The sequence below is a fragment of the Saccopteryx leptura genome, chromosome 13, assembly GCF_036850995.1.
Source record: "Saccopteryx leptura isolate mSacLep1 chromosome 13, mSacLep1_pri_phased_curated, whole genome shotgun sequence".
Classification (NCBI taxonomy): domain Eukaryota; kingdom Metazoa; phylum Chordata; class Mammalia; order Chiroptera; family Emballonuridae; genus Saccopteryx; species Saccopteryx leptura.
In genome coordinates this window covers 34204491-34492848 of record NC_089515.1, presented here as the reverse complement: position 1 = coordinate 34492848, position 288358 = coordinate 34204491, and the positions used below count along the sequence as shown (strand labels likewise).

Sequence of the window (288358 nt, the reverse complement as noted above, 5' to 3'; positions counted from 1 at the left end):
ATTCTTAAGTGCAGGATAAGTGTAAGATCGTTCCAAACTTTGAAAATCAGTGAAGAAAATGGTGCAGAAAGAAGACTGTACAATCAAAGGAGACTGCCCCTCACCTCCTCCCTCCACACCACCTCCTATTATCCCATCAAGTCTTTTCCTCCTTTTTAGGTGAGGACAATAAGCTTTCATGATGTCCCATGTTATGTATAAATGGTATTTATTTACTTTCCAATTGTTTATTACTTACTGTTATAGGCTGAATTGTGTCCCCTCAAAATTGATCTGTTACATCCTAATCTTTAGTAACTGGGTGTAACTGTATTTGGAGATAGGACCTAGAAGTGGTAATTAAGTTAAAATTATGTCATTAAGGGAGAGCCCTAATCCAATAAGCCTAATGTCCTTAGAAGAAGAAGAAATTTGGGCACAGACACACACGGAGGGAAGACTACGCAAGGACACAGCAAAAAGGCAGCCACCTGCAAACCAAGAAGAGAGGCTCAGTGGAAACCAAGCCTGCTGACAACTTGAGCTCGAACTTCTAGTTCAGAACTGTGAGTGAACCCATTCTGTTGTCTCAGCCGCCCAGTCTCTGATACTCTGGGACAGCAGTCTTAGCAAACCTGTTGCTTTTCTTGTTCATTTAGAGGAAGCATTTTCAGAAATGGATTAAATTCAGTAAGTGAGGGATAGGTGTACTTTTCCCTCTCTTTTTGGATGTTTTTTTGAAATTTTCTATAATAAAAATATTTTAAAAAAAGGAAATCAGTTAGAAGGTGACAGAAGACAATTTGACTTTGGGTGATGGGAATGCAGCATTATCAAATGTCAAAATAACCTGGAGATGTTCTCTCTGAACATATGTACCCTGATTTATTAATGTCACCCCATTAAAATTAAAAAAAAAATTTTGTTTACTTAAAAATAATATTTCTGGGCCCTGGCCGGTTGGCTCAGCGGTAGAGCATCGGCCTGGCGTGCGGGGGACCCGGGTTCGATTCCCGGCCAGGGCACATAGGAGAAGCGCCCATTTGCTTCTCCACCCCCCCCTTCTTCCTCTCTGTCTCTCTCTTTCCCTCCCACAGCCAAGGCTCCATTGGAACATAGATGGCCTGGGCGCTGGGGATGGCTCCTTGGCCTCTGCCCCAGGCACTAGAGTGGCTCTGGTTGTGGCAGAGCGACGCCCCGGAGGGGCAGAGCATTGCCCCCTGGTGGGCAGAGCGTCGCCCCTGGTGGCGTGCCGGGTGGATCCCGGTCGGGCGCATGCGGGAGTCTGTCTGACTGTCTCTCCCTGTTTCCAGCTTCAGAAAAATACAAAATATATATATATATATTTCTGGTCAGCATGCTTTTAGGTAGAATGTTATTGATCTTTAGTGATCAACTGTGATATTATGCGAAGAAAATATCACAGGGGTGATATTTAAAATAAGTAACAGCTGGCTAATGGGAAAAGGTCTATCCCTGTCCTAGGTGGGAGCCCGATACCAGTTAAGTTAGATGCCTATGAATGTAATCTAAGCTTCTGGCCTTGGCCATTTCTGACTTGTGGATCACAATTACTCCAAGACTGGAATATTTGCTTGGTCCTGCACCTCATGACCCACCTGTACATATCTATTTCCAATTCAGAGGCTTTGGCTTTCAGATAAAGCAACGAGGCAAAGTGATTCAAAGCATTTTCTTGGAGCAGGAGTTTGAATTCTGACTCCACTACTTACTATCTGGGTGACTGGTCTTAAATAAATTATCTTCTCTGAATCCCAGTTTCTTCATCTGTGAAATGGGGCAATGACACCTGTCTTTTGGAATTGTTGGCAGGAGTAAATGAGATCAGATATGTGATATACACAGGACAGTGCCTGATCATTATAATTATGCTCTCTTAAAAAGATGTGGCAATTCAGAATGACTGTAACTTTGGCTTGTGTCCATCTGACATAATCAAGGCTGAACTGTCATTCGTGTTATTTTTGTGTGTGTGTGTTACCACTTCTCTTTAGATGACTAAAGTCAGCAGGCATCCTTCCCTTTATTTTGCAGTTTTAAGCCTCATCTGAACCTCAGGAAATGAACAGATTTCAGCATGCTTAAGGAAATAGGAAGGCTTAAATAAGAAGAAAGTCTACCTATCATAGAAATTTAACAGAGGTAAAGAAGATTCATTCAACAAATCAAAAAAGTATCTATTGAGTGCACAACACATGCCAAGCACTGTATATTGGGGATATAGTGGAGGACAAAACTGACAAAAATGGCAGCCTGGGAAGGGAAGTTCCATTTATATGGGGGTTGGCACTGCATTTAGTAGGTGTTATTTACTGAATATACAAGTAGTTAGAAAATATACAGTAACTTTCCGGCTATTGAACCAGTGATCAAATTGCTCGTGAGGGTGTGAAATAACATAGGAGGGGTCCAGTTAATGAGGCATGAGTAAATGATTCAAGCAATTGAAAGGGTAGTGAAACTCAGAAAAAGAGTGTGGTTTCTAGGTTTAAAGGTACAGGTTACACTGGTTCATGGGTACACACTTTATACCGTCTCTTTAGTCAGTGTTCTAATTCCCACTGAGATTCATTTTTATATTTAGATGACAGCCAGGTAACACCCTTTCTCTTTCCTCTCAAGCGTATTTAAAATTCTCATTATGAAAGGTATTATTTGAAGTTGAGGCCTTCTTATGAGTTGATTGAAATAATACACGAAAAAATATGAATTGGTAAGGAAATGGTGTAACTCACTGCTTTTTTTTTCAAAAAAACAAAAACAAACAGGAAATAAAAAGTATCTAGAAATATATTTTACAGAAAATGTGTAAGACCCTTATGACAAAAAGTGTGAATCTTCTCAAAATATATTAAAATAGACCTAAATAAAGCAAGAGATATGCCATATTCATAAATGGGAATATGGAATATAATAAAGATATTAATTCTTTCTAACTTAATCTATGAACTTAATGTAATTCTAATAAAAATCTCAGCAAGCTTTTCATAGATCTTGAGGAGTTAAAACCTTGAGGGGTTAAAAAATTTATATGAAAGAACAAATGCCTAAGATTCACCAAAACAATATTGAAGAAGAATAACAGAGGCTTGTCTTATTAGTTGTGAAGACTCACTATAAAGCAATAGAAATGAAAATAAATAAGTAAATAAATAAAGCAATAGAAATTAAGACAATATCATTTTTGCCCAGAGATAGACAAAGAGGCAAATGAAACAGAATTGAGAACTCAGAAATAGACCCATTCACATAAAGAAATCTGATATAGGATAAAGGAAACATTATAATCAGTGGGGAAAGAATAGACCAGTCAATAGATAATGCTGATCCAAATGTTTATTCATACATGGAAAAAAAACAAAACATTTTGACTTCGACTACGTATCATTAACAAAGATAAATTCCGTGTGGATTAAAGACCTAAATGTGAAAATAAAAGCATCAACCATAAGGAAAAAATGGACAAATCTGACTATATTAAAATGTAAAACTTCTGTTTGACAAAAGATACCATAAAGTGGAACAAAAGACACACGTTGTATAAAGGCACTTGCGATGTAATGAATGATCAATGATTGATACTCAGAATATTTGTAGAACTTCTATAAATGAGTAAGAAAAAGACAAATAACCCAGTAGAAAATAGACAAAGATTCTATACAGTCAGAAGAGGAAATACAAGCAGCTATTAAACATATCAGATGTGCTAAATCTCACCTGCAATCACAAAATCAAATTAAATAACAAGTAGTTTTTCACACATATAAAACTGGCAGAACTTTAAAGAGTCTTCAAATCCAGATGTTTAAGTGTGCAGGACCTGAATGTTTGCATCCCCATAAAATTCACATGTTGAAATCCTAACCCTCACAGGTGATGGTATTAGGAGGTGAGGCCTTTGGGACATGCGTAAGTCATGAGAGTGGAATGAGAATTGACCCTTGAACTACACAGAGGTTAGGAGTGCCAACCCCCCGTGCAGTCAAAAATCCATGTATAACTTTTGACTCTACAGTTGGCCCTTCACATCTGCAGATTCAACAACTGGGATGGAAAACAGTATTTGCAATCTGTGGTTGGTAATCTGCATTAGGAATCCACTGCTGAAAATGCAAAAATACTGTTTTCTATCAGTAGTTGGTTGAATCCTTGGATGTGAAACCCATGGATAAGAAGGGCCAACTGGCCTGACCAGGCGGTGGCGCAGTGGATAGAGCATTGGCCTGGGATTCTGAGGACCCAGGTTCAAAAATCCGAGGTTGCTGGTTTGAGTGCAGGCTAATCCGGCTTGAGCACAGGCTCACCATGGGATCATCATAGACATGACCCCACGGTCACTGGCTTGAGCCCAAGGTCACTGGCTTGAGCAAGGGGTCACTTGCTCTGCTGGAGCCCCCTCTCCCCAAGGCACATATGAGGAAGCAATCAATGAACAACTAAAGTGCTGCAACAAGAGTTGATGCTTCTCATCTCTTTCCCTTCCTGTCTGTCCCTGTCTGTCCCTCTCTCAAAAAAACTTTTTTTTTTCCTTTTTTTTTTTTCATTTTTCTGAAGCTGGAAACAGGGAGAGACAGTCAGACAGACTCCCGCATGCGCCCAACCGGGATCCACCTGGCACGCCCACCATGGGGCGTCGCTCTGCCCACCAGGGGGCGGTGCTCTGCCCATCCTGGGCGTCGCCATGTTGCAGAGGCCAAGGAGCCATCCCCAGTGCCCGGGCCATCTTTGCTCCAATGGAGCCTTGGCTGCGGGAGGGGAAGAGAGAGACAGAGAGGAAAGCGTGGCGGAGGGGTGGAGAAGCAAATGGGCGCTTCTCCTGTGTGCCCTGGCCGGGAATCGAACCCGGGTCCTCCGCACGCTAGGCCGACGCTCTACCGCTGAGCCAACCGGCCAGGGCTAAAAAAAAAAAAAAAAACTTTTAAAAATAAATAAATAAATAAAAAAGGGCCAACTGTATTTATTCAAACAAACAAACAAACAAAAAACTGTGTTAAGTGAACCAGTAAATTCAAACCGTGTTGTTCAAGGTTCAACTATAGTGCCTTATAACGGGCTTCAGCGAAGTCCCTCACCCGGTCCGCCCTGTGAGGGCGCAGTGAGAAGTCTGCAGCTTGGGAGAGGGCTCTCTCCAGAACCCCCCCATGTGGGCGCCCTGACCTTGGACTCCGGCCTCTACAACTGTGAGAAATAAACTTTTGTTATTTATATACCACCCAGTCAGTGTTATTTTGTTTAGCAGCCCAAACAGGTGAATAGCAATTAAATTCTGAAGTACTTTGATGCGAGGGAAACTTGGTAAAATCGCTATGGTCTCGCTCTTCCCTTGGACCCCCTACCTTCCAGCAGTTTTTAGAAAAAATAGAGGATGTCTATCGTAAATACTGATTTTTGTTCTTCAATATTTGTGATTCTCCTCTCCTTCCAGGAGCGTGGGAGGTTTTCTCCTCCCATATTCCTTAAGGTTAGGTTATCCCTATCATTTGCTTTAATCAATGAAATGTGAGTGAAAGTAATGTATCACTTCCCGGCAGAAGCGTTTGCAGCTGGTGTGCTGGTCTCTATGCTGTCTCTTTCCTATTGCTAAAATCTTAGGAATGTGTATATATGCAAACGACACGGATTGAAGCAGTCTAGAAACAAGAGTTAGCAGTTAGAGGCTGCCCTGGAGAGTCACCTATCCCCACAATGGACTAAAAGAAGTCTTTTAAACTACCAACATTCTCTGGTTGTTTGTACTGCAGCAAAAACTCGTTTTCCTGCATGACAAATGCCTACCCAATGACTTAATGCTACTCCTAAGTACATATTTTAGAGAAGTTCTAGCTGATGTGCACAAAGAAATATTACATTTTATAGTAAAAAACTAGAAAGTACCTAAGTGTCCATCTAACAAAAAAGTAAATGAATAAATTGTGTATTCATAAAATTGAATATTATATTGCAGTTAAAATGATTCAACTAGAGCTACATGTACAGCTAGAGCTCACTTATGACCACAATTGGTTCTGACAGACTGGTCGTAACATGATTTGGTCGTAAGTTGAGTAGGCTATATGTACAGTACTGTGAAATGATGTTATAAATTTTTTTGTCATATTTTATCATAATTTTCTTTCATTATTGTTATATATCATAATTTTCTTTGTTCATTTTATGCCATCTGTATCATCTCTACACCATTTTGTTTCTTATTTTTACATTCGTCAGGTTTAAGTTGTGGCTAGCGATTGTGATCGTAAAGTCAAATGGTCATAAGTTGCATAGGTCGTAAGTCGATCGATACCTGTATCAACATGAAAAAAATCTCCAAAAAAAAAAAAAGTGAGCAGACGAAACAAAAAGCCCTAAAATACATAAGTATTCTGACGGCATAATTCCATTTACATAGTTTTAAAATATGCTAGAAAACACTATTTGTTTATGAATATTTAATGTACACAGTGAAAGTAAAAAAACATTCAAGCAATGAAAGAAGTTCACATCAGGTTGGTGTTTCTTCTGCAGAAAGAGGTGCATTAAATAATGAATGGTTGAATTCAGAATATTTGAAGCACTCCTATGAATGAATAAGAAAAAGCCAAATAATTTAGTAGAAAATAAGGCAAATAATCTCTACTGGCATTGGAAAGAATCTAATCTGGCATTAGAAGCAGAATACTATGGGTATTCTGCTTTTAGTATATCTGAAAATAATTAAAGTAGTTCACTTAAAAATTCCTATGAGCCTGACCAGGCGGTGGCGCAGTGGATAGTGTCGGACTGGGACGCGGAGGACAGAGGTTCGAGACCCTGAGGTTGCCAGCTTGAGCGTGGGCTCATCTGTTTGAGCAAGGCTCACTAGCTTGATCCCAAGGTCGCTGGCTCAAGCAGGGGTCACTCTGTCTGCTGTAACCCCCCAGTCAAGGCACATATGAGAAAGCGATCAATGAACAACTAAGGAACCGCAACAAAGAATTGATGTTTCTCATCTCTCTCCCTTTCTGTCTGTCGTCTGTCCCTCTCTCTGACTCTCTCTGTCTCTGCCACCAAAAAAAAAAAAAAAAATTTCTATGAGGTGTCTGGGAAAGGACCACAAGGTGGAGTGTGTATGTGTGTGTGTGTGTGTGTGTGTGATATGCTTTAATAAAACACTTTTTAGGGCAATTATGAGAGAGAAAAGAAACCTAGAAGGTAGAAGTCATTATTCCCTTCTTTCACAGGTGGAAACTGAGACTCAGGCTCAGTTAACTATAATTTACTCTAGGCCATACAGCTAATAAGTGGCAGAGATAGAATTTGCATGCAGGTCCAAAGTCCATTCTCTTTGGACTGTTTTAGGTGTAACTCTCCCTGGAAGCATGATGTTAGCATTTTAAAAGAAGAACATGTTTACTCAAATTCATCTTTCATTGGTAGAATGGATATTTATCACCCTGTCTGTTCTTCCTAAAGAATGAAGAAGCACTAAATGAGTCAGAGATACCCTTTTATATTCCTTTCTGCATCTTTATTTTATTTTATTTTTCATTATTTAGGGAGTGAGTTTCTGGTACCTGTTTGACGAAGTGAAAAATCCAGCCTTAGGTTACCAGTGTCTCAGTATCTCTGGTGAAAATAGTTGTTTTTTTTTTCCTGTTCAGCATCCATTCTCTATTCTTCTGGTAATAGCATCTGTAGCAGGAACTACAAGTAGCTGGAAACAACTAACAATAGCTTAAACAAATAAGGTTACTCCTGTCACATAGTAAATCTAGATGTTGACAAACAGGGCTAGTGCAGAGAATCGTTTGAGCTATTGGATATCCAGGATATTTATATTTTTCTGGTCTACCAACCTTGGGGAGTGTTCATATGCACCTCATGCTTGTTGCCTCATAGTCACAAGATGGGTGCTGCCTCCCTGGCATCAGAGCTATATTCCAAGTAGAAAGAAGGGTAAAGGGCAAAGGAGCAAGAGAGACACACCAGATTTTTTTTGTTTCAGGAAAGCAAATCTTTCCAAAATGCTCCACCCAGCACCCTTCTGCTTATTTCCTATTGGTTGAAACTGGAGCACACGGCTACTCCTAAACCTAATAGGGCTAGAAGAATAAAATTTCTTTTTTTTTTTTTTTAAATTTTTTTTATTTATTCATTTTTTTAGAGAGGAGAGGAAGAGACAGAGAGAGAGAGAGAGAGAGAGAGAGAGAGAAGAGAGACAGAGAGAGAGAAGGGGGAAGGAGCTGGAAGCATCAACTCCCATATGTGCCTTGACCAGGCAAGTCCAGGGTTTCAAACCGGCGACCTCAGCATTTCCAGGTCGACACAATAAAATTTCTAATAATAATTTATCCCAGAGGTCAGGGAAAGAGAAAATTCTTCCTAAGATCAAAAAATCTTGTTCTACCTAAATCACTGAAATTTGGAGCAAGGATGGGAACAAATATATGTTGAGTGGCAGTGGACAGTATCTGCTATGGAACCTTCATTTTCCTTTGTGGAATCCGTTATCTCCCATATTCAACCCATGTGGATCAGATGGAGCATTCCCATTCACAAGCCATGTGTAAAGAGGATGGGTCAGGAGAAGCTGGATTTATGCAAGGACTTCTGCTGGAACTATTGAGGAAGTGGAGCCTCCTTGCTGAGGTTGCTGGCTGTAAGGAAACAAGCCTTAATCTACCAGGACCCTCACATTTGTGAGATGTGTCTAAGATGCAGTAGTCAAATGAAGAAAGGGCCAGACAGCATGGGACCCTGGCCCAGCTGGGTCTGAATCTAGAGATTGATTCTTAGACCTTTTAGTTACTAGATCCTTTGCATTCTCTCTGTGCTTAAACCAGTGCAAGGTGGATGTGGATTTTGCTAGCAAGAGTCTTAACAAATGGTGTTGTTACAGAATCACTATTATCAGGAGGTCCAGACTCTTCAATTACTGTCAACTTCTCTCTGAAGAATCAGCCAGGCAACTTGAGGGAGCCAGTGACAGTCCATCATGTGGCCAAAGTAGTAAATGACCTAGCAAATTGTATGTACATATAAAAACAATGTGTCATTTCCGCAAGTTGCAATTGGTGGGTACTAGTTTTTGATAAATTTATAAATTTAATTGTATATTTTGTGCATTCTAAGTCTTGTTTGTAATTATGAAGCTTTCAGTGACATAGGCTTGGATTGTACAGTTTTTTCTTTTCTAAGGAGTGTATCACTTAGACCAGTGGTCCCCAACCTTTTTTGGGCCACGGACCGGTTTAATGTCAGAAAATATTTTCATGGACCGGCCTTTAGGTGGGACGGATAAATGCACAAAATAAAATTATGCGACTGGCGTAAAAACTGTGGTATTTTTAAATATAATTGTTGAACTTACGAGACAATCGTCAAGAGTGAGTCTTAGACGGATGTAACAGAGGGAATCTGGTCATTTTTAAAAAATAAAACATCGTTCAGACTTAAATATAAATAAAATGGAAATAATGTAAGTTATTTATTCTTTTTCTGCGGACCGGTACCAAATGGCCCATGGACCGGTACCAGTCTGCGGCCCGGGGTTTGGGGACCACTGACTTATACAACTTGGGTTTCAGCTGTACTCGCAAATGATAAGAGAAAATCGCACTGAAAAATGTAAATTAGGCTGTGTAGGTAAGAAGGAGTATGAGAATACAGCACTGTCCTTTCAGCATAGAACAGAAAGTTAAGCCAAAGAGAAAATGTATCTTTTAAAAAATATCGAAGTGAAAAAGAATTCACTTTCCAGCTCTAGCCAGCGAAAAGGATAATGGAAGAGAAGAATCTTATCATCAATAGATAATGTCTTTAAACTAGTGAGATGATAAAGAGGGAGACCTGCAAATATTCTTGTTCATTTTTAAACCTTTCACCTTTCTGAAAAAAGAAACACACCTCTATAATCAGAAAACTAGAATAACATGAAATGGAAAAGCAGGCAAACAACAAAGACAGGGTTGGAAAGTAGCAGCTCTTAATTGGTCATGGTCTACTTGGAGGATGTAATGAAATCTAGATAACCTCTTTCCAGAAAACTTGCATCCCCCAGATTTTGCATAAAGTTTCAGGAATTCACAGACACCTTAAAATCCAAGCCATGGATGGATATTCTCATGGGCAACATAGAGATTCACAGATCCTAGATTAAGACCCCTCTTTTAAGCATGTGAATCTTTGTTTTAAAATTCTTTGAGGCAAGAAAATGAAACCGACTAATTTGTCATGTTCTGGTCAATAATAACAGCTATCATTAAAAAATGCTTTTATAGTATGACAAGCACTGGGTTTAATAATCTTAAATGTATCATTTCATTGCATTGTTATAATCCTTGCAATAACCCTATGGAGTTGAGACCTTAGTTCGGTGGTAGTCGACCTGGTTCCTACTGCCCACTAGTGGACGTTCCAGCTTTCATGGTGGATGGTAGCAGAGCAACCAAAGTATAAATAAAAAGACAGATTTAGCCTGACCAGGCGGTGGCACAGAGGATAGAGCGTCGGACTGGGATGTGGAGGACCCAAGTTCCAGACCCCAAGGTTGCCAGCTTGAGTGAGGGGTCATCTGGTTTGAGCAAAAAAGCCCACCAGCTTGGATCCAAGGTCACTGGCTTGAGCAAGGGGTTACTCGGTCTGCTGAAGGCCCATGGTCAAGGCACATATGAGAAAGCAATCAATGAACAACTAAGGTGTCACAACGAAAAACTGATGATTGATGCTTCTCATCTCTCTTCGTTCCTGTCTGTCTGTCCCTATCTATCCCTCTCTCTGACTCTCTCTCTGTCCCTGTAAAAAAAAAAAAAGATTTAACTATAGTAAGTTGTTTTATAAAGATTTATTCTGCCAAACTTAGTGAAAATCTGACATAAAGTACTTGATAAGTAATTATTATTATATGCTTTAACTCTGCTTTATAAATTTTATAAAGTAAAGTTACTTCCCTACTTTATAAATCACCATTTCTGTGGAACCGGTGGGCGATTAGAAAATGTTACTACTAACAGAGATACAAAAGTGGGCGGTAGGTATAAAAAGGTTGACTACCTCTGTCTTAGTTGATCCTTGTTTTACAGATAGGGAAATTGAGGCTGACTTACAAAGGTTAAATAACTTCATAAAAGTCACACAGCAGGGCAGGGATTCAAGCCTATGTTTGATACCAGACTCACCATCTTGCCTGACTGGTGGTGGCGCAGCAGATAGAGCGTTGACCTGGGATGACACTGAGGTCCCAGGTTCGAAACCCTGAAATTGCCAGCTTGAGTGCAGGCTCATCGACATGATCCCATGGTCACCGGCTTGATGGCTTGAAGCTCAAGGTCACTGCCTTGAGCAAAGGATCACTTGCTCAGCTGGATTCCTCTGATCAAGGCACATATAAAACTCAATCAATGAAAAACCAAAGGTGCTACAAATACAAGTTGATGCTTTTCATCTCTCTTCCTGTCTCTCTTTATCCCCCTCTACCCCCCCCCCCAATCTCACCATCTTCTGGTTGTCATTTCCTGGTCTCCCTGCCCCAATATTTTGTTTTCAGATGGGTGCCACATTTTCACTTATTTAGTGCGATAGTCTTTGAAGGTACCTCATTTCATCACTTTTCTATTGATGAAATTATTGAATTTATTTCTTTTAAAAAACCTTTTTAGTCAGATCTCTGTTCAAACTTTGCCTCTCTTCAGAGAAGCCCTCCCTTATGTCTACTATCACCCCCTTCCTTCATTACTCTTTATTTCCCTTACCTGCCTTATTTTTCTTCATAGCACTTCTCATATCTTGACATGTTATTACATGTCTGTTTACTATATTGTCTGAAAGGACTTCATTTTTTGCCACGCCCCCAGTGACACAGCCTAGCATATGGAAGGCCCTTTATAAATATATATTGATGAGGAAAAGAGAGAATGAATGAACAATTGGAGAAGCAAGGGGAAAAGTGCATCTCCAGTCTTTGTTTGGGCTTCACAGTGGCTCTTAGTTATTATGTAGCTGGGATGGGAACATCCCCGACCAATGTTTCTCCAGCTGGGAGAGGGCCTCCCAAGGGAAGTTCTGAGGGAGATGGGATAAGACCTGCCAAGGTGGGGTGCCTGTTAGTTCAACCTCTTCCCTCTGACCTCTCCACAGCCTTGGCAGTGCCTTCCTTTCTTCCTGTATTAAAGACTCCTCCTCCGTGGACCCTTTAAATACCGCTGAACCTAGGACTGACCTCTGAAAAGCTCTCCTGAGTCCCTTAATTAATGAGAACCTTTGCCTTTCCAACCAAGAACAATGTCACCGAACTCCTGTTTCCTGACCTTTTAGAAAACTCAAGGATGTGGGACAAAAGTCACACACTATAATTAGCCAGATCGATTATGCTGTGCGGCTGTTGCTCTGTACATTCTGTCTTCTTAGCCTGACCAGAGTTTTCTTAATAAAATCAATATCATGTACTCTGTTCTCTTATGGGGTTTGAATGTTGGTTGTATTAATTTTTCCCCAGTATTTCCTTGGGCACCAAAGATAAGATTACTGGCATTTAAAAATTTCCCTTTTATTACATAGTCACCATGTGAATCTTTTAAAATCCAGTATGAATTTGAAAGCGTTGTAGAAGACCAAGTGTAGTATATATAGTAGGTATGACATTTAATTTACCTGTCATTCTTTTTAAAAAATAAACTTTACTTTTTGGAATAGTTTAGGTTCACAGCAAAATTGAAGGTGCAGAGATTCCTATATTACCCCCTTCTTCCACAGTCAGTCTCATTTGCTCATTTCAATGGATACTATTTCATTGTCTGCATTACAACTGTTTATTCATTCAATTTGGAGGAAAATTTTGGTTGCTTCCAAGTTTGGGCAATTATGAAAAAAGTTGCTATAAACATTTGTGCCCAGGTCTTTGTGTGGACATATGTTTTCAACTTGGGCAAATATCAAGGAACACAGTTACTGAATCATATGGTGAAAGTGTTTAATTTTATAAGAATCTGCCAAACTGTCTTCCAAAGTGGCTGTACCATTTTTGCATTCCCAAAAGTAATGAATGAAAGTTCCTGCTGCTTTACCTCCTCAGTGGCATTTGGTGTGGTTTTGGAATTTGACCGTGTGGGTAAGTGTGTAGTGTGGTATCTCATTGTTGTTTCAATTTGCAATTCTCTAATGACATATGGTGTTGAGCATCTTTTCATATGCTTATTTGCCATTGGTGTGTTTTCTTTGGAGGAGTCCAGATCCTTTGCCCAATTTTTAATCAGTTTATTTAATTTTTATTGTTGAGTGTTAGAAGTTCTTTGTATTTTGGATAACAGTTCTTTTTTTTTTTTTTTTTTTTTGTATTTTTCTGAAGCTAGAAACGGGGAGGGACAGTCAGACAGACTCCCACATGCGCCCGACCGGGATCCACCCGGCACGCCCACCAGGGGACGACGCTCTGCCCACCACGGGTGATGCTCTGCCCCTCCGGGGCGTCACTCTGTTGCTACCAGAGCCACTCTAGCGCCTGGGGCAGAGGCCAAGGAGCCATCCCCAGCGCCCTGGCCATCTTTGCTCCAATGGAGCCTCGGCTGCGGGAGGGGAAGAGAGAGACAGAGAGGAAGGAGAGGGGGAGGGGTGGAGAAGCAGATGGGCACTTCTCCTGTGTGCCCTGGCCGGGAATCGAACCCAGGACTTCTGCACGCCAGGCTGACGCTCTACCACTGAGCCAACCGGCCAGGGCCTGGATAACAGTTCTTTATCACATATGACTTATGTAAATATTTCTACCAGTTTGTGGCTTATCTTCTCATTCTGTTAACATTGTCTTTCACAGAGCAGTTGTTTTTCATTTTAATAAAGTCCAGCTCATTAAGTCTTTTTTTTTTTTTTTTTATGGTCATGCCTTTGGTGTTGTAGCTAAAAAGTCACCTAAGTATTTTCCTATGTGATATTCTAGGATTTTTGCAGTTTTGTATTTTACAATTAGGTCTATGATTCATCTTGAGTTAATTTGAAGAATGTAAATTAGGTCTGTGTCTAAATTCGTTATTTTGCATGTGGATATCCAGTTATGTCAGCACCATTTGTTGAAAAGACTATCTTTTCTTTTTTGTATTGCCTTTTCTCCTTGTCTAAGATCAGTTGACTATATATATGTGGGTCTATTTCTGGGCTCCCTATTCTGGCCTATCGATCTATTTGTCTCTTCATTTGCCAATACCACACTGTCTTGATTACTGTAGATTTATAGTAAGGCTTGAAGTTGAGTATCATCAGTCCTCCAACTTTGTTCTTCTCTTTCAATATCATGTTGGCTATTCTGGGTCTTTGGCCTCTCCTTATAAACTTTAGAATTGGTTTGTCAAAATCTATAAAATAACTTACTTGGATTTTGATGAGGAATACTTTGAATTTACAGATTAACTTGAGAAGAACCGACATCTCAACAATATTGAGTCTTTCTATCCATCAATGAACATAGGATATCCTCCATTTATTTGTTCTTTGATTTCCTTTATCAGAGTTTTGTAGTTTTTCTTACATAGATCTTGTACATATTTTGTTAGATTTATACCTAAGTATTTCACTTTTTTGGGTAATAATGTAAATGGTAGTATGTTTTTAATCTGAAATTCTACTTGTTTGTTATTGGTATATAGGAAAGCAATGGACTTTCATGTATTGAACTTGAATTTGCAATCTTGCTATAATCACTTATTAATTCTGGAAATTCATTTGTCAATCTTTAAGGTTTTCTACATAGACAATCATGTCATCTATGAACAAACAATTTTATTTATTTTTCTTCCCAATCAGTATGTCTTTCCTTTTCTTGTCCTATTGCATATCTAGGACTACCAGTATCATATTAAAAACAAGTGGTGAGAAGGAACATCTTGGCCTTTTCCTGATTAGTGGGAGAGCTTCAAGTTTCTCACCAATAAGTATCATGTTAACTGTAGGCTTTTTGCAGATAGTCTTTATCAAGTTGAGCAAGTTATTCTCCTCATAGTTTTCTGAGAGTTTTCATAATGAGTGTTGAATTTTTTCAAGTGCTTTCTGTGCATCTATTGACATAAGTTTTTCTCTTTAGCCTGTTAATGTGACAGATTACATTAACTGATCTTTCAACGTTGAACCAGCTTTGCATACCTGAGTTAAATCTTGTTTTCCAAAGGGTTTACTGTGAAAATCAACCAAACTTCTCACCTAAATTTTGTGTAAGTAACTTTGTAGATTGTATGTTTAACTCATGTGCTTCTTTAAAAAAATTTATTTAAAAATTTTAAATTTATGTGTCTCATTTCTTTTATTTATTTATTTTTTTTGTACTTTTCTGAAGCTGGAAACGGGGAGGCAATCAGACAGACTCCCGCATGCGCCCGACTGGGATCCACCCGGCACGCCCACCAGGGGGCAATGCTCTGCCCATCCGGGGCGTCACTCTGTTGCGACCAGAGCCACTCTAGCGCCTGGGGCAGAGGCCAAGGAGCCATCCCCAGCGCCCAGGCCATCCTTTGCTCCAGTGGAGCTTCGGCTGCGGGAGGGGAAGAGAGAGACAGAGAGGAAGGAGAGGGGGAGGGGTGGAGAAGCAGATGGGCGCCTCCCCTGTGTGCCCTGGCCGGGAATCGAACCCGGTACTTCTGCACACCAGGCCGACGCTCTACCACTGAGCCAACTGGCCAGGGCCTATGTGTCTCATTTCAATCATACTTTATGACCAAATTGGACACCAATCTTTAGCTTTGGGCATAATGCATAATTCATCCACACTTAAAGAGAAGAATATTTCTTTTTAAAAAAAATATGTTAATTTTTTAAAGAGAGAGTGAGGAAGGGAGATAGAAAGAGAAAGAGAGAAGCATCAATCTTTTTTTCCACTTATTTTGCATTCTTTGGTTGCTTCTTCTATGTGCCCTGATGAGGAATTGAACCTACAACGGACAGTTGCTCTATCTGACAGGTAACTGAGCTACCTGGCCAGAGCCAAAAATGTAATATTTCTTAATATTGATGATGTGGCAGAGTTTAATTAATGACATTTTTATTTTTAGTGGTGCATGAAATAATGGTGCATCTTATAGTTAATAGCATCTTATATTGATAAGAAAGGGTAACTCATTCAATGAAGTATGTTCAGTAGTGACAATGTATAGAAGGTACAAGTATAACACAGACAAGAAAGTTATTAACTCAAGAGGACATACAGATGGCCAATAGACATATGAAGTGATGCTCAATGTAACTGATCATCAGAGAAATACAAACTAAAACTACAAGTAGCTATCACCTCATTCCTGTCAGAATGGCTATCATCAATTAATCAAACAACGAGTGTTGGTGAGGATGTGAGAGAAAGGAGAACCCTTGTGCACTGTTGGTGGGATTGCAAATTTGTGCAGCCACTATGGGAAACAGTATGGAGGTTCTTCAAAAAATTAAAACTAGAACTAAAATATGACCCAACAATTCCTTTTCAGGGTATTTACTTGAAGAAATCAAAAATACTAATTTGAAAAGCTATCTGCACCCCTATGTTCTTTGTATTTTTCTGAAGCTGGAAACGGGGAGAGACAGTCAGACTCCCGCATGCGCCTACCGGGATCCACCCGGCACGCCCACCAGGGGCGACGCTCTGCCCACCAGGAGGCGATGCTCTGCCCCTCCAGGGCGTCGCTCTGCCTCGACCAGAGCCACTCTAGTGCCTGGGGCAGAGGCCAAGGAGCCATCCCCAGCGCCCAGGCCATCTTTGCTCCAATGGAGCCTTGGCTGCAGGAGGGGAAGAGAGAGACAGAGAGGAAGGAGGGGGGTGGGGGTGGAGAAGCAAATGGGCGCTTCTCCTATGTGCCCTGGCCAGGAATCGAACCCGGGTCCCCCGCATGCCAGGCCGACGCTCCACCGCTGAGCCAACTGGCTAGGGCCTGCACCCCTATGTTCTTTGCAGTATTATTTACAATAGCCAAGATATGGAAGCAACCTAAGTGTCCATCAATAGACAGTTAGATAAAAATGTACGTATATACAATGTAATAATACTCAGTCATAAAGAAAGAGTGACATCTTACCATTTGCAAAAACATGGATGGACCTAGAGGACATTATGCTAAGTGAAATAAGTCACTTAGAGAAACACAAATACCATATGATATCACTTATATGTGGAATCTAAAGAACAAAATAAACAAGTGAGCAAAACAGAAGCAGACCCAGAAAAACAGTGAAAAACTGACAACTGCCAGATAGGAAGGAAGCCAGGGACTGGGTGAAAAAGGTAAAGGGATTAAGAAGTACAGACTGGTAACCACAAAATAGTCACAGGGATGCAAAGCACAACCCAGAGAACACAGTTAATAATATTGTAATAACTGTGTATGGTGCCAGGTGGGTACCAGGCTTATCATAAGTTATTTAAATGTCTAAACACTATGCTGTGTACCTGGAACTAATATAAAATAATATTGAATGTCAACTGAAATTGAAAAGAGAATGATTAACTCAGTGTGTAGCAGTTAGGGGACTTTACAAGAGAATTTATAGGAATGATGGAAGAGGAGTGGAGAGAGAGAGTGTATTCAAGGTTTAACTGAGTGAAATTACATGGTGTTTAGGGACCACATATTAGCAGTTATTCTAGTGGAGGAGATGGGAAATGAGACTGCCGCCAGATTATACTAGGCCTTGAATGTCAACTCTGTAGAATGATTTGAATTTTATCTTGAACATGATGAAAAACTGAATGATTTCCCCCTCTTTTCTTTTTTTAGTTATTGGAATACTATTGACCAGGGGTCCCCAAACTTTTTACACAGGGGGCCAGTTCACTGTCCCTCAGACCGTTGAAGGGCCGGACTATAAAAAAAAAACTATGAACAAATCCCTATGCACACTGCACATATCTTATTTTAAAGTAAAAAAACAAAACAGGAACAAATACAATATTTAAAATAAAGATCAAGTAAATTGAAATCAACAAACTGACCAGTATTTCAATGGGAACTATGCTCCTCTCACTGATCACCAATGAAAGAGGTGCCCCTTCCGGAAGTGCTGTGAGGGCCGGATAAATGGCCTCAGGGGGCTGCATGTGGCCCGCGGGCCGTAGTTTGGGGACCCCTGCTATTGACTGTACTTTCTATGCTGTGCACCACATCCCCATGACCATTCCGTGACAACCAATTTGTATTTCTCAATCCCTTACCCCTCACTCCCATCCCTCCAACTCCCCTCCCACTCAGCAGCCATCAAAATGTTCTCTGCATCTCTGAGTCTGTTTCTGTTCTGCCTGTTCATCCACTTTATTTTTTAGATTCAATTGTTGATAAATATGTATTTATTGCTGTTTTATTATTCAAAATTTGATCATTTTTTAAAAATTATTCTTAAAGAAGACCCTTTCACATTTCATGTAATACTGCTTTGGTGGTGCTGAACTCCTTTAGTTTTTCTTGTCTGAGAACCTCTTTATATGACTTGTGATTCTAAATGGTAGCGTTGCTGGGTAAAGTAGTTGTAGGTCCTTGCTTTTTATCACTTCTTGCCAATCTCTCTGACCCGCAAAGTTTCTGTTGAGAAATCAGCTGACAGTCTTATTAGAGCCCTCTTGTAGGTAACTAACTGCTTTTCTCTTGCTGCTTTTAAGAGTCACTCTTTGTCTTTAACTTTTAGCATTTTAATTAAAATGTGTCTTGATGTGGGCTTTTATGGATTCATCATATTTGGGACTCTCTGTACTTCCTGGACTTTTGTGTCTTTTTTCTTTTACCAGGCTAGGAAAGGTTTTGGTCATTATTTCTTCAGATGGGTTCTTCATCCCTTGCTCTCTTTCTTCTCCTTCCAGCCCCCTCCCCCCTCGTGATGTGAATGTTGGTACCCTTGAACCTATCTCAGAGGCTCCTTACACTATTCTCATTTTTAAAATTCTTTTTTCTTTTTGCTGTTCTGATGGGGAGTTTTTGTTTTCTTATATTCCAAATTGCTGACTTGCTTTTTCACTTCATCTACTACACTCTTGATTATACATTATTCTTAATTTCAGTTAATATATTCTTCTTTTTTATGGTTTCCATGTCTTTTTTTTTATGCTGTTGATATTCTCACTAAGTTCTTTGAGCATTACTATATTGTTTTGAACTCTGCATCTAGTAGCTTGTTTGTCTCCATTTTGTTTAGTTCTCTTTCTGGAGTTTTGTTCTGTTCTTTCATTTAGGATATGTTTCTTTACCTCCTCATTTTGGCAGCCTCCCTGTGTTTGCGTCTATGTATTAGAAAGAGCTGCTACGTCTCTTAGGCTTGGTAGATTGGCCGTATATTGTAGATGTTCTGCAGTGTCCAGTGGTACGGCCTACCTGATCACCCAAGTCGGGCACTCCAGGTGTACCCCTTCAACCCCGTGTGAGCTTTGTACACCCTTCTGTTGTAGTTGAGCCTTAAATGTTTTTGGCAGATAGATGGGAGGGATATACCCCCAGGCTGATTGGCTGCAAGGACTGGCTGCCACCACTGAACACCATGGAGTCTCAGCTATGTAGGGGCCTGCTCCATAGAGCAGAACTTACTTCAGTGGGGCGCTGGTGCCTGCTGAGTGTACCCCTTGAGTGTGTCACTTGTGGAGGTAATTGGGTGGTTCATCTATGTGGTCTGAAGCTGTCCGCTGGGCCAGCCACTATCTGTGTTCTGCCTGGGGCCACCCGGCATGAGCTATAGAGCAATCCGCAGATTGCTGCTACTTTTGCTGGTCTTGGAGGTACCCAGGCAAGGCAAGTTGATAACCAAAGCTGGCTGCTGCTAGTACTGGGCCAGGGGCCAGTTAGAAAAAGGTATGGGACACACTGATGCCAGATGTTGCTTGTGTGAGAGATTTTAAGAAAGTCTAATGCATGAGCCAAGACAGACGGTTCATATGGAAAAGCCACTAGAAACAGCTCTGGTAGGCCTGCAATTTAGGTGAGGCAGGGTCTCAGGGAATCACCAGGGCAAGGTAAACAGTGTTAATGAAGTTGATGGAGACTCTCAGATATGGTGCCTGCCTGCCAGCTCTGTGGGGAGAGAGGTAAGAAAAGGAACAATATCCTATGCCAGTACTTCTATCTGGGAGAAAGCTGCCCTTCCAGCTCTTGTACTAATGCTGGACAATTCAGTTCCTTCCTGTATGTCCCTAATCCCTGGTGCCTTTCAAGCTGCTGCCCTAGTGCTGGAGCTCAGAGGAAGTGAATCTAAATAAGTCCTTTTGGGCCCTTTACAAAGAACTGCTGGGACTACAAAAGCTCTCCACCTCACTCAGCCACAATCCCTGCTGGTTTTTGCAGCCAGAAGTTATGGGAATTTCTCTTCCTGGCATTAGAGCCCTGGGCTGGGTAGCCTGGTATGGGTCTGGGACCCCTCACTCCTCAGAGAATACCTCTGCTGCTGTGGTATTTCTCCTGATTTCTATCTACCACATATGGGTGTGAGACTAGCCTGTTTCAGGCCTCTGCCTCTCCTATCATGCTTGATGTGGCTCCTTTAAATCCTCAGTTTTAGAAGTTCCATTCACCTAGATTTCAGGCAGTTCTGAATAATGGTTATTTTTTAGTATAGTTATAATTTTGATGTACTTGTACTGTATTTACCTATGCTGTTGCCATCTTGACTGGAAGCCTGGTATATTTTTCCTCAATTCATTTACTCTAAATCTGTTTGTGTCTTTATATATATATATATTTTTTTTTTATTATTATTATTATTTTTTGTATTTTTCTGAAGTTGGAAACGGGGAGGCAGTCAGATAGACTCCCACATGCTCCCTACTGGGATCCACCCGGCACGCCCACCAGGGGGCGATGCTCTGCCCATCTGGGGCGTCGCTCTGCGGCAATCAGAGCCATTCTAGCGCCTGAGGCAGAGGCCACAGAGCCATCCTCAGCTCCCGGGCCAACTTTGCTCCAATGGAGCCTTGGCTGTGGGAGGGGAAGAGAGAGACAGAGAGGAAGGAGAGGGGGAGGGGTGGAGAAGCAAATGGGCACTTCTCCTGTGTGCCCTGGCCAGGAATCGAACCCGGGACTCCTGCATGCCAGGCCGACGCTCTACCACTGAGCCAACCAGCCAGGGCTGTGTCTTTATATTTAAAGTAAGTTTATTTTCGTGTTTTTTTGTTGTTGTTGTTGTTGTGGGGTTTTTTCTAGTGAGAGAGAGACACACACACAGAAAGGGAGAAAGATGAGAAGCATCAACTTGTAGTATCACTTTAGTTGTTCACTGATTGCTTTCTCATATGTCCCTTGACCAGGGGGCTCCAGCTAATCCAATGACCCATTGCTCAAGCCAGTGACCTTGGACTTTAAGCCAGCAACCTTTGGGCTCAAGCCAGCAACCACAGGATCATTCTGATAATCCCACGCTCAAGCTGTTAACTCTGCCCTCAAGCCAGATGAGCCCAGGCTCAAGCCAGCAGCCTCAGGGTTTGAAACCTGGGACTTCAGTGTCCCAGGTTGATGCTTTATCTACTGCATCACCACCAGTCTGGCAAAAGTGGGTTTCTTATAGACAACATAAAGTTGAGTGTGGTTTTTTAATCTACTCAGACAATCTCTGTCTTTTCGTTGGTGTATTTATATCATTGATGTTGATTGTTGATATAATTGGATTACTTGATTTGTTAGTTTTCTATTCATTGTCCTTATCCTTGTTCTTTGTTTTTATTTTTCTTTTTTCTTTTTTTTTTTTGTATTTTTCTGAAGCTGGAAACGGGGAGAGACAGTCAGACAGACTCTAGCATGCGCCCGACCGGGATCCACCCGGCACGCCCACCAGGGGCGACGCTCTGCCCACCAGGGGGCGATGCTCTGCCCCTCTGGGGCGTCGCTCTGCCGCAACCAGAGCCACTCTAGCGCCTGGGGCAGAGGCCAAGGAGCCATCCCCAGCGCCCGGGCCATCTTTGCTCCAATGGAGCCTCGGCTGCGGGAGGGGAAGAGAGAGACAGAGAGGAAGGAGGGGGGTGTGGAGAAGCAAATGGGCGCTTCTACTATGTGCCCTGGCCGGGAATCAAACCTGGGTCCCCCGCAGGCCAGGCCGACGCTCTACTGCTGAGCCAACCGGCCAGGGCCTTGTTTTTATTTTTGTCTTCCACTATCTAATGCTATTTTTAAACTTATAATAATGTTTATAGTTACAACTTATTGCATACTTACTATGTGCAGGTGTGTGCCTAGAGTGTTGCATTTATTGCCTTACTTAGGCCACTTAACAGTCCTATGATATGAGCTATAATAACTAGCACTTACTATTTGCCTGTTAACCTGTTAAACTCTTACAATCATTATGATGTACATTATTTTGTTTAATTCTCTCAGTAACCCTAGATAATATTGTTATCCCCATTTTACAGACGAGGAATCTGAGGCTTAATAAGGGCATGTAATGTATCAGCTGTAACTGTTTTCCTATTTATTCTCCAGAACAACCCCTAGTATCCCTACACTGCCTTTGACATATGTTTTCTTTTAGTGCCTAAGGTTGAGCCCTGTCACTGCTTACCTGTCTCAACAAATGATAACACACGTACGTCCTTTCTTTAAGTTTCCTTGTTCTTTCACAGACTGTGAAGGCTTCTGTTGCTCCTGTTAAAAATATATTTTTTGGCCCTGGTCGGTTGGCTCAGTGGTAGAGCGTTGGCCTGGCATGCAGAAGTCCTGGGTTCGATTCCCGGCCAGGGCACACAGGAGAGGCGCCCATCTGCTTCTCCACCCCTCCCCCTCTCCTTCCTCTCTGTCTCTCTCTTCCCCTCCCGCAGCCAAGGCTCCATTGGAGCAAAGATGGCCTGGGCGCTGGGGATGGCTCCTTGGCCTCTGCCCCAGGTGCTAGAATGGCTCTGGTCGAGACAGAGCCACGCCCCGGAGGGGCAGAGCATCGCCCCCTGGTGGGCAGAGTGTCGCCCCCTGGTGGGCGTGCTGGGTGGATCCTGGTCGGGCGCATGCGGGAGTCTGTCTGACTGTCTCTCCCCGTTTCCAGCTTCAGAAAAATACAAATATATATATATATATATATATATATATATATATATATATATATATTTTTTTTTTTTAAATGTTGTGTGTATCTGTGTGAGTACCTGTAATCATAAAAGCTGAGGTGTAAAATTTATAAAAAGTCTCTTCCACGGTGTTGCTTTCTCGCCACTACCCCGCCCCACTATAGTAGGACTCGGTTGATCCACAGCCTGGGTTTAGTAGTAGATGGCCAGGTATCCAAGTCCTGCCTCCTACCTCATCCTGCCTGCACCTCTGCAGTGCTGGAGCCCTTCTGGGAAAGGTCAAGACATTTGTTCCTTGTGCTTTCACACGTCTTATAATCACTGTCTTTTCCTGTTTCAGCTCACAGAAAAGCTTTCGCTCACTCATCTGCTCTCACTCAATGCAGGAGCAAGCCCCATTGTTTTTGCCGCAGGAAGCTGCATGCACCTGCAGATCCGCCCCCGTAATCTGGGCCTCACTCTCCGAGTGTGGTCAGAATCCCTGGGAAGCTTGTTTCAATGCACATTCCTTGGTGTCACTTTCTTGGATCTTGAGTCATAGAAATAGGTGGAATAAGGAATTTGTGTTTTAATACACCCTCTCCTCCAGAGATCTCAATTTATTTATTTATTTTTAATTTTTAAAAATTTTATTTTAGAGAGTGAAGAAAGGAGTGGAGAGAGAGAAAGAGAAAGAGAGAGAGAGGGAGAGAGAGGAACATAAATCTGTTCCTCTATGTGCCCTGACAGGGGACCAAACAGACAACCTCTGCGCTTCAGAAGGAAGCTCCAGTCTAACCAATCAAGCTGTCCGGCCAGGGCCTGAGATCTTACTTTAAATCCCAAGAATCAGATATATCTCGGCCATGGCATGATGATCGTCTGCAACGATTGTAAGGTGTTCAGGTTCTGTAAATCCAAGTGTCATAAAACCTGTAAAAAGAAGCGCAATCCTCACAAGGTCACGTGGACTAAAGCATACTGTAAAGCAGCTCCTAAAGGACTTACAGGAGATAATTCATTTGAATTTGAAAAATGTAGACATGAACCTGTCAAAGGCCAGCAAGAGCTGTGGAATAAAGTGATTGATGCAATGGAGAGAGTCAAAAAGATCAAATAGAGATGTCAAGCTAAATTTATAACCAACAGGTTGAAGAAAAAGAAAGAACTACAGAAAGTTCAGGACATCAAAGAAGTTAAGCAAAACATTTATCTCATCCGGGCCCCTTCTGCATGCAAAGGGAAACAGCTGGAAGACAAAATGGTACAGGAACTACAAGAAGACGTGGACATGGAAGTTGTTTCTGACAATCTTACCATTTCACCATTTCTTTGAGCGCATTGGAAAAATCTCCTTTAGGGACTTAGAATGTCTAAGTTATTGACTTATTTCTTACATAAGGTGGGTCAAATGAAAAGGTGATTTACAAATACATGTCTTCTACATTGCTACCTGCAAAACAACAGATATTATGGATGGTAGATTGCATCCCAATGTTAAACTTTCAACAATAGATGCACAGAATAGATGTATTCTGTAAATACAAAGCGAATTGTCAACGTAAAATGATCATATTACCGGGATAATGGCACCAGGCAGCATTTATGTAATAACTAATGACAAAATTCATGGCTAGTGATGTATAAAATTTTCTTTGCAGAAAAAAACATTGCAAGAACCATTTATTGGTACAGGCCCATCTAGTCTAGGAGAGTGTGAGGAGAAAGCACCATGAAAGTGTACCTTCACTCAGAGTTGCCGTTGACTCCTCCTTTGGAATTCTCATTACTTTCTTTACCCCGGTTCCATGGGTCTTTGCATAACTGGCTGTTACTACCCTGCCTGGCTTTGGGGATCCCCTAACTCCTTAGCTTGGCCACAGGCAAATATATGCTCACTTTATCACTGTGCAGCTGGGATCCTTATCATTTTTTTTTTTAGCCACTCCCACTCAGCACCTAGGCAGTGGGAACCACACAGCAGTGCCCAGCAACGTTCTTGGGCCTGTCATGATCTCCTCCCAGACCCAACTGCTGAGGGTGCCCTCTGCAGGTTTAGTCACTTTGGAAGTATCTGGCCCCTGCTTTTAAGAGAATTGATAGCTGTACACAGTTGGAGTCTAGCACGTGGTGGGTGCAAACCTGAGCCTGAAATTCCATGCTTTAATTGTTCAACAGAACTGTGAAGCAGGCCTTTTCCCAAGCTGGTGCTGTGCATGGGCAATGCCTAGTAGATATCGCTCACAATAGGGAAATATTGTCTCCTGGACTGATGGGGGCAGAAAGCCTCAACGAAGGGCTGAGCTTTGAGATGTTTTAAAGAGAGATTAACACTTATTGTAGAAGTGCTAATCACTGATTGAATTAATCAAGGGCCAAACTACAAGGTGTTAACAAGAAAGATTAGTGACTTTGGGTGTGAATATTCAAAACCAGGGATTGTGAAATCTGGGACCACAGGTTTTCCTGGGTACACAACAGAAGAAGAACAAAGAGAAGACAAGGTAATGAACTACTACTTTTACCCAGCAGGTTCTTCTTAGCAGACTGGGGAATCATTGTTAAAAATATTAAGTGTCAAGTGCGTGGAACAGTGGTTGGCTTATAATGACTCAAAAATGTCATTCCTTTTGTCTACTAAGTCATCTGTTAGGACTGTCAGCTGAGGACTAGTAAGAGACTTTTGTTTTCTTTAGAGAGAAAAAAAAACTAATATCTGTCTCAATTACTTTTTTAAAAAACTGAAGCTTAATTTGCCTGCAGGAAATGTACTCAACTACTTAAGCTCAACCACTTTTATGACAAAGAACTGGGGAAAATGCTTTAGTGCTATAATATATGCTAAAATTATTTTCACCTACTTTCTGGAAAAAGTGATCTGTACTTCGAGAATCAAATAGCCAAGAAAATTAAACTTGAAAGTGCAATTAGAACATACAAGGAAACAGTTGATTCAAATAAACAGCTGTGTTCAAATCATTAAAACTGGATGAAGTGGGGGCCCTGGCCGGTTGGCTCAGCGGTAGAGCGTCGGCCTAGCGTGCGGAGGACCCGGGTTCGATTCCCGGCCAGGGCCCACAGGAGAAGCGCCCATTTGCTTCTCCACCCCTCCGCCGCACCTTCCTCTCTGTCTCTCTCTTCCCCTCCCGCAGCCAAGGCTCCATTGGAGCAAAGATGGCCCGGGCGCTGGGGATGGCTCTGTGGCCTCTGCCCCAGGCGCTAGAGTGGCTCTGGTCACAACATGGTGACGCCCAGGATGGGCAGAGCATCGCCCCCTGGTGGGCAGAGCGTCGCCCCATGGTGGGCGTGCCGGGTAGATCCCGGTCGGGCGCCTGCGGGAGTCTGACTATCTCTCCCTGTTTCCAGCTTCAGAAAAATGCAAAAAAAAAAAAAAAAAAAAAAAACTGGATGAAGTGGTTTTCTAGGAGTCCGTATTTGCCGGGAACACCTGGGGGCAGTTGCTTGCACACTGAAAAGCTCTGGGAAAGAATAAGATGAAAAAGGCTTGAACAAATTCAGAAGGAAAAAAGAAAACTGAAATAGACAATATATTAAGTGGAGTTAACTTGAAAAAAAAAATCATTTAAAAATCTGTGTGAAGCAATCGATAGTTGAACGAGTGCCTTTTTAGTACTGAATTGAGGAAGGAGGTGGAAGGCACTAACGTTTACTGGGACTTAGCAGGGTCATTGAATGGCTGGGTGGAGTAAAAGGATAACTTGATTTCGGCCTGCAGCCCAGAGACAGCTTCACATTTAGACGATTCCAGCCTAAAGACTGTGAATAGGTGATCCCTTTTCATCCTCACTATAGTCCTACAGGGTGGGTGATATTACGGATGGAGAAACTAAAGCTCGTAGGAAGTCCTGGAGGTATCTGCTCATGGTACTTTTTGACTGTAAACCAGCCAAAAGGGATCCAGAGTTGTTAAAGCGATCATCTAAATTTTCTTTTATTCTTTTTTTTTTTTTTTTTTTTTTTTTAAAGAGACAGAGTCAGAGAGAGGGACAGATAGAGACAGAGATGAGAAACATCAATTCTTTGTTGCGGTTCTTTAGTTGTTCATTGATTGCTTTCTCATATGTGCCTTGATTGGGGGACTACAGCAGACCGAGTGACCCCTTGCTCGAGCCAGCGACCTTAGGCTCAAGCTGGTGAGCTTTGCTCAAACCAGATGAGCCCGTGCTCAAGCTGGCGACCTCGGGGTCTTGAACCTGGGTCCTCCACATCCCATTCCGATGCTCTATCCACTGTGCCACCGCCTAGTCAGGCAGGCATCATCTAAATTTTCTTACATAGAAAAAAAAAATTTATTTACTGTGTAAATTTAATAGAGTTATTCAGGTAATTAATGTGTTTAAAATTTTTATCACCTAGACCAGCACTGTCCAATAGAAATGCAATGTAAGCCATATAATATGACTTAAAATCTTCCAGTGGTCACAGTTTTAAAAGTAAAAGGAATAAATAATTTAAATAATGTATTTTATTTAATATATAATTTCAACATATAATTGATATACAAACTTATTAATGGCTACTTTACTTTTTTTTCATGCTAAGTCCTTGAATTCTGCTGTTAGACTTACATTCTAATTCAATTTGGAGTGGCCACATTTCAAGTGCTCAGTAGCCACAAGTAGCAACCCTATTGGACAACAGACATAATAGACTATATAAAGTACAAGTATGCTGCCTCTAGCTTTCGGAGATAATGACCCAGTAGGCCAAGCGTATGAGAGCCCATCAGAATGTGAATGAGGGAATGGTGAATGTTTCTTTCTGTTTTTTCCAGAGAAAAGGCCATAATTTGATTTTTTTTTTTCGTCCCCAGCACTGATATAAATAAAGCAAAAGTCACCTATATTCCAGCTGCCTCTGACAGGTCCTAATCCCTCTCCAGGAGCAGCCAGTGTTAGCAGTGTCATATTTCCAGATCTGTTTGCATGCTTTCATATGCATGCCATATACTCAGAAATCTTCTATGGACATGTTTGTTTTTTAAAAATTGGTGGGCCCTGGCTGGTTGGCTCAGTGGTAGAGCATCGGCCTGGCGTGCAGGAGTCCCGGGTTCGATTACCGGCCAGGGCACACAGGAGAAGCACCTATCTGCTTCTCCACCCCTACCCCCTACCCCTCTCCTTCCTCTCTGTCTCTCTCTTCCCCTCCCACAGCCAAGGCTCCATTGGAGCAAAGTTGGCCTGGGTGCTGGGGATGGCTCCATGGCCTCTGCCTCAGGCGCTAGAATGGCTCTGGTCGCAACAGAGCAACGACGCCCCAGATGGGCAGAGCATCGCCCCCTGGTGGGCATGCCGGGTGGATCCCAGTCGGGCGCATGCGGGAGTCTGTCTGACTGCCTCCCCATTTCCAACTTCAGAAAAATATAAAAAATAAAAATTGGTGAAATAACATATATGTTGTTTCCCAGTTTGCTTTTCTTGTTTAGCAATTGGCTTTGAGAACTCTTCATGTTGGTAGATTTATCAACCTCATTCTTTTAAACGGTTGCATGCTAGTCTATAATTTATTTAACCATTTCCCCATCAGTGGATGGGCTCTTTTTAATTTACTGTGGTTATTATTAGAATAGCAATGGATACAGTGGCTTCTTTTTGATGGTGAAAATAGCATTGTTTTCAGAGAGGAGGATGACAAGTCTGTCAGAGACTGAGAAATGAAACAAGTTGTTCAGACTATGACTGAATGCCGCTGCTGGTGCCTCTCCGACTTCCCTGAGCTCTCTCTTACAGCTATACCATTCCCCCCAGATGCTCAAAATAAATTATTGCAAATATTTCTTTGCTAGAGGATACCCCCATTTTTCAGGGATTTGAAACTGGGGTAGAGGATAAATAGAAACAAAATAATTGTCTTAAAGTTCAGGAGAGGCGAAGCCTTCACCCAGAACAATAGTGTGATTCCAGTTTAGAAAATTCACTGGGATTCTTCACATCCTGGCCTCTGTCCTCCATGTCCTCAAAGCCCTCGTGTTGCTTCTGGCCAGTCTCGGATGTCCTGGCCCAAGTCTGTCTTCTCTCTCCCCCACTAGTGCCCTATGTTCCAAAATTCTTCATCCCTATAATTCCTCCGGAGGAATTAACTTGATCAATTTAATCCATGCACATTAATGACAATAACCAACAGTCCTCTAACCTTTATCAGGAGATCCGTATTTTACGAGATGTGTTAAACTGATGACTTTTCTATCTTTTTATCCATCTATCCATTTGTTCAACAAACATTTAATGGCTATCCACCATGTGCAAAGCACTGGGCTACACCCTGGAGATGCAAAGATGAAATAGGGACTTTCAGGTACTGCCTACCGGGACAGTCATCTCTGGGACGGCATGGGAGGAGTGTGTTGTAAAAGGGAGCCGTTTCAAGGTTCTGCCCAACACAGTATTTAATGATGGCCTTGAGTAAAAACCCAGTAGGGAAGTCATAGTCCATGTGAAAGTGTTCTAAAATGGAACATATGCTCTTCCACCCCACACCTGTCCCTAGATTTTTTTCCTCTCTCTTCCTCTTTGTCCCCATGTCCTGACTCTGGAAGTTTCCTTAGCTTCGCTCTCCGCAGCACAGCTGCCTCTCATTTCAGGCAAGGGACAAAGCTGGCACATCAGAGGCAGACAGCCCAAGGGCGCACAGCGCAAAGCAGCCTGGGATGAAATATTAAATCACATTTGTGAGACAGATTTTCATGCCAAGCATATATGTCTGGCAACTTCTTCCCCACTGAAGTACTTTAATAAAACCATTTACATGGTTAATAATAAATGGTGCATTGTAGAATTATACTAACCTAAAATATTTTTGAAATAGATTTCTGCTTTCTCCTCTCCCCCATGTTGACCAGACAGGCCTGGCATCTACCCAAAAAGGATTTTAAATTAGTGAGTCATTAGGCTGTATAAAAAGAGCTTACCTTGTGCAAAGGTACCCTCTTCCACAAAACAAAAAGGCCTCAATGACCACAACTTATTTAAGGCGAAAGATTTATACGATATGAAGAGAAACAAGAGTATGACCACAACTCATTTAAAGTGAAGATTAAACATTTTAACAAGAACAGTGCCTTTAATTCAGCAAATTTTATTTATGTCCAAATGCAGTGCTATTGGCAATGAAGGGCAATTCGAGAAGTCATAACCTGAGACAATTATTGTGAGGGCCTTTAGAGCTCCCTATAAATTTCCCCTGGTGACCTCAGAGCCGACGCTCGGCCACACAGTCAAATATTTGTATTAGGTGTTCCTGTGTTGAACACACTAATTAAAAAGATGGAATTCTTTGATTCTCTCTCAAATCATTTTACTTCTAATCTCTTTCTGGAGAAGCCTGCTGGATAAATGGAGCTAAGAGTATGCTTTCTAAAAAGAGGCTTCACCGTGTTGCAATAAATCCAGGGACCGGGGACATTAATGTGCCTGAAGTGCTCTTAATGGGTCTATGGTAGGGATCATCCTCTGAGTCCTGGTTCAGGGACCTTTATTTTGAAGGTTATAAATCCTTTGAGAAATGACTGTAATGGGGAAAAGCTTTACGAAAGGAAACACTGTGTTCAAACATAGCTAAATGCACTGGCCAAGAGGGCAGGTTTTAGGTCAGGTGAGAAGCCATGACACTTTGAAGCATTAAATACAAAACTCTTGCCTTTGTTGAGGTCAAATTACTGGTCCTATAGTCTACTCAGAGGAGACCAAAATACAATTTGCACTTCTTTCCATTGACCCTATAATAATTTATTTCTTGTCCCTTCTTTCCTATTTACAGTTAAGGATAGGAGGAACTATAGAGAGATCCCATTCAAAGTGTAGTCTGAGGACCACCTGCATCAGAATCACCTGAGAGAATTATCAAGAATGAGCACATCACTCTGGCCGGTTGGCTCAGTGGTAGAGCATCGGTCTGGCGTGTGGAAGTCTGGGTTTGATTACCAGGCAGGGCAGACAGGAGAAGCAACCATCTGCTTCTCCACCCCTATCTCTCCCCCTTCTCTCTCTCTCTCTCTCTCTCTCTTCTCCTCCTGCAGCCATGGTTTAAATCAGGGGTCCCCAAACTATGGCCCACGGGCCACATGCGGCCCCCTGAGGCCATTTATCCGGCCCCCACCGCACTTCTGGAAGGGGCACCTGTTTCATGGGTGGTCAGTGAGAGGAGCATAGTTCCCATTGAAATACTGGTCAGTTTGTTGATTTAAATTTACTTGTTCTTTATTTTAAATATTGTATTTGTTCCCGTTTTGTTTTTTTACTTAAAAATAAGATATGTGCAGTGTGCATAGGGATTTGTTCATAGTTTTTTTTATACTCCGGCCCTCCAACGGTTTGAGGGACAGAGAACTGGCCCCCTATGTAAAAAGTTTGGGGACCCCTGGTTTAAATGGTTCGAGCATGCTGCCCCCAGGTGCTGAGGATGGCTCCATGGCCTGGCCACAGGTGCTACAATAGCTTAGTTGCAGAACAATGAAACAGCAGCCCCAGATGAGCAGAGCATTGCCTGGTAGGGGGCTGGCTGGGGGGATCCTGGTTGGGGCACTTGTCTGTCTCTGCCTCCTGTCCTCTCACTTAATTAAAAAAAAAAAGGAATGAGCATATCTAAGCCCAATCTTATTCCTACTAAGCCAGAAACCTTTGCGGTGGTTGGTGGTGGTGGTGGTGGTGGTGGGAAGGCGGTTGGAAGGCTTGGATTCTGATTTAAAAAATTTTTAAATATTTATTTACCAATTTCTTTAGAAATAACAGTAATAAAACCATTACATGCTAACATACATCTCACGAAAAATAGATATATTTTCCAAAACAACAAATAATTCAGTGAAAAGAGTGGTATTATTTTATATTTTTTAGAAATTTCTTTAATATCTAGCTTTAGTTAAGGACAGATGAATTCTCTTTTCTGCTTCTTCATTGACTCTGTTGTGATATGTTGTTTTGGTTGAAGTCTGGCCTCCCCTGAAATGGGAGGGGAAAGGAGAAGAGTTGCATCCTACTGGGACAGAGACTTCTCTTTGACCCTCAATAGCCATCCTCACTTTTCATTATAACAAGAATTTGTGCCTGACCAGGCGGTGGCGCAGTGGATAGAGCGTCGGACTGGGATGCGAAAGGACCCAGGTTCGAGACCCCGAGGTTGCCAGCTTGAGCGTGGGCTCATCTGGTTTGAGCAAAAAGCTCACCAGCTTGGACCCAAGGTCGCTGGCTCAAGCGGGGGGTTACTCAGTCTGCTGAAGGCCCGCGGTCATGGCACATATGAGAAAGCAATCAATGAACAACTATGGTGTCGCAACGAAAAACTGATGATTGATGCTTCTCATCTCTCTCCATTCCTGTCTGTCTGTCCCTGTCTATCCCTCTATCTGACTCTCTCTCTGTCCCTATAAAAAAAATTTAAAAAAAAAAAAAAAAAAGAATTTGCAGCTGTGCACATGGCCACCATCTCTTGCAGCTAAGTATTACTTAGCATTGGTCAATGAGATGTGAGTTGAATTGCTGTGAGGCAGTTCTGAAAACCTTCTTTAAGAGTTAACTGATATATACCCTTTGCCCTTTCTTGTTTCCTTCCTCCAGGAGAGAGATGGCAGGTGTTGTTATGAACCATGAGCAAAAGGCCTAAGTGGTAGGGTCCTAGGAACTAGCAGAAAGCTGGAAGTTGTATAAGAAGGACCCTGAGGATTTCACGGAACAGAATTACCATCTCAGTGTGGGATTACCTCTACACTGTTACATGAGAAACAAATACAATTCCAGGTTCTTCAAGCCTCTTTTGTCTGGGTCTTTATTACTTTCAGCTAACCCTAACCTAACTGATACCTTTCTTTATGTGTGAGAGGAAGAGCAAGCAGAATCCCTGTAGGCAACTTCACCTGCTGCAAGTTGTCCTATGATCTTGCCACTTATATAAGCTTTCACAGCACAGAGCAGCAATGAGACAGTGGTGCTTTCCTAGAGAGTCCCTGGGGGCCTCATCTCTCCCAGCTGCATTGGCACCCAGGGCATGGCATTGTGTTCCCATCAAGATGGAGGAGAGAAACCTGCTCTGTTCTTATTCCCTTGGCTCTGCCCTCCCCCGCCCCCAGGAACCAGGGTGGGTGTGGCTTCATTTCACCCAGAGGCTCATGTTAGGAAGAAATACTTGTCAATTTTTCCCTGTAGAACTGTATTTAATTCTTATTAGAGGCTTATTTTTTAGCACATTATCTTTAAAAATATTTATATTTTTGTGTACAATGTATTTTTTCCATTCTGATTTCTATCTCTTTAATTTTTACTAATTTTACTCATTTTAGCTTTTTTTTTTTTTTTTTTCTGAAGCTGGAAACGGGGAGGCAGTCAGACAGACTCCCGCATGCGCCTGACCGGGATCCACCCGGCACGCCCACCAGGGGGCGATGCTCTGCCCTTGCGGGGCGTCGCTTTGTCGCGACCAGAGCCACTGGCGCCTGAGGCAGAGGCCAAGGAGCCATCCCCAGCGCCCGGGCCATCCCGGGCCATCTTTTGCTCCAATGGAGCCTCGGCTGCGGGAGGGGAAGAGAGAGACAGAGAGGAAGGAGAGGAGGAGGGGTGGAGAAGCAGATGGGTGCCTCTCCTGTGTGCCCTGGCCGGGAATTGAACCCGGGACTTCCAAACGCCAGGCCAACGCTCTACCGCTGAGCCAACCGGCCAGGGCCTCATTAGGTTTGATATAATTTTTTTCTTTTATGTCTAAGTTTTTTATTTTAACTAAGTTTTTTTGTTTTATTTACACTCATTATTTTTATTTTTATTCTTTTATGTTATCATTTTACCATTTTTCTTTTATTCCTTTAATCTTTTTATTAGATTTTTAGAAACCTACTTCTATCATCTTTCTTGTTGATCATAATGTTACTAATTTTCTTATCATCTAATTTTAGTTTTATTGTTAATTTAGTTTGTCACTCACTATTCTTTTTAATTCTTCTGGTATAGTTTGTACCATTTTTAAAAGTTTATTTATGTTAAGTTTAGTTAAACTTTATGTTTTTTTTTATAGTTCATACTTAAATCTTTATATTTAACTTTTCCAGTGTTAACGTGTTTTACCCTTTAATATTAAATATGTCATCATTTTCTTCTTTTGATTTTTGGACTTCTGGTTTTATTACTTATGCCTATTTTCTGTTTCCTACCCATAACACCTGAACTGTTTTTTATTCACTGTTCTTTTTCTAGTTGCTTAACTGTGGAAGTGTGGCCATAGATGCGAGGCCACAGTCTCCTGACTCCTATTATTTAACATGCTTTCTGACTGAAGGTACCTTGACTAGAGGCTGGGGGCTGGGAGAAGGGGAAGAGTCGGAAGGTTCTTTAGTGGGTCCTAAGGAACTGAAGCTGAAGGATGAATGTGGTGCATTTTCTTAAAGGATCCATTTTACTCAAAGTTCTGGGAGGAAAATAATTTAGTACCTTCAACATCCTTGGACAGAAATGATCAATATGTGTACTTGAAATGTGCTGTCAATTTTAAACCTCAAGTTTAAAAACTTGATAGACTCAATGTAGCAACATCTCAATTGTAAACCAGTGAGAGGAGAAGCATCCAGATGATATTTTTGTCAAATATGTTAACCCAAAGGCTCCTGCCTTCTCTTTTCCCCTTTTTAATCCTTTATTAAAATGAAAAAGCTTCTCTCTCCTTCAGCCTGCCTTTGACAATCCCATCAGTTTCCTCTTGATTTGCTAATTCTCTCTTTTCATTAAAATGGCCCCATAAGGCCTCAGTTTCTCCTCCGGGGCCCAACTCATAGACAAAAGCGTGGGTCTTAAAACATTGAACTTTTCTTCTGTGTTATGTCATCCTTAGTGTAGCAAGGAGTTGTATTTTACCCTTGTGTTTCTCAGGCATAGCACAAAGCCTGGTGCACCACAGGTGTTCGATGAATGCTGAATGAACAAATGAAGGAATGGATGGCTGCACCGATGGTTGCGTGCATGCAAGGACAGGTGCTCAACATGTAAGGTCACCTGTGACTTCTTGACTGCCAAATATAATGGCTTACTCTCAGGTCTCGTTATTGCAAAACTTTCTACAATGTAACCTTCTCAATTTTCTCCCCTGCCTTTAATCCTTTTCTTAAATATATTTTCTCCTTTGGCTTCCAAAAAAAAATGCTATTCTGGTATAACCACAACCTCATCAAATACTTATTTCTACACTCTTTACTACTTCTTATTTCTTCTCTTGGCTTTAATTGTGGACATCCCAAGGCTCAGACACTGGACCCATTTCTTTCTTTTCTTCCAGGTTCTACCTGAATAGTTGTCACAGCTTCAACCCTCACTGCTATGCTGATAACCTCCAAATCTCTAGCCCTGACCTATCACCTGAGCTCCTGCCTGTTATCTCTGTCTGCTTACCACTGGAGACTTCTGCCTGGATTTCCCACTACCACATATCCCAAACCAACCTTTTTAGATTCCTCCATATGGGAAAGGGGGGGGGGGACAGGTATTTTACTTGCTTTTGGTACCAATGCAAACAGCAAGGTAATAATAATACATAGCTGCCATATTCTGATTATCTACTATATGTCAGGCACTTTATATTTATCAGCTCATTTAATCCTCACAACAACCCTGTAAGGTAAGGTTTATCTGCACTTTAATAGGTGAAGCAACTGAGGTTCAGAAATGTTTTAAAATGTATCCCAAATCATAAAACTAGTTACGTGGGATTCAAATTCAAGACTGAATCCCAAAGCTCAAGTTCTTCTGCTATGTCACACAACTATCACATTTTAAAATTTATAGCTAAAGTCTTTGAAAGGTAGGGAACATCAATGATCTCTGTGAGTCCTTGGAATCTGGCATGATCTACATCTCTCCACTGACAGTATTTGCCAAGTAACAGGTGGTGATTAAACATAGAGGCTCTGGCCCCGGGCAGACCTGAGTTCAATCTCAGTACCATTATTTACATGAGGGGGCAGTGTAGTTAACCTTTCTGAGGCTCAGTTTACTCATCTGTGAAATGAGGACACTAACACCTATCTCTCAGGAGTATTGGGAAGAATAAATGAAAGAATTCATGTCTAGAATCAACTGGAATGTCCGTCAAGTGATGAATGGATAAACAAAATGTCACATAGCCACACAATGGAATACAGTCAACCCTTAAACAGGAGTTGGGGTGTTCATAGCTACCCAGTTGAAAATTTGCATGTAACGCCTAGCTGGCCTCTGCATACTCGGATTCCCAACCACTAATTGAAAATACTATTATTTGGCAACTAAAAAGCAGTGATGTTTTGATGCACTCCACAACATGGATGAGCCTTGAAATCGTTAAGCTAAGTGAAAGATGAAAGACCACATGTTGTATGATTCTACAAATACAAAATATCTCTACAGAAAGTTGATTAGGGGTTGCCTAGGGCTGGAGGTGGGGTGGGAGAGTGATGGTGTGAGGGGAATTGTGAATGACTGCTAATAAGTACCCCGTTTCTTTTTGAAGGGGTCAGAACATTCTTTTTTTAATTTTATTTTATTTATTCATTTTTAGAGAGGAGAGAGTGACAGAGAGGGAGAAAGAGGAGAGAGAGACAGAGAGAGAGAGAATGGGGGAGGAGCTGGAAGAATCAACTCCCATATGTGCCTTGACCAGGCAAGCCCAGGGTTTCGAACCGGCGACCTCAGCATTTCCAGGTCGACGCTTTATCCACTGCGCCACCACAGGTCAGGCCAGAACATTCTAAAGCTGATGGTGCTGTTGGTTGCACAACTCTGTGGGTACATTAAAAAAACCACCAAGTTAAAGAGTTTACATGGGTGACTTATACAATATGGGAATGATATCTCAATAAAGCTGTTTAAAAAAAAAAATGTATGTCAAAGGCTTAGCACATAATTGGTACTCAATAACTTCTCACTGTTCTGACTTTTTTCTCTTTGCTGGTTTGTCTCCAACAACTAATTGTGAACATTTGCGCCTACTTGCAATGCCCTGGCTTTTCATTAACTTAAGTACAGGCTCTTTTTTCGCCCTTGTTAAACACCTGGTGGACTGACTCTGTCTCCTTTTGAGGCATTTGAGGATTGAGGGCAGTCTGCCTGCTGTTCCTTATTGCTTACCTCTATCATGGCCTGGGCTGTCCTGACTGTGTCCTCCTTCAAAATCACCTTCCTGGTCTACCTTTCAGACCTTCCCCCTCTCCTACTTAATCAACAAACACTTGGTAGGTAATAACCCTAAGCAGAGCACCACTAGGCATTGTGGGTGATGGAAAGGGCTCTTTGATGGTGGTTGGGGAAATAGCACATAGATACAAAACACAACTAAGATGACAACACGTGTCTGTTAAGTATCAGTTGTGTAATTCTCTCTTAGGTGCTACAGAAGTTTAAGGAAGTCATTGGTCAAGAAAGTCTTCAAAAGCAGTTGTGTTTTTTTTTTAACAGAGTAAGCTTCATACTGGAAAAGAGAATGAGGTGGCTATGGGAGCAAAGGTATATTATATACGTGTCTTCCTTCTTCCCTTCCTCTTCCTGCCCAGAACATTTATTAGGCACACATTATATACTAGACCCTGAGGTTACAAAAAAAAAAAAGAGTAAGATTGAGTCCTGCCCTCTGGGAGATTACTGACAGGGGGAAGCTGGACTCACAAAGAAATAACAACAAATCCATGAATAGTGTAGGTCAAATAAGATACCTGTCTGAGTTTGTAAAGAAATGATGGAAGAACCGATATTAGGACGGTTAGAGTGAAGAGGTGACGAAGCAGGTAATGTTTCAAATCTGGAAGAGGTGAGGAAGCAGAGTACAGCAAAGGCCAAGGTCATGAAGGCTGGGGTCAAAGGCTGGGAGCTGAGACTGTTCGGGTGTGTTGGGGCTTCATTGTGAAGGTTTTGTGTTTTGCGTTAAGGTAATCAAAGGTGGTTGGTGGATCACCCTTTCCACTTGTTTTAGGCAAAATTGTCTAATTCCAGTTCTATCTTTCTCCTGTCTTCTGAGCATAAGCCCCATGCCAACATTTCACAAAGCATACGTCCTTTTTTGCTTTCATTAACCTCTGAATGCTGTCATTTCATCTTCTCTTGAAGCCTAACCATATAGGTCTCCAGGGGAGGTCTCTTTGATCTTTCACACATTTTATTGGAGGGCAGGGAGGGAAGCTTGATAGCAACCTCCTAGCAGAGATCATCAAATTCACAATCAAAATCATGTGATCCCACAGAATTTTATCTGTGGTCCAATGCAACATGTCTGTTGCATGCCTTTCCAAATTTTATTTTGATTAAAGCATTTTAAAATGTAGGCCCTAAGCACCCAAAAAACAAATCCTTACGTTTCCAAACTAAATTAGCGCACTCTCTCTCTCTGGAACTTTTCTTTCTGTATACTAAAATATTTAAGACATCTTTCTAAAAAATAAAAAAAAAGTAAATCCCTTTATAGATCATTGAAGGATTAGTAGAAATGCACGTAACACACTCAAATGTACTTGAGAAGTACAGATATTATTTCTACAATCTACCAGCATAAAAGAGATTGTAGTTTCCCCCCCCCCCCCTCCAAAAAAAATTAAAGGGCATTTGTTGACAGAATTCATACTCATTTGTCATGCTTTCCTGTACTGTATTAATATCTTTAACTGGCCAGTCAATAATACAAAAATTAAATCCTCAGTAATTCTTATCAGTACCACAGAAATAATGGGATTTCTGTTTACAACGTGTTCAGAGCCTTTGATAATGACTGCAGACAGTCAATAAACCCCGAGACATTTACATGGTCGGTAGGAGCCCAACTAAACTATCTAATCTTTCAAAAGACAGTCAACACAATGAACTCTAAACCTAATCCTCTCAAATACTGGACAGACAGTTTAGTTTAGTGCTTTAAATACTACTCAACCCCAAACCCCACACTAAAAAGAACCATTAAAGCTTTTTCTTAAACTCAGACAAGCGGGACATTCTGATTTGTTTCATTTTCCGATGGCAAATCTTTGGTTTATAATCTAAGTTCAACCTTTTATAGCATCCAAGATTTGTGAAGGTTGACAGGTATTTAAAGTATTGTAGGACTTGACTAAAAAGGGAAAGAGAAATAGCATTTGATGCTTGTTTTAAACATTTAAGATGACATTATTTTGTTTTTAAATTTCAAGAAAGTAAAACACACGACTTGCTGCTTTTGTTTGTTATCATCAGGTAAACTCACATTGACTTGGAACTCCTGGATGGCTGGTACTGTATTTATTGCAGGTGCATCTTTTAAGAAAAAGATGCTGAAAGAAAAAAAAAGTGCTATTAATTATCCACTTTCTCTCTCCTAGGCCTGCATTACTCAATGAAGATAAAGGTTTGAAAAGTCTAAAATCCCGACAAGAGACTTGCATAAGGGAAGTTGAAAATGCCTGACTATCCAGTCATGGATTTAGATACTAAAAGAAACTGTGTTTTCAGTGGCAGAGAGAGAAAGAGAAAGAATTTCAGTATGACTTATCTAAATCCCCTTTCAGATCTAGAACGTTTTTGTGTTGTTAGTCAACCATCAGAAGATACTTGCAAGTGCATTTGTTAGTTACTGGCTGGGGAAAGTGAGCCCTGGCATTTCACTCGGAAAGAGTGGTTTTCCTCCCTGCCCCGGTTGCTCCGTTGGTTAAAACATCATCTCAATATGCCAAAGTTGTGGGTTTGATCCCTGGTCAAAGAACATACAAGAATCAATCGATAAAGGCATAAAAAAGTGGAACAATAAATCTATGTTTCTCTCTCTCACTCTCTCTCCCCCTAAAAATCAATCAATCAATCAATCAATAAAAAATTTAAAAACAGAAAGTGATTTTCCTGAGATGTTTGATTTGGGGCTACGTTTTTTCTTTTCTTATCCACATCCAAGGTGTTCGGTTCTGCAGGTTCCTGTTTAAAGAGCCTGACCAGAGAGGTTCTGATGTAGCTCTCCATTCCACACCCGAGTAAAGTTGGACTCAAGAAAGAGTACCTTTGTTGCCTGTGGAACAGCTTTAGCGAGCCACTTTCAAAACAGATATGGCCTTGCCTTGAAAACTGATTAACACAATAGACTGCCTGAGATCTGATGTTAGATTCCGTTCTATAGAAATGAGAGATTGTTTGGTTGACCTGGCATTCTGCCATGTCAGAGAGCCCACTGGAATCTCTACTTTGTTATTTGCAGGAAATGGCTGGAAGTCTATGAAAATCTGGAATCCAGGAACAGAATTTAATCATGCCACATTATGAGGTCACTCGGTATCAGGTCAGTGATTAAGAGGGAAGAGGCTGATTTATTTATTTTGGGGTGGGTGAGTGGGAGAACTCACATGGGTAAGCTCCTAATTCTAGCATCTTTAATCATCACTGAGGGTTAAATTTAAGAATCTCAGTCCTTTTTGATAGTGGACATGCAAATACTCTGTGAACCTGTGCATGAAAAAAATGGTGGTGGGGGGGATGTTCTATGGAAAGTTAACCTCACAGGGTGATCAGATCATATATACTTAACTGGGCAGATTATGGAGGGTAGTCACACCCCGGGCATATAACTTCTTTACTAAAAGGCTTATCTTTACCTTAAGCAAGTTCCATTGTTTTTATGCCTCTAGGTTAATGCCCCCTTTCGAACCACTCCTTCTAAAGCATGGGAGAGAGTATATAATCTTAACTATCCCACCACCCAGTCCCAGTTTTGCTTTTCCCCACCTTCATGTAATCTTCCTTACCTTTCCTCCTTAATCTCAAATACATAAAAGAAACTGCAAAGTGTTATTCTTGGAAGCATTTATCTCAGTCTGTTGAGATCTTCCTTCCAGGTGTATCCTCTCTTTGGCTTAAATACAGTTTTGTAAAAATTCCCTACAGGTTTGGACATTCTTATGTCAACAAACTCCAACAATCCTTTAACTCCATTGGAACTTAAAATCCATTAGTTCAACTATATTTTCACTGTTCCTCACTCCTTTCCTGCCCTCACTTCCTTCCTTACTCAGTTTAAATTTGTGGTCAAACGTTTTAAAACTCTGTTGAATATACTCATACCTCCCTTGTCCCTCTCTCATTTAAAAAAAATATTAATTTTAGAGAGAGAAGAAGGGGGAGAGAGAAAGAGAGAGAAGCATTGATTTATTGTGTCATCCATTTCTGTATTCATTGGTTGATTTTTGTATGAGCCCTAACTGGGGATTGAACCTGCAACCTTGGTGTTTGAGGAAGATGCTCTAACCAACTAAGCTACTCGGCCAGTACATCCCTCTCTTATTTTGTTGAACTAACTTGGCTACACAACTTTTGGTAAATTCAACTTTCCCTACTTCACTCACATGGTTGAATTAAGCTGGAAAAGAGAGAGAGAGAGAGAGAGAGAGAGAGAGAGAGAGAGAGAGGGAACTAAGCTGATTGGTCTCATTTTAAATTCCTGATCACTCATCTCTAGTGGACTTTTCAAGCTGCCTAACAATCATACTAGTTTTCCTTAGGCCATTCATTTGTTCACTTTACTGGAAGGGGATTATTTTACACCTTCTCTTCTCAAAACTCCTACCTCTTATTGTACTTGATGACCTTGCTCCCTATATACTGAGAAAATGGAAGCCAACACATGAACACTTTCTCAAGCTCCCACAACCACGTCTACCCACCTACCAGCATCTCAGCTCATGCACTCCGCTTTCCCTCCTGTTCTGAATGAACTTTCCACACTCTTTACAAAGGCCAACATCTCCACTTCACCCTACTCCTTGCCTAACCAGGGATAGTGCTACAGGCAGTCTCCTCTCCCCACTACATCATAGATTTCCCCCCTCTTTCCCAGTACCATATAAACATTCTCTCATTATTAAATAAACAAACAAGCAAACAACAAAACTCTCTTGATCCTTCTTCTCTTTCCAATTTATACCCATTTCTTCCTTTTCTTTATAGCAAAATTCTAAAAGTCATATCTACTTGCTGTCTCCAATTCTTTTCTCATTTCTTCTTCTCTAACCCTCATTATCCACTGAAACTACTCTTATAAGGCAACCATGGCAAATGCACTGGTCAATTTTTAGTCCTTATCTTACTTGATATATCGGTAGCACCTGAAACAGTCATTCCCTTCTCATTGCATGTCAGTCACTCCCTCACCTGGTTTCCATCCACCTCATTGCTTCTCATTCTTCCTGCTTTGCTCTTTTTGTTTCCTCGTTCTCTCTGGGTTGCTGTGCCGTAGGATTCAGTCCTTGGAGCTCTTCTGTTTTCCATCTATACTTGCTACGTTGATCTCATCCAATCTTAAGGCTTTAAATGTTATACATATATGGATTACTTCTAAATTTATATCTCCAGTCTGTACCAGTTCCCTATGCTCTAGAGCATACATCCAACTTTCAACTTAACATCTCTATTTGTATGTCTAAAGAAATATCTGAGAATCTGATTGTCCAACCTCATCAGAACGTGCTTCTCCCATAGTGTTTTTCTTTTATAAGGTGACCAATCGTCCTCCTTTAGGGAGAGCAGTCCTTCTTTTGTAGGTTCCATCCTCTCTCAAAAAGTGTCCTCCTACATGTCCTCTTTTTTGATATTGGAAGACTAATCTGTAAATGTCTGTATTCAATTCATGCAGAGTTGATCCATTGCGTGTGATGTGACGTATTTGTATTTGACATGACGACTCGTCAAGAATCAGTACAGTGTGGTGAGACACAATTATGAGATGCATGCACTTCGCACAGGAGACCTTGAGAGAGCACACAATATACTGAGTGCGCAAATGGCTTTGTGTACTTCTTACTGAAACACGACACGGTGCATATGACATTGTAGACTCACAATTATTTGTTTCTCAGTGACTATTCAATCATAGACAGGTAAGCACAATTCACGTTTTATTAAATCATTATCTATTTAATAATTTCCAAATATGTATAATTTTATTTACAAGTATTTTCCCTGAAGTTCGAGTTTTAAAGTGGAAATCTAACCTCAAACCATATCTATTAATAATGCATTTTGATTAAATAGTTGCATAAAACAGACATTTTTAAATTAGAAAATGATAAATACACCTGAATATCACTCCAAATTAGTGGTTTTGTTTGATATTTAGTTTTGTTAATTTAGCTTCTGGAAAATTCACCTACCATAATGTAACGTTTTCAGTTCCTAATGTGTTTGCATCATTCGTGTAGCTCTATATTTTCTTTTTAATTTTAAATTTCATTTAAGGGAAGGAAAAATAAAAAAATAGAAAATGCCATTTCAATGATAAATTGAAAAAGGAATTTCCATTCTGCATATCAAAGAAAGATACCACTGTTTTCTGCAATATTTGCAGTGGAGAATTTTTAATTGCAGTTGGGGGCAGAGCAGCAATAATGAAACACTTGACCACCAAAAAAACATAAGTAATTATTAGATGCATCAGCTTCCAGTTGTAAAGTAACAAGTTTTTTCAAAACTTCAAATTATCCTGAAGATGAAAAATAGTTGGCTAGAATGAAGGGAACATTTGCATTTCATACCATAATTCACAATCAAAGTTTTCATACTATGAATTGTACAACTAAATTATTGAAAAAGTTTCACAATGCAAAATTTTCATGTGCCAGGACAAAATGTGAGTCTATTTTGAAATCAGTATTTAAAAATTACTGTGACAAAATACTTACAGAGGACTTGGAAACTGCAGCATTTGTAATGATTTTATCTGATGCATCAAATCATAACAAAATTAAATTGTATCCAATAATAGTAAGATATTTTAATGTTACCAAGGGCATTCAAGTAAAAATTTTAAATTTAGAATCCGTTGAGGGTGAAACTTCTGAAATTTTGTCAAACCATCTATACAGAGTAACAAATGAAAACAATTTGAAATCCAAAGTTGTTGCACTAACAGCTGATAATACAAATACAAATTTTGGTGGATGAAGATGCAAAGGGGTGAATAATGTGTATGTAAAATTACAAGAGTTACTCCAAAAGAAAATACTAGGAATAGGTTGTAATGCACATATTTTGTCAAATGCAATCAACACAGTGTCATGTGCCATGCCAATTGATGTAGAAGTAATAACTACAATTTATTTGCATTTTAGTCGTTTTACCATTCGTGTTGCTACTTTAAAACAATTTTGTGAAGAAGCAAATGTTGAATACAAAAAACTTTTAGGATATTCAAAAGTTAGATGGCTTGCTCTAACACCTGTTATAGAGCATGTTCTACAATTATTTGAGCCTCTCCATTCATATTTTTTAAGTTTAGACAAATGTCCTAAAATCCTGAAATTGTTTTTTAATAATAAAAAATCTGAGATGTTAATGTATTTTGTATATAATCAAGCATCTATTTTTCACAAAACGATTCAAAAGATTGAAGGTGAACACATTTCAGCTACGGAAGTTAGTCTTATTTTGAATGACTTTATCCTTCAATATAAAGCTCATTTTGAAGAAAAATTTCTTCCTTTAATTATAAAAAGAAAATTGTCAGACTTAGAGGAATCAAATCGGGTATAACAGAAAAGTTTATCAAAGTACAGAATTTTTACCAGACATGTTTTCAATATATCGAAGAATGGTCTGAAACAAACATCACGGGAAATAACAGTTTTCAATGGTGTTTTTTTTTACTTCATCGCAAATTTATTGGACAGATATTGAATCTTTTTGTTTGTTTGTTTGTTTGTTTGTTTTTATTTTTCTGAAGCTGGAAACGGGGAGAGACAGTCAGACAGACTCCCGCATGCGCCCAACGGGGATCCACCCAGCACGCCCAACAGGGGGCGACGCTCTGCCCACCAGGGGGCGATGCTCTGCCCTTCCAGGGCATCGCTCTGCTGCGACCAGAGCCACTCCAGCGCCTGGGGCAGAGGCTAAGGAGCCATCCCCAGCGCCCGGGCCATCCTTGCTCCAATGGAGCCTCGGCTGCGGGAGGGGAAGAGAGAGACAGAGAGGAAGGAGAGGGGGAGGGGTGGAGAAGCAGATGGGCGCTTCCCCTGTGTGCCCTGGCTGGGAATCGAACCCGGGACCCCTGGACGCCAGGCCGACGCTCTACCACTGAGCCAACCGGCCAGGGCCCAGATATTGAATCTTGTCTTGAGTTTTTATCTAAAGAAATGCCAGACATCAAACTAGATGACAATTGTCTCTTTGAAGACATTAGAAGACTGAATATATATTTAAATTCTGAAAAATTAATACAGTGGGAAAATGAACATGTTGAAATTGATAAAAGGTGGGTGGAAATATTCAGCCATTTCAAAAATGAACATCTTCCATGTGAAAATTTATTCTTGTTCAATTTACATTATGCTATCCTGGAACTAATGCAGCAGTTGAGTTTTTTCAATTGCTAATGATTTTTGGACAAGTGAGAAGTTGAGATTGAATGTTGATACTCTAGCTGCAGCACTTGCTGTAAAATTCAATATGAAAAATATTTCTTGTTCAGATATTTCCAATATATTGTTACAAGATGATATATTGACAAAAACTATTCATTCAATGTATTACACTGGGGAACAAAATTTTTGTCGCTTCCACAAAAACACTTGTTCTTACCTAATTCGAGTGTGCTGATCTCAAATCTGACATTAGTTTTTCTCTGTAAGCTACAGTTTTTCTGCAATTCAAGATTTTAGGTTTTCATCTTATTGTAAAATTTTCAACATTTAGTTTAACATAATGAAGTAGAATGTCTTCTTGGGCATCATCTTTGTAAAAATATAATAATTTATATAACACAGTAAATAAACTAATATACTAAAAGATATGATTGCATCAGAATTTGTCTACAATTTCAAAATAGAACATATTAAAACACTTATTTTAATCATAAAACTTTTGCAAAACTTATTTAAATTCTATTCAGGCAAAACTGCATTTATAGCTCCTGCGTTTGTGTACTTGTTGAGGACAATCTCGTTTGATGCTCCAGCGGTAGTCTGCTCATCACTAACAGCTCCAAGATTTTCGGGAAACTTATCAAGGTGACTGTTCAGGAAGCGAATCTTAATGCTCATTTTCCATCCAATGTCACAGAAAGCCAATGGCATCCTTTGAACCAGAAGTTCATAGTTTTCTGTTTTTTTGTTGCCAAGGAAGTTCTTTGTAACTGCCACAAAAGACTGCCATGCTGCTTTCTCCTCTTTATTCATCTTCCTAGCAAATTCTTCATAACGTATGAGGGTTTGAATTTGAAGTCCATTGAATACACCTGCTTTTATCTTCTTGAAAGACAAGGCAGGAAAAGCAGAAATAATATGTTAAAAGCATTCACTTTTTCTATTCGAAGCCTGAACAAACAGCTTCATTAAGCCAAGTTTGATGTGAAGTGGGGGAAAAATGACCCTGTTTCAATTAACTACAGGTTCATTCACAATATTTTGCATCCCTACGTCCAGAGCTTCACATTTTGGCCACTCCTTCTGTGTCCAGTGTTTCTCCTGAGCTCGGCTGTCCCACAAACACAGAAAGCAAGGATACTTCATGAAACCTCTCTGTTGTCCTAGCAGGAAATTTACCATTTTAAGATCCACACAAATGATCTAGTTATGCTCCTCATACTTCAGAAAGTCGAGGATAATTTTTATGTCATTCTTACTAAGTCATTCAATTCGAGTTGGCTAAACTGCTGAGGGGTTAATGACTGCTTGGCATCAGAAGAAGACCCTTCAGATTCTACAACCATTTCCTCATGCATCTTATCAAAATACACTTGATCACCATGTTCACTTTCTTCATTCTTAGAAGAAATAAAACCATTGAAAACTGGAACCAGAGGTGTCTCAGAGTGTGGGATAGGTCGTATTGCTGAAGGAATATTAGGATATGCGATCATATGCCGTTTTTTCTTGCCGATGCCCTTTGTATGGATCAGACAGAAATAACAGTCACTGCTGTGGTGCTTAGGTTCATGCCAAACCATGGGAATACCAAAAGGCATTCCTTTGCATTTTCCTTTTGTCCAGTCACAAAGCATTTCCTCACAATTATGACACACAATATGAGGAGCCCAATTCTTATCTTGATCACCAAGGGGAACTTGAAAATAGGCAATATATGCATGTGTCACAAATGATGAAATATTGTGCCTTTGACATTGAAGTAACAGCCACATATATAACAGAAGGTGTTAGGACTATTCTTATATTTACACCTACTCGAAGAAGCCATGATTCGATCTTAAAACAAAATAAGAGGGTGTTTTTATCAGATAATAATTTTTTACATTTAAAAACAACTAAAATTATGCAAAAGTGATGTTATGTTCAATTCAAGAGTCGTTGACCTTTAACTCCAATTTAAAAACAATGCATGCCATTAACTGTAACGAAAAGAAATTAAAATTGCATAAAAACTAGAGCATGTACCAAAAAATGGATTTCATATTTGGAATCAGTGATGCAGAACTATATAGAAACAGTTCTAAAACCTCATGCAACAGAAAATTAAAAAAAATTGTTCCCCAGTGATAACTATTCTATAATTATTACTAAAAATTAATAGGCATGTAAGCATAATTACAATATAAAATATTACAAATGTTTTTATTATGCATTTATCATATTATAGTGCATTATTGTTGCAATGAATAAAATGTTTCTTTTATTTACGATATTGTTTTCTTCAATTTATTTTTGTCCTCCTTTTCATTGTAAAAATGTTGGTCATCTTACTTTTCAGGAAGCGGCAACTTCATTCTTCCAATTGCTTAAACAAATAAACAAACAAACAAACAAATCTTGGCATCACACTTGACTCTTTAACACTTCACATTCTAACCTGCTGCAGACCAGCATGGCTAGTAATTGTCCAAGTCCTGAGTGAGAATGGTGTGGAATGAAGAAATAAACTCAGAGAGAAAAAGGATGGGATCGGGAGGTCTCTGCAAAGCCTTTAGCTTGCAAGAGCCAAAGCAAAGCCCCAGGTCTGCTTTATTATATAGTGCAGAGCCATATGCAAATAAGGAAGTCTCCGATACAAAGTCACACATCTTCAAGACAACCCAAGAATTCTCCCAAGTGCAGAAAACTCTCCACCCTAAGTAACTGAAATCAGCCAACATCTGAACAAACAAAGGGTGAGAAGAAGGGCATGTATATCGCTTCTAGCAACTTAAGCAAGCAAGTGAAGTGGGGAGATGGGACGAGTACAAATACTCAACTTCATAGCCAATATGGAGGTGTGGGAGAAGAATTTAGCCTTTGGCTAAGCCTTAAACTGCCAGGGCTTTGCCAGCTTGCAGTCTCCCACACTAACCCATGAACAAATCCTTCAAAATATATTCAAAATCTGACCACTACTCATCATCTCCCTTACTACCACCCTGGCCCAAACTACTTTCTAGTTCAGTGGTAGTCAACCTGGTTCCTACCGCCCCCTAGTGGTAGTCAACCTGGTCCCTACCGCCCCCTAGTGGTAGTCAACCTGGTTCCTACCGCCCACTAGTGGGCGTTCCAGCTTTCATGGTGGGCAGTAGCAGAGCAACCAAAGTATAAATAAAAAGATAGATGTAACTATAGTAAGTTGTTTTATAAAGATTTATTCTGCCAAACTTAGTGAAAATCTGACATAAATTACTTGGTAAGTAATTATTATTATATGCTTTAACTTGCTGTAATTCTGCTTTATAATTTTTTTTTTTTCAGAGAGAGAGAGGGATAGACAGGGACAGACAGACAGGAACGGAGAGAGATGAGAAGCATCAATCATTAGTTTTTCATTGCACGTTGCAACACCTTAGTTGTTCATTGATTGCTTTCTCATAAGTGCCTTGACCGCGGGCCTTCAGCAGACCGAGTAACCCCTTGCTGGAGCCAGCAATCTTGGGTCCAAGCTGGTGAGCTTTTTGCTCAAACCAGATGAGCCCGCGCTCAATCTGGCGACCTCGGGGTCTCGAATCTGGGTCCTCTGCATCCCAGTCCAATGCTCTATCAGCTGCGCCACTGCCTGGTCAGGCTTTTTTATAAATTTTATAAGTAAATTTACCTCCCTACTTTATAAATCACCATTACTGTGGAACCCGTGGGTGGTTAGAAAATTTTACTACTTAACAGAGATACAAAAGTGGGCGGTAGGTATAAAAAGGTTGACTGCCCCTGTTCTAGTTGATCCCACTTCTTCTGCTATATCTGAGGTTCAAATCCAATCATTCTTCCATTTTGAAGACTTTGGTCTTTTGTCTGGGCTCTGTTGTCCCTCTGGCTCTACCTTTGGTGGCTACAAATACAGGTACCTCCAGTATATCCTTTCTCATTCTTTCCATTCCTCCTTAGTAATGGAATCTCAACTACATTCAAATGACACTGTGACCAAATAAAGACTATCGTTCCCAGCCGCATGTGTGGATAGATTGGCCATGTGACTAAGTCCTGACCAATGAGATAAAAGTAGATGTTATTGGGCGGAACTTTTAGGAAATCTCCTAAGCAAAAGGAACACACAGTTGTTCCACACCCTTTTTGCCCTTCCCTTACCCTTTTTCCTTCTGCCTGGATCGAGGACTTGGTGGCTGGAGCTCTGGCAGTGTTTTTGTATCCTGAGATGATCTTAATTATGTATAGAAGCCACTTGCCAAAAAGCAGAAATATAGAAGCAGTCTGAGTGTCTCATGACTTTGTGGGGTTGCCACATCAGCCCTAGATTGCTGGTGCACAAAGGCCACTGTAGTCTCTTCCTCATGACTTAAAGTTTAACATAATTCCTGTAATTCAATTTGTCACATATTTCTTATAGATCTTTTGCAGAACATACAGTGGTTTTGACATTACAAAATCTACAATAAAAAGATAATAATAAAATTGTCCATTGTGTCATTCTTTTACTTATGTGATGTTTACGACCTCTAAATGACTTAAAAGAAAACAATTTATAGTCTTGATCTTTCCTGTTATTGAGAGGCCTTAAACTTCTAAATCACAAATCCACCTCAAGGCTATGAACTGTAGGCCTAGTTAAACCCCACAAGTGCGGGAAGTTGGTGGGGAGGTGGTTCTGTGTTACATTCCTCTTGAAATTCAGACCATAGGATCTGGTCATCATTCATCTCTAAGATAAATTCTGATGGATGGGAAGAGCCTGTCCTTCAGAGTTGTCTGTCACTAGTCTCTGGACAAGTTATTAAACCTCTCAGAGTCTAAGTTTTTTGTTGTTTGTTTGTTTTTGCATTTTTCTGAAGCTGGAAACAGGGAGAGACAGTCAGACAGACTCCCGCATGCGCCCGACCGGGATCCACCCGGCACGCCCACCAGGGGTGACGCTCTGCCCACCAGGGGGCAATGCTCTGCCCATCCTGGGCATCGCCATGTTGCGACCAGAGCCACTCTAGCGCCTGAGGCAGAGGCCACAGAGCCATCCCCAGCGCCCGGGCCATCTTTGCTCCAGTGGAGCCTCGCTGCAGGAGGGGAAGAGAGAGACAGAGAGGAAGGTGCGGCAGAGGGGTGGAGAAGCAAATGGGCGCTTCTCCTGTGTGCCCTGGCCAGGAATCATCAGAGTCTAAGTTTTGTTTTTGTTTTTTTTTTAATCTGTAGAATGGATACTAAACAGAGCTATTTCATGGAAATGTTTCTCAGATGATAAAATGAGCTAATATATGTGAAATGGCCTAGTTGATAATAGTCACTCAATAAATATTTATTTATTCATCTTGATAATATGTTACATTTTATAAATACTTCAGAATTTTGGAAATGTTTTTCACATACTATGCAGTTACTATCAACATACCAACTGCCAATTAAAACTTCATCTAAGAGCTTTTGGATGGTTGTATTTTAATTATTTTAGGATGTGACCAACGTTTGTGGAGTTGAGTTAGTTGGCTTCATTATTCCCCTGCGACATTTCCTTTGCACTTGTTGATTTCCATGGCTACATGATAATTGCTTCCTGAGAAACAAAGGAACACATGTGTTTAGAAGTAAAAAGGAAGCATACAGATCACCTATTGAACCATAACCCTGTAAAACCTGGTATAAATGGAAACTTTTCTTTTTATCATAGTGTATTTGAAGTGAAGGAATGCACATTAGTCATTCGCTCAGTTTTTACTACTAGGTGTCCTAGTAAGTAGACAGATTGTGTCAGGCCTTATGAACCAAATATACTCCAAAAAATTTTGTGTGATAGAGTGTTTACAACATCAAAATTTGGTGACCGGCCCTGGCCGGTTGGCTCAGCGGTAAAGCGTCGGCCTGGCGTGCGGGGGACCTGGGTTCAATTCCCGGCCAGGGCACATAGGAGAAGCGCCCATTTGCTTCTCCACCCCCACCCCCTCCTTCCTCTCTGTCTCTCTCTTCACCTCCCGCAGCCAAGGCTCCATTGGAGCAAAGATGGCCTGGGCGCTGGGGATGGCTCCTTGGCCTCTGCCCCAGGCGCTAGAGTGGCTCTGGTCGCGGCAGAGCGTCGCCCCTGATGGGCATGCTGGGTGGATCCCGGTCGGGCGCATGCGGGAGTCTGTCTGACTGTCTCTCCCCGTTTCCAGCTTCAGAAAAATACCAAAAAAAGAAAAAAAAATTGGTGACCAATCCAGAAAAGTGATCACAAGGAATGGAAAATTTGAAGATAAAGTATGAATAGAAGAAGAAATAACTCATCACTCTAAAACACAGTCTCCTTTTTACTACATTAATTAATCGATTATTTTATTGAGCAAAAATGTATTGAGGAATTCTATAAATGCTGTCTTGTTCTAAGTACTCTGAGAACTGTGAAGGTGAATCAGGCCAGGGGTCATCTTCAAAGAATTCATAGCTTAGTACTATATTGGGAATAAAAATATATATAACCCCATCTAAATTATGGCCTATGTGAAGTACAATTCAGGACCTAAGGTTGCTTTGAGGAAGGAAATGTCTGTGTTGAGTCTTAAAAAAAATACAGAAATTTGTTCACCAGGTAGACAGATGGAAGAGCATTGCAGACAAAAGGAACAATATCTACAAAGGCCGGAGGTGACCAGCCTCAAAGCTAATGGATCAGAGATAGAGAATGATCTGGAGAACAAGAGTAGGTTAGGAATCGCTATGCTGGGGATATCATCGTTAGTAAGTGGGTGTTTGGTGAATGGAGACGGGCTTGCAATGGGAAGAGAGTGCTATAGACTGAATATTGGTATCCCCTCAAAATTCATATGTTGAAACCTGATCCCTACTGTGATGGATTTGGGAGGTGGAGTCTTTGGGAAGTGATTAAGTCCTGAGAGTGGAGCCTTTAGGAATGAAATTAGTGTCCTTATAAAAGAGACCCCAGAGGCCCTGGCCGATTGGCTCAGTGGTAGAGCATCGGCCTGGCGTGCGGGGGACCCAGGTTCGATTCCTGGCCAGGGCACATAGGAGAAGCGCCCATTTGCTTCTCCACCCCCCCCCCCTTCCTCTCTGTCTCTCTCTTCCCCTCCCGCAGCCGAGGCTCCATTGGAGCAAAGATAGCCCGGGCACTGGGGATGGCTCCTTGGCCTCTGCCCCAGGCGCTAGAGTGGCTCTGGTCGCGGCAGAGCGACGCCCCAGAGGGGCAGAGCATCGCCCCCTGGTGGGCAGAGCGTCGCCCCTGGTGGGCGTGCCGGGTGGATCCCGGTCGGGCGCGCATGCGGGAGTCTGTCTGACTGTCTCTCCCCGTTTCCAGCTTCAGAAAAATAAATAAATAAATAAATAAATAAATAAATAAAATAAAAGAGACCCCAGAGCAGAGAGTTCCCTTGACCCTTCTACCATGTGAAGACACAGAAGACGGCCATTAATGGACCAGGATGCAGGCTCTCACCAGAGACCAAATTTGCTGAAACCTTGATCTTAGACTTCCCAGCCTCCAGAACTGTGAGAAATAAATGTCTTTTGTTTAAGCCACCCAGTCTCTGGCATTTCATTATGGTAAGTAGCCCAAATGGACTAAGACAGAGAGGAAAGTTAATGAGCTCAATTTTGAAAATGCTGAATGTCAGTGGGACAGGATATTCTGGTGAAGACGTTATGTAGTTTGTTAGAATTAAATTTTGGGGCCCTGGTCGGTGGCTCAGTGGTAGAGCGTTGGCCTGGAGTATGGATGTCCCAGGTTCAGTTCCCAGTCAGGGCACACAGGAAGAGTGACAATCTGCTTCTCTCCTCTTCTCTCCCCTTCTCTCCCTCTTCCCCTCCTGCAGCCAGTGGCTTGATTAATTCAAGTGTGGCTCCCTGGCACTGAGTTTAGCTTGATCGTTCTGAGCATCAACCTCAGGTGCTAAATATAGCTTGATACTCAAGCATTGGCCCCAGATAGGGTTGCTGGGTGGATCCAGCATGTAGGACTCTGCCTCACTATCTCCCCTCCTCTCACCTAAAGAAAAGAAAAGAAAGTTTGGAGCTTAGGAGAGAAATGCAATTGAAGATCTAGATTTGAAACTCGTCAACATATAAGTTGAGGATGAAATCATAAAAGTCTAGGATAATAAGAAAAAATTGAGGACAGATTCCTGGGAAACAACTATATTTAAGAGACAGACTAATGAAAAGAAATCTGGGAAGGAGGCTGAGAAGAAGAAGCCAGGGAGGTGAGATGAAAAACCACAAGACAATGTCAGCTTCCCTCTTTTCCCACAGTGTAGTCCTTCTTTGGTGATGTCAAAGCAGAAAAAACAAACAAACCCAAAACCATTAAAGGTGCATTTAATCAGATCCCTTTTCCTTTGAATATTTCCCCCTACTGGTGATTCTTTTCTTCACCTCCAAAAATATACTCCAGGGGCCTGGAGAATGGGAGGTTCTAAGGTTCAGGTAAAAAGTGATGATCCGGGCCCTGGCCGGTTGGCTCAGCGGTAGAGCGTCAGCCTGGTGTGCGGGGGACCGGGTTCGATTCCCGGCCAGGGCACATAGGAGAAGCGCCCATTTGCTTCTCCACCCTCCCCTCCTTCCTCTTTGTCTCTCTCTTCCCCTCCCGCAGCCAAGGTTCCATTGGAGCAAAGATGGCCCGCGCGCTGGGGATGGCTCCTTGGCCTCTGCCCCAGGCACTAGAGTGGCTCTGGTCGTGGCAGAGCGATGCCCCGGAGGGGCAGAGCATCGCCCCCTGGTGGGCAGAGCGTCGCCCCTGGTGGGCGTGCCGGGTGGATCCCGGTCGGGCACATGCGGGAGTCTGTCTGACTGTCTCTCCCCGTTTCCAGCTTCAGAAAAAAAAAAAAAAAGTGATGATCCTGGGTTGAGAAGCTCCATTGAGCTGGGAAGGCAGTCGCACACAATGGCTATGAGCTCTAGAGTTGGACTGACCTGCATTCAAAGCCTGACCCTGAGGTCCACAGGCGAACTTTCCCAGCAGGTGTGTGTGCCATTCTGGGTGTGGACTGCAGGCGTCATTCCCAGACCCTACCCACTCTCAGTCCAGTTGGGATAAAGGGGAAATTTCTCCAGCAACCTGTGGACTTTTCAAGGGCTTGGTATATACTAAGTTCTTAAATATATTGGTTTTTATTTGAAGATGAGTGAGTAAATTAACAAAACATAAAGATGTTTGTTAATCCATACATAAGAAATAACTTTATAATAAGCATATGAGCACTGTAGTCTTGTTACATTTTTATGGGTCACTGACATTTTCAAAACTCTGACCATTGAGCACAGGAGACACATCTCTATGTATACATTTGAAAAGAAATAGAACAATTTTACTCAACATAACAAAATTATAAAGAAGTTGATTTTAAAAAAATTATCCTCAATGGTTCATAACATTGTTTCTTTATTTTTTATTTTTGTGACAGAGACAAGAGACAGAAAGAGGGACAGCGAGGGACAGACAGACAGGAAAAGAGAGAGATGAGAAGCATCAATTCTTTGTTGTGGCTCCTTAATTGTTCATTGATTGCTTTCTGATATGTGCCTTGACCGGGGGGCTCCAGTAGAGCGAGTGAACCCTTGTTTAAGTCAGCGACCTTGGGCTCAAGCCAGCAACCATGGGGTCATGTCTATGATCCCACGCTCAAGCCAGTGACCCCATACTCAAGCTGGTGAGCCCACACTCAAGCTGGATACACCCGTGCTCAAGCCTGAGACCTCGGGGTTTTGAACCTGGGTCCTCTGTGTCCCTGTCCGACACTCTCTCCACTGTGCCACTGCCTGATCAGTCACATTGTTCCTTATTCAACGAGAACATAAAAACACTTTAGTGCTTTTTATTTCTTGGTATTGTTTTGAAGATCTAATTTGCATTAATTAACCTCCCCAACAAATTTATGAAGTAGGAGCTTGTTTATTATGTAGATTAGGAAACTCCAGGCACAGAAAAGTTCCCAGGGTCACATAGCTAATAAGTAACAGAAATAGGATTTGAACCTGGGCAGTCCAACACCAGATTCTGTGCATACAACTGCTATACTACACAGAGCCCACTTGAGTTCTGGTCCCTTACTGTATAGCTGGGACCACTTCGTTTATCACCTAGTACAAAATGAAGGCTATATTGTAATTGTGAACTGAGGCTTTCTCACCAGGGCTTCAGTTGGGGAGGGTAGGACAGGGGTGGGTGGGTGGTGTGCAGGTAGGTGGTGGGAGAGATGTTTGTGTTAAATCAAGACAACAAGCATGATAATTATTTATATTAACACACTATTATCTTATTTTACAATTTACTTTTCCCAGTCCCATAGGCAGGTAACATCAGCCTCTTGTGACAGTCTCATTAATAAGCTGAGAGAGAGGCACAGTGCTTGTGGACAAGACAGGACCCAAAAGTGTGTATGCTGGGGAGGTCCAGGGGACCCACTCACCCCATCTTTCATCTGTGGTTCTGCTGGAGTGATTCCCAAGGGGCCCTTGGATGAATGTCCTACTTAACTTCCTTCCTCCCTCCCTCCCTCCCTCCCTTCCTCCCTCCCTTCCATTTATTATTTATTTATTTATTTATCTTTCTCTTTCTCTCTCTCTCTTTCTTTCTTCCTTTCTTTTTTCTTTCTTTCTTGCTCTTTCTCTCTTTATTTCTTTCTTTCATTCTCTCTCTCCCCTTTTCTTTCTTTCTTTCTTTCTTTCTTTCTTTCTTTCTTTCTTTCTTTCTTTCTTTCTTTTTATTGATTAATTTTAGAGAGAAAGGGGGAGAAAGAGAGAAACATTCATTTGTTGTTTCACTTAGTTGTGCGTTTATTGGTTGCTTCCCCATGTACCCTGCTTGACAGGGGATTGAATCTGCAACCTTGTCAATTTGGAACAATGCTGTAACAGACTGAGCTAACTGGCCAGGGCCTAATGGCCTAATCTATTGATATTAGTTGGTCTCCAGGAGCCCACACTGATTGTCCCTTATCTGAGGGGTTGGTTACTAGTACAAATCTCAGAAGGAGTTGGGCAGAAGAGGCTCCAAACCATCAAGTAGAAACATTTCTGCTGCCTTGTTTGGAACTGACTACAAAATGAATATTTAGAATCACTCTAAGGACTGGAACCAACATAGGCTATAGCACATATGTTTTCATAAAAGATTCAGATGACAATATTTTCTAATATTATTTTCAGTAATGAGGATGTTTTAAAACTTACATAAATATATTTAATATCACAGAAAAAACACCCAAAAAGACATAAAAATAAATCAGATTAGGCTTTGTCTTTTGATTAATGTCTTTTTTAACTGAACAGGAAAATACTCATTAACAAAAGTTTTGTGAACAATAAAGTAACTGGAGGTTATTAAATATGAAAATATTGTCAATTGTTCCTCCTGTAGAAATCTCCCTGGACAGCCTACTTCCTGAAAAATGATTCAGCAAAAGCTTCCAAGAAGAGTTGTATGTATGTGTTTAATACAATTGCCCAGGCCAGCACTCATTTCTTATCTATTAAGTTCTCCTGTGATTGATGATTCATGTTTCTTTTCAATTATGGGCTCTAAATGCAAACTATTTCTTAATGTAAACAAAGAGCTTTGGTATTTAAAGCAAAACATTTCCTTTTGTTTAGTACTATTTCCTATTTGATGCCTGAAACCATATTTTTGAAGGAATTGTTTGGTTTCAAAAGAGGGGAAAGAGAATGACTGTTTAGAAGAATGTGTGTGAAGGTGGGGTGCACTTGCCGTGGGCAGCCTGCCAGGCATGCGTGGACTCCGATGGGGCACCTGGCAGCCTATTCCTTCATAGCATAGTCCAGAAGAGTTAGTGTCCTGCACTCTGACTGTGAAGATCTCCGTTTTCCTGTGGGAGTCAAGGGTATCTTTGGCTTCTTGGTAATGGGCCTTGTAGCATGTCTAAACTCTGATGAAATCTGAACTAGATGAATGGAGAGTAAATCACTACATAGAACAGTTGCCAAACATTCTAGAAAAAAAAGAGAGGAAGGTATTTAGTGATTTCTAATGATATTTTACAATTCCCAATAGAAAAAAATAAAATTACTGTAAAACCTAGATGAGCATGAGCCATTTCAATAAAATACGTGCCGAAAGCTGACCACTAGGTAGCACCATAATCTAGCTCTATAACAATAGTGCTGACTGTTGATTCTACATTGGCCAGGATGAAAATGTTTAGGATTTACACCTGGGAAAAGATCAACAAGGGCACCCTAAAAATTTTCAATCAGAGGACCCTAATATAACAAATGGAAGAGGTAAAATTTCAAGTATCTACTTGGTGAAGCTATTTCTACTTCAGCGATTACGTTTGAGAACTCAGAGAAACAGACAATGTAGATTGTAGGAGAGATTACACCTTACCTTCTCTTAATGAAATCACAGAATTGCACAAAGATAGAGAAAAGAAATAACCGGAATTAAAACAATTAGTCCAAAATTTTCTTGTAAAATTAGGAAAATATAAATTTAATTAAGCAACCAACAGCACGGATGTCTGTTTTGGAGGGTCATTATGATTTTCAGCTTTTCTATTTAAGTCTTCCATTCACTCAGTGATCATTCAGTACATGCCCACTGTGCGCCCAGCATCCTGTGACAAGCTTTGAGTCTAAAGAACCATAATGCAGAGTCCATGTACAGTACCTCGTCTAGGGAGTAGATACATGTATAACAAAGACAATAATACCAAGGGATAGATTTTTTTTTTCTTTTATTTAGTGAGAGGAGGGGAGGCAGAGACAGACTCCTGTATGCACCCTGACTAGGATCCACCCGGTAAGCCCATTAAGGGGTGATTCTCTGCCCATCTGGGTCCCTTGCTCTGTTGTATGTAACCCAAGCCACCTTATAATGCCTGAGTGGAGGCCATGGAGCTGTCCTCAGTGTCCGGGGCTAACTCACTCCAATTAAGCCATGGCTGCAGAAGGGGAGGGGAGAGAGAGAGGGAGAGAAGTGAGGGGGGTGGAGAAGCAGATGGGCACTTCTCTTGTGTGCCCTGACCAAGAATCCAAAGGAAACTTCCACATGCTGGGTTGACGCTCTCCCGCTGAGCCAATAGCCCAGGGCCCCAAGGGATAGATTTTTGATAAAAACATGTTCAGAAGAGTTATGGATCCCAGTTGGGATACATGTGGAAGTTTGTCTCTATATCTTCCCTCCTTTTACTTGTAAAAGAAGAAAAAAATTAACTAAAGTCACCTCAATAAATTCAATAAAATGAAAAAAAAGAAAAAGAGAAACTATACCCATTAAATATCTCCCCATTCCTCCCTACGCTCAAACCCTGGCAGCCAGCATTTTACTTTTTGTTTCTATGAATTTAACAACTGTTGTTTTTGTGATGGTTTATTTCCTTTAATACAATATATTACCCTCAAGCTTCATCATGTTTGAGCATGAGACAGTATATTCTCTTTTTTAAAGGCTGAATAATATTCTACTTTAGATTTGTACCAGACTTTGTTTATCCATTATCTTTCAATATGCAGTTGGGTTGCCCTTTCTGTCCTGTTTATTCCTTCTTTTCTAGTATTATTTTTTTACCCTCATCTATTAAAATTATTCAGGTATTTATTTTTCTGCTTTCCCATTTTTATATTTCTTTGTTTATTCATTTATCCATTCATCCATCCATCCATCCATACATACATCCAACAAATATTTATTGTGTGTCCCCTATTTGCAAGGCACGGCTGTGGGCATGGTAGATATACATCAGTGGAAAAAGAACAGGAAAAGTTCCTGTCCTCATTAATCGTACACCTTAAGAGGAAAGACAGATAATAAACAAGGTAAGTAAGTGAAGTGAACAGTATGTTGAAAAGTGATAAGTACTAAGGAATGAAAGCAAAGTGGAGGAAGTGGGGTGGGGATACACAATTCCTCATCAAGTTTATTTTTTATTTATTTTACTTTTATTTATATTTTTAGCAACAGAGACAGAGAGAGACAGATAGGGACAGACAGGAAGGGAGAGAAATGAGAAGCATCAATTCTTCCTTGCGGCTCCTTAGTTGTTCATTGACTGCTTTCTCATATGTGCCTTGACCGGGCGACTCCAGCAGAATGTGACCCCCTTGCTCAAGCCAGTGACCTTGGGCTCAAGCCAGCAACATTAGGCTTCAAACCAGCGACCTTTGGGCTCAAGCCAGCAACCATGGGGTCATGTCTATGATCCCACGCTTAAGCCAGCAACCCCATGCTCAAGCTGATGAGTCCAGGCTCAAGCCGGATGAGCCTGTGCTCAAGCCGGTGACCTCGGGGTTTCAAACCTAGGTCCTATTCATCCCAATCTGACGCTGTATCCATTGTGCCACTGCCTGGTCAGGCCCTCATCAAGTTTAAAATATTAGATTTTGTTCCCAGTGAAGGCATCACTGAGATAGTGCTTTTTGATTAAAGCCCAGAAGGCAGTGAAGGAGGGAGCCAAGTGGGTATCAGATCAAGAGTATTTCAGAAAAAGGAGCAAGCAAGAGGTGGAGTATGCCTGGTATCTTTTTAAAAATATGTTTTATAACTCTGTTAGCACTTCCAGTCAGGAACTAATAGACTCCCAAATTCTCTTTAGGTAGCACATCAAATATCTAGGAATTTGATACCATGGTGTATGGCATTAATTTTGTAATTCATTTCCTATTTGTTACTAATATATAGACTTATATTTAATTTCTTTGATCTAGAGACCTTGCTAAATTCAGTCATTAATTCTGTTTGTTGGCCCATCTATGTTTTCTACATAAATAATGATATATTCTGCAAGTATAAATATTTCTTTTTTCTTACCAATCTTTATAACTTTTATTTCTTTATCCTGCCTTTATTGCCTAGGCTAGAACTTCCAGGACAAATTCAAACAGAGCGAGTGATATTTTCCTGAGTTGAGGTGGCTAATGTTTGACATTTTTTCAACTAGTAACATGTTAGCGTGGTCTCTTTTTTTTTTGATAGACTCCCTTTATTATATTAAAAAATTATCTTTTTTTTATTATTATTTTTTTCTTTTGTATTTTTCTGAAGCTGGAAACGGGGAGAGACAGTCAGACAGACTCCCGCATGCGCCCGACCGGGATCCACCCAGCATGCCCACCAGGGGTGACGCTCTGCCCACCAGGGGGCGATGCTCTGCCCCTCCGGGGCGTCGCTCTGCCGCGACCAGAGCCACTCTAGTGCCTGGGGCAGAGGCCAAGGAGCCATCCCCAGCGCCCGGGCCATCTTTGCTCCAATGGAGCCTTGGCTGCGGGAGGGGAAGAGAGAGACAGAGAGGAAGGAGGGGGGGTGGAGAAGCAAATGGGCACCTCTCCCATGTGCTCTGGCCGGGAATCGAACCCGGGTCCCCCGCACGCCAGGTCGACGCTCTACCACTGAGCCAACCGGCCAGGGCCGAAAATTCTCTTCTATTCCTAGGTTACTGAATTTTTTTTTTAATGGACAAACCAAGACATATAGAGATGTGAGAACTACCTATACCTGTGAGAGAATTACTCCCACAGGCAGGCACAATGTATTGGTGGGAGGATGAAACTCAGACTCCACCAAGGCTCTGGACATAGGTGAACACCAAATGATAATTGTCAGGCTGGGCCACCCCCTTTCGGTACCTTTCTCCTACTTTCTGGCCAACAGAGAGCCTTGCCCCCAGGCTTTATGTTTCCTAGAGACTGCCAATAGCAGATGATGCACCTGTGCCAGGCAAACATGAACGTAATGCTTCAACCGGTGCTTCCAGTACAGCGTGAGGAGACTGGGATTCTAGTTCTGGTGAGGGAGAAAGGCAAAAGGCTGATGGAGCTTTATTTGAATAATAAGCTTACTTTTAAAAAGTTGAGGAGTAGCCCTGGCCGGTTGGCTCAGCGGTAGAGCGTCGGCCTGGCGTGCGGGGGACCCGGGTTCGATTCCCGGCCAGGGCACACAGGAGAAGCGCCCATCTGCTTCTCCACCCCTCCTTCCTCTCTGTCTCTCTCTTCCCCTCCCGCAGCCTTGCAGCCAAGGCTCCATTGGAGCAAAGATGGCCCGGGCGCTGGGGATGGCTCCTTGGCCGCTGCCCCAGGCGCTAGAGTGGCTCTGGTTGCGGCAGAGCATCGCCCCTGATGGGCATGCCGGGTGGATCCCGGTCGGGCGCATGCGGGAGTCTGACTGTCTCTCCCCGTTTCCAGCTTCAGAAAAATACAAAAAAAAAAAAAAAAGTTGAGGAGTATTTGAGATCTTGATTCCTGGCATATGTTGTCAGTTTGGCTCAAATAAACTCCTATTAAAAAAAAAAAAAAGGAGCTGGTTTCTAGTTCTAGAGGGACTAAGATTCCTAGCAGATTAATAAAATAGACTCCACTATGGAGAAGGGATAAAAGACCTAGAAAGGGGCCCCAGGAACAGGGACATATCAACACTACACATAGCCTGATCACGTGTCCCAAAAATCAGCTTAGGACAGGAATTCCCAACTTCACACTATTGGCATTTTGGGCTGGATAATTTCTTTGTCGTGGGGGATTGTGCTGTGCATTGTAGGTCACTTAGCAGCATCTCCAGCCTCTATCTACTAGATGTCAGTAGCACTCACCTCCAGCCTGGGAGATAGAGGAGCATATAAGGGGAATGAATAGTGATGGAGGAGGACTTGACTTGGGTAGGCGGGTGAACACACAGTATGGTGTACAGAGATGTGTTGTAGAATTGGGCACCTGAAACCTGTATAATTGTATTAACTAGTGTCACCCTAATAAATTCAATTAAAAAGAAAAAAAGAACCACTGGCTTAGGGCTACTTTAACATTTCCTGTGAGTGGTCAGACTTGATCCCAGGAAGTAGTCAAACAGTGTGAGCTGCAGCTGGGAGGGGAGGGAGCATTCCAATCACACACACCATTCACTGTTATGGGCATCTGGAATATGGCTGTTTAAAAAATGTTTTCGTTTCCTTCTTTTCTTTTCCTTATTTGGTGAATTTGTTGTCAGCACTATGGGATAGGAGAGGTTGTTTTTCTTAAATGTTACTTTTGGGAGGAGATTGGCTCCTGTTCATTCAATCTGTGTGGACTTCCGGCAGGAAATGGCACTCAAGGAAAGTTTTGAATAAAAGGAAGATGCTGGTTAGCCAGTGGAAACAGGAAGTTGTTGCCTGTGTCTTAAACAGCTTAGAAGAAAGTAAGAGGCAGAGAGAAAATTCACTTAACAAAAGTGGGAGGAGCAGAAGAGAGAAGTGTGGGAGTGGAGGAGGGGTGGAAGAGTGGAGGAGGCAATCAGGCAGACAGCTTGGAGGACCTTGAATCTCAGGGTGAGGCTGGCTGTACCAGAAAAGGATAAGGGGGCTGTGTAGTAAGAACAAGGCCATGCAGTAACAATGAGTCAAAGCTATTGTGATTTGTTTATTGTACTACTTTATAGTATAGTGTTATATTATTCTAAATCTCCTTTATTTTAATTAACACAAACTTCTCACTATATATATATAATATATATATATATTAAAAGCATATGCCTATGTGATATAATCCCCTTGAAAAAAACAGAGAAAGTGAATGTGACAAAAGTTTAACAATTGGTGAACCAGATGAAGGGTATACGGCTGTTCACTGTATTCATCTTGTAACTCTTCAATTAGTTTGGAAATTTTTTAAGTAAAAACTTGGGGTGTATGGGAAGAAGAATCAATTTTTAAAATATGTGGTATATCTAAGGCTGGGTCATCATTGTTATGTGTTTATGGGTATGTGGTGTTAGCTATGAATTTGTTCTCTATGCCGTAGTATAGTCATGACCAAAGCTCTCTTATGAGCAGAGTAATTTGTCATCTTAATTTACGTACCCTCAGGTTCTGATAAATTCACTCTGGAATAGTCAGATGTTTGCCTAATGTGGACCAATATCTTCTCATTAGTCAGAGGTAGCTCTTAGCTTGCAGCTTTTGCAATCATTCGCTCATTGATTCAATAAGTATTTTTTTAATGGAATTTATTGTTGTGACTCTGGTTAAGAAAATTATACAGGTATCAGGTGCAAGATTCTACAGCTCATCTGTACCTGGTAGTGTGTGGTCACCACCCCAAGTCAAGTTTCCGCTTGACACCATTTACCCTTCATACCCTCTTCCAACCCACCCCCACCCCTGGCAGTCACCACACTGTATCCATGTCCATGAGTCTCTTTCTCTCTCTCTTTTCCCTCAATCCCTCCACCCACAGCTGTCAGCCCATTCCCCAGAAGCATTTCTTGAGCACCCACTGTATATAAGGCAATGTGTTAAATGTTATGGGGAATACAAATATGAATTAAATAGATGTTTTGTTCTTAACTAATCTGATAATTTGATATAAATTAAAAACAATGTACATAAGTGACTTTTTGGATTTAATTTTTTTAAATTTATTCATTTTTAGAGAGGAGAGAGAGAGAGAGAAGGGGGGAGGAGCAGGAAGCATCAACTCCCGTATATGTTCTGACCAGGCAAACCTGGGTTTTCGAACCAGTGACCTCAGCATTCCAGATCGATGCTTTATCCACTGTGCCACCACAGACCATTCTAACGTAAATGACTTTAACACAAGATAGAAAATCACAGTTTTGTGTCAGGTTCTAAAGGAGGGCATCATTACTTTGTCTTGGGTGAAATGGTGTTAGGCATATTCCTGCTGCATTTCTTCCGTCCTGCCATGGAGGAGTGTTAGAGCTAAGAACTGAGCCTACTGGTGGGGCTGAAGTGTAGGCTGCTGCAGCATTGGTTTGCTATTGCTACATATCCCACTGCTCAGTGGTTAAAATCAACAATCCTTTATTATTATTGCTCCTGTGTCAGTGGGGGATTTGGTGCATGGCTGATCTAGCCTGGGCTTGGGTGGGCAGCTCTGCTTTGGGCTGCTGCAGCTAGACTGTATATAAACTGCCCCTGCAGTTTTGTGGATCAGTGGGGATGCCTCTGCTTCCTCCTTGGACCAGCCAGCTAGTTAGGACGTGTTTTCCTCAGGTGATGGAAGAGATGCAAGAGGGCAAACAGAATATACGAGGACTGACAAAGCCTAGCTTTGGAGCTTCTAGACTGTTACTGGAGCTCCTATATCATTGGCCAGTAGAAGTCACATGGTTAAGCCCAAAGCCATGGGGCCCAGAGGCCTGCAGTGAGGTGCTGGCAAAGGTATGCTACAGGGAGAAGTGAAAAACTGATGCAATGTATCACTTATGTCTGGTGTGCCTTTTATGAGTACTACATTTTTTTTTTTTAGGAGAAAGAACTTCATTTTTTAGAATGATATGTAAAAACTGCATAAAAACTAAAAAATAGCCCTGGCCGGTTGGCTCAGTGGTAGAGCGTCGGCCTGGCGTGCAAGGGGTCCCGGGTTCGATTCCCGGCCAGGGCACACAGGAGAAGCGCCCATCTGCTTCTCCACCCCTCCCCCTCTCCTTCCTCTCTGTCTCTCTCTTCCCCTCCCGCAGCCAAGGCTCCATTGGAGCAAAGATGGCCCGGGCGCTGGGGATGTCTCCTTGGCCTCTGCCCCAGGCGCTAGAGTGGCTCTGGTCGTGACAGAGCGATGCCCCGGAGGGGCAGAGCATCCCCCCTGGTGGGCAGAGCGTCGCCCCTTGGTGGGCGTGCTGGGTGGATCCCGGTCGGGCGCATGCAGGAGTCTGTCTGACTGTCTCTCCCCGTTTCCAGCTTCGGAAAAATACACCCCCCCCAAAAAAAAACCCCCAAAAAACCCCAACTAAAAAATAGGTTCATATGAAAGAATATCATGACCCATTCCTTTAAATACCCACCTGAGGTTAGACTCAGAGCTGAGGAAGACCTAGTGCAAACAGTCATGGAAACTGTGTGCCTACTTAATGGTTTAGGTGTATGTGCGCTGGCTATGGGGACCCCTTCCCCCTGATAGCCTGCGCCTCCACTGCCCGCCCTCCTCCTTCCTCCTTTAATCTCCTGGCATCCTCATGCTTTCTCCCTCCCCATCGAGCCCTGGGCTCTGCAGAATGGATCTGGCAAACTCATCTGCTGTAGTGTGTAAGTGACTAAAATCTAACTGCTTCCAGGAACATTTCTATTTGGACAGGGGATAAAGCAGGGAAGGTTCCACAGTGAAGAAACTTCGTACAGAAGTGAGGAGGGTGGAGAGATGCAGGAGCAGAACCAAGGAAGTAGCCCAGTGGCCTCAAAGTCCTGTCCTATAGGATGTTACATTGTTTTCTGGACGGTTACATACTTGGGTTTGTGGGCCAGGGTATAATTGCAAGAATAACAAGGAGCATAGCTTTAACTATGTATTTGTCATGACTAATATTAAAATATGTGCCCTAATAGGTCAACTGTATTTAATCACTTTTTATAGTATTGGTTCCAAGTCCCACCAGATTTGTAGTGACTACCTTTGAGAAACAAGTAAGTAAATATAGCAAGCATCAGGCAGGAACTTTCTGAACTGTGTCAAGGTTAATAATAAGTAAAACGTTATAAGTAGAGACGGGACAGCAACAGCTGTGCAACATTCTTGGAAGCAAGAATTTTGATAGCATGAAGTCAGACAGTGAGCTCAGATTTTGCTGCTGCTCTGGGTGAACAGAGAAAACCCTTATAATAATTATAACAAACAATATTTCTTTTATAAATTACAACTGTTGCCCCCGAAATCTGATGTCTACAGCTGGGAAACCAGGGGCACGTGGAGCGATGTTGGAAGAAGACCCCGATCAAACCTATGAAAATGTCCTGGCTGAGATTCAGTCTTTTGAGCTGCCCGTTGAAGCTACTTTAAGGTAGGGCTCCTTTATGTTTTATTGTTTCTTCTTTAGTGGTGATAAGGTAGTCTTATTCACTTCTTTTCATATTTTTCTCTATAACAGAATAAAAAATAGTTTTGAGAGCTAGTTCATATTCTAATATGAGGTACACATTTAATTTAAAAGTTTTCTTATCCTAAGAGAAATGATAATAAATAGGTAATCCACTTTTTTTGGCATTATATTTATCTCCTGATTCAGCACAAGGTTAAAAAATAGAAATGACTTTCAAGTGACCAAAACGGGCCTCATACCATCTCCAAATTGGTATTCCATTTCATGTATATGAAATTTCAATTGTTTTGTCTATAATATTGCTTAGTGAAAAGTATGGAGAAAACTTAGACATATCAATGAAACCGATTTACATTTGGGTGGATATGAGTTGTGGAAAAAAATGCAGAATGTTTCTTTGTATTGTTGCTGCCTTCTCAAGTATCTGGTAACTTCTCAGATATGTATTTTTTAATTTCCACATAAGACTTAAAAATAGCTTCTTTGGTAATATGGGGATTAATTGGCAGAGTTCAAAAAAAGAATTAAAATGAAAGACAATGTTTCTTTGTGTTAATAGGGCAGCTTTTAGCATTTAATTTTTTCTGTCTGCCTGTATCTGACACCCATCAGTGTGGGAATGGGATGGCAATCTCAGAATGTGATAATGACAGTCAACAAATATTTGTTGACTAATATTTGTAGATTAACTGAAAAGATTTTTTTGGGGGGGGGAGGGGTGTTGTTTCTTTCTTCTCAGAAAGGTCCCAGGGCTAGGTGCTTTGAAATTCACTACAGTTTTAAATTTAAATATGTTTCTGCCAAGTATTTAAATTTGATTTTGTGTTACATATATTTCTAATCTCATCACAAGGCTTAGGTTAGGGTTGTAGGCATGGGAAGCTATTGATATTTACTGTTGATTCTTGGATTATCAACATCTAGGTGAGTTGCAAAATCCTTACAACTTCATTATAACTCTTCATTACCCCTTCATTTGATCTGAGCATCATGTGAAGAAGAGTGAGTAATTTTACCTGATTCAATAGGCAGAAGAAACCAGAGCTTTTTACTAATGGGAAACTCAATTTTTTTCACATGGAACATACTCTACTGCAGGGGTCCCCAAACTACGGCCCGCGGGCGGCATGCGGCCCCCCAAGGCCATTTATCCGGCCCCCGCTGCACTTCCGGAAGGGGCACCTCTTTCATTGGTGGTCAGTGAGAGGAGCATAGTTCCCATTGAAATACTGGTCAGTTTGTTGATTTAAATTTACTTGTTCTTTATTTTAAATATTGTATTTGTTGGCCCTGGCCGGTTGGCTCACCAGTAGAGCGTCGGCCTGGCGTGCGGGGGACCCAGGTTCGATTCCCGGCCAGGGCGCATGGGAGAGGCACCCATTTGCTTCTCCACCCCTCTCCCTCTCCTTCCTCTCTGTCTCTCTCTTCTCCTGCAGCCGGGGCTCCATTGGAGCAGGGATGACCCAGGCGCTGGGGATGGCTCCTTGGCCTCTGCCCCAGGCGGCTGGGGTGGCTCTGGTCGCGGTGGAGCGGCCCCCCCCCCCAGGGGCAGAGCATCGCCCCCTGGTGGGCGTGCCGGGTGGGTCCCCGTCGGGCGCATGCGGGAGTCTGTCTGACTGTCTCTCCCCGTTTCCAGCTTCAGAGGGATGCAGAAGAAAAAATATATATATATTGTATTTGTTCCCGTTTTGTTTTTTTACTTTAAAATAAGATATGTGCAGTGTACGTAGGGATTTGTTCATAGTTTTTTTTATAGTCCGGCCCTCCAACGGTCTGAGGGACAGTGAACTGGCCCCCTGTGTAAAAAGTTTGGGGACCCCTGCTCTACTGTGTACCAGCACCTTCTAAAACTTGTGCATTTGCCTGGTGGCGAGGTCAGAAGTCTAAAGGGAAACAAGAGAAGGGAGTGAAAGAAGCCCGGACATGTGTTAGTTACTGGGGCCTCTGCTGTCTTGGCTGCTTCAGAGCCTCTGCCTCTAGCCTCCAATTCTCTTCATCTCTTCCCCTGTCTCACAACCCTGGACAGTATCTACAGACTTCATCCATCCTTGAACTACTGGCTAGTCTTGCTCTGGCATTGGACGTGACTTTTTTTTTTTTTTCTGAAGCTGGAAACAGGGAGGCAGTCAGACAGACTCCCGCATGCGCCCAACCGGGATCCACCCGGCACGCCCACCAGGGGGCGATGCTCTGCCCATCTGGGGCATCGCTCTGCTGCAACCAGAGCCATTCTACCACCTGAGGCAGAGGCCATAGAGCCATCCTCAGCGCCCAGGCCAACTTTGCTCCAATGGAGCCTAGGCTGCGGGAAGGGAAGAGAGAGACAGAGAGGAAGGAGAGAGGGAGGGGTGGAGAAGCAGATGGACGCTTCTCCTGTGTGCCCTGGTCGGGAATCGAACCCGGGACTCCTACACACCAGGCCGACGCTCTACCACTGAGCCAACCGGCCAGGGCTGGACATGACTTCTTACTATGGTTCTTGGATCTGTTCTACCCTCTATTGTCAGGGCAAATATGCCCAATCTTGCACTTGGTCTTCCTAAAGAAAAAGACCAGTTTAGAGCTGGCAGTCACAGACTCCCCCAGCATCACCTTCACAAGAGGAGACTGCACAAATATCCGCCCAGGTGCTCCCTGTCACCACTGCCAGTGGACCTTGGAGGTCCACTGTTAGTTTCATGTTTGGGTTATTAAATGAGTGAGAACTTTCTTTTCCAAAGCCTACTTGTTAAAACACCTCAATGTTATTCTGGAGGATAGACACAGAGCTCCTAGCAAGCCTTCTTAGGCTGGCATTCAATGCCTTTCTATGCATACCTACACATGGCATGGATAGTCTAGTGTCAACTGTTCTACTCCACTGCTCTTGTGGAACACGTGAGCTCGTGTGGCCAAATATGAGGGTTGGAAAAGAAAAGACAGGACTTCCATTTTGGTAAAACTGGAGTGTTTACTGGGTTTTATTCTTGTGTGTGTGTGTGTGTGTGTGTGTGTGTGTGAGAGAGAGAGAGAGAGAGAGAGAGAGAGAGAGAGAGAGAGAGAGAGAGAGATGGAGACAGAGAGAAAGAGAGGGACAGACAGGAAGAGAGAGAGATGAGAAGCATCAATCTTCCTTGCAGCTCCTTAGTTGTTCATTGATTGCTTTCTCATATGTGCCTTGACCTGGGGGCTACAGCAGAGTGAGTGACCTGTTGCTCAAGCCAGTGACCTTGGGCTCAAGCCAGCAACCTTAGGCTTCAAGCCCAGTGACCTTTGGGCTCAAGCCAGGGACCACGGGGTCATGTCTATGATCCCATGCTCAAGCCAGTGACCCTGCGCTCAAGCTGGATAAGCCCACGCTCAAGCCAGCAACCTTGGGATTTCAAAAACCTGGAGCCTCTGCATCCCAGTCTGACACTCCATCCACTGTGCCACCTCCTGGTCAGGCTGGAGTATTTACTGTTTGACATCTGCTCTGAGAGTTTCTCCCTCCTGGTGCTCACTGGTTCCCTTCCTTAATTGTTCTTCACTCTTACTCCTGCCTGCCAAAATCCAGTCCATCTGCAAGGCCCAGCTCAAATGCTCTTCCTTCTATGAAGCCTTTTCTGATTCCCCAACCAGAGGTGAATGTTCCATCTTTTGAAGCCCCAAAGAATCCAGGGCATTTTGACTCACTTGGATGTGTGTGTGTGTGTGTGTGTGTGTGTGTGTGTGTGCGCGCGCGCGCATGCGTGCGCGCACATGTGTTCTACAGTATAACCATTCTCAGACAAAATATTTCTGAGGGCAGGACCTGTGTCCTATATCTTAGTATCCTCTGCAGAAGCTTCTGCAGTTCCTGGCACATAGTAGCTAGATAGGTAAATACATCTGTGTGAGCCTCTGAGCTAACGGTGACTTTCTGAGGCAAAAGAACGGAGGCAGTCCAGAGAGAAAGTCATCCTTTAGGGAAGGAGAGAAGGCAGGAGTATTTCAACAGCTGAAAACTCTAACGGCCGAGTGGGTGGAGAAGGGGTTTGGCTGGAGGGAGACTCCCGGCCCTGCCTTGAGGCCCCGGACTGCACGTGAGCAAGGGGCAGGGACACCTGAAGGAGAGGCTGGGGCTCCGGGAGAGAAACGTCCTCAGGACAAGCCCTGCACCTTGGAACTGAGGTCGAGAGAACACCCTAATGTCCTACTGGTTTCTCCCTGTCACAGAAGAAAGGCATTTTCTGTTGTAGAATCCTCATGTCGGTTACAGTTTCCTATTCCTGCCCACCTTGCGCCTCAGGTAGGGGATCTGGGGTGTCCTGCTCAGACCGGTGTTCAGATCAGGGTCAGGCGGGGCTTGCTTCTCTAACAAGGGAAGCTCAGAGTGCTCAGCGATTCGTGCTTTCTACCAGAGTCATTCCAGGATGGCTCAACAGCCCTCGTCTTCCCAGAGTGTGCAAGCCTTCCTGGTACGCTCACCTGCACAGTCCTCTGGGAGAACGGGTCTCCTCCACGTGAGGAGTCGTCAGGGGGTTGCTGAGACCAGGATTCATGCTGTTTGGGCTCATCAATGACCAGAGTATCTTTCACCCGGCCCAGGCTGCATTCCCCCTATCTCCTGACTTCGTACTTGGTTACTCCCAGAGTAAGCCTCTCTGCCGGTCCAGCCTATCTCCTGCCTGGCTCCCCCAATAATACCTTGCATCAACAACATTGGCCTTCTTTTTGTTTTAGTGGAAAGGTGAACAATCAGATGATGCTTGAAGTCCTGAAGTCCTCTGTTTGTTTTCATTCTCTGTGTGAAATGGGACCCACTGCCCGTAATATTACATTTAAAGGATGCTTTTTGGGGGGGAACAGAGGCACCATACTTTCTCTGTGGTTTATTTGTGTTGTCAATGAAATATCCATTAAAGACATCTCAGGCAGCTATAACAGTTGAATTGGGGAATAAAATTCCAGGGTGAATGAATTTAAGAGAAAAGCGAGAAATATAAAGAAGGGCCTACTGTAGCGCCTGCATTATCCTAGCATGGCTTTGCTTTGGGCACTCAACATCTTCCGGGCAGTCAGATTGTTGGTAGCCTGAAATTCACCAGCAGGTAGGGTCTGGAATTAGTTTGTATTTTTTTTTCATTTTTCCAAAGCTGGAAACGGGGAGGCAGTCAGACAGACTCCTGCATGCGCCCGACTGACCGGGATCCACCCGGCATGCCCACCAGGGGGCGATGTTCTGCCCTCTGGGGCATCGCTCTGTTGCATCCAGAGCCATTCTAGCGCCTGAGGCAGAGGCCACAGAGCCATCCCCAGCGCCCAGCCCATCTTTGCTCCAATGGAGCCTTGGCTGTGGGAGGGGAAGAGAGAGACAGAGAGCAAGGAGAGGGGGAGGGGTGGAGAAGCAGATGGGCACCTCTCCTGTGTGCCCTGGCCAGGAATCGAACCCGGGACTCCAGCACGCCAGGCTGACGCTCTACCACTGAGCCAACCGGCCAGGGCTGGAATTAGTTTTGTTGCCTTAATCCTTTTGCCCTGGGCCTCAGAGTTTTTATAGTGTTACCACTGTATGTTAATTTCCACTGGATTTTCTTATTTTCTTTAAGTTTTCTGATTTTTTCACCCCAGTGCCTCCATTGGCCTAGATACATCCAGCTCCATCCCAGGTCCTCCCTTTAGGGGGCTGCCCTGGTGGGCTTCCTGTCTGGAACCACACTTAAAGAAACCTTCTATTCAGCATTACCAACTTCTTTGAATAAGGAAGGTTAAAAGGTCTCAACTAGCATATCCATTCCAGTGCGTTGGTAGTGACTGTCCGAATCTCATGCTAAGAGTGATCCTGATAAATCAGTCATGGTAGCTATGGTCTTAGGATAGAGCAGTAGCAGTGTTCAAAATATTTATCATTTTTACTCTAGAACAGGGATCCCCAAACTACGGCTTGCAGGCCACATGCGGCCCCCTTAGGCCATTTATCCAGCCCCCACCGCACTTCTGGAAGGGTACCTCTTTCATTGGTGGTCAGTGAGAGAAGCATAGTTCCCATTGAAATATTGGTCAGTTTGTTGATTTAAATTTACTTGTTCTTTATTTTAAATATTGTATTTGTTCCCATTTTGTTTTTTTACTTTAAAATAAGATAATGTGCAGTGTGCATAAGAATTTGTTCATAGTTTTTTTTATAGTCCGGCCCTCCAACGGTCTGAGGGACAGTGAACTGGCCCCTGTGTAAAAAGTTTGGGGACCCTTGCTCTAGAACTTCCTGCTGCCAGGCCTCGCCCAGTGGACCTGTCCTTTCATGGATCCTGACTTCAACCTGGATGTAGCCATAATGCCTCTTGGGGTCCTGCAGGGGAATTGTTGGCTTCTCAGAGGTTACAGCATGTTCTGGACTTACAGCACATCTGAACCAAGTTGGGTTCAAAAGTTACAGTGTGTCTTGTTGCTATAGCTGAGCCTGAAATAAGAAAGTCATGGATACACTGAAGGGTGCTGTGAAGTTAGCAAAGGTAGAGAAAGAGAACAGACCCAAAGAAAGCCCTGCAGAGCGCTGGGAAAAATAGGAGGAAAAGGGAATTGTACAAGATGACGCACCAGAAGGAATTTTTGTAATTGTTTCATGATAACATGATTGTTTTACACTTGTATTCATACATTCTCTCGGGCTCTTTTCCAAAGGTTGACCATGAAGTTTGACCAGTTTCAGAGCAACAGGATATTGTGATTTTTTTGACTTTAATGTTTTTAGGAATGAAGATAATACACATTTAGGAAAGGACAGAAAACATTGTTTTAAATAAAAAGCAACAACCAAAACTGTATATATAATAAAATTTTAAGATGATATACTAAAAAGATGACTAGTCAAATTCAGCTGTAGACATTCTAGAATGCTCTTGCTGTTTATATTTTCAGACATATAAGATTTCTATTAAATCATATTCCATTAAGTATATTCATTAAGATCAAAAGCCTAAGTTTTATTAAGTTGTTTGATTTTGGCCTTAGTTCTGAAATCATAAACTGAGGATTATAATAAAACTTACCTCAAATGTATGAAGTACTTAGCACAATGTCTGCCTAGCACATCGTAAATGCTTAATAAATATTAGCTGTTATTATTATGTCTAATTTGCATCTGGGAAATATATTCCAGTATACTTTAATAAACATACTTTAGAATGTTGATGTAGCCTGACCAGGTGGTGGCGCAGTGGATAGAGCGTCGGACTGGGATGTGTAAGGACCCAGGTTCGAGACCCCGAGGTCGCCAGCTTGAGTGTGGGCTCATCTGGCTTGAGCAAAGAGCTCACCAGCTTAGACCCAAAGTCGCTGGCTCCAGCAGGGGGTTACTCGGTCTGCTGAAGGCCCGCGGTCAAGGCACATGTGAGAAAGCAATCAATGAACAACTAAGAAGTCGCAATGTGCAATGAGAAACTGATGATTGATGCCTCTCATCTCTCTCCGTTCCTGTCTGTCTGTCCCTGTCTATCTCTGCCTCTGTAAAAAAAAAAAAAAAAGAATTCATTGCTAACAGACCTGCCATGGAAAAAATACTTCAGGTTCAAAGGAAATGACACCAGATGGTAACTTGAATCCACATAAAGAAATAAACAGCACCAGTAATTTATCTGTGTATAAGGAACATTAAAAGATGCTGTAGCGTGCGGAGGACCCGGGTTCGATTCCCGGCCAGGGCACACAGGAGAAGCGCTCATTTGCTTCTCCACCCCTCCGCCGTGCTTTCCTCTCTGTCTCTCTCTTCCCCTCCCGCAGCCAAGGCTCCATTGGAGCAAAGATGGCCCGGGCGCTGGGGATGGCTCCTTGGCCTCTGCCCCAGGCGCTGGAGTGGCTCTGGTCGCAATATGGCGATGCCCAGGATGGGCAGAGCGTCGCCCCTGGTGGGCGTGCCGGGTGGATCCCGGTCGGGCGCATGCAGGAGTCTGTCTGACTGTCTCTCCCTGTTTCCAGCTTCAGAAAAATGAAAAAAAAAAAAAAAAAAAAGATGCTGTAATTTAAAAAAAAAAAAAAAGAATGTTGATGTAAACAAGTTAACAGCATCTTGAAATGCTGAGCAGGTGATAAATACTGAATAATGTAAATATTATTTTGGCTACATAATATATGCAGGGAAGAGAGGTATCCCTTTTTCAAAATCATATTTACTACTGTCACTACTAAAAATTTATTACTAACAATTATATTTTATACTAGTACAGTGATTTTCAACCAGTGTGTCATAAGAATTTTTAAAACATGTAATACCTGACTATTTAGTCAAGGGCACTGACCTTTTCCCCTTAGATTGTAAAAAAAAAAGAAAAAGACAACAGCCAACAAACAATAGCTGTCTAGTGTGAATGAATCAAAATTATACCTAATTTTTTTTGTCAGATTGGCAAAAAATATATTTTTTGGTATGCTGCAGAATTTTAATAATTATGCATACTATGATATGCAAATGGTTGAAAATCTCTGTACTAATGTAATCTCTAGTGAGAGAGGTACATTGTACTACATGTTGTGGATATACAATGGAGTCCGGAGAAACTGTTTAGATATAAATTCAGGCATAACCATTACTGAAGTCGGCCACATCTGCGGGCCCTCAGGAAAGACTAGGATCCCTGATGAGAATGAGCTGTGTAGTTACCAATTTTTTGCTGAACATTTAAATAATACCATTAGCTCTTTGATATTTAGTAGAACATTAGAGAAAAGTTAAAAAAATACTTTTATATTTGGGAAGCAAGTATACCAGCCAGGGAGACAGTTTTGCTTATATAGTGGTTAAGTGATTGGGTTCTAGACCCAGAAGAACATGGGTTCAAATTTTACCTCTATATTGACTAATAAAGTGATGGAAAGGATTACATGAATTAGGCATGAAATGTATTTAATGTAATCCTCATACAGCAATATTCCCATCACTCACTCATTCATTTAGTAAATATAAATATATATGGAGCAGCTACAATATGGTGGGCAGTGGTCGAGAACAGTCAATGGTCTGGTTGCTATAGCAAGATCAAGACCTGGAAATTCTCTGTTCATAGGGAGCTTGTAATTTAAAAAAAATATTAGCTTTAAAAATTTTATTTTTCAATTACAGTTTACGTTCAATATTATTTTGTTTCATTTTCAGGTGTCAGGGAATTTGAATTTTTATTAGAGGTAGCTAGAAATAAATAAAAAGTGTCAAGTACTATGAAGAATAACAAAACAGGGTGAAGGAGAGAGAGGTGTAAAAATACTATTTTACAGAAAGTGGCCAGGGAGTAAATGGTAGCTTTTGTTAATATTTTATCACATTATATTTCAAAATCTATTTTGCTGTAAGAAGAAAAAGAAAAACAGGACAAGTAAGAGAAGAGGGAGAAAATGTAACAGACAATAAGGACAGCTAAGTGGGAAAAGAGTGAAGAATTGAGTGTGTATTGAATAGGATGAAGAATAAAAAAACTAAACGAGGAGAAGGGAAGAAAGAGGAGAAAACAAAATAGTTGGTGGAAAAAGAAAAAAGCTGGGGGGAAAGAGGAAAGAAAACAGGAGACTGAAACTCAGAGAAATTAATATCGCTCTTTAATTGCTCAATGGACTGTAAAATGTTTAGCTTTAGGATGAGCAAGGTAATGGTGTCTCAGGACACTGTTCTGAGGGCAGGACTAGTGATGTAATTTACAGAAGCCAATACAAAATGAAAATGCAGCCCCGTGTTCAAAAATGACCAAGAATTACAAGGTGGGGATGGCAGAGCATTAAGCCAAGTGCAGCTGCATAGGTCGCACATAATGAGCCAACCACACAGCAAGCATTCAGTAAAATACTTGTTGAATGAAGAGAACCCCGGGCTAATGATTTTTAAACTTCTCTGAGGACTGGCTCATATTTAAGAAGAAATGATTTTATTTGGCTTCAATTTCAAATTTCATTTTATTGTTCCCCATTGTGGAGTTCAGGTCTTTATGGGACAAAAGAGTACTGGACATAGCTTTGCACAGGAACCCCCCCCCCCCCCCAGGCCTCCCCAGACTCTGTTGATACTTTCTTGTACTTACAGAGTGTGGCCACTTGGGGTCACTGCACCAACAAGGCAGGAACTGGAGGAACACTATATCCCTCAAGAGCAGCTACAGGCACCAGGAAGACTCCTTTATTAAGAGTCAATGTATAATAAAGCATGTTGCACTTTACATTTTGATACAGTTCTACAATTATATGATGAAGACTCTTAAATGGTTTAAGAAACATCGGAATAATATTAGCAAAGTCCTGTGAAAATGAAGACTAGAAAGTCAGCTGAAGGGTTTCCAGGGGTGGGGAAGGGAATCTTTGTAGAGTTGCACCCTACCTCATGAAACATGCGTTTACAACATCAAGCTTAAATTCAAAAGTATCTGCATGTGTATCATTCATTTAACAACTATTAGCTGGGCTGGGCAGTAAACAATACCCACCCTGTTCCTGCGCCTGGAAGTGGAGACAGATTCAGTGATTTATTTACCACCACATGTGCCTCAGAGAATAAGCACTACCTCCAAGGACAACAAAGAGGCACTAGATTTAGAAACAAGATCTGGGGGCTCACTAAATCGGATCAGGAACCAAAGGTCTGACTCAAAGACATGGCCCCATTTCCTCTTCCACAATAGAAGACAAATTGCAGGCAGTTTCTTCCAAGTAAGCATTCAGAAAAAACAAGGTTCAGGTTCAGAGAACCCTGATACAAAGTTAGGACATTCTGTTAATGATTTAAAAAATGAATATTTATGTGTTGGTTTTATTTTTATTTTATCAAGAGGAAGCTAAATTCTGGGCTTCCTGGTTTAATAATAAACGCCCCCAAATCCTAGTCTCTGATGGTAATGTTGAGCTCTGGGCTAAACGTTATACATATATCACTTCCTTTAATCGCCACACAACTTGGTGAACTAGAAACTGTTAATATCCCTAATTCACATTTGAAGAAACTGAGGCTTACATAAGTTAAGTAACTCTCCCAAGGCTCAACATCTAGTAAAAGATGAGTTGGAATTTGAACCTAAGCAGTTAAATGCTAGACCAGGGCCTGGCCAGTTGGCTCAGTGGTAGAGCATCGGCCTGGCGTGCGAGGGGCCCGGGTTCGATTCCCGGCCAGGGCACATAGGAGAAGCGCCCATTTGCTTCTCCAGCCCCCCCCCCCTCCTTCCTCTCTGTCTCTCTCTTCCCCTCCCGCAGCCAAGGCTCCATTGGAGCAAAGATGGCCCAGGTGCTGGGGATGGCTCCTTGGCCTCTGCCCCAGGCGCTAGAGTGGCTCTGGTCACAGCAGAGCGACGCCCCGGAGGGGCAGAGCATCGCCCCCTGGTGGGCAGAGCGTTGCCCCTGGTGGGCGTGCCGGGTGGATCCCGGTCGGGTGCATGCGGGAGTCTGTCTGACTGTCTCTCCCCGTTTCCAGCTTCAGAAAAAAAAATACAAAAAAAAAAAAAATGCTAGACCAGGGCAACTGCATTCTGTAGCCTCCTTCTTAGGGAAGGGCTTTCCTCTGCTCGGTTATTAGTCTGAAGACAAGCAGCTCAGAGTGTAAGTCCTTGATGATGAAGAGTTCATTTACAGGTGAAATCCTTAATTCACTGGTTAGTTTCAAATGAGACACAGAATGCATCTCCGCCCTGCCATCTTCCTGGTATACCTTTCCCCTGCCAGGAGTCCTAAAGAGGGATTTGGGTTGGATCTCTGGAAGTCAGTACCCACTGCCTGAAAAATAACTCAGCATGTGTGTGCAACCTGCCTGTGTGTGCCCTACTGCCTCCAACCTCCTCAGACCAGTCTCATTAAATCTCTTAGCCCTTGGGTAAAACAACTTTGGAACATTCTTCTTTGATGACTTTTTAACTAATGGAAAAGACAGGAACTGGTTAATGGGTCCATCTTCTCCAGCTCCCTGCTGTGTGGCCTTGGACCAATGACAATCTCTCTCTGTTACTTCATATTAAATTGGAGACAGTAAAGAAGCTACCCACAGAATTTAAATTATATTTTAGTAAAATCAGTACTAACTTAACTACCAATCACATTAGTAAAGATTAAATTAGATAATATAAAGGGCTTAGCAAATAGTGCTTAATGAATCACTATTATGATTTTTATTTTGGCCTATACACGAAATTCTTTATTTTAGAGCCTTTGGAAATGTATCATTTTAGAACAGGTTTTTTTTGGTGCATAGTATATCTAAATCAATAGTTAAAATTTACATAGCTATTTAGGATATTTAAATTTTACATAGCTATTTAGAATATTTAACTCTAAATTCTTAGCAAAAATCTTCCGATGTTAGCAGAACTGTCAGAAGTCACAAAGGGAACCAGCAAAAGCTGTTTCAGAAGGAGAAGTGGTATATGAACTTCCTCACTGTAAGGTAGTTTTCCCCGACAAGAAGGAAGAGGGCTCAGAGCCACCAAGTATGGTATAGTAAAAGGCTTTATTGAGTACAGAGCGCGCATCCTGCCCGGCAAGGTTCCCTGGCCCCGAGGTAAGATGGAGGCCAGGGAAGTTGCCCGGATTAAACTGGGTGGGAGATATTTAAAGGGGTCCCTCTAGGGAAGTCGAGCTAACATGATGTAATTAAATCCCACTGGCTGGTAGATGGTCGCTTTTTTCCAAACGGTTCCTGTGAAGCTTCTTTTGGTGTGCTTGGTTGTGGGTGGTCCTAACCAAAGTTCGTGGGTCTGAGTTTCCCATGTGACCGTCCCCCATTATCCACCAACCTTACACTCTCTCTTTTTTTTTTTACAAAGACAGAGAGAGAGTCAGAGAGAGGGATAGATAGGGACAGACAGACAGGAACAGAGAGAGATGAGAAGTATCAATCATCAGTTTTTCGTTGCGACACCTTAGTTGTTCATTGATTGCTTTCTCATATGTGCCTTGACCGTGGGGCTACAGCAGACCGAATAACCACTTGCTCAAGCAGGGATCTTGGGTCTAAGCTGCCACGCTCAAGCTGGCAATCTCAGGATCTCGAACCTGGGTCCTCCGCATCCCAGTCCGACGCTCTATCCACTGCGACACCGCCCGGTCAGGTGGACTTCCTCTCTTCTTGACTTAAATTGCAGGAAAATACTGCTGCATACGTTGAGGTAATCTTAATGGGTAGGTGTTGAACTAGGCCAGGAGTGCGGAGTGCCCAGGCAGAGCCCACATCCCAGAACAGGGGTATCGGGCCTTAGGTTTGGATAGATGTCATCAGGATTGAAGAACAGAAGGGGAAATGGTCTGGGTAATGATTGTCAGGAATGTCCCGTCAGGAGACAATTGCCAAATAAAAAGCTGGCCTGTGCCACATGCCCTGATCTCCACCTTACTTTCTCCTCTTCAGAGCAATGAATTCCGGCCATGTGCATCGACTGAGTTAAGATAGCCTGCCATTTCCTGCAGAGACAACTGGCTTTCTAGTCTCTTTATAGGAAGGTATAACATTTGTCCTCGCTTTTTATGTTTCAGTTTCTGGTTCAATTTTTCAAAAGATTTATTTTGCCTTCTCAGGAGCTGAACCTGCAAGTTAGGTGTGCTAACACCAGGTGATGGTTCCCCAGTAATTGGAAAGGCAGTCAGCTAAGAAAAAAAAATTGTTTATTACTACTGAACAAAAATCAATGGCAGGAAGGGCCAAAACACTGGGATATAGGAATTTGGCTTGATCCAAGAGTAAAATGTTAAATAATGAGAGGAATGGATGAAGTTGATATCTTCTGACAAAAGTCCTTAAATACTGTTCTTACATTGAAGCTCTTGATAAAAGTGGGCACCAGGCATTTTGAGGCAACATTTTCTATTAGTGCTACAGATTTCTATTGAGGCACCTGAATACAGCCACATTATATACTATTTATTATATTTAATGTCAGTGTACAAAGAGCAAGTTTGAAGAAACTAACATTTTACAATTTTATATTCTCAATTTTTTGTGTGTGTGACAGAGAAAGAGAGACAGAGAGAGGGACAGATAGGGACAGACAGACAGGAAGGGAGAGAGATGAAAAGCATCAGTTCTTTGTTGTGGCTCCTTAGTTGTTCATTGATTGCTTTCTCATATGTGCCTGGGCCAGGGGGCTACAGCAGAGCGAGTGACCCCTTGCTAGAGCCAGCGATCTTGGGGTTCAAGCCAGTGACCTTTGGGCTCAAGCCAGCAACCACGGGTCATGTCTATGATCCCACGCTCAAGCCAGCAATTCTGCTCTCAAGCTGGATGAGCCTGCACTCAAGCCGGCGACCTCGGGGTTTCGAACCTGGGTCCTCTGCGTCCCCGTCTGACACTCTTATCCACTGCACCACCGCCTGGTCAGGCTGTTCTCATTTCTAATTGTTACCAGTCACAGAGTAATCAAAGTCCTGCCTTATGCTTAGACCTCTTTGAAATGCTGTTTTCTAACTCATCCTGACCTCATTCGAATGGCTTCAGAGCTTCCATACTGTCTGGTTTCAAAAGCCCTCCAGTTCTCTCATAGCTATGTGCAGAACTCTATGAGGAACTATGGGAAATTGCAAAATTAAAAAAAAAGTTTCTCTGACCTTAAGGACCTTAACATGGTGTGATGGTGCTGGTGAACTTGGGAAGAGCTTGTTTTTGTTGTTGTCTCTGCATATTCTTGCAGTTCAAGAAAGTGGGATTTCCTAGAGATGATCTGGCTTCTCCTGTACCATCAAGACAGTGGAAACAGGCTTATGACGGGGTTTCTGGTAGAATGAGCAATTGGATATAGCAGAGCTTCCTTGTTCTTCCCAAACCAGCAAGCACTGAGGTCAGCAGCATTTTGGTTCCCTGGGGGCCAAGTGTACAAAAACATACAAAACACCCAAATATATGAAAAGGAACCAATCAAAACAAGTGCAAACTATTAAAATAGTCATTGGTAGAATGGATAAATGTGCTAAATTGAATCTAGAGTCATTTACAGATAGGGAAACTGAAATATAATGATTAGATTCTTGCCCTACATCACCCAGCTGTGAAGGATCCAGGAATTAAACAGGTTGCCCGTCTTCAGAGCTCATGCTTTTAACTACTATGCAACACCACCTCCCAGGATTTTTGTGGGAAGGATGGAGACAGGCTTCTAGTTAAAGCTCTCTGAAGGAAGTGAGTAAATAGCAAAGGGCCTGGTTGACTCAAAGAAATGTCCAGAGCCCTGGTTAATGGAGACCAGAAACCAGTTGTCCTTTGGGGCTGGGTTTGCACTCTCATCCTGATTCATCTTTCTCAGTCGCTGCTTTGATCAAACTGGTTTGCTCAGCGTCCTACAGACATGTCATTAAACAGGACTCTTCTATATTCGTACCTTTGTGCAAGCCACCCCACTTTCTTTTCCCATCTCTGATGCCCTCTCGTCTCAAAAACTTCCACCACTCATCCCAGCTAGAGCAACTTGGGGGCGCTCGGGTTTAAGGACTTCGGCATGAAATTATATATGCTCTGGGCTTCTCTTGCATCTTTGCCATTAAGTGTCATGGTATTTCAATTCATTTTTCTGGAGCTTATAATTTATTTCCAGGTGATTGGACTCCATGAGCTTCCTGAAGGCAGGGACATAAATCTACCCTGAAGGGTTGTCAAGGCCGTCAGCTGGGATTTTCCTGGGTTCATTCCTAAAATAAACATTACTCTCCAATACACAATTCCGCTTTTCTTGAGTGCACGTTTTCCTTTTTCTGACTCTCCACCAACCAGAGTACTTCAGGTCTCCTTGTTCAATTCTCCTGCAGCTTTTATTACAGGTTGAAGGTAATTATTGGATTGTCGTAGCAGAAGGTCCGGCACACAAAACAAGAATACCTGTTAAAGCCAGGCAGTCACAAGACAGCAACTGGGACAAATGGAGGGGTTGAGCGGGAGGCAACGCGTCTCATCGTCTTCCCAGGCAGCACCTTGGCCTTGGGCAGGTGCCAGTGCCGGGATCCCGCGCGCCCCCGCCTCCGCGCCCGCCCCACGCCCCGCCCCTTTGCGCTCGCGCCCCGTGCCGCTCGCTCCCGCAGTCGGCGCGGTGCCGCGCCTCGCCGGCTCCTCAGCTTCCAGCCAAGATGGCGGAAAGCGGTGAAACTCTGGGCACCGTTCCGGAGCATGAGCGGATCTTGCAGGAGATCGAGAGCACCGACACCGCCTGCGTGGGGCCTACTCTCCGGTAAAGCCCTCATCCCTCCGGGACCTCGAATTGCCCCCGCCGGTCTCTCGTGAGGAGCCGGGCGGAGCAGCCCGACAGGTGGTGCGCGCGGAGGCGGGCGGGGGCGGTCCGGGGCGGAGGTCTGGGACCCCGGCCCAGCTGGGGCGGGGCGGGGCGGAACTGGCGGCTGCACCTGTAGCCTCGGCCGGCCTCGGCCGCGGGAGCTGTCACCGCGCGGGCGGTGGGTGTGGCTGCCCGGCGCCGCGGCGCCTGCCTCCCGGCCTCGGGCCTGCCGGGCATCTTGATCCGGGCCGGGCTGAGGGCGCACTGGCCGCGGGCGTGCCGGGAGCGAAGGTTAACCGCTGGCGGCCGGCGTGACAGCTGTGCGGAGGCGCGCGCAGGTGGAATCCCCGGCGCGCTGGGCTGCCGCAGGCGTGGGAGAATTGAAATTGAGCGGGAGACGCCGGCGCCGTGATCCGCGGGCGCGGTCGAGTGGACGAGAAGGGAGCGTGGGCTGCAGGGGAGGAGCTGATGCTCGGCAACGCGCTGGTGTGACCGTGCATTCACCCAGCAAAGCTTTTTACTTATTTAAGAGTTTCATTAATTTTGCATTATTTTTTCCGTTTATTTATAAAAGAATCTCCATAGTACTACGTAATGAATATTCCAGACTGACTACCTGCTGCCCTAATAATAGACTATTAGTCGGATGCTATACTGCTCTATTAGATTAGGTTAGGCACTCTCTTCAAGAATAAGTGCTTTTTAAATAGAAGGCTTTATCATTTGCAGTGATGATAATGAAATTATGATTCACTTAGGGGACTTAGGACTGATTGTGCTTTATCGTTATTATTTTCTTCAGGATACGCTTCCTAGAAATGGAGCGCTCTGTTTTGTGGACCTGTGCATGTAATATAAAGTGAAACAAGTTCAAGTTATAATGCAAATCCCCCTTACCCTGAGAGTCCGGGGACCTGGGTTTTGCCCCAGTTCTATCACCGATGAAGTGAGCAGTCACGAGCAAAAATCATTTAACCTTTCTGGACCTGGACTTCCTTATTTGTAGACTGGTAGAGGTGGATGTTTAGATGCCCAGAAAGCCCAGGACATTAGGGACCTTGCCTGTTTATTCACTGCTGTATCCCTAACACCAAGCATATAGCAGGTACCTGATAAATTTTTATCACGTGATGTTCTTGCTATGCTATGATAAGCATGATGAATGCATTTTCTTAATTTTTCAGCATAATTATTTTCATAAAACTACATTTGGTAATGAAAATAGAAGTCCTAGATTAAAAGGAAACTTTGCTTTCTTCATTACATAGTGAAACTGAAAGAACACTGTGTGGTATAGTTATCAGCACAATCCATTTTTGAAAATTATTGGTTATGAAGGAGATGCTTCATCTTGGGAGAATGTGCTAGGCAATATCCTTGAAAAAAATAAGAAATTAGAAAAATTTGAAATATATTGAGAAACTTTTGTGACACAGAGTACTTGTATTTACCATATTATTTTGTTCTGTTTTTCTGTACAATTGTGTCACCTGCTCACTTGGTTGAAACCCACGCTCTCTTCTTTGACTAACTTCATTGACTCATACTTACTCTATATATTTGTTATCTCTCATTTTTAAGCTATGGCTTCAACACACACATAGAAGGCACTGCATGGAATTCTTTTTCTGTCTTTTTTCATTTCTTTTCCTTTTTATTTATTGAAGTGACACTGGTGAACAAAATTAAACAAGTTTCAGGTGCACAGTTCCACAACACATGAGTCATCTGTACAGCAGTTCTTTTTCTTGAACAGTGTTTAAGCTACTACTATGTGTTCCCCTAGATTCTGAGTGAAGCGCTAATATTAAATTCTAACAAATCTTTTATTATGGTAAAATTGAAAAATTTAAAAGTAAAATAGTTTAATGAAGCACCATGAACCCATCATCTTGCTTCAGTTTATCACCAGGCTAATCTAATTTGATTTTCCCCCCTATCCATTCTCCCTCACCCTGGGTTGGTTTGAAGTAAATCCAAGATATAAATTCATCCATAAATATTTTGGTATTAAGGTTAATTTTTGTTATTTCCCAGTTATCTTTTATGTGGCCTGTAGGCTTCTGTAGTTCTGATTATTTTTCTCGGTGTCAGACGTTTTTAGCCTGATCTTATCTTTTTTTTTTTTTTTTGTATTTTTCCGAAGCTAGAAACGGGGAGAGACAGACAGACTCCCGCATGCGCCCGACCGGGATCCACCCGGCACGCCCCCCAGGGGGCGATGCTCTGCCCCTCCGGGGCATCGCTCTGCCACGACCAGAGCCACTCTAGCGCCTGGGGCATAGGCCAAGGAGCCATCCCCAGCGCCGGGGCCATCTTTGCTCCAATGGAGCCTCGGCTACTGGAGGGGAAGAGAGAGACAGAGAGGAAGGAGAGGGGGAGGGGTGGAGAAGCAGATGGGCGCTTCTCCTGTGTGCCCTGGCCGGGAATCGAACCCAGGACTTCTGCACGCCAGGCTGACGCTCTACCACTGAGCCAACCGGCCAGGGCCCAGCCTGATCTTATCTTGATTGACTTTTTATAAAATCTGGCTTTCTGGGGAAAGCCAAATGATTAAATGCAAATTATGTATACCATCTTCATAGTGCCTGGCATATAATATGGTTCTTTGACTGCAATGGAATTAAATTAGAAATAACTAATAGAAAACTCTGGAAAATTCCCAAGTATTTGGATACTGAAAAACACAAAAAACACACATCTAAGTAACCCATTGGGTGAAAGAAGGAATCAAAAGAGAAATTAGAAAGTATTCTGAATAGAATAAAATGAAAATACAATGTCAGAATTTGTAGGATGCAACTAGAGTAATACAGAGAAATTTAAGCACTAAACACCTGTACTGGAAAAGAATTTTCAAGTCAGTGGCCTCACCTTCTAATTTAAGAAACTAGAAAAAGAAGAGCAAATGAAGCCCAGAAAAGCCAAAGAAGAGAGATGATTAACATCAGAGTGGAAAATCAATGAAACAGGAAATAGAAAAACAATTGAGAAGATCATTGAAACTAAAACCTGAATGGATCTTTGAGATCAGTAAAGTTGATGAACCTTTATCTAGGGGGAAAAAAGTAGAAGATACCAACTATCAGGAATTATTAATTCCTAATAGGAGTATCAGGAATGAGAGAGGTAACATTACTACAGATTCTTTAGATATTAAAAGATATATTAAAGGAATATTATGAACAACTTCATGCCAGTGCATTTGATAACTTTTAAGAAATGGGCAGATGCCTTGAACAATCAAGGCATTTGTTGGCAAATGGGCAAACTATCAAAGCTGACTTAAGAATAGATAGATAACTGAATGGACCTGTATCAATTAAAGAAGTTGAATTTCCTGTATAAATCCTTCTCCAAAAGGAAACTCTGGGCCCAGATGGGTTTACTAGTGAATTTTATAACATTTAAGGAAAAATTACTACCAATTCTATTAAAATTCTTCCAGAAAAATTTAAGAGGTGGGAATATTTTGCAATTTATTTTGATGTCAATGTTCATCGATACTAAAACTAAAGAAAGACCTATCTAGAAAAGGAGACTATGGGCCAGTATTAGTCATAAACAGGATGAAAATACTTTAAAACAAAATACATGATGATCAAATTGGATTTGTTTCAAGAAAGCATGTCAGCTTAACATTTGAAAAACCAATCAATGTAATTTACAATATTAAGCCAAAAAAGAAAAATTGTTGGTGCAGAAAAAGCATCCACAGATCTAACATTCATTTCTGATAAAAAAAAAAACAACCCTCAGAAACTAGGAATGGAAAATTCTCAGCCAAAAAGGGACATCTGTGAGAAACTTATAGCTAAAATTGTACTTAATGGTGAAGGACTGACTGCTTTGCTCCTAAATCAGGTGTAAAGCCCAGATGCTCATTTGTACCACTTCTGTTCAACATTGTGTTGGAGGTCCTTGCCAGTATAATAAGATGAGGAAAAAAGGAGATTAGACAACTGTCTTTATTTGTAGACAATATGATCATTTATAGAGAAAATCATGTGCAATCTAGAAAAGCTATTAGAAATGATAAGTGAGTTTAGCAAGGATGTATCATGCCATATTAACATGCAAAAAACAGCCTGACTAGCTGGTGGCACAGTGGATAGAGTATCGGACTGGGGTGCGGAGGACCCAGGTTCGAGACCCCAAGGTTGCCAGCTTGAGCGCCAGCTCATCTGGTTTGAGCAAAGCTCACCAGCTTGGACCCAAGGTCACTGGCTTGAGTAAGGGGTTACTTGGTCTGCTGAAGGCCCACGGTCAAGGCACATATGAGAAAGCAATCAATGAACAACTAAGGCAGGGGTCCCCAACCTACGGCCAGCGGGCCATATGCGGCCCCCTGAGGCCATTTATCCGCCTCCACCACACTTCTGGAAGGGGCACCTCTTTCATTGGTCAGCTGGAGGAGTGTATGTGGCAGTGCCGCAAAGGGCGGCATCGCTCACGTATAGTATTACTTCCAGTGACGTGGGACGCGCGCCATGGCTCCGGAAGCATGTCATATCACTTGTTATGGCTAGCAGTGACAAATATGGAACCGGACATTGACCATCTCATTAGCCAAAAGCAGGCCCATAGTTCCCATTGAAATACTGGTCAGTTTGTTGGTTTAAATTTACTTGTTCTTTATTTTAAATATTGTATTTATTCCCGTTTTGTTTTTTGATTTTAAAATAAGGTATGTGCAGTGTGCATAGGGATTTGTTCATAGTTTTTTTTAAAGTCGGGCCCTCCAACGGTCTGAGGGACAGTGAACTGGCCCCCTGTGTAAAAAGTTTGAGGACCCCTGAACTAAGGTGTCACAACAAAAAACTGATGATTGATGCTTCTCATCACTCTCTGTCCCTGTCTGTCCCTCTCTCTCACTCTGTCTCTGTAAAAATAAAACAAAATAAAATAAAATAAAAATAAAATAATATGCAAAAAACAGTTCTGTTTCTATATGTTAGCAAGGAACAATCAAACATTAAAATGTGATGTAAAATATATGAAATACTTAAAGATAAATTGGACAAAAGATATGAAAGACTTGTACATGAAAATTATAAAACATTGCTGATAGAAATTAAAGAGGACCTAAATAAATGCACATATATGCTGTATTCATGGACCAGAAGACTCAATATTGTTGTCAGTTTTTCCCAAATTGGACTTCAGATTCAAGGCAATTGCAATAAAAATCTCAGGAGAGTATTTTTTTTGTGTGTACAAATTGACAAGCTGAGTCTAAAGTCTACAAGGAAATGCAAAGGATCTGGAATAGCTAACATTATTTGGGGAAAAAAACTAACAGTTTATACTACCTGGTTTTAAGACTTATTATAAAGCTAGAGTAAACAAAACAGTGTAATGCTAGTATTAAAATAGGCACATAGAAACTGAATAGACTCCATATATGGATTCACACATATAGTCAGTTTAGACAAAGATGCAAAGGTAATTCATTAGAAAAAGATAGTTTTTAAAAATAATGGTGATGGGACAATTGGATATTCAAATACAAAATAATGAACTTTGCACTATATTTAAAATTTTAACTCAAAATGCATTTCAAATATAAAATGCAGAACTATAAAACTCTTAGAAACCAGATAGAGGAAATCTATGTGACTTTGGGTTGGACAAAAATTTCTTAGATACTATTCCAAAAGAAAAATTTGATAAATTGGACTTAGTCAAAATTGAGAACATCTGATCTTCAAAGAGACTATTAAGGGAATGAAAAGAGAAGCCACGGATGGGGAGAAAATGTTTGCAAATCACATATCAGATAAGAAAAAATTGAGTCCAGAGTATATAAAAGAAATCTTTAACACAGAAGAAAGCAAACCAATTAAAAATAGTTAAGTGATTTGGACAGATACTGCATAAAGGAAGATACATAGAGGGCGAATAAGGATATGAAAAAATGCTTAATATCATTAGTTGTTAGAAAAATGCAAATTAAAATTACAACATTAAACTACCACCATATTGGAAAATCTAAAAGACTGACCATGCCATGTATTGGCGAAGTTGTAGAACAATGGGCACTCATAACACTGCTACAGGAATTTCGTAGATGCCATTTGTCAGGTTGAGGAAGTTCCCTTCTCTTCCTAGTTGGTTGAGTGTTTCTATTATGAAGGAATGTTGAATTTTGTTATAGTCTTTTTCTGTAGCTATTGAAATGGTCGTGTGGATTTTATTCTTTATTATATTGGTATGTATATATTACATTAATTTTCAGATGTAAATCATCTTGTATTTGTGGGATAAATTCCACTTGGTCATAGTATATAATCCTTTTATATGGTGCTGGATTTTGTTTGCCAGAATTTTGTTTATAATTTTTGCATGTATATTTACAAGGGATATTCTGTTATTTTCTGGTCATGTCTTTGTCTGGTTTTGTTATGAGAACAATTCCTTGTAGAATGAGTTGGTTTGTGTTTTGAATTGAGGTGATTATGTGTTTTTCCTCCTTTATTCTGTCCATGTGGTGTATTACATTGATTTTTTTTTTTATGTTGAATCACTCTCGTATTCCTGGGATAAATTTTATTTGGTTATAGTGTATAATCCTTTTAATATGTTGTTAGATTAGGTTTGTAGTATTTTGTTGAGATTTTTATGTGTATATTGATAAGAAATATTGATCTGTAATTTCCTTTTTTGGTGATGTCTTTATCTGGCTTTGGTATTAGAGCATTAATTTTCAACCATTGTGCCACTGCACAATGATGTGCCACAAGAATTTTTAGAAAACATGCAATACCTGAGTATTTAGTTGGGCACCTCTTTTCCCTTTTATTGTCACATAAAAAAATGACACAGCCAACAAAACAATAGCTACTAAGCGTGAATGAATCAAAATTACACCTATTGTTTTTTTGTCAGATTGGCAAAATAAATTATTTGACGTGCCACAGAATTGTAGTAATTAGTTTATGTGTTCCATGAGATGAAAAAGTTGAAAATCACTGTATTACAGTAGTGCGGGTCTCATCGAATGAGTTAGGGAGTGCCCTTCCTCTTCCACTTTTTGAAAGAGTTTGGGAAGGATTAGCTTTTTTGTTTGTTTTGTTTTTTAGTGAGAGATAGGAAGGAAGAAAGATGAGAAACATCAACTCATAGTTGTGTCATTTTAGTTGTTTGATTGCTTCTCATGTGTGCCTTGACCCCAGGGAGCTCAAGGCAAGCCAGTGACCCCAGGTCAAGCTAGTGAGCTTGGGCTTTAAGCCAGTGAATTTGGGGCTCAAGCCAGTGACCATGGGCCCTTGGACCTTGGTCCTCAGCATCCAAGGTCAACGCTCTATCTACTGCACCACCACTGATCAGGCTAGTTTTAAATCTTTTTCTGGGAGGTTGGGGAGAGGCAAGGAGAGAGAGACTGTTGAGCTGTTCTTGTATGTGTCCTGACCAGGGACTTGAACTGGCAACCTCTACCCTCCTGGATGAGGCTCCAACCAACTGAGCTATTCAGCCAGGGCTTAATTTTTCTTTTTCTTTTTCTTTTTTTTTTTCAGAGACAGAGAGAGGAAGAAAGAGAGAGGGGAGGGTTAAGGGAAGCATTCATTTGTTGTTCCACTCAGTCTTTTTTTTGGCAGAGACAGAGAGAGAGTCAGAGAGAGGGACAGATAGACAGGAAGGGAGAGAGATGAGAAACAAATTCTTTGTTGAGGTTTCTTAGCTGTTCATTGATTGATTTCTCATATGTACCTTGACGGGGGGGGGGGACTACAGCAGACCGAGTGACCCCTTGCTCAAGCCAGCAACCTTGGGCTCAAGCTGGTGAGCCTTGCTCAAACCAGATGAGCCCGCTGTCAAGCTGGCGACCTTGGGGTCTCGAACCTAGGTCCTCGGCATCCTAGTTCAATGCTCTATCCACTGCGCCACCGCCTGGTCAGGCTCCACTCACTCTTACATTCATTGGTGGCTTCCTGTGTGTGCCCTGACCAGGGATTGAACCCACTACCTTGTCCTTTGGGGATGACTCTCTTAACTGGCTGAGCTAACCAGCCGAGCTAACCAGCCAGGGTCTAATTTTTTTAAATATTTGGTAGATTAATCATGAAGCCATCTAGCTTTTTATATTGTTTGGAGATTATTGATTCTGATTCCATCTCATATTATAACTCTGTTCATTTTCATTGTCATTCATCCCAAAGTAATTTTAAAATTTCCTTTGCAATTTCTTCTGACTCATTGGTTATTTAGAAATGTGTTGTTTAATTTCCACATATTTGTGTGTTTCTCAAATGTCCTTTTGTTATTAGTTTCTTATTTCATTGCTTTGTGGCCACATCATACTTTTTCTGATTTCAGTCCTTTTAAATTTGTTGAGGCTTGTTTTGTATATAGTTCTACATATGGACTCTCTTGCAGAATTTTTCATGTGCACTTAAGAAAACAGTATATCCTGCTGTTGTTAGGTGGAATATTATATAGATGTCTGTTATACTTGTTCAAGTTTTCTGTGTGTGTGTGTTTTTTTAAATCTTCTGCTTAGCTATTCTATCTATTTTTAGATAATGGATAGTTTTTGCTTTATGTACTTTTGGAGCTCTGCTGTAATACGTTCTGTATGTATATACTTGTTATATGTTCCTAATTGACTCTTTCACATGAAATATCCCTATTTATTTTTAGATTTGTTTTAAAGTCTATTTTTTCTCATTTTGATATAGCCACTCTAGCTTTCTTATGATTGGATCTTTACATATGTCTTTTTTTTTTTTTTTTTTGTATTTTTCTGAAGTTGGAAACGGGGAGGCAGTCAGACAGACTCCCGCATGCGCCCGACCAGGATCCACCCGGCATGCCCACCAGGGGGCGATGCTCTGTTGCAACCAGAGCCATTCTGGTACCTGAAGCAGAGGCCATAGAGCCATCCTCAGCGCCCGGGCCAACTTTGCTCCAATGGAGCCTTGGCTGCGGGAGGGGAAGAGAGAGACAGAGAGGAAGGAGAGGGGGAGGGGTGGAGAAGCAGATGGGCACTTCTTCTGTGTGCCCTGGCCGGGAATCGAACCTGGGACTCCTGCATGCCAGGCCAACGCTCTACCACTGAGCCAACTGGCCAGGGTCTATATGTCTTTTTTATCCTTTTACTTTCAATCTGTTTTTATCTTTTAATCGAGTGCCTCCTAAATGTAGCATGTTGTTGGATCTTGGTTTTTGTTTTTTTTATCCAGTTTGACAATCTCTGAGTTTTGATTGAATTGTTTAATCTTTTTATATTTAATGTTATTTATATATGTGGATTTATACTATTTTCTTTTTTTTTCTTTATGTCTCATTTCTTTTTTTGGTCCTCTTCAATTTTTACTGAGTGAATATTTTCTAGTGTAACATTTTAATCACTGCTTTTTCAAAGTTATTTCTTAGTGGTTGCTCTCAGATTAAATTTCAAATTTATTTTAACTTGATTTCAAATGTTACTCCTATAACTATTCCGTTTCCCCTTTTTGTACTGTTGTTACATATCTTTCATGTGTGTGTGTTACAAATCCAACAATCCATTGTTATAGTTGTTACTTTATGTAATGTTTTGTCTTTGAACAAAGCTGAGAGAAGAAAGGAGAGCAAGGACATATTTGTAGAGTCTGTTGTGTTAACCTTAATTACCATTTTATTTGTTGCTGAATTTTTAGTTGTCATCACGTGTCATTTTCTAATTCAGTACAGCTTTGCTTCCACATACCACTTTTGTACTGTTGTTGTAAAATACATTACATTTCTGTATGTTTGCCCAGCAATAGAATTATCTATGTGTTGTTTTATGCAATTGCTTTTTAAATTAGCTAAGAGAAGAAAGTTGCATTTATATTGTGTTTTATAATTACCTTCATGTTTTACAGTTACCTTTGCTGGTACTCTTTTGTGTGTGGGATGTGTATTCATATGGCCATCTGGGCTTACTTTTTTTGATCTTGTAGAACTTCTGTTAGTATTTCTTGTAATGTTGGTCAGCTAGTAACTAATTCTCTTGGTTTTTGTTTACTTGGAAATGTCTTTATTTTCATTTTTTTGAAAAACAGTTTTGATGGATATAAGACTCTTGGTTGACAGTTTTTTCTTTTAGCAGTTTGAAATATGACATCTCCTTGCTTTCTGGTCTCCATTGTTTCTGATAAGAAGTCAGTTGTTAACTTACTGGTATTCCCTTGTGTGTGGTTTTTCTTTTGCTGCTTTCAAGGTTTTTTTTTGTCTTTCATTATTTTTACTATGATGTGCCTGGGTATGGACCTCTTTTCATTTACCCTTCTTGGAGTTTATTAATCATCTTAGATTCTTACATTAATGCTTTTCATCAAGCCTGGGGAACTTTAGTAATTATTTCTTCAAATATTTTTTCTGCTCCTTTCTCTTCTTTACTCCCATCATGTGTATGTTGTTGTGCTTAATGATGTCTGTATTTCTCTGAGGCTCTATTCATTTTCTATATATTTTTCCCCCTCTCTTTTTTTTTTTTTTTTTTGGTATTTTTCTGAAGTTGGAAATGGGGAGGCAGTCAGACAGACTCCCGCATGTGCCTGACCGGGATCCACCCGGCATGCCCACCAGGGGGCGACGCTCTGCCACAATCAGAGCCATTCTAGCGCCTGAGGCAGAGGCCACAGAGCCATCCTCAGCGCCCGGGCAAACTTTGCTCCAATGGAGCCTTGGCTGCGGGAGGGGAAGAGAGAGACAGAGAGGAAGGAGAGGGGGAGAAGTGGAGAAGCAGATGGGTGCTTCTCCTGTGTGCCCTGGCCGGGAATCGAACGCGGGACTCCCACATGCCAGGCCGATGCTCTACTCCCCTCTCTTTTTTAAAATGTTTATTTTATTGAATTTTTTAGAGAGAGGAAGGGAGAGAGAAAGACAGGAGCATTGATCTGTTCCTGTATGTGCCCTGACCGGGGATTGAACTGGCAATCTCTGTGCTTCAGGATGATGCTCCAACCAACTGAGCTATCTGGCCAAGTCTCCTCTCTCTGTTCTTTGGATTGCATAATCTCTGTTAGTTTGTCTTCAAATAGTCTATATTTCTTCTGACAATTTACATCTACTCTTGAGATTCTCTAATGACTTTTTAATTTTTGTTAATGTCTTTTTAATTTTTGTTACTGACTTTTAACTCCAAAATTTATACTTGTTTTTTTTAATAATTTCTATTTCTTTATTGATATTTATTGTCTATTTTAATGTATATTTTACTAGACATTGCCATTATACTTTTCTTCTTTAAGCATAATTCTCTTTGGTATTATGAACGTAGTACTTTGAAATTGTTGTAAGATCCGACGTCTGGGCTCTCTAACAGGGCCTGTTTCTTTTCCTGTGTGTAAGTCACAATCTCCTGTTTTCTTATCTCATAATTTGTTGTTATTGAAAATAACAAATTTTAAGTAATCTATTGTAGCAACTTTTGATATTGATTACCACCACTTTACCACCCTCTAGGGCAGGGGTCCCCAAACTTTTTACTCGGGGCCAGTTCACTGTCCCTCAGATTGTTGGAGGGCCGCCACATACAATGCTCCTCTCACTGACCACCAATGAAAGAGGTGCCCCTTCCAGAAGTGCAGCGGGGGCCGGATAAATGGCCTCAGGGGGCCGCAGTTTGGGGACGCCTGCTCTAGGGCCTGTTGTTTTTGTTCAGTGTCTTGACTGCACTCTATTAGTCACATGTATTTCCCTCCCAGTGGGAAGCCTCTGCTGTTGCTCTTCAGAAAGTGCAGTCTTGGTGTATACAGAGGATAGTGGTTTTGGCAGAGTTCTTGTTGACTCTCTCTTTGATCTCTTTGTTGTCTGCCTCTGTTGGTATCCCACTCAGCAGTTACACTCCAGTAATTATTGACTGGTTGCTATATTGTCTTCCACAGTATTCTGGGGCATAAGTTGTTTCACATTCTGATCCAGCTAAATTTGGTCTTCTTTGCAGTGGAAGATGTTTTCTTTTACTTTTTATGCAATTAATATTTTGAGGGAATACTTTAGATTAAACCCATAGGAATGAGAAAAATAGGACAGGGGAGGGGAAATCGGTAAAACTGTAGGGTTAGCTGAAGTCTAGCAGCAGCCTGATCCCAGAGGGAGCTCTGAGGCTCAGATGACATCAAGAGTTGTTCTACCTCGAGGCGAAGGGGCTGCACTTTTACCCTTACTTCCAACAGTCTCATTGGCTACAGGCTGCCCTGAGTATGTGTTGCAGGGTAAGCTTCACTGGGTGGAGTGTGTCCTGCTTGCAGGTCTCCTGAGACTAGTGCTGCTTTGAGTTATTTGCAGCTGGAAAATGACTGCATCACCAGGTAACAGGGATCTACTACACATTCCAGCAGCGACCTTGGACTCAAGCCAGAGACCTTGGGGTCATGTCTATGATCCCACGCTCAAGCCAGTGACCCCATGCTCAAGTTGGTGAGCTCGTGCTCAAGCCAGATGAGCCTTCACTCAAACTAGTGACCTTGGAATTTTGAACCTGGGTCCTCTGCATCCCAGTCTAATGCTCTATCCACTGCACTACTGCTTGGTCAGGATCCTTTTTTTTAAATTAAGTGAGAGGTGAGGAGGCAGAGAGATGGATCCCGCATGTGCTCCGACCAGGGATCCACCCAGCAAGCCTCCTATAGGGTGATGCTCTGCCCATCTGGGGCAGTTGCTTCATTGCTTGGCAACTGAGCTATATTTTAGCACCTGAGGTAAGGCCATGGAGCCATTCTTAGCGCCCAGGGCCAACTTGCTTGAACCATTTGAGCCATGGCTGTGGGAGGAGAAGAGAGAGAAAAGAGAGATGGGGAGGGGGGTTGGAGAAGAATTGGTGCTTCTTGCTCTCCTCCCTTGGAAGCAGTCAGTGCACAACTAAAGTAAAAGCAACTACAAGTTTATGCTTCTTACCGTCTCTCTGCCTTCCTGTCTCTCTAACTGGGGATTGAACCCACAACCTCAGCAGGTCAGAACAATGCTCCAACCAACTGAGCTACTTAGCCAGGGCCTTTAGTAGATTTCTTTTTGAATAAATGTTTCGTCGTTCATTGTGTGCTCTTAGGACAATTTGCAGAGACTTCAAATAGTGGACTTTTTGTTTGTTTTAAGTTGTTTTCACTGATTATGGTTATTAAACTAGGAAACAGGTTTATGGGTTCTGGATGCTTCTTTTTGTTTTTAAATGAAGGTAAAATTCACAAAACAAAATAAGCCATTTTAAAGATCACAATTCAGTGATATTTAGTACATTCATAATGTTGTAGCAGCCATCACTTTTATCTAGTTCCAGATCCTTTTCATCATTGCAGAAGGAAACTCGATACTCATTAAGCAGTCATTACCCATTCTCCCTCTGGCAACCACTAATTTGCTCTCTGTCTCTATGGATTTACCTATTCTGGATTATTTCATTTAAATAGAACCATACAATATGTGAGGTTTTGTGTCATTCATTTTGCTCTTTCATGTTATGAAATAAATTTTCTTTAGATCACTGCCTTTTTCTTGGGTATTGTGAGATCGAAAGTATTTTCAAATGAATTAAATATTTTTTAATGCTCAGTTTTCATTTTTAAAGTTTTGATAGTTATAATCCACATGAACAAAAAGCTTTTTGGAGCTCTTAAGTTTTGAGAGTGTAAAAGAGATGAGCCCTGGCCGGTTGGCTCAGCGGTAGAGCGTCGGCCTAGCGTGCGGAGGACCCGGGTTCGATTCCCGGCCAGGGCACATAGGAGAAGCGCCCATTTGCTTCTCCACCCCTCCGCCGCGCTTTCCTCTCTGTCTCTCTCTTCCCCTCCCGCAGCCAAGGCTCCATTGGAGCAAAGATGGCCCGGGCGCTGGGCATGGCTCTGTGGCCTCTGCCTCAGGCGCTAGAGTGGCTCTGGTCGCAATATGGCGACGCCCAGGATGGGCAGAGCATCGCCCCCTGGGGGGCAGAGCACCGCCCCTGGTGGGCGTGCTGGGTGGATCCCGGTCGGGCGCATGCGGGAGTCTGTCTGACTGTCTATCCCCGCTTCCAGCTTCAGAAAAATGAAAAAAAAAAAAAAAAGATGAAAAAAATTTGAGATCCACTGCTTTAGGACAAAACTATTCTTTTTCCCTGAAAATCAAAAGCACATACAGTTGTCTTTCTCTGTCACTATTTTTTTTCTAGTATAATTTTAACCACTGGTAATGATGTAAACTTTTAACCAAAGTAACTAATTTATATTTCACATTGAAACACTGAGGTAGAACATTAAGTCTGTTGTACAAAAGCATTTTATCAGACTAGCAAAGCTCTTGAGCATACACAGTACAACTTTCTGCAAATACCAGTACAAGCATCTTATGTACACCTTTTTGAAGTGACAGATATGAACACTTTTATTAGCATGTCCCAAACTGTAGCTTTGCTATAGCACATAAAATTAAAAAGCAAAAGTATATAAACTTAATTATGCTTAGTACTCAGCCTTCTAAGATTATTAATTTAATGTCAAGGTTTTAAGTTACCTAAAGGTCTTGGAAATTATCTGCAATACATGTTGAAATAAAAAATTGGTCAGAATGATGATTCACCTTGAGCACAAATGTACGTATTTAATCATCTTAAATATTTATATAGGATAATGTTAGCTTATTTGATCAGTAACCTATATGCATTTAGAAAAAAACAGAACCAAGCACAATAAAATGATCAATGAGAAAGATCATTTTTATAAACCCAAATTTTCAAACTAAGCTTATTTGATAAAGTTGTACTTTAGTTATGTAAACTTAGTTTTTAAATGTTTGTTGATTTCTAGAAGAATAATTTTTTTTTAAGTCTGGCATATTTAAAGTATTAAAAGTCAGCCCTGGCTGGTAGGCTCAGTGATTAGAGCATTGGCTGGGTGTGTGGATGTCCCAGGTTCAATCTCTGGTCAGGGAACACGTGAGAAGCAATAATCTGCTTTTCTCCCCTTCCCCTTCCCCCTCCCCCTTCTCTCTCTTCTCCCCAGCAGCCAGAGGTTCGGTTGGTTCGAGTGTTGGCCCTGGGCGCTGAGGATAGGTAGGTTGATTTGAGCATCAGTCCCAAATGGGGGTTGCCAGGTGGATCCTGGTCAGAGCGCATGTGGGAGTCTATCTTCCCTCCTCTCATGTAAAAATAAAATAAAGTATTAGAAGTTCAATTTTCTTGTTTTCTGGGAATTTAAAAAATATTTCATTTATATAAGTATTTTTTCTTTTTAACCAGTAAGCTGGTCAGAATAGTTATTTTAAGAGATGTTAAAATCTAATCTAAAATATTAATAACCTCTGGAGAGAACTTGTTTGATTTATAATACACAATGAGAGGTAAAAGCCTTTCTGAATTACTGATACAGAGCTTTATAGCTTTGTTTCTGTAATGTCACCCACAGGTTCAAAAAATAATTTTTTGTTACGTTATAGCTAGATAAATCTTTATTATTTATCATTTTTGGGATTTATTGAAGTTTTTAGTTGTGACTTAAAATATGGTTAGTTTTCATGAATGTTTCATGTATTCTTGGAAGAAATCATTTTTTTTAAATTAAGACTTAGTTTTATTCATTTTTCTGTCTGTGTCTATCTCTCTTTTTAGAAGTTTGTTATATATTATATTTTCAGGCCTCATATTGCTTTTCATCTGTTATCTCTTGGATTGAGAGAGGTGTGTTAAAGTTTCTTATTATAATTTGCTTGGCTCTGTATATCTTGAGTAGTTTTTGTTTGTATTGTAGCTTGAAAGTTTATTGCTAAAGTAATGGGTATATAAAAATTAATTTTGGGGGCTTTTTAATGGTGAATAGTGGTTGTTTTTTGTTGCTGTTTTTACTGTTGTTTTACTGAAAAGTCAATTCTTAAGAGAATTTCTCCTTAATTGTAGATTACTAGTAATACTTCTATAAAGGACTTCAGTAGGGTATATAGATCATCTCTTAAAGTTATAAGGCAAACTGCATATCAGATCTGCTCTAGACAATTTAATGTTTTTTAAAATTTTCTAAAATCTTCTGGGGAACCAGTTTACATCTGCACTATTAAACTGCTTAATTGTTTTAGCTTTTAAACTTAAATTTTATTTAGCAATTCAACTTATTATCCTGGAAGACATAAATTTTTATGTATTGGGTGTTTTCATTTCTCATCTTTTACATTTTAACAAGCAACACAAAGTCAACAGGAAGAGACATCTCCTTGGTCAGGAGAGTAAAAACAGGAAGGAGGAAGTCTATTGCTAATGTGTGTTAGCTGATTATCAATTCAGGTTTCACCATAGAGGATGTCCATTAACTGTCATCATTGTGCTTTCTTGCTATCCACAATTGCAGTAAATGTTAATGTTAGTATTACAGAATATCAACCTTAATTATAGGAAGTAATGTAAACTAACAAACAGCACTAGGGTCTTTCCTATGCATGGAAACAAGGTACTATTAGTGAGATCAGGCCACAGAATTTGCTCATAGAGGAAAATAAGGCAAGTAAAATTCAGCATCAGAAATACAGGGGAACACTCTGGCTGGTTTGCTCAGTGGATAGAGTGTCCACCCGGCGTGCAGACATCCCGGGTTTGATCTCCAGTTAGGGCACACAAGAAAAGCGACCATGGGCTTCTCTTCTACCTCTCCTCCTTCTTTCTCTCTACCCCTCCTGCAGCCAGTGGCTTGATTGGTTCGCACATCACCCCAGTGCTGAATATAGCTCAGTTGATTTGAGCATCGGCCCAGACTAAAAAAAAAAAGAAAAGAAAGCAAGGAAGGAGGGAGGGAGGGAGGAAAGATACAGGGAAAATTATCCTTTCTTTTTCGGCTTTGCTTGATTTTTCTTTAAGCACCTGAGACTGAGGTGCTCCAATGGAGCTATCCTCCGTGCCCAGGGCCACTCTTGAACCAAAGGAGCCACTGGCTACAGGAGGGGAAGAGGGACAGAAGGGGAGAGGTGGGGGCAGGGAGAAGCAGATGATCGCTTCTCCTGTGTGCCCTGCCTGGGAATGGAACCTGGGACGTCCATACGTTGGTCTGACGCTCTATCTACTGAGTCACTGGCCAAAGCTGGCTTTGCTTGATCTTGATGCTTTGACAGATTGCATGATCCTTTAAGATACAATTTTACCCTTAAAAAAAAAATTAGACCATGTCAGCTCTATATTTAAAAATATTGTTTGTCAGAATGTCTTCAGTTGAATTAGAGGAAGCACCTGGGCATCATTTTATAAAGCATTCTAAGAGTGCATGTAGCAAACTGGAAGAAATATTTCATGGGCACATACACAGAAGGTGAACATTTTATTTTATTTTATTTATTTTTTAAATAGAGAGAGTCAGAGAGAGGGATAGATAGGGACAGACAGACAGGAACGGAGAGAGATGAGAAGCATCAATCATCAGTTTTTTGTTGGGACACCTTAGTTGTTCACTGATTGCTTTCTCATATGTGCCTTGACCGCGGGCCTTCAGCAGACCGAGTAACCCCTTGCTCGAGCCAGCCACCTTGGGTCCAAGCTGGTGAGCTTTGCTCAAACTAGCTGAGCCCACGCTGAAGCTGGCAACCTTGGGGTCTCGAACCTGGGTCCTCCGCATCCCAGTCCCACGCTCTATCCACTGCACCACCACCTACCTGGTCAGGCAAGGTGAACATTTTATAAACAAATCATTTTCAGTAGCCTGTGATGAGAGAAATTGTATTCTCTATGTATACGTATTTTTGCTCCCGGAGTTGCTAGAAAATCCCAGCCCTCTGCAGCTATAGGACCTAGATACCCAACAATGGTAATGTAGGACACTAACCTTATCCTGTATTCTTTACTGAGCTGTACAATATTCTGGATGTTTTGAAAAAGTTTAAAATGTTGTATAAAAGCTAAATGGAATTATATATATATTTTTTTCTAGAGGCCTGTTTGACATGTTCTTTTCCTTAGAACTCTCTATTCAAACTATGCCTTTAGACACTTATTTCTGGATTATTTTGTGGTAAAGCTTCGCAGCATTTTTTATGTCAGGGCACAAACAGAAAGTTAGATTGAAGACGGATCATTTCACTTGGGAAGATGTGCTGTAGTATACACTGCTCACAGAAATTAGGGGATCAGGGGACGTGCAGATACGCCAGTACTTTCAGCCTTTTGTACAGTGCATTTCACCAATGAAGTAAAAGTAGGTTTTGCATCTCATTTGCATAATCTAGCAACTTCCTTTGACTTGTCATTTGCTTTTCTGATGTTCTTGTTTAATAAAAAGAAATCAAATGCTTTTTTTTATCGCTTCATATTCATTTTGAAATATCCCCTAATTTTTGTGAGCAGTATATTTTTCAGATAAGGAGGTTTGTAAACCCCATATAACTGTAAGAAATGTGTGTGTGGGTTTGTGTGTCTTAGTCAAGGATTTTTTTTTTGGGGGGGGGGTTAATTGTAGGTACCACTTCAACTTGAGTTAGCTTAATGAAAAGATACAGTGGAAAGTTACTGGGGAATATCACAAAGTTTTTAGAGCAGTAATACTTCTGGAACAAAGCAGTCGAGGACCATGTTTCTATTTTCCTTCATACTTCCCTCTGTCGTCTTCATTCTTCTCTGAAGTCTGGCTTTCTTTGTGTCTCTGCACTTGGTAGAATATAACCATGACACTTTCCATGTCACTCAGGCACATGAAACCTGAATTCTAACTCAAAATTCCTGAGAGTGTATCTGATTAAACCAGGTTGGATCAGTTGTACATCTCTGGTGCAGTTTACTGTGATTGGAAGAGGCTGTACTGCTTGTCTAACCTTGTGGATAATCAAAAGTTCTCAGAGAGTATTTACTAGTTGTGTTTGTGCACTTTTCTCAGGAAAATATCCATAGCTTTTATCAAAACCACAGAGGAGCCCTGGCCGGTTGGCTCAGCGGTAGAGCGTCGGCCTGGCGTGCGGGGGACCCGGGTTCTATTCCCGGCCAGGGCACATAGGAGAAGCGCCCATTTGCTTCTCCACCCCCTCCCCTCCTTCCTCTCTGTCTCTCTCTTCCCCTCCCGCAGCCAAGGCTCCATTGGAGCAAAGATGGCCCGGGCGCTAGGGATGGCTCCTCGGCCTCTGCCCCAGGCGCTAGAGTGGCTCTGGTCGCCGCAGAGCGATGCCCCGGAGGGGCAGAGCATCGCCCCCTGGTGGGCAGAGCATCGCCCCTGGTGGGCAGAGCATCGCCCCTGGTGGGCGTGCTGGGTGGATCCCGGTCGGGCGCATGCGGGAGTCTGTCTGACTGTCTCTCCCCGTTTCCAGCTTCAGAAAAATACAAAAAAAAAAAAAAAACCCACAGAGGAGGGTCTTGCCACTCTCCAGGCCAGAGCTCAAATAGAGATTAAAAATAACTGCTGTAAGAGATGTAGAATTCCCACTGCTTAGAACCGAAAAGCTTTATATCAGTTAAACTTTCACAATGCCATGTTTTCCCATGATTGAGACCCTCCCCCTTGTTTCTATACCTAGTCATTAAATTCTCATCTTAGGTCCTTCCTCCATGAAATCTTTGTACCTAGAACACGGCATTCTACATTGATGGACACACACACACACACACACACACTTTATTTTTCCCTGTGTCTGAATTCTCATACATGGATTTTAAAAATGATATACAATGTTGTCTGACCATGTAGTGGCACAGGGGATAGAACATCGACCTGGGACACTGAGGAGCCAGGTAGCCGCAGGCTCGTTGGCTTGAGTTCAGGCTGGCTTGAGGCAAAAAGTCGCTGGTTTGAGCCCAAGGTTGCTGGCCTGAGCACGGGTTCACTGGCTCAACTGGAACCCCCCCCCACCCTTGGCTCCATCAAGGCACGCACGAGAAAGCAGTCAATGAACAGCTAAAGTGCCACAACTACCCTTTGATGCTTCTCATCTCTCTCCCTTCCTGTCTATCCCTGTCTGTTCCCCCCTTTGCTAAAAAAAAGAAAGATACACAATGTTATTTAGTTGTGTGTGAATGTATATATTTGTGTGTCTTAAGTAAATGCCTAAGTGTAGGCTGAATGAAGTTGTCCCTGAGAACTATACTTGCCATATGTATTTAATAGGGTCTGGATATGTTACATAGTTACATTATATGTAATGACAACAGACTCTCAATACATACTTTTGAACTGAATTAGTGAAAAACGAAACCTTCATTATAGACCACTTGGAAAATATAAAATATAGAGGAGAAAAAAATCACTTTTTTACTACAACTCAAGGATAATTATAACTGACATTAACCCTAGTCTTTTTAATATTATATATTAAATTTAACATTTAATTAATACTAATATTTTAATGTTTAATATTAAGTTAAATATATATTTGTTGAATATTGAATGAAGTTGTGATATTCAATATAAAGTGTTTTAAAATTTAAATTGTTTGATATGTTGAATATTGTTATTTATTAAATGAAATTATAGTTGTATATAATTTTCATTCTGTTTTCTATTTATTTGATTTTTTTCTTATTGTATATTTAGGTGGTTCTGATTTTTTGTGAAATTCTTAAACAGGGATATTAACTCTAGAATAGTTTTTTTATTCAGGATTTTGTTCCCTTGAAGTAAAAATAGTCATGTAGGTAATTATAGGTAATAGTTAAGGTCTATTGAATATTTACTATGTGACATTGTTTTACACACATAAATGTGTATTTCATTTAATCTTCACGAGAAGCAAATGAGATACCATTAATACCCATTTTGCAAATGAAGCAACTGAGGTAGAAATAGGTCACTTGCTCTAGGCACTCGATAAATGGCAGAGTGAGATGTGAATGTGGGCCATTGATTTCTGAGCCTATTCTTTCAGTCATTATGCTTTGCTTTTTAGAGGATCAGTTAATGAAAGCTGCAATACAAAAACTATTAAATTTTTTTTTTTATGGTGACAGAGAGAGAGTCAGAGAGAGGGATAGATAGGGACAGACAGACAGGAACAGAGAGAGATGAGAAGCATCAATCATTAGTTTTTCGTTGCGACACCTTAGTTGTTCATTGATTGCTTTCTCATATGTGCCTTGACCGTGGGCCTTCAGCAGACCGAGTAACCCCTTGCTTGAGCCAGCGACCTTGGGTCCAAGCTGGTGAGCTTTTTTGCTCAAGCCAGATGAGCCCATGCTCAAGCTGGCGACCTCGGGGTCTCGAACCTGGCTCCTCCATATCCCAATCCTATGCTCTATCCACTGCGCCACCGCCTGGTCAGGTAAAAACTATTAAATTTTAACAACAAAAAAACCCTGGAAAGTTCACATTAAGTTTGGGAGTGGTAAGCAATGTGACAGAACTGTACTCAGGAAGACAGGGTTTTGTATTTTGGACATGTGCCAGCTCAGAGCAGGTTCAGATGTTGAAACCAAGTCACAGTAAAGTGAGTAGGCCCCTTACTCCTCTGTGGCTCCCATATAGGCCTCCAAGAGCTTTGTTAGGCCAGTTTTCAAGTTAATTATTTCAAGGAGATGTGGATGGCATGATGCATGAAAAACACTGGCCTTAAGACTGTCTGTTCCCCCTTTCAGTACTAAATGATGAAAAAAAAACCCCAAATACCACCATAATTTTCTACCTTCCCTTTTCATTCCTATTTTCATTCATTTATTCCTTGGGTAAAAAATGAACATAAGGACCTGACCTGTGGTGGCACAGTGGGTAAAGCGTCCACCTGGAATGCTAAGGTCCTCAGTTCAAAACCCTGGGCTTTTTCTAAAGGTCAAGGTACGTATGGAAGTTGATACTTCCTGCTCCTCCCCCCTTCTTTCTCTTCCCCCCTCCCCCTCCTCCTCCCCCTTCCTCTCCCCCTCCTCCTCCCCCCTCTCTCTAAAAATGAACGTAAGTCATGTTTGCTTTTTAGGCCTCTCGTGCAATAGCTGGTTCTTTTCAGTATGGTAGACCAGGCCTAACAGAATCTCTGCACAGTGTTTTGTTTATTTATTGTTTTCTGTTTTGTCATACCTGAATGTTGAAGAGTGTGTGTATTGTTGATGTCTGGGTATTGCCTACTTCTTTATAAAGGAGCTTAATTTTGAGCAATTCATTAAAAGAGGCATTGTCATAGTAATAGGAAAGATACTCTGGAAATGAGTCAGGAACATATTATTGACATATTTAAGGTAAGTAATTTTGGCAACTGAAGAGTGATTTTTTGCAGAGAGTTCCTTTTACCATTTCTTTGTACAGTATCCTTCAGTACTCCTTATAAGTCTAAAAATTGGGTCGTATACCTGGCTCTGGCCTTTTATTTGGCACATGGTACTGAGCAAATCCTTTAACTTCTCTGAACCTCAGTTCCTTCATCTGTATGTTAGAGATAAAACAAATTGTCCTGTCCACTTTGCAGAGTTCTTGGAATCAAATCCAGTTATATATGTAAAATTGCTTTATGAATTGCAAAGCACTGGTAGAAAACTAAAAGATTATTCTTGTTTTGTTTTTACAGTCTGCTTTTGAGCAGATGCAGAAGATCTCTTCTCAACCTCTTGTTTTCTCTCCATTTCTTCTATAAAGCTGTTAAATGACCAATGGAAGTGGATTGTGTGGGCAGTCTTAATAGCAGGAGTTGGAATGAATCTTGTATCAAAATATCTCTGTTTTGCCTGAACAGGCGGTGGCGCAGTGGATAGAGCATCGGACTGGGACGTGAAGGACCCAGGTTCAAGACCCCAAGGTCGCCAGCTTGAGCGTGGGCTCATCTGGTTTGAGCAGGGCTCACCAGCTTGAGCCCAAGGTTGCTGGCTTGAGCAAGGGGTTACTCAGTCTGCTGAAGGCCCGCGGTCAAGGCACATATGAGAAAGCAATCAATGAACAACTAAGGTGTCACAACGAAAAACTAATGATTGATGCTTCTCATCTCTCTCCATTCCTGTCTGTCTGTCCCTATCTCTCCCTCTCTCTGACTCTCTCTCTGTCTCTGTAAAAAAAAAAAAAAATATATATATATATTATGTATATATTTCTGTTTCTGTTTTCCTTCATACTATTTCTGAATTATAGTTGTTTGGCAAAGTTCTTTGTCTTTTGAAGAGCACATTATAAAAATTAAATTAATATGTATTATTATGTATTAATTTTTTTTTTCATTTTTCTGAAGCTGGAAACAGGGAGAGACAGTCAGACAGACTCCCGCATGCGCCCGACCGGGATCCACCTGGCACGCCCACCAGGGGCGATGCTCTGCCCATCCTGGGTGTCACCATGTTGCGACCAGAGCCACTCTAGTGCTTGAGGCAGAGGCCACAGAGCCATCCCCAGCGCCCGGGCCATCTTTGCTCCAATGGAGCCTTGGCTGCGGGAGGGGAAGAGAGAGACAGAGAGGAAGGAGAGGGGGGGGTGGAGAGGCAGATGGGCGCCTCTCCTGTGTGCCCTGGCCGGGAATCGAACCTGGGTCCTCCGCACGCTAGGCCGACACTCTACCGCTGAGCCAACCGGCCAGGGCTGTATTAATTTTTTTTAGTGCATATGTTTGAAAGCCATTCTTCCTGAGTTAGAATTAAATTCATCAGCATCTGGCTTTCATTTTTAATATTTTCTGCAGTTGAGTGAAGTTTTTGTTTTATTTCATGATGATATACAATTAAAGCTTCTCTAAGAGGACCTCCAGAAATTATTGCTTTATTAAACATTAATTTTATTTGACATTTTCCCCCATAAAAATGATGTTATATAGTTTAGAGGTAGGTTAAAAAACTCATGAAGCTGTTAGAACTTTTGAATTACTTTTAATTCATTAATTTTAGCATTATCTTCATATATAAGATACCTAACATGAATGAACCATAAATATCATTTACTTGTAGATTTTCCAGTGTTGATGGAGAAAAGAAATACATTTTTGTTTGTATTTTACAAATTCATTTTCTTTAGCTATTAGGAGTCAGTGCTAACTTTCCATCAGTTTTTAATATATCAACTCTATTATATATTTATTATGAACCCAAACACTGACTTTAAGATGTTCTTTAGGCCCTGGCCGGTTGGCTCAGTGGTAGAGCGTCGGCCTGGCGTGCGGAAGTCCCGGGTTTGATTCCTGGCCAGGGCACACAGGAGAGGTGCCCATCTGCCTCTCCACCCCTCCCCCTCTCCTTCCTCTCTGTCTCTCTCTTCCCCTCCCGCAGCCAAGGCTCCACTGGAGCAAAGATGGCCCAGGCACTGGGAATGGCTCCTTGGCCTCTGCCTCAGGCGCTAGAATGGCTCTGGTTGCGACAGAGCGACGCCCCGGATGGGCAGAGCATCGCCCCCTGGTGGGTGTGCCAGGTGGATCCCGGTCGGGCACATGCGGGAGTCTGTCTGCCTCCCTGTTTCCAGCTTCAGAAAAAAGAAAAATACAAAAAAAAAAAAAGATGTTCTTCAGTAAAATTATTTTTATGTGTGTTCTTTTAATATTTGTGTGCTATGATGTGTTCAGGCAGTATGTAGTATATAAAAGTTTATCCTATGCTAGATAGAGTGTTTGTACTTACTCACAGGAGCCTGGAATTGCCAGAGAATTTTTATGGTGTGTATGGTTCTGTTGTGCTACTTTTAACCATTATATTAAAGCAATAGGTAATAGCATAAAGCAGCTTCAGAAAAGGGGGACAATTTTTATTTCATAGTTGTTGTTAATTAGGTTGAATATGAGATGCAAACCATATTTTGATGCAATAGTAAAAGAAAACATTTGTATTTTTAGAGGTTATTTTTTGGTAAAGTGTGCCCTCTAGTGAACCTGTTCTTTTTTTATTAAAATAAAAAAATTTTTTTAAATTCTTACAGCACTTGTGAATTTAATAAAGAAATAAAGGACACTCTGAGTTCTCAAGGAATTTAGAAAATAAAACACTAAATAATTGGAAAATAAATTTGATGTGTTATACAAATAAAAGTGTAGTATTAGACTTTACATAATAGCTGGTAAAATTCCAGGTAATGGGAAAATTATTCAATATGGCTATTTATGAAATTATTCTGAAGGAACTCTCTTGAGCTGAATTTTGAAGAAAATATAAGATTAAGATTGAGGCATATTGTGGGGGAAGGACATCATGGGGGTGGAAAAAGAAGTTAAGGACAGTACCAAAAAGGATTAGTGGCAAAAGGGGAAAAATAGAAAAAGTAATTATTCTGGAATAGGTTTAAACTTAATTCTATTTTAAATACTTTATGGATATGTCCAAATAATTTTTATTGTACTCGGAACCCTTTCCCCAGACATCCAGGAAGGATTTGGCTGGGCTTCTGTGGCCTGGGGTCTTTCGTGCACTTGCAGTCCGGTGTTTGTTGCTGCTTAGACTGAAATCATCTGAAGGCTCACCTGGACTAGGCAGTGAAGATGGCTCACTCACATTGCCGGTAGTTGCTGCTGTCATTTGGAAGTGCCCAGTGTGGCCTCTCCCATCCAATTACTAACCAGGGCCGACCCTGCTTAGCTTCTGAGATCAGATGAGATCACATGCTTTCAGAGTTGTATTGCCATAGACCAATGTGGCCTATCTAGCATGCCATTTTTAAAGTATCAGATTTCTTATATTGTGGATGGCTATCCCCAGAGTAAGAGTCTAAAGAAGCCTAGGTGGGAGTTGTACGACTTTTTCTAGCTTTTGAAGTCACATATTATTAGTCTGTCAAATTTCATTGGTCAAAGGTAGTCATAAGCCTGCCCAAACTCAAAGGAAGCAGCTATAGAACCTACCTTTCAATAAGTGTGTCAAAGAATATTGGACCTATATTATAAAACTACTTCATTTACTTTTCTACCTCCTTGAAGAATTAGGCTCAATGCAGGTAAATCTTAATTACTTAGGAACCAACTGTCCTCTGTATTAAAGTTGCCTGTGCATATGCTTGTTTTCTGTGCTTGATTTTCAGTTTCTATTGTATTATACATGGTTGGTACTTAATGAATAATATCATTGGAAAGAATTTTCTTTATCTGATGTTACTACCTTGGAGCTATTTTATTTCTTATTTGCTCTTGGATTACAGAGTATCAAGGAAAGTTATGGGAAGATTATTCATTTTGGATGTATATAATGAAATGGTTGGAAAATGTTAGACGTTCTGGGTATGATGCTTTTTATATTGACCATTTTATGTATTTTTTGCTATTCTATATTGCTAAGTGATATAGTAGAAATATTTTTCCCTCAAGATTGAGTGGTATTTTGAATAAGCCTTTGTGTATTTAAGATAAGGAGATAGTATCTTTGCTCTTTAAAAGAAAAGAATTCCAAATCATGTAACTTTATGGGGAAAGAGGCCCTTCTCCCTAATGATAACTTATTCACTATCTCTGAATAGTATTTTAGCCCATACATGGATATCACTGAAATTTTGGGCATCTTAAATATACCTAATGGCTACTGAAGAGAGTCCCAGTTCTGACGCTAGTTGTAGGGTTTCGGATGGTTTATAAACTGGTATTGAAGAGATTGTGCTACTGAAAGATCAGATTAAATTTTCAGTGCCTGTAGCCAACGGTACAAAAACCAAGTGCTCACTCTGGTGGGAACAGATAGAATATCCCAGTGTCGCTCCCTTTAGTTTCCAGGATCCCGACGGGGGCACAGAGAACTGCTGATGACTTTATCTGGGCAAAGTAGGGTCTTATGTTGTTTATCCTTTTGTATTTGGGGCTTATGTAAGCCCCCTTCTGAAAGAACGTAAACAACTATTCATGTGTTTTGATGTAAAGATATGTTTAAAATTATGGCTTTTTTTTTTTTTTTTCTTTTTTTTTTCTGAAGCTGGAAACGGGGAGAGACAGTCAGACAGACTCCCGCATGCGCCCGACCGGGATCCACCCGGCACGCCCACCATGGGGCGACGCTCTGCCCACCAGGGGGCGATGCTCTGCCCATCCTGGGCGTCGCCATATTGCGACCAGATCCACTCTAGCGCCTGGGGCAGAGGCCACAGAGCCATCCCCAGCGCCCGGGCCATCTTTGCTCCAATGGAGCCTTGGCTGCGGGAGGGGAAGAGAGAGACAGAGAGGAAAGTGCGGCGGAGGGGTGGAGAAGCAAATGGGCGCTTCTCCTGTGTGCCCTGGCCGGGAATCGAACCCGGGTCCTCCGCACGCTAGGCCGACGCTCTACCGCTGAGCCAACCGGCCAGGGCTAAAATTATGGCTTTAAATTAATTGCCAAAATAATTAAATTGTTCCATGGTCAATTTGCTGAATTTACCAAATTCACTAATAAACAAAAAACCTGTTTTTAAAACTATTTTTGATGTTGATAGCATGGGATAGAATGGTTTTAGTAGCTTTTGAAATTTTCTGACCAGATTTTTATGTATGTGTGATTATTTTAACATTGTCTTCATAATACTGTTGTTAGGAATGTTCAGTTTGTCAAAAGCTGATAATCATAAGGTAGAAACACATTTTATAGTTAGTAACCAAAATTTCAGCGTTAGTCAGTAAGGTTGGTACTTAGAATCTGAAAAGTATTCAGTATAAAAGTGAAATTGCTGAAGAAGTGTCATAAGCAGTCTCATTAATATGAAATACCGGCCTGACCAGGTGGTGGCGCAGTGGGTAGAGTGTCTGGACTGGGACACAGAGGACTTAGGTTTGAAACCCTGACGTCACCGGCTTGAGCTTGGGTTCATCAACTTAAGCGTGGGATCATAGACATGACCCCATGGTCACTGGCTTGAGCAAGGTACCACTTGCTCAGCTGGAGTCCCCTGGTCAAGGCACATATAAGAAAGCATTTAATGATTAACTAAGGTGCTGCAATGATGAATTGATGCTTCTCAGCTCTCTCTCTTCCTGTCTGTCTGTCCCTATCTGTCCCTCTCTCTGACTCTCTGTCTCTGTCAAAAAAGAAAAAGAAATACCAAGTCTTAATTACTAATTACTAGAAATATAAAATCAAGATTAATGTGCTAGAAATAAAGCTTTTTATGCCATTTGAAACATTGGAGAAAGAATAATAAAAATACCTATGGACTGAAAGAATAGAGAATTCTCAAAGGATGTGAAAGCAATTTTTTACACTAGAAATATAAAGTTAATATCTCATTTGAGAAACTGGCAAAAAATATGTGGTTAATGTTTAAAAAAATAGAAAATGACATTAAAGAGCATCCAGTGGGAGTGAGAAGTAGCTGATACAATTTTGTCAGCAATAAAACAGTGAAATTTTGTTTCCTGATAAATGTTTGTAGAAAGTATTGACACCAGTAGGTGAAGCAATGGCAGTGTCCAGGGATTCCTGAACAGTATTTCTGCCTTTAGTTTTCAAGTATTTTGAAAGTTCATTTCCTTGCTAGGGTCCTGGTTTTTTCTTAAAAGCAGTGGATTGACATTTCATAAAATTGATAGGAAAGTCTGCTAATGGCTAGCATTGTAATGGCAGCCAATCCTGTAAAAGTTAAATCTTTCTCAGGAAACAAATACATTTTAGTTGCTTTATAGTTATTCTGATGGATTTTTTTAAACAATGAATACACAGTGAAAAATACTGAAAGTAGATTTGGGACTTTATGTACTTTTTGACAGAGAAATTCTAATACTTTACCAGTAATAAGATTTCTTTTTCATATAGTATCTTGTGAATGTTGTTTACCATCAGAAAAAGATGTTTTCTTTAAAAAAAAAACCCAAAACAGTGGAATTTGATTAATAATTCACTTACCTTAACAGAATATAGCATGTGTTTAAAAGTTGAATTAGCCTGAATTCCTTTGTTAAGACATATGATATGATGAAAAGCATTGATTTTCAATGAACCAATTTTGTAACAGGTTTTATTATATCTATATTTTATTACCACTAGGTGGTGTCCTATACATAGAATTCAATGAGGCTTTTCTGAATGATCGTTTACTTGTTTAAATTCTATAAGCCTGATATCTCAGATGATGAAATACTGTGTGATAACTCATATTTCAACACTTTGTTTGGTGTGGAAGATTAGATATAATAAAGATAGAAAATATGTTTGTACTTAAATTTTAACTATGCTTTCTTTAAAGACATACTTTGTTTTTATGCATTCGTAGTTGCCAAAATTAAAATGTGTAAATACAATCTTTAGTGTAGTATAGTACATCTTTGTTTTCTATTCACATGAAATTTTAAAGTTATCTCTTTTAAAATGGATTTTGCATCTGCATTTTTGTCTGATTAGCAATACATTTTGCCAGAAGAACATTTTATTGTGCTGAGAGTTTGGAAGGGATAACTAAACTTTTATTTTGAAGTCATTATCTGTGTATGGAACATTAAGGTACAACCTTAGTGCATGTGGAATAGTGGAAAATTTAGGTTTTTTTTTTTAATATTAATTACTAATGTTCACTCTTTCTGGTTCTGTTATATATCTGTGTATTTCTTTATAGGAATATGATTATACTCATTAATACATTTATAAAATTCTGGGGTGACATTTTTAAAGAAGAAAAATTCTATTAAACTTGTATGTTGCTTGAAAATTTATAACAGGCACACCAGTATATTAATTAGATGGCTACAACTGTTAACCAACTTAGGGTTCAAAGAATGAATAGCTCTGAATGGTATTTCCTTTTCTGCCCTGCAAATCATAATTTTAAAGAATAATGATTATCATTCAAAGATAAAAAGAAAAAAATAGATTTTTTCAGAGTTTCTTCAGCTGCCGTCAGACGAGTACAGGGCCTTTAGTTTTCTCCACTTCATATTTTGGTCTTCTTTATTTTGCTGCACTTGTAATTTAATACCGCCTAACAATTAGCTATGCCTCAGTTCTCATCCTTTTTTTCTCTCCATTGCATGACTTCACCTGATGGATGCAGCAGTGCACATCAGGGATTCCCTATTGAGTCATTCTCAATTGTTGATCTTCAAAAGTGATCTGGTTAGTTGCTGTTGGTGGTAACTTCTTTGCATTCTCTGCTGCTGATCACCATTTCTGATTGAAGAGTCTAAATAGCATAATGGTTAAGAGCACTGGCTTTGAGTCAAATAAACCTGAGGTTAAATCTTGACCCTACTATTGTGTGACTTTGGACTTAAAGTCTTTTTTTATTTTTTGTATTTTTCCGAAGCCAGAAACGGGGGGGGGGGCAATCAGACAGACTCCTGCATGCACCCGACCGGGATCCACCTGGCACGCCCACCAGGGGGCGATGCTCTGCCCGTCCGGGGCGTCGCTCTGTTGCTACCAGAGCCACTCTAGAGCCTGAGGCAGAGGCCAAAGAGCCATCCTCAGCGCTCGGGCCATCTTTGCTCCAATGGAGCCTTGGCTGCGGGAGGAGAAGGGAGAGGCAGAGAGGAAGGAGGGGGGAGGGGTGGAGAAGCAGATGGGCGCTTCTCCTGTGTGCCCTGGCCGGGAATCGAACCCGGGACTCCTGCACGCCATGCCGACGCTCTACCACTGAGCCAACTAGCCAGGGCTCGGACTTAAAGTCTTAATCTTCCCAAACCACATGTTTAAATTGGGATGCTGGGAGGCGGCAAGATGGCGATGGAGTAGGCAGATGTACCAACTTCCACCTCCCAGAATCAAAGTGGATTACAAACTAATTTTAAGAACCATCATCTGGAAAAACCAATTTTGGACTAAACTAAGAGGATTCTTCAACCAAGGAACACTGAAGAAGCCACACCAAGACTGGTAGAAAAAGTGGAAATGCGGAGAGGGCTGCCCAGCTCTCCGGAGCAAATGGCAGCCTAGAGAGTCTCACGTGGCAGGAAGTGAGTTTAGCAGAGAGGGTAGGGTCCTAAGCCCCAGGAACAAAGCCCCAGCCTGCAGCCCCAGAACCTAGAAGAGGTGTACGGACAGTATTTGGCTGCGAAACAAGTCAGGATACTGTTTGTGAGAAAGAGACTGATTTCTCAGACCCAGGATTCTTCTTAAAGGGACCGTGCAGAAAACCTCTCTCACAACCACTCACCCAGGGCTCCAGGGGGACGGGAGAGAGGAGAGGACCAGAGTAGCAGGAAGAGAGTGTAATCTAGGAGGCACAGGGAGAAACACTTTGAGGGACAGCAACCCTAACCCCTGGGCTGAGTCACTCCCCAAATCTGAAGCGAATATTTCCCCTGGAAACAGTAATACCAGCAAAGGGAAGCAGGATACCAGCCAAACAAGCTCTCCTTTGGCACGGAGAGCAGAGTTGCTTAGAAGGAGGGAGCTTTCGGGACTACAGTAGTGAGTCTTAGGGTCTGAGCTGCAGCGCCCCCACCCACACGGCGGTTAAAAATTTAATAAAAAAAAATCAGGTTGGCCGCGGAAGCGCGGTTCTGTCGGCAAGAGCAGAAGTCGGCTGGCCACGACTGAGGCCTGGGCATGAGCTCAGTCTTGCCGGGTGGAGGCAGAGGGGACGCAGGGGGATGTGGAAAGTGGTCAGACCCAGCTGTGGCCCACCTGCAGGGGGAAGGACGGGAGCCCGGGGAAGGGCGGAGACCCGCCGCTAAGCAAGAGCACAGGCGCGTAGCCTCACCCGGCCTGCGGAACTGAGGCTTGCTGCCTGACCTGCAAGCTGGCTCCTCCTGCAGGGGTGGAGCGAAAGCCAAGAACAGGTGGAGACCTGCGATTAAGCACAGTGCACAGCCCCTCCTGACAGGCGGAGCCCAGGCTTGCAGTCGACCAGAGAGGGCCCCCCCTGTGGGGGTGGGGTAAAAGCCCAGAAACAGGGGGAGCCCCACAGCAGAGCAAAGATGCCCACCCCTGCCTGCTGTGCCAAGGCTTGTGGCCAGGCTTGGTGCATAACCCCACTCGCAGGGGCATGGAAAAGGCTGAGGCCACTGAGGCTTGTAGACCCAGGCACGTGATCACAGCCCCTCCCATGGAGGAGAGGTGGAAACCGCAGCAACAGCCTTAGCGGGCTGGCACCGGCAATGTCCCTACCCAAATGCCCTAGGCAGCAGAGGCAGAGGGAGTAGCGGGCCTGCAGATAGACCACATCTAGGGAACACAGAGGCCACACCCATTGAACTCCAGAGGCCAAAACCTTCTTATACACAGCCAAAATGGGAAGGCAGAGAAATGCAACAACAAATGAATCAAGAGAAATCCCAGAAAAGGAACTGAATGAGCCAGATATAACCAAATTACTGGGTGCAGAGTTTAAAATAACAATTGTTAGAATGCTCAAAGATCTTAGAACAACAATAGATGGTTATTACAAACACCTAAATAAAGACATAGCAAATATAAAAAAAGACACTGAAATAATAAAAAAAAATCAGAAATGACAAATACTATATCAGAAACAAAGACCACAATGGAAGGAATTCAAAGCAGGATGGGTGAAGCTGAAGATCGAATCAGCGAGTTAGAGGACAAGAGAAATGAAGGCATGGAAGCAGCGCAGAAAAAGAAAAGAGACTCAAAAAGTCTGAGGAAACTCTAAGTTCTGTGACAACATGAAGAGAAATAACATCCGCATCATAGGGGTTCCTGTAGAGCAGGGGTCTCAAACTCAACTCAGCATGTGGGCCGCAGAGCAAGATCACAGCCGTTCGGCGGGCCGCACTAGGTCTACAAAAGGCAACTGTTACGCAACACTTTTCTCATTGCAGTTGAAAACAAAAAAAAAATCAGTACAAAATTGTTCGGCGGGCCGCGAGTTTGAGACCCCTGCTGTAGAGGAAGAGAAAGAACAAGGGTTAGAGACTTTGTTCAATCATATCATAGCTGAAAACTTCACTAAATTAATTCAGGAAAACATTTCACAAGTTCAAGAAGCACAGAGAACTCCATTAAAGAGAAACCCAAAGAAATCTACACCAAGACACATCCTAATTAAAATACCAAAGCTAAGTGATAAAGAGAAAATATTAAAAGCTGCTAGAGAAAAGAAGGCTATCACCTACAAAGGAGCCCCCATAAGGATGACATCTGACTTCTCAACAGAAACACATGAGGCCAGAAGGGAATGGCAAGAAATATTCAAAGTAATGCAGAACAAGAGCCTACAACCAAGACTACTCTATCCAGCAAGGCTATCATTTAAAATTGAAGGAGAAATAAAAAGCTTCCCAGACAAAAAAAAAAAAAAGAAAAAAAAAAAAGGGAATTCACTACAATCAAACCAATGCTGCAAGAAATGCTAAGGGGTCTGTTGTAAACAGATCAAAGGGGAAAAAGATAATAGCAAAAGAGGAATACAGCTTTAAAGAATAAAATGGCAATAAACAACTATATATCAATAATAACCTTAAATGTAAATGGATTAAATAAGCTGATCAAAAGACATAGGGTAGCTGTGTGGATAAGAAAACAGGACCCATACATATGCTGTCTACAAGAGACACACCTTAAAACAAAAGATGCACATAGACTGAAGGTAAAAGGATGGAAAAAATATTTCATACAAATGGAAATGAAATAAAAACTGGGGTAGCAATACTTATATCAGACAAAATGGACTTTAAAACAAAGACTATAGTAAGAGATAAAGAAGTTTACTACATATTGATAAAGGGAGCAATCCAACAGGAAGATATAACTATTATAAATATCTACACACCTAATATAGGAACACCTAAATATATAAAGCAGACTATGATGGATATAAAGGGCAAGATCAACAGCAATACTATAATAGTGGGGGATTTCAATACCCCACTAACATCACTAGATAGATCCTCAAGAAAGAAAACAAAGAAACAGCAGACTTAAAGAATACACTAGATCAACTGGATTTAATAGATATCTTCAGAACCTTTCACCCTAAAGCAGCAGAATATACATTCTTTTCAAGTGCTCGTGGTACATTCTCTAGGATGGACCACATGTTAGGGCACAAAAGTGGTCTCAACAAATTTAAGAAGATTGAAATCATATCAAGCATTTTCTCTGATCACAGTGGCATGAAACTAGAAATCAACCACAACAGAAAAACTGAAAAATACTCAAACACTTGGAAACTAAATAGCATGTTATTAAATAACATTGGGTTAACAATGAGATCAAAGAAGAAATAAAAAAACTCCTAGAAATGAATGATAATGAGCATACATCAACTCAAAAATTATAGGATGCAGCAAAAACAGTCCTGAGAGGGAAGTTCATAGCATTACAGGCATACCTTAAACTAGAAAAAGCTGAAATAAACAACTTGACCCTGCATCTAAAAGAACTAGAAAAAGAACAGCAAGTAAAGCCCAGAGGTAGCAGAAGGAAGGAAATAATAAAGATCAGAGTGGAAATAAATGACATAGAGGCTAAAGAAACAATACAGAGGATCAATGAAACCAGGAGCTGGTTCTTTGAAAAGGTAAACAAGATTGATGAACCTTTAACCAGACTCACCAAGAAAAAAAGAGAGAGGACTCAAATAAATAAAATTAGAAATGAGAGTGGAGAAATAACAACTGACACAACAGAAATACAAAATATTGCAAGAAAATACTATGAAGAACTGTATGCCAAAAAATTAGACAATCTAGATGAAACGGACAAATTCCTTGAAACATATAATCTTCCAAAAATTAATCTGGAAGAATCAGAAAACCTAAACAGACTGATTACAACAAATGAGATAGAAACAGTTATTAAAAAAACTCCCAACAAAGAAAAGTCCTGGGCCTAATGGCTTCACTGGTGAATTCTACCAAATATTCAAAGAAGAACTAACTTCTATCCTTCTCAAGCTATTTTAAAAAATTCAAGAGGAAGACTTTCAAGAAGCTTCTTTTATGAGGTGAGGATAATTCTGATTCCAAAACCAGGCAAAGACAATACAAAGAAAGAAAATTATAGGCCAATATCCCTGATGAGTTTAGATGCTAAAATTCTCAACAAAATATTAGCAAACCGGATCTGGCAATATATGAAAAAAAATCATACATCATGATCAAGTGGGATTTATTCTGGGGAGGCAAGGCTGGTACAATATTCACAAATCAATTAATGTGATTCATCACATAAACAAAAGGAAGGAGAAAAACCACATGATAATTTCAATAGATGCAGGAAAAGCATTTGATGAAATCCAGCACCCATTCATGACCAAAACTCTCAGCAAAGTGGGAATACAGGTAACGTACCTTAACATAATAATGGCCATCTATGACAAACCCACAGCCAACATCATACTCAGTGGGTAAAAATTAAAAACAATCCTCTTAAGATCAGGAACAAGGCAGGGGTACCCCCTTTCACCACTCTTATTCAATAGTTCTGGAAGTGCTAGCCACAGCAATCAGACAAGAAGAAGAAATAAAAGGAATCCATATTGGAAAGGAAGAAGTAAAACTTATCATTATTTGCAGATGATATGATATTGTATATAGAAAACCCTAAAGCCTCAGTCAAAAAACTACTAGACCTGATAAATGAATTCAGCAAGGTGGCAGGATATAAAATTAATACTCAGAAATCAGAGGCATTTTTATACACCAACAATGAACTATCAGAAAGAGAAATTAAGGAAACAATCCCCTTCACTATTGCAACAAAAAAGATAAAGTACCTAGGAGTAAATTTAACCAAGGAGATTAAAGACTTGTACCCAGAAAATTATAAAACATTGATAAAAGAAATCAAGGAAGATACAAACAAGTGAAAGCATATACCGTGCTCATGGTTAGGAAGAATAAACATCATTAAAATGTCTATATTACTCAAAGCAATTTATAAATTCAATGCAATACCAATTAAAATACTAATGACATACTTCAAAGATATAGAACACATATTCCAAAAATTAATATGGAACCAAAAAAGAAAACGAATAGCCTCAGCAATCTTGAAAAGGAAGAATAAAGTGGGAGGTACCACACTTCCGGATATCAAGTTATACTACAAGGCCATTGCACTCAAAACAGCCTGGTACTGGCATAAAAACAGGCATATAGATCAGTGGAACAGAACAGAGAACCCAGAAATAAACCCACACCTTTATGGACAACTGATATTTGACAAAGGAGGTAAGGAAATACAATGGAGTAAAATATAGCCTCTTTAATAAATGGTGTTGGGAAAATTGGACATCAACCTGCAAAAAAATGAAACTAGACCCAACTTACACCATTCACAAAAGAAAACTCAAAATGGATAAAAGACTTAAATGTAAGCTGTGAAACCATAAGCATCTTAGAAGAAAACATAGGCAATAAGCTCTCTGACATCTCTCGCAGCAATATATTTGCAGATTTATCTCCATGGGCAAGTGAAATGAAAGACAGGATAAACAAATGGGACTATATCAAACTAAAAAGCTTTTGCACAGCTAAAGACAATAAGAACAGAATAAAAAGACAAACCACACAATGAAAGAACATATTCAACAATAAGTCTGATAAGAGATTAATAACCAAAATTTATAAAGAACTTGTAAAACTCAACACTAGGAAGACAAACCAATCCAAAAATGGGCAAAAGAAATGAATAGACACTTCTCCAAAGAGGACATACAGATGGCCAATAGGCATATGAAAAAATGCTCAACATCACTAATCATTAGAGAAATACAAATTAAAACCACAATGAGATATCACCTCACACCAGTCAGAATGGCGCTCATCAACAAAACAACACATAATAAGTGCTGACGAGGATGTGGGGAAAAGGGAACCCTCCTGCACTGCTTGTGGGAATGCAGACTGGTGCAGCCACTGTGAAAAACAGTATGGAGATTCCTCAAAAAATTAAAAATAGAACTGCCTTTTGATCCAGCTATTCCACTTTTAGGAATATACCCCAAGAACACCATAGCACTGTTTCAAAAGGAGAAATGCACTTCCATGTTTATGGCAGCATTGTTCACAATAGCGAAGATCTGGAAACAGCCCAAGTGTCCGTCAGTGGGCGAGTGGATTAAAAAAGCTTTGAAACATATATACTATGGAATACTATTCAGGCATAAGAAATGATGACATCAGATCATTTACAACAACATGGATGGACCTTGATAACATTATACTGAGTGAAATAAGTAAATCAGAAAAAAACTAAGATTTATATGATTCCATATATAGGTGAGACATAAAGATGAGACTCAGAGACACGGACAAGAGGGTGGTAGTTACTGGGTTGTGGGGGGGGAGGAGGGAGGGGCAGGGCACAAAGAAAACCAGTTTGAAGGTGATGAAAGACAGTTTAACTTTGAGTGATGGGTATGCAACATAATCAAATGTCAAAACCTGGAGATGTTGTCCCTGAACATATGTACCCTGATTTATTAATTTCACCCCATTAAAATTAATAATATAATAAATAAATAATGCAAACACACAAAAATAAATAAATAAATTGGGATGCTAACAGAATGTACATCATAAAGCTGTATGAATATTAATGAGATAATGAATGTAAAGCTCTTATTAGTAAGTACTTGGTTGTGTGTAACCTTTTTTTTTTTAATCTTCATCTTCACTAGAATAAGCCAGAAACAGCAGATATGACTCTTCTTTAGTCAGTTAAGTCACTGTGGAGAATTGTTGACAGGGAGTGCCCATCTTTCTTAGCTTTTTTGCATATTCTCTTTTCACCATCTCTCCAAATTGTCTCTATAATTAAACATAGATTCCTTCAGAGAAAAGATTGATAATCCTGCTATGATATGCTGTCAAGAAATTCTTAGGATAAGTACGATCTACTTTTGCTTTCTCCCCCTTTCCAGTGTTCTTATACATATCCACCCTATCTCCTTTCTTGCTGCTCTCAGTCACATATTTCTTATAGGCTTTTTCCGTAAATTTTTAGAATACTTAAAAAAAATTTTATTTATTGAGCTTTTTAGAAAGAGGGAGAGAGAGAGAAGGAGAAATACCAATTTGTTGTTGCACTGATTTATGCATTCATTGGTTGATTCTTGTATGTGCCCTGACTTGGGATCGAACTCGCAACCTTGGTGTATCAGAGCAATGTTCTAACTTAGTGGTCCCCAACCTTTTTTGGGCCACGGACCAGTTTAATGTCAGAAAATATTTTCACGAACCGGCCTTTAGGGTGGGATGGATAAATGCACAAAATAAAATTATGTGACCGGCGTAAAAACTGGTATTTTTAAATATAATTGTCGAACTTACGAGACAAGCATCAAGAGTGAGTCTTAGACGGATGTAACAGAGGGAATCTGGTCATTTTTTTAAAAATAAAACATCGTTCAGACTTAAATATAAATAAAACGGAAATATGTAAGTTATTTATTCTTTCTCTGCAGACCAGTACCAAATGGCCCACAGACTGGTACCAGTCCGCGGCCTGGGGGTTGGGGACCACTGCTCTAACCAACTGAGCTACCTGGCCACGGCAGTAGAATAGTTACTTTTAATATTACGTTTCATCAGAGTGGGTAGAGGGTTAAATTAACGACATGTAGTGATTTATTACATTTTGAGTGCTTGTGTGCTGGATTTAAAATTTTTGCTACATCCATTAAATTGAGAAAGTCAGAACTAGGAATCTTCTATTGTTCTTTCCAGGGCCAACATTCTAACTCTTGATGAATTTTAGATTCTGACTTGCCTGAACCTTCAGTACTTTCTTTAAATGCAATTTATTCCAGTGGTTTAGAAAGTTTTCTCACTTCGACCTGCCTCTTTCTATGTACTCTGCTCAGAAGGCTCTCATTGCTATGGATTGTGGATGACAAGTGGTTGTATTAGTTTGGGTGCAGCTTCTCTTCATATTTGGAATAGCAGTGATTATCAAAGATCAAGTGAGACTAAGACTTAGTAATAGGTAGATCTTGACCTACTCTTTCTCATTTACAGTACTAATTCCTTGATGTTTTTTTTTGTTTCTTTCATTGAGACTTTACGGTTCTATTTTAACAGCAGAATGCCTGGGGCATAAATAGGCTTTGGTTTTCTATATATTAATGGAGGGTGTTATGTTCTGATACTGTTTTGCTCCATACTAATAACATCAGAAGAGGCATTCACTGGTGATGCCGTAATAGTTTCACTAGCAATGTCCTGAATTACTATAAAACAATAGTAGTTTTATTTCTAAAACTGGAGAATTAATTGGAAAGACACACCAAAGAATGGCCTTTTAAAGAACTTTCTACAATAAAATAGACTTCTGTGAAATAAGTATTTCTCTTCATGTTTATTTATATGTTAAGTATTAAATTTTTAAAAAGATAACAAGTATTGTCTTTGTTCTTACAAATGGAGTCGAACCCTCCTTTGGAGGGACACTGGCAGTCCTGAATTATCTCTTGCTAGATTTTTGCTGCAATGTTACAACTGTTGTAGGGCGGAAAAGCCAGTTCTTTGGTATATTCTGTTTACTACGTGGTATTTTAAGATCCAGATTAGTACCAAACTGTTTTATTAAGATATGTAAATTTGCCTGACCTGTGGTGGCGCAGTGGATAAAGCGTAAACCTGGAAACACTGAGGTTGCCGGTTCAAAACCCTGGCTTGCCTGGTCAAGGCACATATGGGAGTTGATGCCTCCTGCTCCTCCCCTTTCTCTCTCTCTCTCTCTCTATCTCCCCCCATCCTCTCTAAAATTAATAAATAAATAAAATTTAAAAAAAAACAACCAGAAAAAAAAAAAAGATATGTAAATTTTTCAGAAATACATGCAAAGGATATACTACTTCCTCACAATTATGAAATAAAAATTTGTTTATGGCATGCCAACGTCAGTTAGAAAAACTTCCTCTTGTACGTAGATTCTTCTTTGGAACAACATTGTATGTTTAATTAAGAGATCTTGTGATATGTATTAATTGTAATAAATGTACAAGGTAGGAATTCTAGGCCTGCCTCAGTGACTCACTGAATAGGCTACAATGAGCAAGTCATTTACCATCTCTATGCTTGCTTCCTCTTTTGTGAAAGGAGGCTGTGATACTTTCTCTGGTGTGGTATACATTTTTTACAGTAGGTGTAAAAGGTGTAAAAAATGACGAAGGCCCCATACGAATGTCAGGTGGTAGTGGTAGTTGGCTTATTTAACATGGATAATTGAGTGTTAGTCATACTTGATACTTGCAGCTAGTACTCAATTAGTCAGCAGGGTTCTAACAAGGATTGATTGTCTCAAGTGCATACTATGCCTGTAGCCAATGTATATTGAACACTTATATACAGTGTGTCAGTTATTGTGCTAATAGTTTGTATGTTTACTACTTTAGTTCTCATAAAACTCTGATAATAATATTCATAATACCATTTTTATCCTTATATTGTTGTTGAAAAAAATTAAGATTTAGAGAAGTCAGGTAGCTTACTTGGGGTTGAACAGCTAATGTTTTCACTGATTTCATCTATCCATCCATCCATCCATCCATCCACCCATTCACCCACTCTCCACTCATCCATTCATTTATTCATCAATTATTTGAGCATCTGCTATGTAATAGGCACTGTCTACAGCTGGATATATAACAGTGAACAAAACAAGCATTTTTTGCCTTCATGCAACTTACATTTCAGTAGGGGAAGACAGAAAAAGAATGTGAAATAGAGAATATTTCTCCAATGGTAAGAGTGATGCAGTGACAAAGTAACTCCTTTATTTTAGAAAATAATAAAGGAGATAAAATAAAGCAAAGAAGGGAATTGTGTGTGTGTTTGTGTGTTGTTGTGTGTGCTTATAATGTAGATATTGTAGCCAGCAAGGGCCTAGACAAGAAAGGGTTAACAACTGAAGGAGGAGATGGAGGCAGCCACATGTGAGAAATGTGATCCAGGTAGAGGAAACTGTGGGCAAAGCTAGGACAGAAATGTGCCTGGTGTGTTTCAGGACCACAAGGAGGCTAGTGTTGCTGACATGGAATAGTCAAGTGAAGAATAAGTATAGAAAATGAGGTCGGTGAGATAACATGGGGCAAAATTATGTAGAGCTTTACAGACTGTTGTAAGAAAAATGGGGTTTGAGCAGAAGAAAAACATGTGATCTAATTTATGACTTTTTTTCTTTTTCTTCCCCCCCCCCTCTTCTTTTCCAAGTGAAAGAAGGGAGATAGACAAACTCCTGCATGTGCCCCAACTGCGATCCACCTGGCACCCCCACTATGGGGCTGATGCTCTGTCCATCTGGGGCCATGCTTGCAACCAAGCTATTTTCAACACCTGAGGTGGAGATTCCACAGAGCCATAACTCAGCACCGGGGTGATGCATTCAAACCAATAGAGCCATGGCTGCCAGAGAGGAAGAGAGAAAGAGAAGGGGGAGGGAATGGAGAAGCAGATGGCTGTTGCTTCTGTGTGCCCTGACCAGGAATCAATCCCAGAACATCCACACGCTGGGCCGATGCTCTACCACTGAGCCAACCAGCCAGGGCTGTGATCTGATTTATGTTTTAAGGGCTCATTCTGACCCGCTGTGTTGAGAACAAACCGAAGGGGAGTGAGGGTGGAATAAAGGGAACTGGTTAGGAAGCAGTTGACGATAATTTGGGCAAGATAACATTGATGTCTTATCCAAGGGTGTGCCAGTGAAGGTAGTGGAGGCTGGATTTGCTGGACTGTTTTGGAGGGGAGGGTGAGAGAAGAGGTCAGTGATGATAATCTAGTTTTTTTTGCCTGAGCAACTAGAAGAATGGAGTTTCGAAGATGGGGGAAGACTGTGAGAAGAGCAGGTTTCAGAGAAGATAGGAATTCATTTTGAAATTTTTGAGATGCTTATCAGATAACCTCTTGGAGAGATATATGCGTTTGAATTTCAGAGGGGAGATCAGGGCTGCAAATATACATCTGAGAGGTGTCAATATGTTAACGGGATTTAAAGCTCTCAAGTTAGATGAGATCAAGAAACTAGTATGGGTAGAAAAGAGATGTCCAAGGCCAGAGCCTAGTTCTAGCTCAGCTCTTAACAGCCCAAGTACTTAATAGTTGCTGTCCTATATTGTCCTCCCTAGTATTGTAATATTGTAATAGGTACTTATTAAAACTCTAAGTCATGGAAGCTGCCCTCAAGAAACTTATGGTCCATGTGGAGAAACAAAATAAATGATACACAATTGAAACATTTAAATTCAGTGCAAAGTCATATATGATTACATGTCAGGGTGAATGGAAAGGACTACTGTATATGTTTACCTGCTCTGCCCGTGAAAAGATTACTTGGCATGGAAATGATTGACAAAGGCCTGTTGGAGGAGATAGGACTTGAATTAAACCTCTAATAATGGCAACAGATGGAGGGGTTCATTTTGGGAAGGGTGCCCTTAGGTTCAGTAATTCATTAGGAGGACTCACAGAATTGAGCAAAGCTGTTATACTTGCTGTTTGTTAACAGCAAAAGAATACAGATTAAAAAGCACAACAGGAAAAGCCTTACAAGGCAGGGTCTAGGCAGGGTCTAGGAGAGTTCCAGACAAGACCTTCCCATTGTTTATTCCCAGGGGAGTAGTCGGGCAGCACTTACATCTCCCAGCAATGATGTGTGGCAATGCTTGTGGAGTGTTGCTGACCAGGAACGCTTTCTCCAGCCATAGTGTCCAGGACTTTTACTGGGGTTGGTCACACAGACGTGGCCCAAGATGCCCACTCACTGTAAATCACATTGTTAACATAGACTTTTGGGTATTGCTCAAGGTTCCCAAGGAAACAAAGACATCTATCCATCATAACATTCCAACGGCTTACCTCCTAGGATCTGGGCCAAGGCCAAACCTTTCTTTGGGCAAGGTTAATTCTTTCTTGCATGGTGGGGTGGAGGGATGCCCAGTATGTGGAGACAGCATGAGCTTAGATAACAGTAGGAATGTATGCCATATTTAGAGAACATTTGTAGTGACTGCAATATGGCCATGTACTTGAGAATATGAACTCTTGGAGCCAGAATACCAGGATTCATATCCCAGCTGTCACTTACTAGTTGTGGAATATGTGGCAGTTATATAATCTGTCATGTATATGTAAAGCAAGGGTAATAATATCCACATTATAAGCTTGTTGTGAGGATTAAAGGGTCACTATATAAAGTACTTAGAATATGTCATGACACATAGTAAATGCTGTAGAAATGAGCTTGTTCATTCATTCCTTAACCATTCACTCAGTGATTCTTTTTTGAGCATTAGTATGTTAAGATTCCTTTCTTAAGCCTTGGAATTTTTATTTCTAGATACCTAGTGATACAGCTTGAGGCTCTTTCAATATCAACATGTTCAAAAAGCCATTAAATATTTTTCACTCAAATTATTTCTACTGGTGGCAGTACTATTAACCTAGTTTATCTGTTGAGAAATTTAATGTTAAGATAGCTGTTGCAGGCCCTGGCTGGTTGGCTCAGCGGTAGAGTGTCAGCCTGGCCTGTGGAAGTCCCAGGTTTGATTCCCGGCCAGGGCACACACGAGAAGCGCCCATCTGCTTCTTCACCCTTCCCCTCTCCTTTCTCTCTGTCTGTCTCTTCCCCTCCTGCATCCAAGGCTCTATTGGAGCAAAGTTGGCCTGTGCGCTGAGAATGGCTCCATGACCTCCACCTCAGGTGCTAGAATGGCTCCGATTGCAGCGGAGCAACACCCCAGAGGGACTGAACATCACCCCCTGGTGGGCATGCCTGGAAGAGTCTGTCTGACTGCCTCCCCACTTCTAACTTCAGGAAAAAAAAAAAGATAGCTGTTGCAAATGTCAAGCTTAAAGAATGAATTCTGGTGAATTAGGAAATTAATGTTAAGCTTTCTTTTTATATACATACAGGTCTGTTTATGATGACCAACCAAATGCACATAAGAAGTTTATGGAAAAGTTAGATGCTTGTATCCGTAATCATGACAAGGAAATTGAAAAGATGTGTAATTTTCATCATCAGGGTTTTGTAGATGCTATTACAGAACTCCTTAAAGTAAGAACCAATGCAGAAAAACTGAAGGTAAGAAATATGTTAAAATTCTATTTATCTTTGCTGTCATTAAATTATTCAAGTATTAGTGCATATGTACAAATCATTATTAAATGCACTGCTTTCAACAAGTTAATTAGTGTATGTATTTGGGAATGCTCTTTATGCTTAACACAGTTGTCATGCTAATGACAGGAGTAATCCCTTTTTTGGTAAAGCAAGTAATGCATTGACTTAACAAGATATCGTTCCATGCAAGAAAATGAACTATAAAAAACTTAATACAATGAAAGCCCTTATGGGAAGTTTTAGAATTTTTAAAATGACAATTAGTACAAATATAAAACCTTTAAGAACTGCTATATACAATATATCCCAAAGTTATTTAATATTGAAACTTTTTTTTCTAGTTTATTAGCAATGTGTAATTTTATTAAAGAAAGTTGGTCTGCCTTTTCTGCCATATAGGAATAACCTTATTTATTAAATGAGACCTGGTTCAGTCAGAATACAAAATATTTAATTATAAGAATTGTTCTGTTTATCTTTCTTTACATTTGGAGAGCTTAGCAGACAGAATGACCCTGGTTTACCAAAGGTTATGATTAGAAAACCATTGTATAAAGGATGTTCAGACAACAAGAGACCAAATACAGCATCAATGAGGTCACTGAGCATCTTTGTTGAAAAATTAATGAGATTTTTAATAAACCAGAATGTGCTTCCTTACTATGATGACCTAATGAGTCACTTAATATGTGGGAAAATTTGAGGTTGAGCTTTGCCTGCACCTGCAGCATTAAAATGTTGCTGTGGATTGAGATTTCTGTGTTTGATGTTAATCAGCCACCCAGTGTTTGCATTCAGCAAAGTATGAATGCTTAATTACCGTAAAATGCAGTCACCATTTCCTATAGACAATGAATGGCACATAGACCTCATTGAAGTTATCAAAAAGGGACCAGTGGTCAATTGGGTCAGTGATTTGAATTGTTTGACAGACTTAGAGAAGCAAGTAAAGTTCAAAAATCTTGAGTAAATTTGAGAAGTTTGCCACAGAATCTGTTAAAAAGAACTGTCATAAGTAATTGAAGTTAAAAGCCCTTTTCAATCAAAAGTTCAAGTTCAAGCTGTAGAGTTAATTTTAATTTGCATTTCTTTGTTCTGACTTTCTCATGAAGCATGATCTGATTACAAGGGTGAACAGTTACATCAAGTCAGTTTTACGCATATTTGTCTAACTAAGGTGAAATTATTTTTAAGGTGCAAGTGACTGATACCAACCAAAGATTTCAAGAGGCTGGAAAAGAGGTGAGAAAATGATACATTTTTTGTGTGTACCAATATGTGGATGTGATTTAACTGCTTGTTTAAAAATATGAACATTTCTTTTTATCTGAGGTGATAATTCAAACAGAAGATATTATTCGATGTAGAATTCAACAGAGGAATATTACAACTGTAGTAGAAAAGTTGCAGTTGTGCCTTCCAGGTGAGTTAAATTTGTCTGTCCTGTAACATTTGGCTTGGTAAAATGATAATTTAATTATAGCATATTGTCATTATTCATTCTGGGAATTGCAGGTATTTAGTGATTGCTCCCCAAAAGCCTATAGCTATCTTTCTTATCCACTTGATTCTCTGAATGTTCATGGTTTTCCCAGATTATAAAGTCCCATTTGATGATCCGTCATGTCAGTCTCCTGGAACAATTTCTACCTTTCTGTTTCCTTTTTGTTTAGTTTGTCCTTTGTCCATGATCACCCCCTCCTCAACCTTCTCATGGGGAGAGTGATTTTTAGATTACATTTTTTGCCTTGTCCAAATTTGCCTAAATTTTTACCTGTAGTTTTCTGTTTGATACTTAGGCAGGTTGGTTTTACTCTGCTCACAATCTCATTTTGCTGATAAGTTAAGAAAACATCCCAGAGTGCTAGGTCTTTCCCCTTCTTCATTCTTGTCTTCCCACCTATATTTTGGAAAGACTGACTGTAGGTTTCTGAGTTTCTGGACTCTCTGTTAGGGCTCAGATATTACTGGGACATCAATAAATTCTGAAGAACCTAACCAGTATTTTCTTTACCTGGATGTATCCTTTTCAAACAAAAGGAAGCTGGTGTATGTCATCTTTCTCTTACTATAGTAAACTAAATCCAACTCAGTGTCCCATTTTTAAACTTTTTTTTTCAGGAAGGAACTGGAACCTCATATTCAGGAGAATAGAATGCGATGCTTTCTCTATATAACAGTTATACAGGGTGGGGCAAAAGTAGGTTTACAGTTGTGAGTACACGAAACACAATTTATTCTTGTATTAGTTCGTATGGAAAAGAATACACTTATTAAATAATAATACCAGATAAATAAATAAACTGTGTTTTGCATTCTCACAACTGTAAACTTACTTTTGTGCTACCTTATACAGTGTAAAGTTAGCTTTAGAATATAAATTATGTTAAAATTGTTAGCAGATCTTATTATCTAAAAATTTATTGTTTTCTGATTTGAAAGAATAGCTTATTTTATTTAATTGTTTTTAATAGAATCACTGAAACTTGACTCATTTAACTCTCAGATATACCCAGGGATATTTGCACATTCACTTTGAGTAAATAAAATGTCTGCTCATTATGTTAGGTTGCAGGATTAAGAAACCTACTTCCTTTATAGTAATGTTTAGTAATAACTCTTTGCCACCATCATATACACTGACAAAACAGTGAAGGCAGTCTCTAAGTTTGAATGCTTTGTCCCTGAATGATGAGAAGCCTAAAAAACAGTAATGATGGAATGTGAAAGAATTGAATTCAGGTTATTCACCTAGTGGCTATTTGAAACAGGCAAGTAGAGGTTAGGTTTTTGTTACTGCTACTGTCTTTGCTTTCAGTGCTGCAGAGGAAATCTGAGTTCATGTCAACATTGTATTCCTAATAGTCATGTCTAGAACGCCTTCCTTTCCTCCGTCTATCCTAATTATCCTCTTACAAATACTTGTTTGTATCAGGAATTATGGTAGATATGGGCAATACAAAGTTGAAAATGACATAATCCCAGCTCTGAAGGATCCTATAATCTATCTGGATAAACAAGCTATCAATTACTCTATAATTGCTTAACTCCTCCTTAGATTAGGAGAAGTATGAGATGATATAAGAAGTCACAGTCTACGCCCTGGCCGGTTGGCTCAGTGGTAGAGCATAGTCCCAGTGTGTGAAAGTCCCAAGTTTGATTCCAGGTCAGGGCACACAGAGAATTGACCCTCTGCTTCTCCACCCCTCTCCCTCGTTCTTCTCTCTCTCTATCTTTCTGTTCCCCTCCTGCAGCCATGGCTTGCTTGGAACATGTTGGCCCCGGGCACTGAGAATGGCTCCATGGCCTCACCTCAGGCACTAAAATAGCTTGGTTTCCAAGCAGTGGAGCAACAGCCCCAGATGGGCAGAGCATTGCCCTGGTAGGGGGCTTGCCAGGTGGATTCCAGTCTGGATGGGTGCATATGGGAGTCTGTCTCTCTGCCTCTCCACCTCCCCTTCTCTCACTTAATAAAAAAAGAAGAAAAAGAAAAAAGTCACAGGCTAGGCCTGACCTGTGGTGGCGCAGTGGATAAAGCGTCGACCTGGAAACGCTGAGGTCGCCGGTTCGAAACCCTGGGCTTGCCTGGTCAAGGCACATATGGGAGTTGATGCTTCCAGCTCCTCCCCCCTTCTCTCTCTCTGTCTCTCTCTCTACCTCTCTCTCTCCTCTCTAAAAATGGATTAAAAAAAAAAAGTCACAGGCTAAATGATATATGTTTCTGGTGCATTAGTTTTACTTGCTTATATTTGAGGAAAGTATTATTTTTATATGAAAAGAATATTGAAATAATATAAGGTAGATGTGAAATTTACATAAATTGTTGAGATAAAACAGGAGACTTCAAAGCAAATTAAAAAAAATTTTTTTTTAATTTATTCATTTTAAAGAGGCATGAGGTAGAGAGGGTGGGAGAGAAAAGGGGGGGTGGAGGAATAGGAAGCATCAACTCCCATATGTTCTGTGACCAGGCAAGCACAGGGTTTTGAACCAGTGACCTCAGCATTCCAGGTCAATGCTTTATCCACTGCGCCACCACAGGTCAGGTGCAAATTTATACTTGTAGCAGCAGTTTTAGGCTCTTTTCCCAGGTATGTGTTCACTAATGTTTTGGCTGGAAATGTAAGAAATACTGTATTATGACATCGGGGCTATGATCATGATACACATAGAGTCTGCAGAATTAGCGTGGGTTCACTCTAGCTACCCTTGCAGTTTTTGTGATTTTCAGACAAATAAACAATATCTTATGTAAACTTGAAGACCCCAGAGGGTAGCTATAAAATTATAGAAAAGTCTAGAAAAAAAGGTCTCTCTTTGGTCTAAGAAAACGTAGGTGGCTTGATGAGCCAATAATAATTTACTCACTCACTTTCTACTGTGACATTCTACTAAGTTGAATAGTAGCAATAGGTTATCTTGCTAAAGCTTATAACAGTTTACTTGAATAATTGCATTTCTGAACCTTTAAGAGAAGTGATAAAACAAAGGAAGATGCTTTGTTATTTTTATTTATGCCTTTATTATAATTCACTCTCTGATATAAGCTTTTGAGGTTTCTCTTTTTTTGTGGATTTTGTGTAAAATTTTATTTAGTGAGCTGTAACACAGTTGTGTTATTTTATTTGGTATATTGAATCAGAATCAATCTCACTATTGCTAAACCTTCTCTCCCAAATAACTGATGTCCTAACTTCTAAATCCACTGCAGGGAAGAGATATTACTGTATATTACTAAGTTTCTGTATAGGATATTTGTTAGTAGGTTAATATCTCAATCATAGGTATCAGCATATGCAAGTGTTCCAAGTGTAATACAGTAATACATATAATATGTAATGTAGTAATAAATACAATATAATGTGTGATATATGTAGGAATTAAAATGTTTTTATTCACTCAAAGTATAAAATTCTATTTGAAAATGGAAGCCTAAATCAAAGTATAGAGAAAATTTATGAATTTATAATATGCTATTCCCTTTCTTATTTTCATCTCTCAGAATATTATTTTTTATTTTGAAAGCTAAAATAATTTGTATTTTTTAATGCAGTGCTGGAAATGTACAGTAAATTAAAAGAACAGATGAGTGCAAAAAGGTGAGTTGATTTTTCTCCTAATTAGAATAACAATATTTTTTTCTATTACTGAAAGCATAAATTTATTGTAAATTATAATGAATCATGTGAAGTTTGCTTTCTGCCTTTAATTCTGCTTTTGTTCATGCAATTTGCCCATCAGGATGATTCAGTAAAGCAATTCTTAGCCATTTATTTGTGGATCCTTACTTTGATATTAAAGATTGATAATATTGATGCTCTCAAATAGACAACTGCACAGGAATGAAAAAATATTGATTAATTTACCAACATTCATATTCGTATAGTCACAGGCTAAGTGTGTTTGTGGGTCTACAACCGAAAGTAAAGTATGAGCAGCTATATTTTGATAATCTGGGCTAGTGCAGTTCATGTTCTATTTTATAACACATGGATAAATGACAAATGAAAAGTAAAAATAAAAGAATTTAAAGTAATTCTTTGATTGCCATAGAAACATTAGGTTTATAATGTTTAAAGTGTTTTAGAGAACAATTTCATTTATCTTTTAAAATAATTTTTCATTTTTTAATTACAGTTGATATACAATATTATATTAGTTTCAGGTGTGCAACATAGTGATCAGACATTGATATAACTAATGGAGTGATCACTCTGATAAATCTAGTTACCATCTGACATCACACATATTTATTATAATATTATTGACTGTATTCCCTATGGTGTATTTTACATCCCCATGATTATTCTGTAACTACCAATCTGTACTTCTTAATCCCTTCCACGTTTTCACCCATCCCTCTAACCCTTCTCCCATTTGGCAAACATTAAAATGTTCTCTGTAAGTTTGTTTCTGTTTTGTTTGTTTTTGTTATTTTTTAGATTCCACATATAAGTGAAATCGTATGTACTTGTCTTTCTCTTTCTGACTTATTTCACTTAGCATAATATCCTCTGGGTCCATCCATACTGTTACAGATGGCAAGATTTTATTGTTTTTTTATGGCTAATATTCCGTTGTATATATGTATCACTTCTTTATCCATTTGTCTTTTGATGGACACTCAGGTTGCTTCCATATCTTAGCTATTGTAAGTAATGCTGCAGTGAAGATAGGGATGCATATGTCTTTTTGAATTAGTGTTTTGGGGTTTTTTGATAAATACCTGGAAGTAGAATTGGGTCCTTCTTTGTGTCTTGTTATAGCCTTTGATTTAGAGTCTAGTTTGTCTGGTGTAAGTATTGCTACACTAGCTTTTTTTAAAATTTATTTTGGTTTTTGTGAACTATATATTTTTTCATCCCTTTACTTTCAGCTTGTGTTTCTTTTCATCTGAAGTAAGTCTCTTGTAGGCAGCATATGTAAGGGTCTATTCAGTTACCCTACTTCTTTTGATTGGAACATTTAATCTATTTACATTTAAAGTAATTGTTGATCAATTACATAGTTATTGCCATTTTATTATTTATATTTTTATCTTTTTTTCCTCTTATGGAAGTCCCTTTAACATTTCTTATAATACTGGTTTGGTAGTGATGAACTTCTTTAGCTTTTTCTTCTCTGGGAAGCTTTTTATTTTTATTTTTTTACTCTAAATAATAGCTTTGCTGGGTAGAGTAGTCTTGGTTGTAGGTCTTTGCTTTTCATCACTTTGAATATTTTGTGCCAGTTCCTCCTGGCCTACAAATTTTTGTTGAGAAACCAGCTGACAGTCTTATGGGAGCTCCCTTATGTGTTACTAAGGTAACTAAGCACTACTGTCTGGGAGAAATGTACCCCTCTGCTCTTGCATTGAAGCTAGCCAGACAGTTCAGTTTCTCCCCACATGTCTCTGGCACTTTTTGAGCTGCTGCCCTGTTCCTGGAGCTTGGAGCCAGTGAGTCCATCAGTGAGTAAGTCTGTGGGCTGGCCCCTGTAGGAGGAACTCCTGGGACTCCAGCAGCCCTCCTCTCACTCAGTCATGGTCCTCTCAGCAATAGTCCCCACTGCCTTCCACAGACAGAAGTTAGGGGGACGTCTCTTCCTGGCGCTAGAACACTAGGCTGAGGATCTTGGTATGGGGCTCTTCAGGAGGGAGCTCCACAACTGAGATATCCCTGCCAATTTTTAAACACCACATGTGGGTTTGGGACCAGCTCATTCTGCCTCTCCACCCCCCTGCCAGTCTCCATGTGGCTTCTTCTATATATCCTTAGTTATAGGACTTCTGTTCAGCTCGACATCAGGAAGTTCTCAAAGATGGTTGTTCTATAGTTCAAATGTAATTTTGATGTGTTTATGGGAGGAAGTGAGCACTGCATTTACCTTCTCTGCCATCGTGACTTAAAGCTCCTAAAGAGCTTTTTATTTTTATTTTTTTAAGATGAACAATTTTAAAGGAACATAGAACAGTCAGCATAAATGAGACACACTTGAAAAAGGGAAATAAGAATTTCCTCTTAGTTTATTAACAACAGGCTTTAATATGGCCCAGTTAACAGAAACTGTCAGTTGACACTTCAGAAACATACCTGTGAATGAAAAAAAACCCTTACCTGCTTCATCTACATGATGAAGAATAGACTGGACCAGAAATCAGAGGGTGGCAAGCAGCTTGAGTGAGGATGAAGCACATCTTCCAGGAGTGGAGTATAATGCTTAATGTATATGTGTTATCTGCTGCATATTTATCATAACACATTATGTACACAACTATTCTCAAAGATTTTTGTATGTCATGCTTTATAGCGCTACAGATTAAATTTTATTGAGCTTTACCAGTTGGTACTAATCAGTAGACTTATTTTTTTTCCTTCTAAATACATGAGCCATAAACTATTCTTAAAGACTTTTATTTATGTATATATTAATATATTCTCTTTTTTTATATCAAAGTTGTACATGCTCATGTTATACAGATCCCAAAATAGTTCTATGTGTTTGTTGCAAAAAACAGTCATCACCTTCCCGTTTTGCCATTCACCATCTCTTCTATTTATAAGGGCAAAAACTTACCTCTTTTAAAAGGGAATATTTAGGTATTTACATTTCTTTCTTTAAATAACTAAATTTTATTATTCTCTATTATTTAGTTTGGAGCATTTTATATGTTTTTTTAAAATAACACAATCTAATATTTATATTCAGGTTTCCCCACTTATCCCCAAAATGGTTTTTGTTTTTATTTATTTATTTGAGAGACAGAAAAGGAGGGAGAGAGAGAGTAGCATAAACTTGTTGCTCCACTTAGTTGTGTTGTATTATCTGCAGACACTTGTATTTCTTTCTTCCCAATATGAATAACTTTTATTTCCTTGTCTTATTGCATTAGCTATGGCTTCCAATATGATTTTTAATATAAGTTGTGAGGGGGAATATCCTTGTTTTGTTTCTAATCTTATGGGGAAAAGCATCTTTTTTTTACCACTTAAGTATGATGTTAGCTTTATATGATTTCTATTCTTTTCAGTTTGTTAAGGTATGTTTTATGGCCCAGAATCTGGTCTATATTAGTGAATGTTTTATGTGAACTCGAACATAATATGTATTCTGCTTTTGTTGTAGTCTGTGAATGTCAATTAGATTCAGTTGATTGATGATGCTGTTAAATTCAATTATATCCTTACTGAATTTCTTTCTGCCAGATCAAGTACTGGTAAATTATTGTTATAGGGGTGCCGAAGTCTCCAGCTATAATTGTGAATTTGTTCTATTAAATTTGCCTCACATATTTTGATACTGTGTTGTTAGCCACATACACATTAAGGGTTGTTACGTCTTCTAGGAGATTGACCAACGCTTGTTTTAATCTCTCATGTTTTTTGCTCTGACATCTGCTTTGTATGAAATTAATATAGCTATTTCAGCTTTCTTTTGATTAGTGTTGGCAAGGTATATATTTCTCCATCCCTCTACTTTTTAGTCTCTCTTTGTCTTTATATTTGAAGTGGTTTTTTTAGACGACATAAGAGTTGAGCTCTAGAATAACAGAGCTTCTAGAAAATAAAGTAAGATTATATCTTCACAGCCCTGGGGTAAGCAGAGATAATTTTTAGAAGAGTCACAAAAAGATACTATACAGAAGTGCTAAATTGGACTTAAAAGTTTTTGCTCATAAAAACACACTTTTAAGAAAATTGATAGGCAAGCCATATACTAGGAAAAAACATTTGCAATATGTTTTCTGATGGGACTCATAACCATAATATATAAAGAGTCTACAAGTTAAGTATAAAAAGAAAAAAATTTAAATAAGTAACTTCTGGCTTCAAGCTTTGAAGTAATCACTTTGTCCTCATAACAAAAAAAGGTGAACAAACTGAATTTTTTTTTTTTTTTTTGTGAAAGGAGGGGAGATAGTAAGGCAGGCTCCTACATGCACCCTGACTGGGATCTAGCCGATAACCCTGTCTGGGACTGACGCTTGAGTACCAAGCTATTTTTAGCACCTGAGGCTGATACACTCAGACCAACTGAGCTATCTTTAGTACCCAGGGCCACACTCAGACCAGTTGAGCCACTGGCTGTGGGAAAGGAAGAGGGAGAGAAGAGGGAGAGGGAGAGAAGCAGATGGTCACTTCTCCTGTGTGCCCTGACCAGGAATTGACCTGGGGTGTCCATATGCCGGGTTGATACTCTATCCACTGAGCCTCTGGCCAGAGCCACAAACAAAATTTAAAATCTTTCATTAGGTCCATTAGGAACTGAAGTTATATGGAAAACTGCCCCCAAATCTGGAAAGACAGGCAAATGCAGACTATCAAAGTTTATTGAGAGTAGGATCCACTGCTGGAGAGTGGTAGGAACCCTTAAAGGTGATTGAGTGTATAGTAACTTTACAATTTTAGAAAGTCTGAGTCTTACTCAAATTGTATTATCTTGGCCAAATTATATACTCTTTCTCTGTGTTTCAGTTTTTTCATCTATAGATCAATAGTAATATCTGCCATAGGAATCAACCTCATAGAAGTCTAGAGAAAATTGAAGTATATATATGAAATTATATGTTAGTTTTCCTAGGGCACAAGCTATATTTTACTAATTGCTTGCATACCTAGCATGTCACCAGTGCCTACTAAGTAATAAGTATTCAGTAATATTCGTTGAAATGAAAAAGAACTCTATCAATGGTTTCTTGTTTTTTTTGTGTGACAATATTATTTCTAATTGTCTAAAACAGTTAAAAGTTCCTTACAGGATACTTTATATTAATTAAATCTGTGCTTTGTATTTTTTTATGGTGAAGGTGAGTGGAAGGGAAAGATATTATGAAGTCACATATCAAATAACTGAAGATTCTAATTTTAAAATTTGGAATTATTGTACGTTTAGGTATTGTGATGACTATGATAGTGCTTGTGATGTTATAGATTAAGATGAAGTAAAATGAAGTTATTTGTTAGTATAAGCCAGGCGTCCCCAAACTACGGCCTGCGGGCTGCATGTGGCCCCCTGAGGCCATTTATCTAGCCCCTCGCCACACTTCTGGAAGGGGCACCTCTTTCACTGGTGGTCAGTGAGAGGAGCACTGTATGTGGCGGCCCTCCAACGGTCTGAGGGACAGTGAACTGGATCTCTGTGTAAAAAGTTTGGGGACCCCTGGTATAAGCCATTGATTTTCAGCTTGCAACTTGTTCATATAGTTTATAATTTGTGCTGGGAAATAGAAATAAATATTTGTTTTACCTGTAACTATGATCTTTTTGATGGGAGTGCTGGACTGATTATTTGTAATTACTTGTAAAATTAATATAATAAGAATTTTATAGGGTTTTTTTTTAACTTCTCACAGGTATTATTCTGCTCTAAAAACTATGGAACAATTAGAAAATGTGTATTTTCCCCGGGTTAGTCAATACCGGTTTTGTCAGCTAATGATAGAAAATCTTCCTAAACTCCGTGAGGATATTAAAGAAATCTCCATGTCTGATCTCAAAGACTTTTTGGAAAGCATTCGAAAACATTCTGATAAAATAGGTGAAACAGCAATGAAACAGGTGAGATTAAAAAGAAGAACTTTAATGTTATTTAATAATCTAGGTTATAGAATAGATCCAAAGTTTACTTTCTTTACTTACATAAAATGCTTTTTTTAGTTTTACCCTCTTATCTTTCCTGCTTCTTGTTTAGAATGAATTTCATCAGTGTTTTTTATTTCTGGTTATTTTTTATTTAACTTGACTCACCACCTGATTCCATGACAGTTTTCCCGAACTATGTGGTATCATGTTAACATTTGCCAGTAGTCACATTTGGTATAAAATTAGCTGAAAAATGTCAGCCCTTTTATGCTAAGGTTATAAGTTGCTCTTTTTAAAAAAAAAACAAGTTGAAAGTATTATCTTGAATTAATAACTCCTATAGCTTAATAATAAAAAGACAAAGGGGAAAGATATGGCAGTTATAAAGTTAATATACATACCTTTTGAGTTAACATTTCCTTTCCTAGGTTCTTACCAATGAGAAATAAAAACATGCCCTCATGCTGTTCATAGTAGCTTTGTTCACAATTGGCTAAAAACTGGCACAACCCAAATGGACATCAAAAGAAGAATGGATAGACAAATTGTGCTGTACTCATAAAAAGGAATATTACTTAGCAATGAAAAGAATGAATTACTGATATTTGTGACAACATATATAAATCTCCCAGCCATCATGTTAAGTTATACCAAACTAAAAAGCTTTTGCACAGCAAAGGAAACAATCAGCAGAGTGAACAGTCTCCAGAATGGAAGAAAATGTTTGCAACCTTTATTTCTCATTAGGGGTTAATCTCCAAAATATGGAAGGAATGCTTACAACTCTGTATTAAAAATCTATGTCAAAATAACCTGGAGATGTTTTCTCTGAACATATGTACCCTGATTTATTAATGTCGCCCCATTAAAATTAATTTAAAAAAGGAAGGGAAAAAAAACAACAAAAAGAAAAAAAAAAGAAAAATCTAATCACCTAATTTAAAAATTGGCTAAGGACTTGAATAGACTTTTTTTTTTTTAAAGAAGACATAAAAATGATTAAAAGGTATATAAGAAAATGCTCAGCATCACTAACCATCAGGAAATGCAAAACAAGATCACAGTGGGTTGTCACCTCACACCTGTAAGGATGGCTATTATTGAAAAGAGAGAACAGTGTTGGCAAGAATGTGGAGAAAATGGCTAGAGATAGAAGACGGTGATGGAGTAAAATTTAAATGTCTTAAATGCTCCAATCAAAAGACATAGAGTATCTGAATGGGTAAGAAAACAAGACCCATTTCTATGTTGTCTACAAAAGACCCATTTCAGAATGAAAGATACACACAGACTAAAAAAATAAAGGGAGGAAAAACAGAAGTCATGCAAATGGAAAATAAATAAAAGCTGGGGTAGCAATATTTATATCTGACAAAATAGACTTTAAAACAAAGGTTAAAATAGAGACAAAGGAGGATACCGCATAATGATAAAGGGATCAATCCAACCAGAGGATATAACCATTGTAAACATTTATGTAACCAACATAGGAGCACCTAAATATATAAAGGAAATCTTGATGAACATAAAGGGAAAGATTGACAGTAATACAGTCCCAGTCACATTCTAGAATTTTAACACCCCCCTGATATCAATGGATACATGTTCCAGTCAGAAAATCAATAAGGAAAGCGCAGCCTTAAATGACACACTAGACCAGATGGATTTAAAGGATAGCTTCAGAGCATTTCACCCCAAAGCAGCAGAATATGCACTCTCCTCAAGAGCACATGAAACATATTTTAGGATACATGTTAGGACACAAAACAAATTGTAGTAAATTTAAGATTGAAATCACAAGAAAAAAGATGAAAAACACAAAGGCATGGGGTAAAAAACATGTTACTAAACAATGAACTGGTTAACAAAGAGATCAAGGAAGAAATCAAAAGATACTTGAAACAACTGACAATGAGAACACAACAATCCAAAACCTATGGAACACAGCAAAGGCAGTCCTTCGAGGGAAATTAACAGCATTACAGGCCTATGTCAAGAAACAAGAAAAATCTCAAATAAACAATCTAATTTTACACTTAAAGGAACTAGAAAAGAACAAGAGAGTTTAGAGTAGAAGAAAGGAAATAATAAAGATCAGAGCAGAAGTAAATGAAATAGGGTCTGAAAAAACAATACATAAGATTAATGAAACCAAGAGCTGGTTCTTTGAAAATATAAACAAGAATGACAAACCTTTAACCAGACTCAAGATAAAAAAGAGAGAAAAATAAATAAAATAAATAAATCATAAATGAAAGAAAAGCAACAACTAACACCACAGAAATACAAAGGATTATAAGAAAATATTATGAATAGCTATATGCCGGCAAATTAAACTACTTGAATAAAATGGATAAATTCCTAAGAACATAAAATCTTCTGAAACTGAATCAGGAAGAATCAGAAAACCTGGCCTGACCTGTGGTGGCGCAGTGGATAAAGCATCGACGTGGAATGCTGAGGTCACTGGTTCAAAACCCTGGCTTCCCTGGTCAAGGCACATATGGGAGTTGATGTTTCCTGCTCCTCCCCCCTTCTCTCTCTCTCCTCTCTAAAATGAATAAATAAAATCTTAAAAGAAAAAAAAAAAGAAAATCTGAACATACTGATTACAACTAATGAAAATTAATCAGCAATCAGAAAACTCCCAACAAACCAAAGTCCTGAATGAGGTGGCTCATAGGTGAATTTTATCAAACATTCAAAAAAGAACTAACATTTGTCCTTCTCAAACTATTCCCAAAAGTACAAGAGGGAACTCCTAAGCTAATTTTTTGAGGCCTGCATTATCCTAATTCGAAAATCAGATTAAGACATTACAAAGAAAGAAAATTATAGATCGGTATTCCTGATGAGCATAGATGTAAAAATTCTCAACAAAATATTAGTAAACCAGATCCAGCAATACATTAAAAAGATTATACCCCACTATCAGATAGTGGGATTTATTCTAGGGATGCAAGGTTGGTACAATATCCACAATTCAATTAATGTGATACATCACATAAACAAAATGGAGGATAAAAATCTCATGATCATATCAATAGATATAGTAAAAGCATTGATGCCTTGGCTGGTTGGCTCAGTGGTAGAGCGTCAGCCTGGCATGAAGATGTCATGGGTTTGATTCCTGGTCAGGGCACACAGGAGAAGTACCCATCTGCTTCTTTCCCCCATCCCACCCCCTCTTCCCCTCCTGCAGCCATGGCTCTATTGGAACAAGTTGGCTCTGGGCATTGAAGATGGCTCCATGGCCTCAGCCTCAGGTGCTAAGAAGAGATCGGTTTCTGAGCACTGGAGCAATGCCCCAGATGGGCAGAACATCGCTCCCTAGTGGGCTTGCCAGATGGATCCTGGTCAGGGTGCATGCGAGTGTCTGTTTCTCTGCCTCCCCTACTCTCACTGAATTAAAAAAAGAAAGAAAGAAAAGAAAAAGCATTGATAAAATCCAGCACTCACTTATAATAAATACTCTCAGCAAAGTGGGAATCGAGGGAACATACCTCAATGTAATAAAGGCCATCTATGACAAACCCACAGCCAACCTCATACCCAACAGGCAAAAACTATAAGCGTTTCCCTTAAGATCAGGTACAAGACAAGGATCTCCGCTTTTACTACTCTTATTTGACATAGTACTGGAAGTCCTAGCCCTAGCAATCAGACAACAAGAAGAAACAAAAGGCATCCAACTTGGAAATAAAGAAGTAAAATTGTCACAATTTGCAGATGACATGATATTGTATATAGAGAACCCTAAAGATTCCACCAAAAAAACTACTAGAACTGATAAATGTATTCAGTAAATTAAAGTGATACAAAATGAATATACAGAAATTGGTTACACTTTATATACCAATAATGAACTATCAAAAAGGAAACTAAGAAAACAATGCCATCCACAGTTGCTTCAAAAAAGAATAAAATACCTAGGAATAAACTTATCCAAGGATGTAAAAGACATGTACTCAGAAAATTATAAGACACTGAAGAAATAAATTGAAGAAGATACAAATAAATGGACGCATGTACTGTGTTCCTGGATAGGAAGAATTAACATCATTTGAATGTTCAGAGTACCCAAAGCAATCTATAGATTCAGTGCAATTCTTATTAAGATACAAAAGTTGTATTTCGCAAAACTAGAACAAATATTCCAAAAATTTATATGAAACTACAAAAGACCCTGAATAGCCACAGCAATCTTGAGAAAGAACAAAGTTGGAGAAGTCATGCTATCTGATATCAAACTATACTAAAGGGCCATAGTAATCAAAACAGCATACAGACTTGTAGCTCAATGGAATAGAATAGAGAGCCCAGAAGTAAGCCCATGCCTTTATGGCCAATTAATATTTACAAAGCAGGTAAGAACATACAATAGGGTAAAGAAAGTCTGTGTAATAAATGGTGTTGAGAAAATTGGATAAGTTCTGAAAAATGAAGGTATACCACCTTCTTACACCATACATAAGAATAAACTCAAAATAAATTAAAGACTTAAATGTAAGACTAATACCTTAAAAATCTTAGAAGAAAACATAGGCAGTAAAATCTCATTTCTCTAAGCAATATTTTTTCTAATATATTGCCTCAGCAAGGGAAACAAAAAATAAACATGGATGGTATCAAACTAAAAAGTTTTTACACAGCAAAGGAAACCATCAACAAAATGAAAAGACAGCCCACTGAATGGGAGAATATATTTGCCAACAATACATCTGATTAGGGGTTAGTATTCAAAATTTATAAAGAACATATAAAACTCAAAACCAGAAAACCAAACAATCCAATTAAAAAATGGTTGAGGGATCTGAATAGAGACTTCTCTACAGAGGACATGCACTTGGCCAATAGAAATATGAAAAGATTGCTTAACACCAGTAATCATTAGAGAAGTGCAAATTAAAATCACAGTGAGCCTGACCAGGTTGTGGTGCAGTAGGTAGAGCGTCAACCTGGGATACTGAGGGCCCAGGTTCAATACCCTGAGGTGGTTGGCTTGAGTGCGGGCTCATCCAGCTTGAGCGTGGGGTTGTCAGCTTGAGCCTGAGATGATAGATATGATCCCGTGGTCACTGGCTTGAGCCCAAGATCACTGGCTTGAGCAAGGGGTCACTAGCTCAGCTGGAGTCCCTGGTCAAGGCACATATGAGGAAGTAATCCTAAACAACTAAAGTGCTGCAACTACCAGTTAATGCTTCTCATCTTTCTCCCTTCCTGTCTGTCTGTCCCTATCTGTCCCTCTATCTCTCTCTCTCGCTAAAAAAAATCACAATGAGGTATCACCTCATACTTGTCAGAGTAGCTACCATCAAATCAGTAAACAAGTGTTGACGAGGATGTGAAAAAAAGGGAACCCTTATGCACTGTTGGTGGGAATGCAGATTGTTGTAGCCAGTGTGGGAAACAGTATGGGGTTTCCTCAAAAAATTAAAAATGGGGCCTGACCTGTGGTGGCGGGCGCAGTGGATAAAGCGTCGACCTGGAAATGCTGAGGTCGCTGGTTCGAAACCCTGGGCTTGCCTGGTCAAGGCACATATGGGAGTTGATGCTTCCAGCTCCTCCCCCCCTCTCTCTGTCTCTCCTCTCTGTCTCTCTCTCTGTCTCTGTCTCTGTCTCTGTCTCTCTCTCTCTCTCTCTCTCTCTGTCTCTCCCTCTCCTCTCTAAAATGAATAAATAAATAAAATTAAAAAAAAAATTAAAAATGGGCCCTGGCCAGTGGCTCAGTGGATAGAGCGTTGTCCCGGTGTATGGACGTCCCAGGTTTCATTCCTGGTCAGGGCACACAGGAGAAGTGACCATCTGCTTCTCCACCTTTCCTCTCACCTCTCTCTCCCTCTTCCCCTCTCACAGACAATGGTTCGATTGGTTGATTGTAGCCGCTGGCGCTAAGGATAGCTGTGTTGCAGCGCATCAGCCATGATTTAAAAATAGCTTGATACTTGAGCATCAGCCTTAGCGGGGGTTGCTGGGTGGGTCCTGGTCGGGGTACATGCAGGAGTCTGCTTTACTATCGCCCGTCCTCTCATCTAAAAAAATAAAATAAAAAATGGAAATGCCTTATGACCCAGTAATCTTATTTCTGGGAATATGAAAATCCCAAACACTAATATTGAAAGAATATAGCCACCCCTATGTTTATTGCAGCATTATTTACAATATCCAAGATTTGGAAGCAGCCCCAGTGCCCACCAATAGGGAAGGGGATAAAAAAGGTGTGGTGCACTTATACCATGAAATACTCCTCAGCCATAAATGAAAAGGAAACCTTAACTTTTGGACAGCAAGAATGGACCTGGAGAATATTATATAAAGTGAAATAAGCCAGTCAGAGAAAGACAAGTACCATATGATTTCACTTATATGTGGAATCTATTGAGTAAAATAAACAAAATAGAAACAGACTCACAGATACAGAAAACAGACTGACAGCTATCAGAGGGGAGGTGGTTTTGAGATCTGGGTGAAAAAGGTGAAGGGATTAAACAAAAAACAAGACTCATAGACACAGACAACAGTATGGTGATTATAAGAGGGAAAGGGGGTGGGGAGGTAGAAGGGGGTAAAAGGTATAAATGATGACAGAGACTTGACTTTGGATGGTGAACACAATACGATATACAAATGACGTATTTTAGAATTGTACACTTGAAACATCATTTTATTAACCAACGCCACTTTAATAAATTCAATTAAAAAATTTTTTTAGTGAAAAAGAAAAGAATGTGAAGAATTTGGAACCCTTGCACATTGTGAATAGAAATGCAAAGTGGTATAGCCGCTATTGAAGAGTGTGGATGTTCTTTCAAAAGCTAAAAATAGAACTATCATATGATCCAGCAATTCCCCTTTTGGTATATATCCAAAAGAATTTAAATCAGAAGATCAAAGCAATATTATCACTTTTATACTCATTGAAGTATTAATCACAGTTTCCAAGATGTGGAAACAACATAAATGTCTATTGACAGATGAATGGATTAAGAAAATATGGTATGTACATACAGTGGAATACTATCCAGCCTATAAGAAGGAAAGTAATCTAAAATAGTAAATTCATAATAAAATCAGAGTAGGATGGTGGTTGCCAGGGGCTGGAAGGATGGTGGAACGGGGTGTTACTAATCAGCAGTCATAATGTTTCAGTTAACCAAGGTGAAGAGCCCTGATGGCGAACCTTTTATAAAAACCACCCACTTTTGCAGTGCTGGTCAACCTGGTCCCTCCTGCCCACTAGTGGGTGGTCCAGCTTTCATGGTAGGCCAATCAGCACCGTTTGGTTGCTCTGCTACAGGCCCACCCAAAGCTGGAACGCCCATTGTACTTATAGTTAACAATAAATAATGCATTATATTATTAATATATCAATGATGTTATAGTATATGTTATTAAGAGTGTAACATATGTTGTTACATTAAGAGTATAGATCTCAAAAAGAGTATAGATCTCAAGTGTGTTGAGATCTATAAATAGCACAATAAAACACAATTTTTAAAAAAGAAAGCCGAAGGAAATAATCATGGTAAGAGTAGAAATCAATATAATAGAAAACAAAATACAGTGGGGAAGATCAATAGAGTCAAATGTTGGATTTGGTCTTTTGAAATAAAATTATAAACCCCTGTAAAACTGTTTCAGAAGAAGAGAAGAAAGGGCATAGATCATAAATAAAAAATTGGATATTATTCCAGATTTTACACCTACAAACATTAAACATATAAGAAAATGTGAATGAATTCTTGAACCAATGCTGACTGTAATAAATTTTGAAATAATTTGAAGTTTTCTTTTTTCAAATAGGCACAACAGCAGAAAACCTTCAGTGTTGCTCTGCAGAAGCAAAATAATGTAAAATTTGGGAAGAATATGTATATAAATGGTAGAGTTCCAGAAGAAAGGAATGAAATTGTATTGAAACATACATTTGAAGAAGAGGACGAGAATGAAGAGGAGGTGATGGGAGTTCATCTCTCTCTCTCTCTGTCTTCCTTCTTTCCTTTATTTTGAATTTTTTTCTTCTAAGTTGTAATGTGTGTCTTGTGTGATTCTCATTCCTATCATGTGCAAATTGAATTTATGTAGATTAGCTAGTAATGAGATATCAGGGCAGTGGAATCATTTGAAATATTAGACTGCATAATTGATGGATAAACAGGAAATAGTATGGTTTATATTTGTAAATGATAAATAGTTGCATTTAGTTGTTCTGCCATAATTATCAGCAAAAGTATAAATCTAACGGATTTTTTTAAGTGATCTTTTTACAGGGTGGGGCAAAAGTAGGTTTACAGTTGTGTATATGGAACAGTTTATTCTTGTATTGCAATTTATTTATTATTGTGTTATGTTCCATGCAAACAACTGTAAACCTACTTTGCCCCAATCTGTATTTTAATTATCTGTGGTAAGCATTTAATTTCATGATGACTTGACCTTGAATTTAGAATAATTCTGGATAGCCTACCTTTTTTTAAAATTAGTGCTCAGATACTACAGAATAATTCTAATATGATTAAGTTCTTATTTCTTAAAAAAATCTTAATAAGTTTAGAAACCTTGAAATTATCCTTAAATATTTACTTTCTTTCATCCTCTGTATCCCGATTCATTTCTAGTCCTATTGCTTCTTTTATTCCCCCCATGAAGTCTTCAGTTGAGCCTACTTTTTATCTTTTCTTTTGAATTATTTTTGAATTTAGTGCAGATCGTAAGGACCTTAGTTATTCCCAGTTGTTTATAAGTTTTGCCTTGTCAGTGAGGTTTTAAATTCTTTTTAAGGACTTAGTTGGGGCATAGTAAGAACTTCTAGTTGATTTATGAAAGGAACTCTTATGAATGTCTGCCCATGGCCTTTTTTGTTGTTGGGAGAACAGTGTGGTATGTATGTATCTACTAGATGACTGAGGATGAGTGAGGCTATAGATTTTCCTTAACTTATGATGGGGTTATATCCTGATAGGCCCATTGTTAGTTGAAATGATCAAAAAAAGCATTTAATACACCCCACCCACCAGACATCATAGCTTAGTCTAGCCTACATTAGTGCTTAGAACACTTACTTAGCCTACAGTTGGGCAAAAACATCTAACACAAACTATTTTATAATAAAGTGTTGAATATCTCATGTAATTTATTATGCATATCACTTTCACATCATGGTAAAGTTGAACCATCATTAGTCAGGGATAATCTGTATATGAATTTCTGTCTCTCTCTGTGTGTGTATGTGTGCATGTGTGTGTATATATTATGCATATGCAGCAGATGTTTGATATTGTAATGAATACAGCTAAATGAACACCATTAGCTAGTTTAATGTCTTTTTAATATGGAATTAGTGTGTCCTTATTAGTTCCTTGAAATTAAAAAAATGTTGTTGAAGTCTGCCTTTTATCTTAATATTTAAAGAATCTCACACCGGTTTGAAATCCTGGGATTGCCTGGTCAAGGCACATATGGGAGTTGATGCTTCCTGCTCCTCCCTGTCCCCCTTCTCTCTCTCCCTCCTCTGTAAAATGAGTAAATAATAAAAAAAATAAAAAAAATATTTAGAGAATCTCTTATTTTCTTTTCTCCCTTGATATTCACAATGGTGAAAATGGATCACCTGGTGTTCTTACCTGAATCTTTCCTAGTCTGTTTTGTATATCTTTAACTGCTGGGAGCATTACCATCATACTCTGCTGCCAGATTTATACTCTAAGAAAAACTTGGTTGTTTCCCTGGTTTTACAGATTTATTTTACTATTACTACATTTTGTTTTTTTTATCATTTTCCCTAGTAAGTAACACTTTAATAAAAATAATTTAAGTCCACTTTGGGGATTCATGAGCATAGAAATGTTTTCCTTTTAAAGAGTTTATTCCTCAAGTTTGAGAAACTTTATGCTACTGTATTTCATCAATTCTGAGGTACAATTTTTAAAATACTACAACATCTCACCTGTCCTGTGATGGCACAGTGGGTAAAATGTTGACCTCGAATGCTGAGGTCGCCAGTTCTAAAACCCTGGGCTTATCTGGTGAAGGCACATATGGGAGTTAATGCTTCCTGCTCCTCCCCCCTTCTCTTTCTTTTTCTCTCTCTCTCCTGCCCTAAAAAAATAAATAGATAAAAATCTTAAAAACAGATTTAAAAAAATAAAAATAAAATACTACAACATCTCAGAGGTGGGATACATTTTAAATTGAAGATATCATAGTTTCAAGTGGTAGTGTTTTTTTCTTTCTTAGTGTATAAAATAACAATGATTATGTCTTCAATTTGATGAAATAATGGTAAATCATAAGAGAAGGAAATTTGTCTATATCTGTACCATAAATCCATGCACCATTTTAACCAAAAACAATAATGATGTATACACTAATCTATACCAATTTTCTGGTAGTCTACCAAGCATGTTGAAGACAACACAATCTCTCTCTCCCCTTAATTACCTTATAATCTAAAACAGCCAATGATGATAAATATATAAAGAGTAAATGACTGAACAAAAGCCAAAACAATATTAAAAAGGCATTACATTTATATTATATGCTTTTATAGGTGGGAAATATGACGTTCATGCTTCCTGCTCCTCCCCCCTTCTGAATGTTTTTGCCTGTCTTTAACTTTATATTTTCCAACAGTGAATTAGTAGGTTGGCCTCTCATTTTTTTTGAATGATGTTATTTTTCAGGTCTTAACTGTTCAGGACCTTGTTGACTTTTCTCCAGTTTATCGATGTTTGCACATTTACTCTGTTTTGGTAAGTATCTTTGTGTGTATATGTATGCGTATGTGTATGTGAGTGTCCATAGGTGTGTTTTCATTACTCTGCTGATTTTATTTTAGGGTGATGAGGAAACATTTGAAAATTATTACCGAAAACAAAGAAAGAAACAAGCAAGGCTGGTATTGCAACCGCAGTCGCATATGGTAAGTATATGAAAATCTTAAATTGGTTATATTGTCGCTTATTATCCCCTTTTTGCTTTAATTTTTTCAGAGCTTGCATCACTATTCATTCAGCTATAAATATTTATTGAACACCTACTATTTCTAATAATTGGCTTTGGTGCTGATGGTATAGCAGTGAAGAAAACAGATAAGTCCCTTCTCTCATGAGCTTGCATTCTTTTGGAGAAGATAGACAATAGATAAATAAAATAGTGAATAAAAAAGGTAAGCAAGTAAGTATATGAAGTGTTAGGGAGTGATCATTAGTTTCTGACAATATGATAGATTCTGTACCTTGATTAATTGTCCCACTGAAAGAAAACAACTAAAGATACTGGACAAAACTCTTTTATAAAAATTTAAATACTTTTTAAATGCCCTTACTATCTGGTAAGAAACAACAGTCAGAACAAAAATATAGTGAATATGGAACTGTTCTATATATTGGTTTTGGTGATAGTTATATGACCAGATATGTTTGTGAAACTCATAGTGAATGAACAAGAGTGAGTTTTATCATATGTAATTTATACTTTAGTAGATCTGACTATAAAACAAAACAGAAAAACCTAAATGAAGACAGAAATTGAGATATGTTTAATGGAGCATTAAATGGAGCTTTAATCCTAGAGGCCTCTACTGAATGGGAAAACATGAGTTTTGAGGACATGGAGGTACAGAGGGCCAAGCTCAGAGCCACCCAAAGCATATGGTAAGAGATTGTCTCCCTTGTAAAGAAAGCTGAGACTCCAAAGAATTATAGCCCCATTATTAGGATAACCCAGAGAGAAAAAAACATTTAATAAAACTACTTTGTTCCTTCTGCCAAATGCTCTAGGGAAATTGCATAGCTCAAATCTTGATGCTGAGTGACCAAAGGAAAAAAATCACTGAGAAGTCATAAAAAACAGTTCCTTATATGGGTTTGCAATCCAAATTTATTCTACTTGGATAGTCAAAAAAATCTCAAGTTAAAAATGTAAAGATGTTCCATGCTGATACTGCCTCCAGGTGCCTAGTAGAAGCAAATGCAGATCTCTGCACCTTCATACCAGAGTTAAAGAACACCCATAGTTCAAGTGTCAAGGAAAACTAGCAGTTTACAATAAAAAAAAATAATTACCAAACAAGTGAGAATCATTAGAAATATTGACAATAGAAATAAATCCTAAAAGACTTTCAACATTTGAACTATTATCCATAAAATGTAAAATAACACTATTTAAAACATTTAAAGAAATAAAAGGCAAGCTTGCTGATGTAGTTAGGGAATAAGAACTATAAAGAATGACCAAAAATGTAAAGAAAAAACAAGTAGAATACTTAGAAATTAAAGATATTTAAGATTTTATGATAGGCTTAATAGTTGATTATTCTCTTAGTTGACCTGAAGAAATTATCTAGAAAGCATCACAGACAGACAAAAATGATAAAAATATGAAAGAGCAAGAGTTTACAGAGAGAAGGCCTAAGATGGGCTCAAGCCAGTGACCATGGGGTCATGTCTATGATCCCACGCTCAAGCCAGCAACCTGGCGCTCAAGCTGGTGAGCCCACGCTCAAGCCGGATGAGCACGTGCTCAGGCCGGCAACCTCGGGGTTTCCAACCTGAGTCCTCTGCATCTCAGTCCTACGCTCTATTCACTGCGCTACCTCCTGCTCAGGCACAAAAGCATTATTCTAAGTGAAAAAATTTAGTTATCACAATGTTATATAGACTATCATTTGTTATATTACGTTTTTGAAAAGGCAAAATATGAGACTGAATGTGATCAATAGCCAAGGGCTGGGATTGGGCAGACAATTCACTACAAAGGGGCACAAGGGATCTTTATTATGAGATGGAAATGTTCAGTATTTTTATTTTATTGGTGGTTACACAGATATATATGTATTTGTCAAAAACTTGTTGGACTCTACATGTGAAAAGGGTTAATTTTACTGTCTGTAAAATTATACTTCAATAAATTTGACTTTAAAAACAAAGATGAAGGGAAGACCTTGAAAATACCCAGAGAAGATACTATTTTCAGATAAACTAGACAGTGTAGCAGTTTCAATGCCAAAGGAAAATAACTGTCAACTTAGGATTCAATATAAGGGCAAAGATAGACATTTTTCATACAAAAAGAGGAGAGTTTGCTACCAAGACACCTTTACTAAGGATGTTCTAAAGCCGTGATGGCGAACCTTTTTATAAAAACCGCCCACTTTTGCAGTAATGGTCAACTTGGTCCCTCCCGCCCACAAGTGGGCATTCCAGCTTTCATGGTGGGTGGTAGCGGAGCAACCAAACGGCGCCGCGATTGGCCCACCATGAAAGCTGGAATGCCCACTAGTGGGCGGGAGGGACCAGGTTGACCAGCACTGCAAAAGTGGACGGTTTTTATAAGGTTCGCCATCACAGTTGTAAAGGATCTACTTCGGGCAAAAGGAAAATGAAGCGAAATAGAAGATATTAGATGCTAGAAAGAAAGAATAATAAGTGCAAGTAAGTGGGTAAATCTATGTTGACTGTAGGAAATAATATACACAACAATAGCATAAACATTAGAATGAGATGGAAGTTAATGAAATGAAACTTCTACAGTTTCTGAATTGTCCAGAAGAATAAAACTATTGATTAATTTTAGACTTTGATTACTTAAATATGCATAATGTAATTTCTGGAATAATTACTGAAAGAGTAGAAACAGAGTATATACTTTCAGATAATACATAGAAGCTAGAAAGATATCTAAAATATTAGTGTCTTAGCATAAGAAATGATAAGTTAAACCTGTAAACACTTGATAGTATTGACTCAAAATATTTAAAACAAAATTGCTGAAACTGAAAGAATAGAAAAATGAATATGTGCCTGACCATGCGGTTGCACAGTGGTTAGAGCACTGACCTGGGATGCTGAGGACCCAGGTTCAAAACCCTGAGGTTACCAGCTTGAGTGCGGGGTCTCTGGCTTGAGCCCAAAGGTTTAAGGCTTGAAGCCCAAGGTCGCTGGCTTGAGCTCAAGGTCACTGGCTTGAACAAGGGGTCACTGGCTTGGCTGGAGCCTCCTAGTCAAGGCACATATGAAAAAGCACAAAGAACAACTAAGGTGCCGCAATGAAGAGTTGATGCTTCTCATCTCTCTCCCTGTCTGTCCCTCTCTCTTTTGCTCTCTCTATTTTGCTTAAAAAAAAGAAAAAAGAAAAAAAATCAATATGCATAGTGGATTTTTAAACATCTCAATATCTTATAAACCAAATAGATATCAGTAATAATACAAAACATGCTTAATAGGCTTGAGCTAATGGACTATACAGAATCTTGTTTCAGCTGTAGAAACATTCTTTTAAGCTCAAATGAAACATTATAAAATGTAACTAGCAAGTATAAAGAAATATGAAACATCTGTTGTTATATAGACTACATTCTCTGATCATAGAATTCTTAAGCTAAAAGGTAATAGTAATTCTTACTCAACCCCCCAAAACTCCAGATGTTTGAAAATTTTTATCACATTTACGAAGTATACAAAATACAACATTTGAAATTAATTGAAATAATGAACTATTTCATATAATAAGCTTTTATGAATGAGTCAAGGTTTTTAGCAGGAGATATATGATCTGATTACATACTTGATTACTATTTGAAAAGTATCATTTGGCAGCGATCTGTAGAATAGACTCTAGGGAGCAAGCCTGAAAACTGAAGAGACTAGGTAGGAGAGGGATGTGATGGCTAGTCCAAGTGAGAGATGATGCTGGCTTGAATTCACTGCTGAGAGGGCAGGTTCTGAAGCTGTATTTACTTTCTAACTTCATTGTCTGTCTTATTTTGAATGCAGGTTTCATGAGGGTAAGGACTTTTTGTTATTTATCAGTGAATCCCCAGGTGCCTTAAAAATGTATGCAGCATATAGTAGGCTCTCAATAAATATTTGTTAATAAATGTAGTGACTTGGAACTTTTATGTTACTGGTATATATTGGTTTAAATTGATTTTTACTTTTTCATTTAAAGCATGAAACAGTTGATGGCTATAGAAGATATTTCACTCAAATTGTAGGGTATGTATCTAATATGGAAATAACTATTACTTTTATTACGTTAAATGTCAGAACTAAAAATTTTCTATTTGTTTTAAATTTTTTAACACATGTTTTATTGGTAATTACTGTTTTTAGGTTCTTTGTGGTTGAAGATCACATTTTACATGTGACCCAAGGATTAGTAACCAGGGCATACACTGATGAACTTTGGAACATGGCCCTCTCAAAGATAATTGCTGTCCTTAGAGCTCATTCAGTAAGTCAGACAGTTTATGCTACTAAATTCTTAATTTAGTTCCTTTAAGAACTTCTGAGACGTAGAATATCAGAGGAAAACTGTACTTCCATTATTCTGCACATCTTTGGTAATTGCTCAGATTTAGAAGTAGTAATGTCAGTCTTGTATTTGGTAATATTGGGCTTTGATTTTTGCAACTGACTGGGGCTTCCCAGGGCACATTTTTCAGCATTACAGCCTGACCTGTGGTGGCGCAGTGGATAAAGCATTGACCTGGAACACTGAGGTTGCTTTTTCAAAACCCTGGGCTTGCCCGGTCAAGGCATATGTGGGAGTTGATGCTTCCTGCTCCTCCCCCCCTTCCCCTCTTCTCTCTCTCTCTCTCTCTCCCTCTTCTCTCTAAAACGAATAAATAAAGTATTTAAAAAGGAATTTTAGTTCAGCTTATTGAAAATGAAGAAATAAGCTGGTCTCATTTGTCTCAACTGACCTCTTCATTAGATCACTGAAAAACAGAATAAACACAGGATTTTTAATTATCATTCCAAATTCTTTGCTTCCAAAATATACTCTACCATGAAGACTCAATAGAACTTGTTCTTTGATGTTCATAATTTGTAGTAATACAGTTACAAATTTCTTTTAGATATACAGTGTCAAAATTTGAACTTATTTGAAAATGAATCTTTATGTAATTTCTTTTTTTTATGAAAGTAAAATAATCAAGTGTTTTGTAATATTCCTCTTGTGGAAATAATAAATCTTAGTGTTATAAAGATTACTGAAATTAATAATTGCTCTGTATAGACTGTTTTTAAGACAATTTTAGTAGTCCACCTTTTAGTAAAATCTCTTTATACTTAAAATTTTACAAGTTTATTTATAATTTTTTTATTGAGAATAGAGATGGGAAATATTGTAAAGGAGGATTATTAACATGATATTTAGATTATAAATACACTACGTTTTTATTTATTAGGAATGTAGATTCTTGATACATATTTGTCTAGTAAACTAATTTACCTAACATACCATGTATTGTTCAGACCATCACTGAATATGTAAAATTATAGTATGATTTCTATTAATTCCATGACATGAAATATGAAGTTATAATATGTTAAATGCAACCTGTCACACTCAAAATCTTATTAAATACTGTTATGGGGACAAGCCCTGGCCGGTTGGCTCAGCGGTAGAGCGTCGGCCTAGCGTGCGGAGGACCCGGGTTCGATTCCCGGCCAGGGCACACAGGAGAAGCGCCCATTTGCTTCTCCACCCCTCCACCGCGCTTTCCTCTCTGTCTCTCTCTTCCCCTCCCACAGCCAAGGCTCCATTGGAGCAAAGATGGCCCGGGCGCTGGGGATGGCTCTGTGGCCTCTGCCTCAGGCGCTAGAGTGGCTCTGGTCGCAACATGGCGACCCCCAGGATGGGCAGAGCATCGCCCCCTGGTGGGCAGAGCATCGCCCCTGGTGGGCGTGCCGGGTGGATCCCGGTCGGGCGCATGCGGGAGTCTGTCTGACTGTCTCTCCCTGTTTCCAGCTTCAGAAAAATGAAAAGAAAAAAAAAACAAAAAAAAAAAACTGTTATGGGGACAAAGTGCATTTTACTATTTCTTTGAACTGAATTATTTTATTTTGGTGAATTACTAAGAAAATACTTAAATTGTCATTCTTATATTAGAAAAAAGTAATATATTTGTGTCTCTTATATATCATTTTATGATCTTTCCCTAAGAATTTTTATTAGAGGAAGCTATTACTAGAAGTAGCTCTAATAACCAAGATTTAAAATCTATTCTAAGTCTGGTAGATTAAAGAAAAAATTTCAGGTTTCATTTTAGTTTTTAACCTAACAACTGGTTTGTGTTTGTTTGTTTCCACTGCTTTCCTCCCCTCCCCTCCCCATCCTGGCTCCATTCCCCAGTCTTACTGCACAGATCCTGATCTCGTTCTGGAGCTGAAGAATCTCATTGTAATATTTGCAGACACTTTGCAGGTTGGTGATAATCTGACATTCAATTAATGGCTATTTTAAGCACTTAAAGATATAGAAAACAATAGATGTGCCAGTTAAATTTATTGTGATTAATGGTAGTAAATTAGCAGTAACCAAATACTTACTTATATATTCATATTCCCCTATTACCTAGGGCTTTTCGTTACCACTTTCTTCCTGATTAGGACACTTGGACAGAGCTCATGGAATATTACCATCTTTTAAATATTGGTCATTCAGTTAGAATAAAATATTTTTGTAGTTAAAAAAATACATGGTGCTCTGGCCAGGTAGCTCAATTGGTTGGAGCATCCTCCTGATGTGCTCGAGCAGTGGTAGTCAGCCTGGTCCCTAGCGCCCACTAGTAGACGTTCCCGCTTTCATGGTGGGCGGTAGCGGAGCAACCAAAGTATAAATACAAAGATAGATTTAACTATAGTAAGTTGTTTTGTAAAGATTTATTCTGCCAAACTTAGCGAAAATCCGACATGAAGTACTTGGTAAGTAATTATTATTATATGCTTTAACTTGCTGTAACTCTGCTTTATAAATTTTATAAAGTAAAGTTACTTCTCTACTTTATAAATCACCATTAATGTGGAACCGGTGGGTGGTTAGAAAATGTTACTACTAACAGAGATACAAAAGTGGGTGGTAGGTATAAAAAGGATGACTACCCCTGTGCTAGGGTTATAGGTTCTGACTCCTTCGGGGCACATGCAGGCATCAGCCAGTGGGTTGCATAGATGGGTTGAGCAGCAAATAGATGTTTCTCTCTCTCTCCCCCCTCCTCCCTCCCTCTCTTCCCTCCTCTCTCTCTCTTTCTACCTACCTCTCTACCTATCTCTCTCCCTCTCCTTCCTCTCTTCCTCTCCTTCTAAAATCAATCAATAAATAGAATTTTAAAAAAACTACTGACAGACACACAAAAAAATTAGTGCAGTGGAAAGAACTCTGAAGTAGAAATTAGAAGATACAAGTTCTGCCTAAGACGATGATCATGGTCCCTGGAAGTCAGACAGGCCCTGGGTTTGTGTTCTACCTCCACTCTTGACTAATTATATGTCTACATGTTTTCTAAACTTTATATTCTCATTTGTGAACATAGATTTATGACTAGTTTTCAGAATTGTTTTGAGTTTTAAATGTAATAATTATGAAAACACAGTTTGAAAGTTGTATTCACTTGTTTCCTTCCAAATTTCAGATGTACTATGACTATGAGCGAATTACTTTACTTCTTTGAGTTTTTTAAAAATAATATTAAAACTGAATTATCTCTGACCTGTGGTGGCGCAGTGGATAAAGAGTCGACCTGCAACTCTGAGGTTGCCGGTTCAAAACCCTGGGCTTGTTTTGTCAAGGCACATATGGGAGTTGATGCTCCCTGCTCCTCCCCCCTTCTCTCTCTCTCCCTTCTCTCTCTAAAAGGAATAAATATATTTTTTAAAAAACCAAAAAACTGAATTAGCTAACAACTCAATGTCTTGTGATTTTCACTACCAAAGTTTTAAGCTTGTTCCTCTTCCTTTGCCATAGGATTGACTGCATATTGTTTTCATGTTTAAATATATGAGATTTTTATGATTGAAATAATATTTTATGAAATATAGACTAAAATTTTTTCAAAGTGTGATAATAGATGTTACGTAAGTAAGACTTCTCTGTTCAAAACGTTTAGGAAATGCTAAGTGAAGTAAAACAGAATTGTCCATTAGAAGCCTTTCCCAGAGCAAACTTATGCCATACATTTCCAAAAGGAAAGTGGTTATGCAGCATTTTTCCAATATATTTGACCCCTTGATTCTTTTTTCCCCTTATAACGTCTGTTAGATCTAGAGCTTTATAAAATATGCTTTGGAAAATGCTAATTTAAATTGTTCACTTCATCACAAGAGTCTTTCCATCCTAGAAAAATAATTGTCTAACTTTATTTAAAAACCTACAAAGAAGATTTCAGAAGCTCCTTTAGTAAATTATTTGATTTGCCTTTATATCGTTATTATTTGTATAGCTTGTACAGCAAGACCAAAATAATGTCTTTTGTTTTTATAAGTTTTGGGACAAATCTATATATAATACTGCTCTCTATGCAAAAAAAAAAAAAAAAAAAAAAAAAAAAGAAAGATTAAAAAAAGCAAAATAAAACCAAAACAAAACTTTTGGTAAGTTTTATTAGAGATTGCCTTAACTTTTTATGCCTATCTGTAAGTAACTTTAAGGAGTTTTGCTATCCTTAATGACGTAAAGCATTCCTACTCAAAGTATGGTCTGGGGACCAGTGCTCTGCAAACTCTTACTAGATAGCACATTGTCATGGATCCAGAATAAAAAGAAACTCTTTTCAGAATGTAATACAACTACATCACTAAGTACAAAGTGTAGCTCAACTGACATTTTTTTGTAACAAGACTTTCTTGATGTAGGTGATAGCATTGTTTAATATGTTTTCCAGTCTTATTGAGAAATTATTTACATCACTATATAGGTTTAAGGAATATAGCACGATACTATGATTACATATATATTGTGAAATGATTATAACAGTAGGCCCAGTTAACCACATCTTCTCATATAGAACCAATAAAAAGGAAAGGAAAAATGAAAACAAATTTTCTCCTTACGATGAGAACTCCTAGAACAGGGGTCGGGAACCTATGGCTCAGAAGCCAGATGTGGCTCTTTTGATGGTTGCATCTGGCTCGCAGACAAATCTTTAAAAAAAAATAATAATAACGTTAAAAATATACACCATTCTAACGTATTACAGTCCATTCATTTCCTACCACTCATATTCATGGTTGCGGGTGGCTGGAGCCAATCACAGCTGTCCTCCAGGACAACACCAAATTTTATTGGATAATGCATAATGTACACGGGTTGTTGTGAGGTCAGGAAGTAAACTTCCCTCCTTTTAATCAAGTAGTCAGCTAGCTAACTGCAGAAACCCTTTTGACGAAGAAGATGGCTAAAAGAAAAAAAGATGAGTATCGTACTTTTCAGCAGGAATGGACAGAGGAATTCGCCTTTGTGGAGAGAGCAGGTTCTGCAGTGTGTCTAATATGCAATGATAAAATTGCTTCGATGAAATGGTCAAATATAAAGCGGCACTTCAACAAACGCCATACTACATTTGCATTGAAATATCCAGCGGGGGACAGCAGGAAGAAAGCATGTCAAGAGCTACTGTGCAGAGTGCAAGCTAGTCAGCAGCAACTCCGTGTTTGGACCCAACAAGGTGACTGGAATTCGGCTAGCTTTGCTGGTGCTTTAGCAATTGTGAGAAATGAAAAGCCATTCAGAGATGGGGAGTATGCCAAAACATTCATGCTTGATGTTGCCAGTGAACTTTTTGACGACTTTTCGGATAAAGACAAGATAATCAAACGAATAAAAGACATGCCTCTGTCGGCAAGAACTGTTCATGATCGTACCATCCTGATGGCAAATCAAATTGAGGCAACACAAGTGAAGAACATAAATGCAGCACCATTCTTTTCTCTTGCTTTGGATGAGTCAACAGACGTAAGCCATTTATCCCAGTTCAGTGTGACTGCAAGGTATGCTGTCGGTGACACACTACATGAGGAAAGTCTTGCTGTTTTGCCTATGAAAGAGACAAAAGGGGAAGATTTATTCAAGTCTTTCACTGAGTTTCACTAAAGAAAAATATCTACCGATGGATAAACTTATTTCGGTGTGTACTGATGGTGCTCCGTGCATGGTGGGGAAAAACAGGATTCGTAGTGCTTCTTTGTGAACATGAAAAGACACCCATCCTAAGTTTTCACTGCATCCTACATCAGGAGGTGCTTTGTGCTCAGATGTGTGGTGAGCAGCTTGGTGAGGTGACGTCGCTGGTCATTCGGGTGGTCAACTTTATTGTTGCCCGAGCTTTAAATGATCGCCAGTTTAAAACACTGCTGGATGAAGTTGGGAATAATTATCCTGGTCTGCTTCTGCACAGCAATGTGCGTTGGTTGTCAACAGGGAAGAGGCTCAGCCGTTTTGCGGCTTGTTTGAGTGAAATTCGGACTTTTCTTGAAATGAAAAACGTCGAGCATCCTGAGTTAGCAAACACTGAGTGGCTCCTGAAATTCTGCTATCTCTTGGACATGACTGAACATCTGAACCAGTTCAATGTGAAAATGCAAGGCATTGGAAATACAGTCTTATCCCTTCAACAAGCAGTGTTTGCATTTGAAAACAAGCTGGAACTCTTCATCACTGACATTGAAACAGGTCGTTTACTACACTTTGAAAAACTGGGAGAGTTTAAAGATGCATGCACAGCAAGTGACCCTGCTCAACATCTTGATCTCCAGCAGCTAGCAGGCTTCACATCTAATCTCCTGCAGTCATTTAAAGTGTGCTTTGGAGAATTTCGTGAGTTCACTCATCTTTTTAAGTTCATCACCCATCCATACGAGTGTGCAGTGGATGATGCTGCCCCGAATTACATCCCTGGTGTCTCCGTCAGAGATTTTGAGCTATGAGCTGCTGACCTGAAGGCCTCAGACATGTGGGTGAATAAGTTCAAGTCACTGAATGAAGATTTGGAAAGACTTGCATGACAGCAAGCAGAGTTGGCAAGCAAACACAAGTGGGGAGAAATGAAAAAACTTCAACTCGCGGACCAGCCGATTGTCAAAACTTGGAACACGCTTCCCATCACATACCCCACACTGCAGCATGTGAGTATTGCTGTACTGACAATGTTTGACTCTACGTGTGCATGTGAGCAGTCTTTCTCGCATCTAAAGAACATTAAGACCAACCTATGATCATGTTTAATGGATGGAAGTCTCAACGCCTGCATGAAGCTTAACATATCAACCAGACTACAAAGCCATCAGCAAACCATGCAGCACCAGAAGTTGCATTAATGGTAAGAAGTACTTTATTCATCATTGGTTAGCAACAGCATAACAACGTTATTAGAAAGAATTCAGAGACTTATTGTACTTTAAAAGTGTTGGTCTTACATAAAATGCACACATTTACTTGTATTTAATGTTAAACATATTGTATGGCTCTCACGGAATTACATTTTAAAATATGTGGCATTCATGGCTCTCTCAGCCAAAAAGGTTCCCAACCTCTGTCCTAGAATTTACTCTTAACTTTTCTGTTTGGCATACATCAGTGTTAGTTATAGTCATCATGTTGTACATTACATTTCTAGTACTTCTTATCTTATAACTGGAAGTTGGTACCTTTTGACTGCCTCCAATTTCTCCTCCTTATATCCTCCACTTCTGGTAACAACTCTGGTCTCCTTTTCTATAAGGTGTTTTTTTGTTATTGTTGCTCTTGTTTTTAGATTCCATATATAAGCTAAATTATACAGTATTTGTCTTTCCCTGTCTGTCTTATTTCATTTAGCATAATGCCTTCAAGTCTGTCCATGTTGTTGCAAATGGTGTTAAAGACTGTAGTATAGTAGATGGGTATGAGCAAAGAAGGGCAAATAGTAGTATTGCAACTGAGAAGGTAGTTTGACCCAGTTTGTGGCAGACCTTGTGGAATTTGAGTAAGCCTTCTATAGTTTTTAACCAGGGAAATGGCATGATCAGATTTGCAGTTTTAAATGATAACACTGGGGAACAAAATTTTTGTTGCATCCATAAAAACACTTGTTCTTACTTAATTCGAGTGTGCTGATCTCAAATCTGACATTAGTTTTTCTCTGTAAGCTACAGTTTATTTGCAATTCAAGAGTTTAGGTTTTCATCTTATTGTAAAATTTTCAACATTTAGTTTAACATAATGAAGTAGAATGTCTTCTTGGGCATCATCTTTGTGAAAATATAATAATTTATACTAAAAGATATGATTGCATCAGAATTTGTCTACAATTTCAAAATAGAACATATTAAACACTTATTTTAATCATAAAATTTGCACAAAACTTATTTAAATTCTATTCAGGCAAAAATTTGCATTTGTAGCTCTTGCGTTTGTGTACTTGTTGAGGACAATCTCGTTTGATGCTCCAGCAGTAGTCTGCTCATCACTAACAGCTCCAAGATTTTCAGGAAACATATCAAGGTGACTGTTCAGGAAGTGAATCTTAACGCTCATGTTCCATCCAATGTCGTGGAAAGCCAACAGCATCCTTTGAACCAGAAGTTTATAGTTTTCTGGTTTTTTGTTGCCAAGGAAGTTTTTTGTAACTGCCACAAAAGATTTCCATGCTGCTTTCTCCTCCTTATTCATCTTCCTGGCAAATTCTTCATCACATATGATGGTTCAAATTTGAGGTCCATCGAATACACCTGCTTTTATCTTCTCAAAAGACAAGGCAGGAAAAGCAGAAATAATATGTTGAAAGCATTCACTTTTTCTATTCAAAGCCTGAACAAACAGCCCATTAAGCCAAGTTTGATGTGAAATGGGGAAAAAATGATCCTGTCTCGATTAACTACAGGTTCATTCACAATATTTTGCATCCCTACTTCCAGAGCTTCACGTTTTGGCCACTCCTTCTGTGTCCAGTGTTTTTCCCGAGCTCGGCTGTCCCACAAACACAGAAAGCAAGGATACTTCATGAAACCTCTCTGTTGTCCTAGCAGGAAATTTACCATTTTAAGATCCACACAAATGATCCAGTTATGCTCCTCAAACTTCAAAAAGTCAAGGACAATTTTTATGTCATTCTTACTAAGTCATTCAATTCGGGTTGGCTAAACTGCTGAGGGGTTAATGACTGCTTGGCATCAGAAGAAGACCCTTCAGATTCTACAACCATTTCTTCAAAATACACTTGATCACCATGTTCACTTTCTTCATCCTTAGAAGAAATAAAACCATTGAACAGTGGAAACGGGAGTGTCTCAAAGTGTGGGATAGGTCGTATTGCTGAAGGAATATTAAGATATGCGATCATATGCCGTTTTTTCTTGCCGATGTCCTTTTTATGGATCAGACAGAAATAACAGTCACTGCTGTGGTCCTTGGGTTCACATCAAACCATGGGAATACCAAAAGGCATTCCTTTGCATTTTCCTTTTGTCCAGTCACAAAGCATTTTCTCACAATTATGACACACAATATGAGGAGCCCAATTCTTGTCTTGATCGCCAAGGGGAACTTGAAAATAGGCAATATATGCACATGTCACAAATGATGAAATATTGCGCTTTTGACATTGAAGTGTGTAACAGCCAAATATATAATAGAAGGTGCAGGACTATTCTTACATTTACACCTACTCGAAGAAGCCATGATCGATCTTAAAACAAAATAAGAGGGTGTTTTTATCAGATAATAATTTTTTACATTTAAAAACAACTACAATTATGTGAAAATGATGTTTGTAAAACATTAATTGCCTTGTGGTTATGTTCAATCCAAGAGTGGTTGTCCTTTAACTCCCAATTTAAAAACCAATGCATGCCATTAACTGTAACAAAAAGAAATTAAAATTGCATAAAAGCTAGAGCATGCACCAAAAAACATTTCAGATTTGGAATCAGCGATGCAGAAATATATAGAAACAGTTTTAAAAGCTCATGCAACAGAAGATGAAAAAAAAAATTGTTCCCCAGTGTAATTTTTAGTCTGGGCAATAGGTTGAGTGAAACAGACAGCTGGTTGGAATTTCAGTTAGGAAGCGCCTACAACTGTCTATGCAAAAGATGTTAAAGAACGGAAATAAAGCAGTGGCACTGGGAATATTTCTGGATAAAAAGAAAGTTGGTTTAAGTGTTGGAGAAAAATTATAGATTTGATTTGTAAAGGAGGTAAAATCAAAAGAATTTGGTGACTGATTAGATGTTTCTGTGAAGGGGCATTTAGATGATTTTCAAGTTCTTTTCCTGATAAACTGGATTGATGATACAACCATTAACAGAGATAGAAAATAAGAAAAACACTTGGTTTAGCTGGAAAGGGAGGAGGTAAGTTAACTTGAATATGCTTGCTAGCAGACTCACTGGAGATGTCCTCCACGTGTTAGAACTAAATAATCAGCATTTACAGAGGTGTAGCTAGAGATACAGATTCAGGATAATAAAGTAGAGTTTGAAGGCAGTAGTCTAGAGATTGCCATAGAGAGTTAGAAGGAAAGATTGAAGGATGGAGATAGGAGGAATAAGGAAACTGGGAGGATTATTTATTAGCAAAAGGAGAACAAAGCGAGAGAGTGGCATTATAGAATTCAAAGCAGAGGAGTTCAAGAAAGAGAAGGCAGAATGAGAGGTCATTGAATTTTATATGTAAGAGATGATCTGTTGAGAGCAGTTTCAATAAAGAAATAGGAATGGGAGGCACGTTGTTATACGGCTTGGCTATGAAAGGAGTAACAAGCAGCTGGCAGGCACAGTTTTTTTTGTTGTTGTTGTTAGCAGTTTAAAGAGGGGAGGCGATTTAGCATACATATTTAGTCAAGAGAAAGAAGCTAGTAGAAGTGTAAGACACAATAGAGTGAATAGATAATCCTTGGAGTGGTTCTAACAGGATGAGACAAGATCAAGAACTAAGATGAAGAGATAAACCTTGATAACTCTGAGGTGAGTGAAAATGTTTGGCCTTGACATGGGCAAAATTTCAGTGAATTTAGAGTTGGAAAGAAATAGTTTTGGAAGGTGTATGTTTGATGGAAAGATATAAACTTTCCCTGTACAAAAAAGTCAATCTTAAATTAAAGGTGCAAAAGGAAGCCAGAATGTTTTAGAATATATTCCCATTTCTTTTTGTATCCTATTTAGGGGCCACTACTCAAAACACAGTCACAGACATAGTTAATCTTGAACGTTTTCACCAGTTCCGACTTTCAATACTTTTTAAGGCTACCAAAGAAATCCAGAGTGAAGAGAGAGAAGAAATGGAAAAATTATTTCAGTTTCATAAAACTCTTTCTTACCTAATTACAACCTAGTAGAAAATCAAAAGGATAATCTTCTATTCATACTGTTGTAATGGCATGCAATGTGAGATAGTTCATGGTCACTTTCAAACAATTCAGTATTCCCAACATTTTTTAAATGAATTTTTTTTTTTATTTGACTTGCTTATCTGCTTTTTTATGTGTGTGTTTTAGGGTTATGGGTTTCCAGTGAACCGACTTTTTGACCTTCTATTTGAAATAAGGGATCAGTACAATGAAACACTGCTCAAGAAATGGGCTGCAGTTTTCAGGTTAGTTTAAGCCATGGTGCCTTAATGTGGTGAAAAGGTTTGTCAAATGCTGAAGTAATTGACTTTGTATTTAGCAATGAAAAATGTATACTATAATTTTTTATTGTGGTAAAATATACGTCACACAGAATTTATCATTTTAAACTTTAAAAATGTATAGTTTAGTGACATTAAGTACATTTACATTGTAACCATCACCACTATCTCTCCAGAACTTTTTCATCTTCCCAACCTGAAACGACCAACTTAACAGTAACTCCCCATCCCTCCTTCTAGCCCCGCAGTCACCCTTCTACATTGTCTCTGTGAATTCTATGACCGTTCTTGGTACTTCATATGAGTGGGATTGCACATATTTAATACACATTGGTATTTTTTCATGTCTGGATTATTTCACTTGGCCTGCTTTAAGGTTCATCTGTGTTGTAGCATGTGTTGTTTCTGCCACTTTCTTTTTGTCCCCACCAGTATGGCTTTCATTCAAATCCCTATCACCTTGTATTCACATTATTCTTCATTCTTTCTAATTGGCCTCTCTGTGTTCATGATTGTCCTTTTCCCAGTGTATCTTCCACATTTCTCTGCCTTACACCTGTTAATGGTATTCCATTGCCTACAGTGTAAGTTCTGGATCCTCAGACTGTCCACCTGTCCAGCCTCATTGTACATCACATCCCTGGTAAACATTAAGCTCCAGTGACGCTTTGCTGCCTGTGGTTTTACATCTCGTCCCCACACTCATACTTTTTTACCCTTTATGCTTTTGTAGGTTATGTTTCATCTTTCTGAAATGCTATTCTCCCAGAATCTCATTAAAAGTGTTTCTTTTTATCTTTAAAGACCCTACAGAGCTCATACTTCTCCTAAAACTTTTATTAGATGTCCCCTACCTACTCTGATAATGTTAATCACTTCTTCCTTTGTCTCGTTTCTGAATCTTGCACCTCTTTTATTGTACATCTAGCATATGATTATAAATTATAAATCTGTTTGGATAGCTATCCTATTAGGTTCGAGAACAAAGATCTTGCTTTTATCTTCATGAAGTAGGGTGTTTTCATCACAGTTAGCCCAGAGCCTAGCATATAAGTAATGCTCAATGAATATTAATCAAACTAGGTTTTTGATTAAAAGGAAGTTGATGATTGGACAGCAGGTATATTAGGACAGGCTGGGTTATGCTACAATAACAAAAATGACTCAGTGGATGAACACAGACATTTTATTTCTCACACACACAGAAGTCCATAGTGGTTTAATAGTCCTAATCCAGGCTGTTTACATTTGTGACTCTACTTTCTCAACATGTGGTCTCCCCTATCACCCTAGGAAAGGAGGGTCACACAGTTAGCTCATAAATGCTTTAGTTTGAAGCAACACATATTGCTTCCATTTCTAGCCCAATGGCCAAATCTGGTCATATGGTTCTGCTTATTTGCAAGGGGGCTGTGTAGGAGAGCACATGGATATTTGTTGAGTAGTACATGTCCCTGCCTTACTAACTGTAAAAGGTCCTTTGCCAGTGACATTATGAGAGACTAAACAATAGAAGACTTCGTTTCATCTTCAAGGAGCTTATGACCTAGCTGGGAAGGAGAAGAGACAAGACATACAACTTGAGAATTGTTCCTATCAAGAAATGCGGCTGGAATACTCCATTTTATGGCTTTGCTTTTAGTTATAGATAATAGATGAGTTCATTTAAAGTATATCATCTTTAGGCCTGACCTGGGGTGGCGCAGTGGATAAAGCATTGACCTGGAATGCCGAGGTCACGGGTTCAAAACCGGGGCTTGCCTGGTCAGGGCACATATAGGAGTTGATGCTTCCTGCTCCTCCCTTCTCTCTCTCTAAAATAAATAAATAAATAAAGTCTTTTAAAAAAACTTATGGGAGAAAGTATGCTTCAGATATTATGAAATAAAGTAAAATGTCACTAAAGAAAAGGATATCATCTTCAGAATTGAGCTGAACTAGAAACTAAAACTAAAGTACTGAGAGGATGTAAAACAAGGGGAGGGAACAGATTACACATGAATTTTGAAAGGGATACGAATTATTTGGCATTTTAGAATTCTGGATGATTATCCAGTGTTTTCCAACTTAGACCTTTAACTGACAAATTAATGCTTTGATAATAGTTGGGATTTTTTGATGGGTTTTATTTATTTAGTCATTTATTTATTTTTATTTTGAGAGAGAGAGGGAGGAAGGGAGAGAGAAGGTAATAAGCATCAACTTGTAGTTGCTTTCATTTAATTGTACATTTAGCTTCTCATATGTGCTGTGATTGGGGCCATGCCAGTGTCTCCTTGCTCAAGCCAGTGACCTTGGGCTTTTCATGCCAGCGACCTTTGGGCTCATGCTGACAAGGTTTGGGATTCTGTGGATGATACCCCTATGACCTCAGCATTTCAGATTGATGCTTTATCCACTGTGCCACCACTAGTCAGGCTAGTTGGGATTTAAATATATATATTTAAAATATATATATATATAATATATATAATTATATATATATATAATTGTCCTATAGCACTCTAATGATGTTTCCTAATATTAAATTTTCAATTCTCTCTTCTTTCTTAACAGGGATATTTTTGAAGAAGATAATTATAGCCCCATCTCTATTGCTAATGAAGAAGAATATAAAATAGTCATCAGTAAATTTCCCTTTCAAGATTCAGACCTTGAAAAGGTACAAACTAGTTCTTAATTCAAGAATTTTCTTAAAAATAAACCCATGACATTTATTGCTACATAATATTAACCTGACACTGTAAGTGAGAATGCCTTCTTTTGAGGCAAGTTTTTTCCTCGTGTTATTTGAGAAAACTGATTGTTTTGTTAAAAGATTATATTACTGCTACTACAATTGCTATTTTGGTAAAGTTAAGAGGGACTTTCCTAGGGATACTAGGAACAGTTGTCCCAAGTGTTAGGGGAATTCTTAGGGCAGGTGTTGCTAATGTTGGGTAGATTCCAAATAGGACATGCTAAATGTTGAGTACATTATAGGAGTAAGTATAACTTAGGGAAAGAGAGGGGAATTTCTTTGAAATGTCCATCACTGTGGAAGATCTTCTTTTGTGACTTTTTTTTCTAAAAATGTATTTCTACAAAAAAATTATCTTGGTTAAGTAAGAGTGAAGGCAATAGCCACCTATACATTTTTTCCTGAAGGAGGAATATATATTTTGGAGTCAAGATGTCTGAATAAAAGACAGGATGCAGAAAGGAGATATACCAACATGTAGAGTGTTCTGGGATTACATATGATTGTACCTGTGTGTGCACACATACACACAAACACACACACTGCACCTTTCCAATATCTCCGGGTAGAATCAAATCTCATGGGAATAGGGTTTCATATTCCCCATCATTGTCACCTTTTTTATTCTCTTTATTATTTTTTCTCCTTACTATTATATTATTTTTCCAGCTACTTATAATTTATTCATTTTCTACAGTTTTACCCCTTTCCAATGAGCAAAAAGTGAATTCTGGGTGAAATGTGTGAATGGTGTTGGTAAATTTTTATGTTATTATATGTATAAGCTAAGCATATTATGTGTACTAGTCACTAAATATAGGACCAGGTAATTCAGTGCATAGCTTTTAGAGTATAGCTGACACTGCCGTTGCATAAACCTAATAGCTGTGTTCTAACACACAAAAAAGACTAGATTATTCTAACTCTACATTTTTAAAGCCCTAATCAAAATTGTTTCTGTCAGGAAGTATTACCAGAAGACTCTCCATTTCATGGCTTGTTTTTGTTTTGTTTTGGTTGCTGGTAATAAAGTTTGTACAGGCTATAGTATCTCCATAAAGAGCATTGGATTGGTCTGGGTTCACATGCCAGCCCTGCCTGTGGCTTATTATGGGGAAGTGGCTTACTCTGTTTGGGCATTTGTGGCTCATCTGTCAAGTGAGGGGTTTGGACTAAATAATCTCTCATGTTTCTTTTAATTACACTAAAGTATTCTAAATAGATTTATAGTTAAAAGGAAGTGTGACTTAGCTGGTAGGGTGCTTCTAGAATCTATAGTAGGATTAAACTCATTAGTAGATGTATTCATTGGTCCATATATTACTTATCATTAAAAAAAGAACTATTAATAAAAGCTATTAATGTAAATAAAGGCCACATGGAAACTTTAAATTTGACAACTAAAAAAGAAATTCCATAAATTATTTAAAAACAATCTCTTGGTTATGTGTGTGTATATCTTTAATATTTTCCCTAATTTAAGTATATTTTTCAACTGAAGCTATTAGGAAAGATATAAAACTCTTTCAAATGACATTATTTTCAGGGTAAAGTGAGGTATGAGTGAGAAAGAAAGTAAGACTGAACATATATGCAAAATCAGTCTTTTTTGCAGAAAGTTGTGATAATTCGATTAGAGCCCTCTGGCTAAAATAAGAACATATTTATATTGTTTTTAATGCCATTAACCCTTTGAGTAGTGAGTTTTTTTTTTGTGCTTGCTGACCCCTAGGAGTGAGTTGTTTATTTTAAAAAAATGAAATTGTTCCAGTTACAGTTTTATTAACTTAAAAGCATGTTTGTTTGATAACCAATTTATGGAAATAAGATCATATATTTGCCTTTTTTTAATGTTGCCTTACACATTTTTTAAATAAATCAATTGTACTCTGGATGGTCAGGAGGCACAAGGACGTAAATGAACGTTTGTACTACTCAAAGGGTTAACATAAGTTCTTAAAGCTGAAATATCTTCCAAATAGACCTCTCTAGTTAATATGTGGAGAATGGATTGGAGAAGAGTTTAGGCTAGTGGCGGGGAGGTTGCTGCAGTTACCTTGATAAGAAAGATTGGTGCCCTGGCCGGTTGGCTCAGCGGTAGAGCGTCGGCCTAGCGTGCGGAGGACCCGGGTTCGATTCCCGGCCAGGGCACACAGGAGAAGCGCCCATTTGCTTCTCCACCCCTCCGCCGCACTTTCCTCTCTGTCTCTCTCTTCCTCTCCCGCAGCCAGGGCTCCATTGGAGCAAGGATGGCCCGGGCGCTGGGGATGGCTCTGTGGCCTCTGCCCCAGGCGCTAGAGTGGCTCTGGTCGCAATATGGCGACGCCCAGGATGGGCAGAGCGTCGCCCCCTGGTGGGCAGAGCATCGCCCCATGGTGGGCGTGCCGGGTGGATCCCGGTCGGGCGCATGCGGGAGTCTGTCTGACTGTCTCTCCCAGTTTCCAGCTTCAGAAAAATGAAAAAAAAAAAAAGAAAGATTGGTGACTTGAGTGAGAGTAATGGCCATGGAATTTAAGAGATGTTTAGGAGGCAGGAGCAATAGAAGTTGGTGATTATTTGTATATGAGAAGGGACGAAAATAGAGGGGTCAAATATGATAGCCAAGTTTCTTAGACAGTGGTAGCATTCACTAAGGCAACACAAGAGGAGCAGATTTAGAAGGAAAGGGCAATAATTATTCTATTGGGATCTATTGAGTATGTCTTGATTACCCTCAAACACTGGTATACAACCACAAGTGTCACAGTGTAAGTGGTACAGCCAAATTAAGGTGTCCGAGTGGTAGTTAGATATACAGATTCTGGACTTCAGGAGAAATATTTGGCCTGAATTTATAGATTTGGGAGATATTGGCACTTGCATGGCGCTTGAAGTCATAAGAGTAGACGAGATCATGGAAAGGCAGTATGTATGGTAGGAAGAGAATATGTAGAATAGACTGTAAGGCATAGTAACAATTAAGGCATAGCTAGAGGAAGAGACACAGAGAAGGTAGAAGAAAAATAAGAGGAAAACCAGTGCAGGGCATGGAGACCAAGGTAGGAGAGATCATCATTTAAGAAACAGAAAGGGGCCGACTGTGTCAGATACTTCAGATAAATCAAATAACATGAGAGCTGGAAAAGTCCATTGGATTTAACATTTACAAGATCATTAGTGACCATGGTAAGGGTACTTTCACTGATATAACTAGGTTGCAATGAATGTGGAGATAGAAATATCTCATGAAGTATAGATAAGGGGCTTTTGTTAAAAATCTGGGAGAGGCCCTGGCCAGTTGGCTCAGTGGTAGAGCATCGGCCTGGCGTGCAGGAGTCCCAGGTTTGATTCCCGGCCAGGGCACACAGGAGAAGGGCCCATCTACTTCTCCACCCCTCCCCCTCTCCTTCCTCTCTGTCTCTCTCTTCCCCTCCTGGAGCCAAGGCTTCATTGGAGCAAAGTTGGCCCGGGTGCTGAGGATGGCTCCATGGCCTCTGCCTCAGGCGCTAGAATGGCCCTAGTTGCAACAGAGCAACGCCCCAGATGGGCAGAGCATCGCCCCCTGGTGGGCATGCCGGGTGGATCCTGGTCGGGCGCATGCGGGAGTCTGTCTGACTGCCTCCCCATTTCCAACTTCAGAAAAACAAACAAACAAACAAACAAAAAAACCCAACACCTGGGAGAGAGTTTACCTTTTGGAAACCAAGAATTTGCTTATGGTTGTTGGCTGATAAAGCAGTTTAGCCAAGAATCACATTGTAAACCATTGGCTGCATACCAGTATTTGATGGTATATTGGTCAGAGAGCTGTTGTAAGGTATTCTAGGGGTTACAGAATGAAATAGATACCTTCTTGAATTAGTATCAAGCCTTCATTGAGAGTGAATGAAGGGAGTCTTAGAATGGTTTGATGACTGAGCCAGGAAGCTGGCTCATAATTTTCTCTTATTTTTTAAAAATTTTATTTAGAAAATTAAATTTAATGGAATGACATTGATCAATAAGAGTACATAGGTTTCAGGTAAACATTTCTATAGTATTTGAACTGTTGATTGTGTTATGTGCCCATCACCCAACGTTAAATCATGAACAGCTTGACTCTTGTATGATGAATACAGAGAAGCAGATGGCTGCCAGCTATGCCTGCAGGATATTTGTCCAGACATACAGAGAGGTATTGATACAAGCTTTCTTTCCTTGTTAGGAGTCTGACAATAGGACTTATGACACAGGCAAATTGCTACATTATTTTTGGCAGAAATATTTTGGTTTTCTTTAAAATCTCCAAAATAATGTAAAAATGTAACGGTAGACTTTGAGATGCAGCTATTTACTATTAATTCAAATGTGCAATCAATTTAATTTTTACATTTTTAAGTGATTAAAATAGTTTCTAAAATTTTGAAAACATTAATTTTTCCTTTCTACAGCAGTCTTTCCCAAAGAAATTCCCCATGTCTCAGTCAGTGCCTCACATTTACATTCAAGTTAAAGAATTTATTTATGCCAGCCTTAAATTTTCGGAGTCATTACATCGGAGGTAAGTTTATTCATGAGAAATGTATCCTTATCATAGCAATTTTTACGAAACATTAACATTTGATTTCCAGGGCCATGACTTTTATTGGATTATTGTCTCATTGGAAAGGCTACCATACTTTAGTGATATGGGATTTAAATACTATAAATCTGATACTGTATATATTTTTTACTTTTGATTTTTATTATGTAAATCTTCAAACAGACATAAAATAGAGATAATAAGATAGGAAACTCCTGTATTCTCAGCATCTAGGCTTAACAATAATAAACATTTTGCCATACTTTGTTTTTCTTTTTTTTTTGCTGAAGTATTTTAAAGCAAATAATGACATTTTACTCCTAAATACTTCAGTATGTGTTTCTAAAAACAATAAGAATGTTTCAGTGTTCACCCACACTCAACAAAATTAACACTTCCACAGTATCATTCATTCCCTAGTCAATATTTTCTTGGTTGTCCCCAAAATGTCTTTTTATGGTTGGTATGTTTGACTCAGTACCCAGATTAGGTTCTTACCTTGCGTTTGTTGTTAAATCTGTTCACCAGTGTCCTTTTTGTTTTCTTTAGTTGTCAAGTTCTTACTTGGTTTGGTTTTTGTATTTTTCAGGTTACTAGTAGCTAAACAGTATCCCTTCTTTATCTATATCATTGATTTATGAGAAAGCTGATATTCTCAATAGTTTGGTTTTTCTCAAATGGGCTTAAAGTGAGGACACATACAAAATAATAGAATTAATAAAGAATGCTGTAGCAAATTGGTATCATATGTAGTAAGAAAGCACAGCATAGCAACTGTTGGTACTTACAGCCAATTTGATTTTATAGACAAGTGAATACCATTTATTTGGTATGAGAAGAGTAATTTCCTACATTTGTGGAAATAGGAAATGTGATATTATCCCTGTTTTAGTAATAAGGAGACTGAGGCTCAGAGCGGATTCATTGTTTGTCCAGAATGATGCAGCCAATTAGTGTGTGGGCTAGGAAGGAGTTCTTCTGACTCCCTTATTGGTGAAAGTGTGTGACATCAAAGGAAAACAATAGTAATGTTAGAGGAACAGTGATCTTTATCCCTCACCCTGTAGTAGCTACCTAGATGGATCCTGCGTTATAGTCATATGATATATTTCTAATGGTGAGTACTCTGGAGGAGGGAATGGTGATGCTGGCCTTCATAAAATACTGTCTCCCTCTCTGAGATCCAGTGTTAAATGCTTTTGAATTTTAAGTCATCAAAAGGCATGAAGGCAGTTCAGATATAAGAATTATTTGTAACTCTGGCTGATAGCTCGGTTGGGTGGAGTGTCATTCCGGCTCAGAGGCGGTCAGTTCGATGCCCGGTCAGGGCACATGATGCAGGAGCAGCTTGATGTTCCTGTCGCTCTCTCCCTGCTTCTCTTAAAAAATAGAAAGAGAGAGAGAGAGAGAGATTTATTTTTCTAGCTGAAACAGTGAGAACAATGACAGTTTTTAAATTATATTTCATTGTATCTGTTTATTATAATTTTTTTTTATTTAAACAACATATAAATAAGTGGGAAAAGAAATATGTATTATTCCAGGATAAAAGAATATCTGATTTTAGGTCTTTTACTGCTTTTCCCTGTGAATAGGGGTTATGTAAAGGCTTTCTAAATTTTTGTTCTTAAATAATATGAGTTGGAAAGGAAAGGAAAAGAAATGAAGACTGATACCTAATGCATAGCATCTGCTCTGCTATGTGTTTCTCACAAGCCAGTGATCTCAAAGTGTAGTCCCCAGGCCAGCAGCTTTAGCATCGCGTGGGAAATTGTGGAAATGCAACCTCAGACCTACTGAATTAGAAACTCTGAGAACTTGGTTTTACCAAGTTCTCTGGGTGATTCTCATGCACTCTGAAGTTGAAGAACCATGCTGTAAGCTTCATCATATACCTAACCTCTTATTCCAGAGTCTCTAAAGATATATTTTGCTTTTAATTCCAATATAATCTGGTATTTGAGAAACAGTTAGTACAGGTGAGTATTAACTGAAAAGGAGTAACAAACTATTACAGTAGTTGTTTTCAATAGTGGAGCTTGAAATGCCTGAGAGTCACCACTAGATTATGCCTATCTTGTTTTTACTTTAACATTCTAAAGCTCTGATCTAAGGCAGAGATAGTATAATGCAGTGGTTAAAAACATAAGCTTCAGACTTAGACCTTAGTTTGAGTCTTGATACTGATACTCACTAGATGTAGTAGGATCTTGGGTAAGTGACTTAATCTGGTTAAGTTGCAGTTTTCTCATATGTATATAAAATTAGGAAATAATTCATAGGATGGTTGTAAGAATTAAATGAGGTTATACATGTATATAAAGCACTCTATATACAGTAGTGCCTGGTACATGGTTGACACATAGGACTTAGGAGAAAATGGGATACTACAATATTAGATGTAAGACTGGTGCTTGCAGTATTTTATTTCATATACATTGGGGAAGAGTTGGAGAATTTTTAACTAAGGAATGACATGATTAGAGTTGTATTGTGGGAAGTTTACTCTGGCCTCAATATGGATGATAGATTGGAGAGGATAAAAGAATAGTCATGTTGAAGAGGTGAAGGCAGTGGTTCAAGAAATCATTATTTACTTAAATTGAAGGCATAGTGATTAGGAGAAAATAATAAGCTTTTTAGTGCTAGCCTAGGAATCTTTATGATGTTAAGAAACATCATAGGTTTTTTTATTTGCACCAAAATAAAATTAGTGTAAGGTAATTAAACAGTTCTTTGAATCTCTGTTAAAAATCACAACATAAATAGATATCTTAGTTATATTAAAATTAAATGTAATAATTATATTTGGAAAGAGCTCACCTCAATTTGCATTTTAACAATAATTTTGCCTAGATTGTATATGAAATGTTTTTAAAAGTGACTGTCTCATAATGGAATCATAATTTAAGAATAATTTTATTTCCTTATACTAAGCACCCCACCATTTTCCTGTAATAGTTAATTGAATACATTTAAATTATGCCATAAATGAATATTCTACTTTATTGAAATGTCCCTTTTGTGAAATTAAATTGTATTGAAATTTATGATTTAATTATGGGCAATTGTAATTAACTAGTTAATTAATTTGTTTATTTATTTATTTTTAAATGAGAGGAGGGGAGATAGTGGGACGGATTTCTGCATGCATCCCAACTAGGATCCACCCAGCAACCCCTGTCTGGGGTGGATGCTGGAATCAGCTGAACTATTTTTTAGCACCTGAGGCTGATGCGCTGGGATCAATGAGCTATCTGTACTTCCTCAGCCCAGTGCTTGAACCATTTGAGCCACTGGCTACAGGAGGGGCAGAGGTGGGAGGAGTGGGAGAGAAGGAGATGGTCACTTCTTTTGTGTGCTCTTATCAGGAATGGAACCCCAGGCATCCATACATGGGCTGACACTATCCACTGAGCCAATCGGCCAGGGTCATTTTGTAATTTATTTAAAGATATAAAGGAAAGAGGTGGAGCAGGTTATTTTACTAAATTGTATTATATTATTTAGGAGGCTAACTAACTGTCTATACCCTGGCTAAAAGCATAATAATATCAACTTTTGTTTTTAGCTCAACAGAAATAGATGATATGCTTAGAAAATCTACAAATCTGCTGCTGACCAGAACTTTGAATAGCTGTTTACTGAACCTTATTAGAAAACCTCATATAGGTTTGACAGAGGTAGGTTTATAGCCAAATGTTTCACTATAGGAAACCAGTATTTTAAATTAAGTTATTGCTGACATTATCCTGTAAAACTAGCTTTCTAGTTTAAATTTATTAATTGAACTGGATTTGTAAATAAAAGCATCAGTGTAAATTTAAGCAGTGTGAAGGAAAAGGGTTTTTACATGGGAAATGGATACAGTAGTTTCTCCTTATTCATGGTTTCAATTACCTATGGTCAACTGCAGTTCAAAAATATTAAATGGAAAATTCCAGAAATAAACAATTCATAAGTTTTGGATTGAACACTGTTTTGAGTAGCATGATGAAATCTCACGTTGTCTCATCTGTGACGTGAATCATCCCTTTGTCTAGCACATTCATTCTGGATAGGCTACCTGCTTGGTAGTCACTTAGTAGCCGTCTCAGTTATCAAAACAATTGTCTTGTTATCACAGTGCTTACACTCAGGTAACCCTTATTGTACTTAATAATGGCCCCAAAGCGCAAGAGTAGTGATGCTGGCAATTTGGATATGCCACAGAGAAGCCATAAAGTGCTTCATGTAAGTGAAAAGGAGAGAGTACTTGAATTAATAAGGAAAGAGAAAAAAAACATATGTTGAACTTGCAAAGCTCTATGGTAAGAACCAGTCATCTGTCTATGAAATGCTGAAGCAAGTACTGTTTATGGTTTCAGGAATCCACTGGGGAGTAAGAACGTCTCCCCTGTAAGTAAGGGGCAACTGATGTAGTTGAAGGTGAAAAATGAAAATACTCACTTTTTTACTTGGTAATAAAATTTGAAAAAGTATTTTGAAACATTTTAAATTAATTGGCAGTTAGACTCTTGGTTATTAATTTTTTTAAATGATAGCATTCATAAGCAGTATTTGTAGCAGGCTTTTGAAATCAGATAATCAGTTGTATCCTGAAATGCTATAATTATGCATAAGTGATACAGTTACTGGAAGTAATAGTCCTGTTTTTAAAAATCAGTTGGCTTTGTGTACATGTAACATATGTTTTACCGGATATATTTTGTATTTTCTAGCTAGTGCAAATCATCATAAACACAACACACCTGGAACAAGCTTGCAAATACCTTGAGGATTTTATAACTAACATTACAAATATTTCTCAAGATACTGTTCATACTACAAGACTTTATGGACTCTCTACCTTTAAGGTATGTAAAAATCTGACCAAATATTTTATTTCCATCTCTATAAGCAAACATCTAAAAATTAAAGACAATTTTTTTATTGTAAACATGATTCTGTTATATTCTGAACAATTGAAAATGAGAGGTAATCATTGTCAGCAGTGAGCAGGTAAATGTATTAATATAGAGGAAAGTATATTGTCTTTTTACAGCTATATTACATTTTGTTTATGTTTTAAAGACTTCTAGTGGTGCTGGTCTCACTGGATATCTGTTAATGTCTCATAGTTCAATAAATAATTTTTTATATAATGTTTATATGTGTTTATTCAGAAATTAGAAATGTAAGATGAATTAGGTAAGTGTAAGATTTGCTTTAAATCCTTAATTGGCTCCAATCTGAAGAAAAATATCTAATATTATATGTTATTAAAGTCCTGCTTTTATCTGAACGGGAAGATTACCTTCCACATCCAATTATTATGAGGATTAAAGTGGATTCTTAGCATAGTTCCACTTGTTGTACATTATTTATGCCTGAGCACCCTATTAGGTGATGAGAATATAAAAATGTATCCCTGCTTTCAAGAAGCTCGTGGGAGAATAACTATAAAAAGGCACTTGATGATATGTTGTGGTAAGTACCATAACATCGGAGAAAACTCCACAAGGTTTTGGACACTTACTTATTCAAGAACAAATTGATTCTTTACTTTTATATGAGATTTTATGCGATCTTTCTCTTTTTTTCTTTATCAAAAGAAAAAAAAATGTCCTTATGTCCACGTATTACTCATAGGCTCTCCAGAAGGGATTTTTGGAGGACTAGGGTTGTATACATATTTAACTGGTAACATTAAATTTATTGAATTTTTTAATCCTCTTTATTGACTTTATTGGGGTGACATTGGTTAATAAAATTATATAGGTTTCAGGTGTACAATTTTTTAATACATTGTGTGGCCAGTAGCTGTGGCTGCTGTCTCTGCCAGGCAGGTGCAGGTTCTCATTGAATTCGGACAGAGGGTAAAGAAACAGCAGAGCCGAAGGACGGTGAGCCAGGCCTTTATTCTAGTCTCGCAACCGGCTGGCGAGTCAACACAAACACACAGGGCACTAAAACCCACTCACATCTCCAGTTCCACAGCCAGAATAATCTTTCCAGTGTTTCCTAGAATCAAAGGCCCCCCACCAGCTCAGTCACCTCTTTTTCACCATCTGCACACCTTCTCCCTTCTCACCTCTGCACAAACTGGCTTCTCCTTCAGCACCCTGCCGTCTTGGCTGCCTCTCTGCAACAACGTGGCCTCCACTTCTTCCTTCTTCTTAAAACTTTTTGGCATGAAAACCCCTCCTCCAGCACACATTAGCATAACAAAGCCCTTCCCAAGCAGGAAGGTAATTAGCTGTTTCACCTGGCGTGGCTATTTTTAACAATAAAAGTGAGCAAAATCAAATAACAAATTTTACAAACTTATTTACCCAACATACATACATCGTCTGTATATTGTGGTGTGTGTTCACCACCCAGAGTCAAGTCTCCATTGGTCACCACTTGTCCCCCTCTGCTGTCTTCTCCCGTGCCCCACCCCCTTTTCCCTCTGGTGATCAGCATACCGTTGTTTGTGTCAATGAGTTTAGTTTTGTATTGTTTTTGCCTAGTCTCTTCACTTTTTTCACCCAGTCCCACACATCCCCTCTCCTCTAACAGCTGTCAGTCTGTTTTCTGTATTTATGAATCTGTTACTATTTTGTTATCTTATTTTGTTCATTAGATCACACATGAGTGAAATCACATGGTACTTGTCTTTCTCTGCCTGGCTTATTTCACTTAGCGTAATGCCCTCCAGGTCCATCCATGCTGTCGCAAAAGGACTTGCTTTTCTTTTAAGATTCATAGACTTTAGTAACCCTAGCTGTGCTCAGAGCCTGCAGAGATGACCACAGTACTGGTTAGTTTTGTTTTGTTTTTTTAATTTAGAAACGAAATATAATGGGGTGACATTGGTCCATAGTTAACATTAAATGTTTAAGGTATTTTTCCCCGCCGAGAAGGAAGGAACGGGGCTCGGAGCCGCAAAGTGTGAAATAATAAACGGCTTTATTGAGTACAGAGCACACACCCCGCCCGGCAAGGTTCCCTGGCCCCGAAGAAAGAAACATGGAGGCTAGGGAAGTTGCAAAGATTAAACCCTGTGGCAGATATTTAAAGGGTCCCTCTAGGGAAGTGGAACTACTATGACGTGGTGAAATTTCACTGGCTGGCAGATGATCGCTTCTTTCCAAATGGTTCCTGGGAAGCTTCCCTTGGTGGGTTTGATTGTGGGCGGTCCTAGCCAAAGTGGGTGGATCTGAGTTCCTACGTGACCATGCCCCATTATCCACCGACCTTACAAAATGTAACAGGCTTATTCTGTATTCTGGTTAAAACGTGAATTGCCTTGACATCTGGTGTATATCTACGGGTCTTTGCAATTTTCTAATCAGCTATAACTGAAAGATCCAAAGATACTGTAACGTGATGCTCTTAGCCTGTAGGATCTTAGAACTACACTTCTCAAAATCTTCCTGTGGGAGGGAATGTTTAGGAATGTTAGCTCTGGCCCATCATACCAGTGTTCCCTTTCGTTATAGATACTTGGTCGAAACTACAACTGTCATAGAAAATTTCTCGGTTTTCCTGGAAATCAAGAAATCAAGTTTAGCCTTTATATTGTAAATAGTAGGGCATCCTTTTTGTTGCTTGTTTTATTTTCACATATAACTCAGGAAACCCTTTCTTGTTTTATGAGAATAAGAGCTGTTTTAGGCTCAATATATGAAGGCCACGTATTCTTCAATTCTACCTTTGGTCTATTTCAAGAGGAATTTGTTGTAAACTATGATATGAGGAAGCATTCAACATTAAGAACTGTTAAATCAATATTAAAGGGAGATGGGGTGAATTTCCATTCCTAGTGGATAGTCTGTCTGTTGCCTGTTTTACAGAGAAGATTAAAGTACAGTCTTGATTGCAGACATTATTATGGATTGCTTAGTTAACCTCTTAGCCCAATTCTTTTCAGTCTAATGACTCTACCAAACATATTTCTATTTAGTTGCTTAATGATTATGGAAATAAGCACTTACAGGGTTCTTTTACTGGTACCTCCTTTTGCTTCCCCTCCAAAAGCACATATGCACACACAAAGTGTATGCATGATTTATGTCATATTTATTTTCTGAATATATGGATTATCTTATCAGCTTGCATTTTTATTTTGCTAAATCTATAAGTGATACAAAAGGAGTAAAGTAGGCACTTCCTGCCCTCAAGCAGTAACTCAGTTTTTTTTTTTAATTAATTTGGACCCACTCTGAGAGATAATTAAAACGAATACAGACCTCTACCTGAAAAGATTCGCATCAGAATAGAGGGGGAAATATCACTTTCTTTTAACTCTGTGTAGTGGAGAAATGACCCTGTTCTTTTTCTTTGGCACCAGAGCTCTTTAGTTTTGCTCCATAGAGTTTTACCAGCCCGCCACCCTGACGAGCCCTTTCCTTTTGAGTATTGAAAGTGATTATAGCTGGAAGAGCCTAAGGAGCAATATGCTTCTGATTCTTTTTCTAGTTTGCCTTTTTTCAATCTGTTGATGACTATGTAACAAAGGTGTTTTTAGGGTTATGGCTAAAGTAACTGGGGGGCTTGAGATTCACCTCCTGTGAAGCTAGGACATGGTATATGGACTTTTAAAAAGTATTTTCCACAGCCCTGGCCAGTTGGCTCAGTGGTAGAGCGTCGGCCTGGCGTGCAGGAGTCCCGGGTTCGATTCCCGGCCAGGGCACACAGGAGAGGCGCCCATCTGCTTCTCCGCCCCTCCCCCTCTCCTTCCTCTCTGTCTCTCTCTTCCCCTCCCACAGCCAAGGCTCCATTGGAGCAAAGTTTGCCCGGGCGCTGAGGATGGATGGCTCTGTGGCCTCTGCCTCAGGCGCTGGAATGGCTCTGGTTGCAAAAGAGTGATGCCCCAGATGGGCAGAGCATCACCCCCTAGTGAGCATGACGGGTAGATCCCGGTTGGGTGCATGCGGGAGTCTGTCTGACTGCCTCCCCGTTTCCAACTTCAGAGAAATACAAAAAAAAAAGTATTTTTTATTGAACCGTAGCCTAAATATATGAACATGTATAATTTATAAAAGCACAGATTTTATATATATCTCAGTTAATCATTAGCCTGACCTGTGGTGGCACAGTGGATAGAGCGTTAACCTGGAGTGCTGAGGTTGCTGGTTTAAAACCCTGGGCTTGCCTGGTCAAGGCACATATGGGAGTTGATGCTTCCTTCTCCTCCTCTTCTCTCTCTCTCTCCTTTCTAAAAATGAATAAAAGTCTTAAAAAAAATACCAAGTGGTGGGATTCAAATAATTTAACCCGTTCTCTGCCCTAATGATCTTTTAAAGTATAAAAAAAAAATGATATACTGAAAGGTAGTTTATTATTTCATGCATTTAATACTTAAATAAGAACAATAAACCTGACCTGTGGTGGCGCAGTAGATAAAGCATCAACCTGGAACGCTGAGGTTGCTGGTTCGAAACCCTGCACTTGTCTGGTCAAGGCACATATGGGAGTTGATGTTTCCTGCTCCTCCCCCTTTCTCTCTCTCACCTCTCTAAAATGAATAATAAAAAAAGAACAATAAAAGAGGTACACAAAACTAGATTATGTTATAAGAAAGTTTTAAAATATTAATGAAAAAATATTAGGTAATACCTGACCAAAAACAATAAAACTGTTTTTTAAGTTATTTCCAATGACAGTTTCTCACCCCCTTGTTGTTTGACACTTTTTCTCTTTACGTTATGTGTTTGTTTACTGAAGTAACAAACGCAAGGGAATTAAAATGTAGTATTTTATCAAAGATATAATGAACTTTATGAAATGAAAAAGATATAATGAACTTTACAAGTATAGTTCTGTCAAATTCTTTTCATCTATAGACAGAATGAACATTACTATTACTATAGGAGCTTAGAATACACTGTTGAGCAGATGAACATTAAATAAGAATGTAAATTTGTGATTTACACATTGGGTGGCTGCCCAGGTGCCCACCTTAGAGAGAACCCTGACTACAAGTGTCATTTTAACCGGATCGCCAAACTCAACAAAAAAATTAGGTATTGGTTCTACCGAAGGTGCGCGAACTGGCTGAATCCCACCACTGCAAAAACCCCTGAAAACTGGAAAGGTAAGAATGTAGTACTGACCTTTTAAAAAGGAAAAGAAGGAAATTCAGGTAATTTGAGAATTAGAAAATGATTTAATTTATAATAGCCTACAACAATACTAGGTAATCAAGAAGCTAAATATTTAAATCATTCTAAACTTTGCTTCTAACTCAAAACCTCTATTGACCTTTTCTGCATATTGCTAGAAGTGAAGTAGCTAACAAGTATCTACATGAAGGATTTAGGTTTTTCTGTATGAGGGAGTCCAGTTTTTTTAGGACTGGCTACTTTGAGAGGGAACAATAAGTGAAAATTTGTTCATCTAAAGTGGGAACATGCTGTGAAAACATGCAGGATTAGGATAACAATTAGAGACCACGAGGTGCCCAAGGGTGAAAACCCTGAGTGGACAAGAGTCCAGGCGCCTCTCTGACCCAGTACTGGAAACGATGCGTGCTGGAAACAGCAAAACAGCAGGATAAGATTTTGCAAAAAAAATATGGTTAGACTCTCAACAAAGATTAGGAGTCAGCATCTTCCTTGTGCTTTACTTCACTCCCTGAAAACTTCTTTCTACTGCCTTGAGTTATTTGTATTGGCTGATAAGTATCTGAGTAAGGCTGGGGACGGGGCTTCAGTCTTTCGATATTCTGACCAGGACTGTTGCCTCCCCTCGGCCCCTTGGAGCATTTCATCTGGTGTCTGAGTAGTTCATATTTGCCGCAACAAACGACAGGTTTGCTACTCTCAGTAGTCATTGTCACCGTGACACTAAAGGAAGGCTTAGATTGTGTCCCAAAAGACACTCCTGTGAACAAATCAATAATTGGTTTGTTCGGACAATCAGTTTTGGCTTGGAAGGATATATTAAATGATATTTATTGTATAAAATGTATATTGTTCTGTGCTAGTTGCTAAGGTGGAATGGTTCTGAACCATTAGGAATAAAAGGGCAGATAACTACCAAGAAACAACTACAGTAAGTAATAAGTAGATACATTTGGTCCTATTGGTTTTGTACTGTTTTGAATTTGTATTCACCTTTAGATGAGATTTATGCTTTACAATCATCATGCCTGCCACAGTCATCTTGTCCACCATACTCATTCATCATGCCTGCCTGGGCCCTGAAGGCATTTGGGTATTTGTATAAGACACAATTCATATCCTAAAACCTATGACTTTTTTTTTTTTAATCACAATAATATAATATAATAAACAAACCTGGTGAAAAGTAGCCATTTAAAATGTTTTATTGTTTTTAGGTACCAAATGTAATAATAAAATATTTCCTTGATTGTTACACTAATGTCTAAAATAGCTAAATAAAAACTCATGTCTTAAATGGGCTCCTCTTTCAAGTTAATATTTTTATGGTGGTATAGTACCCCCTTCCCTTATTCTCAGTTTTGCTTTCTGTGGTTTCAGTTACCACAGTTTGAAAATATTAAAAGAAAAATTCTGGAAAGAAATAATTCATACATTTTAAATAGCATAATGAAATATTGTGTCATCCAGTTTTGTCCCGCCTGGGATGTGAGTCATCCCTTTTTCTGCGTCTCCACGCTGTCTATACTACCTGCCCGTCTCAGAACGGGAATCACAGACAGATAAGTGGGAACTGCTGTAATCACCATTTTTCTTGCCTTCTTTCCTGGAAAATCTGAATTTACCTTTGATCTTTTTTTTTCTTTTTTGCATTTTTCCAAAGCTGGAAACGGGGAGGCAGTCAGACAGACTCCCACATGTGCCCAACCGGGATCCACCCAGCATGCCCACCAGAGGGCGATGCTCTGCCCATCTGGGGCATTGCTCTGTTGCGACCAGAGCCACTCTCGCGCTTGAGGCAGAGGCCACAGAGCCATCCTCAGCGCCCGGGCCAACTTTGCTCCAATGAAGCCTCGGCTGTGGGAGGGGAAGAGAGAGACAGAGAGGAAGGAGAGGGGGAGGGGTGGAGAAGCAGATGGGTGCTTCTCCTGTGTGCCCTGGCCGGGAATCGAACCCGGGAATCGAACCCAGGACTCCTGCACGCCAGGCCGACGCTCTACCACTGAGCCAACCGGCCAGGGCCTCTCCTTTGATGTATTTTTTAATTGCTCTTGTCACACCTCTTCCCCCATCATAACTAATTACTAGTTTTTAATTAATTTTAGAGAGAGAAAGGAAGGAAGAGAGAGAGAGAGAAACATCAATTTGTTGCTCCACATATTCATGCATCCATTGGTTGTCTCTTCTATGTGTCCTAACGGGGGATTGAACCCACAACTTTAGCCTATCAGGTCTACACTCTAACCAACTGAACTACCTGACAGGGTGTATCACTAGGTCTTGATGTTTAGTCTTACCTGTTTTACCTCCCCCCCCCACTCTTTGTCTATAATATTAGTGGTGACATTGGCCAATGAATTGGATGTTATATGCTACTAACATTTAGAAATTTCTAGATCAAGATCATAGATTATCAGAGCATCATTTCTCGAATTATAGCAGGAGGAAACTAGCTAGAGTATATACCTTAGTTTTGATAGTTTCAACTTAATTAACTGCTTGGATTTTTAGGGCTCAGAAAAATATTATAGAAGTATTTCCCTTGCTCCAAATGAGTAATATTAAATGTAACCTTTTTTTTCTAGAATGTTCAATAAAATGTTTCAAATAAGATACGTGTATTACTTAACAGAAAATTGATCAGAGCTGGCAGAAAAACTAACTCAATCTTCTCTTAACAAAGAGAAATTACTATCCAATGTGACTGAAGAGTCCAAGAATAAAAAAAGTTTTTTTTTTTAATTTTTTTTTCCTTTTTTGTACTTTTCTGAAGCTGGAAACGGAGAGAGACAGTCAGACAGACTCCCGCATGCGGCCGACCGGGATCCACCCGGCACGCCCACCAGGGGGCGACGCTCTGTCCACCAGGGGGTGATGCTCTGCCCCTCCAGGGCGTTGCTCTGCTGCGACCAGAGCCACTCTAGCGCCTGGGGCAGAGGCCAAGGAGCCATCCCCAGCGCCCGGGCCATCTTTGCTCCAATGGAGCCTTGGCTGCAGGAGGGGAAGAGAGAGAAAGAGAGGAAGGAGGGGGTGGGGGAGGAGAAGCAAATGGGTGCTTCTCCTATGTGCCCTGGCCGGGAATCGAACCCGGGTCCCCCGCACGCCAGGCTGATGCTCTACCCCTGAGCAAACCGGCCAGGGCTAAAAAAAGTGTTTTATGCAACTATTTAATCAAAATGCGTTTTTAATAGATATGGTTTGAGGTTAGATTTCCAGTTTAAAACTCAAGTTTCGGGAAAATACTTGTAGATAAAATTATACATATTTGGAAATTATGAAATAGATAATGAGTTAATAAAATGTGAACTGTGTTTACCTGTCTATGATTGAATATTCACTGAGAAAGAAATAATCGTGAGTCTACAATGTCGTATGTGCCATGTTGTGTTTCAGTAAGAAGTGCACAAAGCCATCTGCGTATTAGGTATATTCTGTGCTCTCTCAAAGGTCTCCTGTGTGGAGCACATGCATCTCATAACTGCGTCTCACCGCACTGTACTGATCCTTGACGAATTGTCATGTCAAATACAAATAAGTCACATCACACGCAATGGATCGACTCTGCATCGATAGAATACGGACATTTACAGATTAGTCTTCCAATATCAAAAAGAAGGGCATGTAAGAGAACACTTTTCGAGGGAGGACAGAACTTACAAAAGAAGGACTGTCCTCCCTAAAGGAGGACTATTGGTCACCTTATTTCTTATGATTCAGTTATTTTTTTAAAAAAATAAAGGCTGCCTGGGCCTCTCAGGCCTTGACCTTCCAGCCACTGGGTCACGCTTTGAGCTAACAATGATGTGCCCTCCCGATTCAGATTGACCAGCCTCCTCTCTGGCATCGTGGTGGCATACTGGTGATAGGCTGAACTCTATCAACTACATCCAATTCTCCCATCTCTGTACAAAAGCAGTGAGGAGGTACACTGAAAACAGAATTCAGAGCAAATGCTGAGAAGACTTCTGGCAGCAACATAAAAATTGTGAAAGTGAAGAAGGAATAATGTACCTTGACTAAACCTTGAAATGTTACATTTTCAAGGTGAAGATGTATGGACACATGTTAATGGCAGATGGAGAACAATCTGACTTCATGGGAGAAAAATACGCCTTTTGATAGATTGTCAGTGCCAATAAATTGAAGTATCGTTCAAAAAAAAATAAATGCTGCCTGTATTGTTACAAGTTTTAAGTTAATTTCCAGAGTTCTGGAAAAGTCGATTTTGCCTATTTTTGCTAGTTTTCTTGTTGTTTTTATGGAAGAGAGAATGTTTGATGATCCTTACCCTGCTATTTTTTGTATCACTCCTTTTATGTCTTTTTTCCTCCTCTGAGAAGTTAGTTACCTCTTTTCTTTTGCCTTTTCAACTCAAAACACCAGAAACTATGTCTTTTGTGATAGTCCAACTTAATTTCTCTCAATCAGTGGATTGGGGTGGTCTTCTGCATTCTTGACAACTTGTTTTTTTACTTCTTTTTCTCAAAGGTTTTCATAGAACTGTGACAATAATTCAGAATTAATAATTCACAATGATCCTACCACATAAAGACAAAAATGGTGATAGTGAGTTTGGAAAAAAGCAATTTTCTTTTACTTTGAATAAATGACTAAAATATTAGACCAAAGAAAAATATAAAACAAAATTTAGAATTTTAAGAGAACTTGTTTTATGACCTGCTTCTTTAACTGTTGCTTATCATTTGTTGTTGTTTTGTCCTCCCTCAGGATGCCCGGCATGCAGCAGAAGGAGAAATCTACACCAAACTTAATCAAAAAATTGATGAATTTGTTCAGCTTGCTGATTATGACTGGACAATGTCTGAGCCTGATGGAAGAGCAAGTGGTTATTTAATAGATCTTATTAATTTTTTGAGAAGCATCTTTCAAGTATTTACTCATTTGCCTGTAAGTATAAATTTTTTCAAAAAATTACAGTTTTGCTTATGAAAGTATATCTTAGAATTCAATTTTAGTTTGAGATTTACTTGTTTAAACCAGCTTCCTAGGTCAAATATATTTCCTCTTTCATTGTTATAAGTCAATTTGTGAAGAATCCTAACTTACCCAATTGTTTGAAGTTTTAATTTGTTTTAAATTTTAACCAAAATATGGTTCTCTTTCCATCAAATCCAAATTAAAACTGTGAAATTGACAGCATAGACTTAAGTAAAAATAAACTCTTCTAGGAGTAGTTTTCATAAAAGTCAGTTAATCAATGGCTTTTCCAGTTAGAAAAGGCCAAGAAATTATTGGATAATTTTAGGCTAGAGATTAAAGGTAAAATAGTGTTCTTCTATCCAGATTTGTAGTCATAGTGTATCTACATCTTGAACAATTTACTGATGAAACATTACTCCAAAAAAATGAGTAACAGGAACATTTGAATATGAGTAAGCTGAAACATTGGATTTTTCAGATGAGAAATGCAAAGACCAAAGAGGTTATGGCGGAATGAACATGCCGTTTTTAGGTATATTCAGAAATAATAGAACTACAAATGTGAGTGGAGCCTGACCAGGTTGTAGTGCAGTGGATGGAGCGTCGGACTGGGATGCGGAGGACCCAGGTTCAAGACCCCGAGGTCACCAGCTTGAGCACGGGCTCATCTGGTTTGAGCAAAAGCTCACCAGCTTGGACCCAAGGTCACTGACTCCAGCAAGGGTTTACTTGGTCTGCTGAAGGCCCGTGGTCAAGGCACGTATGAGAAAGCAATCAATGAACAACTAAGGTGTCACAACGAAAAACTGATGATTGATGCTTCTCATCTCTCTTCATTCCTGTCTGTTCCTATTTGTCCCTCTCTCTGTCTCTGTCTCTGTTACCCCCCCCCCAAAAAAAAAGGTGGAGTCATTTTTGTACAAATAGGAAGAAACTTATTGACCTTTTTATCTCATGAAAAGTTATAGCTGAATACAAAAATGAAGTATGCAATTTGAAGCCTAACTGCCTCCAACCATCTCCCTTGTTTAAAATGAAAAAAAAATTTTTTTCCCCCTCATCTTTTACTCTTTTCCTATCAGGAGATGCTTCAAGGGTTGATTAAAATAGTTTAAAAAAAATAGTTTAAGGAAGATGTCAGTAAAAAAATAAAAAGAAGAAAAATTTCTTAAAAGAAATTATAATGGTGGATCTGTGCCAAAGAACGTTGAGAAACTTACCCAGGGATGATACTATATTCCTAACTGCTGGCCTTGAGTTAAGTAGGAGAACCTTTATATATATTTAATTTTTATATCAACTAGTTTTAAAAAGTGCTCCTCATATAGTAAGCATTAGATAATTGTTCAATTAATTTGAATTCATATTTTCAGTATAACTCGCCATGCCTCTAGCCAGAAGCAATCTCAGGAGTAAACACATGCTCGTGCGTGCACGTGTGCAGAAACATGCTCATGTCACACTTGTATGTTGTGATATCTGGTTCACAGGTTAGTATGAAGTGATAGGTAGGAATTTTGTGTGTAACGCTGGTAGGACTAAGAGGGGTTGTATATCAGAAATGTTTGGGGTAAATGCCTCACCTCAGGAGGCTGATATCTGGAGGGAAATCCTATTTTCTCATAGGACATCCTCTGGTGACATTGAGAGAGACTCACTCCTGGCCTAACTAGATTACTCAAATGATATTTTGTGTAGTATTAGATGAGTTTTCATATGCCATTATGAATTTTTATGTCAACTGACATGGGTTTTTTGAAAAAGGAAATAACTTTTTATGCAATATAGATTAATTCTGCAATAAATACAGGGCATAACATTCTGACAGCTGTCTTGTCTGTTCCCTGTGTCCATGAATCTGTTCCTGTTTTGTTCCTCAGTTTATTGTTCATTAGATTCCACATATAAGTGAGATCATATGGTATTTGTCTTTCTCTGTCTAGTTTATTTCACTCAGGATAATGCTTTCCAGGTCCATCTATGCTATACTGAGCTGTTCACTTGAAACCTACATGGTTTGGAAAACCATGTCAACCCAGTAAATTAAAAAAGAAATTAACTCCTGACTGTTGGTGGAGCAGTGGATAGTGTCGGCCTGGGGCGCCCTAGGACCCAGGTTTGAAACTTAAAGGTCGCAGGCTTGAACACAGGCTCGTACAGCTTAAATGCAGGCTTGCCAGCTTGAGCGTAGGGTCTCTAGCTTGAGCATGAGATCATCACCATGATCCCAAGGTTGCTGGCTTGAGCCCAAAGCTTGCTGGTTTGAGGCCAAATGTTGCTGGTTTGAGCCCTGCCCCCTCAGCCCCTCATCAAGGCACATACCAGAAGTAATCAATGGACAACTAACGTGGCACAACTACTAACTGATGCTTCTTATCTCTCTTCCTTCTTGTCTCTCTCAAAAATAATTAATTAAATAAATTAAAAAGAAATATATATGGGACAGGACCAAATAAAAAATTATAGTTTACAGTTAAGAAAAGAGAAAACTGGATTAAAAAGCTTTGGTACATATATACTATGGAATACTATTCAGCCATAAGAAATGACGACATTGGATCATTTACAGTAACATGGATGGACCTTGATAACATTGTACTGAGTGAAATAAGTAAATCAGAAAAAACTAAGAACTATATGATTCCATACATAGACGGGACATAAAAACGAGACTCGGAGACATTGACAAGAGTATGATGGTAACCCTGGCCGGTTGGCTCAGCGGTAGAGCGTCGGCCTAGCATGCGGAGGACCCGGGTTCGATTCCCGGCCAGGGCACACAGGAGAAGCGCCCATCTGCTTCTCCACCCCTCCGCCACGCTTTCCTCTCTGTCTCCCTCTTCCCCTCCCGCAGCCAAGGCTCCATTGGAGCAAAGATGGCCCGGGCGCTGGGGATGGCTCTGTGGCCTCTGCCTCAGGCGCTAGAGTGGCTCTGGTCGCAACATGGCGACGCCCAGGATGGGCAGAGCATCGCCCCCTGGTGGGCAGAGCGTCGCCCCTGGTGGGCGTGCCAGGTGGATCCTGGTCGGGCGCATGCGGGAGTCTGTCTGACTGTCTCTCCCTGTTTCCAGCTTCAGAAAAATGAAAAAAAAAAAAAAAAAAAAAAAGAGTATGATGGTTGGGGGGGGGCGCAAAGAAAACCAGATAGAAGGTGACTGAAGACAATTGGACTTTGGGTGAGGGGTATGCGACATATTCAAATGTCAAAATAATCTGGAGATGTTTTCTCTGAACATATGTACCCTGATTTATCAGTTACCCCATTAATTTTAAAAAAATTTTAAAAAAAGAGAAAATAACCCTAACAACAGTATATTCTTATTTAGGGGATGAACTATGAGCATAATTTTTAAGCAAAAATATTAAATTATTGACTATGATAAACTTTATAGTTGATAATTATATTAAGGCTTAGTGTATTAATTCTCTGAAACCCTGAAGTTATATAAAATATTCTACTAGATTGCTTTCTTTCAAGCAAAGAACAGAGGCAATAAATGTATTCTTTTTCTAAGTAACATATGGTATTATACAGTGTGTCCGTAAAGTCATGGTGCACTTTTGACTGGTCACAGGAAAGCAACAAAAGACTGTAGAAATGTGAAATCTGCGCCAAATAAAAGGAAAACTCTCCCAGTTTCATACCTATTCAGTGCAGTTCGGTGTGGGCTCATGCACAGATTTTTTTAGGGCTCCTTAGGTAGCTATCCCGTATAGCCTCTACAGACTCGTCACTGACTGATGGCCTACCAGAACGGGGTTTCTCCACCAAACTGCCGGTTTCCTTCAACTGCTTATCCCAACAAGTAATGTTATTCCTATGTGGTAGCGCTTCGTTATAAACGCGCCGATATTCACGTTGCACTTTGGTCACAGATTCGAATTTAGGGAGCCACAGAACACACTGAACTTTCCTCTGTACCGTCCACATCTCGACTGGCATGGCCATGGGCTGCTCCGCTGTATACACAGTGTTACGTCATCATCTGCTCATGCGCACATGCTGCCACATCATCCTACAGAATCTGGGAGGGTTTTCCTTTTATTTGGTGCAGATTTCACATTTCTATTGTCTTTTGTTGCTTTCCTGTGACCAGTCAAAAGTGCACCATGACTTTATGGACATACTATATAAGGTACCATTTTTATTTAAATGTTTTAAGCTAAAAACGATTCATTAATTTCAGGTTACACTTTGATTTAAGAGAAAGGGGCCAGTTCTGGACTCCTTCAACACTCAAAGAAGTCTTATTTTAATTTTGTAGTTATGCCTATATTTTTAGCTCATTATTTAGCTGTAGTACTTTTACATTACACAGCCATTTAAAGAAATTACTGCGAAAGATATCTCCATAAAGCATATTTATTTAAGTAATTCTTATAGCTTGAGTGCAGTGCTTACAATGGCCAACTAATGCTAGCTAATGCCATTGAAATCTGATTAGCATATGAAATAAATATTTTATCTCTAAGTTAGTACTCTTCGAATTAGCAGTTTTTCTTACACTGCTCACAAAAAGTAGGGAATATTTCAAAATGAATATGAAGTGATAAAATATCCCTTAATTTTTGTGAGCAGTATATTTCAAATGTTTAAATGACCCTGCTTGTTTCTAATAAATCTTTTCCTTGACAACTAGAAAATACAGCAAAGTAAAGAAGAAAATAAAAATTATCTGTTATCTTTTCAGAGAATAATCACTGTTCCATTTTGGCATATATTCTACAAGTCACTTTTTTTTATTCAGTTATGACACTTAGTTATTAGCAAGCTTTGGTGGTTTTTTAAAAATAAGGTTTTAGGTTCTGTCCAGTTAGCTCAGTTGGTTAAGAGTGTTGTCCAAAAATGACAAGATGGCTGGGTCAGGGCAGGCACACACATGGGAAGCAACCAGTGAACACATGACTGAGGAGAACCGCAAATGAACGCTTCCCTTTCCTCCCCCCTCTTCCTTCCTCTGTCTATGAAAAAAAAAAAAAAAATTAGGCCATGGCCAGATAGCTAGGTTGGTTGGAATGTTGTCCCAGAGCATGGAGGTTGCAGGTTCGATTCCCCAGTCAGAGCACATACAGGAGCAGCTCGGTGTTCCTGTCTCTCTCTCCAAAAATAAATAAATAAATAAATAAATTAATAATATTTTATTTTAGTTAAAAAATTTTAAATTAGAAGAATTTAAAATAGCATTAAACATTCCTTCACCACTTACATGTATGTAAGTAAAAGAAATTGTTGAGCAGCTTGAACATTATCTAAGGATCCTTTGTGACTGCCAGTGGAACTCATGCATGTTTTACTGTGATCGTACCCCCTGAAGACCTGGCGCTGGTTCACTTCTGGAAAGAACAGTTAGCATTTCATTCTTTCATAAATGCTAATCATGCGTTTGGCTCAATAAAGATATTTTGTTGATTTACAACCACGAAGGGGTATGTGTAAATGATAACTAGTTTTTAATTTCTTTACATATTATTTATTTGCTTAAGGGACCCATTTTGCCCAAATGTTTATACTAACAAGTGGCCATCTTTTATAGTAGAAATAAATAGAATATCTTGATTGGTGTGCTTATATTTTTCCTTTCTAGAAGCTATTGTTTTATCTTTAGCCATAAACTAATTTTCTATACTTATATTTGCTATACCTCTAGAGATGTTAAAATAATCTGCCTTCTGTCTGAATTTTAAATATCAAAACTGTTTTTCCCCCAGTGAGATGTTTTCCCTTTGCTTCAGATATGTTTAACTTTTGGGGCTTTTTGCATTAATAGAAGTGGTGATGAACAATAAAAAATATTTTAGGAATAATTAATTTATCTTTGGCATGTGTTCTATAATTACATGTTAGTATGTTTGGGTATTTTTCAAGAAAATCATTATCTGATTAAAAGTATAGCTCCCTTTAGAGAATAAATGCCTAAAAAGGTGTCAATAGAAAGATTATCTTTTAATAGGGTCATCCTCCCAATATCTTTTACTCTAAGATTAGAGATGCCTTCCTACTGAGAGAAAATGGCTTCAAAATCATGCTGGGAAATACATATTGTGAAAGCTTGTAGTGCAGATTTCTTCCCAACTGTGCATTCAGTGACATCACATTTGTAGCCATAGTAGGAGTAGTTAGAGCATGGAAATCAGCTAGTCTTACAAATGAAGGCTTTTCCCCCAGAGAATTGTTAAACATTTATTAAACAGCCCTAAACATAACATAGCTCTTAAAGTTCCATTGTCAAAGAAAAATTACTTTTTATTAACTCAAGAAAGAAATCAGAATATGTTTAATAATAAAATTAAAATACCATAGAAGAAACTACTTTCAAGACAGGAATATATATGCTCTAAATGTTAGACTTTCTATCTACTTCCCCATTGATTAATTTCCCTTTTCAGATGTTTGCCTTTTTTGCTGTTTCCTTTGAAGAGTTTTGTCCTTGGCTTAATATTTTGCTTTGGGCTATTAGTGTTTTATTGATGAGCTAATTTTAGTATTCTTTGTGCTTAAAACCATAATCTCTTTCCCTAGAGAATGTATCTGATACCACAAAATATTTAATTTGTGTAATAGTAACTCAAGTCGTCCAGAAGAATTGGGACTGGAAAACAGTCTCTCTCCCTTTCCCCACTTCCAATTCTGCTCTCTCAGACTCCCATTTCTCACCACATGTTTTTATTTCTTCTGCTGTTTATCTTAATTAAAAGAGAGAGAGAGAATATCTAGTGATTCTATTCTATGAAAGATAAAGCACAGGTAACAATCTCTCCTTTCCTCTCTTTCTCCTAGTGATTGTTACATTATGTTTTTATTTCTTCTGTTTATTATTTTCTTATGTAAAATATATTTCTATTTTCTGTTTATTCTAATTTAGTCAGTATCTTTATTTTTTAATTTTAATGGGGTGACATCAATAAATCAGGGTGCATATATTCAAAGAAAACATGTCCAGGTTATCTTGTCATTCAATTATGTTGCATACCCATCACCCAAAGTCAGATTGTCCTCCGTCACCTTCTGTCTAGTTTTCTTTGTGTTCCTCCCCCTCCCCCTTCCCCTCTCCCTCCTTTCCTCCCCCCGCCCCCTGTAACCACCACACTCTTGTCCATGTCTCTTAGTCTCGTTTTTATGTCCCACCAATGTATGGAATCCTGCAGTTCTTGTTTTTTTCTGATTTTAATTTAGTCAGTATCTTAATTCTCTTCTATTTAAGATGAAGGTACTAGCTTCCCTTCCCCTCACTCCATTAGTTCTTCATTTACTGTCTTCTGACAGCTCTAGAGGCCTTTGTCTCTGATTTGTATTAGTTGCTCTCTGGAACTGCTAGATCATGCGTAGCTGTTGTCCTGGGACTTTTTTTCTCTGCTCTCTGGGATGGGAACTATTTCCTAGATTCTTTGCGTTATTACTTCACAGGTTGCTTTTGTTGAACTGCCTCAATTACTTCCTCCAAGGAGGGAAGTTCGCTAAGTCCTTGTATACCATAAAATATCTTCTGACCTCCTATTTTTGATTAGTAGATTAGCTGGTTATATAATTCTAGGTTGAATAGCTTTTACTCTGATAATTTCCTTTGTATTCTTCTATTGTCTTCTGGCATCCACATTTTAGGATCTGTTGTTTTAATCCTGAACATGAAGGTAGTATACTTTTTATACTCTTTACATATAAGAAAAATTACTTTTGTATAGCCCATTTCTTTACTATTTCTCTCGTATTAACTTAAAAAATACTTATCAAGCACTTACTCTGTGTAAGACATTGTTTAGGTGCTATAGAAGATACAATAATGAATAGATACAGCCTGACCTGTGGTGGCGCAGTGGATAAAGCGCTGACCTGGAATGCTGAGGTTGCCGGTTCGAAAGTGTCATGCAAATGTGTAGAGATGTGAGCTTTTATTTCATTTACTTAGCTCTTTACTCAGTGGCCCCTTTTCTTTAAAAAATTTTGTATCCTTATTCAGTGCAGAAAAATTCTCTTCTATTATTTTAAAGATAATCTTGTTTCCTCCATTTTTCTGCTCTCTCTTTCCTGAACTCTCATTAGCTAGATATTAGGGTTCCCAGATTGGTTCTCTATGTCTTTTAACCTTCCTTTCATTTTCTATTTCTTTATATTTTTTGTTCTATGTTTTGGGAGATTTTCTCAATCTTATTTTTCAGTCCTCTTATAGACTATATTATTACTTATACTTTTAATTTCTAAGGAATCACTTCTGTTTTTAAGTATTATTTTTTTCATAGAATACTTTCTTTTTTAAAAAAGTGGATATATTATCTTTCAAATATCCTTGAGTATTAAAGGCTTCTTTAAAGGCATTTTCTGGCCTGACCTGTGGTGGTGCAGTGGATAAAGCATTGACCTGGAATGCTGGGATCAGTGGTTCCAAACCCTGAGTTTGCCCAGTCAAGGCAATTACAAGAAGCAATTACTCCAAGTTGATGCTTCCTGCTCCTCCTCCCCTTTCTCTTTCTCTCTCTCTCTCTTCTCTCTTTAAAATGAATAAAGTCTTTTAAAAATACTGGTATTTTCTGTTTGTTGAAATTATTTGTTTTGCTTAAATAGGTTTTTATTTTGCTTATTCTCTTTTAATAAGTCCTATAGAGTTTATATGGGTTTATTCTGCTACTATGTAAATAACCTATTATTTTTTAAAAAAAAATTTATTTACTGATTTTTAGAGGGAGAGAAAGGGAGGGAGAGAGACAGGAACATCGATCTGTTCCTGTATATACTCTAACTGAGGATTGAACCGGCAATGTCTGCTGATGCTCTAACCAACTGAGCTATCTGGCCAGGGCATTTAATTTTTTTTTTATGGGAATTTTTAATATAAATTTTGGGGGCATTTTTCCTAGGATTCAGGGTAGAGAGAATCAGTCTGGAGCTAGTCATTAGATTGTGATCTCCTCTCTTCAGGGCCTACTTCATTAGTGTGTAACCTGTGCAGTCTCATGGGGTCTTGAATCTAGGAAGGCCCTGCATGTGGCTGTGGAGCTTTGCTCTTTTTTTTTTTTTAATTGAGAGGAAGGGAGATAGAAAGACAGACTCCCGCATGTGCCCTGACCAGGATCCACCCAGTAAACCCTGTCTGGGGCTGATTCTTGAATCACCTGAGCTATCATGAGTGCCTGAGGCCAATGCTCGGGACAAACAAGCTATCCTTAGCACCTGGGAGGACACTTGAACCAATCAAGTCACTAGCTGTGAGAGGTGAAGAGGGAGAGAAGGAGGAGAGGGAGGGGAGAAGTAGATGGTCGCTTCTCTTTTGTGCCCTGATGGGGGATCAAACCTGGGAGATCCACCAGGTTGATGCGCTGATGCTCTATCCATTGAGACAGTCGGCCAGGGCCTCTTCATTCTTATTATCTTGAAATTCTTAATTTTTAAACAAGGGACCCTGTCATTTCTACTTTGCACTGACTCCACAAATTATGTCATCTTCCCTGCCTCTCTTTTCATTATCACCACACCATGCCAGAATGAAGAGGGCTTCTTTTCTTCTCTTCCCCCCTTTCGCTCTCTCCACCTAAACCAGGAGTCTCAGCTCTCCCCACAAACCTTTAGTATAGAAATTCCCTGTGCTCTGTAAATGGAAGATCTTTGACATAGTTGTTCCAGAAATCTTCAATTACTTTTCTTGTTTTCCATCCCGTTTCTTGTTTCTGTCCTCTCATACCTGCCAACTCTGGACCTTTATTGCACAGCTGGGTAGCATGTAAAGGGCAATGATTTTCTCTTCTGTTTCATCTTTGTCTTCCAGAAAGCATCCCCTGATGAAGTTACCCATATACCTTCATTTTTCTTTGCTGTTAATTTTATTGTATTTTGAAATTCTATGCTTTTTTTTTTTTGTATTTTTCTGAAGTGAGAGGCAGAGAGATAGACTCCCACGTGTGCCCGACCAGCATCCACCGGCATACCCACTAGGGGGTGATGCTCTGCTCGTCTGGAGTGTTGCTCTGTTGCAAAGGGAGCCATTCTAGCTCCTTATGCAGAGGCCATGGAGCCATCCTCAGCCTTGGCTGCGGGAGGGGAAGAGAGAGATAGAGAGGAAGGAAAGGGGGGAGGGGTGGAGAAGCAGATGGGCGCTTCTCCTGTGTGCCCTGGCTGGGAATCGAACCCGGGACTTCCACACGCTGGGCCAATGCTCTACTGAGCCAGCTGGCCAGGGAAAAATTCTATGCTTTTTATTTCACTTGTGTCTCAGGATGGATGGGAAGCAAACACATTAACGTAATCTATCCTCTTGATTGTGAATAACCTGTTTTCTTTTCTTTGAAATAAATTTATCGGAGTAGATCATCTCTAAGGTCCCTATATATAATATATTTTTAAGCATCATTATTTCAGACATATGTAAAGTCCCAAACTAAACTTAGATTTGTTTGTCCTGGAACTTCATTTTTCTTTTAGCCCTGCTACATTTTTTTATTATTTGATTCAGCCTTTTTTTCTTAATTAAGTATGAGTTAGTGGCCTTTTACTTGACTGTAAACTACAAAGGAGAATTGTAGTAATCAACAATACAATCATAGGCTTTAATCATCCTTTCTTTTATGTGATACTAGAAAGAATTATTAAAAATATAAAATTATATATTTTAAATTGTGGCAGTCAGGTTTGAGGACATTTTAGTACTCTCCTTATCAAATGAAAGCATGACCATATATTGTATATATGCTTACAAATAGTCTTTTCTTATTTAAATCTTATTTTAAAAAATATAATGGTAATGAATAATATTGATCTAACTTATTGACTGTAACTCATAAAAATGGTATGGTGTGAGCTGTGATAAAGACATCACAAATCCTATGACTTACATGGTATTAGTATGTTTTATTGACTAGGTTACTAAATTTTAGCTAAATTTCATCTTGACTTTGTAGGTTTAAATACCTCACAGAATACCTTTGCATACATTTAGAAATATTATAGAAAATAGTTCAATAAAATAACTGTTGTGGTGGGATAATTAAACTAATTAAACACAATGTGGCCCTGGCCGGTTGGCTCAGCGGTAGAGCGTCGGCCTGGCGTGCGGGGGACCCGGGTTCGATTCCCGGCCAGGGCACATAGGAGAAGCGCCCATTTGCTTCTCTACCCCTCCCCATCCTTCCTCTCTGTCTCTCTCTTCCCCTCCCGCAGCCAAGGCTCCATTGGAGCAAAGATGGCCCGGGCGTTGGGGATGGCTCCTTGGCCTCTGCCCCAGGCGCTAGAGTGGCTCTGGTCGCAGCAGAGCGACGCCCCGGAGGGGCAGAGCATCGACCCCTGGTGGGCAGAGCATCGCCCCTGGTGGGCGTGCCGGGTGGATCCCGGTCAGGCGCATGCGGGAGTCTGTCTGACTGTCTCTCCCCGTTTCCAGCTTCAGAAAAATACAAAAAAAAAAACAACAAAAAAACCCCACAATGTGTTAAAATTTAAATCTAGGAAGGATTTAGAGATTATGTAGTATCTAGTGTCTACTCCAGTTTTCCAGAAGAATGAGTTGTCCGGCTAACACAGCTGCCAGCCCACTGCTTGCGAGGGTTAATTAGATGGATCTTCCTGGCTAGTTGAGTGCTCCTTCCTCCATTTCTGCTGTGCTCTCTCCTTTTTCATTGTGTGTTTGGTGATGAGGACAGCTTCTTCTGTGGAAGGGCACCTTCAGTGTAGGCTATACCATACATTCAGTTTCCACTGATACGTAGATTTTGAGTTTTATTGACCTAATATAAAAAGGTTAAATCCATGTTTCTGCATAACTTTTTCTAAAAAAAAAAAATACTGCTTAAATATTATATAGTTTATTATTGGAATTTGAAAAGTAAATTAGATAATTAAAAAATTAAACATTGAAGCCTACTGTATTTTAACTTTATTGATCTTATTTTAAGGAATTACTGTTTAATATTTACTATTTTAAAGGAATAAGTCAGTACTATCTATTTATTATAGACTTCAGCAGAGGCTTATATATATTTAAATTGAGACTAATGATTTGGTTTTTACTTTGACTTGTTACTTCTTAGGGGAGAAATTACATTTAAATGATTAATTGTAAGGATTTAGGATACCCTCTTTTCTTGAGTAATTTATTTTAAGGTAAATTAGCAGATTGTGTGGCAGTGTAGTGACTTATCCTTTCTAAGCATCTTTAGAATCATATAGTCACTGCAATTTTCTATTTAAGAAGAAGTAGACATTTTATTTTATTTTTTTGTATTAAAATCACTATGGGAAGAGAAACTTGTTAAAAATTCAGGTTTCAGTGCTTAGCAATAGACTTAACTAAAATTTCCAGAGCTCAGAAACCTGCACTTTTGGCTTAAAATTTGAGAACAATTGCTCTATTGCCAAGAATCCTGTGAAAGAGCTAATGTTTTCTAAATTTGCCTGTTCAGCTGACATTTAATAATTGCTAACATTCTCATTATTTTGATGCTGACTACACAACTTGATTAGGTAGATAAATATTTGGAGGAGAACTTATCTGATTAGTGTGGATGTAAAAACTCACATGTAAATCTTCAAAATAAAATTATAATCACATTTTTTGAATAATGAATACCTTTAAATTATAGCAAAATTTGCAGTATGCAGGGGGGCCAACTTGCTTGTTATAGCAGGGGTCTCAAACTCGCGGCCCACGGGCCGCATGCGGCCTGCCGAACAATTTTGTGCGGCCCGCAGACTAATCCACGAAGTTCAAAATATTTTGGATAAAATTAAGTAAGCCTAGGGGCCTATTTGTATTTTTCATTTCTCTAGCATCCTAGCTAGATATTAGCTTAGTTAACAGCAGTTGTGATGCGAACTACAGTTTCTGGTCGTTTTGTGACACTGAGTAAACTGCATGTACGATTGTGCTTGTACTGATTTTTTTTTGTTTTCAACTGCAGTGAGAAAAGTGTTGCGTAACAGTTGCCTTTTGTAGACCTAGTGTGGCCTGCCGAACGGCTGTGATCTTGCTCTGCGGCCCACATGCTGAGTTGAGTTTGAGACCCCTGTTTTATAGTGTACTTATTTTGCTACTTTAAATACTGCTGCTGTTATTGGAATAGTGGCTGGCTGACTTCTTTCAGACTAGTAGTAATGATTACACAGCCATGTCAGTAAGTAGGTACTAGTTAAAGCTAGTTGTGAGTTAGAAAATAGTGTGCTTTCTGCCTGCTTATTTTTCTCTATTAGGTAGTTATAATAAATTCTAATTATTTTAGCAATGTTCTTGGTATATTTATAGTTTTGTGGAGACCTAAATTTGAAGGTAATGTTACTGTTTTGGTGAAGCAGTCAAGATGCTCTGGGGCTTGACTGTGAAAGTTAGTATTATGATTCACCTGTAGTGAGTGCAGTGCTTTGGGAAATCTCTGTGTAGTCACTTCCACATCTGTGAAATGAGATCAATAAGAGTGTATTATACCCTATGGATTTTTGTGAGTTAAATGAGATAGAGTGCATAAAATGTTTAGGAAAGTGCCTGGCATATAATGAACACTCAAAAATTTTAGCCTGACCAGGCAGTGGCACAGTGGATAGAGCCAGTGGATAGAGCCTCGGTCTGGGATGCAGAGGACCCAGGTTCGAGACCCCAAGGTTGCCAGCTTGAGTGCGGGCTCATCTGGCTTGAGCAAAAGTCAACCAGCTTGGACCCCCAAGGTCACTGGCTCGAGCAAGGGGTTACTCAATCTGCTGAAGGCCCACGGTCAAGACACATGTGAGAAAGCAGTCAATGAACAGCTAAGGTATCGCAACAAAAAACTAATGATTGATGCTTCTCTCTCCATTCCTGTCTGTCTGTCCCTATCTATCCCTCTCTCTGACTCTCTCTCTGTCCCTATTAAAAAAAAATTTAGTTGTTTGTAAAACTATTTATGCTTTACCTGAATCCTTTTTCTTATCCCAACTGCACTTATAGATATCTAACCCAGTTCATATAACCCAATGTGATTCATAACCTGGTACAAATGTTTTTGGGGGTTTTTCTGGGTTTTTTTTTTCTGACGTGAGATGTGGGGAGGCAAAAACACTCCCGCATGCGCCCAACTGGGATCCACCTGGCATGTCCAGCAGGGGGTGATGCTCTGCCCTCTGGGGCATTGCTCTGTTGCAACTGGAGCCATTCTAGCCCCTGATGTGGAGGCCATGGAGCCATCCTGAGTGCCCAGGCCAACTTTGCTCCAATGGAGCCTTGGCTGCAGGAGGGGAAGAGAGAGACAGAGAGAAAGGAGAGGGGAAAGGTGGAGAAGCAGATGGGCACTTCTCCTGTGTGCCCTGACTGGAATCAAACCCGGGACTTCCACACGCTGGGCCAATGCTCTACCACTGAGCCAACCGGCCAGGGCCTACAAATGTTTTTTACTCCAGGCCCAGTATTGCTCTCCCAAATTGCCTTAGCTTTTTTATATGTGTGCATCATATTTTGCTTTTTATTGTGTGTGTTCTTCCTTTCTACTTCGAATTATGAGCTCTTGAAGGCCAGAATAAAAACTAATATTTCTGAATGTATAGATATTGAAAATTATTCTTATTCTAAAAAAATCTCACCTAGCATTTGAAATATAAATATACCTCTACTAGGCCTGGCCAGTTAGCTCAGTCGGTTAGAGCATCATTCCCAAAACGCCAAGGTTGTGTTGTGATTCCCAGTCAGAGCACATACGGGAAACAACTGGTGAGTGTACAACTGAGTGAAACAACAAATGGATGCTTCTCTCTCTCTCTCTTCCCCCCTTTCTCCCTTCCTCGCGCTGTCTCTCTAAAATCAATCAAGTAAATAAATGAATTAAATAAATATACCCTAAACTAACCTATATCTTCTTTTTTCTGTTCTTAGTTCTATTACTGAAGTTCAAATTTTGATTATTATAATTGTCTTCATATTAGTTTCTTCCAGTAGTTTCTCCTTTCTTCAGTTTATCTTATGTACCAGTGGTACATAACTTTTTCTAAAGCATGTTCTAATTTTAATTCTCTATTCAAAAACTTCAGGGTATCTTGCTCATCTACTGAGTTAAGTAAAAATTTCACAAGCTAAAAAAAAGATGATTTCAGCCTCTTTTCAGATACATTTCTGACCATTGTTCAACATGGTCATCCAAAGTGGAAAATTCATTGTGTCCTGGATCTATCTTTGATTTTCTACCTTGGCTTTATTTATAACTGTAAAAACCCCGTATTTCTTCCAAAAACCATCTCTGATGCTTTCTCCTTTTTGAAGTTTTTGCTAATTCCTCTTAAGCATGTGTGGATACTTTGTCTCACTTTCATGGTACTATTTATATTTTGTCTTGTATAGCTGTTTGTAGACTTGCCTTCTTTCTGCTTTTAGAATTTAATCCTTTTATGTCAGAAACGATATTTATTCATTATTTATTTTAAAATTTTTTATTTATTGCCTGATCTGTGGTGGTGCAGTGGATAAAATGTCGACCTAGAATGCTGAGGTCACCGGTTCAAAACCCCAGGCTTGCTGGGTCAAGGCACATGCGAGAAGCAACTATGAGTTGATGCTTCCTGCTCTTTCTCCCCCATCCCTTTCTCTCTCTCTCCTCACTCTAAAAATCAATCAATAAAAAAATCTTTTAAAAATAAAAAATAAATAAAGATTTCATTTATATTAGAGAGAGGATATAGAGATAAAGGCAGGGGGAGGAGCGGGAAGCACTAACTCGCAGTAGTTGCTTTTTGTATGTGCCTTGACCAGGCAAGCCCAGGGTTTTGAACTGGCGGCCTCAGCATTCTAGGTCTATGCTTCACCTACTGCGCCACCACAGGTCAGGCTGTATCTACTCATTATTGTATCTTCTATAGCACTTAAACAATGTCTTACACAGAGTAAGTGCTTGATAAGTATTTTTTAAGTTAATACGAGAGAAATAGTAAAGAAATGAGGTATACAAAAGTCATATGTGTAAAGAGTATAAAAAGTATATTACACAATCACAATTTTTGAATCAGAAACTTATCAAATATAGAACACTTTCTGATTTTGAAGAGAAAGTTTACAGTTTGTTTTAGCAGGCAGAAATTTGGAAAATGTCTATGTGGAAGTTATTTTGTAAAGATAGTATCAGTCCTGATAATAAATATTTATATGTTCCTCCTTCCTTACTGCATACCTCCATGAAAGAATATAATCATTCAAACCACAGCTCTCCAGACATAGCTATAAATTAAGTAGTGATTAAAACAAAATAGAAGACCTGATAGCACCAAAATAGCTGTTGCAAATTCCCAGCACTAAGAACAAATACTTTGTTCCATTGAAGAGACAGACCTACAGACTTTCCACTTGACCGTTTTACTCATTTAATAGAGTAATTGGTAAGTACTTGTCAAGCTTGCTGACAGGTTTCCTGTCATAAACCATATACATACTCAAAATACCAAAGTGTTATTCAGAAGTAGTACTAACTTTGCTATCCTAAAAAAAGTTCAAATTGTTCCTTTCCCTCTGTTTAAGAAGGCAGGGATAGATTTTAAGAAGGCAGGGGTAGATTTGGGGATCACTTTTAGTTTTGCATGAGAAATTTTAAAAGATTTGGCATTCCAATGTCCAATGTTTTGAAAAAGTTAGTTATATGAGATAGTTCTTTTTAAGGTGATAAATGAGGTTTTTCTATAACATGTTTTGATAGCCATTACCTTAGTCTTACAAGTTAATTCCAAGTACACAAAAATCCACAAGAACAAACCATTGATAATATATCAGTGCATTGGGAATAGGTAAAGATGTCTGAGAAAGAATGTAAATGAAAAAGTTGTAAACGGTCAAAGTTTATTATTATAAGTAGAATTTATAGTTTTTTGGGTTTTTTTGTTTTTTTAATATAATAAAAGAGTTAAATGATTTTCATTGCTAGAAGTTAACTGCAAAATGAAAGAATCTTGCTTTTTATATAGTTGAAGTTGAATATACTTGAATCTTACAACTTTTATCTTTTAAGGTATTTATTAAGTTGATGTCTCTATTAGCTAAATGTTATGACGAATCTTGGTGAGTAATTTAGTTTCATAAGTTTTCTTATGTGTGTATATAGTATAGCATACTTGAATATTTCCCTGCTATCAGAGGTTGTAGAAAGCAGTATTATGAATTGCTTTTAATCAGGGCATAGTTGGAAGAAGTATTAATAGATGGCTTTTAGGAGGAAACAGCATGAGAGTTTCAGTGGGAAGCCAGTGGATTAGGAGAGAACTATGAAACCTAATATGTAAGGAACAGATCAGGGAGGTATAAATGGAAATAATTAAAATGAACTCTTATGAGCCTGTAGACTAAGTATATATACAGTATTTGTGTGCATACACACACACACGCACACACGCACGCACACTTACAAATATCCTGTAACTTTACTCTAACATCTATAGATGAAATAGAACCGATCAGCGGTGCAGGCTTTATGTATAAAGTACCATCTTGAACAAGAAGATTCAAACAAACAAAAATGCACCATCTGGTGGTTTTATTGCCAGATGGCGACAGAGAACTTATATTTAGGACGTTACTTAAGCGTTTGCAGATAGGAATGGTGAAGTTCTAGGAATGCAAATGGTACCTTCCCTTTAACCTGTGTTCCACAATAGAAAGAAAAAAAAATGAAGAAACTTTTTTATCCCTAAGTTAAATGGGCAAAAGTTGAAATGTGAAGAAGAAAAAGGGCTAAAATATGTGGACGAGAGATTGTTTGAGTTGTGATTTTTATTGTGAGCAGATAAAGTCAGCAAAAAGGGGGTCGAGGTCCTCTGAGGAGAAAGCAAGGAGATGGGAGGAAAAGATGTTGGTGTCAGAAATTTCCTGTGCGAGCCACAATCTAGTGCTACCAAAGAACCTCTATTTTTCTTTTCCATCCCATGTATCGAGCAAACAGGAGTGGAAAAGGGTAAGCATAGAGCTGATGGCTGGTGAGAGAGGTGGAAAAACCTTGGTGCATTCATATTTACAGGTTGTTTGCAGGTCAGGTAGAGATGACAGAAAATGCAACAGGCCGAGATGCTGATACATATTTATACAAAATCTTATGCAAGCTATTATAATACAAAAAGTAGAGAGATTGGACTCTGTCAAGCCCCACCAAAGGGGCCTGTTAGGACAGACATTACATAAAGGGGAGGGATTCAGAAGATGAGCAACAGCATTTGAGTCGCTTTCTTTTTTTCACTCAGGAGACTAGGCATTGGAGGAAAGCTGTCATGTTTTAAGTCTACCTCTTATGGAAATCAGTGTGGTAGATGGCAGCACTGAGAGGAAAAGCCTGTCAGTCCCTTGGAAGCAGGAGGGGAGCCGTTGGCCAAGGCCTACTATAGTTGTCTGTAAGGTCTTATCCTCCCTCTCAGTGTAGTCGAATGTCATTTGCAAGGTCGTCTCTAGAAAAAAATAGCAAGAAGGTAACTTACCTTGATCTTTCTCTCCCATTTTATATGGGTTTTGTTTTGTTTTAATATATATCCTCCCTTCACTTGAAACATTTTTGTTATTCTTTTAAAATCCCATTCTAGGCACTCACTCAACTGGAAGTGACTCTAATAGTATCTACCCAAACCCCATTTTCATAATTAGGATTTAGCCCAGTGAAATTGCCTGTTCAGAAAACCCTTGACATTCTGGATAAGTATATCCCAAAACTTTGAGAATTCCCAAATTTGAGAATATTGCTATGCCATGTCATTTCTTTCAGAAAATGCTATAAAATATTATTGAAAACGGCAGACCTTAACAAGAGCTTACATTTTTTTTTATTTTATTATTTATTCATGTTTGAGAAGAGAGAGAGAGAGAGAAGGGGGGAGGAGCAGGAAGCATCAACTCCCATATGTGCCTTGACCAGGCAAGCCCAGGGCTCCGAACCGGCGACCTCAGCATTCCAGGTCGACACTTTATCCACTGCACCACCAGAGGTCAGGCAACAAGAGCTTACATTATTTATGTCAGCTAACAGAAGACAGCCAAGCCACATTGAGATGGGGAGGTTTGAACTTTGCATTCAATCTGAGTGATTCACTACTCCCCCACCCCCACCCATTTCACAGAGCATGTTAATCAAATATGTGTCTTTCACCAAATGAAGCCCTACTGGACTCCTAGAGTCAATTTTTAAGCTTTATTTATTTGTTTGTTTGTTTGTTTGTTTGTTTGTTTTAAGTGAGAGGCAAGGAGGCAGAGACAGACTCCCTCATGTGCCCCGACTGGGATCCCCTCGGCAAACCCTGACTGGGTGATATTCAGCCCGGCTAGGCCACAGCTCCATTGCTGGGCAACCGAGCTATTTCAGCAACTAAGGTCAAGCCTATCCTCAGTGTCCCAGGCCAACTCTGCTCAACCATTAGAGCCATGGCTGCAGGAGGCAGGAGGGGAATGTGGAGGAGAGGGGTGGAGAAGCAGATGGTCTCTTCTCCTGTGTGCCCTGAGCAGGAATCGAACCTGGGACTTCCACATGCCAGGCCGGCTCGCTACCGCTGAGCCAACTGGCCCAGGCCTTATTTATTTTTTAATGTAATAGTTTTTTTAATGTTTATTTTATTGATTTTAGAAAGACGAAGAGAGAGAGAGAGAAACATCAATCTGTTCCTGTATGTGCCCTGACTGGGTATCAAACAGCCAACCTCTGAACTAACCAACCAAGCTATTTGGCGAGGTCCAGAGTCATTCTTTAAAAGATTAAAACCTGAATGTAAATTCTTGAATGACAAAGGCCTATTCTGTGCTATATTTATATATATGTCAACATTTATATGTCTATATCAGCCACAAACCTACATATATTGGCTTGGGAGACATTTGTCCAGTGTACTAATTAATGATCATGTGGAAACCACCTATATTATCTAAACTGGCAACTTCTTTGCAAATTTTAAGTCATACTGGGATTGTGAAATACTACATTTTAATAATTATATAGCCTTGATATTCTAACCTGGATGCTTATGTAAGGAAATGAGAGTGACTGTGGTATCACAAAGCTGTTGCTTTAATAAACAGTTCTTGGGATTCTTCAGTTTTTCCATCTTAATTTTGTGGCTTTGTAATAGTATGCAATCACCACAGGGAAAGTTGCAGGTCCTGTTTAACTTCCCTTGCTTTTCTTACATTTGCCAAGTAAGAGAAGTTATAGGGCCTAATATTTTTAATAATTCCCTATTTAAACATATGCTTGTCTGCCCAGTTTGCTGTTATCAAAAAGCTTTGAGTTCAGAATAATCCCTGTCAATTCTTAAGCAACACAGACTAGGTTCCTCTTTCGTGCTCCTCTCGGCAAAAGCGCATGCATCTTTCATCATTTTATCCAGATCTCTGCTTGGAAGCAGAGGCGTTTCTTCAAAACCTTCACCTCTTCTAGACTTTTACTGTTCTGCTTGCCCTTGCTTTATCTTTCTACCTATTACATTAGTTTGAGGGTACCATGAGACTGCCATGGCAGCTGCTATACTTGCAGAAAGCTAAAAATCTGGCATTACCATGTGCAAAAGATTGTTTAAAAAAAAGAAAGAGGCCACTCAAGATGGATGAATCCTTTGGTTGGGATAAGGGAGTTTTGAGTGAAATGGAAATGTGCCATGTATTACAGGTGTCCTGAAGTTTTCCCAGTTTGGGAAGATTTTTTTTTTCTAACTTTAAGGTAATTGTATTCTAGTGTGTGTGTGTGTGTGTGTGTGTGTGTGTGTGTGTGTGTGTGTGTGTGTGTGTGTGTGTGTTAGTCCCAAGAGGAAGCATTTATGTTACTGTCTCGTATCCTTTTGATTAGGGATTGTTAGGAGGAGAAAAGTCTAAGAAGGGGAGATGGGGAGATGGGAATTCATAATTGTGGGAGTTGTGGTTTACTAATGTGGTATCCAGTTCTTTTGAGGCTACAGCTTACTTAGAGACAGAAAAAGAGTATGGGAGGAAAATAGTAGTGCAAAGAGGTATTTTGGAGAATGTTGGGGGTGTTAGAGTGAGTATATTTTGATAGGCCTATGAATGTTTTTGGCATAATCTCAAAAATCTGTCTTCAAGATGGTGTTAAAGTTATTATTAAAACTCACTAAAGGAATTCATCTGGATATTTAAACCTTATAACTCATCCATTCTCTATTATTGGGAATCTGAGACATTCCAGAGTTATAGATTTCAGTGTATACAGAGTGTTCAGCCAGAAAATAGATTAAAACCTACCTTACTAGATAGAGGAATCTTTGTGCCTTTTTGAAATCATGTTGGGAAAATTTTCATGTTTCATACTAATGTTTTAGGTATTTTTTTCCTGACTATATAACATTATCTCCATTAGCCTGAGATGTAGTGTTTTATAGTAAAACTTTAGATTAGTGGTTCTTATACAAAGTAGAAGTCAGAATAATAAATTTCTTAAATTAAAATGTCTATTTTTTAACTAGGAGTCTTTTTTCATATTTAAATTGAGAATTTATTTTTAATTTTAGCATTTACTGCACATTTGATAAAAGTCCTCACTCTTTCGGTCTGTGTGTTTTCAAAGGATATAATGTGGCTCTTTAGGAGACTGATTAAAATACTTTCCTTCCTCTTTTGCTTCCCTTCTGAAAGACTATTTTATAGTTTTACAACTAAAATTTATGTAGCAAACTGAGAGGCAATGAGTTTGAAGCAATATTTTACTGCTTTAAGTTAAACAACTTTAAAAGATTGGTAAGTTTAAACAGCCATATAGAATCAGAATTAATAAATTTACTTACCAGTGTTAGATTTAATTTTCAAATTGATCACAATTTAATTTCATTTTTTCACTATTTTCTGGCAAGAATTACACAATGTTTTAAAACAAAACATGCTATCAATTTAAAGAACAATAAATGCAGAGACTATTTCTAAGTCTATATATTCCTTTTTGCTTAAATAAAAAAGTAGTTTATTGTGCAAAGTTGACCTTTTGTAGGGATAGCAAGGAAAATTGGCTCTCTTGGGATCATTAAGGAAAGTAGACCAATACAGAACGAATGGTTATGATTTCAAGAGCACGTTTTTATCTTAAATGTACTTGAGAGAATGAAAGCAGCATTGAAAAATGCTTTTATATAATTACTGTTGAAATCAAACCTTTTTTTTATTAGATCTTTGAAATAAGAGAATAGTGAGACAGAAATGAAAACTTCAAATGAAAATTTAAGTGCGTCAAATTAGTTTTTAAGCATTCTACATTTCTTCTACTATTATATTAGAGTAGATCTATCAAAACATTACTTTTAAACCAAAACAGTTTTGAGCCATAATCTAATAAAAAGTGGTGTATTTTTGTTATCATATCATTTTATGATATTTCAAAGGAAACAGTATCTTTAGCTTAATCTATAATAGTAAATTATTTTGGAAATTTGGCTTGACATACAAACAGATGTGTTTTCTTGATTCTTTTTAAACCGAGGGTTGGTGGTTTGTGGTTTATTGTTCCTGTGATTGGCATTAAAAGCCTTATTTCACAGCTTGCAGCAAGGGGCTGTTGGGCAAAGAGTGGCATGTTCCACAAACTAAATTCAGAAAGTGTCAAGCAAGGTCTCGCATAGGTTACTTAGAGAATGAGTTTTCTTACTGATTTCACCAAATGTCGCCTCATGCTGTCTTTGATTGGCACAGCCTGGCAGGGAGGATGGATGAATCTGTCACCGACTGGTTAATTGTGTTGCTGGTCTCAGTCTGACATCAGGTCTTTGACTCTTAAGTGGCTCAATACAAAACAAATTAGCAGATTGTAGTCATATTTCTCATTCTATATGCTTTGACTTTGTTGAATGCAGTCCATAAATCATATTGACTGACACACAAGTAAATGATGAAAGCTGCTTTTGAGACATGGATCTAGAAAGCAGCACTGTGAAGGTGCCATGGAAGGATGCATATGGTTGACCCTTTGGGAATTTCTTAGGAGCCAAATGTCTCTTTACCACAATTGTTCTTAAAAGAAAAGCTTTGGGTAATGCAAAAAGGATCTAATATGTCAGCAGATTCTCTTTTACAAGTTCCTTTGAAATATAAGAAGTTTGTGTAAGGGTGTTCTCTCTTTGCAAGTTCTTTTTCAGCAAAATGTATAGAGCTGGGTAAAAAAGTAGTTACCTTTAAAAGTTTGGCAGGTGTTTTTACTTATTTATTGAACTTTGTGTTGTTAAAGGGAAAGAGCATGTTAATAATAGTTGCAATTAATTTTTCAGATGAGAGCAGCAGAAATTTCCAGGTGCTTGAAACTTATTAATGTGCTGTTTACTCAGTCACTTCATTTAATTATTTTGGCTTTGTTTGTTATAATGTTAAAAAACAGAGCATCTCTAATGAAAAAGTCTACTTTTTAAAGATAATTATAGGACTACTTAGATTATTTTTGTCCTAGAAAATGATATATTATTAAAAGCATTAACAATAATAGTAATAATAGTGTTCAGAAGGGGGTATTTTGGTTATACCAAGCGTAGTTAAAGCTGCAGGCATCAAAAATGAATTGCCAAAGATTTTTTGGGTGTGCAAATATTTGGAAAATTAAATTTTTTTTCTAAAAATAATTATTTAAAATATTTTGTGTAAATTTTATAGTTAGGAAGTAGGCATTTTAAAAAATAATGTATAATCTTTTTAAAAATTTAGGAATCTGAACCCTTGATATTAACTTCAATTTTGAGCTATGCAAAGAAAGATATTATTTCATTTGAAGATTTATAAAATATTTTACAAATACTTTAAAGTCCTGTCCTTGAGAATAAGCCTAAACTTAATATGCATAATCAAATTTAATATTAGAATTTTAATAATACATGTGATTTAAACAAAAAGCTAAATTCTGTGTATTCACATGTGTGTGCGCATGTGTGTATGTTTTCATTACCTATTTACATTTAGTTTATGGAATAGCCTGTATTTTTGTACTCTTACCATCATTTTTGGCTCTAGTACTATTGCTGTAGAACTACATTACATGTAGTTCATTTGTAACATCTGAACCCATGTTAAATTTTAAAGATCATTGACCCTAGAATCTATGTAAACACAATTAATTTAATAAAAAATTTTTTTTAAAGATCACCTTAAAATAATACCACTTATATTGCGCATGTGTTTGTTTATGAAACGAATATAATAGTAATTTTGTTTTGGCAATTTGTTAATCTGCTTTTGTAGTTAGTATATTATAGTAGCAACATAAGTAGGACATGGAGCTGATTTAATAGAGCAGTACATGAAACTAAAATGCACTGTTTGTTCCATTAGGTAAAAATGACATTTCCATTAAGTATTCTCAAGCCTATTACATTATAATTAAATTACATGCCATTGATTTCTCCTTTTTCTGCCTTTTACCCCTTCCCATTCATATTGATATTATTCTGCTCAGGGAACAGGGCTGCATGTCTCCCAGACTAATTCCTCTTGGGTTTGGGGGATATTGAAGCATGCTGGGTTTTGCATTGTTTTTTACATTCCTTTTTGGCAGTTCATCAGTATCTGTCAAATATATTGTTTGCATCGGCTTTTATCTCTAAAGTTTTTGATTGAGAAATTGACATTCCATTTCAGATATGTAGTTTTTCATTGTGCATAGTGTCTCAACGCTCAAGACTCATTTATGAAAGTGGCTTATTTCTCATCTGACTTTATGTGTAATTTAATGAGCAAATGTAGTTCTAGTAAATATTGTGCAAATATATTTATGTTCTTTTTTTTCTAACACACCAACTCTATGTAAACTTTTTATACCTCTATATTGTAGCATTTATGTTTGGAAGATATTTTTTATGATTTTGTAGCTTTCTTGACTTTTGTGATAAGTAGGGAAAAATAATGATCAAATATCACTGGGCAAATATTTGCCAATGCAAATGAAGCAAAACATGGCACACCTTCTAAAAGTCATCATCACTAACCATATATAGTCTTTGAATTCTATCTTAGGAGTCAGTCCATCACGAAATTACATAATGTAGGTTGGAGATAGCCATTGCAGGAGCAGTATTACACTGGAAAACTTTTAAAAGAGTCCTTTTATTATTTTATATTAAACTTCTAGTTGAAATACAAAGACCTTTTTAAAAAAACAGTTTATACTAAAAGTGATAATTGTATTGTGATTCAGCTATGTAATCTAAAGGCTGACCATTTAAAAAACTTCTTTAAACTTTTTTATTTTTAAATATTTTATTTATTGGTTTTAGAGAGAGGAGAGAGATAAGTGGGAGTGGAGGGTAAGCAGGAAGCATCAATTTCATAGTCGTTGCTTCTCGCATGTGCCTTGACAGGGCAAGCCCTGGGTTTCTAAACAGCGACCTCAGCATTCCCAGGTCGCCGCTTTATCCACTGGGCCACCATAGGTCAGGCTAAAGGCTAAACATTTAAAGTTACCGTTTTTAAAATCATTTTTGAGAAACTATAGCCTTTAATTAAGGCAATCAGTGAAAGTACATATAGTGTCTTATGAACTTATTTGAGTAGAAACTGTTTTCTAATGATATATATTTAATGAAAGAAAACCACAGTACTTATAGTTTACTTAACTACATATTTCTAAATTATTAGATCTTTTTAAAACTACATGTAGATCTGCAGATGATTTTGAAGTCATATTGGTAGGCAAACCTTTTTTATTCTTGCTGATTGAAGCTATGCTACAAAATAATGTCCTAATTAGAAGAAAGAACTTAAGAAAGTATATTTTGAATTTTATGTACAATTTAAATGATAATAAATTATACTGTTCATTAACTTTTTTTATTCTGGTTTGGCTAATATAAAACAGAGCTTAAAGAGCATTATATAAGCAAAATGTCAATATGAGTTATTTTATGTCTTAAATGTCATATTTTAATGTGTATTTTAAAGCACTTGAGGCATTTCAAGATACCTGAAATAATTGTTTTTTACTAGTATTTTAATTTTCCTGTGTGCAGTTAGTTTTAATGATATTTAATGTCCTGAAAGGGACAACTGAGCAATAGTATTAATTTTAATTCCTCTGCTAAAAGGCATAACCATGCTGAGTACAGAAACAGAAATCCCAATAATCTATTGTACCTGAGAAAAAGGCAGCGAAAGAATGCCAAGTATACAATTTTTCTGATACTTTATGAGGTATTTCTATGCTTGTTCTTTTGTTTGTTTATTTTTTGGTTTGGATATTTGTTTTAAACAGGGGAAAGTTGCCCAGACTGCTTGCATGTCAGCCTGCCAGCATCTGTCAACATCCTTAATGCAGATGCTACTGGACAGTGAGTTAAAACAGATAAGCATGGGAGCCATTCAGCAGTTTAACTTAGATGTCATACAGTGTGAATGTAAGTACCTTATTGGTTAAATCTCATGCGTTTCTAGGAATCTATATTTAAATTACATGGAAAAATAAAGATGTGTAGTAAGATAGTTTAGAAAGGAGGAAAGAGGCCTGACTGAGCTAAACTGTCAGCAACCTTAGAAGCACTTCCTTCCAGGAAGAAAAAACCATCTCAGCATCACATTCAGGGCCTCTAGAGAGAGGTGTTGAAGGGGCAGTCCAGACAGGGCTCATTGAAAAGGTGATTCATTTTTCCATTTATTTCTTCTTCTGGTTGGTCTTGCCAGGACTTTCCAAATGTTTGTCATAAATGAATGAAATTATTGTAAGTTTATCATTCTTACTTTCCCTGTGAGTAACTCTTTAGATATTTGCTAGAATGATGATCTTCCAAATGAAACATCTTTTATATTCCAAATATTTTGTTCTCTTCCCCAAAGAATCTCTAAGCCCTTACTTACCTTTGCCATTGTTTATCACTTTATTTTCTTTAGGTATGAGGTTAACAGATTCTAAAATCTAATGGTGACATTAACCAGTCAGCTTCAAAACTGGATATAATATTTGGTATAACCTTGTCATATGTGCATCTGGATGTGGGTTTTATCACCCTTAAATTATAACTCTTTAAATGTAGGGCGTGAGCATATGGAGCAGTTTTTAAGCAGCACTTTCAAATGAATGGTACACTGATTAAATGATGAAAATTCCTGGCTGACAATTCAGTCAGGCACCATTGTTAATAAATTGAAAATCAGTGGGGCACAAGAAGGATTATAAAATATTTGTCTGAGGTAGATATTGCAGTAATATATCCTGTGTGAAAGATATTAAAAAATTAAATGTCAACAGATTACCACTGAAGCAGGAGTGACAGATATTTTTTCAAGCAAATGTATTTGCCTTCCCACTGTGTATAAGTTTTCTAGGAAAACTATAATTAATATTAAAAATAATAATAATGTAGGATCTTCAATCAAGATCAATTATTTATTACACACAAAAAATAAATTCAAAGTTTTAAAAAATCTACTTACTTAAAAATAAAAAGAGAGAGAGAGAGAAATTCTTATCTACAAAGCAGAGGAAAGATAGTTTTTCCCTAGGGAAGCAAAGGATTCATTTTCTTTTCTAGAAAGCATTTCTAATTTTCTGTAGTTAGAAACCATTATTATATATTTTTCAAAATAAAACTATTGTTTACAAAGTGATAATTTTCTATTTACAAAAACATTTTCCAAGCTCAGTATTTTTTTCTCTTTTTGTTATTGTAAGCTCTGTTTTGCTTATCCCATATTTGTATATTGCTTTTTATTTTAAGATTATCCTTATTAAATTTTATTTTAAGCTTTGTTGCATGGCTCTGGCCAGTGGCTCAGTGAATAGAGGCGTCAGCCCGGCATATGGATGTCCTGGGTTTGATTCTCAGGGCACACAGAAGAAGCAACCATCTACTTCTCCCCCACCCCTTCCCTTCTCTCTTTCTTCTCTTCTCATAGCTAGTGGCTAGATTGGTTTGAGTGTTGGCTCCAGGCTGGAAGGATGGCTCGTCTGAATTGAGCATCAGCCCCATAGGATTGCCAGATGGATCCCGGTCAGGGGTACATGCGGGAGTCTGTCTCACTATCTTCCCTCCTCTCGCTAAAAAATGAAAAAAAGATTTGTTTCATAACTTGCCAATTGAGATCCTTTCATATTACAATTTAATATCTGCATATTTATAATTATGCTTTTACGTATTTAAAGCCATTAGCAAAATGTTGAACAAAACTTGATGTCTATAACCTGAGATACAGTACATCACTGGTCTTCAAAACGTGGCCCCCAGATGAGCAGCAGCAGTATCATCTGCAAACTTGTTAGAAATGCAAATTCTTAGGCCCCACCCGCTAATCTGGAGCTCTGGACAAAGGACCCAGCAACTTCTCTTTGAATTGTCCCTCCAGGTGATTCTGATGCAAGTAACATTTGAGAACCACATTACATGGACCTTGCCTTCATACTGACTTAGATCCATTCTTTAGAATTTTATGGTTATTTTAAGATTTTTTTCCAGCCAGTTACCAATTCCCTTACTGAATAACTAATTGTTTTGTTCTGTTATGACCAACTTTGTTAGATACCTTACTAGCAGAAAGGGATAATAATGACCGGTGAATTTTCCTCATCTACCAGTTTGTCTTTCAAAGAAGAAAATTATACTAGTCTATTTTATAAACCCATATTTACTCATAATAACTTTCTCTTTAAGAGGCTTAGAAACCATTACTTAAAAGCCTATGACTATTTTTTTTTTAATAATTTTATTTTTTTAATGGGGTGACATCAATAAATCAGGATACATATATTCAAAGATAACAAGTCCAGGTTATCTTGTCGTTCAATTATGTTGCATACCCACCACCCAAAGTCAGATTGTCCTCTGTCACCTTCTATCTTGTTTTCTTTGTGCCCCTCCCCACCCCCTTTCCCTCTCCCATTCCCCCTCCCCCGTAACCACCACACTCTTATCAATGTCTCTTAGTTTCACTATTATGTCCCACCTACGTATGGAATAATACAGTTCCTGTTTTTTTCTGATTTACTTATTTCGCTTTGTATCATGTTATCAAGATCCCACCATTTTGCTGTAAATGTTCCGATGTCATCATTTCTTATGGCTGAGTAGTATTCCATAGTGTATATGTGCCACATCTTCTTTATCCAGTCATCTATTGATGGGCTTTTTGGTTGTTTCCATGTCCTGGCCACTGTGAACAATGCTGCAATAAACATGGGGCTGCATGTGTCTTTACGTATCAATGTTTCTGAGTTTTTGGGATATATATCCAGTAGAGGGATTGCTGGGTCATAAGGTAGTTCTATTTAGCCTATGACTGTTTTTTAGGGTTAATATAAAATCCGACTAGTCCATTTCATGCTAGCACGAGCTCCACCTCCAAGGTGGTCAGGTCGCAAGTACCGGGAACGGGAGACCAGGAGCCCCCAGAGATCCTGCGCGACTCAAGGAAGGCTTCAGTAAAAGAATGAAGCAGTAAGAAGTGAGCATGGACTATAAGTATCAAGAATGGCCTTTATTCTGAGTTATGTGTCCTTTTATTTGGTTTGATCAGAAAGCAGAATGTTTATTTTTTTCCATCTTATTTTGTAAAAACATATATATATATATATATATATATATATATATATATATATATATATATATATTTTTTTTTTTTTTTTTTTGTATTTTTCTGAAGCTGGAAAGGGGGAGAGACAGTCAGACAGACTCCCGCATGCGCCCGACCGGGATCCACCCGGCACGCCCACCTGGGGCGATGCTCTGCCCACCAGGGGCGACGCTCTGCCCACCAGGGGGCAATGCTCTGCCCCTCCGGGACGTCGCTCTGCCGCGACCAGAGCCACTCTAGCGCCTGGGGCAGAGGCCAAGGAGCCATCCCCAGCGCCCGGGCCATCTTTGCTCCAGTGGAGCCTTGGCTGCGGGAGGGGAAGAGAGAGACAGAGAGGAAGGAGGGTGGGGGGGGGTTGGAGAAGCAAATGGGCGCTTCTCCTATGTGCCCTGGCCGGGAATCGAACCCGGGTCCCCCGCACGCCAGGCCGACGCTCTACCGCTGAGCCAACCGGCCAGGGCCCATACATATATTTTTTAGGCCACAAAATGTCAGTCCACAGGTAGAAACAGATAGCACAGATAGCTGAAGTGGGTAGGTGGAAAGTTGGAAAATATTCAGTTCCTCACACCATTCAGCCATGTGCTTTTAGTTTTTGTTTTGTTTTATTTTTCAGAGGATGAAAGAATTAGCCGTTTTGTCTATGTACCCACTTGTTTTTTCAGACAATGTGTTGGTGCCCTTTTCCCTGGTATTCCTTGTGACACACATACTTGTGAGTTAAACTAGCTTGAGTTAAATTTCAGTCTGTAACTCAGTTATTTTCCATGTAAAGTCACCTGATTTATAGGAAGATTCAATGTTTAATGAGAACTTATTACCTGTTAGACTGGGAAATCAAAGATGAATCAGGCTTCAAAGAGCTCATAGTCTATTTGGTAGGGGAGGAGACAGACATGTAAATAACCGTAATAGAACATAACAGATTCTTTCTGGAAGTATATATGTTTTACTTATAGAAAAGGATCTAAACTAGCATATGAGAACAGTAAGAGGAATTGTTGATTTCTGACCTTCAGAGGATTCAGAAGGCTGTAAGGCAGTTTTCATATAATGGGCTTGTGGATGAGGATTTTATTTTTTATGTATGATTCTAAGCAGAACTGCCACATATAGTTGTCAGACTGCTTACTACATATCGTTGCCTAGCTAAGGAGAGAAGGAGGGAGAGGGAAGAATGAAATTTAGCTCACATTTCACTTGATAAACCATGCTATGGGGTTGAGAAGATTGACTATAATAAAAGTGAGATTTGAGCTGGGTCTTAAAGGAAGAGTAAGATTGCATCTAATATAGGGAAGGGCATTCTGAGCAGAGGAAATGGCATAGGCAAAAGCACTGTGATGGTAGAATGCTTATGGAACCCTCAAGCAGGCTTGTGTGGCTAGGTTATAAGATGCATTATAAAAGCATTGAAGAGTATGGCTGAAAAAAGTTAGACTCCTGAATGCTTGGACTTTATTTAATAAGCAATAGAGATCCACTGAAGCTTTTAAATTGAGAATATGGCATGATGAAATCTTTGTCATAGAAGGTTAACTCTGTGTTGTGTGGAAATTGAACTAAAAGGAGGAAGATACAGGATGTAGCAAAACCTGTTAAATGGCTGTTGAACTTTTTCATATGAAGGATGAAAAGATCTTGACTTTGGGCAGTGGGAATGAAGAGAAAAGGATGGATTCCAGACATTTTGGAGGAGAGAATACATAAAATTAATGAATGAAGAAGGGTAAAATTTGATGTTATTAAGATGGTTTGAATTAGAGAACCACAGTGGAAGAGCCCTAGGGAGTGGGGTGTGAAGAGCAAGAGAGAAAGGGATAAAAGAGATTTAACCACAGGGCAAGATAGTTCAGTTCAATGTAGAATTTATAATTGTAGGGACCCTGAAGAATTCTCTGCTCATAGCATATTTGTTAAATAAATGAACAAATTATAACAAATCAGTAAGTTGTATAATCTACATTCGTCTCTTCTACAATTCTACCTTTGTTGTCAAAAAGTTAAGGGCAGGTGATACTGTTGTACTTTAATTTGAGACCATTTAACTTCTTGATATAGACATAACTGATATTTTATAAACTTCCTTCACAATGCTTTACTATGTTTAAATGACGCCCTAAACTTTTACAAGCTAAACAGTCATAGTTTCTTTAATGTTTTCTTTTTTTTTCTTTTTTTTCTTTTACAGAGACAGAGAGAGAAAGAGAGTCAGAGAGAGGGATAGACAGGGACAGACAGACAGGAACAGAGAGATGAGAAGCATCAATCATTAGTTTTTCGTTGTGCATTGCAACACCTTAGTTGTTCATTGATTGCTTTCTCATATGTGCCTTGACCGCGGGCCTTCAGCAGACTGAGTGACCCCTTGCTTGAGCCAGCGACCTTGGGCTCAAGCTGGTGAGCTTTTGCTCAAACCAGATGAGCCTGCGCTCAAGCTGGCGACCTCGGGGTCTTGAACCTGGGTCCTTCCGCATCCCAGTCCGATGCTCTATCCACTGCGCCACTGCCTGGTCAGGCTAATGTTTTCTTATGGGATTAGTTTTACTTCCCTTTTTGCCATTTTTATTTGGAGAGAGATATATATATATATATAATGGCAAGAGAGAGGGACAGTGACAGACAGGAAAGAAGAGAGATGAGAAGCATCAACTCACATATGGCACCTTAGTTGTTCACCAATTGCCTTCTCATATATGCCTTGACAAGAGCAGTGTTGGCGGGGCTCCAGCTGAGCCAGTGACCCCTTGCTCGAGCCAGCAACCTTTGGCTTCAAGCCACCGACCATGGAGTCATGTCTATGATCCCACGCTCAAGCTGGTTACCCCTTGTTCAAGCCAGATGAGCTCACGCTCAAGCCAGTGACCTCTGAGTTTCAAACCTGGGTCCTAAGCATCTCAAGTCAACACTGAGCCATTGCCTGGTCAGGCTGGATATACTTTTATTGTTCTTTTTTAACCCATACTAGGTCAAATGTTGGAATTCAGGAATGTAGAATCATATGAAATTATATAGAACTTTTTTTTTTAATTTATTTTTTTATTTTTTAGTGAGAGGAGGGGAGGCAGAGACAGACTCCCACATGTGCTCCAACCGGGATTCACCTGGCAAGCCCCCTAGGGGGTGATGCTCTGCCCATTTGGGGCCCTTGCTCTATTGCGACCAGAGCTATTTTTTAGTGCCTGAGGTGGAGGCTATGGAGCCATCCTCAGCACCTGGGGCCAGCTCACTCCAGTTGAGCCATGGCTACAGAAGGGGAGGAGAAGAGAGAGAGAGAAGTAAGAAGGGGAGGGGTGGAGAAGCAGATGGGTGCTTCTTTTGTGTGCCCTGGCTGGAAATCGAACCTGGGACATCCACACACCAGGCCGACACTTTACCACTGAGCCAACTGGCCAGGGTCAGAACTTATTTTTAAAAGTGCTTTTAAATCACTCTTAAGATAGTCTGAGCACATGTCAGGAACTTGAGACCGTGGTTTTAGTCCTGGCTCTGCCTGTATTTTGGGTAAGTGGCTTTGGATAACCCATTCAACAATCTAGAGGTCTCAGTTTTTCCTTGAAATATGGTATTTGGAATTGCTAATTTCCAAAATACATCCCTGTTCTAAGATTCAGACGCAGCAAAATTCAAGGCAAAGAAGAGTGTGGGTCTTTGGAGTCATACATTAGCTAATTCCTTATTAGATACTCTGTGCTTGGTGGTTAGGACCTTTTCTGTTTAAGGTCCTAACCGTCTTGGGGTTCATAAGCCCAGTGGGGAGGCAGTCATTAAGTAATTGCAGTAATAAATATAATGGTAAATTGTTAAATTCTATAAAAGAAAAATATATGGCACTGTGAGAAAGTACATTGCTCACAAAAATTAGGGGATATTTATAGCTTCATAATTCAATTTAAATATCCTCTAATTCTGCTCACAAAAATTAGGGGATATTTTATCGCTTCATATTTATTTTTAAATATCCCCTAATTTTTGTGAGCAGTATATAAGTAGCAGACCTAATTTAGATAAAAAGTTGTATAGGTTGAAAATATTGTCCTGGCTGGATAGCTTGATTGGTTAGAGTGTTGTCCTGAAGTGCAGAGGTTGCTGGTTCAATCCCCAGTCAGGGCAAATACAGGAACAGATGTTCCTGTCTTTTTTTCTCTCTCTCTCAATGAAGAAATCAATAAAATAGACATTTTTTAAAAAAGAGAAAATATTAAGTAGAAGCTATACATGAATGAAGTGGGTACTTTGGGTTAACTTGACTATAACCATAATACCACTACAACTATGTGTTTGGAGAAGTCAAGGAGTCATCAAGAATCACATACTTTGGAATTGCGAGTATATTCCCCTCCAAAACTTTCATTGAACCTTTGGTCCTATTACAGATTTCGCATAGGTTTAAGAGAAATCACTTTCTAGGTATAGGAACATTTTTGCAAAAGTTGGTGTGAAGATGATGTTCTAAATCTGTGTATGTATTTTGTTTTATATTTATTAAACACCTGTTTTGTTTTGGGCCACAATATATATAGATAACATTCTTAAAAATGCAACTTTTTAGAGGAAAAGATAAAAATGTCCTCTTAAGTGACTATAAAGATATCCCAGAAATTCTTCACATCACTAACTGTATACATAATATTTGCAAAGCATCAGGGATCAGAAAGATTTGAAGTACTCAGAATAGTTCTAGAATGTACTTTTTCATGCATTCTACAAAAATATCTAAATAAGGTAAATCAGCTCCTAAGAGTTTAACATCTTGAATTTACAGGCATTAGAAAAGCTCCAGATTGGAGAGTGCAGGCACCTGTTTTAAATGGGAATTACTGAGGAATCTCTAGATGTGAAGGCCTTGGTCTTTATTCATTTTGGATAAAGACTTAAACCTATTTATAGATTTTTATGTGTGTGACAGTGACCTCAGGGCCTCTATTCCTACCCATGAGAAAGAGCCATGCCCTAAAATAAAGGGGCTTGGGAAAAATCATGTGGATGATATAAGAATATTTTAAAATGTCCTTTTAGTATCCTTTTTGGCTATCTGAATTTATCTCTGCTTGTAATGGCATTTAAGGTATCAGATTGCCTATGTTTATCTCCAAAAAAGGGAGAGGACTAGATACTACTTTAGTAGTATCTAGTAGCGTGATGAATGTAGAGGGCAGCTGGTGGAGAGGTTTGCATCCCACTACTACTAACCACATGTAACAAAATACTGTCTAGGTCTAAGGGCTAGGAATTCTAACTCTAAGACCCTTGATTCCCAGGCATACCTTCTTCACCACCAGGAAAACCACTAGATGGTGCTCTTAGTCATCTGTTCTAATGACACACTGGTAAACATTGGATCTTTTCTTTGCCTAGCCAAAATTTGAGTTCTAACTAGTTTCTTTAAGTCTTCAGATCTAGCAAGAAAGAAATGATTGGAAATCTGTATGTATAGAGACTATTTGGCATTTATATTCAGTCATTTATTTAGTTATAAAATTATTCCATTTTAAACGCTCCTGCCTTGTCATCCATAAGCAGTCTTGAGACTTTAGCCTAGCTTCCTCGCCCTCCCTTTTAATCTATGTCAATCTTTTTTTTGACTCCATAGACACTCATCCCCTTCTCCCACCTCCTGACAATTCTTCTTACCCTATGTAGATGTTTTCCACATAACACACATTTTTTTACCTTACAGCAAAAATAACTGTCTGCCTAAGATAAAAATTGTTCAAGACTTATTCCCTCTGCATTTAACTCCAGGGAAAGTTTTATATTTTCATGCCAGGATAAAACTTACACAGTCTGACTTCTTAGCAATCTCTGCCCCCTTCTTTCTTTTCTTTTTTTTCATTTTTCCGAAGCTGGAAACGGGGAGGCAGTCAGACAGACTCCTGCATGCGCCCAACCGGGATCCACCCGGCATGCCCACCAGGGGGCGATGTTCTGCCCCTCTGGGGCGTCGCTCTGTTGTATCCAGAGCCATTCTAGCACCTGAGGCAGAGGCCACAGAGCCATCCCCAGTGCCCGAGCCATCTTTGCTCCAATGGAGTCTTGGCTGCGGGAGGGGAAGAGAGAGACAGAGAGGAAGGAGAGGGGGAGGGGTGGAGAAGCAGATGGGCGCTTCTCCTGTGTGCCCTGGCCAGGAATCGAACCCGGGACTCCTGCACGCCAGGCCGACGCTCTACCGCTGAGCCAACTGGCCAGGGCTGCCCCCTTCTTTCAAACCTTATACATCTGTATGTAGCTCCTGAGGGCAGAACGGGCCCACTTTCCTACTTTACAGGGAAAAAAATTGTTACATATACAAATAACTCATGTTTTTGCCTACAGATATTCTTTATTCTCTTAAATTTCAGATTGCCAGTTCGGAAGACATTTTTTGATCATTACAATCACAAATTGTATATAGAAATTATTTTTTTGTTTTCATTTTCATCTAAATTAATTCAGACTTGTCTTCTTTCCAGTTAGGCTGATATAGCAAAGTTTTACTCTGTTGTTACAAAAGATCTTCCCAGTAAGATTAGATACCTCCCTCATTAGTCTTTCTTTTAGAGTATTATTTTTCCTTTAGAGTATTTTTAAACTTGGAATCATTTATTAAGTTCTATATCTAGCAGAAAATAAGAGGAAATGAATATATTATGAAGTTAATTTCTTTTTAAAAAGGAAATTGTCACATTGGAGGCATTAAGAGAAAAAAATAACAAAGATTTAGATGAGCCTTTTTAAAAAACAAACAGAAAAACCCAAAATTTTTTTAAAAGTCTGGAAACTATATGGTCTTCAATTTTTGAAAAACTTTGAATGTTGAAATCTACCTCCACTGTTATTGGGCCCATTAGACAATATTAGCAGAAATGAATCATTTGTATTATTATTTATTTGCTCAACACATTTATTGAGTGTTTTCTGTATACGGGGTATGGGTGGGTGTAAAGGTAAAACATGTTATCTCTACTTTTTCACAAGCGTCTTGTTTAGTGGAAGAACTAATTTAGTTTTCTTCAAAGAAAACATTGGGAGTATTCTTACCCACCATCAATAATTTTGAAATAAATATATACTACATATGCACAGAATGTTATAGATTTACACTGTCAAATAGCCTTATGTGGCTATTAAATTTAAATTAATTAAATAAAGCTAAAAATTCAGTTTAGCACAGAGAACCATTCTTACAGAAAGTTCTCTTGGACAGTGTCATTCTAGATCTAATCAATAAGCCAGATACATGTATTGATTTCTAAGACTGGATGGTATTCCTTTAGAATTTGTTTATTCAGTTCTTCTTTATTCACTTAAGAAACTCTGACTGACTGACTGCACATTACTGTTAGGCATTGTGCTAGTCGATAGGGGTCTTAAAAGGAAGTATATTCCCTACTCTGGGAGAGTTGGTGTTCTAATACTAAGACCCAGATAGATAAACAATTGTAAGGTAGCAAAATGGTAGTGTAGTTAGGCAGTGTATAGTAAGTTTCAATGGGAGCACAGTGGAGGGACCCACCCAGCCTGCAGGATAATGGAAGTCTCCTGTGGAATGTGATGGTTGAATGGAAGGATAACTTATTCAGTGGAAAAGAAGAGGCACAGGATGCTCCAGGCAGAAGTTAATGTGGCATATGTAAGGAAATGCTGCAGTTTGGCAGGGAGTTTAAGGTGCCCCTAGGGTAGTGGTACAAGATGAGGCTGGGGTATAGGCAAAGGCCCGGTTATAAAGGATCTCGGTTGTCTTGTTTTATTGTGAACATGATGGAGAACCATTGAAAATGCTAATCTTTAAAAGTGGCACAAATCACATGTACATCTTGCAGGAGGCACACTGGGGAAGGTGTGTGGAGAGGTGGCACACAGAAACAGGGAGATGAGATAGAATGTGTTTTAGTAATCTAAGCAAGAAATGGAGATAGTTTGAGTCAGATTTAGACTCAAGGTATTTTTGAAGATAGAAAGAACAGAATTGATTTTCTGCATTGGAAAAGAAAAAATATGAAGCCGTCGATAAATTGAATAGTGTGTAATTACAAATGTCTTTTGTGCCAGTTGATTATCATACTTCTTAATTGCCTCCTATTTCTAAGAAAAAATGTAAGAAAAAGCCCTGAGAGCTGTAAACGAGTGAGTGTCCCTCCCATGTTGGTTAGGCTCCTGTGAGAGATGGGTTAGAGGTGAGAGGCTGAATGCTGGATTCTGGGTCGGCCAGAGGTCAGAACTAGCTGCTTGGCTCTGGGCGAGTCATCTCACTTTTATTTTTCTACCTTATAAAATGAAGGACTGGGTAACTTTTAAATTGAGCCTTCAAGGGACTGGTAAGAGGTATTTCAAAGTTGATGTCTCTTCTAGCTGCAAGAGTTTATGCCCTGTTCACTAAATAAGTTATTGTGATGATCAAAGCAAAGTGTATGTGAAAAGTGCTTTGTACACTTCAAGTGCTATATATATTTATAGTACTTATAATTGTGACACTTAGCTCTTTGGTTTAATGCCAAGCAGTGGGGCTTATCCTATAGTATCTTAAACAGGAACTGAGGGAAAAGAAAAATGACAGGTTATTTTCAGCATAGAAAAATTTGGGGAGATTAAGTAGATAATAATTGCAAATAAAATGGAAATGGAACTGATTTTTATGCCTTACATATAAAGTAAGTCTCTCTGCATTATAAGAAGTCCTTATTTCTGTGTGTACGTGTGTGCACATGTGGTGATGGTAGACGCTGAGCTAACATTTACAGCCTTGGTTGGGAACCACTAGGGATTCGGAGTTAACTATTACTTGGAAACAGTAGCCTAGAAATAAGGCCAGAAAAGCCAGCAATATGCTGGATGGTCCTAAGAAAGGATTTTTTTAAATTGAAAAACACCTTTACCTTTAATAGTCCATTATAATTTTGCTTAATATTTTTTCATTGAGATCTGATGGTACTAGAGAAAGGCAACTCATTTGTCTGGAATATGGTAGAGGTAAGAGGGCTGCCACAGTATGAAATTATGCCACTTTTCATTGTATGAAAAACAGTGATGTGACTATATTATACTAAATAATGAAAGTGTGGCTAGATTTACTCAATAAATCTTAATTTTCTGGATATAGGAGCCTGAGAAAGGTGAGTATAGTCACCGATCTAATGGGTATCACTACTTAAAACCTAGTAGAGAACCACAAAGTGTGGGGGACATGGTGTACCTCTGAGTACTCAAAAGGTTATCAGGGGTCAGGAACCCTTTTGGCCGTGAGAGCCATACGTGTACGTTATGCATTATCCAATAAAAATTTGGTGTTGTTCCTGAGGACAGCTGTCATTGGCTCCAGTCACCTGCAACCGTGAAGATGAGCAGTAGAAAATGAATGGATTGTAATACATGAGAATGTTTTATATTTTTAACATTATTTTTTTATTATTAAAGATTTGTCTGTGAGCCAGATGCAGCCATCAAAAGAGCCACATCTGGCTCACGAGCCATAGGTTCCCGACCCCTGGGTTACTTATACCCAGAAGGTACATACTGTATACTCAAAGGCATGTGTTAAACCCACTCACTTTGCTTGTGGGAGGGGCCCTTGCTCAGTCTGTATTTGTTCTTACTTTAGACACCATTCTAAGTAATTGATTAGCTAACTTACCAGCTCAAGAATATTAAAGACAGCATATAAGTAAGAGATGAGTGAGAGAATATGAGTAAGGATTTCTAAAAACTACAAGAGAAAAGGCAGAAAATTTGTAAAAACTAGACACAACTCAACACAGAATTCTGAGCTGTTTAATGTAATAGAAAACAGTTCTACATACCATAGCGGCCCTGGAAATGTATTCTATAGAATAAAAAGTGTTTTTTTAATAGGCTTTTTGTTTTTTTAATTGAGGTGTACTTGATATACATTATATTAATTTCAGGTATAAAACAGAATTTGATATTTGTATATAAGAAAAAATTTTAATGGTGATCCAGATAATTAAGTTCAAATAATATTTAATATACTCAAAAAAAGGAAGTATATGTTACAGTTTAAAATTCCATCAAAAAATACCTGACCTGTGGTGGTGTAGTGGATAAAGCGTCGACCTGGAATGCTGAGGTTGTTGGTTCGAAACCATGGTCTTGCCTGGTCAAGGCACATATGAGAAGCAACTGCTATCTCTCTCTCTCTCTTTTTCTCTATAAAAATAAAAATAAAATTTCATAAAAATGCTTAAGATTAAAAAGAATTTTGATGCTTAAAGCAAAAATTATCATTACCTTAAAAACAATAGCAACAAGCCCGGCCTGTGGTGGCACAGTGGATAGAGCATCGACATGGAATTGCTGAGGCCACCAGTTCAAAACCCTGGGCTACCTGGTCAGGGCACATACAACAGTTAATGAACAACTGAAATGAAGCAACTATGAGTTGATACTTCTCACCTTCCATCCCTCTCTCTCTTCTCTCTGTAAAGTCAATAAATAAAATCTTAAAAAAACAACAGCAACAAAAACATTTTGAATTCTTCATGGCTTAAAAATGCCCACTAAGTTAAGGTGTGCTAGGCTTTCATATATTTATTATTTTTAATTGTTGATTTTGAGCCATTCTACATTATATTTCACACAGAATTCACTAAAAAAAGAATTATTTTTGTTATTCCAAGAATGATATAGGCTGAAATTTTAAATAGTTTCTAAAATACTGGCTGAGATAAATTTACAAATAGAAAATCTATAATGTTCTCAAAAATAAAAAAGTTGAAAGAAAAAGCCTAGATATTAAAGTGGAGGGAGAATGGTTGCGGCATTCTTTGTCTTATCAGAAAAGCTTGAATGTAAAATGATAGCATCTATTTTTATGAGCCAAGTCTTTTTTCTTCAAAATTACTAACATTGTGCTTGTCTTCAACTTAACTAAAAAAGCTATGAATTACAGATTTTTAAGTACAAAACAAGTTGAAAAAGTTTTCTCGAAATATGTTTTTAATTCTTTTAATTTTTAAAAAGTTGTGATTCCTTTATAGAAAACAATTATTAAAAGATCTGAGCAAACATTCCCACATCATCCCCATTTTGCTATTTAGAACATTTTCCCTGTTACCTGCATGTGAAGCTGACTTCTCACATGCCTGCCTGTTACTGCTCTGAGTTAGAGGTAAGGTTTTTTATAGAGCATATTCTGTAACAAAGCAAATATTTTGAAATATGTTCACAGCCATGGAATTGGTATAGTTTCAAAATGCTTCTATAATCGTTCACCTAAGGCGAAAAGGAGTCAGAAAACTTCTCTTGATTGAAGTATATTACTACCTTGAACTTTATGTAGGATAACCATTCTAAATTTATTGTAATTAAGGATTAGAGTGATTAAATGGCAGATTAGCAGTTTAAAATTATTAAAATATTTGTGGTAATGGGTGTGGAGAATGTTCTCAGTAGTGGAAATTGAAGGTTATAAATAGTCTGCATTTGAAATGGTTACGTGTAAATATTATAATACATTTGTAATGAGTAGAAATTAATTTAACGGTTAAACCCTTATGTATTTTGCAATCTTGTTCTTCTTTTTTTAATAGTGTTTGCCAGCTCTGAGCCTGTGCCAGGATTCCAGGGGGATACCCTGCAGCTAGCATTCATTGACCTCAGACAAGTAAGATAGAATAACGTACTTGTTGTTTATTGCCTTCTCCCTCTTGCCTTTTCTTTTCTTAAATACTATGGGAATGTTTGTCTGTCTTGAGAAAAGTGCTTCTTTGATCACATATTTGGCCCTTCTTTCTGAACCAGTATTCATTCAGTGTCAACTTCATGGAGCATTTTCAGTGGTGAATATTTAGCATAATCGTTACTTGATGAGCACATGACTAAATAATAACTTTACAGTTTGATTTAATCACACTTGAATTTTAAATTATTTCTTAATGATTTCATGGTCTTTTATGAAAATTAGTGGTGTAGAACATTAGTGTTAGAACTTAAGTTAAAGGTTAATTTACTGCAAACTAGATAGGAGTCTCTTGCTTAAAATTTTGTCAGTGATAAAGAATGAATGCTATTTTTATAAATTTTCTGTATTCCTCCAGAAAGAAGGATAAAACTAAAAAGGTAATTATACATTTATATAATTCTTTTCTAGTACATAGTTATTTTCTAATACATTCAAAGTGTAGTAACAAATACAATTTTTAAATCTCTTCTATTAATTTGACTATTGTTTAATACCTCTGTTGTCATTTTCTTTGTTATTCTCTTACTATCTCCCCCATATTTTTTTATTCTTATTGCTTTTTTCTTCTTTCCCCCTCCTCCTTTTTCTTTTTCTTTCTTAATCCTAGGATTAAGGAGCTTAATAAAGCTGGGAGGCGCAGGGTGTGGAGGAGGGGTAGATCCAAGTGAGAGGGCTCAGGAGTGCTAGAATTGACAACAGGAGTGTCTTCTGCCCTTGGCAAGAAGAACCAAGTGCAGATGGAACTAAAACAAAGACACTGTGCTATTGGTCTGCTTATGGCCCCATCCCCTTTGGGGACTGGAGATGACTGGGGATGATACTCCACCACTGGTATGAATAGACTCTACCACGGTGATGTTTAAAGCAGGGTCGATTTGAGCAGTTAAGGAGCTGTGGTTTCAGGAAATGTTTGAGAATAGAGCTGATTTTGCTCTTAATTCCAAACCAATGTTCAGTAAGTATTTATGAATGACTACATACTGATTATTTGGAGAGGGGAGATGTAGAGATAGACACCAAGGTAATATAAGACATAGTTTTATCTTTATGAAACTTTAAAATCCTTTAAAGAAGCAAAACCTCCAAGCTGGTTAGGAATATTTATAAGATAAAGGGTCATGTAGAAATAAATAGTATTTATTTATTTCTAAATACTATTTAGAAATCCTTCTAATCAGCTGTAAGTCTGATTAGAAGGAAACTGAAAAAGCCATTTCTGCCTCGCAACTATGTTTGTAAAGCACTGAACATATAAAGTATATTCATATTTAGTTCTGTTTGCAATCAGTGCTCACGTATTATGCCAAACAAGGAACTCTTATGGATGACCTAGATCTATAGATGATTAGCCTTACTAGGGAAAGATAGCAGAAAATGAAGAAGGTGGACTCTGAATTTCCATTCCTGTTTACCAGAATATGTTCTTTCTATTGAAGGTAGATCCATTTCCTTTAGAACTACTCTCTGTTATAATCTTATTACCCTGAACAAGATGACCTAATATAGAAAACTGAGTCCTTTTGCAAGTTGGAAATAGTGTTGGTTATATATTCGTTTCCCAGTTAGGTTATGGCCACTTACTAGGGTAAGTTTCCCTATTGCAAGGACATGAAATGTTCTCCAATCCAAAGAGTATGTGAATTGAAGTTAGCTCCTATTACATACAACAAATATGTTCACAGAAAATATGACATTAATTAGGTGATATTTTCTCAGTTTTGTGTGAATTTTTATGGTTTTAACTAGTTTGTAATCTTACGGGTTGGACCACATGAATTATGAAATTTGATAAAGATTCTGTTCCTTGATTTGTCCAGATAAGTGGTTGGTTTAATGCAGATTAAAACTCTGATCCCAGGTACTTTCTTCCTTCAAAGACAATCATCATTTGACAGCAAAGGCCTCTTTATGAGCATATAGCTCACTAGGGAGTTGTGATTAAGGGATACTTATAAATATTAATAAACATCTCAAGTCTTTTTGGTTGAATTTACTCTTCAAGTATGTGCACTTAGAGGAATTAAGTCCTGGTTGACTTTTCCTCATCAATGTAATTTCTTTAAGAGACTTTTAAGTGAATAAAAAAATCTATTATGAAACATTTAGAATTCTGAAATCTATTATGACACATGTAAACTGTTAAAAGAATTATATAGAAATAACTAATATGAAATACAGTTTTAAAGTATGGTAGTTAATGTGCAATGGAAGTGACTCATGAATAGAAAATTTTGAGGCTGATTTTTTACATGTTAATTTGTCTAGTTTTAAAAGGGGGGTAAAATCATTTTCCATGATGATTGATGTTAAAATGTAATCATACTCTAATCTTATTCTTTTGTATTCTAAAACAAAAAGATGCAGTTGATTCTTGTATTTAGCTGCTGGGCCACTGTGACAAAACTTGAATTTCATGATTTCAGAGATCTAGATTTAATAACTTGATAAGGATAGTTATGTTTCACCTATATTTGTTTTTCAATTTTTATAAACAATTAAGTAGTGAAATGCCAAGTATGGGAATTGGCCAAAAATAAAATTAGTCTTGAAAACTAAAATCTCATGTGAGGTGATACAAGCTTTTTGTATCAGATGTCAGTGATTATTTAAATAAGGATGCCTTAAAGTTCTAATAGTGTTATATTCCTGACTTCATAAAGACATTTCATAACATATTATTTTAACACTTTTATATGAAGTAGTTTATCATCAAACATAGAGGGTGTTAACACTTTTAGTTACATTTCAGTTGAGTTTCTACACTTTTCTTTCTTTTTTCTAGTCTGTGATCCATTTCTTTCTTAATAGGGTGGCTGACAGTTCTTTTCAAGTATACTTAGAAAGGCAAAGGAGCCCTTTTCATAGTACTTATAAGGGGTCATGCTTCTGTTTTTTAGTTTGAATTTGATACTGCTTCACGAATTGCTGGGTATGAAAGATTAGGAAGTAAGTCCAGTGGTCAAATTTTACCTGCCCACCCGGACTTTGCCCCGAGGTCAAACTCCTGATATTTGCTGTTCTGAATAGAGGAGTTGATGACAAGTATGAGCTGATACAAGAGGAAAGTTAGAACCATATCAAAGCTGAAGGCAAGAGAATTGGGACTCAATGAGAGACTGCAGCTAAAAGATGGATCATCAGAATCGCCCTCTTCTAAAGAAAAGGAAATAGCTGACCTGTGAGAGAAAAGACTTTATCATCCTGCCAATCACAGGCTTGCTAATGGAAGCCAGTTATCTCAACAATATCTCCAGGCCTGCTGCCCCAGAAGACCATGGAGAGGATTAGCAGTACGGTGCTGCATTATGCAAACACTGTATATGGCCTCAACCAGTTTTCAATGTGCTGTTTGACTTCTTACTAGTAAAGCCTACCTCCAGTTCTGAAATTAAGTCACTAAATGATGGGCTGTGATATACTTATATGTGTGTTTGCTTTTTCAAAGAGCGCATATTTTGTTACATACAATCTTTCAAATGGATTTCAGGTGAATATGTAAAATTATTTTGACAATCTATAAAAGCCTTAACATTTTAAAATTATTTTTATTATAACTGTATGATATACAGTATTTAGTGATACTATTTTTATAACTCATTCTTATACATAGAAATATTTCACTAAATATCACTGGAAAATGAGGTGTCCCATATAACTGAGTTATCCAAGATTAGTTTTTAATCACCAAAACTTTTAAAATATAGCCAGTTTAGTAGGAAAATTAAAAATCTATATTTTACTTTCATCACTTCTTAGCATATTTCTGACTGCAAATTGAGCATTCACGTCTCGCTAATCTGAACACTAAACCGTCTTTACTTGGTCCTGTTTCACGTGGTGTTAAGTTAGACTGGTAATATGTATCATTGCTGTGTTTGACAATATCTGGGTAATCATTTAGACTTTATGAAGTTTAGGTAGGTTGAATGATAATGCAGTTAGGTGTGTCTGAAGCTAATAAAACAGTCCCTTACCCTGAGAATGTTGGGTAACACACTATTATCACCCTAGAGCAGTATTTCCCAAAGTGTTTTTCCAGGAATACTGATTTCTCAAGATGAGACAAGATTTCTTTAAAACAAAAAGAAAGACTCTAAGTCAGTTAAGTTTGGGAAATACTTTATACTCTAATTCCTTCTTAGATACTTACCATGCACGTAGGGCTAAGAGACTTTGCAGTAACCCAGCATTTCTCAAACTCATCACAAAATACTTCCCTCCCTCATTTTAGATTGTATTACATGAAATACACTTTGTGAAATTTTCTCTAAGTCAGGACTCTGGCAGCACCCTCTAGATGTCTGTCTTTGACAGTTTGGGATCAACCAATTTTTAATATAAGGATTTGGATAAATACATAGAAAAAATATGAATTACATGCATAGATTATATAAAGCTAGGAGAGTTACCTAAGATGATAGAAGCTAGAATCAAATTGCTGTCAGTATGCTTGAGTGATAAGCCAAAGCCAACAAAGTGAAATTTAGAAAGGGAAATATTGTGCTGCATTTTACTTTTTTAAATTGAAAAATTTTAAATGCAGACACTAGAAAATATGACTTATAGCATGAAAAATATCTAATAGCTTTAATTAATCTCCAAATGTACCAACATTGTACAGGGAATTCTTAGATTGCATTAATAAAAGTGTGGTATTTAGGTTTGACTGCTGTGCTTTGGGGCTAAGACTGTGTGTCAAGCATCACTTGTTAGAGACACTCACAAATTGGAGAGCCCATACGAGAGAATTACAAAACTAGTGAAGGATCAGATATGTTGTCGTATGAAGAGCCTTTTAAAAATCTGAAACCACTTAGTCCAAAGCCTTAGAGAAGTATACCTTTATAGAGAAACTCGTATATGTGGTCTTTAATGTTTATTTTATTGATTTTAGAGGAGAAAGGGAGAGAAAAGGAGAGAGACAGGAACATTGATCTGTTCCTATGTGTTCCCTGACCAGAGATTGAACTGGCAACCTCTGCGCTTCAGGATGATACTCTAATGAGCTATCTGGGCAGGCTTATATGTGGTTTTTATTGGGCTAGATATGAGTCAAGTATACCATTTTGGTTTTTGTTATTTTATTTTTAGATTTTATTAATTTTAGAGAGAGGAGAGAGAGAGAGAGAGAGAAGGGGGAGGAGCAGGAAGCAGCAACTCCCATATGTGCCTTAACCAGACAAGCCCAGGGTTTTAAACCAGCGACCTCAGCGTTCCAGGTCAATGCTTTTTCCATTGCGCCACCACAGGTCAGGCCCACCATTTTGTTTTTCCTGTTAAAATCCATTGTCAAAAATTATCTTATGGCCCTGGCTGGTTGGCTCAGTGGTAGAGTGTCGGCCTGGCGTGCAGAAGTCCCGGATTCGATTCCCGGCTAGGGCACACAGGAGAGGCACCTATCTGCTTCTCCACCCCTCCCCCTTTCCTTCCTCTCTGTCTCTCTCTTCCCCTCCCGCAGCCAAGGCTCCATTGGAGCAAAGTTGGCCCGGGTGCTGGGGATGGCTCCTTGGCCTCTGCCCCAGGCGCTAGAGTGGCTCTGGTCGCAACAGAGCAACACCCCAGATGGGCAGAGCATCGCCCCTTGGTGGGCGTGCCGGGTGGATCCCTGTCGGGCGCATGCTGGAGTCTGTCTGACTGCCTCCCCGTTTCAGGCTTCAGAAAAATACAAAAAATAAAATAAAATAAAATAAAATAAAATAAAATAAAAATTATCTTATAATTCTCCTTTTCCCATCCAGGATTAGGTCCTGTTTTCTAGTATTTGATTTTAGGCAGACAGAGGAAAAGAGGAGTGATCGCTTCTCTAAACTATGCAGAGAATTTGAGAGAGAACTTGAATTTTGCAAAATATATACTATTTGTATCTCATAAAACTTTTCAAACAAATGTTTTATTGAAGTATAGCATACATTCAGGCAAATCATAGATGAGCCATTGCTGATTTTTCACAAAATGCATACATTTTTTTAACACTCAGATCAAGAAAATTTGACTAATAAATACCTCAAAAGAGACCCTCACCCCTCACTTCACTTCTTTCCAGTCATTAATTACCCTTCTCCAGGAGGGGGGCTCAAATAATTTAACAACCGCTTCTCTGCCCTAATGACCATTTTAAGTATAAAAATATATATACCGGAAGGTAGTTTATTATTTCATGCATTTAATAATTAAATAAGAGCAATAAGAGAAGTATAGAAAAACTAGATTGTTACAAGAGTTTTAAAATATTAATGAAAACATATTTAATAATACCTGGCAAAAAACAATAGAACTGTCATTTAAGATCTTTCCAATGACATCTTGTCACCCCCTGGTTGTTTGACTCTTTTTCTCTTTATGTTATACGTTTGTTTAAAACACTGAAGTAACAAACACGAGGGAATTAAATTGTAGTATTTTATCAGATATAATGAGCTTTATGAAATGAATAAATAAATATTACATAGTTCTGTCAAAAAAATTTTTTTTCACCTATGGATGAAATGAACTTTACTACGGGCACTTAGAATACGCTGTTGCCCAGATGAACGTAAAAAAGAGTAGGATTGTAAATTTGTGATTTCCGCATTGGGCAGCTGCCCACCCTAGAGAGAACCCTGATTACAAGTGCCATTTTAACAACCGGTTCGCGGAACTGAACAAAAAATTAGGTGTGGGTCCGGCCGAACTGGTGCAAACCAATCCCACCACTTCCCTTCTCCCTGTTAAAGCATAACCACTATCATGACTTTTATACCACAGATAAATTTAGCCTAACTTTGAACTTTGTGTATATGAAATTATGCAGTGTCAACATTTTGGTTCTGCCTTTTTTTGCTCAATATTTTGTGTGTGAAATTTATCCATGTTGTTACATGTCGTTGTTCATTCATTCCCTTTGCTGTACAGTATTTTGTTACACAAATAAACCATAATTTATACATTCTATATTGATAAACATATGAGTTGATTCCAGTTTTACTGTTAAAAATTGTGCTAACATGACATTCTTTTGTGTGTCTTTTGGTGAACATATGTTCACATCATGTTGAGGTATTTCCCTAGGAGCGGAATTGCTGAGTCAGGAAGTGGTATGTATGTGATCAGTTGTAATAGATACTGTGAAGCAGTTTTCCAAAACAAGAGTATTAGTTTATACTTCAGCCAGCAGTGTAGAAGAATTCTTGTTGCTCTACATCCTTGTCACCACTTGATACTATCTATTTTTTTCTTTTTAGCCATTCCAGTAGTTACAGTAGTTTTACATTGTGGTTTTAATCTGCATTTCCTTGATGACTTATAAAGTTGAACTCCATTTCATATATTTATTGCCCATTTGAATATTCTCTTTATATTCTGAATATGACGCCGTTGTCAAATATAAGTATTGCAGATATGTTCTGCTCTGTGGCTTGTCTGTTCACTCTTAGTGGTATCTTTTAATGAACAGAAGTTTATAATTTTTTTTTGTGTGTGACAGAGACAGAGAGAAGGACAGATAGGGACAGACAGACAGGAAGAGAGAGAGATGAGAAGCACCAATTCCTCGTTGTGCCTTCTTAGTTGTTCATCGATTACTTTCTCACATGTGCCTTGAGGGGGGAGCTACAGCAGAGTGAGTGATCCCTTGCTCAAGCTAGCGACCTTGGGCTCAAGCCAGTGACCAAGGAGTCATGTCTATGATCCCACACTCAAGCCAGCACTGCGCTCAAGCTGGTGAGCCCATGCTCAAGCTGGATGAGTCTGCAGTCAAGCCGGTGACCTTGGGGTTTTGAACCTGGGTCCTCTGCATCCCAGTCTGATGCTCTAACCCCTGTACCACTGCCTGGTCAGGCCAGAAGTTTATAATTTTAATAAAATCCATTTTATCATATTTTCCCTTTATAGTTCTTTTTAATATCCTATTTAAGAAGTCTTTGCATACCCTAAAATATATTTTTCTATGTTTTCTTCTAAAGTTTCATTATTTTACCATTCACACTTGGGCTTTTAACCTATCTGAAATTGATTTTGTTGTATATGGTGTGGGTTGTAAGATTCAAGATTCATGTTGTTTCAGATGGTTGTCCAGTTGACCTACCATTATTTATTGGAAAACAATTGAATCTCATAGCATTTTAATGTAAAATAATTATAAAACACAAAGCTGTGAGACATAAATGATATGTGCTTCTAATGTAAAAGTAAAATGGTTACCATTGTCTTCCAGTTAACTGTATGCTTATATTTCATGGTTCATAACATTCCTTATTAACAAATTAGTTTTAGGGTTGAGCTTTTTTGTTGAAAATGATTTTTTTATTTTATAAGTTCTTTTTTCTTTTTGACATTTATTTATTGATTTTAGTGAGAAAGGAAGGGAGAGAGAGAGAGACAGGAACATCGATCTGTTCCTGTCTGTGCCTTGCCTGGGTATCCAATCAGCAACCTCTGCACTTCGGGATGATGCTCTAGCCAACCAAGCTTCTGGCCAGGGCAGGGTTGAGCTTTTTTAATACCAACCTAACTATATACTCTTACCACATCAAAGGTACATTTAAAAATAAAGCAATTCTAGAATAACTATTCATAACAATATAGGCAATATAAAAGTAAAAAGCTAAACTACAAGCCCATGAGGACAAGACTCATGCCATTTTTTGTTCACTGCTGTATATCTATTGCTTAATACTATTCCTGGCATAGAGTAAGCAATCAATAAATGCTGAAAAAGTGAATATAAATTTTTAAGCTACACTAAAAAGCATTTTTTGGTGTATAAGCCCCTTTTTAGGAACTGAGATATTTCATGTCTGTTTTATATAAACGAATGTTCTTTAAAGGCAGTAAAATGCCTGACCTGTGGTGGCGCAGTGGATAAAGCGTCGACCTGGAAATGCTGAGGTCGCCGGTTCGAAACCCTGGGCTTGCCTGGTCAAGGCACATATGGGAGTTGATGCTTCCAGCTCCTCCCCCCCTTCTCTCTCTCTGTCTCTCCTCCCTCTCTGTCTCTCCCTCTCCTTTCTAAAATGAATAAATAAAAAACTTTAAAAATAAAAATAAAGGCAGTAAATTTTTTTCTATTTCAATTATTTTTGGTAAAAGTATTTCTAAAAATACATGACAGGTTTATCGGCTTTCTCAAGTAAAAAGTGTAACAAATGTAAACATTTCTTCATTTATCTTGTTCATCATTATGGATACTAAAATAGTGCCATGGGTTATTGCTAAGAAATGTTGTCATTGCTCCAAAACCAACTGCTTCATATTTCATCGGTAAATAAATATTTTAAAGATTTTATTTATTGATTTTAGAAAGAGGGGACAGGGGGGTCTGCTGGTGAGGAATAGGAAGCATCAACTTGTAGTTGTTTCCCATATGTGCCTTGACTGGGTAAGCCTGGGGCTTTGAACCGGCGACCTCACATTCCAGGGTAGTGCTTTATTCACTGCGCCACCACAAGTCAGGCAGTAAATAAATATTTTAGATGGGGGGATTATAGGAATTTAGACAAAGGCAATATATACTTTATGTGTTGAACAATGAGTGAAGATAAAGCAGAACTTAAAGCAGCATTTTCTAAATTTCTGTTGTTTGTAACAGTGAGTCATGAAGTAAGTAAACTGTGGTCAGATAAGTTTAGGAAATCCTGGATATTGTGTTCCTCTCTTGTATATTCACAATTTCATTAGCACATTAAAGGTTCTGAAAAGTCCTAGAGTAAAGATGTATCTCTTTTCCCCTCAAACCTTTGAGTACTGAATACTTTTTGCAAATGAAGAATCTCTTACTGTCCTGCAAAGCCCACAGTTTGAAAGCATTGAAGTGCCTGGACCACTATTGCGTTACATTAATCTATGGGCTCCCAGAACCACTGTGGTTAAAACAGAGGGTTATAACAGCAAATAGATAAGCTTTTCAGTAGTTAGGTGAAATGTAAATATTAAAATTCAAATAATACAAAAATGATGAAAAATAGTAGTTAAGTTTTCGAAAAAATTTTGTTGAACTTCCTTTTTTATAAAAACACATTCAGATGATTTTGTGAAAGATGATAATTACTAGAAGATTAATGCTGCTTGGATACAGTGAACCAGTCAGTAGTCATACAGAATAACTTGTTTTTGAGAGGCATGAAACAGTAACACAGGATTGCTTGTGAAGAATGAAAAGATTTAAGTGGGGAAATTAAAATACCAGCTTATGTGGATTTCAAATCCTAACAGTTGTCAGATTCCTTAGTGAATCATCAAGGCTATTGTTATGAGCCACCGTATGCATACTTTGAGAGAAATAAAGAATATATTCGCTACTTTTTCCTCCTACTAATACACTGTAATTAAGATGGGAAAAGTTTGAAGAAGAGAGATTTTGATAAAATTATCAAGGTAAGTCCTATATTTTCTGTGTATTGTAAAGAGTGTCTCCTTGAATTAAAAAGGAAATATAGTTGAAGTGACTTTTTTCAAGATAATTGTACCTTAAGACAAAAAAATCTAATACCAAAATAAGAACCTTAAAACAAAGCCAGCCTTCCACAAAGAAAATAGTGGCTCTTACCATTTAGTGGTACTAAAAATGTGATGAAAAAAGTTCTAAGTCCTTTAGAACTCACTTTTTTTTTGCCAAGATGGTTTAATTTACACATTAATTTAGCCATAAGCACCTACAGATACAAAAAGAGAGGGACTAAGGGGAACAAAAGCGACTTTGTTCAGTTGGTATCTTTTACCTGACACCAAGTCCACAGTAGCAGGCCAGGGACGAGTTTTACACCTAAATATATTCTTTTTTCTGCCATCACTTCTTTGATCTAACATAACTTAATGAATACATTTTTTTCTTAATTTTTATTTCTTTTTTTTCTTTTTTTACAGAGACAGAGAGTGAGTCAGAGAGAGGGATAGACAGGGACAGACAGGAACGGAGAGAGATGAGAAGCATCAATCCTTAGTTGTTTTTTTTTTTTTTTGGTGTTTTTTTTTGTTTTCAATCATTAGTTTTTCATTGCACGTTGCAACACCTTAGTTGTTCATTGATTGCTTTCTCATATGTGCCTTGACCGCGGGCCTTCAGCAGACTGAGTAATCCCTTGCTGGATCCAGCGACCTTGGGTTCAAGCTGGTGGGCTTTTTTTGCTCGAACCAGATGAGCCCGCGCTCAAGCTAGCGACCTCGGGGTCTCGAACCTGGGTCCTCTGCATCCCAGTCCAACGCTCTATCCACTGCGCCACTGCCTGGTCAGACAATGAATACATTTTTTTTTTTTTACTTTTTTTTTTTTGTATCTTTCTGAAGCTGGAAACGGGGAAGCAGTCAGACTCCAGCGTTCGCCCGACCAGGATCCACCTGGCACGCCCACCAGGGGGTGAAGCTCTGCCCATCCAGGGTGTCGCTCTGTTGTGACCAGAGCCACTCTAGTGCCTGAGGCAAAGGCCATGGAGCCATCCCCAGCGCCCGGGCCATCTTTGCTCCAATGGAGCCTTGGCTGCGGGAGGGGAAGAGAGAGACAGAGAGGAAGGATGGGGGGGTGGAGAAGCAGATGGGCGCTTCTCCTGTGTGCCCTGGCCGGGAATCAAACCTGGGACTTCCACACGCCAGGCTGACGCTCTACCACTAAGCCAACCAGCCAGGGCCAATGAATACATTTTTAAAGTCATTTTGTGACCCTGCACATGCATCTTGTTATGAATGGTACCCAGGGAAGATTCTCCAGAAGAGTTCATGGACTGTTCTGAATATTAAGTCAATACTTATTGGGTTTGTTTTTTTTTTTTTCACTTTAGTCTCATTCAGTTAGAACAAGAGTGTAGCCTATGCCTTTTTTTTTTTTTTTTTTTTTTTAGTAAGAGACAGACAGGAAGGGAGAGATGAGAAGCATCAACTCGTATATGCAGCACTATAATTGTTCACTGATTACTTCTCATATATGTTGTGACCAGGGAGCTTCAGTCGATTTGGCAACCTTGGGCTCAAGCCAGTCACTTTTGGGCTCGAGCCAGCGACCATGGTATCATGTCTATGATTCCATGCTCAAGCTGGTGACCTTAGGGTTTCGAACCTGGGTCCTCAATGTCGCAAGTTGATGCTCTGTCCACTGCACCACCACTGGTCAGACAAGTCTATGCCATTTTTAAAGAGGCAACCCATAAAACTACTTACTTCTCAGGTCTGTTTCTTACTGTCTGTGTCATCAACATATATGCCATCTTCTTTCAAGAAAAATTCCAAGTCGGGGCTTCTCAATACAATATGTTACATGAAGAGATGAAACCGCTATTAGCCATGGCTGTTACTCATTTGACAACTTTTATATTCTTCTACTTTGTAGAGAAATCTGTTAGGAGTGATTTGCAGCTTTTTATTATTGGTTTTTTGCCCCTCAGCCTTCAACTGCACGGACAGGAATTGATTATATACCATAGATTGCATTTTACAAATGTTCTTGTATACTCAACCTATTTTTGAGCACCTAATCTGAGCACTGCTCTAAGTGCTGGGCATACACAGTGGTGAGCAACAATAGGCAAGATCCTGCTCTCATATCTCATTTTGTTAGAGAGAGATCCACAACAAACAATGATAATTTCAAATAGCTTTAGATAGAATTTCAAATTGCTTTAGATCCTGTGAAAAAAACAAAGCAGGTAAAGTAATAGTGACTCGGGCTGAGGTGGACCACGTCAGATTGGGTTGGCAAGGAAAACCTCTTTAAGGAGGCAATGTTTGAGTAGGTATCTGAGTGGAATTGGAAGATACGGGGAATAGCAAGTCAAAGTCCTAAGAAGCTATTAAGAAAGAGAAAGGATAATAGTGTGGCCATAATGTAGTGAGCAAGGGGAGGAGAGATACAAATGAAATTGTGAAGATTATCGGAGCCAAATCATGTAGGGCCTTGTTATTCCAGGGTTTTAAGTATGTTAGTCTTTGCTCTGATTTTCGTTTTTAAAAGATTGTTCTGGCAGCTTTAAGGAAAATAGATTGAAAAGCAACAAAATTATAATCAGGAAGAACAATTAGATGATTATTTTGATAGTCTAAGCCAGCAGTTCTCAACCTGTGGGTCGTGACCCCGGCGGGAAATACATACTTATTATACAATACATTTTTAAATAAAATATGTATTTCCGATGGCTTTAGGCGACCCCTGTGTTTTAGTCGTTCGACCCCCGCTGGGATCGCAATCCACAGGTTGAGAACCGCTGGTCTAAGCTATCAAATTGGTAATAAATGCCATGTAGCTGTATTTCATAGCGTTTCTTCATATGGACTCAGAAGTTTCTGTTTTTGATACTAGAAATAGTTGAACTTATCTTGAGCAATTACTAATTTGTTTTTATCTCAAGAATACTGTGAGCTATCTATTTAATAACTAATTGCATTGTCTTTATTTTGGAGCTACAGTTCTCAGGTGCATAGGATAGCATCACATGCATTTTGTAGATTGACCTCATCTTCTCTTCCACCTTCCCTTTCTCTTGATTCTAACTTTTCTCAGTTATTAAAGTTGTAGTTATCTGCTTACATTTTAGTAAATTGCTTTAAAATCCCTTTTAGAACAAACAGTGTGTAAGTAAATTAAACATTTGTTAGTGGAATCCTAAAACTCCTTGCAGTAAAAAGAATTATATGTGAATGGATATTTATTTCTTCATTTACTTATTTATTTAACAAATGTTTATTGAGTGCCGACATAGTCACTGGGGAAACAGAATTGAACAATAGACAATAAAATAAGAGGTGACAATTTGAGACATGAGTTGAAAGCAATAAAGATAAAATTAAAGATAAAGACTATTAGATTCAAGCCTGACCTGTGGTGGCGCAGTGGATATAGCGTCGACCTGGGACGCTGAGGTTGCTGGTTCAAAACCCCGGGCTTGCCTGGTCAAGGCATATAGGAGAAGCAACTACTACGAGTTGATGCTTCCTGCTCCCCCCTTTTCTCTCTCTCTCTCTCTCTCTCTCTCTCTTCCCTTTCTCTAAAATCAATAAATAAACCCTTAAAAAATAAAAGACTGTTAGATTCAGAAACATATCTTGGCTAAAGGATAGAAATTAAGGAGTGTAAAAAGAAAGCCACGGAAGTATCCGCGTGGTGTGTTGACGAAGACACTATTGTGCAGGAAATCGGGAAACGCAGTGGAGCAGTTCTGCTTTTCTTAATAACTACTGTATAACCTTGGGAAACTGTTTCCTGAACTATTTCAACTCTAAATTAATGGTTTAATGAAATCTGTGAGGAAAAATGCTTACAGTTTACTTTTGGAAGAGATTGTTTTCATGCTGTACTTAATCTTCATTGCTAAAATGAGCGAATTGTGAGAAGTTTGTATTGCAGAGGTCATTAATTGATTAAGACAGCAGTTACCATCTGCCTGTACTTAACCGTACTTTATCAGGGTAATGCCAAGGCTAGTGTGACAGATCTACGTCCTGGTGAGCTATGAGACACGTGATTTCTTCTAAAAATATTGCTTGATAAGGAAAGTACTCTGGGGACCCATCTCCGTGTTCTCATTGTTCCCCTCACCTACTTCTTCCATGCTTTTTATGTAGTTTGATCATCTTTCTCCACCACACCCCCAAAGGTTATAAAGTTTAGGAAAGAAGTTCAGATGTACTTCCCCAAAGAAAGATAGGAGAACCTGGTAAATGTATTTGTATTTGACTCTAAATGAACGACTTTGGATTCTAGCTAAAGGGACATGAACAAGCCTTGGAAATTATGAAGGAATTGTTTGGCCATAATTCTTGCCATGGAGACTGGGCGTCTGCCAAGACTTTACTTTGAAATTTCTGCCTTCTGTTTCTAATCTTAAGGCATCATAACATACAATTCTTGTGCCACTAGTCCAGTTTATTCTTTTATGATGAGGAAGAAGGCACTTTTAAATAACAATTATTTCCTCTATAATTAAATAAATCTTCTTTTGTTTGCATTATATTTGTTACTATATTGTATACACATTCTGCTTGCTTAAACTTGCCCCTGTGACTATTTCACAGGAACTTTCTTTAGAAGTTTTAAAGTCTTTGACTTCTTAAAGTATTAATGGGATTTGCCAAAGTTGTAGTATCTGAATGCTTGACTAGATAGAGTAGCAGGACAACAAGCTTGTTCTCACAGCTCCTCCAGCAAGCATTTTTTCCTTAGACAATCCTAAATTCATTTGAAGTGCCAAAGAATTAAAGAAAGATGTATTTGGATTTACTTCTGAATATAACAAGCCCAGACATCTCACAAAGTTTACCTTAAGGTCCAGATATTAGAAAAGTATGTTCCCCTTTGGGAGAGCTTAGCTTATACAGGGTTAGTCTGAACCTAAATGACTTTTGCCTCTTTTTCCTTTTTTGTCCCAGTGTCATAATTCTGGTGCTTTACAGTTTATGTGCTTAATTATGTGTGTGATTTATGCTCATACCTTTAGTTATTGATACAAATTTTGAACTCATAGATTTTTGTAATTATTTTAAGGCTAAAGGTTAGAGAGGCTCTATCTCCAAATACAGATACATTGGGAGTTAAGGCTTCAAAATGTGAATTTGGGGGGGACATTTAGTTTGAAACATTTAGACCAACAAAACCGAGTGAATTTGTCACCAGTAAATGTTAAAAGAAGCTCTTCAGAGAGAAGGAACATGATATTGGTTTGGGAATTTTATTTACATAAAGACAGGGAAAGTGTTAGAAAACAAATTAAAAGTTTTTAAAAAAGGGGTTAGAGCTATTTTGTAGTTGGGAAATTGCCCTCTCAAATTACTTTGAAAACCAGAAAAACAAATGAACACAATTATAATTACAAGAAATAATATATGGTCACTGGTTTTTAAAATATTTTATTAAGACTGACAAGAAGTTGCAAATATAATTGAGAGGTCCTTTGTACACTTCATCCAGCTCCCCCTCATGGTAATGTTTAATATAACTATAATTATTTAAGAGGTTTTTATTTTATTTTATTTTTTAATTTATTCATTTTAGAAAGGAGAGAGAGAGACAGAGAGAGAGAAGGGGGGAGGAGCAAGAAGTATCAACTCCCACATGTGCCTTGACCAGGCAAGCCCAGGGTTTCGAACCTGCGACCTCAGCATTTCCAGGTCGACGCTTTATCCACTGCGCCACCACAGGTCAAGCCTAACTATAATTATTAAATCAGGAAATTGACATCTCATGTTCACTATTTAAACAAACAGAAAAATCAAACTGGTAGAAGTATATAAAGATAAAGCTCTCCTCTTCAATTTCTCACTCATGAGTGGGTTTCCCTGCAGCCCTTTTATGAGATACAGTTAAACAGACATGTACCCACGTGCGTGAACATAGAGGTCTTTGTGGAGGAAATGGGACATTTATGCTATAATTAACATTTTTCAAGCAAGGCTGTATGAGTTCCATATTGATAAATATGGACCTGCTTTATTCTTTTGCATTTCTTCATAATGTATAATATAAATATGGAGTCTTCAGTTTTTCTACATCTAAATAATGCTGCAATTAATATCCTAAGACATATATATTGAGCAATTGTATAAGTATTTTTATTTCCCTTTGGAAGTGGAATTTACTGGGTATTGCCAAAACAATGCTCAAACAGAAAAAAAAAATCCCAACCAGAATAATTGTTAAGAGAAGTACGAAAGTTGGCAATATGACAAAATTAACAGATTTATGGGGAAAATTATTGTATAAATGTGCATTTGGGCAGATATGTAATATTTCTTATTTATAATATAAGCATTTTCATACTGTGATTAATTTTGAGGTAAACTTTCAGTGTGTTACACAAAGAGTAAGTCTTTGTCTTCATAAACTGGGAATTATAAACCAGTGTATAATGTAAAGAGAGGCATTCTCCAATTTAATTTTTTTTTTAATTGATTCTAGGGAAAGAGACGGGGGCAGGGAGAATGAGAGAAAAAAGCATCAACTCGTTCCACTTCATTGTGCACTCATTGGTTCCTTCTCAGTGGAGTCGCACAGCGACCTCTGGCACACAGGTCAGTGTTTTATCCACTGACGCACCTGGCCAGAGCTTCAAATTTAAATTTTTTTAATTATCAATATTTTTATTGTTTTTTTTTTCACTGAGAGGGATAGGTTAATACAGGTATTTCTAGAATAGTTTGTCAGCAATAAAGGGTAATGATATTCTGGCCTTTAATAAATATTATATATCCATTAAATTAATTATTAGATATAATCTCAGTATGGGCACTATCCAACAGGAAACATCCTTTCCCTCAAAATTAATTTACATTTATGCCAAACTTTCTATTATTTATTACAAGAAATATTTTTCTCTATTTTCTTTTTTTTTCTTTCTTTTTTTTGTGAGAGAGAAGGACAGATGGGGACAGACAGACAGGAAGGGAGAGAGATGAGAAGCATCAATTCTTTGTTGTGGCACCTTAGTTGATCATTGATTGCTTTCTCATATGTGCCTTGACTGGGGGTGGTTTGTGGGGGGTGCTACAGCAGAGCGAGTGACCCCTTGCTGAAGCCAGTGACCTTGGGCTTCAAGCCAGTGGGAAATGTTTCTCCTTTTTTCTATTACAGATTTCATTGAATTGGGAGGATAGTTTATGAGAAGTTTATATCTTTAAGTGCTTTGTCAGAAAAAGAACGACAGTGCACTGTTTGTTTCATATGCTAATGAGTATTAGAAACACCATATTCACTGTTAGGATCTTTTTGCTATATAAAACAAAATTTCCCTAGACTGCCTATACTGGGTGGGCCATATCCAGTGTGAATCTTACAACAGTGTTTTTAAAAACCTTAGTAAGCATTCTTTCTGAAAGCAGATTGGTTATACATTCAAATAAAAGGAAATCTTCTGTAAATTAAGCCATCCTAATACACTAATACAGCTGTTCAAGTACTTAATTTACAAATTAAGGAAGTTAGATTCTAATCCTACTTTATATATAAATTTGAACAAGACACTTAATCTCTCTGAAACTCAGTTTCTCCTTTGATAAAGTATAGAAAAGCCTGCACTTCACTAGAATGAGTTGTTCAAGTGAAGTTAAACACAAATACAACTAATGGTCTGAAATAGAGATAAAAGAAAATTAATAGTAGGGTAATCAGGATCCACTGTAGGTAATCTACATGTGAAAGACTCACAGTCTCAAACTATATACAGAGCTTTGCCAGTGGTAAAAATTTAAAGCTTTCTCTTGTGCATTAATCTCTCTGCTTTTCCTTTGTGGCTGTTTTGTCACAGGAAAGACACAATTCTTAAACTTTTGCTTTTTAACGTGTTCTGTGTAATGTTAATATAATTTAGTTCAGTTCAGCGGGCATTCCCATTGAGAACCCTAAGGGAGAACTAAGAGCTATTACCCTGTCCTGGAAGAACTAACTCGTAACTTGGTTGGAAAATGAAAACAAATGTACCCAGTAAGCTAGGTATACATACTTGCTGCAAACTTGAGGAAATTCCCCATGGCTCACAGAACCAGCCACCCTCAGAGTCAGGTAGCTCAGAGACCTACCACGCTGATACTCAGCTAGCACTTGGAAGGGACAGTCTGGCACACGTATAGACCATATAGGAAAAGAAATTTGAATTCTTGTCTTTTTAGGTCATTAATGACTGCTTAAGATCCAAGTGGCTGTGGTTATGATGAAAATTTTTACTAATATATATGAAAAAGGTGAAGTTGCTTATGGGTTTATTTGATTGAGAAGTAAACATTTATAGTATTTTTGCCTGAACTGCCTTCTTAATTGTACATTACAGTGCTTAGAACTTAATGTTAAGTGACAGGCTAGTCAGGGGTCCTCAAACTTTTTACACAGGGGGCCAGTTTACTGTCCCTCAGACCGTTGGAGGGCCCGACTATAAAAAAAACTATGAACAAATCTCTATGCACACTGCACATATCTTATTTTAAAGTAAAAAAACAAAACGGGAACAAATACAATATTTAAAATAAAGAACAAGTAAATTTAAATCAACAAACTGACCAATATTTCAATGGGAACTATGGGCCTGCTTTTGGCTAATGAGATGGTCAATGTCCGGTTCCATATTTGTCACTGCTAGCCGTAACAAGTGATATGACGCACTTCTGGAGCCGTGATGTGTGCGTCCCGCGTCACTGGAAGTAGTACTGTAGTGATTGATGCTGCGCTTTGCGGCGCTGCCACATACAGTACTCCAGGAGCACAGGATGCGAATGAATAGACAGGAAAAAGTTGGGAGGTGGGAAGGAGTGCAGTAAGAAAGTGGAACGAGTAAGAAAAAAGTACTTAACTTCATTAAATAATCAAATATTTAATCTAGAATGAGGGATAATGCATGGTTGGAAAGTCTCTGGAAGAAGTCACCATGAAGTTTTCAAAAGGGCAGGAAGCCTCTGTTCAGCAGGCATTCCCATTGAGAACCCTAAGGGAGACTGTGGGTTCTCACCAATGAAAGAGGTACCCCTTCTGGAAGTGCGTCGGGGGCCAGATAAACGGCCTCGGGGCCGCATGCGGCCTGCTGGCCGTAGTTTGGGGACCCCTGGGCTAGTTCTTAGAGTGTCTTACAATTTATAGGTTCTTTTTTTCCTTGACTCTTTTGTGTTTTCTTAAATGTCAAAGCATCTTTCAATTACCTTCAGTCTGTGACTCAATGATTTTCATGGTCCTGAAGTCCTAAGGCTTAGAATTGGGAGGGACTTCAGAAAATCTAACCAAACCTCCTAGAAGCTGTCCCCTAAACCAAGACTCTTACTGCTGCTCCAGGTGTCTTGAATTAGCCTACATTCAAACAGAGGCTTCCTGCCCTTTTGAAAACTTCATGGTGACTTCTTCCAGAGACTTTCCAACCGTGCATTATCCCTCATTCTAGATTAAATATTTGATTATTTAATGAAGTTAAGTACTTTTTTCTTACTCGTTCCACTTACTTACTGCACTCCTTCCCACCTCCCAACTTTTCCTGTCTATTCATTCCGTGATTGGTGTACACTGTGTCTTTTCACTTCTTCTAACCCTCTTCCACCTTGGAGCCTATGGAAATGGCCCTGCAGCTTCAACCATTGGGCAGTATGTTTTTCTTCACCTCCTAGTCATAGGATTCTGAGGCGACTGCTAACACTGTAGCCCTCTCTAGTGGTAGCCTGGCGTACTTTCACATGCTCCACAAGAGTGATGGAGATGTTGGTTTTCTCCTAGTTCCTCATTTCTATTTATAGACCATTGTTCTTTCACTTTAGTGAAAGCTCCAGGCCCTTTGAGCCTCCTCATTCATCTCTATCTCCATCAGTGTCTCATTGTTGCTTTTGCAATCAAACAGTTTATATTTACACTTATCTTCATTTCCTTCCCTTCAGAGTCAGATGACAGGTAGCCTGTTTATTCAAGGCTCTCTCATCTTTCTATGCCCATGACTGCATCTTTTCTATAGAACTTTGTTTTATTATTCATCTGTCATTCCTTTGCTTTATTCTTTTCCTAACTACCTTGGCCTGAAAACGTGTTCAAATCTTTCTTGTCTGAGAGAGAGGGAAGAGAAAAGAAGGAAGGGGAAGGAAATATCTTCTCTAGTCTCATTCTAGCTATTTTCAACCTCTTCTTCTTTGCATTGGGATTCCTTAAAAGAATGATAATTGATTATATTCTTACTTTCCACCTGATTGATAATGTTGACCATGTCCTCTTTAAAATGCTCTCCAAGCTGTACTCTTATGTTCTTTTTCTGTCTCATCTGTGGCTTCCTTTCCTACCCCCTAAATGCTAGTATCTTTGAGGTGTCTATTTCTAGAACATTGCCCTCTCTACACATTCCTTGGGTAAACTCATTCACTCTCATATTTCTGGCACAAATGCTGTATGCCCTGGATTCATACCAGTTGCTTGGTAGACATTTCCACTGGGATGTGTGTCCCACATCCTGTGTGGCCAAAGCTGTCAACACATATCCTACCTCGTTCTCAAATCATACCTTCTTTCCGTGTTCTCTGTTTTGGTCGATGGCATCACTCTGCCTTGCCCCACATCCAGTCAATTATCATGTCCCAGGAATTTTTTTCTCCTAAATATTTTCAAACCTATCCTCTTCTTCCCATCCTGAGTACCTAGCCGTCCTCTCTATCCCAACTACCTACTTGTCTGTCCCAGTGTATTTCAAGATTATCACAACAGTCTCCTAATTATTTTTCCTCCCTTTAGTGTTTTCTCCTCAAATTTCCTCTTTTCAGAGCTGTTGGAGTTACATATCTAAGTGACGAATCTGACCACATGAACTCCGTTTGTTGGAAACCTTCCCCAAGTTCCTAAACCAGTCATACACGTCCTTTTATGACCCAGCCCCATCCCTTCTCCAGCCCGTCTTGTACTGCTTAACTTACATTTCATTTTGGCAGCACTAAAGTACGTGACACTCCCCGTAAGCCCAACTGTTTTTTATCTTTGTACCTTTTCTTATGCTGTCCTATCTGCTTGAAATACCACTGCCCTTCCCTCGATTGAACTCCCTTATAAGACTCAGTTTGGGTTCTACCTAAGATGCCTTCTTATGTTTACTTCCCATCCCCCAAACAAGATTAAATGCTCTAATAATAATAACCTATACATAACTCTGTCAGTGTAATTAGCATGTTTGTTTATAATTGTGTGAGTATCTCTTCCATTATACTTACAAACTCCTTGTATCCAAAGACTGGGTCATCATCTTTATTTCATTGTTCATGTCAAATAGAGTGCTTGTCACATGCAGACCCGATCCCTTCATTTTACAGAAGTTGAGACCCAAAGTTTATACTCCTTTAAATGATTAATTCAAAGTGAAAAAGTAATTTGATTTTCTTTTTCAAAATTGAATTAGGAGGGAATTTAATAGGGGCTGTGTATAAATACAGTATTAGTGTCATATAAAATAGCACTTTTTATCCAAGTAGGATATAATTAGCAAGCAAATAATATCTATAGAATATTGATTAGGCAAGACGTTGGAGGAGTTTGCTTTCTCCCAACCAAGTGGTGTCAATGTGTAACATTCTGAAGCATCATAAGCAAGTATCGGATATATTTTTTAATATTTTATTTATTCAGTTTATAGAGGGGACAGAGAGGGAGAGAGAGAAACAGAGAGAGAAGGAGGGAAGGAGCAGGAAGCATCAACTCCCATATGTGCCTTGACCGGGCAAGCCCAGGGTTTTGAACCAGTGACCTTAGCGATTCAGGTCGATGCTTTTATCCACTGCACCAGCACAGGTGAGGTGCAAGTCTCAGATATTTAAAAATTATTCTGAAAAAAGAAAATGACTCCTTTTAAGTTGTAGTATTTGTTGAATAGTTCCTCAAAATCATTGAATACACTTAATTACCCAAGATTCTTGATAAAAATTAAATTCCTTTTTAAAAAATATTTTATTAATTTATTTTTAACTAATCTGTCATTAAAGAATGCTTTCAACTTTGTTACCTGTTTGTAATCCTTCTCTCTCTCCTTCTTTGTCCTCTTAATTACCAACAAACTTTACCTTCTCAATTGTATTGAAGGCACTGGGCCAGGCTCTGTTTTATGTGTTACAAAGAGGAGATGCTATGGCTTGAGTTTTTTGTGGTGGCCTCATATAAGATGTTTATGCATAGTGTCAATGGAAACAATTATCTTAGCAGGATGACACCACCTACTTTGCTTAGAAGGTCCTAATTCCCTCTTTAGGTTATCCAGAGGTCAGGTATGGATTTCTTTTCTACTCCTGTAGCCCAGATACCCATCATGCAAGCACTGTAGAAGAACTTAGGTCACAGTCCATTGAATTCTGCTGGCTGCATTTATCTTCCTAAGAAAATAAGCCCTTCCGCTATTGTTTTTATTCAGTTTCTCTTTCTGTATTTTGCTGTTATAACCTGTGGTGAAGGTGTATAGCCAATAGCTATAGCTCTTTATCAATACCTGCTTCTTAACTAAACTGCATCTTAAAGCTTGTCTGTTGTCCATTTTGCTGTTCACATAGATACCTGCTTAGCCGGAATGTCCTCTGTTGTCACAGTTGCCCTGTCCCAGAAATATGTTACTCAGGAAAGCTTCAGGCCCCAAAGTAAGCCATGGCTACATACCATGATCTCCTGCCTTAGTGAATCAGCTTCATTGTAGTTTGATAACTGCCTTTTCCCCCCCTATTTAATTATGCCTTGAGGTTGTAGGAAAACTGAATCTATCACTGAAACAAACTGAGTAGCAAGTGTTCTGACATGTTTATTGAGCAAATTATTATACCTGACAAAAAGTAATCATGTGTATAATCAGGTCTGCAAGTAACTGGATAATTAGGGGTTAATAAATTGTCTAGCATAAGAGAAGTATCTTTTAGATTCTAGAAAAGGAAAGCTAAATATATTTCTTGTAAAATTGTCTGAGTAAAGATTATAAAATCTATTATAAAACTAGAAAGAAGTAAAGTGAGCAAGGATGCAAACCCCTTTAAATAAAAATGCCAAGATATTGTAATATTCATGTATTTGATAGAGACCACAGAGTTCCTCATTTTTCTTAATTCTGTAATGCAAAGTATGGTAGTCTAGTTAACTTGGTGTTCCTTTGAGAATCCAAGGCAAAATGGTAAAGGGTCTGTATCTGTTCAGACATAAAACTGAGACCATATCTCTAGAAAGCTGAACAAATGAGCTAAGCATCTGAAATTCAGTACCCCACTCAACCAAAGATTTCTTGCAAAGAGTAGAACTGAGGGTTCTACTTTTGTCAGTGCCTGCTAAGGTATTACCAGAGAAAATAACTCCCTTTTCTTCCTGAGGCAGCTGGGATTTAATGTTCTTGGTTTGTTTCATTTACCTCAAGTGGCCTGAGTTCCATGTTAAAGAAAAGAATAATAAGATGCCTCTGGGGGGTTAGGTATTTAGTTATAATATGTATTAGTTTAACTTTGTTTCTTTCAAAAGCCAAAAGTTGCCTGACCAGGCAGTGGCGCAGAGGATAGAGCGTCGGACTGGGATACCGAAGACCCAGGTTCGAGACCCCGAGCTCACCAGCTTGAGCGTAGGCTCATCTGGTTTGAGCAAGGCTCACTAGCTTGAACCCAAGGTCTCTGGCTCGAGTAAGGGGTTACTTGGTCTGCTGTAGCCCCCTGGTCAAGGCACATATGAGAAATCAATCAGTGAACAACTAAGGTGTCACAACGAAGAATTGATGCTTCTCATCTCTCTCCCTTCCTGTCTGTCACTATCTGTCCCTCTGTCTGACTCTGTCACAAAAATAAATAAATAAATAAATAAAATGTAAAAAGCCAAAAGTTAGTGTTTATAAATAATGGCAAATTATAAATAATATATATTACTTGGCTTACTAGAATGTTAAAGTAAAACATATGTGACTGATTTTACTAAAGACTAAATTAATTTAGCTATTAATTTCTCCAAGTTTTCATTTGCCTTATTTTAAATCACAACCATGGGGATTAAGGGAGAAGAATAACCTCTTAGATTTTTACAAATATTTAAGAAGTGGTCATTTCCCTCCCTCTTTTATTTTCTTAACAATTGTGCTATAAAGGAGTAAGTAAAGAAACCCCAGTGGAGTCCAGCTTTCTTCATCCAAGCAGCTACTCTCTCTACTATATCCTGGAGTACAGACATGTTGGCATACAATTTTTCTTTATTGGCTAGTCCATATTGTCTTCCTTTGTTGTTCGAATTCTTCCAAAGCAATTCATACAAGCAGATCCTATTTCATTGCTTCAATAAAGCAAAATGACTCATCAGAGAGAATTGAAATTCTAGTAAACATCTTTCATCCTGAGTTTCAAAGTTTGATTTTCTTACTATTGAAAGTCTGAGCTCCACTGGTGAAGTCATTGCATAACTACCTGTTGTATAAGTGTGGCAGATGATATAATGAATCTGGACAGAAACTTAAATGTATGACCCGAGAATGTTTGTTTAGCATGTTTGATGGTAGCACTACTGGTTTACGAAAGGTCATCTCAAGAGCAGAACTTTGATTGTGAAATATTTTAGTACATTTGTATAGCCTAAATTAAATCAGTCAGAAAAATAGACTAGTTTGGCTTTCATAATAATTATAAGACATCTAAAATTTCAGAGTCTTAATTATTAATAATTTACATGTAAAGTAAGATAGCATAGCCATCTTATTAATATATAAGATGTGGATTCAGTATAGCTATAAATTCTGTGTCGAAAGGTAATTTATGCAGTTCATCGCAATATTCATTTACCTGGTGCCTTACTAAATATCAGGTATCGGGCCAAAAGTGAAGATACAGATATTATGCAAAAGAAGTCACCAGCTTTGAGCTACTTAACAAAGTACACGGTTAGGCTCTGTCCATTTGGCTCAGTGGTAGAGCATCGGCCCAGCATGTGGAAGTCCCAGGTTTGATTCCCAGTCAGGGCACACAGGAGAAGTGACCATCTGCTTCTCCACCCCTCCCTCTTCTCTTTCTCTTTCTCTCTCTCTCTCTCTCTCTCTCTCTCTCTCTCTCTCTATTCCTCTCCCGCAGCCGTGGCTCAATTTGCTAGAGCGAGTTGGCTTTGGGTGCTGAGGATGGCTCCATGGCCTCGTCTCAGACACTGAAAATGGCTCTGGTTGCAACAGAGCAACAGCCCCAGCTGGGCAGAGCATCGCCCCTAGTGGGTTTGCCAGGTGATCTCGGTCTGGGCGCATGCGGAGTCTGTCTCTCTGTCTCCCCTCCTCTCACTAAAATAAAAAATAAAAATAACCCCCCAAACAAAGTACATGATTAGGAGGAAGAAAAGGCACTTCAACTATTGAGATACTGGAAAGACACAGGGCTGAGGGAGCCATGCATCACCCAACTATGAAAGGAACTAATTGATATTTGATTCTCTAGTGAGTAGACAGACACATTAACCCATGACATCACTGTGCTGTGAAAATGACTAGAGATGTGTGGAGGCTGCTATGAGGACATGAAAGAGGAGCAGCTCACCCAAGCAAGACCACATGGTCTGGGGAGGCTTCCTGAGACAGGTGAATCCAGGCTTAAATTTTATGGAATAACTAAGTTACCTGGATGAAGAAGGAGGAGAAAGGGACTCCACACAGAGAAGAAAAGGGTAAGTGTCATGGGATCATCATGGTTTATGAGAGAGCTATGAGTATTCTTTGTTTAGGAGTTTAAATTACAAGTCAGGACAGGAAGCCAAAAGGTTGACCTGGATCAGGTGCAAGATAACTTTGCATACATGTCATGTTAAGGAACTTAAACTTTATCTTGTAAGATTTGGGAATCCATTGAAGGTTTTAAGCAAATGAATGGTGATCAGATTTGTATTTTAGCTGGATCTCTGGCATTAGTGTGGCGGTTGATGGATCTAGGGTTATTAGAAGGGAGAAGCAAAGCGAATAGGCAAGACCAAAGGCCTTAGGGGTAGATTTCAATATTGAAACTAGGATAGTAGTCGTAGTAGGGATGGAAAGTAGGAAGCAAGTGAATTCAAGAAATATTTAGAAGGTTAACTGACACAATTTGGCGATAAATTAGATGTAGGAGTTGTAAGAGAGAGGAGTCAAAACAGACTGAATCCAGATGTCTGGTTTGGGTAATTTGGTTAAGTGCTGCCATTCAGTGTATGACCCACCTTACAGTATCAGGAAGCTGAAAGAGATCCTCTCAAAACCGAGGGAAACAAGACACAAAGGTACATAAAACTATTATAAAAACCAAGATCGCACTCTACTGTGGTTGAACCTTGAACAACATGGAGTTTAGGGGCCCTTCCATACAGTCAGAAATCTGAGTATAACTTTTTTTTTTTTAAGACGCACAATTTTCCGAGAAATTTGGGGTCTAAAACTGGGTGTGTCTTATACAGTGGTTGTAGATTTTTTTTTTATATAATTTTTTTTTTAATGGGGCGACATCAATAAATCAGGATACATATATTCGAAGATAACAAGTCCAGGTTATCTTGTCGTTCAGTTATGTTGCATACCCATCACCCAAAGTCAGATTGTCCTCTGTCACCTTCTATCTAGTTTTCTTTGTGCCCCTCCCCCTCCCCCTTTCCCTCTCCCTCTCCTTCCTCCCCCGGTAACCACCACACTCTTATCAATGTCTCTTAGTCTAACTTTTATGTCCCACCTACGTATGGAATAATGAGTATAACTTTTGACTCCCTAAAAGTTGAACTCTTACTGGCCTACTGTTGACCAGATAACCTTACTGATAAATAAAAGTTGATTAACACATTTTGTATATGTACTATATACTGTACTTTTACAATGAAGTAAGCTAGAGACTAGAAAGTGTTCAGAAAATCACAAAGAAGAGAAAATACACGTACAGTATTTATTGGAAAAAAATCTGTAGAATTGGTCCTGCACAGTTCAAATACAGGTGGTCAAGGATCAACTGTATTTGAGGTAAGTCTACTTGAGAATACTATCTGAAATGTTTTTTTTTCTGTTTTGGATAATAATAGGGTTTTTTGTTTGTTTGTTTGTTTTTTCATTTTTCCAAAGCTGGAAACGGAGGCAGTCAGACAGACTCCCGCATGCGCCCGACCGGGATCCACCCGGCACGCCCACCAGGGGGCGATGTTCTGCCCCTTTGGATCGTCACTCTGAGCCATTCTAGCGCCTGAGGCAGAGGCCACAGAGCCATCCCAGTGCCCGGGGCCATCTTTGCTCCAATGGAGCCTCACTATGGCTACGGCTACCGGAGGGGAAGAGAGAGACAGAGAGGAAGGAGAGGGGGAGGGGTGGAGAAGCAGATGGGCGCTTCTCCTGTGTGCCCTGGCCGGGAATCAAACCTGGGACTCCTGCACGCCAGGCCGACCGGCCAGGGCCAGGGTTTTTTGTTTTTCAGAAATAGAGGATAAAAAAATTCTTGTTAATTATTATCTTTCTGCGCTAATAAAGAACTTTTAAGAAACTTTAGTCAAATATTTATTGTTGTTTGGGTTCAGATACATAACATAAATATTTTAAACCCCAATAGCCAAAAAAATTATTTTAAAACTAAATTATATAAAGTACTAATACTTTTATATACTAAATGGAGAGTCAAAAATACTCTTAAAAGTTTATATAACAATTTCCACTCCCAGCTATCTATTCAAGAGAAATAAAAACATGTCCACACAAAAACTTGGATTAGAATGTTAATCGCATTATTATTTATATTAGCCAAAAAATAATTTTATTCATCAATGTCACCCCAATAAATTAAAAAAAAATTTTAATAACCAAAACATGGAAATAATACAAAGGTTCATTAACTTATTAATAGATAAACAAAATCTAGTACAATGGAATATTATTTAGCAATAAAAAGGATGAAGTACTGATACACCTACAATATAGATAAATCTTGAAAACATTATACTAAGTGAAAAAAAGCTGGTTACAAAGTGCTATGTGTTATATGACTTTTATTTAGGGAGTGAGTGCTAATGTGTATAGGATTCTTTCTTTTTTTCTTTTCCTTAAGTGAGAAGTGGGAGGCAGAGAGACAGACTCCTGCATGTGCCCTGACTGAGATCCACCTGGCAAGCCCCCGTGGGACAATTGATGTTCTGCCCAACTGGGGCCCTTGCTCTGTTGCTAGGCAACTGAGCTATTTTAGCACCTGAGGTGAGGCCATGGAGCTATCCTCAGCGCAGAGCCAACTTGCTCCAATGGAGCCAAGGCTGCGGGAGGGGAAGAGAGAGACAGAGAGAGAGAGAAGGGAGAAGGGGAGTGGTGGAAAAGCAGATGGTCACTTCTCCTGTGTGCTCTGACTGGGAATTGAACCTGGGCCATCCACCTGCCCAGCAGATGCTCCAGCATTGAGCCACCGGCCAGGGCATATATAGGATTCTTTTGGGTGATAAAAATGTTTTAAAGTTGATTGAGATGGATGCACATCTCTGTGAATATACTCAAAACCATTGACTATACACTTTAAAAGGACAGATTATATAGAATATGAAATATATCTCAAACATGTTTTTTCCAAAAAAAAATGTAAAGATGATAGAACAAGAAATAGAAGTTTAGCCTGACTGGTGGTTGTGCAATGGATAGCTGCAAGATGATAAAAAATATTTTTTTAAAATAGGAATATTTAGAGATAATTGGGGTAATCACCAGAATTTAAAACAAGAGTTAAACATGATTATTTCTGAGAATGGGAGGGTGTGCAGTAGACTGTTTTGATAATATGTCCCATTTAATTATTAACCATGTATTACTTGATAAAATTAATGTTAATAAAAAAGTAACCAGCCTGACCAGGCGGTGGCACAGTGGATGGAGCGTTGGACTGGGATGCGGAGGACCCAGGTTCGAGACCTCGAGGTCGCCAGCTTGAGCATGGGCTCATCTGGCTTGAGCAAAGCTCACCAGCTTGGACCCAAGGTCGCTGGCTTAAGCAAGGGGTTACTCGGTCTGCTGAAGGCCCACGGTCAAGGCACATATGAGAAAGCAATCAATGAACAACTAAGGTGTCGCAACAAAAAACTGATGATGCTTCTCATCTTTCTCCGTTCCTGTCTGTCTGTCCCTATCTGTCCCTCTCTCTGACTCTGTCTCTGTAAAAAAAAAAAAAAATTATAGAAAAAACAAAATTAAAAAAAAAAGTAACCATATAAAATCATGTATGTATGTATCAATCAGTATGCCATTTTAACCATGGTAGTGACCAAAAAATTTATGATAAAGCAAATTTGGATGTGTATGAATCTGATGATGTAAATTCCACCTTTTGCCCCTTTTCTCCCCCAAATTCCAGACCCACCTAGTAGTTATCTAGACTACATAGCTAACCCTCAGAAATACTTTCAGAGCATTCTACTTGTGCTGTGTGCAGTTCACCTGGGTGAAGTGACTTGAAGAGACCAATGCCTTTAACACCCTCAGCACAGCGTGCTCAAAGCCTGCTGGTGGGCCTCACACAGGCGGAGTGCAAAGGCTGGCTGGGGGCAGGTTTGGCAGATGGGACTCTGGAAGAGGGCAGGCATGCCTTGTTAGGGCTCAGCTGTATCAGAGGGCCAAAATGCATCGTGTGGGCAAAACGTGAGGGGTTGGAGGCACAGTACTGCTTTCTAGTTTGCCCTCACCCTTTCTGTCTGCTGCTTAAAATTCTCTTCTGTGCTGCATGTGGAGTTTTCCAAATGTCCTGTTTTCAGATAGCTAGAAAGAGGGTAACGCCAAGTGCTTTAAAAATCATACGGAGCTCATCATTTAATTTCAACATCTATTTAGAAAAAGGACTTGTATTTACCCCACTGGGGCTAATTTAGTAAGACTCATTTTTCTTGAATCCCCAGTGCCTAATTACTCATATTTTTTCCTTAAAGCTGTATTATGGTTTAGGATTTTTGTTGTTTAAATCTCAGAAGCACTCTAGGAACCCTTGCTTTGGCTTTGTGTTTGGAGGCAAAGGAAAAATGATCTCCTGGTTTACTATTGGAATCTGCAAAGCAACTCTGAGGTCCCAGGTGGATTTTGGAAAGGGGACTTTGGGGACTAAGGCTGACCCTGAGCCCCCAGGTCACTGTTCACATTTACAAAAGCAAACCTGGGATCCCCAATTGCTTTTCTCTTGAGGTTGGCTTAACTTTATTTATCTTCTGTCTTGGGTCACTGCCCCTGAGGTGCTTCAAAAGCAAAATCCAAAAGACCCAAAACAAAGAAAGCTAAACGAGATTCAAGGAAAAAATGACCAGGCACTCTGGGTTCACTTTTACAAAGGCAGGAAGTCACTCCGAGTTCCATAGAATGGTTTTCAAGTTGGCCTAGATTCATTCTGTCATTTGCACAAAGTGATCTCAACAGGTCTGAGACCCCAAGTTTTGTGGGTGTAGATCTGGAGTGAGACTTAGGATGAGAAACTGTCAGCGAGCTAAATGTGATGACACAAACGAATTCTTCAGTGATTCCGAAGTGATTCAGCTATTTTGAGCATATAAATAGGACCACCCATGCAACCATTTTCTTCCTTAAGCTAAATCTTTGTGTTTGGTGGATGTGTGCGCGCGCGCACACACACACACACACACACACACGGAATGCTGAGGAAGTGGAACTTACAATTCATTCACAAATATTGGCATAAATCCACTTTATGTTATCAGATTAGTTATGAGGGTATTTTTGAATCCTTGGTGAAAAAAAAGATAGGATACTAATTTTAGGTAATCTTATAAATCATGATGAGATAGAACTGAGGTACATTATTTTGCTGTTCATTTTTATATGATCCGTACTTTACTTACTTCCCAAAAGGATTTAAGGTGGAATTACTTTACTTGACTATTGGAACAAACCCATTTATAGAACTTAATACCGATTTTCATTATAATATACCGGACTTTATCCTTTAATAAGTAATTATAAAATTGCTTTCGGATAATCTAGGGGAGATTTTTATATTTTGTTCATATTTTGATCTACATCTTTGAATTTTAGGTATATGTGTTACCTAATAAATTCATCTGTTGAGACAATGTTTTACTGTTTATTTATAAGACTGAGAGAGATTTTGTGTGATTAGTAATATTTATGTATTATTTATGTATTGCCATTTTAAGGAAGCAAAACTTCAGATAGGAAAGTGAGGTTTTTCATAAATTAGGTTTTAATGTTAAGGACATAGTGCATCCTGTGAAATCTTACTGAATATGAGAGGCAGTCCCCAAGGTACTGACTCTGTATGGAGTGAAGGTGAGCGTCAGTGGTCATACCTGTCATCACTCCAGTTTCCTCATCCCTTCCTGTCACACTCGGGCTCCATTTTCTTTTTAAACTTTCCCAAATATCAGGGATCACGCATCTCGCATCTCGGTTAAAGTGTGAATAGCAGCCTATAGAAATGGGCTCAGTCTATAAATCTAGCCTGACTTAGTGTTACATTTCATTAAGTCCTAGTTTCATGTTACATCGTTCACTTCAATAGAACTGTACTTGAAAAAGTGAAAGAGGGCTGGCCATGGCAGGGCGGTTCAATGGATAGAGTGTCATTCCGACATGCTGAGAGGTCACTGGCTCCATCCCCAGTCAGGGCGTGTGTGAGAAGCAATCAGTGAGGACACAACTACATGGAATAACTAAGTGGAAAGACTTGGTGCTTCTCTCTCCCTCCCTTTCTTCCATATCAATGGAAGAAAAAAAAATTAAGTGAAAAAAAAGACCTTACAATTGTTTTGGATAAGGGACACTGATAGACCATTCAGAAATATTAGTGGTTGTTTCTCTAGGAAGAACATTTAACTCACTCAACATTATGCTTTATTGTGAGGGAATCTGCCTCCCTTACCAATGCTCCAGGAAAACCCTTTGCGTTCACTTGCTCTAGTTTGCCTGCACGCCAGCATTGGCCTTTTTCAGAGAGCTGGCAGCATAAGCCAAAGTAGTCTGTAGGGTACTCAGTTTTGGGGGGTTTTGTTTGTTCGTTTTTTGGTTTTTGTTTATTTTGTGGCAGAGACAGAGAGAGTCAGAGAGAAGAACAGACAGACAGGAAGGGAGAGAGATGAGAAACATCAATTCTTGACTGCGGTTCCTTAGTTGTTCATTGATTGCTTTCTCATATGTGCCTTGACCGGGGGGCTACAGCAGACCGAGTGACCCCTTGCTTGAGGCAGCGACTTTGGGCTCAAGCTGGTGAGCCTTGCTCAAACCAGATGAGCTCGCTCGCACTCAAGCTGGTGACCTCGGGGTTTCAAACCTGGGCAGGTACTCAGTTTTTGTACACAAAAAGCCTAAGAAACAAGCCGAAGTAAACTTGGAATAGTGGTCTGGCATCATTAGTTATTTCTTGAATATCTACTGAATAGTTACACTCTGTTGGACACATTTTATGAGTTTTCCTGTCTACTTTTGTGAACTTTGTTTCTATTTACTTACTAATTCAGTATTATGCATTTGAAAAGTCCTTACACTCATGGCAATGAGAAATCAGAATATGAGATCAGCATGCTTGCTGGCCCAATATTTCCTCTCAGCCTACATCATGTATACTTGGGGCGTAGACACTGAAATGGTGCTCAAGTCTACAGCCACTGGCTTCGTGGACTGAGAATAATGAGCAAGCAGTCACTGTCTCCTACACAAATCAGTAGTTTCTATCTTACTTAATATTAAATGGATTGCTTCTTTATGTGTTGTTGTAGCTTAAAATACTAGGATTTTGTGTGAATAGTTTATAATTTCTGTATGTTAACATCAAAATATTACGTGTTTTCTAGTTAGCTGTCTGCCTCTCCACCTTTCCCACTTATAATGTAAACTCTTTGAGAACAGGGACTTTGTCTCAATACTGTATCTCTTGTGCCTAGCACAGAGGCTGCCTCATTATAGGTGGGCAGTCAATATCTGTTGAATGAATAAATGACTATTATCTGCTTTGGGAATGCATTCCTTCACCATTAATGTGTGAATTTATGCAGATTTCCATTGATATCTACAAGTTAACTCTGCATGATATGTATTTCTATAAAGTATTAATGTAAATTTGAAAGCATGTGGATTAGAGTTATCTACATGTAGGCAGGTAGGTAAAATTTTGTGGTTCCTGTAATTGTTAGAGATAAGAGATTTGCATAGGAGTGCCTGGCCATATGTGAAAATGTAAAGCATAATATTTCTTTATCTAGGAAAGTCTGTTTTTGTGCTGTAGAAGAACCAGTTTTCTATTCACAGTTGGAGTTGGTGTAGGTTTTAAATTAATTAAGTGGGCTCCTCCTTTCCCACCTGGGGGTAGATCAGCACAAGAGAAAACAGACTTATTTTAAGACCTCTTCCTCTTGCAAATCCCAAAGGTCATGTTGCTAATGCCTTTTGGAAAGAAAGGGAGATTACAGCCAGTATACAGTTATTAAGTGTTACTTTCTGCCGACTGTGCGCATGCCCACACACACACTTGTGCAAACACATACCTAAACTGAAAAAGGAATCCTTCAAAATGAGGCTTTTGTTAACAACATTATGAAGAGTATTCATTATTGAAATTTAATATATAAATATGCAAACCTTATTTCTCATTCTAGAGTTAATAATACATGTCCATTGTGGAATATTAAGAAAACAAAGAAGACTAACATTTACTCATAATCCCACCACACAACAGCCATTCTTAACATTTTTCTCAAACTTTCTTATAGTCTTTTCTGATGGGTTTTTATGTAATTTTAGTAGCAACATTTATTTTAAGCATCTTCCCAAATTATTTAAAATTCTGTGTAAACATCAATTTTAATAACCATGTGGTATTTGTCTTATGCATACACCTCACCATTTAATTATTCTCTTAACATTGAGATTTGGGCTGTTTTCAGGGGTTTTTCCCTTCAGTTTTTTGATAACACAAAATTTTTGAGATTAATATCTTTGCTCATAATTTTGCCCACCTTTATTATTGTTTCCTGAAGTTAGATTCCTAGAAGTATGATTACTGAGTCAAAGAGACTGGCCGTTTTTATAATGTTCTCAAATATATAACAATATATTGCAGAGAAGTTACACCAATTAGTATTTTCACCATAAGGAGAGTGTGAAAGTAACCTTTCCTCCTTGTGAAAGGAAGGAAAAGTGTACTTCTTGCAACAATCAGAAATTACACAGAACTTTAAATAAGTTCCCTTTTCTTTTCTAGACAGTATATATTTTTTAACATTGTTTTAGTGTAGATTCTGTACCAGTGTTACAAATTTTGGTATGTTGTCTGAAAGAAAATAGAGTAGCTTTTAATAGTATGTAGTACTTAATATTTTCATGATAGAATTTTCTGTATGTTGGATGGGGAAAGTGTCAAACAAGTCCATTACTTTCCTAAGAAAGAGCTAGTTTCTTTAACCTTTCTTTAGGATTTAACCACCCCATGAAGTTTTATCCCTCTCACAGTTAGTGGGTTGGCTTGCATATCCTGTGTGTAAATGCAAACTTCATTAATTTGAAAGCAAAAACAATACACCCCTTCCTTATAAAATGAAAAAAAAAAAAAAAGAAGGAATAATATAAAAACTGAAGGAAGGTAGTAAGTAAAGCATTTAACTTTCTGAAACGATTCAAATGTGGTGGATAGGAAGTTGGTTTTAAATGGCTTAAAGGGGATTAGGGTTTTATAGTTGGATAAGGAGTTTGGTGCTTTGGTTTAGGCATAGCATTGCTTTTAAAAGATTACTTCCATATTTGACAACAATTCTAACTGAAGATTATAAAGCAAATAGTCCATTTTAAGACATTACAGGAAAACAAGAGGGTTTCTTTTTTGTTGTTGTTTGTTTATACAAAATGATCGCCTAAAGTTAACATGCTGAGTCCTGAAGCCCTCGTTTCATAATACTGCTAAGGATCTATCACCAGGGAGAATCCAGCAGAGGTTGTTTAATGCACTTAATTGAGATTATCTGAGCTTTTGGTTTAAATTACTTTGGGAAAGTCTAGATGCAAATGGCTTCCTAGAAAGGTAAATATACTTAACCTCTAAGACAAAAGGTTCTATTTAAGTTCTTTAAAATTGTTCAATTAGTAGTGCCAACCCTTATTGATTAAATTTGAGTATGAACTGAACAATGTGTAAAGTATAACTCTCTATACCTAATATAGTTAACTATTTAACAGATTTTTCGTTATTTTACAAATATTTGAAAATGCAACCAAGTATTTTAATAGAAAAGCAACCCCTGACAATGTTAAATGTTAATATTTTTAAAAGTAAAAAAAAAAAAAAAGTAAATTCTGTTTCAGTTATAAAGTGTAATGGAGTTTTAAAAATGGATTTTCTTTTTCTGTTTTATCTAAGAAACAGGTCATATTATAATGGATCAAGAATGGCATATACTTTATACATTAGCTGTAGATAAATAGTCAAAAGTTGACTTAACATTACCCCGTCTTTCTCAGCTTCTTGACTTGTTTATGGTTTGGGATTGGTCTACGTATCTAGCTGATTATGGACAGCCAGCTTCCAAGTACCTCCGGGTGAATCCAAACACAGCCCTTACTCTTTTGGAGAAGTGAGTATATTCTGGAAAGTTTTTTACATAACATTTTAGCATTTTGTGGTTCAGTGATAATTGAAGAACTAGAAATTTTCATCAAAAGAGAAATGTCTAAATGGAGCATAAAAACTCAGTCCATTTTAATGACCAAAAACATAAGCGTCTTCCTTGCCCTTCAGTGTTGGTATAATTTTATGAAATTGCTGTTTATGTTGATATGAACAAAATATTTTTGCTATTGTATCCTCAATAGCAGGCTTAATTGGCCTTAGAAATATATTTACTTGAGACAAGTGAGAACTAGAACTATTTTTACATATACTATAACATAGGAAAAAAGTTGTTTTGTGAAATGTGGCTAGGAATCCGAATGTTTGCCACCAGTGAGTGCTATCAGAAATTCTACCATTGTGGACTTGAGTTCTTTGCAGAGAAGCATGTGATTTGAAAACTGAAGTAACAGGACACTTACCAGTGCATCTTGTCCAATTAAAAATAACACAAATTTAAGTGTTAGTTGTCCCTCAAATTATGTGGCAAATTTTTTTTGGGGGGGGGCACTCAATCATACATCATTTTAAGTATCACTATTAAAATTTTCGATTTTTGAATTAAAAGTGTATAATATGTCCCATATATGAAAAGGTCTGTGGTGTATTTTACTTGAGAGGGAAAAAAACTTTAAAATAAATATAAATTTATTTTATAATACCATGAAACACCACTGAGGTAAAAAAATTCTTTCTTTAAATTTTCTAATGTTATTTTTCCTTTCACTTTGTCTTGCTATGAATGTAATTTGCAGAGTCAATACAGGGTATGTATTTTAGCATATTTTATGAATGATATTAGAAAATAGTGTATAATATTAGAAAACTTAATATACTTTAGATTTACATACTAATGCAAAATCACCACTTTATACAGCATGTAGAGTAAAGCTGCTAATTTTTTTGTGTGGTTGCTATTTCTGTAATTTTATTGGTACTTCTTTTCTTTGAAATACATTTTTTCAAGCACAGGATTAGTGTGAGATAATAAAGAGCATGCCCAGATATTTTACTTGTGACAGCATAGCTTATACATGTCCTTCTACTGAGCGTCTTCATTCACATGTGTTTCTAGGATGAAGGATACCAGCAAAAAGAACAATATATTTGCTCAGTTCAGGAAGAATGACCGGGACAAACAGAAGTTGATAGAGACAGTCATGAAACAGCTGAGAAGTCTGGTGAATAGTATGTCCCAGCACACGTAGACGTCACTCCCATGCACTCACTCTGCGTACCATCTTCGTGACTGAACGTTGATCTCTCACAGAGACTGGTTATAACAGCAACTTGTTTTGCAGAATTAAAGTATGCAATAGAGAAAAGACACAGATGACAGCTGAAACAAGAAATAATATCATTTGTATGGATTTTTAAATAATTGAATACTATTTTATATATGGATAATGTGACATTAATTTTTTCACTTTTAAAAATATATATAGATCAGGTCAAAAATTGTATATGAAACATTGTAAATACATTAGAAAAACATATGCCTCTTACATATAAATATCTTTTTTATTCAGACTTGAATGATACTTTGTTTTTTCATCAGTATCTGGTTTTGGAATGAAATTATGTCTGATATGGGAATATTTCATGTCATTTTCTGATTTTAGCTTTCTTTCACCTAAATATGATTTAAATAGACAAGTCTGCTGATTCTGAGGGGGACATAGACAAATCCTTAAAGGTCCCTGAAATCAAACTTGATTTAACTCAGTGAGATTATGTAAATTATTTGTGCTCCGTGGGTGGTTTAATATAATTGTTCTGAATATGAAGACAAGGTGTTTGGATTTTCTAAAAATGCAATGTTTCTGGTCAGTGGGATTAATATTTCTAATCATATTGTTTGTAGCTGATCCCATTCTAGAATTTATTTGGTTTGGTTTGAGTCAAGTTCTGAAAGAGGACAGGAACTAAGTGGGGCTGACCATTTCAAGGCAGGGTAGATACGTTCCTATGCACACCAGTTACCACAGGGGTCAGGTTACCTTCTTCCAGTAGCAGATCTCAGAACTGTATCCTTACTGTGGAAACAAGCCAAACCAAATGAATGCTGGAAAACCTAGTGATGGACATTTTCCTTTGTGTAAATTACCATAGTCCAAATGGTAATATCAGTCTGATCCTTCCTTTCTCTTTATTGTATTTATGTTGAACACTTCTTTTGCATTTTCAGGATTTATGCCTGTAAGAAACTTATACTTGACTCTGTAAAATAAGTGGAAGGAATTATATGTACATTTTTTGATTTTATGATGAAATATAAAAAAAGGATAAGCAAGTTCTTGAAAATGAGTTGCTGTTGCATCTATCCAGAGCTTCCTGATTTAAAACAACAGCTCCCTTTAGAAAGGCTATTATTCCCTAGTTATTGGAAGGAGGTGTCACCAAAACAAAGCAAATGAACGTTTATTCTTTTGAAGATCTCTTATCCTAAGGTTTTTTCACATTTTAAAAACGATTATATGGAAAACATGGTAATTCTTAGGAGTTACTAGAGGAGCTGCGAACAGCTAACTCTCTTTGAAGCCTGTGGAATGTGCTGCCCCTCGCGTGTCTCCTCCAGCCCTCCGGGGCGTCCCGGGTTTGGAGAGCTGTCGCCTTTGCACTGCTTGGAGCAGACACTGTGGACCCTCAGCCGGAATGGTCTTTAGAAATCACCTCACTCTTCTCAACAATACAGGAATCCTGCACTTTACCTCCCCACCCCTCTACTTGCACCGTAGGGACAGAGACGCACGAATCCTTGGGACAGTTGAAGCCCTTAGACTCAAGGCAAAAAAAACCCAAGAAGCAACCGTGTAGACTGGGGCGGGGCCCTTCGGAGGGGGAGGGAACGGTGAATTTGGTCCTTGAGACCCTAAAGGAGCCCGGGAATATCTGCTCCCAGTGGGCTTCGGGCAACAATGACACGACCGTCTTTTGAAGGATTCCTGAAGTGGGAGATTAGAGACCAGGGGAAGCGGTGGGGAATGTCGGAGAATCTCAACTCTGCCTATCTTGGTAGGAGCTTGCGTTGCCTAGGTTTGACATCGAAGACCGCAATTTCCCCCAAAAGGGAAACAGCGAATGGGGGAAACCCCACCCCTTAGCCTTAGAGAGTGTCGGGTGGGGAAGGGGCACCTATAAACTCGAGGGTGTGGACCCCGGAGAGAGAGCGCGTTAGATTAGTGCGCTCGGTTTGTCCACTGCTGAGCTCCTGCGCTCAGCCGGGCGTTCTGGCCCCGAACCCGCAGACCCCGCCTGGGGAATCTTCGAGGGGCGCAGCGTCCAGCCCGGCCTGCTGTGCCGCTGCGCCCGGCACACCCGGCCGCTAGTCCTTTGGTGAGCACGCAGCTGTCCACCCCCTCCAATCACTCCTCTGCGTAGAGCGTTTTAAATATGCATGGACGCGTCACGTCGTGTGAATCGGGATCCGTCCTTAGGGAGGGTGCCAGATCCTATATAAATGTGCCCGGGGTGGGTCGATAAGGGTTAACAGACGGGGAGAGAGAAAGAGGCGGGGTGGGGTCTACAGCCCCGCACACCGGTGAGTTTCCCACTTTGCCTTCCCGTGCTGCTTCCATCAAAGGAGTGCTGACCCCGGGAGGAGGTGGGAGGCGCCCGCGGATGCCAGCCAGGCGTGAGCAGCCCCCAAACAGCCAGCGCCTTGAGAGGAAAAGTCCTCAGCGCGTGGGCCTTGTGGAAGGCACGTTTCCCAAGGGTGCGTGGTCACTGCAGCCTTACCCTGCCGGTCTGCTTCGAGAGTGAACGAAGCCCTTGTCTGAGGTTGTAACTTTCAGTCTTGGCCTCCAAGCCCCAGGACCTTTCCGGATAGAACGGGTGAGCACTGCGCGCTGCCCACTCCCCAGATCTTGCTCCCCTGCGCTCCGAGCGGCCTGGCCCCGGCAGGTTCGCCATGTTCCCCTGCGGGCTGAGCTGCCTGTCTGTGCTGGGAGCGGCCGGCACCGCTCTCCTGTGCGCCGGCCTGCTGCTCAGCCTGGCCCAGCATCTCTGGACCCTCCGCTGGACGCTGAGCCGTGACCCGGCCTCCGCCCTGCCCCTGCCCAAGGGCTCTATGGGCTGGCCTTTCTTTGGCGAAACGCTTCACTGGTTAGTTCAGGTGAGCAGTCGGTGGTTCCCTGCACCCCAATGTGGTCCCTTCTACCCTAGCTCACGTAAGACCCTCCTCGCTCTCAGCGCTCCCAGGGTTCGTAGCCAGTCTCTTCCAGTCGCCCACAGAGCACACACTGCCCTCGCCTTGGTCCAGCTGCTTCCTCGGAAGAACCGTCTGTCACTGCATTTCTCCCTAGAGCTAACCACGTCCCAACACAACGCAGGGCTATCTATAAGAAGGAGTCTGAGGACCCCCACCACAGTATGTCCTGCAAGCATAGAATCAGGAGTCGGGGTTGGGGGGCGTCTCAGCTGTGAGCCCCTGGGTCCTCAGGTCCCCGTTCTGAGCCTTACTTTCCTCATTTCATGAATGGGAACAGGGGCGTCTATATATTCCTCTAAGATAGTCGCGAGGCCCATTGGAGACTTTTGTAAAGCCTAACGTGCCAGCCTGGAGCAGGGTGTTATCCCGGGGCGTTTGGAAAGCCTAGGCCAGATCCCCCGCGGCTCCAGCCCCCTTCGCTGCGCTTGCTGCAGGGCTCGCGTTTCCACAGCTCCCGCCGGGAGCGCTACGGGACTGTGTTCAAGACGCACCTGCTGGGCAGACCGGTGATCCGCGTGAGCGGCGCCGAGAATGTGCGCACAATCCTGCTAGGCGAACACCGTCTTGTGCGCAGCCAGTGGCCACAGAGCGCGCACATCTTACTGGGCTCCCACACGCTGCTCGGAGCGGTTGGCGAGCCACACCGGCAGAGGCGCAAGGTGAGTCAGAAACAGAGAAGGGGTGGTCGGGATGTCAGGACCGCGCGGTTCTCGGGCACCTGCTGTAGGATAAGCCAGCACTTAAGTATTGTTGAGTGTACTCTACGAGCCTGGCCAGGACCTCTGGCTAACAAGCGGGTGGCCTTGGACCAGTCCCTTCCCTGACTTCGGTTTTTAAGGCCAGGACTGGTACTTAACGACCTTTTCATCTCCGGATCTTCTGTAACTCTGATACCAGAAGCTCTGGAAACTCAGACTTGGAGAGGGGTTAGGGACAACTTCCTGGAGGAGGAGGCAGCTGGAGCCTGATGGATGGGAAAAGAACTAGAGAGAATGGCAAGAGCAAAAGCCATTATGTGTCTGTCCGGGCCACTTAGAAGAGGAGGAAGGGCCCCAAGTTGGCCTTTTGGATCCTCTGGAATTGCCGCGGCCAGGACTCACTACTCGTGCTCCCAACAGATTCTGGCACGAGTATTCAGCCGCGCAGCGCTGGAGCACTACGTGCCCCGCCTGCAGGGGGCACTGCGGCGCGAGGTGCGCTCCTGGTGCGCAGCCCACCGGCCCATCGCGGTCTACGAGGCCGCCAAAGCCCTCACCTTTCGCATGGCTTCGCGCATCCTATTGGGGCTACGGCTGGACGAGGCGCAATGCGCGGAGCTGTCCCGAACCTTCCAGCAGTTTGTGGAGAACCTCTTCTCGCTGCCCCTGGACGTGCCCTTCAGCGGCCTGCGCAAGGTACTGCCACCCTAGCCTCCAACCTTATTTTTGATGCTCCCTCGGCGCGCCCCCACGCGTCACCTCTATTGAGAGGCAGAGGCAGAGCCCAGACAGGGGAGGTGGCGTGTGGTGTGGTGTGGCGTGGCGGTGGGCACTGAGGTTTCCTTCTGCCCAGACTCGCTGTGTGACCCGGGGCGGGCCACACACCCTCTCTGGGCCGTGCCAGACAGGACTTGCTCTGGCCCCAGCAGCCGCGGGCCTCCCTTTGGATACTAGGTGGTGGGCGCCCAGCCAGTGGGCCCAGCCCCTCCCCAGAACGGCGCCTCCTGGCTGGGCCTCCAACACCCCTTGGAAGCCGGGATGGCTGCAGAACGGATGGGAGCTTTAGGGCCGCAGACACGCCCCCGGCCCAGCCCGGCGCCAGTCCTAGTTGGTGAGGGGTGGGTGCCGATCCTCCCCCCCACCCCGCCGCCACGCTGCTGCCCGCAGTCCCGGGGGCCGCTGGGCCGCTGGTTTCCGGATCAGAGAACGGCGGCCTCTTCAGACTTAAGAGCGAAGGGCCAAGCCCAGGGAGCAGCTAGGAAGTTTCATCCCGCCTTTCCTTTCTCCCTGAGTTGGGGCTGCACAGTGTGCCAATGCAGTGGTTTGCAGTCAGCTGAATAAAAATAATAGTTATGTGTAAAGGGGCATTATGCGGGCTGATCACCTTGGATACATTTCCTGATTTAATCCTCTCAGCCTGCAGAGTGTTATTCTCATTTTGTAGATGAAGAAACTGATAGAGACAGGTCAAATAATTTACCCAGGATCACACAGCTAGTAGGGAAGCAGAGAGGTAGGATTTGAACCCAATCTGACTACAAAACTCAAGCTTTCAAATGCTTTTGCTGTACTTTTTCCCTGAACTCTGGAGAATCACCCTGGCCCTCTTGCCTACCCCCTTACAAAGGCTAATGCTTAGAACATCCAATTGTGTCCTCTTAAGCCAGAGATTTTCTGGGTGCATCATGGTGTCCTTTGCTCTCCCTCTCTCTATACTAATGCCCACTTCCACGCCTGAGCCCAGTGCTGGGGAAAGGCAATGGGCTGCCTCCACCCCTACAACTTCATACTAGGCATGGGCGCTGAGGGCTATGTGATTCGGGGCAATTGCTTGACTGCACTGGGCCTCAGCATCCTCCCCTAAGGACCAAAGAAACTGCCTGCCTCAAAGGGGGCTGTGATAATTAAGAGAGAATGATGTGTCAGGAAATTGGACAAATTCTTGAGTCTTTACTAAGCCCCTTCTATGTGCAAGGCATGGAGCTAAACTGGGGAACTGTTAACACCCCAGGAAGTCAGCAGAGCTAGAGCAGCCCTGGGAAGATTTTAGAGGGTGGGTGCCCAGTCCTGGCCCCCTCAGCCTTCCCGCCCCTCCTCCCTTCTCTCCCCGGGTATCAGGGCATCCGGGCAAGGGACCAGCTGCATCGGCACCTGGAGGAGGCCATTGCAGAGAAGCTTCATGAAGACATGGCTGGGCAGCCAGGTGATGCTCTGGCCATGATTATCCACAGCACTAGGGAGCTGGGCCACGAGCTCTCAGTACAGGAGCTGAAGGTAAGTGGCAAGGAGTCTCTCCCCTCTTTTGCACTTTGAGTCTCAGTCTGTCCTCAGGTTGAGGGGGAAAAGGAGACTAGGCTTCTGGTCCTGGTTCAGCCACACCCACTCTCAGAAGGAGCCTTGACCACTTGAATCCTAGGCCCTTCTGCCCACAAACAGCTCTACTCCTCCTCCCCCTTCTCTGTCACTCGTGCCTTTGCTTCTGCTGTCCCCTGACTATGAGGCCCTCTTTACTCCTTTTTTCTCTCTCTACAAACCCAAAAGGTCAAACTTCACATCCTCTTGGAAGCTTTGTTTTTTTCCAAAATCAAAACTCTCTTCCCATGAGGCATTTTGACACCTGGCATTTCTACTTGCTTGTTTGGCCGCCGTGGGATCTATCTCCCCAGAGAATTGGAATTCCTCTCCGTGTATGCATAAAGCGCATGCAGTAGAGGCGGGGGTTGCTTTCGAAAGGCCCCCAGGACCTGCTTGATAACCCCAAAAAGAGTGGAGAGGTTGAGGAGCAGGAGAGAGAAATGGAAACACCTTAGCCCTCCTGAAAGGAACTTCCCTCCTTTCTCTGGGCCTCCATGTCCCCTTTCCACCAGCCTCAAAGTGTGGGACTTGCCTTCATTTCTTCTCTGAGCGAGGGGCTAATGACCTACCCTACTTCCTGTGCGGTTGTGAAGTCTGGAAGAGGGAGGGGGTTAGAAGTAGATAAGCAGTAGGCCCCGGGGTCCTGGGGGAGCCCAGGGGTAGGAAGAGTTCTGGGAGGTGAAGGGGAGTGGTATGGGTATGGGAAGGAGTGGATGGTCCCACTGCCTTCACACGGATGGGGAAGGGGTGTCCCAGGTTCTCAGGAAGAGACCTGCCGCCTGCCAGGAATCTGCTGTTCTCTGGGGTTCAGGTCAGGTCAGGCCAGAGGAGCACTCCCACGGTGGATATTGGGGCTTCCAGGTCTCTGTCCGTGCTCCCCATCTTGTTCAGGGAAGACAGACAACCTTGGAGCAGGTAGGTCATTTACTCCACAGACATTATATACCTAGTCGGTGGCAGGCTCTGTGGTGGGACTGGAGACTTAGGCGTGATCAAAGTACAGCCAAAACTTTGAGGTGCAGGATGGGTGGAGTACACCTTCAGGTTATGATCACACCAATCCGCATGTAAGCACACACTGTGCTGCTCCCAGGAAGGAAGACAAGGAGCGGAGAGAGGGCAGAGGCAAGCAGGGAGGGCTAGGGCCCTCTGTGTTTCCTGGGCAGTGCAGGAACCCCGGGAAGAGATTTAGTCACTCACGGGGACCACTCCACTAAGCTGAAGGAACAAACCAACATTCCCGCTTTGGTGCGAGGCTGGGGCCTTCCTCATTCCACTGCAGTCATTATCAGGAGCCCCGGCTGGGGGCTGGGGCTGCAGGCAGCACCGCTGCTGGGACTACTGGCTGCAGGGACCTTCCCAACCCTGCAGAACGAGAGCAGTAGTTGTGCCTCACAGGGCCGGGTGAGAGGGGAATTAGTTACTATACTTACAGCACTAAGAACAGCACACAGATAAGTTCCTAGCGTCATCGCTGGGAACATTCACAAAGCAAGTGGATAGATCCTGGTTTTGCCCATTGCTATTCTCGCTTGCCCAAGTGGCAGACGGGTTCCTTCGATTCCAGGACCCTCGCACGTAGCCGCCCCAGTGGCACATCCAGGCTCTCTGGCCTTTGCACAACGAATGGTCAATCTGGTGGGCCCTTGACATCTCAGCCAGGAGGCCAGGGCCCCTGTGATAGAGACTCAGCCCAGCCCGGGCTGTCTTGCAGGAGTCAGCCGTGGAGCTCCTCTTCGCCGCCTTCTTCACCACCGCCAGCGCCAGCACGTCCCTGGTTCTGCTGCTACTGCAGCACCCGAGGGCCATCTCCAAGATCCAGCAGGAGCTAGCGGCGCAGGGGCTGGGGCGCGCGTGCAGCTGCAGGCCGGGGGCCGCGGGGGATGGCGCGGGGCCCTGGTCCGACTGCAGCTGTGAGCCAGACCTCAGCCTTTCGGCGCTGGGCGGTCTGCACTACGTGGACTGCGTGGTCAAGGAGGTACTGCGCCTCCTGCCGCCGGTGTCCGGGGGTTACCGCACCGCACTGTGCACCTTCGAGCTCGACGTAAGTGCGCCGAACCGCCCCCTCCCGCCCGGCCCGGCAGCTTTCTGCGGGGTAGGGGTGGATGAAGGGGGGGAGGGGCGGATTAGGACGGTCGCCTTCCGCTCTCAGAGCCTATATTTTCCCCGCCTGTAAAATGGGCTGAACCCTATTCTGTTTCCCCAGATCCACGCTTGAGGGGTGCAAGCCTAGCAGCTCGTGAGCCGATATGATTAGGGATCCCGTATACTTACGCTTATAGCAGCTGTGCGGGTCGATCCATTCAATTAGGGCCAAATTTGAGAATAAAAACTTTTCTCCTTGTGGCATCCCTCCTCTTAGCCAGTGAGTCTAGGTGGAGACCAAAGACAGCCCCTCAAAGTCCCATACTCTACCCCTCTGACACCTTCACAATACGAAAGACCTGGTCATTCTCATCTGCCCAGGGCCTCAGCTAAAGGCGACTTCCAGAAGAACGGGGACAATGAAAATATGGGTTAGAATTTTTTTAATGGTCAGATCAGGCTGGCTTAGGCTGGGCAAGAAGTTGAAGGTCTAGGCCTGGCTGCATTTCTGTAAGACCTTGAGCGATTCCCATCTCACTGTGGGCTTCCCTGTCCTCTCTGGAAGGAAGCTGTCTTGATCCCTTCCAGCTCTGACACGCCCTGTGGGGGCAGAGCGTGCTCGCATAGTGGCAGCCTCTGGAGCGGAACCCTAAGTTGCCAAACAAGGTGGTTTGCCTGAACAGCTGGGCTGGTCAGGCCTCTGCAGTCCCCTCTTCCCCCAACTCAGTCCCTGGGAGGTCCCAGGCAATATATGGGTACTTCCTTTCCTGACCAGTACTTTAAACAGAAAACATCCACCATCCACGGTGCATTGCACACCAGGATTCCGGGACAATGTGGGGACTGAGATTCTGCCCTGGAGGAGCTGATCATGGAGAGAAAGGGGACCAGGGTAGACAGTTTCATCCCAAATGTGGCGTGAGGAAGAGTGATCTCTAGTCCTGGATGACACCAAACATTTGGAGGGGGTGGGAATTGAGCTGGAACAGTCAAGGGTTAGGATGGGGACCACACACCACAGAGAGGGAACAGCCCCCACAAAGGTGGGTGGGTTAGTGAGGTGTTTAAAAGTGTCTTGGATGTTTTCAGCTTGAAATTCAGACTTCATTCTGCAGGTGCTGGGGTGCCCTTTAAGACCACAGGGGAACAGGGAGAGAGGAGCACAGGGGTTTAGGCCATCCGGTTTACCGAAGGGAAAACTGAGGTCCAAGGAAGAGAAGAGAGAGCTCTCCCATGATTTTAAGATCTTCTCTCTGCCTGTCTGAGAGCCTCCTGGTAGACAGACACTCTGGAGCCTGTCCAGATGAGGGAAGCAGGGTAGTCGGGGGCAGGAAGACACATCAAGAAGTAGAATAGTTTTAAAAACTGGAGGTGTACTGAGAGAATATGAAAGCTACCCTCCAACATTTTACAGACTCCCCAGTTTAATTATTTTTGTTCTGTTTTTACATTTTTTTATTTGGTGATTTATTTTAGAGAAAAAGGAAGGGAGAGAGAGAGACAGAAACATCGATCTGTTCAGGGATAGAACCAGCAACCTTTAGGGGTTACCCTAATAATAATAGGGACCATGCTTAACCAACCGAGCTATCCAGCCAGGGCCCCCAGTTGAATTCTTAAAGTGCAGCTACCAGAGCAGGACATTATTGTACAGCTGATGGGTGGGAAAGACAGGCAGTTTGCAATTCAGTGTAAAGAAGAGCTTTGTAATTGAGCTGACCACAGAGAAATGGGGTTCCCTGTCATTTGCATTATTCCAGTCCAGGCAGCTGGTAGGTGCAGGACTAGAATTTAGGTCTCCTGATCTAATGTCAGAAGAAAAAAGACAAAAACAAAACACTGAAACATAAATAATGACATCACATTTACTGAACACTAACATATATGCCAGACCCGTTTACTTTATCTTCACAAAATGGACCTTTTTGTTCTTATTTTACAATTATTAAGAAACAGGCTCAGAGAGATTGAGTAGCTAGTCCAAGGTCACACAGCTCACCAGAGAAAGAGCGGAAACTGGAATGCAGAGTGGTCTCCTAGCTAACGGGTTAGGCGCAAGTTCCTGCTGCAATAGCTTTCAGAATTCTGTGTGATGCACCCGGGATGGAGGGGTTCACGCCTGGTTTCCAGGTGCCTCGTTGTCAGGCAGGTCTCCTCTCCTTCCCACAGGGCTACCAGATCCCCAAGGGCTGGAGCGTGATGTATAGCATCCGGGACACTCACGAGACGGCTGCGGTGTACCGCAGCCCGCCCGAGGGATTTGACCCCGAGCGCTTTGGCACTTCGGGAGAGGATGCGCGGGGCGCCTCCGGCCGCTTCCATTACATCCCGTTCGGCGGCGGTGCGCGCAGCTGTCTCGGTCAGGAGCTGGCGCAGGCGGTGCTCCAGCTGCTCGCGGTGGAGCTGGTGCGTACGGCGCGCTGGGAATTGGCCACGCCTGCCTTCCCTGCCATGCAGACAGTGCCCATCGTGCACCCGGTGGACGGGCTCAGGATTTTTTTCCACCCGCTCGCACCTGCGGCAGCGCGAGATGGACGACGCCTCTGACTGGCTGTGCTGCGGGACTTTGTCAGGGGCATTGGCGCAATCGCGGTGCCACCCATCTGCGCTTCCCCGCTGCCGGGTCGTGCGCTCGCTTCCTCTTTCAACAAACGGTCAACGAATGAAATCTCGGTGCCGGACTGTGAGGGAGGGGAAGCACGAGCTACCGTCACAGCACCAGAGAAGCGCCCAGGCCGGAGAGAAGGTGCTTCTTGTGCGCTTGGCGCCCTTAGGAAGGAAAGGTCGTGGGCCACGTTTCATAAGCCCTTCCCAGGATCCCGGAGCCGGGATGGAGATAAGCGGCCTCGCCTTTCTGAGCCAAACCCAGGAGGGTGACTGGTTCGAGGAAGAGACTCCGCGCACGGGGCCGAGCCTGCAACCCTTGCGCGGAAATGGGGACCCCGGTAGCACATCCTGGTCTGGCTTTGGGCCATAGGAAGAAACAGAGGAGACGCCCACCGGAAGGCCCTCAGGCAGCCGGCCTCCGCTCCGGGCGCGCCGTGGCCACTCTGTGGGTCTCGGCGGAAACTCAGAATTGTGGGTGTTTCCAGGGCTCTAACCCGCTCAGCATCACTGGATTCAGTTGACGACTTCTTAAAAGAAAAATTCTTTCTTCAAGAACTTGTTTAATCTCCCCATTTATATGGGAGAGTAGGCACACCTATTCTTTGAGGCTGGATTATTTTCGTAGGAGGTTGGGACAAAGAAAGGTCTGGGATATTTGTACCAAAAACAGGAAGGCCAAGACATAGTTTCCTGGCAGCAGTTGAGCAGGAGGCTAGGGCTTTAGCTGGGCAGCTAGTTGCTCCCTGATGAAGAAGCATAGAGAAGAGGGTGGGGGACACCAGGAAATATCCCCCAGAAGGACTCACCCCCAACATATACCCAAGGAGGGGTGGGGAGCTGGGGCAGCCTGTGGCCCAGACTGCAGAGAGACAGACTTACCTCTCCTGAGCACAGTAGAGCCCCAGGAGCTGGGCTGTGAATTGTCTCCATGATATATAGCTAGCTCTAGGGACCTTCTGGGTCACTACTTGCATCTCCTATATTACAGAGGAGAAAGTGAGGCAAAAAGTTCACCTGAGAAGCCAGCAATGGGCACGGGACTGCTGAAACAGAGCTATCCTTTAGCGCAGGGGTCAGGAACCTCTGGCTCGCGAGCCAGATGTGGCTCTTTTGATGGCTGCATCTGGCTCGCAGACAAATCTTTAATAATAAAAAAAAATAACATTGAACATATAAAACATTCTCATGTATTACAATCCATTCATTTCCTACTGCTCATGTTCATGGTTGCGGGTGGCTGGAGCCAATCACAGCTGTCCTCTGGGACAACACCAAATTTTGATTGGATAATGCAAAATGTACACAGGTCGTTGTATGGCTCTCATGGAATTACATTTTAAAATAGGTGGTGTTCGTGGATCTCTCAGCCCAAAAGGTTCCCGACTCCTGCTTTAGCGCATCACTTAAACTCACCCTCTTCAGCTTTTGGACCTATGGTGACCATTTAGGTAGGACTCGGCCCTTTCGTCCTTTCATAGTGATCCCTAGATTGGCTTAAGTACTCTCCCTGGACCTTTCCACCACAGAGGTTCCCATCAGTGTTTAAACCAAAGCTGAAAGCCTCCAGTATCTCATTCATTTCCAACAACCTCAACCTGCCACTCATCTTGGAACAGGGGAGGTGGGGGGGGGGGCTGGAAGTGATGGGTGAGCCAGAAAAGTTGCCAGGCTGGGAGGAGGCCCCAGCTGACCGCTTAGTGAACCAGAAGGAAGTTGGTGCCCTCCTGACCTTATACTTAAGGTGGATCCCTGGGCCAGGAGGAAAAGGGGAAGCAGCAGGTATGAGCTGGGCCAGGAGGAAAGGGGGAAGCAGCAGGTATGAGCAGGGCCAGTAGCTCAAGAGTGCAGCGGAACTTTCCGAGCCTGGCTGACACTGACATAACCCCATCCAGGGAAATTCATCACCCACTGCTGACCACAGGACCTGCGCCAGGCCAGGAGCTCGGCAGGCACCAGAGCCAGCAAAAGTGGAGGGGGGACTGGGGCCTGCCCTCAAGGCGCTCTGAGGCTGCAGAGACAACATTTGGGCCTGAGATGCTTCACCAGGGTGAGATGGCAGGAGGACCAGGTTTGGGGGTTGATTCTCATTTAGAGAGACAAGAGAAATACCGAGGCAAGTCTATTCAGAGCCTTGACAATATAGCTGGTTCCAAGAGACCTGGTTCACCTGTTCTGGATTCTGTACTAACTATAAGCACCTGTAGGGGGCACCTCCAATTTTACTCTCATTTCCCATTGATCCATTATTTTCAGTAATTCCATGGAATACCTGAGCTCCTTTGTTAGTAGCTCCAGATTCCCCGAGGAGGGAACAGACATGTTTCTTGCCCTCCCGAATGTGATATGCTCACGAAGAAGTGGATAGTAAATAAACTAGCAAACAAAAGAGCAAGAATATACCGACGGTGATAAGTGCTAGCGAGAAAATCAAACAAGACTGTAATGCTGAGTACCTTGGGGGTTACACTTGGCAGGGTGGGCCAGGCAGGCTTCTCCGAGGAGAAGATCTTGGACTTTACAAGGAACCAGCCAGCAGTGACCTGGGAGAAGGGCGCCCCAAACATAGGGAACAGCACCTATTGACCCCTGAGAGAGGACCGAATGTTTTAAGGCAAGAAGATGTTGAAGGGAGAAAAGAGGAGTGCTTCCGCTGCTCTCACTCACTGCCTCCCCCACCCTTACCCCTGAGCTACAGGGAGATTGTTTTATAAACAGTTTGGAAACATTTTGTTTTGCAGTGAAACCCCCCCCCCCCCCCTGCTCATCGCCACCCATGAAAGCTTGGCAAGGTTTCTAGATCAAAGTTCTTATTGGGCTGGTAATTTATTGACCCCTTCCCCCCCCCTTCAAGATGTTCTTTAATGATCTCCACTCTCCCATTTAAACTTTTTTTCTGTTGGACGTCCCGACTGGTCTCGATGGGCAGATAGATTAGAAAGCCCCCCGATTCCCCGAGGCCATTTCCATTCCACAGGCCCAGCTAGCTCATCTTGTGACCCGGCGCGCGCTGAACTTGGAGAGGTGGCCCTGCCGAGTTCACTCGGATGTCACGGTCCAGCCTGCAGGGGTCACAGGCGGGTCAGGCCGGAGGATTGGAACTGGGCCCCAGGTCACGCCCCCGCTCGCCAGCTTCGCTCAGCGGCCGGAGGCGCTGTCCAGAAAGGGGCGGGCTCGGGATTTCTGAGAATTACCTCTAGTGCGTCTGGCTCCGGTTGCTGCCGGAGCCCACAAGTTGGCTGGCACCAGTTACAGTCGCCAGATCGTTAAAAGAAAGGAACAGTGGGAGAGGCCCTTTTCTAGAGCCTCTGAAACGCTAAGCAGGGTGATGGAGAAACGCTCAGTCTTCGAAACACGCCCTGTGGCGACACCGGCTTGGAGCTCTGCGGGGTCTGCGCAGTCCCTAAGACTCCGCGGACCATTTTCCGATCACGCTGGCTTTGGGGACCACCGCAGGAGGGCCACGTATTTAACAGCTCTCAAGATCAAAGAGTTTCCCAAAACCAACTCCATAGGATGCTTTCCAAAGTGTGAGGTGGGCTCGTGTGAGAGCTGATTAAAACAAACGTACTTGATTCTGTTTCGTTTTCGGCCCTGCCGGTGCGTTCCGCGTCCAAACGAAGGGAGTAGACATCCCTGCCTGGTCCGGGCGGTGTGGTTCGGTCAGGTGGGAAGCGGGGATCGCACGCGTACTTCCCGCAGTGTCTGAGCTCTAGGCGTTGGCAGCACTGGCTGAAGTAGCAGCACATTGTAGTTGGGCCGAGGCCAGCAGACCCATTTCCCAGGTGGGATTCCAACACTCCCATTGCCAGCCCGCGGAGGCCTGGATTTTTAGGATCCAGGGTGCCCATCTCACCCGGGTGGCTTTTACGCTGGGTTGGATTCTCGAGAGCAAAGCAAGGCGCCAGTGCCCGGAGTCCAGGTCACGCTGGTAAAGGACGTAGCTCGGCGTGCCTGGAGCTGGGAATACTATTTGCAGCCAAGAGTCACTTTTGGAAACTCACAACTAGGCAGAGTTGTGGACCGGTTGGGAATGATCTCATCCAAATAAGGAGGTGGAACAAACGCAAGAATGTGTGGTGACTTGCCCAAGGTGATGCACTCGGAGTCCGGATCCCCACGTTTTCCTTCCTCTATCTCCATCTCTTTATCCTGGGGGGTAAAGGCTTCTGTTCCTCTCTGCCTAGCTGGGGCTGCACACTCCAGCGTCCTTGGAATCCGGCCGGCTGTGGCCAGACTGCAGAGCGCTCGTTGCCGAGCCGCCGAGGAATGGTCTCTGCGGTCCCCTCTGGAGCGTCAGGGTTGGGGCTGCCTTGTGCAGGTTTGCATCTGGAGTCCTGAGGGGCCGGGAGGCTCTCCTGTACCCTCAGGCTGTATCTTCCATGACTTCACGATGCTGGCCCTTTTGAGGGGGTTGGGAGCTGGGGTCCACGATAATCCGGTCTGTCGGACTCCCCGTGGCCCTCGCATGGGTCTTCGGAAGAGTCGGGAGGCCTTCATTTTGCTCTGCGTTCTTGACCTCAGTTTCCCCACCTGTGGGATGAGGCACCTTGACGATTCCTGAACGTCCTTCCCTTTGCTTCTCCAGCAGGTGGAAGGGAGCCCACGCGGCGCCTGTAAATGGAAGTGAAGGCAGCTCTGATCTGGGACCGCCCGTCAGACTCGACGGGAGGGACTCCAGACAGACCGCCCGGAAGCCCAGGGCTTGGCATTCCGGCTCCCCGGACCCCGGGTCGGCCCCTGTCGCCACCTCGGAACTACAGACACCTCGGGTGGGGGAGGCAGGCTCTTCCAGCTCCGCGCGCGCCCCAGAGGCGCGCTGCAGGGGAAGCCGACACCGCGCCGCCTCTGCCTCCGCGCGGAACAAACGGTTAAAGATTTTGGGCAGCGCCTCGCGGGGGGGAGGAGCCAGGGACCCAGCCCGCAATTAAAGATGAACTTTGGGCGAACTAATTTGTCTGACCAAGGTAACGTGGGCAGCAACCTGGGCCGCCTATAAAGCGGACGCGCCGCGGGGCTCGGAGTGGAGGCGGCGGCGGCAGCAGCAGGTGGCGAGGTGGTCGCGGCGCGTGATGGGGCTCCTGGCGCTGCTGGCCAGCGCGCTCTGCACCTTCGTGCTGCCGCTGCTGCTCTTACTGGCCGCGATCAAGCTCTGGGACCTGTACTGTGTGAGCAGCCGCGACCGCAGCTGCGCTCTCCCTTTGCCCCCTGGAACGATGGGCTTTCCTTTCTTTGGGGAAACATTGCAGATGGTGCTACAGGTAAGGAAGCTTGGAAAGGGGACAGGACGCTTCTCTGGGCGCGGCTCTCCGGGCTTCCACTGAACCCGGGGGCAGACGCCCCCGGCCGGACATGACTACGTGCTAGTATCTGGGCCAGCCCGAGGCGCGGCGCTCCAAGGCGCCCCCTCACGCCCGCCTCTCTCGTCCGCTTTCCTTTCGCAGCGAAGGAAGTTCCTGCAGATGAAGCGCAGGAAATACGGCTTCATCTACAAGACGCATCTGTTCGGGCGGCCCACGGTGCGGGTGATGGGCGCGGACAACGTGAGGCGCATCTTGCTTGGGGAGCACCGGCTGGTGTCGGTCCACTGGCCCGCGTCCGTGCGCACCATTCTGGGCTCCGGCTGCCTTTCCAACCTGCACGACTCCTCGCACAAGCAGCGCAAGAAGGTGAGGGCGGAGAGGAAGGCTCCTGGACCGGAAGGGAGACCCCATTCGCTGGAGGGACTCACGCGGAGAGAGGCTGGGAGAGCTCTTAGCGGCAGGAGGCGGCGGCTAGGAACCCTCTCCAGCCCAGCTTAGCTTTCCCAGCCGGGGAAGTGCCTTGGGTCTAGCGGAGTTGGGGGGTGTCTGGGAGGGACCCCAGAAGACAAGAGGAGTGGAACCGGGTTTTCACATTCTCCCCCCCCCCCCCGCCGCCCCCCGGGACTCAGGTAATTATGCAGGCCTTCAGCCGAGAGGCGCTCCAGTGCTACGTGCCGGTGATCGCGGAAGAAGTGGGCAACTGCTTGGAGCAGTGGCTGAGCTGCGGCGAGCGGGGCCTCCTAGTCTACCCGCAGGTGAAGCGCCTCATGTTTCGCATCGCCATGCGCATTCTGTTGGGCTGCGAGCCCCGTCTGGCTTGCGGCGGGGACGCCGAGCAGCAGCTGGTGGAGGCCTTCGAGGAAATGACCCGTAATCTCTTCTCGTTGCCCATCGACGTGCCCTTCAGTGGGCTGTACCGGGTAAAGGGCGGCATGCAGGGCACGGAGCTTGGGAGTTCGGGGGGGGGGGGGGGCGCGGATGCTCGGCCCCTGCTCACCGTGGTGCGCTTTTTGCGCTCCAGGGCATGAAGGCGCGGAACCTCATCCATGCGCGCATCGAGGAGAACATTCGCGCCAAGATCTGCGGACTGCGGGCAGCCGAGGCTGCTGGGGGCTGCAAAGATGCATTGCAGCTGTTGATCGAGCACTCGTGGGAGAGAGGAGAGAGGCTGGACATGCAGGTGAGGGGCAGCTTCAGGAGGGGCACTTTGGTATCTAGGCTCCTGATTTTCCAAGTGCAGTTCCTGGGATCCCCGAGGCGCCGGCCTGGGGCCCAGCTTCCAGGAGTTGGCAGCCTCCGCAGACGTCCACAATGGGTCATGGAGAGTTAGGACACCGGGTGGGAGAGCTGCGGTAGAGGCTGCAGCGTTAACACGGAGCGTCTCCTAGCCCTTCCAAGTGTTAAAGGGAAAGTTGGAAATTTGCAAAATGTAAATAAAGAATCTTGGGCGAGTTCAGTACAAGTAAGGTTTTAATTCAAGAGTCCCCTGTAAACTGGGATTTTACTGGCTTGCATGCTTCAGCTGTACTAACGAGACGTTGCGTTTTGTTATAAAAAATGTTACTTTCTTTTGATTTTCTGTCAGCAAAACTTAGCTTTTCTCTTCTTCCCTCCAGGACCCTCAGTTCGGTTCTGAGTAATTAATCTCTCTGTAAAATTACACGCAGACTTGTAAAAATGTTCTTAATTACATTTTCAGGCACTAAAGCAATCTTCAACCGAACTCCTCTTTGGAGGGCATGAAACCACGGCCAGTGCAGCCACGTCTCTGATCACTTACTTGGGGCTCTACCCTCACGTGCTCCAGAAAGTGCGAGAGGAGCTGAAGAGCAAGGTAGGGGAGTCTGGGAGTTCTTTATTACTTCAAGAAATGCTGCTGGTCCTATACTAACTTTCCAGTGAGTCAGTGTGCTGCCTTCGCTGAGTATTTTTAAAGTGTGGGGCCCAGAGGTGGGTGGACAGATGGGGAAAGAAAGTTTGCTTTGTGAATGAAAAGGGAGGAATCTTGAACTATGATCACACTAGGCAAGGTTTGACCTCACCTTATCTCTGCTTTTTGCAGAATGTTGGAGATTTTCAGATGGGTTCCACTTTCTTGAATTTGTGTGTTCAAGGGCAGGAGTGGGGGACTCCTAGGTGGGTGGCAGCAGGTGGTGGTGATGGGGGTGGGAAAGAAGCTTTGTGATTCTAACAGGTGAGCAGCATTCTCTTGGAATGATAAAATAGTGGATTTAGGCCAAGGTGGGAGAAGCAAGGGGTCCCTGTTCTCCCCCTCACCCTTTTCCATCACGGGGCCCCTTGGGTCTAGTCGCCATTTAAGCCTTGTTTACGTCTGCTGGGCTGATTTTATTGGAGCTCAAAATAACCGTTCACCTCTGTATGACTGTTTTGATAGGGTTTACTTTGCAAGAGCAATCAAGACAACAAGTTGGACATGGAAACTTTGGAACAGCTTAAATACATTGGGTGTGTTATTAAAGAGACCCTTCGACTGAATCCCCCAGTTCCAGGAGGGTTTCGGGTTGCCCTTAAGACTTTTGAATTAAATGTAAGTCAAAAGGTCTCCCCTCCCCCTTTTGTTGTGGTTTTATAGCTCTCCTTGCTTCCTTCTGCATTGGCTTACATTCCTTAATGCTTTTGATAACAGTATCCTGCCCCATGTGGACAGATGTGTCAGCAAACTAAATGTGTTTTCTCTTTCCCTCCCACTCTTACTTTTAACTCATAACTCCTTCCAAGATATCAGTGATAGCTTTTTGTTGTTGAAAGTCAAATTCCAGTTTGTCAGCCCTCAGGACTTCATCATAATCTTTTGCAGGGATACCAGATTCCCAAAGGCTGGAATGTTATCTACAGTATCTGTGATACTCACGATGTGGCAGACATCTTCACCAACAAGGAGGAATTTAATCCTGACCGATTTATGCTGCCGCACCCTGAGGATGCATCCAGGTTTAGCTTCATTCCATTTGGAGGAGGCCTTAGGAGCTGTGTAGGGAAAGAGTTTGCAAAAATTCTTCTCAAAACATTTACAGTGGAGCTGGCCAGGCATTGTGACTGGCGGCTTCTAAATGGAGCTCCTACAATGAAAACCAGTCCCACCGTGTACCCTGTGGACGATCTCCCCGCCAGGTTCACCCGTTTCCAGGGGGAAATCTGATGGGCATGAATGCCTAGACCTCAGACTTATTGGAAATGTACATAATGAGTTTTTACATAGTAACATGTTGATTTTATATTTAATTTCTAAATGTATATTATAATATTTATGTGTCTCTACTACAGTACTATAGTCTTTAAGTATTAGAATAATGAATTTTGTATAGTTTCCAAATAAAGTAAAATTTGAAGGTACTTGTCTTGTATTTAAGATTCCTGTAGGGGGAAACACACTGGTTTAATATTTGTACTTATTATATTTAAGCAGATTTCTAAATGTCTACATGCATGGCTTTATTTGTCACCTGTGCATATCTACTTTTCTGTGGAGAAGAAATTTTAGCTGTTTTTTTTCTCTTAACAGTTATTAGAAAATATATATGTGGAGGTGTGTGTTAATCCAAAGGTAACTTTGTAAATTTTCCTGTGGTAATTTAGACTTCCTATTTCGAAACTATTAAAGTTAATTTTAGATTTTGGGGGGGTTTGTCTTACTTTAGGGAAGATGACTTTGAAACGGTTAACACCTTGAGAACAATCATATTCTAATATAGCACCTTCAGCCATAAACTTACTCTGTTTAATAAACATATCCATGTTGTCACACATCACCAGAACTGTTTTCTGAAGTCAGGATTTTAGGTAAGACAAAGCCAGTCACTCTAGTTATGGAAAGTTATTGACTAAAGTGAGACCAAATATCACTGGTGTTTCCTTTACTCAGAAGTTGCTATGAAAACAGTATTGGAAAGGGCCAGTCTCTGGTTTAGATAAGTGAGTCCAGGTTTTCTTTATGGAAAATAAGGCAGGAGGAATAGATTTAACAAACTGACAGATAAAGTTTTTATCTGTGCTGGGCAATAGGGTGTGAGCCTGACATGACTGATAAAATGGCCCAGTCATGACCCTGTGAACCTTGGCTAACCTCTGTGAGAGCACAGTTTTGTCACATTTCTGACCCTGGCATAGCCATGATCTGAGCTGAAGGCCAGACCCAATCCAGAAAGGTTAGCCCCGGTGACTTGCTGATGCAAGCACATTTTCAATTTTGAAATGGCACAATCTGCTTACTGAACCTCTGATGGCTTGTAGGTTTTGGACTTTAAAATTTTCATTACAATGTTTTAGAATTTGGCAGTGCTGCAGAAACTGGGTGGTCTAAATAGGTGTTTGGAAAGGGTCTGTCTACAATTAAGAGTCACACATTCTACCTGACTTTAGTTGTTTTTTAGGTAGAACTTAGATTGTATTGATTGTTAGAATCCTTTGATTTTTAATGGGTTTTTATGTAACAACTTATAATTCCTATAATAACCTTATAATACTGTTGTTGTTTTTGTAAATGGGAAATGACCGGCTTATTTAGTGTCAGCCCAAGCTTTTGTGTAGTGTGCTGTACAGAGATGACCCTTCCCCCCCAGAGGAGTCGCCCCGGATCATTCCAGCTAGGAGCACACACGAGCCCGAGGACATTATTTCAGATCATTTATTCAGTGCCAGTTTTTAGGGGTTTCAATGCTTTTTTCCCCCTCAATACTTTTCTTTTTTTTTTTAAACATTAGATTTCTTTATTTTATTTTATTTTTTTATTTATTCATTTTAGAGGGGAGAGGGAGAGACAGAGAGAGAGAAGGGGGGAGGAGCTGGAAGCATCAACTCCCATATGTGCCTTGACCAGGCAAGCCCAGGGTTTTGAACCAGCGACCTCAGCATTTCCAGGTCGATGCTTTATCCACTGCGCCACCACAGGTCAGGCCGATATACTTTTCATTTTGCTAGAAAACAACCTTTCAATATGTTTTTGGTGACTCTGTGACCCTGTGTCTCTGTGAGCATAGAGTAGAAATTCAGGCCATTTTTAGCATATAATTCAATTTTTAAAATCCAGCTTTGTTTTTTATCTGGAGGGCTTTGAGGAAAGTGCTCTGGCTTGCATTTCCCAGGTCTACATTAAAGCCCAATTACAGAGTAATGCAGAATTTACCTCGAAAATCCGTTAAAAACAGAATCTTTGTTAATGTGCTTAGTGCTGAAGAAGGCAGTTTAGAGTGTGAGGCAGAATCAATGCTTGTGGTTGTGTTGCGTGTTAAATGGGCCTGGGTCACATCTATGTGGGAGGGGGGGGAGGCAAGCATGGGACAGGCTCCTCCACCCCACAGAGAAGTGTTTCAGGAGGAGGTCATGGTCCTAGAGTTAGACTTGGCCAGAGTTGTGGCAGGGAAGACCACTGTGGCAAAGGACTCTGGAGCTTCGAGGGGCATGGCCCAATGATGGGAGGGCACACCACAAGGCAGGTGGGTCAACCTCGCTGGTGAAATTGGTGTCCTCGGCCTCCCCTTCCACACATGCTCTGTGCCCTGGTCACCTCTCATCTCCTCTTCAGTCAGGGGTGTGGTGCCAACAATGACAGAACATTGTCAGGACTGGCCTGTGAAAGCCTTGCTGGGTCTATAATTTGCAGTCAGAGGGATTGTAGCCTTCACCTAGTTTAGAGCTTGGAAAACCAGAGGACAGACTAAGATGTGCCTGGGGCCAGCTGAGAGCAGAGCTGAGCGGCAAAACTAGCAAGGGCTTCCTGCTGCTTCTCCCAAACCTCCCTCCACTTTCTTTTTCTTTTCAACAGCTAATGACACCTGCCTAATTTCTCTCCAACTTTCAGTTGCCCGACAACTAAACCCAGAAGTCTTCACCTCCTAACTTCTCTTCGTATCCCCTGCCACCACTCCCTTGCCCTGTGACAGTGGAGATCAATTCTCTTGCGGACCACCAGAGACAATTGGTCAAATGAGAGCAGTGACAGGGAGTTGCTACTCCCCTAGATCTCTAAACTGAGAAGTTTCAGGGTGCATTTTGCACCTTGCCACCCCCCAGAGGTCCACAAGGGGGCAGGCTTCTCCCTTCTATGCCAAGCTCAGGGCCCAGTGGTTTTCCCCACCAGTGTCCATGAAGTTCAGCGTCCACAGACTCTGGCCCAGGGCATGCTTTTAACCCAGACAGTGAAGAAGCTACACCCCACCAGGGGCTTAGCAAATAGCCTGCAGCCTGGTCAAGGCTGCTTGGCTTCTCTGGGATGGTCACCCTGGCTGGGTTGAGCTGGCTCATCATTCAGTTCCTGAAGTGGCCACCATCCCCTGTGGTCTCCAAGGTCACTGGATCACGTTTCTAGTGCTGCCCATATTCTACCTATGCTCTGACCTATGTTGCTTTCGCTATCCCTGTAAAACGGCTCTTGGTTTTGTTCGAATGGGGAGCATGTTTTTCAAAGGACATGAGCATACTAGTCAGTGTTCAGGTGACCGTAACCAGGTTGAGGAGACATCCCTCCAAAGCACTGTGTGAGGAATTGGGGGTGTTCAGGGAGGTCATGGTGGCCCTGCCTTCAAATTAGCTATTGCAGAAAATCCAGGTTCAGACCTGTTCTGAAGGACAGAGCATGCGCTTAGGAGGGTAAGTGAGAACAAGGAGATGTTAGCACTTTAGGAGGGTAAGTGAGAACAAGGAGATGTTAGCACTTTAGGAGGGTAAGTGAGAACAAGGAGATGTTAGCACTATATAAGGTAAACATTTTGAGTCAGCTAGAGCCCTTTGGTGATGACACAGGCTACCTGATGAGAGAGCAAGCTCCCTGTCAATGGAGGCATCCAAACAGGAGCTGGGTAACTAAGCCATCGTCGGAATTCTGACACAGAGGAAAAAGTTGGGTTAGGACAGGGTTTGGGAACCTATGGCTCGCGAGCCAGATGCGGCTCTTTTGATGGCTGCATCTGGTTCGCAGACAAATCTTTAATTTAAAAAATAACAGCGTTAAAAATATAAAACATTCTCATGTATTACAATCCATTTATTTCCTACCGCTCATGTTCATGTTTGCGGGTGGCTGGAGCCAATCACAGCTGTCCTCCGGGACAACACCAAATTTTGATTGGATAATGCATAACGTACACGGGTCCTTGTATGGCTCTCACAGAATTACATTTTAAAATATGTGGCATTCATGGCTCTCTCAGCCAAAAAGTTTCCCAAGACCCCTGGGTTAGGATGATTGGAGTGATTCTCTGCGATTTGATTCTGTGTTCATTCAGTTTGTCAGATACCTAATTTACTTTGAAATCTTTAATTAACTCCAATCTAGGGAGCCAAGGCACCCCCACAGCCTCTCCTGGAAGTCCTCGGTGATCGTTCTGCTGACCCTCCTAGACAGACGCGATGGCGGGAGACCAACGGGGCCTGATGCATGGCCTCGGGGAAATGCTGAGTCCACTATGCTGGCTGGTGGGAACCTCTCTCCTGCCTGGTGCCCCGCTGCTTCCACTCCGGTTCCCGCGTCTGCTCCAGCAGCTCTATGGACCTCTCCCGCTGGGCCATCTGGTCCTCCACCTACTTTCCCAGTGCTGCCCGGTTTCCAAGATGCCATGCGCTGACATTGGACTTATGACTCAAAGGTAGGGAGGGATTCTGTTTCATCGTTGAAACTCTGTAATAGCCTATTCCCATGCACCTCCGTGCTCTCTCCCAGAACAGACTCACACGTAGTAGGTGTTCTCTGAGAAAGAAAGAGTCCTGGGGCCAAGCCGCACCATTCGCTTTCTGTGTCTCCAGCTTCACGGTGCCATATTTTTTCTTTGAAAAGTGAAACTTTCATCCTTGGAAAATCTCAGTGGCCGCAAGCTTACACGGCTGTGGTTTAACAGCATGTCACATTCCTGAAACCAACGCTCCATGGGTATTTGGCGAAACAAGCTTTCCTTCGTTTGAAGTAGAGTCAACTTGTGTTAGAACCCTGGGACAGGGTGGAAACTTAGCCCTGGATTACGTGGTGGGGTTTCTGGGTGAGAGTTATCGTGTTGCAATATTCATAACCACGTACCCACAACACAGAAGCTGACCCACACTGCACAGTTTCTCACCACTGCCCATCCTCTCCCTGGTCTATCGAGAGGTTAGAAATCTAGCCACTCATTTCTGACCACAGATGCCTCAAGATTTTTTTTTTTTACCTAAAGTCATTAATGGGTTCACTCAACTCAAGTGCATTGCCAAAGAGGACAAAGTGTTTTGCTTCTAATAGATATTTGACAAAATACACTGATTCATTAAGTACAATCATACCATCTAGTGTAACAGTGATTTATTTAATGATTGAAGAGGGCATTTGGTATTCTGAAATGGAAAGTTCATTTAATGTCAATTAATCACAGGCTTTTAGAGCTGAAAGGCAGATCATGGACAGATCAGAAAAGTCCCTCAGTTTACACCTGAGAAAGCTGAGACTCAGAAAAATTTAAAGTCACAACAGAGAATCAGGACTGGCTGTCCGGTGTCCAATACATTGTAGGATTAGCCCTGAATTGAAACCCCCCCCCCATTATATTATTTAT

At 40.1% G+C, this 288358-nt stretch overlaps 3 protein-coding genes and 1 pseudogene across 4 annotated transcripts; all 4 read left to right on the top strand.

Moving 5' to 3' along the window:
- Positions 1-19944: 19944 nt before the first annotated feature.
- Positions 19945-24251, top strand: LOC136384432 (probable ribosome biogenesis protein RLP24; annotated as a pseudogene).
- A 57652-nt stretch (positions 24252-81903) lies between these two features.
- On the top strand, positions 81904-264867 carry EXOC6 (exocyst complex component 6). Of its 2 annotated transcripts, none has more exons than XM_066355669.1 (22): positions 81904-82061; positions 125568-125739; positions 126973-127020; positions 127111-127201; positions 130832-130877; positions 136610-136814; positions 144642-144794; positions 147521-147589; positions 147676-147759; positions 151788-151834; positions 151952-152072; positions 153981-154052; positions 163096-163193; positions 165786-165891; positions 170382-170488; positions 174081-174192; positions 175231-175365; positions 185329-185508; positions 211642-211783; positions 226475-226548; positions 262419-262531; positions 263642-264867. In XM_066355669.1, exons 1-22 carry the CDS (start codon positions 81961-81963, stop codon positions 263772-263774), a joined length of 2409 nt encoding a protein of 802 aa, XP_066211766.1. In that variant the 5' UTR covers positions 81904-81960; the 3' UTR covers positions 263775-264867. The 2 variants fall into 2 exon arrangements, with proteins under 2 accessions (XP_066211766.1, XP_066211765.1); XM_066355668.1 differs by having other exon boundaries at positions 81905-82061; positions 170379-170488.
- A 1609-nt stretch (positions 264868-266476) lies between these two features.
- Positions 266477-274461, top strand: CYP26C1 (cytochrome P450 family 26 subfamily C member 1). The gene is made up of 6 exons (XM_066355561.1): positions 266477-266680; positions 267211-267435; positions 267895-268170; positions 269593-269748; positions 271544-271873; positions 274084-274461. The coding sequence occupies exons 1-6, from the start codon at positions 266477-266479 to the stop codon at positions 274459-274461; spliced, it is 1569 nt and encodes a 522-aa protein (XP_066211658.1).
- Positions 274462-279492: 5031 nt separating this feature from the next.
- CYP26A1 (cytochrome P450 family 26 subfamily A member 1) lies at positions 279493-283503 on the top strand. Its single transcript, XM_066354828.1, has 7 exons — positions 279493-279779; positions 279963-280187; positions 280451-280741; positions 280843-281001; positions 281521-281655; positions 282217-282369; positions 282640-283503. Exons 1-7 carry the CDS (start codon positions 279591-279593, stop codon positions 282979-282981), a joined length of 1494 nt encoding a protein of 497 aa, XP_066210925.1. The 5' UTR covers positions 279493-279590; the 3' UTR covers positions 282982-283503.
- Positions 283504-288358: the final 4855 nt, after the last annotated feature.

Excerpts from the sequence above, each read along its gene's own strand:
- EXOC6 (XM_066355668.1), top strand. The coding sequence starts at position 81,961 with ATGGCGGAAAGCGGTGAAACTCTGGGCACCGTTCCGGAGCATGAGCGG. Across the intron at positions 136,815-144,641 it reads GTGAAACAGCAATGAAACAG|GCACAACAGCAGAAAACCTT; the intron begins GTGAGATTAAAA and ends TTTTTCAAATAG. Across the intron at positions 147,590-147,675 it reads TGCACATTTACTCTGTTTTG|GGTGATGAGGAAACATTTGA; the intron begins GTAAGTATCTTT and ends ATTTTATTTTAG.
- CYP26C1 (XM_066355561.1), top strand. The coding sequence starts at position 266,477 with ATGTTCCCCTGCGGGCTGAGCTGCCTGTCTGTGCTGGGAGCGGCCGGC. Across the intron at positions 268,171-269,592 it reads CCTTCAGCGGCCTGCGCAAG|GGCATCCGGGCAAGGGACCA; the intron begins GTACTGCCACCC and ends CCCGGGTATCAG. Across the intron at positions 269,749-271,543 it reads TCTCAGTACAGGAGCTGAAG|GAGTCAGCCGTGGAGCTCCT; the intron begins GTAAGTGGCAAG and ends GCTGTCTTGCAG.
- CYP26A1 (XM_066354828.1), top strand. The coding sequence starts at position 279,591 with ATGGGGCTCCTGGCGCTGCTGGCCAGCGCGCTCTGCACCTTCGTGCTG. Across the intron at positions 281,002-281,520 it reads GAGAGAGGCTGGACATGCAG|GCACTAAAGCAATCTTCAAC; the intron begins GTGAGGGGCAGC and ends TTACATTTTCAG. Across the intron at positions 282,370-282,639 it reads TTAAGACTTTTGAATTAAAT|GGATACCAGATTCCCAAAGG; the intron begins GTAAGTCAAAAG and ends AATCTTTTGCAG.